Raw genomic sequence first — 256,468 nt, 5'->3', positions numbered from 1 at the left:
GAGAGGGGGTCCCTCAGCCCGGCCTGTGCCCTATCGCAGTCTGAGACCCCTCAGGAGATAACGACCAGCTGGCTTAGGCCCGCTCCCGGGTGGCAGAGGGCAGGCTCAATCCCTAGGTGCAGCCCCTGGTCAGGCTCAGAGCAGGGCCGATTGGGGAGTTGGGGCACCGCCCCCTGTCATGCACAGAGCAGGGCGGATCGGGAGGTTGAGATGCCACTCTCAGTCACGCTCAGGGTAGGGCCAATTGGGGGGTTGGGGCACCACCCCCTGTCACACTCAAGGCAGATTCGATGGGGAGGTTGTGGCGCCACCCCCTGTCACACACAGAGCAGGGCCAATCAGGGGGTTGGGGCGCTGCCCCCTGTCACTCACAGAGCAGGGCCCATCAGGGGGTTGAGGAGCTTCCCCTTGTCACTCACAGAGTAGGACCAATAGGGGAGTTGGGGCACTGTCCCCTGTCACATACAGAGCAGGGCCGATCAGGGGGTTGGGGCGCCGCAGCCTGTCACACACAGAGCTGCAGGGCAATCAGGGGTTGGGGAGCTCCCCCCTATCAGGCACAGAGCAGGGCTGATCAGGGGGTTGGGGCACCTTCCCCTGTCACGAACAGAGCAGGGCGGATAGGGAGGTTGTGGCCCCGACACACAGAGCCGCAGGGTGATCAGAGGGTTTGGGCGCTGCCCCCTGTCATGCTGATCCCGGTGCCAGGAGGCCTCACGGCTCCGCTGATCCCGGTGCTGGGAGGCATATTACCCTTTTACTATATAGGGTAGAGGCCTGGTGCATGGGTGGGGCTGGCTGGTTTGCCCTGAAGGGTGTCCTGGATCAGGGTGGGGGTCCCCACTGGGATGCCTGGCCAGCCCGGGTGAGGGGATGATGGCTGTTTGCAGCTGGTCACACACCATTCAGGGTGGGGGTCCCCACTGGGGTGCCTGGCCAGTCTGGGTGAGGGGCTGAGGGCTGTTTTTAGGCTGGCAGGTGACTGAAGCTCCCTACCCCTCCTTTTTTTCTTTTTTTTTATTCTGGGCCAGCTTTAGCTCTAAGGGTTGGCTCCAGCTCTTAGGCCTCCACTGCTGAAAGCAGGTGTCTGGTTTGTTTGGGTTCTATAATAGAAACACTGTTTCAACTCCAGCTCTGAGATCCCGGCTTGCTGAAAGCAGGTTTCTGGGGTTTTGTTTAGCTTCTATATTTGTAACACTGTTTCAAACTGCAAGCTCAGAGGCCGGCAGCGGCAGGCGGGGAACGTTGGAGTCCTCCGTCACTGAAGCAAGCAAGCCTCATGTTCGCTTCAAGCTGCCTGGCTGCCAGCCGCCATTTTGGCTGGCAGTTAATTTGCATATTTCCCTGATTAGCCAATGGGAAGGGTAGCGGATGTACGGCTAATTACCATGTTTCTCTTTTATTAGATAGGATAATTGACAAGTGAAAGCTATATGTATTTAAGTTGTACAACATAATTTTTTGAAACTGTACAACATAATGTCTTGATAAATACTATGAACTGATTACCACAATTAAGTTATTAACATATCCATCACCTAACAAAGTTATCAATTTTTGATGTGCTTAAGATGCACTCTTTTAGCAAAGTTCAAATATACCATACAAAATGCATAACTATAGTCACCACACTGTGCATTCAGTCCCCAAAACACATACATCTTATAACTTAAAATTTGACCAACATTCTTCATTTCCCCCACCATTCTAGCAATCACTATTGTACTCTCCGGTTCTATGAGTTCAGCTTTTTCAAATTATACATATAGGCCTGCCAGGTGTGGCTCAGTGGTTGAGGATCAACCTATGAATTAGGAGGCCATAGTTCCATTCCCAGTCAGGGTACATGCCCAGATTTAGGACTCTATCCCCAGTAGGGGACGTGCAGGAGGCATCCAATGGATGATTCTCATCATTGATGTTTCTATCTCTCTCTCTCCCTTTCTCTCTGAAATCTGAAAGTATTACATATTTCCCTTCTTTCCCCCATTGACCTCTGTACTTATTATCTTTCCATCACCTTAATGTCCCCTTTTGTATTTTCAGTCCTCAAATACCTAATCCACCATTTCTTTATCTTAAATTCTCTCCTTTGAAATAACTAATATTTTGATAGTCCATCAAAATATTAGTTATTGTGGAGGTGTTGGCTAGTGGCTTGGGAGCACAAGAAGGACTTCTGCAATGCTGGTAATGTTCTTAGCTCAAGAACCTTGAGCTAAGGTTCTTGGCACGGCAGTGTTTAGTTTGTGAAAATTCACTGAGTTTTACAATTATAATATGGCCACTTTTCTGTATGCTTATCATACATCCAGAAAATATCCAATCAATAATGTAGCAATCGTTGTAAACTAGTATTTGCAGTCCAAATGGACACTGTCAGTAACTTTCTTTATGTCGTAAAAATATTTTATATAGTCAAAAATGTGGTAGGATCATGAGCAATTCATATTTTTAAAATTAAAATATACAAAAATAGAAACAGTACTTTTTCTTAATAGTCTTTTTCTATAATGTATCACATTTGTTTTTGTACTCTTGTCCCATTTCTTTTGTAATATGTAGTGTAGTGTTAGTCACTTCTTTAGCACACTCAAGCTAGTTTTATCAACATGGTTTTATAAGGATAAGGAAAACTGGAGATGATTTTTTAAATGAATCATGAATTTATTCTTGAAAACCTGACACCACTTGAGATCTTGGTTTTCGTTTGCCTTTCAGGGTATAGACCCTAATAGCTACTAAAAATCTACAACTGCTTTTTATCTGCTTCAGTTCTAGCTTCTTATATTCCTTTCCCACACTCCATCTGCTTGACAGTACTTAGTACATCTCTAATCTCCCTGATGCAATTCACAATACTGGTCTGGACTGTTAGTCTTCTGTATGCCACGATCCTATTGCAGGCCAGACTTCCCCACAGCAATCCTGAAGACTTAGCCACTCAATTTATCCCCATCCCTATCCCTATTTCTAAGTCCTGACCCTTCCTGAGATTCCAGGTCCCGCCCTCTCCTAAGAAACATCCAAAAATAGAATTTTCGCAAACTGAACACACCTATAAAATGAAAGCCCAACGAAAGACACAGAACATTAGAGCATGCCTCATGGTGTAGTTTGCTCAAAGTCTGGATGAGAATCCGTTAAAATCATGTATTCATTCTACTGATATTTATAGCACATCTACAATGCCAGTCCACTTCCAGCTACCCTGGAAGTTTATGAGGCCACATTTTTTAGTGCCACTTTCTAGCTATTTTGTCTTAAATGCATTACTTAATATTTCTAAGCCTCTATTTCTTTACAAGTATAAATGCATTCAAACATTTCTAAGGTTTCATAATTATCTAAAGATAAGCCTCCCTAGGAAAATATGGATTAAAAGGGGAAAGGCATAGATTTCCAGTTAAGCAGAGTTAAGCGAGCATGCTTCTATTTCCTCTCTTTCATAAATTCCACGAAAATTAACAAACAAACAAAAAGAGAAGAACTAAAAGGAGATAAAGTACAAGAAGAAAAAAAAGAATGGACAACAGCAAATGAGGAATATGTCAAGAAATGTAGTGGAAAAAAAGGTGGAGCAGGGATAACTAAGGTAGCAGTGTAACCTGCATGTCTATAGAGAGGCATACCAGTAAACACGCCAGTTTTTTTTCTGGAGGCTCTGGGCTAAGATATGAGTTCCATGGAAAAGGGGTAGGGATGAGTCCTGCTAAAACCAGGACCCAGTTGAGAATCTGTATGTTTGCATGTGAAGCAGCTAGAAGAAGTCTAGTTCCCCATCCCCCCTCACCAGTGGTGGGCGAGAAATTGACTCAGAGAAGCACTTGACTGATGACACTAAAGAATATGGGGGATGGAAGAGGAAAATAGGATTAAGTGAACATCTGAATACTGAAAGCTGAGGCTTTCTGTCCCTTTCCTCTACCCTATTTTCAGAACAGCAGCCAGACATTCACACCAGCCTGTTACACTGACTTTTTCTCCCCATTCATGGTGCATTAAATATAGTCAAAATACTATTGTCAGGCGTGTGGCAGAGGCATAATATTTGTAAAAAAATAGGAAGAGAATCTCAGCAAACCTGGCAAATGAAAAGATGAGAGAATTATTAACTGCAGAACAAAGTATATGAGAAAAAGGTGGGATGGGCACACTGTGTGGCTTGTGGGTAACATTTGCACAGGCATGAAAATATAAACACTGAGTAGTGACTAGCCTCAAATCGTCATGTAGCTACATTCGGGGATGAGAGACGGAGAGTGTGCTAGATATGATTGTTGGGTCTTACCCCTTCTCTGTACTCCTTGATCACCAGTGCTGGGAAGCTAAAAATGGCCACATTTCCCAACAGGTCTTGAAGCTACAGCTCTGGATACACTTTCAGTTATGTCATAAAATTCAGCTCTGGATACACTTTAAGTTAGGTCATAAAAGGCAGAAGTGAGACAAAGGCCATTTCCTTGTGGCTGTGGCTGCTGGTGAACAGGTTGGTCAGATAAGAGTGTTTACAGTGGGCAGATTTCACATTCCACTGCCTATTCAGGCATCTAGGGGTGTGCCATTCGGTCGGCATGGGTTGCCACAGAATCCAATTGTCCTGCGGTGGCCTTTGCCTCTCACCCTGTTGTTGCCTTCTCCACCCCCACAATTTGGTAATTGCCTCATTCCCTGCTCTGAATCCCTAGAATGGTTGCCAAGAAAAACAAGTCCAAAAGAACAAATTGGCCCAGCAGTATGAGCACATTATTTAGAAATCTAGAATTTCTTACCATGAAAGTCATATCACAGTGAGAGTGCATAGACTTGGAGAGCAGGCCTGGGGATACATGAGTATAATTTAGAAATTATACTCAGGTGTCCTAGAAATATGAACTGGATCTGGCCTCATTTATCTAATATTGTTGTTCCAAGATTAAAAATAGTATTACGGTAGAGTAGTTTTAAACACCTACACATATGCCAATTTTATTCCCTCGAGTTTTTGTGTCAAGTTTATAGTATTCATACAGCCAAAGGAAGAAATAGCAATTCACAATATGTCTCACCATACATCTCTTAGAATCAGACCCATAGAGAGCAGGCAGACAGCTCTGGTGTGTGTGTTGCGGGGGTTGGGGGGCCAGGGGATGCGGGGGGGGGGGGGGGGGGGTGGTGAGGTAGCAGGAAAGGGATTAAGAAAAAAAAAGGGAGAGAAAACTCATGGACACTAGACAAGGTGGTGATTGCCGGGGGGAGGGGAGTAGATTTATGTTCGTTTTTGGTTATCTTTTTGTGGTTGTGTGATAAATCTTCACTCATTGCCTCTCTCAGGAGTACATAAAATATGATTAGGTAAAGACCCCCAAAGTTATCCTTGAAAATAAATTCCTGTGTCTGTTTAATTGTCTTAACTTAATTACCAGTATGCTTTTATATCACCAAAATTTTTTCTGCTTTGGCAAACATGCCATTATCTATATCAATGTTTTTGTGATATTTAATTTCCACATAAGCAGTCATTGGATTATAACATAACTAGAAAACATTTTTATTCAGTAGATAGTTTCTGAAAGTGCAGACTGGTAAATATATTTTTCTTTAGAAAAGTACACTTATTCAATGTTTCTTTTCCTCACTAAAGATGGAAGCCAGCCCTAGCCAGTTTGGCTCAGTGGATAGAGCGTCAGCCTGTGTACCAAAGGGTTCTGGGTTCGATTCTGGTCAGGGGCACATACCTCTGTTGCAGGCTCCTCCCAGCCCGGGCCCTACCGTGTGTAGGAGGCAACCAATCAATGTGTTTCTCTCATCTCACATCAATATTTCTCTCTGTCTTTCCCTTTCTTCTACTCTTTCTAAAAATGAATGGAAAAATACCCTTAGGTGAGGATTTAAAAAACAAAAATTAAAGCCAGAAGGTGAAAGAAGCTGAAAACTGAAAGGTTAAATCCCCTGAATATTTATTTATTACTTTTATTTAAGAACTAGAGGCCCGGTGCACAAAAAATTGTGCACTTGGGGTGTGTGTGTGTGTGGGGGGGGGGGTTCCTCAGCCCAGCCTGCGCCCATTTGTAGTCCAGGACCCCTTGGCGGATGTCCACCTGTTGACTTAGGCCCACTTCCCGGGGGATCAGGCCTAAGCTTGCAGTTAGACATCCTTCTGGCAGCGAAGGAGCCCTCAGGGGATGTTCGACTAAAGGCTTAGGCCCCCAAGGGATCAAACCTAAACCGTTAGATGGACATTCTTAGTGCTGTCACGGAGGTGGGAGAGGCTCCTGCCACCACCTCTGCGCTGGCCAGCCATGAGCCAGCTTCTGGCTGAGTGGCACTCCCCATATGGAAGTGCACTGACCACCAGGGGGCAGCTCCTGCATTGAGCGTCTGCCCCCTGGTGGCCAGTGCACATCATAGCAACCAGCCATTCTGCCGTTCAGTCAATGTGCATATTAGCATTTTGTTATTATTATATAGGATGTTCCTATTTCCCCCCTTTTGCCCCCTCTACCCAGCTCTTGCCCCCCACTTCTCTGGCCATCACCATACTGTTGTCTGTGTCCATGGGTTGTGCATATATTTTCTTTGACTAATCTCTTTTTTAAATTCACTTCTTTAAATTTTTATTTTCAGATAAGTGCTTATAAATGCACTATTACATGTTTTCTATTATAGCATTTAGAATTAAGATATTTTTTAATTGAACCCTTGTAGATTTTAGCACAATTTAATAAATTATGCTAGAAGCAATTAGGAGATGTTTCATGTAATGCATACCCATTTCAATTAATATTTTATTAATTTTTAATTTTTTAATATTTTAATTTGAAATAATCTCATACATGTAAAAAGAACTATAAAATACTACAGCATATTATATGTACCCTTCACCCAATTTCTTAAGTGTTAATAATTTAAACATAACCATTATAAAACTAACAAAATTTGGAATATATTTTTCTTATAATCTCTTGAATGTTACTTAATCCATTTACTTTGTTTTTGTTAATCTTCACCCAAGGATATTTTTCCACTGAATTTTAGAGAGAGTGAAGAGAAAGGGAGAGACACATTGATTGGTTGCCTCCTGCACATGCTCTGATAGGGACTGGGGATCAAGCCAGCAACTGAGGTACATGCCCTTGACTGGAATCACACCTGGGACCCTTCAGTCCATGGGCTAATGCTCTATCCACTGAGCAAAACAGGCTGCAGCTTAATTCATTTACTTTTAATCTATATGTGTCTATATTTAAAGTGGGTTTTGTTTTTGATTCATCCTCATAATCTGTCTTTTAATTTGGTGCATTTATGCCACTGACTCTCAGAGTGCTTACTGATAGAGTTACTGCCATATCTGGCAGCTTCTGGGGCTTCAGGGGCCCGCCATCGGGTCCCAGGTAGTGGGCAGGAGGCTCCTGGAGCTTGTGGGGCCGGCGTGGCGTTGCCCACGGGGGCCTGGATAGCGGCTCATGCTGGCGGCTCACACTGTCCCACCCTGCCTGCAGTATGCAAATTAGCCATCATCTTTGTTGGCAGTTAATTTGCATATCTCGCTGATTAGCCAATGGGAGGTGTAGTGAAGGTATGGTCAATTACCATGTTTGGCTATTATTAGGTAGGACTAGAGGCCCGGTGCACAAAAATTTGTGCACTTAGGTGGGAGGGTGGGTCCCTCAGCCCGGCCTGTGCCCTATCGCAGTCTGAGACCCCTTGGGAGATAATGACCTGCTGGCTTAGGCCTGCTCCCGGGTGGCAGAGGGCAGGCCCAATCCCTAGGTGCAGCCCCTGGTTGGGCTCAGAGCAGGGCCGATTGGGGAGTTGGGGCGCTGCCCCCTGTCATGCACAGAACAGGGCGGATCAGGAGGTTGCGATGCCACCCTCAGTCACGCTCAGGGTAGGGCCGATTGGGGGGTTGGGGCTCCGTACCCTGTCACGCAAAGAACAGGGTCAATCAGGGGGTTGGGGAGCTCCCCCCTGTCACGCACAGAGCAGGGCCCATCAAGGGGTTGGGGAGCTCCCCGCTCTTACGCACAGAGCAGGGCTGATCAGGGGGTTGAGGAGCTCCCCCCATCACTCACAGAGTAGGGCCGATAGGGGAGTTGGGGCACTGCCCCCTGTCACACACAGAGCAGGGCCGATCAGGGGGTTGGGGCACCGCCACTGTCACACTCAGGGCAGGGCCGATGGGGAGGTTATGGCTCTACTCCATCACACACAGAGCAGGGCCCGTGGGGGGGAGAGGGGGGGTTGAGGCACTTCACTCTGTCACACACAGAGCAGGGCGGATAGGGAGGTTGTGGCCCCGCCCCCTGTCACACACAGAGCCTCAGGGCGATCAGAGGGTTTGGTCACTGCCCCCTGTCATGCTGATCCCGGTCCTGGGAGACCTCGCGGCTCCGCTGATCCCAGTGCTGGGAGGCCTCGCTGCTCCGCTGATTCCGGTGCTGGGAGGCATATTACCCTTTTACTATATAGGATAGAGGCCTGGTGCACAGGTGGGGGCCGGCTGGTTTGCCCTGAAGGGTGTCCCGGATCAGCTGGTCACACCCCTTCAGGGTGGGGGTCCCCACTGGGGTGCCTGGCCAGCCTGGATGAGAGGATGATGGCTGTTTGCAGCTGGTCACACCCCCTTCAGGGCGGGGGTCCCCACTGGGGTGCCTGGCCAGTCTGGGTGAGGGGCTGAGGACCGTTTTCAAGCTGGCAGGTGACTGAAACTCCCAACCTGTCTTTTTTTTCTTTTCTTTTTTATTCTGGGCCAGCTTTAGCTCTGAGGCTCGGCTCCAGCTCTGAGGCCTCGGCTGCTGAAAGCAGGTATCTGGTTTGTTTGGGTTCTATAATTGAAACAATGTTGCAGTCTTGCTGGCTGAAGCCCGGCTGGCTGAAAGCAGGTTTCTGGGGTTTTGTTTAGCTTCTATATTTGTAACAATGTTTCTTAAACTGCAAGCTCAGAGGCCAGCAAGGCAGGCGGGGAACGTTGGCTTCCTCCGTCACTGAAGCAAGCAAGCCTCCTGTTCACTTCAAGCTGCCTGGCTGCCGGTCGCCATCTTGGTTGGCAGTTAATTTGCATATCGCCCTGATTAGCCAATGGGAAGGGTAGCAGAGGTATGGCTAATTACCATGTTTCTCGATTATTAGATAGGATAAGAAACATAAATGTGAATTTGTGATTTTTTAAGCTTTTTAAAACAGCTTAATTGAGCTATAATTTACATAATATAAAATTCAGCCATTATCAGTATAAAATGATTTTTAGTAAATGTACAATTGCACAATGACCTTCACAACCCAATTTTAAAACATTTTTGTGGCCTGCGGAATTGCCAAAGTGTCTTCAAAGCAGCCACACTGTTGGTGTTGTTCTTGTTTTAATATATTTTATTGATTTTTTTACAGAGGGGAAGGGAGAGGCATAGAGAATTAGAAACATCGATGAGAAAGAAACATCGATCAGCCGCCTCCTGCACACCCCCTACTGGGGATGTTCCCGCAACCAAGGTACATGCCCTTGACTGGAATCGAACCTGGGACCCTTCAGTCCACAGGCCGACGCTCTATCCACTGAGCCAAACTGGTTAGGGTGCCACTCTGTTTTTGTATTCCCACCAGCAATGCATGTAAGTTCCAACTGCTACCCATCTTCACAAAAACTTAATATTGTTAGTCTGCTCTGGAGGAATTTGCAGATTACCAAGAAAGAAGTCACTGAACCTTCACATAAAAACAAAAGGAAGACCAGGTTAAAAAAAAAAAAAAAATCCAAGCCTACAGATTATAAAAATATTTTATACCAAAAAAATGAACATAAAAGTATGCTCTGGAGCAGAAAATGGAGAATATTTGAGAACAGTGGTACCACTACCATTTACCAGGCAAGCCAATTGGAATGAACTATGGTAGCTCTGGAGAATGCATTCCATGTGCTTTGGGTGGTGCTGGCCCTTTCCATCCCCCCACAACTGCAAACACACAACCCTGGCCTTGCAATCAGAGAGCTCCTCCCCCTTATCTCTGAGGTTGGCTTGGGAAAGGCAGAGGAACTGGGGGAATCATGAGAGCCCTCCCTGGAACTTTCACTGGAAGGAGCAAGAAAGAGGTATATTCCTTTTTGTTGGGGTGGCCTGCCAGGCATGAAGACAATGGAAGCCTGGAGTTGTAGTTTCCTCAAATGGTACACTGTTACAGAAGACCAAAGAAATACCAAGCACGCTTCCTAGAGAAAGGGAGGGACCCTGTTTATTAACACTAGTGGACTCCGGGAATAATTTCCAAATCAGAGTGAAGAAACATACAGAGAGCCTGTCTATATATATCCCGCTGGGGTCTTTGTCTTGCAGATATGCCCCCTGCCCCCTTCGTGGCCTTGCAGGAAAGCCCCCAGGTGTCAGGCCACATCCTGGCACCAGCATAACAACCATCCCCCCCCCACCCCCCCAGGGCAGTGCATTGTTCACAGTTTTTATGTCCTGACACACCTTGCAAGACCAGTTTCTTCCTCAACACCACTCCTCTCCCACCATTTAGTCATGGGATTTGGGAGTGGTTTTTAAAAAAATCAATTATCCCATCTTTCTTTCTACAGTCCAAGGCATTCCCTCTCCTGACAGTTCTGGTCTAGAAGTATCTGATGGAGGCAAAGGTCTGGACTTTCAATCAGTGGTTAGGGAAGCTAAATGCTCTCTTTACCAAGAAGTGTGACCCAGTGGCTGTGAGCAGCCATGAGAAAAATCAGTCTGAGGGTAAACCTATCACAAGGAGAGGGGAAAGCCTGGAGCATCTCAGAGAAAGATACTGAGCCCTGAAAAGCCATTCATGAAAATAGTGTGTGAACAAAGAGATTTTTTTAAGCTGGTTTAAATTAAATTTTCTGCTTCTTACAACAAAAGCATTCAACATTTCTTCAACATGGGTTTGGTTTGGTTTTGTTAAACTTCTCTGTGTTGTTTGACACTACCAATCCCTTTTTAGAATTTTGTCCTCCTGGGCTTTGTCAAAATTCAGGGACTTTCTTGTTTCCATATAAATTTTTGGATTTTTTGTTCTAATTCTGTAAAAAACACCATTGGTATTTACATAGGAATTGTGTTGAATCTGTAGATTGCTTTGAGTATCTACAGTTTAATGAGTTAATTCTTTTTCCTCAGGATTGCTTTGGATATTCAGGGTCTTTTGTGGTTCCATGCAAATCTGGCGATATTTTGTTCTCTTTCTTTAAAAGATGACATTGGGATTTTGATGGGGATTGCACTAAATCTATGTATTTCTTGGGGCAATATGGCCATTTTTAACTATGTTGATTCTCCTAATCCATGAAAATGAAATATCTTTCCATTTCATTTTGTCTTTTTCAATCTCTTTTAATAATGCTTTGTAGTTTTCAGTATATGAGTCCTTCACATCCTGTGTTAAGTTTATTCCTAGGTATTTTAATTTTTGATTGCAGTTGCAACAGGAATTAATTTTTTCATTTCTTTTTCTGAAGTTTCTTCATTAGTACATAGGAAAGCAATGGATTTTTGTACATTGATTTTGTATTCTACAACTTTACTGTATTTGTTTATTGTTTCTAATAGGTTGTTTTGGTGGAGTCTTTAGGGTTTTCTACATACAGAATCATGTCATCTGCAAAAAAAGTGATACTTTTACTTCTTTCTTCCCAATTTGGATGCTTTTTATTCCTTTCTCTTGCCTGATTGCTCTGTCTGGGACATCCAGAACTATGTTGAATAAGAATGGTAAGAGTGGGATCCTTGTCTTGTTCCTGATTTTAGAGGAAAAGATTTTGAAGTATGGTAGCAATCATCTCAGGTAGAAACTAAAGTTTAACTTTAGCCCTGCTCTTTGGCTTCTGTACTTATTTGCTTTGTTTAACAATAGGAAAGTTACTTTGATTTTCTGAATTATATAAATCATCCCATTCGATTAAATACCTTATTGATTGTAATGTGAATACCCCATTGGTTGTGGTCTTACTGGTTTTAGAAAGCGCATTCCTCTGTACCTGGGAACCAGGACAGCACAATTATCCTAAATTGCCTCTGTGGCTACAGATAATGCGTTCTGGTTGATTCAGTGGTCCCAAGACCCGAGGGCTCTAGATAATGTGTTTCTGTCAACTGAGTGGTCCCAAGACCCAAAACTATAATTAATCTTTGTAGATAGCTAATCGGCTCAATTTCGCTTCTGTAACTGCATTGTGCAAACCAGGGTCCTCATTCCAAACCCTGGGATGTAATCAATACCTTTGTGATCTTTGCCTATATAAATCTGGTGTTGGGGCTGGGGAGAGTACTGCGAGATTTGGGAGAGCGAAATTCCCCCTCGTAGTCCCGGATTTGCAATAAATGTGACTCCTTAATTAGACTTCTTGAGGCGTCCTTGTGTGATTCGCAGGGTACATTACAACATTTTCATACTCAATTTCACCATTGAGTATGATATTAGCTGAGGGTTTCTCATATATTGCCTTTATTATATTGAGGTACTTCCTTTCTATACCCATTTTATTAAGTGTTTTGATCATAAATGGATATTGTATCTTATCAAATGCTTTCTCTGCATCTATTGATAAGATCATATGGTTTTTAGACTTTGTTTTGTTGATGTAATGTGTTACATTGATCAATTTGTATATGTTGAATCATCCTTGTGCACTTGGGATAAACCCCACTTGATCATGATATATTATTTTTAATGTATTGTTGTATTCAATTTTTTAGTATTTTGTAAGATTTTTTGCATCCATACTAATCAGAAATATTGGTCTATAGTTTTCTTTTTTAGTGTTATCCTTACCAAGTTTTGGTGTCAGGGTTAAGTTGGCCTCATAAAAATGTTAGGTAGTATTGCCTCTATTTCAATTTTTTGGAAAAGTTTGAGAAGGATAGATATCAAATCTTCTTTGAATGTCTTTTTGATATTCAAAGTGTTCCTTTTATCATTATAAAATGCCCCTTATAACCTTTGTTATCTTGAATTCTGTTTTGTCAGATATAAAGTCATTATTGAAGCCATCTGGTCCTGAAATTTTATTTTTGGGGAGGTTTTTGATGGTTGCTATAATTTCCTCACTAGTTATCAATCTATTTAGATTTTCCATTTCTTTATGATTCAGTCTGGAAAGATTATGTATTTCTAAGAACTTATCCATTTCTTCTAGATTATTGAATTTGGCAGCATATAGTCTTTCATAGTATTCTAGTATGATCTTTTGTATATCTTTGATGTCTTTGTAACTTCTCTTTCATTTCTGATTTTGTTTATATGGGTCTTTTCTCTTTTTTCCTTAGTGAGTCTAGCCATGGTGAGTCTTTATTAATCTTTTCAAAGAATCAGCTCTTTGATGTATTAATTTTTGTATAGTCTTTTTGTTCTCTATTTCATTCAATTCTGCTCTAATTTTTATTATCTCTTCTGCTGACTTCAGGTTGTTTTTGCTCTTCTTTTTCTAATTCTTTAATATGTATTAGTTGGTTGTTTCTCTTGTTTCTTGAATTAGGGCTATAATGATATAAACTTCCCTCTTCCTACCACTTTTGCTATATCCCAGAAGTTGTGGTATATTGCATTGTCATTTTCGTTTATCTCTATATCTCTTCTGATCTCACCTTTTAGTTATTCTTTGACCCAATCATTGTTAGTAGTATATTAACTAATCTACACACATTTGTGGGTTTCTTTACTTCCTTTTTGCAGTTTATTTCTAATTCCAAACCATGTGGTCAGAGATTATGCTTGGTATAATTTCAATCCTCTTGAATTTGTTGAGGCTAGTTTTGTGACCCAACATATTGTCTATCTTTGAGAATGTTCCATGTGCCCTGGGGAAAAATACATAATCTGATGCTCTGGGAAGAAAAGCTCTGTAAATGTGAATTCTATCCACTTGGTCTAATACAGCGATTCTCAACCTGTGGGTCGTGAACCCTTTGGGGGTTGAATGACCCTTTCACAGGGGTCACCTAAAACCATCGGAAAACACATATATAATTACATATTGTTTTTGTGATTAATCACTATGCTTTAATTATGTTCAATTTATAACAATGAAAATACATCCTCCATATCAGATATTTACATTATGATTCATAACAGTAGCAAAATTACAGTTATGAAGTAGCAACGAAAATAATTTTATGGTTGGGAGTCACCACAACATGAGGAACTGTATTAAAGGGTCATGGCATTAGAAAGGTTGAGAACCACTGGTCTAATATATCATATGAGGCTGATATTTCTTTTTTTAAATATTTTCTTATTGGTTTCAGAGAGGAAGGGAGAGGGAGAAACATCAATGATGAGAGAAAATCATCGATTGGCTGCCTCCTGCAAACCCACACTGGGGATCGAGCTCACAACCTGGGCATGTGCCCTAGACTGGAATCAAACCTGGGATCCTTCAGTCTGCAGGCCAACGCTCTTATCCACTGAGTCAAACCAACTAGGGCGAGGCTGATATTTCTTTGTTGATTTTCTGTTTGGATGATCTGCCTAGAGCTGTCAATTAAGGTCCCCAATTATGATTGTATTTAGTTCTGTGTCTCCCTTTAATGCTGTTAGTAGTTGCTTTATATAATTTGGTGCTCCCTGTTTCTGTTGAGAAATCAGTTAACAGTCTTACAAGGGCACACTTGTAGGTAGCTAACTGTTTTCTCTTTGTCTTTAACCTTTGCCATTTTAATTATGATGTGTCTTTGTGTGAATTCTTCTCATTTGGGACTCTGCACTTCCGGGACTTATGTGAGAGATACACACCCTTGATATGAATTGGTCAAATGGCTTTTAAGATTTCAGATCCTTGCCGAAACCGGTTTGGCTCAGTGGATAGAGCCTCGGCCTGCGGACTGAAAGGTCCCAGGTTCGATTCCGGTCAAGGGCATGTACCTGGGTTGCAGGCACATCCTCAGTAGGAGATGTGCAGGAGGCAGCTGATCGATGTTTCTCTCTCATCGATGTTTCTAACTCTCTATCTCTCTCCCTTCCTCTCTGTAAAAAATCAATAAAATATATTTAAGAAAAAAAAAAGATTTCAGATCCTTTTTAAATTTTATAATGTGTCTCCATTGAAATACAATAAGTATAATGTTAATATTTGCTCTGCAAACTTCAGTATGAGTAAGAATCACCTTGAGAGCTAACTAAAACATATATCGGAGCTCCACCCAACCACCACCACGCCAGCCCCATAGATCCTGATTCAGTATGTCTGAGGCAAAGCCCAGGAATTTGCTTTTCTAATAAACTCCCAAATGATGCTGGTTCTGCTAGCCCACAGACCATGCTTGGAAGAGCTCTGCTAATTATAATTTTTATTAGATATTTATGAGGAGATGAAAGAAAATTAAAAGCTTTTAGCAAGCAAAAGAAAAAAGGAAATAAAAATGAATATGTACTTAGAATTCATAGGAAATAAAACACTGTAATGACTACTTCAAAGAGAAAAATCCTTTCAAAACATAGCATATCTACTCAATAGTAAAAAGATAGTATTTAGAGAGGAAATTAATTGGTACAGATGACTGTGGGTGTTCCTTTGTAACAATACTAAATGTTCCATCAGAGCCTTTCTTTTAAACATCTGGTTAAGTAATTCTAATGAGATGATGCCATTTAATAACCTCCCATTTTGGGTGAGGAACCCACTCAGGCCCAGGCATCTCTTCTGCTCATCTCTAGCACCTTTAGCAACTCCACCCAGACGGGTAATAAAACCGGGGAAGAGCTTGCTAGTGAAAAGTAAAGAACAGCTCTTTGGGACAAATAGCAAATTTAGTCTGTAAGTGTCTTTAACCTTGAAATGGAGATCTGTAGTCATCATTTTGAAAATGCAAGCTCTCCAATGGCAAATTCAAAGGAAATCCTTATCCATTCTTCAAAATTCATCTAAAATTGCACTCTATCATTACTAGTAAGTCTTTCCAGACCCCATCAGCAGACTGAGTTCCAAATCCTTACCTCATGTTCAAATCTCTTAAGACACTCCATACTTACTATATTCTGCAAATGTTATCTGTTGTATTACTATAGGCCCAGTCAAAAGTGGGTTAAAAAGAGAGCATGTAACATAAAGAATTATTACATTATGATAAATGAGTGTGTAAAACAAGCATAAGGAAACTGCATGGCACCCTATGGATGAGGGAGAGTAGCCAAGGGAGAACAAAGTTATAAGGGGGTCCCCTCCCCAAGGCTGGGGTTCAGACCTCAGGAAAGAGTATAGCTCAGCTCACTGGAAAACAAAATAGCTTACTGGTTTGCTGGTTTGTTCTAGTGCGAGCTGATTGGAGTTGCTGGGAGAGTAGGGGTCTCCCCTCTAGAACGCAGCGTAAGGATAACTGATCTGCAACCAGAGGTTTGGGTGTGCATAAGGGCTGGGGCTCCTGGGAGGAAGTTAGAAGAGGAAATAATGGCTCTTGAAAACCCTCCAGGCTTCTTGCAATCTACGTGTGGGCCTGCACAGGGAATGAGGGCAGTCATGTGGACAGCAAGCCTTCAGGACACCAGTTGCTGTGTGGAGGAGGGGTGGCCGGGGGAAGCTCACTGCCAGGCCAGGCTGAGGCTGCAAGGTCACCCAGTGACCGCACATTTGGAGCATGCGGCTGAAGCAGAGCTCCAGCAAAGGTTCCAACACCCACTCCACCAGCTGGAAATAGCAGTGATACCCTTCCAACAGCCTCTACTGAGAGAATTTGGCATCATCCTCACTGTACAGAGGAGGTACTTAGAAGAATTCTGCCCATTGTCTAAGAGCACACTTGAAGATCAAATTTGGAGCTGAGAGGCAATAAGTTGATAATTGACACATTTGTGTTATTCCTAGACTGTTTTCTTTTAAGATTAAGGAGTGGGCTTCATCTTTGTAGTCTCTGTGGTGTCTAGTTTTAGATAGATAGATAGATAGATAGATAGATAGATAGATAGATAGATAGATGATAGATATATCAAGATAGATAGATATAGATATAGATATAGATATAGATATAGATATAGATATAGATATAGATATAGATATAGATATAGATATAGATATAGATATAGATATAGATATTGATTTCAGAGAGGAATGGAGAGAGAGATAGAAACATCAATGATGAGAATCATCAAGCGGCTATCTCCTGCATGCCCCCCGCTGGGGATCGAGCCCACAACCCGGCACGTGCCTTGACTGGGAATCGACTGTGACTTACTGGTTCATAGGTCCATGCTCAACCACTGAGCCATGCCAGCTGCATTTGGTGTCTAGTTTTTATAACAAACTATGCTTCAGTAAATATTGAGAATTCCCAACTGTCTTTTTCTTTTTTCAGAAATTGACAGGCTGATCTTAAAATTCATATGGAGCCCTAGCCGGTTTGGTTCAGTGGATAGAGAGTCAGCCTGCTGACTAAAGGGCCCTAGGTTTGATTCCAGCCAAGGGTACGGGCCTGGGTTGCGGGCTCGATCCCCCTCCCACCCCACCCCCAGTAGGGAACATGCAGGAGGCAGCCCATCGATGATTCTTTCTCATCATTGATGTTTCTATCTATCTCTCTCCCTTCCTGTCTGAAATCAATAAAAAATATATTTTAAAAATCATATGTAAATATGAAGGATCCAGAACAGACCAAACACTCTTGAAAAACAAAAAATTGGAGGACTCACAATTCCTGATTTCAAAATTTACTCTAAAGCTATAGTAATCAATACAATGTGGTATTACCATCAGAGTAGAAATATAGGCTAATGGAAAAAATTGAGAGTTCAGAAATAAACCATTAAATTTAGGGTCAACTGATTTTTTTATATAGGTCTTAGACCATTCAGTTAAGAAGAATATCTTTTCAATAAATTATATGGGAGCAACTGAATATTCACAGGCAAAAGAATAAATTTGAAATCCTACATAATGTACAAAAATTCACTCTAAATAAATCATAGATCGAAGTGTAAGAACTAAAACTGTAAAACTCTTAGAAGAAAAGATAGGAGTAAATCTTCATGACTTTGGATTAGGCAATGATTTCTTAAAGATGACAACAAAAGCACATGACAAAATAAAAAATAGATAAATTGGATCTCATCAAAATCCAAAACCTTTGTGCTTCAAAGGACATCATTAAGAAAGTAAAAGACAGCCCACAAAATGGGAGAATATTTTGCAACTCATATATATGATAATGGATGTGTATCCAGATTACATAAAAAACTTTTATAAATCAACAACAATAACAAAATAATCCAATATTAAAACTAGGCAAAGGATTCAAATAGACATTTCTCCAAAAAAGATATACACATGTCCAATAAGCATATAAAAAAAGGTTCAATATCATTAGTCATTAAAGATATGCATATCAAAATAACAATGATCTACCACCTCACACCTACTAGGATGGTAATAATAAAAATGACAAGTGCTAGGGAAGACATGAAGAACTTGGAACCCTCATGCATTGCTGATAGGAATATAAAATGGTGCAGTCACATTGGAAAGTAGTCTGATAGTTTCTCAGCATGTTATGCATAGAGCACCATATGACCATCAGTTCCATTCCTACAACAAGAAAAATGAAAACATATATCCACAAAAAAAAATTGCACACAAATATTTATAGTAGCATTATTCACAGTAGCCAAGAAATGGAAACAATTCAAATGTCTATTGACTGATGACTAGCTAAAATAATATGCTATAACTATCCAATAATACTTATGCTGCCATTAAAAGGAATAAAGTATTGATATATGCTAAAACCTGGATCAACCTTGAAAACATTATTCTAAATAAAAGAAGCCACAATCAAAAGGTTATATGTGATTTTATCTATAGTGACAGAGAGTAGATTAGTGGTTGTCAGGGACTAGCGGGGAGAGACAAAAGGGAATGACTGCTAATGGGTATGAATGAGATTTTGCTGGGGAGAGATGAAAATGTTCTAGAATTAGATAGCAATGATATATGCACAATATGGTGCACATAATGAAAACCATTAAACTGTACACTTTAGAATGAACTGTATGCTATGTAAACCATATCTCAATAAAGCCGATATTTATTTTGAAAACTAAGATTTTAATATTTACTTCCATCTTCTTCTTTCATTTCCATGTACAGAGATACATCCAAAGAACCTGTATTGAAAAAATAAAATAAAATTTCTCTCCCTTTTCTTGGAATAATTAAGATATATGGAAAATTGGAATGTAATAATCAATGATTTCAAGTTTCATACATTCTTATAAAACTGTCTAATAACAACTATTGGTTGCCATGAATTTTGAAAACAAGTGTGATGGTGGAAAGGCTATGGGGTTAAATAACCAATGGAAGAGAAGGCTTGTGGCAAGCCACCTAGTCTCTCTTGGGACCCAAATTCCTCAACTGTGCAATAGGAAAGCTGGGATAGGCGACCTCCAGCATCTGCATGCTGCCATCATTTGCCCTAGAGTCGCAGCTGTGGGCAAACTACGGCCCGGAGGCCAGATCCGGCCCCTTTGAAATGAATAAAACTAAAAAAATAAATTAAAAAAAAAGACCGTACCCTTTTATGTAATGATGTTTACTTTGAATTTATATTAGTTCACACAAACACTCCATCCATGCTTTTGTTCTGGCCCTCCGGTCCAGTTTAAGAACCCATTCTGGCCCTCGAGTCAAAAAGTTTGCCCACCCCTGGTAGGGCCTACTGTGGTCGGCAATCTGTGGTTCGCGAGCCACGTGCGGCTCTTTGGCCCCTTGAGTGTGGCTCTTCCTAAGCCTTAGGAGTACCCTAATTAAGTTAATAACAATGTACCTACCTATATAGTTTAAGTTTAAAAATTTGGCTCTCAAAATAAATTTCAATCGTTGTACTGTTGATATTTGGCTCTGATGACTAATGAGTTTACCGACCACTGACAATTAGCTTTAGAATCAAGTTTTCAAATGCCTTTAATGTTTAATAAATTAAATAGTAATAAGAACTATTTTCTAACAAGAATACTTACTAAATGTGGGTAGAAGTATATGCTTTCCTTTTTCTCTTGATGGGGCCTGTGTCTTTTTATCACCAGGCTAAAAAACATATAATTCTAACCCTCTGTGTATGTATTTATATAATATTATTTGAATTTTTATGTATTCTTTGAAGGAGTCTATCCACTTAGCAACGTAGGCCTTTTAATTCTACACATACTTATGCATACTTTGGTTACATAGATTTCATTTTTCTCTGTGCAAAGTTAAAATACAGGCAGCTAATAGGAAGCAGAAGCTATTTCTGCCAGCCCTCTCCAGGGACTCTGTTCCTAAGTTAGGCAGCTATTTAAAACTGAGCAACTGTACTTTCTGTTTTTCTAATGGTTATTGTTTTTAAAAAATCATAGCACTTTAAAAAACAACAACCAAGAAGAAAGCAAACCTTCTTCAACTGGTCAGTGTGCTCCCTTGAAACACAGCGATACCCTTTGATCTATATTTGGATTTAAAAACACATTTAGACTCTTTAGGGGGCTGAGTGCTTTGCACTCTGAAAGCATGTGCTCATCTTAAGAAACCACTTTTCCCTGTCCTACTTCAAAAAAAAACAAGTATGAGGCTGGGAAGAAAAATAATTTGACCAAGAGCTGGAGGGAGAATAACCAGTAAGAAAAAACTAGGGCAAATAAAATTCCTCAAGGCTATGTCCACCCACAAGGGATCACTACATGCTTACCACACTCTTCCTGATGCCTGCAGTCACGATTTTCCCTGCCTTTCCTCTGTGTACCCACAGAGTGTTACTTGAGACTGTGCTTAATGCTCATTTTATTCTGTTGTGCATTATATTAAATACCTGTCTCCCCCATCAGAAGCACATTTTTATAGCACTGTGTCAGAATACCACTAAGTCACATTGGATAAAAACCTAGTCATTTCCCAATTTAAGCGTCTCCAAATTCTTCTAAAATGGAGAAGGATGCCTAATGGATATTTATATTCCTCGACTGGCTCCTTTAAAAGTGGGTGCTTAATACAGTTCATTGAATTGAATTTCCTTGTGATATCATTTAGTTAAAACATATGAAATGGCCATTTTCTCAGGTCAGAAGTTGATAAGAATTCCATCGCTCCAGCTCAGATGAATTTCAGAAACCTTAGTGTTAGCGTCTTCCCTCCCTGTAAATGGGCTCTCCTATCAGGCACTTTCACATTCAAGGGATTTTGTCAACATTTCATATGGCTCAATTTAATAATTTTCACTAAAGAATGTTTAATTTATGGAGGTGTATTAATTGTAAAAGCATTATCTGAACTTAATTTCCTCCTGTCTGTTAGAGATTTTACATTTAAAAACTATAACAGGGCATCAAGGGCCAGTAACTTGTGAGTGAAATAAAAGGTGGAGTAATGATTCTTAGTCTTTTGAGGTATTATAGAAACTTTGAGAATCTGACAGAAAATATGGACACCCTTCCCAGAAAAATGTGTATGTAAACACACACACACACACACACACACACACACACACACACACACACCATTTTGCATATAGTTCCATCAAGGCAATATGTCTTTTTATTCCTACCAAGCCATTAACTCCTCTTCCAGAGGATTACACTCGGAAGATGAGCAAAGTGTTGTCCAATAATTCCAGCCATTTTCCAATTTTTGAACAAGAAAAAAATGTCTGTTTTATGATCTACCCAATTCACAAATTACCAGATGGTTGCTACTATCACCAATAGATCGCCATCATCAATTCAATGCCAATAGGAGGCTTCAATTTGAGGTGTGGTGGTGGGGAAAGATTTTATTCACTGAAAACATCTCAATTGTGATATAGCTCAGTTGTGGGAAAACACGGCTTTCAGCTCATTCCTGAAACAGCACGGTTCTGAAGTGACTCAGGAGAGGCAGCCTGTGGAGGAAGTCTTGATTTTACAGCCCAGGAAATACACTCTTCAATGGAAACTGAAAGCGCGCTCCACTGAGACAGAAGTGAAGTTGGCTTATATAGAGGAGTTTGCACCCCTGGTCCCTGATTGGTTCCTTCTCATGTAAATGAGGGCTCCAAATCCTCACATTTGATTGGTCTAAAAAGCACTGTCCTGCTAAAAATGGTTGGTAAAGATGCAAATGAGGATATAGCTGTGAGACTATGATTGGACAGGGAAAGTCTCAGTCTGATTGGTCAAATTTTGATCCTGGGAGCTCTCTTATAAGGCTCAACTCAGCTGACAGGAACACAGCACAGGAGGCTTGGCAGCCCATTCTGTAGTCTTTCACTGAAATGCAGTGTGTATTAGGGCCTCTATAAACAATGGCTGTGAGACTCTGGTTATGAATTTGAGCCCAATTAACCATGAGGAGTCCTTTTTGGCAGGTATATTCTTCTCATAGTCCACACTCCTCTGCCTGTATTAAAACAATTACACTGGAAACGCATAAAATATATTGTCTAAACTGAGACACTTTTGTGGGTGAAAGGGGCATTAGTAATTACACCAAGACAACAGAACCATGATCTATTAAAAAGAAAATACCTTCATTAAATATTTGTAGCATTTATTTTTTTTAATGTATCAGACTTCTATTGTCCAGATGACCATCCCATTTCTCCGCTTTCCATAAGGCACCATTAAAAACCAACAACCAAATTTACAGCTTTTTCTTCTTCTTACATTTCAATCAGAGTAAGTCAGTTAAATTCTATAGACTCAGTCTCCTCACCAGTATATTCATAGGTGGGATATAAGCTCTCTTAAGGTTTTTAAAATTTTTCAAGCTCCATCATCCTACAAATCCAATTCAAACATGATTTTTATCAGAAATGCTTCTAAGTAAAAATTGCCTAAGCCTCCTGCTTAGAAAAAAAAAGAGATTTTTAAAGTCAAAGTATATTTGTAAAAGACAAACTTAATTGATTAAAAGTCACTAATAGGGGACCCTTTCCTCCTCCCCACGTGGGAGTCCATTCTGTGGGACTCTTTCCCTCTCCCCACCTGGGAGTCTGTACTTGTTCTTCAATAAATCTCCACCTTTGCTATACTACCCTCTGTCCGTGGATTCATTCTTCGACTCCGGTGGACAAAGAATCTGGGTCCCAGTCCAAAAATTCCGCTTCGCTACCCTGGTGTCTTCCACCTGGATTGCATCCCTGCTCACCCACCCCTACCACCTCTCCACACTCTGCTTGCCTACAAGCCACCCGGCAGGAAGTGGGAGTTCTGGGAAGAGGGAGAACCTGGACACCCTCTTACAGAGCTGATAAGAGGGGCTGCCCTGGGAGCCCAGAGCTGGGATGGAGCATCCTGAACAGCAGCCAGCCAAAGACTGGGGAGCCCAGGGACCAATTGACTAGATTGGTTTAGAGCTCTCTGCTCATTGGTGTACAAGACTCTGGGGAAGAAATGACAATCTTCGCTGCTTCAAATGACTTGGCTGTACACAGTCCAGGGAACTGAGCCCACTAAAAGCAGCTACCCTTGTTCTGCTGGTGCCTGGGACATCGTCGGATGCCCTCAGCCCCCTGTGACCTCACCACCTGGACAACTCAGCCCAGGAGGGCCATCACTACTCCCTCAAGCAGCACAAGTAACGAAGGCCTAGGTGGCCACTGCCCCCTCGGGAGAGGCCGGCATCCCCACGCACAGTGACAGCAGGTCTCCAGACAGCCCTGCAGTGGGATCCCAAAGTCAGGTCTCCCTCCCTGCAGATGGTCCCGTGGCTAGCGGTGCAGCGTCAACTGAACAGCAGGATGTGGATCGGCCTCCATCAGGCCGGCCACCTCCAAGGCCACGGCAGTGTCTGGGGACAAGAACCAGCATGAAGATGAAACCGAGGCAGGGCACAGGCAGGAGTGCAGGGAGGCCATGGCCCAGCTGGCCCACCGGCCCCAGATGCCCTGCAAACATGTTTGAGTCTCCAGAACCTAGTGTGGGCTGGGCCGTTGTGAGATTTGAGGAGGGCCCGGAGTCTTCGGATTTGCCAAAGTGACTCCTTGGTTAAGGAAGAGACACCACAAACAGTGGGTGTCCCAGACAGGGAGCAGACTTAGACCCAACTACCCCAAGTGCTGAAGCACAGCTCCCCCAAAATGTGCCTGCAGTGGGTACTGCAGATGGAGTCCGCCAGCTTGACACCATTGAAGCTGCTGAGAAATCTGAGGGTCTGGAGGCCGTGAACCCTGACACTCAAGCTTTGCCATCGGCTGAGTCCCAGGCAGTGACCGAGGGGGATTTGGTAGACTGCTCGAGAGACCTGCAGGCTCCACCGGTCCCTCCCTCCCCAGAAAGCAGTGTGCCCTGCTTGCCTGGCGCCCCCACGGTGGCCCTGGGGAGAAGGCCTCTGGACTCCCGTCTGTACATAGCCTGCGAGAAGAACGCCTACATGCGCTCCATGGCCAGCTTGCTGGGAGGGGGCGAGGGGTCCATCAGCTCCCTGGCAGACCGCCTGGTCTGGTCTGAGGTCACCATGAGCGTGGCCACTGGCCTCCCGGCCTCAGAACACAGCTCCGTGACAGACCTGGTGCACAGCCCAGGGCCCAGCCTCTGCTCGGTCTCCAGAATCGTGGGGGACGTGAGGTCGGCCTTCTCCTCCAGGCCAGTAGCTGGGATCCACTCGGTCCTTCCTCTGTCAATCGCATGCTGGAGAGGATGGAGCAGAGGACTGTGGAAGGCATCCGCTCAGCCGTGTGTTACATGACCAGCCAACTCACCCCTCTCTGGTCCCAACTATGACTAGACCCTGCACAGCAAGCCCCCAAAGGACTGGCTCAGCTGCCTCCTGAGACCCTGGGACACTCATGCCCTACCCTCCTGCCCCTGCCAGCCTGGGATGGATCTCCCCAGACCAAGCAATAAATCCCCAGCAGCATTTATTTTCTAAAAAAAAAAAAGTCACTGATAGCTTACAATCTATCATATAATCAGTGTGTAATTTTGAAGTGTAAATTGATAAAATGTATTATTATTGATAACCATATAACTAATGCTTATAGAGTATTTACTGTGCCAAGCAACGTTAACTAAGCACATCATGTATTTTCTCATGTAACTATCACAATGAGGTAGGTACCTTAGTCCCACTCTACAACAAGGAAAACAGAACTTAGATACTTGAGAGAGATGACCTGCTAGTAAATGAGAGAATCAAGGTTAAAACAGTCTGATTGCTGAGCCTAAGCTCCTGACCGCTGAACTAAGCTAAAGAATTTACCAAATAGTGTCCCTGCTTTGAACTTAGCTGTCATTCTACTTATAGGCCTGACATTAAAAAAATACCACATTTTCTAGATGTCATAACAGACATCTCTTACATAATCACTTAATTGCTTATTATCACAACGAGAGGCCCAGTGCACAAAATTCATGCATTGGGGGGGAGTCCCCACAGCCCAGCCTGCACCCTCTCCAATCCAAGACCCCTCAGGATTGTCTGACTGCCTAAACCGGCAGCTGGACATCCCTCTCACAATCCACTGGCTCCTAATCGCTCACCTGCCTGCCTGCATGGTTGCCCCTAACTGCCCCTCCCCCACCAGCCTGATTGCCCCTCACTGCCTCTGCATGCCAACCTGATCGCCCCCAACTGCCCCCTGCCTGCCGGCCTGGTCACCCCCAACTGCCCCCCAGCCGACCTAGTCGCCCCTCACTGCCCCCCCTGCCAACCTAATTGCCCCCAGCTGCCCCCCCACCGGCCTGGTCACCCCTCAAAGTGCCCCTGCCGGCCTGGTCGCCCCATGCAGCCTACTGTTCAGTCATTTGGTCGTCTCTCACTAACTCCACTACCGGCCTGGTCATAGGCAGCCATCTTGTGAGGATATGACATATTACCTCCATTTGCATAGTACCTCTTTATTATATAGGATACGTGGTAATAGTTACTCTCATTGTCTTTGAGACCAATTATCTAAGGAATACTTCATAATGGACTATGTCCTTGAATATGAAATAGTTGCAATTGTGAGGATATGACCCCACCTGAAAGAATTTTTAAATGACAAACCAAAAACTTCGCTGCATTTGTTACATGTGGTACTTAAAACCAATTTCCATAAAGTTTTTTTTAATCTTAATATATGATTTAAGTATATATAATACATATTTATATAAAACTGTCCATTTCCTTCAGAATTGAGAAAATACATCAGCACAATATATTCCTTTAAAAGACACCACCTTATATTACCTAAATACTACCTTGGAGAAAGTCACAGGCCTTTATGGATTTCTAAACCTAATGAATGATAGGTTTAATTGTCTTAATCTTGAAACCTAATATTGTAAGTTAACATGCATGATTACGATGCACATTTTCCTGGAGATATAATAAAAAGTCAAGCAAAATTTGCAATTAACCAATGTAAACAATCATTGGGTATCCACCTGTAGTTGCCTTCCTGTCCTTACATAAATCAACCAATTTTGGTATAAAAAAAGGCAGAGTGAAGTTTTTGTTGTTGTTGGTTTGTTTGTTTTTTTCCAGAATCAAAATCTTTGAAGACCCTACAAATGTTCCATTGACTTTTTAAAAAATATATATTTGTCAATGATTTCCGAGAGAGGAAGGGAGATAGAGAGATTGAAACATCAATGATGAGAGAGAATCATTGATGGGCTGGTTCCTGCACAACTGTGGATTGAGCCAGCAACCCAGGCATGTACCCTGACCGGGAATTGAACTATGACCTCCTGGTGCATAGGTCGACGCTCAACCACTGAGCCACTACAGCCAGGCTCCACTGACTTATTTTGACATTTTTCTCAACTCCAGAACATGTATTTTTGGTTGTGTAAATGCCCTGTATTCCCTACTAGATTTTAAGCATTCAACAATATGGAGAATCTCTTAAGCAAATACATGCTGCTATCTACCAAAACAACAAAAATAATAGTAACATCAGATGTCCATGTTAAATTAGTCTATTTTCTTGGTGACCTGAAAGCTATAAATTTTAGGAAATATTTTAGAAAAAAAAAACCAAGTATTTTGTGCCTTTCACCTAGAAAGTAACTTAAGTTCACATAAATCTTAAATACTCACATAAATTAGAACCAATTAGTTATACAATTAAGCTGAAACTAATATAAACTTCCCTTAAGAGAACACTAGATTTGTACCAAATTACATAATTAAAACTAAAAATAATAAGTATTTGCACAAAGTGTACCTAATAGAAAACCAAAACTAAAAACAAATTATGTCATAAAATATAGGTCCAAAACCAAGGACAATCTTTAAATACAAGCCAGAAACCCTATTAAGTCAAAGGCAAACTTGCAGATTGTTTTTGCTCTATTATCCAGAAACTAAAAGCCAGCTGGGTAAAAACAGAGGGAGGTTTCTTCCAAACTACCCACACAGTGGCTGTTTTTCTGCTCCCCGGATCTGCCCGTGACGACCAGCTTCCTGCTCCAGCATGGGGAGCACACGTGCATGTGGAAAACTGTGGAGCCAAACTCCCACCATCATCAGTTCCTCTCCTGGGGAAGGGAGCAAAATATATTAAAAAGTAGTCACACAAGGAAACTAATCTGAGAAATTAAATCCATTTCAAAGGGGTTGTGAAAGGAAGAAAATAAATTGCTTGATGTAAATGAAAATTAAAACCTTGTCTCTCTAGAAACATTAGTGAATGAACTATGGTATGCAGAGTTTTCTGGAGAGCTGGAAATGTTAACTAATACAAATGTAAAACAAAGTTAGCCTTCTTGAATGCAAATCTTTCTAAAAATGTGATACATTATTTTGATTCTTTTTTTTTTTACCTTGATTCTTAAATGTGATTGTTTTTTAAGGCTCATGATAAGACACATTGTCTAATGATTTACTAGCTCTAGCCTGAGGTTAGGTGCTAGGTTGATGCATAAGAATCACCTGGGGCCTGGCTGGCATGGCTCAGTGGTTGAGCATTGACCTATGAACCAGGAGGTCATGGTTCAATTCCCAGTCAGGGCACATGCCTGGGTTGTAGGTTCAGGTGTGGGGCATGCAGGAGGCAGCCCATCAATGATTTTCTCTCATCATTGGTGTTTCTCTCTCTCTCCCTCTCTCTTCCTCTCTGAAATCAATAAAAACATATTTTTTTAAAAAAAAGAATTACATGGGAAAACTCACAAAAATATAGAGAACAGATTCTGATTTACTAGAGCAGAAGTGAAACCCAGAAATCTGTGCTTTTAAAAAATTTCCCAGGTGATGCTCATTCATGGCCAGTTTCATGAATCAGGAGTGTATGAGGAAGGACACTTGCCTGACCATTAGTTTTCAGGTAGCTTTATTTCCTACTAGAGGCCTGGTGCATGAAATTCTTGCACTGGGGGTCGGGGGGGCTTCTCAGCCCAGCCTGTGCCCTCTCACAGTCCAGTACCCCTTGGGGGATGTCCAACTGCAAGCCGTCAGTCAGACATCCTTAGCGCTGCCACAGCTTCTGGCTGAGCAGCACTCACCCTGTGGAGCGCACTGACCACCAGGAGGCAGCTCCTGCGTTGAGTGTCTGCCCCCTGGTGGTCAGTGAACATCATAGAGAGCGGTTGAGAAGCCTTAGCATATCATTAGCATATTATTCTTTGATTGGTTGAACAGCTGACTGGCTGACCAGACACTTAGCATATTAGGCTTTTGTGGAGAGCGGCTACAGTGTTTGGACAGGTTCAAGCCTCGGACTAATGAGAGGGCACAGTCCTCTCATGGCCACATGCAAGTCCCAGCTTGGAGGGCAGAGCCCTCCCAGCACAATTATAGCCAACAGCTATGGTTGTAAGCTTGAACCTATGGTCCGAACATGTGGCCCCACGTGTCTGAGTAATATGAGCTTGATAGAGTTCAGGTGCATGTAACTGAGTAGGATCGAAACCCACAAGAATATTGTAAACATCTTGACCATGCGCCCTTACTTTGCCTCGTGGAATCTGGCTATAAAATAAGGACATGACTTGTAGTCCATGGCACTGTCTCTCTCCATCAGAGAGGGCAGCATCCCACCAAGACCCAGCCTTCATTCTCTTGTCTGTCTTTTCTCAATTCTTCACCGCCCCCACTCGGGCTCACCGAACCTGGCTGACCTGGTGCAGCCCATAAGACGCCCAATGTGGCTGAGGATGTCATGGCCGTGCCAGCCCGCTACAGGCTTTTATTATATAGGATCGTACAATGAGTCAATTCAATAGAATGCAGTGAAAATCTATCACTGGACAGTGAAAGACCTCCTTTCTTAGCCTGGGCTTCCTGAAGGAGATGGCATTTGAGGTGAATCCGAAAGGTTGAGATATTAGCCAAGTGATTTTGAGTAAGTTATAATAAGAGGGAAGGAGGCAATGTGCCAAGCCTCACCCCCCAATATTATACATACAGTGTCAGGAGTCCATGGTATGAAGCGTGGAAGGAAGGCTGGATAGGAGTTCAAAGTTCGTCTTGCAAGCAACGGAAAGCTAGTACAGCATAAAGTCAGTGAGTGTCACTATCAGGTTTGCATTTCAGCCAGGTGTTTCTGGCTGGGTAAATGGCATATAGATTTAAGAATAATAAGAAATGGAAAGAGAAAGATGAGTTAGAAATCCAGGAAAGAATTTTCAGGCAGGAGATCTTGTCGGTCTGACCTAAGGCCGTAAAAATTGAGACTTAAAAAAGGGAATATAAATTTGAGAAAAATAAAAGCAAAAAAGTACGGCAATTGATTAGTTGGGATGGCAATTTGGATGGATGAAAAAGGTAAAGGAAAGAGAAAAAAGGAGTCAGAGAGGACCCCCCCCAAAACTAACCAAAGCAGGTGACTTACCCTTTCCAAATATCATTAATAAAATTCACAGCCTAGCTGGCATTTAAGAGAACTCCGAATTCTAAAAGTCTATGACTCATTATAATACTGATTATTGTATTATTCAATAATGTCCTCAAAACCTATTAAAGTTGGCCTTACACTAAGTGACTCCTGGATATTTTAAGTTCACATACCTGCTTTCTAAAATATTGCTACATTCTCTCTTGGTGTTAACTATCAGCTGTAATAATAGCTGCCTACTTTTAGCCATTCTTCCCTTTTCTGAATTTGCTATTTCAGATTAATACTGTAGGTATAGAAGTTATGTAACTACGTAATCTCCCCCTCTTCTGAACTACATAGCACTTCATTTGTAATTCCCTATGACACTCTCCTCATTCTACATGGCTTTACTCTTAGCTGTGTAAATGCTTTATAGTGCCTTATTAAGGTTTAAGTGCCTGAGAATAAGAAGGATCTCAATATTCTTTGTGTCTCTTGACATTAACCTCCCCATACACAATCACCTTGCATACAGAACTTAAACAATACATAGGTGTCTTTTTGCACCAAGATGGTTGGAACTGTGAATAGAGTATGAATAAACGGACTCTGGATGAGGACTCAAACAGCATTTGTTTTTTCTGAGTAGAGGAACTATCAGGCTCGGCTGGTTTCACATTTTTTCAGAAGGCTTTTTGCTCAGTTTCTTGTTCTTATTTTATGTTCTAGATAGATAATGTTATTAAAAGGCAGAGACACAAAACAGCAAGACATCATTAAACAGAAAAAACTGAAGATACTCAGGTACAATTTGAGAAAAGGGGCAACTATTGAAGAAAATAAATAGAGGCAGTCCCCTGCTTTTGCATAGAATGAATTTCTAAAAATCTATATGAGGGCTGAATATACATTCTCAGAAGGCTGAGAACTACTTGAAATCCTTTCAAGGATTTGAAGCTATATGAAGGTATAAACTATATGGAGATATATGTCTAGCAGTTTGTATCGACTCTGTTTTATTTTTCCTGATAATTAAATTTCACAGATGAACTGAACAAGTTAAATCAAAATAGTGTATTTGTTATGCCAAAATTATTCCATTAGGGGTATGCCTAATGGTTTTGACCTTTGTCCACTGCAATTGAGTTTAAATTTTCAGCAGACCTTTTCTTTTTCAAGCACACTGCCTCTTAGAACTATAAAAATGTTATGTCAAAATTCAGTTGAGTAGCTGAATGGTCACTTCTGTTCAGAAAAAAAAGGCCGTGGGGTCAAAACTGAGCCTCTTGACCCTCTTCCTCTCATGGCTCAGAATAATCACTCTCCAGACTCTGAATCCAACAGGAAACATTTTATTTATGAGAGTCAATTAATGGCGTGCAAAGTGCAAGTTGGACAAAATCTCAGGAATTATGATTAAGGACAGTCTGCAACTCAAATATTTACAAAGATAAGGAATCACAGAATTATTTTGTTCTTGGGGTTTTACAAAATACTTTGCCTAATGAGTTTCAGAAGCAGAAAGGATTGGTTAATATTCACAGAAGGCCTAAAATTTGCTTCTCTGGGGTCTCCCAAGTTTCCATTTCCTCCCTGAATTCTGTCCTACGTGAACTCTGTGGAAAGGTTTCGCAGTCAGGGGTTTATTGCTACTTTTCTACAATAATTGAAATTTGGCAAGCATATTTTTGCTCTTAGTTTACTTAACACAGGATGGTAACTTATAAAAGATACTTTAATAGAAAACTAAGCAAAGAAGAGGCCTCAAAATAAGCATAGAAATGTGGTGAGTTTCATAGGTTAAGGGCTTTCAACCCAAACCTCATCAAAATTTAGATGTAGCTCAATCAGCTCAAACATTGATTATGCACCTGCTACATACCTGGCACCGTGTAAAGCACAGAGGATAATAGTGGATCTTCCCTCTGGAAACTTACGGTTCCCATCGGAGAGAGGAACACATAAACCAAGAAGTTGCTACAATGTGGTAAATGTGGGGACAGATATAGACACATTATTGGTTTACTAACAGGTTTGATGGAATACTTCATTTCCATCTACGAAATTTTTTTCTCTGCTCAGTCTTAACAGTATTTACTAGCCAGTCGTCAAGCTCACTCCCAGTCCCTGAAATTTGCTTTCTTTGTCTCTTACACCTGGATCAGAAATAACAAATACATGGCATCTGTGCTATTGCTCAGATCTCCCATGCCATAGCAGCCATTCTTTCCCCAAAGTTCTCACAAGGTATTTTATACAGCGTACCAGGCAGCCACTAATAGTAATTGGCGTATGAGATGAAACCATCTGCTTCTCTTACCTAGGGTGATTTGCAGCAGCACCGTATTGGCAGATGCTATTTGAAACTTTCAGCATGGGGTCTGATCTCTTGCCCAGCCAAAAACACGTATTTTTAAATTTCACTTCAGATTTTTGCATTCTCTTTTGGGCCAAGTACTAATTTGTTTCTTATGTGAGAAAACTCAAGATCCAAGCTCATTTGCAGAGCAGAGATAACTAAAACTTCCGATATGCAATGACAATCATACACATTTCATGTGAGCTCTACTCACATAATATTAATGAAGCATAGTAATCCCTCCTTTGGAAAACTGCTATTTAATTAAAACTGCTGTTTGAACTACTCTGTTATTCTTAGACAGTCTCTTATTCCGTAGGTCAACTCTGTTATGTTTAGACTGTAAAATAACTTTGTTTTTTAGCTTGAATAACAGAAAAGATCAACTTAATTGTCTGACCTTGCAAGCTAGCCATCTAAAGGGGCTGATACACTGTTACTAATATTAATTCACATATTTTGCCAAGTGTTTGTTCATCCAAGGTTACAGATGTTTGATTAGATATAATATGTATTCAAGGTTACAACTGTCTGTAACAATAACTCACACAGAGTCCTTTGTAATATCTCCAGACAAAGAGGCTCGAAGAGTAAAAATACGGGAGACTTCCTGCATGTGGTGTTCAGAATTTGACAGAGGTGATCTGCTCTGAACCTGCACGCAATAAAGGTGACTCCTAACTAATTGGCTCATTAGGCGTCTTGTCTAGCTCGCTGATTTGCGATACAACATGAACACTAAGTAACATGTTTTGAGTCTGAAATTAAGTGCCAATAATACCCATATTTTGCAAATATGAAAACTGAAGATAAGAGTGAGTCAGGATGAGAATTCAGGGAAGTTAACACTCTGGATTGTTAACCGCTACCTTCTACTATCTCCACTTCTCTAGGTCCTTCTAAATGTTCCCAGGTAAGGGTAGCACTCCATTGAGCAGTCCTTAGTTTTCTTAATATATGCTCTTTTAACACATTGAGAGTAACAGACTTACTCAGGAAAAGATACACAGAAAAGCAACTACAACAAAATATTAACAACTGGCCAATCTAGGTGAAAGCACTATTGGTGTAGTATTTCTGAAACCTCAGAAAGGTTTCAAATCTTTCAAATAAAAAGTTGGAGCCCTGGCAGGTGTGCTAAGTGGTTAGAGTGTCGGCCTGCAAACTGAAGGGTCATAGGTTGCGGGTTCACTCCCTGGCCATGGTCAGGGTGCATGCAAGAGGCAACCAATCTATGTGTCTCTCTCACATCAATGTTTCTTCCCCACTCCCACCTGCTCACCCCTCTCCCTTCCACACTCTCAATGGAAAAAAATATCCTTGAGTGAGGATTAACAAAAAAAGAAAAAGAATAAAGTTGGAGACAAAAGAGTAAAAGACCTAATTTTCACTGAGTAAAATGGTTATTTCATGCCATAGTCTTAAAATTATAGATGCCTCATAATTATAATAGGACAATTTATAAGTTCATTTGTTGTGCCCAGATTTCAAGGTTCCCAAAAAGCCCACCAGGGAGCCAGCGAGTCCGATGCAAAAGCAAAGAGTCCCTCATTTCAAACTAGTTCGGCTCCCCAACCACACTCACCGATGCAACGGTGAGCCCAGTGGCAGATAGAGAGTGAAGCCTGATGGGATGGGGGTTTTATAGGAGGGTAGAGTAAGGGCAGGAGAGGGGACTGTGGGCCCTGCCGATTGGCCAGGCATGAGTTGGTGCCTCATTACACAGGATGTAGTCATATTGATGGCGTGCACTTCCCTTGATTATCATTGGTTAGTCCAGAGAAATCCTGGGCGTGGCCAGCAGAGGCCTGGGCCTCCGGGGAGAAGCCCCCGCTGAGCACATGGCTCTGCCCAAAAATGGAGGACCCAGGGCAAAATGGAGGGCGCAGTCCTCGCCCCTCCCAGGGCGAGCTGAGCCCGGGCTCCAGGGGCCAGTCCGGTTGCCGGGGGTCCAGCAGATCGACCAGTTCCAGCCCAGACAGGAAGTCCACGTCCTCCGTCTCGTCCCCGGGGGCGCCGGCGATCGCCTCCTCCTCCATCTCCTCTGGCGAGGGCACGCGCCCCACCCTGCTGCCACTGCTGCCACGTGGGTCCAGTCCAGGGGCGGCGGGCAGGTGGCCTGGGCCAGGCTCCCGCCGTGGGCTGGGGAGTCGGTGCCCGAGGCCGCCAGCAGCGTGGTCAGGCTGTGCCTCATGGGGCCCGGCGGCCGGCCCACGTAGGCCCTGCGACGACTCGCCCTTTCACATTAAAATATTTTTTTAAAAGATTGAAGGGGTGACAAAAGAAGATGCAGCAAAGGCAAACTGCTTCCATCCTTTTGCTTTGGGGAATTAACCTCTCCAATAAGAACAACTTGGCCAATTGGAATAAAAGGAAAGGACAGCAGTCAAGACAGTTAGGCTAGGACAGTTAGGCAAAGTCATATAGAAATCATAGAATTTTAAAGCAGGAACAGGTTTCTGTAATTGTCTAGCTCACTCTGCTCATTTTACTAATGATGAAATTCAGTACCAAAGACTTTAATGATCTTCCCAAATTTCTTCATTCTGACACTAGTGGAATTACTCATTTCTTCTGTATACCAATTTAGAACTTGTACCATTCTAATTCCTTAGATATAGCCCAGTCAGCTATAAATGAACACATAAACTGTCATATTATAAGTGATTAAAAAACAACCCAAAATGGCTTATGAGGAGAAAAAGAGGAGTGGGGTGGAGAAGAGACAGGATTATGGTGATATACTGAAAAAGGACATACAGGGTAGCTTAACTTTGGGAGTAATTGGCTAAAAAAGTTCATCTCTCTGTCATGTATTCTTCTGGGTTGACTTCATTCTTAGACCCTATAAGGTGGTTCTCCTATAGTTAGTTCCAAGCTCATATCACACACCAATCCTATAGACAAGACTTTGCTTTTCCTATAATACAAACAAAAGTCACACAATTGAGTTTTATTGGCCCTGATTGGCCTGACCTGGGTCATGTGCCCAACCTTGAATCAATCACTATGGCCCCCTGTGAGAGGTAGGGAAGGTAAAATGCCTTTGATTTAGTTAATAAAGGTCATATCCTTTCCTCCTGGACTCAAGAATAGAGTTATCTTCACTGAAATCACAGACTGAGAGTGGGAGAGAGTTGGATCAATAACAAAAAGCTGGGATACTGTTAACACAAGATGTTGATACAGATAACAAATGGCAAAATCCACAAATTCTACAACATCTATCCATAAATAACAGTTGAAAGAATAAAAGCTAATAGAAGACAAAAATTGCTTTGTAAAAAATACCCAAAAAACTGTCTTGAAGGGGGAAAAAAATAATCTGTTTTTTTTGTACTTCAGAAAAGAATTAGGACCAATAGGCAGAGGAGATAAGGATATAGATTCAATCTAATAGATGTAAGGAACTTTCTAACCATTAGAAATATCTGGTCATTGAACAGGTGGCATCATGAAGTAATGAGTTTCCCATAGTTGGAAGGCTTCAAGCAGAAGGAGGGTGATCATCTGTCAGGAAAGTCATACAACAGATCCCTACAATGGTTGAAGGTTGCTTTAAACTGACTCTTAGATTCTAAATTATTTTGAACAGCATGGATAAAATTCCTGCCCTAGCCAGTTTGGCTAAGTGGATAGAGTGTCAGCCTGCGGACTGAAGGGTCTCAGTTTCAATTCCGTTGAAGGTCACATGCCCAGGATGTGGGCTCAATTCCCAGTAGGGGGCATGCAGGAGGCAGGGATCAATGATTCTCTCTCATCGTTGATGTTTCTATTTCTCTATCTCTCTCCCGTCCTCTCTGAAATCAATACAAAAAAGTAAAATAAAAAGACCCAAATCCTGTCAAGAACTAAATTATTCAATGAAGGTTATAGTACTTCAGGTATGAAGTTGAATCAACCAGACTTTGGTTGCCAGCTATCTAGTTTTTACAAGGAAAACAGATATAAGTATTTAACATTATTATTTTTAAGTTATAACATGAAAATTAATTTTACAAGGAAATACACCATCCAGAATTTTTTTAAACATAGCTTCTGAATTTGTTCAATATGTTCACATAATTTTACTTTTGTCACACTTATTCCCTAAGCTAAGTCTGTATTACTCTTTTTCTCTTCCTAGCTCCTGGGATACAGGATAACTAAGTGGCTCTGCTGACTGCTTCTATCAAGCTGTAATTTTTCACTTAAAAATGTTTATCACATCCATACATAATCTTCATCATTACCATTTAAGGACTCACACATTTAATTGCATTGGTATACCATAGTTTACTCAGCCATTTCCTACTGGAGGGCATTTAAGCGTCTTTCAACTTTTCACCATAGTTTTGCCTTGAACATCTTTATACAAACAGCTTTTACTCCTAGGTCTGGGGTTACTGGGCCAAAGGGTATGAATATTTTGGGTATGATTTTCTAAATATGTACTGACAAAAGAATGTCATCAGCTTACAGCTCTACTGGCAATAACTGAGTTTAACCATTTCCCTAAGACATTGTCCAAGTTAGGTTTTATTCAACATTTTAAAAATTGCTAATATATATTAAGTGGCACTTTATAATTGTTTACATTTCTACATTTTCTTTCTCTCTCTCTCTCTCTCTTTCTCTCTCTCTCTCTCTCTCTCTCGAGTTAGAATAGTCTTTACAACTTTTTTTTTTAAACTAAAACACAACTCAATCTACATTCCTACCAGAGGAAGAGGACTCAGCAGTGCATAAAGATACAAGGAAATCACACCAGAGAGAAAGGGAATAAAACAGTGTTAAAGTGACCTGACTAGGCTCAAAATTGAGTCACTCATGGTGAACCCCACATTAACAACTCAAAACTTAACCAAGTTTCTATGCTGGCTCTCCCAAAAAGGAATGGTCTGAGTCAACCAATCAGTGCTTGCCTAACTGAACACAAGTTACCCAGCTCCAAGATTTCCCTTTGCTCCCATATAAGGGATGTAACCCTGCTTAAACCAATCAGAAAATACCCAGTAAAACTTACTTCTTCCTGCTGATTTTGGCCTTAAAAAAAAAACACAAAAGCCACTTTGAATTGTATCATTCTTTGGAGCTCCTTTCTGTTAGATTGCATCCTGCTCACTTCATGAATTGCTTACTAAAGCCAATAAGATCTTTATTTATAATTTACTCACAGAGAGGACAAAAATTAACTCCAAGAAGACAGGCATATTTCTCCTTCTCAGAATCAGAATGGACTCTCTGGAAAGGCTAGAGAACACTGAGCAAGTATTGGTTGAAAATCTCTCTGATATAGCTTCTTGAAACTGAAGGAATGCTAAAGAAAGCAAAGGTTCTCAAATAAGTTCCTTTTCCTTTAAAAATCACATGTTATTCAGAAACTATACTTTTTCCTGGGATTTTTTATTAAGATTCCAAATATCTCAAAAAAATGTTCCATACCAACAGCTCTGCTAAACAGATAAGACAAAGATTTTTAAAAATCCCATTGAGCCGAAACCGGTTTGGCTCAGTGGATAGAGCATCGGCCTGTGGACTGAGGGGTCCCAGGTCCGATTCCGGTCAAGGGCATGTACCTTGGTTGCGGGCAACATCCCCAGTAGAGGGTGTGCAGGAGGCAGCTGGTAGATGTTTCTCTCTCATCGATGTTTCTAACTCACTATCTCTCTCACTTCCTCTCTGTAAAAAATCAATAAAAATATATTTTTATAAAAACACCATTGATAAGGGATTTTTGGACTGGAACATGCAGTGTTCCCCTGGGCAGGATGGCTCCTGGGCTCTTTGTCCGTCAGACTAGAAAAATGAATCTACGGACGAAAGATGGTATAGCAAAGGTGGAAATTTATTTTTTTAATTAAATCTTTATTGTTCAGATTATTACAGTTGTTCCTCTTTTTTCTCCCCATAGCTCCCCTCCACCTGGTTCCCACCCCACCCTCTGCCCTTACCCCCTACCCCTCACTGTCCTCATCCATAGGTGTATGATTTTTGTCTAGTCTCTTCCCGCACCCCCCACACCCTTTTCCCCCCAAGAACTGTCAGCCCACTCCCTTTCTATGCCCCTGATTCTATTATATTCACCAGTTTATTCTATTCTGTTCATCAGATTATTTATTCACTTGATTTTTAGATTCACTTGTGGATAGATATGTATTTCTTGTCACGTTGTTGTTCATAATTTTTATCTTTATCTTTTTCTTCTTCTTCTTCTTAAAGGATACCTTTCAGCATTTCATATAATACTGGTTTGGTGGTGGTGAACTCCTTTAGCTTTTCCTTATACGTGAAGCTCTTTATCTGACCTTCAATTCTGAATGATAGCTTTGCTCCGTAAAGTAATCTTGGTTGTAGGTTCTTGGTATTCATCACTTTGAATATTTCTTGCCACTCTCTTCTGGCCTGCATAGTTTCTGTTGGGAAATCAGCTGACAATGGTATGGGTACTCCCTTGTAGGTAACTAACTGTTTTTCTCTTGCTGCTTTTAAGATTCTCTCTTTGTCTTTTCCTCTTGGCATTTTAATTATGATGTGTCTTGGTGTGGTCCTCTTTGGATTCCTTTTGTTTGGGGTTCTCTGAGCTTCCTGGCCTTGAAAGTCTATTTCTTTCACCAGGTAGGGGAAGTTTTCTGTCATTATTTCTTCAAATAGGTTTTCAATATCTTGCTCTCTTTCTTCTTCTGGCACCCCTATAATTCTGATGCTTGAAGCTGGTATGCTTGAAGTTGTCCCAGAGGCTCCTTACACTATCTTGATATTTTTGGATTCTTTTTTCTTTTCTGGTTGGGTGTTTTTTGCTTCTTCATATTTCAAATCTTTGACTTGATTCTTGAGATCCTCTAGTCTGCTGTTGAATCTCTGTATAATATTCTTTATTTCAGTCAGTGTATGCTTAATTTCTAGTTGGTCCTTTTTCACATCCTCGATTGTCTCACTAGACTTATTTGAGGGCCTCACTAAATTTATCGGCAGTTTCTAGAAAATTCTTGAAAAACCTTATAACCGTGGTTTTGAACTGTATATCCAGTAGTTTGCTTTCCTCCATTTCTGTCATTTGTGACCTTTTCTTTGTCTCCACATTTTGGCTGCTTCCCTGTGTTGATAGAGTGGCTTTCTGTGCTACGTGTCCTTTAGGGCCCAGTGGCTCAGCCTCCCCAATTACCTGAGGTGGACATTCTTGGTGCACCCCTTTGTGGGCTGTGTGCACAGTCTTGTTGTAGTTAAGCCTTGATTGTTGTTGGTATTACTGGGAGGAATTGACCTCCAGGCCAATTGGCTGTGAGATTCAGCTGTGACTACAGTGGGAGAACTTCTGTGCTGAAGACACCCTTATGGGGCAAGACTTGCTTCAGTGGGGCTTTGGTGCTCACTGAGTCTGCCCCCTGAGTGTGTCCCTTATGGATCTGAGGAATTGTAATATGGATGGTCCCACTCTGACCACTGGGTACCCTGGCTCTTGGATCTCTAAGGAGATGCTAATTTAGCCTCTTCCTGAGGCTACTCAGCAGGAATTACAGAGAGATCTGCAGGTTCCTTTTCTTTGTTTGGGGTTTGGAGATGCCCAGATGAGGCCCTGCCTTGAAGCAATGCAAGCTGCTGTGGGGCCTTGGGCCTTCTTTTGGATGTTCTGGGTCTCTCTGAGCCAGCTGCAGATTGTTAGGTAATTTTAGATAGCAACGGGCCAGACTATTCATATGCAAAAGCCTCTGGGCACAGCTTGGTTGGGGCAGGGTCTCAGGAAATCAACAGGGTGGAGCAAACAGCTATGGCTGATCCTCAGCCCTTCCCTAAGAGGCCGTGGGTCTCAGTGTCCCATGGTAATCGCTGCAAGCACCTCTGAGAGAAAGCCGCCCTCGAGATCCGCCCACTGCCACACAGTACAGTTTCTCCCAGTATGAGTCTGGGTCCCTAGAGACTCGCCCAGAACTGGAGTTCAGAGCAGTCAGGAGCTTGTGTCTCCCTCTCGATTGAAAAAGGCAACCGTGTCCCCAGTTGCCAGCCCTTTCCACACGTGCCTCCGTACCTCTGCACTTTAATTCCGCACCTCCTCTGAGTCTCAGTGTGCTTTTCTCTTTCCTTCTAGTTGTAGAATTTCCACTCAGCCAGCCTTCCTGTGGTTCTGGATGATGTCCGTTTGTCTTTTAATTGTATTTTTGAAGTGGTTGTGCGAGGCAGCAATTTCAGGTATTTACCTATGCCACATCTTGGTTTGTCTCCAGGTGGAAATTTATTGAAAAACAAATTTCTTCATGTGGGGGTGGGGGGAAGGAGAAGAGTCCCACTGAGTTCCTTTTTCCTAGGTTTATAAAGGCTGCAGTTTTTGTGCCTCGATATCCCCTCTGATTGGCCACTATTCCCCTTTTATTTGGTCACAATAGCAACTCCTGAGCTCAAAGGTCAAATCTCACATGGGACATGTGAGGCCCTCCTTCTTTATTTTGTAAATATAGACCTTTGGCTATTCCCAGTTCCCTTATCTTATGGAACTGTAACTTCTGTCTTTCCCTTGTTTTATGGAAATGTAACTTCTGCTGGCTCCCTGCTCCCTGTCTTATGGAAATTTAACCTTTTGCAACTTTGTAGCCCTGTTTTTTTTCATGGACCCCCTTAATTTTAAAAATTCCCTAAACCTGCCTCTTTCATCCCTAAAAATTTCTAATTCACCATAAGAAGCAAAAATTAAAGCACAAGAATCATATAATAAAATAACATCATAGTATGTCAAAAAGCAAACTGAAAAATGAAGTTTGACACAGTTTACACAAATAACTGCATTTGTTTTTCTAAAATTATATTACTAAATAAGTACAGATCACTCTGATTTGTTCATTTTTTTTCCTCTGGAAAGATCCTATATAATAAAAGGCTAATATGCAAATAGACCAAACGGCAGAACAAATGAACAACCAGTCTCTATGATATGCACTGACCACCAGGGGACGCATGCGGAAGATGGCAGGCAACGGCAGCAGGCCGCAGAGCCCGGAACATGGTGGTCGTCGGCCATGGTGGAGCAGGTAAGCAGGGGTGCCAGACCAAGGCAGGGCACCAGTCGCTGTCATCAGGGTGAGCCTCTGGTGGTTACTGAAAATTCTTTGTTCCCGTATGCTGAGGTTCCACCTGGCGCTTGCACCTGCTGCTGGCGCCAGCCCCACTCTCATCCGCTGCCAGTGCCTGGCACCGGCCCAATCACCCCTCAGGGTGGCACCTCCCTCTGCTCCTGAGGGGCGATCAGGGGCCGGCAGCCACTTCTCGCACCCACTGCTGGTGCTGGAGCAGCTGCTCGCACCCACTGCTGGTGCTAGGTGCTGGTCCCAATTGCTCAGTGCTGTCAGCAGGTGTGAGCAGCTGCTGCCAGCCCCAATCGCCTCTGAGGGCTTCTCCACCTCCCCCTGCTCCTGAGGGGCAATCAGGGCAGCAGCTGCTGCTCACACCTGCTGACCATACTGGCCCAGCTCACACCTGTGGCTGGCGCCGGCCCCAATCGCTCCACGCAGTCAGCGGGTGCCAGTGGGGCCAGTGCTATCAGCGCATGGAGCAGTGGCAGTGGGAGTGGGGCTGCCGGCAGACAGGGGACCGGGGGCTTCAGTGGGAGGGGCCAGGTGGAGGTGCAGAGGATGGGCCGAGACCTGCCCCTGTGCCCACCATAGCCTCGAGGCCCACAGTTCAAGGTGCACGAATTCGTGCACTGAGCCCCTAGTGTACAAATAAACATGGTTGAAGATTTAAAATAAGATATTAAAGGTGTAAAATTGAAGGATAAAAGTCTTTGTTCTCACAGCTACTGAAAATGAGCCATTTGCGTTACAAAGACCACTCCTTATATTTTCATTTGTTTCTTGCCACTTATTATTCCTGAGAAAACACAAGGCAACTATACTAATAAAATTACAACCAAACTACAGACAGTTTGATACCAATGTGTTATAGTTGCCTCGGTAATAACAATCCTATATTTCCCATAGGAAACTGGCAGTAATAGCTTTCTGTGTATGTTATTCAAATTGTGCAGCAGAGTGAAAACAGCCCTCTCCTCCCGTAAGGTGTGCTTGAAATTGTGTTACCTGACGTGTAATTAAATAAAGTGGGGCCTTGACTTACCAGTGTCCTGACTAACGGGTTTTTTGAGATACCAGCTGTCTCTCAGCCGATTTTTTGCATTGAGTTGATAGAGTAATTTGAGTTAATGAGCTCCTTAATGAGTTCCTTAACGAGCTCGGTCTCGGAACGAATTAAACTCGTAAGTCAAGCCCCCAGTGTAATGTTTTGTTTTGTTTTTGTGCAGAGTGATGCTGTTAGATTTTTTTAAAAGAGGTGATTCCCTAAATCTTCAGGAAAGACCAAAGTTCTGTGAACAAAAGAATAACAGTTCAAAGAGAAACTTATTCACGAAATAAAAGGCAGATAAAATTAAGAAAAAGAAAAGGCTCTGACATCTGTCCTAGGATGGGATCAAAGGATTCCGGTCACCCTTGGGTGAAAGTTTTTGGTTTTTGCCAGGAGAAGCAAAATAGAATTCAATAGAGAATGAAATGGAAGCTTCATGAGACTAGGGACTTAGATCTAGGTCTGATGCCTACTGCTGTTCAATAATTACGTACCTGCTAAATAACTGAATAAATAACACTTCTCAAACTATCAGGAAGAAGCCTGAATTGCCAAAAGGCCATACAGTGTAGACTAAAGATCTTCTGTAAGACCTGTCCGCTCAGTTGAAGAAAGCTAAGCTCTATATACTCCTTCTACCTGCTCTCTCATATATATTCTGTGCCTTCAGAGTTCTCATGTACACAAGGAGTTTCTGTTCACTCTCTAGTGTGATTGAAGAGTGCACAACTTCTTGATTACCAAGTTATCACACACAAGCCAAAAGAGGGAGAACTTCAAATGTGCCTTAAAAAAAACAAAAGAAAAATAAACAAGTGGGACTAGAGCAACCTTAAAAGTTTTTGCTACATCAAACTTAAAAGTTTTTGCACAACAAAGGAAACATAATGAAAAAGACAGTCTACTAAATGGAAGATGATATTTCCTAATGATACATCCTATAAGGGGTAATATTTATAAAGAACTCACACATCTTAACACACACACACACACACACACACACACAATCTCCAATAAGAAAAAAATAGGCAGAGGACCTGAATACACACTTCTCCCAAGAGGACATACAGATGGCCAATAGACAAACGAAAAGATGCTCAATGTCACTAATCATCTGAGAAATGCAAATTAAAACCACAATGAGCTAGCACCTCACACCTGTCAGAATGGCTGTCATCAATAAATCCACAAACAACAAGTGTTGGTGAAGATGTGGGGGGAAAAAGGAGCCCTTGATACTGTACACAACAGGTCCGAGGTTGCCTGTCACTCCTTGAGCCAAATTACGCAGAGGCAGGGTTGAATCATATATGAACGTTTATTCCAATCATGCCTGCTCTGACCCCTGAGCCAATTGGCTGATTGTATATGGCAAGGGAAGGGCAGGGGAGGGTCTGCAGTCCAGCCTTCTGGACCTCCAAGTACCATAACAAGGTGGCTAATCTTCTGTGATGTTACAAACAGCTCAGCCCATTCCTGGGACCGGAAAATGGTCAGCGTTCTGAGGCAAACTCCCAGAGGGGGTCAGGGTCTGGACACAGCAACCAAAGCAAAGAGTGCCCTCTCCTTGGTCTGTTCTCACAATGTAATAAACTCAGGGAAACATTTACTTACTTTTACCAGTTTATTATGAAGGCTATGATAAACAACTCAGATGAACAGCCAGATGAAGAGGTGAGGGTGAGGGACGTGGAGCGGGGCACAGCTCCTTGGGTCTCTCTGGGAGTGCCTCTCCCCCCACAACTCCGTGTGTTCACCAACCCAAGAGTTCTCCAAACCCCAGTCCTTGTGGCTTTCAATGGAGGCTTCCTTACACAGACATGATTGAATCATTGCCTCTAAGTGATTGATTCAACTGCCAGCTCCTCTCTCTCTCCCACTCCCCAGAGGTCAGGAGGTGGGACTAAAAGTTCCAACCTTCCAATCGCAGGGTTGGTTCTTCCATCCTTATAGTGCCTAAGGCAGTGGTTCTCAACCTTGGCTGCACATTTGAATCACCTGGGAATCTTTTTAAAATCCTGATTTCTGGGCCTCATCCTCCGGAAATTGTTTCTTTGTTATGGGGTGGGGCAACAACATCAGTAACAAAGAAACAATTTCTGGAGGATGAGGCCCAGAAATCAGGATTTTAAAAAGATTCCCAGGTGATTCGAATGTGCAGCCAAGGCTGAGAACCACTGGCCTAGGGGCTTTTCAAAAGTCACCTCATTAATGTAACAAAAAGCGTCTTTATCACTCTCCTCACTTAGGAAATTCCAAGGTTTGAAGGGTTCTGTGCCAGAAACGGGGATGAAGAGCAAATGTATACTTACTATAAACCACAATATCACAGGTAGTACGAAAAGGAGTTATAAGTTAGTTGCGGCCCCCTTACCATCCACTGAGGGATGCCTATTCTTACCCTTTTGTAGAAATATACACAAAGGCAGACAGCTACACCACCAAATGCTCCCAAGGCTCCAACCACCAACACACACCAGGGAAGCACTCAAAAGAGAAACAAAGACACAGACTTCAAAAGGGTACTAGGGAGGAGACAAAAGGAACAACACAGGAAAGTATTACTCGGAAAGGATGGACCGCTACTCCGCCTGGCAGCCAGCAGCACATCCCCTCTCAGACCCCCGCCCCCCAGTCCAGGTGTCAGACAAGAACAGGGGACCTCACTGGATTGTAACTCACTCTCGCGCTCTCTCACACACACACACCGTCTCTTACACAATCTCACACTTTATGTACATGCAGCCTCTTACACACACACACACACACACACAGTCTGCTAACGTAGACAGTCGCTCTCACAAACGCGCGAAAACACGCACCCTCGCTCAGCTCTCCACTAGCTCCGCCGACCCCGCCCCCGCATGGCCCCACCCCAGGGGCTCCGCCTGGCGGCCGGGGGCGGGGCGGGGCGGGCGGTGAAGTAGGGGCGGGGCGAACGGTGAGGCAGGGGCGGGGCGATGAAGCAGGGGTGGGGCTGGCGGTGAAGCAGGGCGGGGCGGGGAGATAAGAACAGTGAAGCAGGGGCGGGGCGAACGGTGAGGCAGGGGCGGAGGGTGAAGCAGGGGCGGGGCTGGCGGTGAAGCAGGGGCGGGGCGGGGTGATAAGAACAGTGAAGCAGGGGCGGGGCGAACGGTGAAGCAGGGGCGGGGCGAACGGTGAAGCAGGGGCGGGGCGAACGGTGAAGCAGGGGCGGGGCGGACGGTGAAGCAGGGGCGGGGCGAACGGTGAAGCAGGGGCGGGGCGGACGGTGAAGCAGGGGCGGGGCGAACGGTGAAGCAGGGGCGGGGCGGAGTTGCTGCTCCCCGCTCGGGCTGGCGGCCGCAGGGGGGAGACCGCTGTCAGCAGCGAGCGCTTTGGGTGCCGGCGGATCCCCTCCGGTGGTGGCGCCGCCTCGCGCTTCGCTGCCTGGCCCTCGGGCGGCCGTCCCGGCGGCGGGATGTGCTCGGCCCGGCAGCTCCTCAGAGGCGGCGGTGGCAGCGACTGCAGCGGTGACGGCGGGGCGCGCGGCGAGGACGGGGACGCGCTGGCCGAGCAGGCTGCGGCGGGGACCGAAGGGGAGCCCGGGGCGAGCCCGCGGCGGAGCGGGCGGCGGCCGCAGGAGGAGCGCGGGCAGGTGAGCGGGCGGGCGGCGGGCCGGTTCCGAGCGCCCCGGCGGAGGGCGTGGCCGGCGGGCGCGTGGCCCGGAAGAGCGGTTGGGCCGGCGCGGGCCGGGTGCGAGGCCTGGTGCGGCGGGTCCGCAGGCCCTTCGCGGCCCGGCTCCGTGGGGTGCCCTCTCAGTGCCCACCGCCCCGAAGCCTCCTCTAAACACTTCTTTTTCAACTCGGGGCGAGTCCGTCCCCTGCGCTGGTTTCGGGGCCCCACCCCGGCCCCCCGATCCTGGCGGCGGGCGCACCTAGCGTGGCGGGAGGTGTGGGTGTGGGCGGGTGTCTCCCCAGCCCTGCCGGGTCCGAGGCGCGGGCAGCAGCGATACTGCCATCCAGGTCTTGACAGGGACTTCCCGAGAGCAATCCTTCCCGTGCGCGCAAGAGCTAAACTTCATTTTAAAAGTAAAAGAATCGGGAAATTCGCTTCCAACGGGTACCAAGGGCATTATAACACATCAGATATGGTCAACATATGCCCAGGAATTTAATCCGAGAAATTGAACTACACCTGGGATGAATTTTCACCAGCAAATACGATTAGACGTTCAAAAATAGGAGAAATAAGCCAACTTTCAGAATCGCATTAAGGAACAGGAATTCAAATCATGACTTGCCTTTACTACAGCCTGTGCTGCTGGGAGATTCCACACCTGTCTCCTCTCATTTTCCTTCTCCATCTGTCCTTGTTGTAACGTTTAGCAAACTCCACTATCACTAAATACACTAAGAGATTAAGTATAACTTCTAGTGTGCCAATATTTTACTCAGGACACAGGAATAACAGTGCGTGGCACACACAGGATTTGTCTTAGCATTAGGCTTGCTCACCATATGGAGGTGTAAGTTTTCATCTTTATGACAAGACTAGAGGCCCAGTGCATGAGCACTGGAGGGAGTTCCCTCAGCCCGGCCTGCCCCCTCTCACAGTCCGGGAGCCCTCAGGGGCGGGAGGCGACCCAGTGACCAGGGGAAGGTGACACCCCATCACACCTCTGCTGCTGCCACTGCCGGCCCTGGTTACTGGAGCCTTGGGCGGCCTTGGTTACCTGAGCCTCAGGCTGGCTCTGGGCACCTGGGCAGCCGCCATCCAAGACTTGCCTGTGCCTTGGGCCGGCCCTGGGGGGAAGCTGAGGGGACTGCGTGCTACCATCTTTGCAATGGTGTGAAGGTCAATTAGCATATTCCCACTTTATTAGATGGGATAAGAGATGGTGACTGAAGCAAAACATTGGTAGCCAGTCTCTCCCTGGTAGTTTTCCCCTTTAATTGCACCATAACTCAGTAGCTAAAGGACTTAGTTTCCTCTTACCTTAGTTGTTGAGCTGGAAACATGAAGAAAAGGGCAACAGGAAGGCAGGGGAGGAGGAGTGGGGGAAGTAGGGGTTTGTGGTGCATTTGAGCTGCGGTTCCCAAAGTAAACTTTCAAATGGTTGTAAGAGAGCGTGTAAAATACTTTGTTTAGGCCAGCCGGTGTGGCTCAGTGATTGAGCGTCAGCCTATGAACCAGGAGGTCACGGTTTGATCCCAGGTCAGGCACATGCCTGGGTTGCTGGCTCGATCCCCAGTAGGGGTTAGCCGAACAATGATTCTCTCTCATCATTGATGTTTCTGTCTTTCCCTTCCTCTCCCTTCCTCTCCCTTCCTCTCTCTGAAATCAATAAAAAGATAAATAAAAATAAAATACTTTATGTAAGCTTTTGTGAATTGTCAGTTGCTCTGGTCTTGCCAGAGCTGCTTAAGGTACAAAGAAAAAGCATGAAACGAAAGAAAGAATGAAACATATTTCTAGAAAACATATATCACTTTGCATACCTGCTGCTTCCGTTGCATATCATGGAAATTCATTTTTCTGTACTCCTTCGAAAATGTTATTATCATCACAGGATTGATTTATGTCCTCTAAGCCTACATACACAGTAATTGAAAATAATGCCTGAGCTATGCATTTCCTCCTCTATCAGCGCCAAAGAAGAATTTCTTACCAAGAAGTCAAAAATATACAACAACAAACCTGGTTCAACCCAACCCATTGGTGCAAGGAGCAAGCTTTTGTGATCAATCATTTTTTGGTAATATTATTACAAAGGCTTATTTTCTAGCTTTATTTTAGCTCCTGTAAATGAAATTTAAAATTTTGTCTGCACTGCCTTGCATTCATGATAGAGGTAGCTACAGATATGAAGATATATGAAGGAAAGAGAAATGAAATTAAAAACATACCCTACGGAGTTGTTTCATTTAGCTTTTCTTTAGGGAGATGATGTGTGTGTTTTTAAGGACACACTGACTTTACATTACAGATGGAATATTTTTGAAAACTTGGTTTGTAAACTAGTTATTTAGAATTTAAATGAACTTTTCCATAGAAACAATGATAGAAACAGAAACAGAATCACAACTAATTAGCTGGAAATGAGGCAGAGATGGTTTTCTTCCTGTCCTTTCTGCTGAGCTCAGTCCCTTGGCATCCCAGCGTCTTTGTGGCCTGTGGACATTGGGAGAGAACTGGCTGCAGTGGTGGCGGCAGCAGTGGCAGCTCCTTTATATCTGGGTCAGGGCTACGCTGGGGTGCTGTTCACCGCAGTAGCTCCGGAAGGCACCTGCCTTCTGCTCCTCCAGATCTTCAGTGATTTTTGTCAGCCCCTTCACAGAGTTTCGCTCTTATCTGATAAGTTGATGAAGTGGATTTCTTCCCCAGGCTGAAGGCTCCTCTACATACATCCTTTCCTTCACTGATTTTTCTGTCCTCTTTTTTTTCTGAAAGGCTCATAACCTTCCCTCAACCTGGAAGGCTCTTGCATCAGATTTGACTACACAAATCTTTGGCTCAAGGTTATTATGATACCAGATCAAAGTGTCTATGTATTTTGGTGTTTACTTCATGTAATACTGAAATGTTGGCATTAATATAGGTGTTTTAATAACTGAGATATTGTCAGCCTCGGTTTTTTACAATTTGTCATTAGATGCCACTCCATCTGAGAGAAAACTAAGGTTCCTATGCCCTTTTGGCCTAGGTCTTTCCAGGTAGGATGGTTGACAAAGGAAGCCTGATTAAAATCAAGTATCCTAGGAAAGAAGGACTTTAAAGAATGGACCAAGTCTCTAGATGAAGTAGGAGTCAGGCCTCTCAGAGAAGTAAGCTAGGGAGAGAGGCAAAATGCCCAAGGAACTGAAGGCAGGGCACAGTTACCCTACACGTGTGTTGGTAATTGTGTGCATGAGAGATGATCTAAATATGTTTACAGCTGTGAGGGCCTTGTTGTACAAGAGTCTCTGCCCTGTTGCACAGCTGGAAGGCCAACCTTCTCCGGTCCATTTATTAGATGTCTGTAATGTGAGTGGCATCCACTTAGATCAGGGGTGGGCAAACTTTGACTCGAAGGCCACAATGGGTTCTTAAACTGGACCGGACGGCCGGAACAAAAGCATGGATGGAGTGTTTGTGTGAACTAATATAAATTCAAAGTAGACATCATTACATAAAAGGGTACGGTCTTTTTTTTTTTTAGTTTTATTCATTTCAAACGGGCCGGATCCGATCCGGCCCGCAGGCCGTAGTTTGCCCACGGCTGACTTAGATGCAGCAGTTCACAGCCCTGCTTACCTAGAGCTTAGAGAGGTCCCATTATCCTCAGATTGATCTTTAGCCTTAAGGTCTTTGTGATTAGCAGAGTAATGTGTACTTCAGAAAATGTAGAAATATAGAAAGATCTAAAGAAGAAAACAAAAGCATTTGAAATCCCACACTGAGGAATATTTTGTTGTAAAATATAAAAATTTGGTACTACTGCATTAATATATTTTTATGTATGTGCATATGGGTATATATACACAGGGATATGTTTTTAACATGTTTTAATGTAGTATTTGAATTTGGTATCTTGTTTTATCTACTTAGCATATTTTGTCATTTTTTCCATGTCATCAAAAATTGTTTTTAAAAATTATATCTAGGGCTGCCTAATAGTTTACTCCTCCAAAACAGCACACTGACGTTGCTTTAAATTTCCTTTTATAAATCCTGTGGTCATGAAAGTCTTTGCTTGTAAATCCTCACAGTTCTACTTTGGAATAGATTCCTAGAAGTGAAAGAACTAGGTCAATGAGTCAAACTCTGAAGCCTTTCAAAACATCCTAAATCATTGCATTCAAGAAAGGTTACAGCAATGTATACTTCTATCTTTGGTATATTCGAGTGCTGATTGGAAACCATCCATGCCAGCAAAGAACAATATAATTTATAAATTAATCTTGGCCAATTTCCTAGGCAAAAATTATCTTACTGTTGTAAGACATTGCTGTAGAGGTTTTCTAAACCATGTACAGGAATGGGCATAAGTAGGATTACAGTTTATATAGAAAAAGATAAATACAAAAAAATAATACAATAATAAATAAGACAACTCACAACTGTAAACCTACTTTTGCCCACCCCTGTGTGTGTATACACACATTTGTATTTCATATATATAAACATTTGTATTTCTTTTTTTAATATGTTTTTATTGATTTTAGAGACAGAGGAAGGGAGAGGAAGAGAGAGAGAGAGAAACATTGATGAGAAACACTGATCATCTGCCTCCCACATGCCCTCCCACATCCCCTCCTCTCTTCTCCCCCTTTTCCCCCTCCCCCAGGGGATAGAGCCCACAAGCTGGGCACATGCACTGATTGGGAATCAAACCAGTGACCTCTTGGTGTATAGGTCGATGCTCAACCACTGAGCCACACCGGTAATATTCTTTGACCATTTTCCTTTTGGCATTGTATTTATCCCTTATTTCACATTGATTATAAATAATTTTTTCTGTTTGCTGTTTACTTGATAACTTTGTTTATGATGTTTTGTATTTAGAAATCCAATATACTTTTATTAGCTAAAGGAATTTTTTTGGTAATTTCATACACATCACCGACACTCACAGATAAACACAGTACTCTCTCCACATATATACAAGGTATCTATATATATTTGTTTAGAGCCGTGGTTGGCAAACTGCGGCTTGCGAGCCACATGCGGCTTGCGAGCCACATGCGGCTCTTCGGCCCCTTAAGTGTGGCTCTTCCTAAGCCTTAGGAGTACCCTAATTAAATTAATAACAATGTACCTACCTGTATAGTTTAAATTTAAAAAATTTGGCTCCCAAAAGAAATTTCAATCATTGTACTGTTGATATTTGACTCTGTTGACTAATGAGTTTGCCAACCACTGATTTAAGAGCATTCTTTTTAATTCTACAGTTAGTTAAATACCCACCAATTCTCTCTCTCTCTCTCTCTCTCTCTCTCTCTCTCTCTCTCTGTATGTGTGTGTTTATGGGGTTTTTTTTTTTTACCTATGCATATAATCATTTTAGAATGGTTAATGTATAATGTGAGGTATGGAGCTAATCTTCTATTTTTTTTCCTAATCATTGAATAACCCACTTTCTCCCTGGCTTTACAATCCTTTAAAATAATTATGAATACTAAAGTCTGTATTAAACTTTTATATTTTTGTTGGTATTATGAAAGGGATTTTTTTCCACATTATGATTTTGCTCTTGATTTCTAGCTATTGGTTCTTACATAGTTTTTAACTAGCTACCTTTCTGAATTTTTTAATTAATAAATACTATTAGCTCTTAGATTTGACTTTTTGTATCTTCTAGGTATTAATCATCCAGTGTATAAACAAGGTTGATTTTGCTTCTTTTCAAATGGTAATGCTTCATTTCTGTTTTTTTGCTTTATACAATGCTTGGAACTCTCAGATCAATGCTGGCTCATAGATATTTAAGCAAGTTAACTTTTCATCCTTCAATTTCTTCATCTATATAGATGGACTCATAGTTGTATGAACATCAGGATTGTTGGAAGAATTACATGAGTTAATAATATATGTAAAGTGCTTACAGCAGCTCCTAACACATAATTAGCATGTAAATTAGCTTTTGGGCCCAATTTTCAACCAGAACTCTAGCTGAAAGAAACCTGAAAAATGCCCCTCTTAGGGTTTGCAGACTCTGCAGTTAGAAAGTGAAGGTGGAATAGAACAGTTCTCCTCAGCTTTAATTTGCATACAAATCATCTCTTGTTAAATGCAGATTGTGATTTCATTGATCTGGGGTGAGGCCTTAGATTTTGCATCTCTCTCTTTTTTTTTTTTTTTTTTTTTAATATATTTTACTGATTTTTTACAGAGAGGAAGGGAGAGAGATAGAGAGTTGGAAACATCGATGAGAGAGAATCATCGATCAGCTGCCTCCTGCACATCTCCTACTGGGGATATGCCCGCAACCCAGGTACATGCCCTTGACCGGAATCGAACCTGGGACCTCTCAGTCCACAGGCCGACGCTCTATCCACTGAGCCAAACCGGTTTCGACAGATTTTGCATCTCTAACAAGCTCCCAACACTGAGTGGCAAAGGACTAGAGGACAAGCAAGACAAACCACTGTGTTCATCGTACTCTCTGTAATGGTATATAGATATAAATGATATACATATAGAGATAGAAATAGAGGTAGAGGCAGAGATAGAGGTAGAGATATAGAGATGGAGATAAAGATAGAGGTAGAGAGAGGTAGAGTGATAGACATAGAGATATATAGATTTGTTCTAGGTTCTACAACTAAGTGGTACTAAAGCAGACCAGAATGCAGGTCTCCAAGCTCCAAAGCCAGTGTTTTTTCATATATAGAAAGAGCTCTCCTACATGATGGGTAAACAGTCACTGACAAATCTCCTGTCCTCCCTTAGAATGTGCAGTTCAAAACTAGATACACTTCCTTTTAATGCAGCTTGCAAGCAATACTGTAACAAGAGCTATGAGTTTAGATGAATTCGGCCCTAAACTTAATCTCATATTGTTCTCAAGAATGTCCAGTCACTATAGTAACTGAGAGAGTAATTTTACATATGGTAGGCATTTTTTGTTCATTTTTTAATCATTATATCAGTAGTTCTTAACTGGGGCAATTTAGCTCATAGGGGACATTTGGCAATGTCTGAAGAGGTTTTTGATTGTTAAGACTGCTGGGGTGGCACTGGCATCTAATAGGTAGGGTCTAGGGGTACTGCTAAACATCCTATAATGCACAAAACATTCCCTTCAACAAAGCATTATCTAACTCAAAATGTTAATAGTGCCGAAGTTGGGAAAAACCCTGTTCAAAATGTACTAGGGTTATAGTGCTTTCACTTGTCAAGAATAATTCCTCTGCTAGTAGATATTCCAATACAAATGTAAAAATTGTGTATTTTCTTGAAGTCTACATTCCAAAGAGGTAGTCTCCCAACTGATCTTTTTTTGCATCCCTTCTTCTAGCAGCTCCTCACATGCAACTTTCTCTATTTTGCCCTCTCTCTCTCTCTCTCTCAAATCTTTTCCGCCCCTTTCTTGCTACTCATCTCCGTTTCATCTCTATTGAGTGTCTCTTTCTCTCTTTGTCTTTTATTCTTCTCAGCCACTTTCTCTTTTTCCCCATACATCTCCTCCCCACTACATCCTCTCCCCTGAAGAAATAGAGAATTATGGAACAAAGGTGATGGAGTATGACATTTTTAAGTTTGAATCCTGGCTTTACTACTTATTAGCCTTGTCATACTAATTACTTAATCCCTTTGAGCAGCAATTTTCAATCTTTTTCATCTCATGGCACATGTAAACTAATTACTAAAATTCTGCAACCAACAACAAAAAAAATTTTTGGCCCATTTGTCCAAAAAAAAAAAGAGGTATGATTTTGATTCATTCACACCAGATAGCTATTGTTGTGTTGGCTGCTGTCAATCTAAGGTAAAAGAGATCAGTGCCCCTGGTTAAATAGTCAGGTATTGCATATTAAAAATTCTTGTGTCATACCAGTTGAAAATCACTGCCTTAGAGAATGTTATCATTGTAATAGGTATAATGTTACTCACTTCTTAAAGTTCTTATGTGAATTCAGTGACATCCTATCTAATAATAGAGAAACATGGTAACTAATCGTAACTTTGCTACCCTTCCCATTAGCTAATCAGTGAGATATGCAAATTAACTGCCAGCCAAGATGGCGGCCGGCAACCAGGCAGCTGAAGCAAACAGGAGGCTTGCTTGCTCCAGTGATGGAGGAAGCCAAGGTTCCCCGCCTGCCGCAGCCCAGCTCTGAGCTCCGGATGCAACAAAGTTGCAATTATAGAACCTAAACAAACCCCAGGTACTGCTTTCAGCCAGCGCGGCCTCAGAGCTTAGAGTGGCCAGTAATGGCAACAGAGTTTCAATTATAGAATCTAAACAAACCCAGGTACCTTCTTTCAGCCGGCAACAGCCTCAGAGCTGGAGCCGGTTCTCAGCTCCAGTGACAGCTATAGAAGGTAAATAAATCCCAGAATAAAAAAAAGAAAAAGAAAAAAGGAGAGGCTGGGAGCTTCAGTCGCCCACCAGCCTGAAAACAGCCCTCAGCCCCTCACCGAGACTGGCCAGGCACCCCAGTGGGGACCCCTACCCTGAAGGGGGTGTGACCAGCTGCAAATAGCCATTAGCCCCTCATCCAGGCTGGCCAGGCACCCCATTGGGGACCCCCACCCTGAAGGGGGTGTGACCAGCTGCAAACAGCCATCAGCCCCTCATCCAGGCTGGCCAGGCACCCAAGCGGAACCCCCACCCTGATCCAGGACACCCTTCAGGGCAAACCAGCCAGCCCCCACCCGTGCACCAGGCCTCTATCCTATATGGTAAATGGTAATATGCAAACTGACCCTAACAGCAGAAGGACTGGGAATGACTGATCACTATAACACACACTGACCACCAGGGGGCAGACGCTCAATGCAGAAGCTGCCCTCTGGTGGTCAGGGCGCTCTCACATGGGAGGAGCTCTGCTCAGCCACAAGCCAGGCTGATGGCTGCCAGTACAGCGGTGGTGGTGGGAGCCTCTCCTGCCTCCTCAGCAGCACTAAGGATGTCCGACTGCAGTTTAGGCCTGCTCCCCACTGGCAAGTGGACATCCTCCGAGGGCTGCCGGGCTGCCAGAGGGATGTCTGATTGCCATCTTAGGCCCAATCCCCCGGGGAGCGGGCCTAAGCCAGCAGGTGGTATCCCCTGTGAAAGGGCACAGGCTGGGCTGAGGGACTCCTCCCCTCCCCTCCGAGTGCACAAATTTTTGTGCACCGGGCCTCTAGTTTTGTATATAAAATGCCAACATATAGTAGGCCCTCAATGAATATTATAGACCTACCATATTTTTCCATGTATAAGACGCTATTTTTTTCCAAAATCATTAGACCATACCTTCTCAAACAGGCTTCCTCCAATCACGAGCCTTATTGTTACAATGTCAGCTGATGCCATGATTGGAGGTGGAGGTGGAGAATGTGCAGATGCAACAGGGACCGGAGTGTTCTGAGCCCATAAAGCTGTCAAAAAATAAAAAGCTAAATACTGATAAGCAATTGTCTTACTCTTCAAAATTCAAACTGAATGTAATCAGCCAAGCAAAAGAACATGGAAACAGAGCTGCAGAGAGACAATTTGGACCTCCTCCCACTGAGTATATGATCAGACAGTGGAGAAAACAGGAAGAACAACTCCTTACGATGCCAAAAAAGAAGAAGGCCTTAAGAGGAAAACCAGCAAAATGTTTAAAATACTGATTTCTTAATTTTGGGTTGGAAAAGTGGGGGGTGTCTTATACATGAGGGCATCTTATACACAGAAAAGTATATCTTTTCCCCCTGGTTCCCTTCTTATTCCTATCAACCAACCACACGACAGTATTGAATTTTGTAGATGTAAGACTATCCAAACTGGTAGAGAATTTTTATAGTAACTTATTTGAGCCAAACAGAGAATATACCTAGAAGCAAGATCTCAACAGGAAAAAAAAAAATGCTGCTGAGAAAAAGTTTGCAGTTTCTTTTATGCATTTGAGATTAAGGAGGAAATGTAAAACATGAAGATGGGAGAAAGGTAGGGATCAAATTACAGAATAGCTAAACTCTTGCGTGTTCACACATGGATTGGATTACAGGTTCTCTCTTTGGGTGACCATTGCTTTAGAAGGAGGGGTCTAAAAAGGTGGTCATGTATTAGAAGGAGAGATCTGAAAGTGGGTATTCCAAAGGTGTGATAACCTAGATGCACAAAAACAATGGACAGGGTTTGCTTTAGGCAAAAATAAAGAAGTTATATGCCTGGGGCATGGCTACCCACCATGACCTTCCCAGTTAGGAATTTATGATCAGATCACTCTGTGAGGTTGTTTTCCATTTGAACCCCTTTTTTGTCCATAATTGTAATATATGTAATTTTCAGATTTCAAGAATATTTATTTACTGAAAAATACATCAAGATTTCCTAATCTAAAAATTATATGATATTTTATATTTATCTAAAAAAATTTAATCTGCCTTGGCCAGGTGGCTCAGTTGGTTGGAGCATCACCCCATACACTGAAAGGTTGTGGGTTCAATACCCATTCAGGGCACATTTATAGGCTGCAGGTTTGATCCTGGTTGGGGCTCATATAGGAGGAACCAATTGATGTTTTTCTCTCTCAAAATAAATTAAAAAAATAAAAACATATCCTCAAGTGAGGATTTTAAAAAATTAAAAATTAACCTACCAGCCTACATTATGTTGCTTTTTGGTTAGATTTTCAGTTGATTTTTTTTATTATAGGCCACTGATCCTTGCTAGGAAAAAGAATATCCACCCTCTGTCCAATTTATTTTTTAATTTCTTGTTCAAAATAAGTGTGAAAGCAATGTTAAAGGGAAAACTAAATGTGCCATGACATTAGCTTTGCCCTAAGAGGCCTGAGGAGAAACACTATATCCTTATTCAAGTCTTCTTTAAGCCTTTGCCACAGTGTCTTTAGTTTCTGTCTTCTCTGTAGTTACAATCTTATCTTGCAATAGCAGCCACATGTTGGTATCTTCAAAAACCTTGAGTCCCAACTAGTCATGTTTTGGTTCATGAAGTGGTGTGTGTGTGTGTGTGTGTGTGTGTGTGTGTGTGTGTTCAAGGGAATTGATAAGACAGTCAAGGATTAGTTTTATTTGAGCAGAGAAATTGAATTTCTAATAAACTTGAAACAAAAGATACTTTCTCTCCTCTGATCTAATCTTTTCCCATATCCAGTGTTTTTTTCCATTTAACCTCATTGGCAGCTATGCCTTATCTTGGCATAGAAAGAAGTGATTGGCTTTACTTCTTGTTGCTATTCCTTTGTGGCAACAACTATAGCTTATCAAAATTCTGAGCAAAGAAAAATCACGATGAATATGTTTTGAACATTTTGGAAAATGAAGGATAAAATTATTAATACTTAATATGTAAATACACATTAAGAAAATTCAATTTCATTTGTGATTTTTACTTCTACTACCTTTGATATAATTTTTCTCTAACATCTGTTGTTCACATTTTTTATTTCCTCTTCCAGTTAATGTGAAATAAATTTATTTTTGTTTTTTATTCTATTGATCAAAATTTTACTTAGATACATGCAGATCATCTACAGAGGAAGGGAATTTAAGTTTGATTTTTCGTGACTGGCAAATTTCATCAGACTGATTGCCATCAGAGTTCCCTATTCCATGATTTCAGAGGTAATTATGTACAAAAGAGGCTCTTGTCACTGCTAGAAGTTAAGAATTGAGGAGAGTTATTTTTCAGGAAAGATGTTTGAATTGGCTACTTTCAATAGACAAGCTATTAGGTAGCATACAGTAGTTCCCCCTTATCTATGGTTTCAGTTATCTTCAGTTAAGTGTAACCCAAAAATATTAAATGGAAAATTCCAGAAATAAACAATTCATAGTTTTTAAGTTGCGCATTGTTGTGAGTAGTAGTATGAAATTTCTCAAAGTCTTCCTTCCTTCCTGCCCGGGACATAAGTCATCCCTTTGACCGGCGTCTCCACACTGTACAAACTACCTGCCATTAGTCATGTAGTAGCTATCTGGGACATCAGATCCACTGTCAAGGTATCACAGTGCTTGTGTTCAAGTTTCCCTTATACGTAGTCTAACACTTTGCCACAATGTCCAAGTCATTCACCTCAGTTCATCTCATCACATAGGCATTGTATCAGTCACATCACAGAAAAAAGAGTGACTATAGTACAATAAGATACTTTGAGAGACAGATCATATTCACCTAACGTTTATTACAATATATTGTTTAATTATTTTATTATTAGTTATTGTTCATCTCTTACTGCATCTAATTTATAAATTAAACTTTATAACAGGTATGAATGTATAGAAAAAAACATGGTGTACATAGGGTACTATCCCTGATTTCTGGTATCCATTGGGGGCCTTAGCACATAATCCTCCTCAGATAAGGGGGATTGCAGTACTGCCCTGCATATCCGAGGCACTTAATAATGTCACCAGAGGCTTCATTTTTTAAAAACAAGTAGTATGTTGTTCAAGTATCTATATATATAAAAGGCTGATATGTAAAGTGTCCTCTCGGGAGTTTGACCGGAGACTGGGAGTTCAGTCGCTTCCTAGGATGTGCACTGACCACTGGGGGGAAGCACGGAACAAAGGAAGGCCCTGGCCGGCAGCCGGAAGACCCCATCGACCCTGATCACCAGCCAGGCTTAGGGACCCTGCCCATGCAAGAATTTTGGGCATTGGGCTTCTGGTATAATTATAAACTAGAGGCCTGGTTTGTGCACAGGTGGGGTCCCTCAGCCTTGCCTGCATCCTCTTGCAATTCAGGACCCCTCGGGGGATGTTGGAGAGCCAGTTTCTGCCCGATCCCTGCAGGCCAGGCTGAGGGACCCCACCAGTGCACAGATCCATGCACCATAAGATCTTTGGTTAATCTCTTCCCACCCTCTCCCCAGCAGCAACCTAACCCACAGCTGATTCTGTGAGGAATCAGACTCCCTCCTCCCTCCTCTCTGGGTCCTGGGTGAGGGTGAAGCAGATTCAAGGCCGACAGTGCCCCAGGAGCAACCTAACCCAGGGCCTATTCCACGAGGAATCGAGCTCCCTCCTCTACTGGTTGAAGCGTCTGCCCCCTGGTGGTCATTGTGCCTCATAGCTGCCAGGTGAATGGTCGGACAATAGCTTAGGCTTTTATGTATCTATAGATGGCATACTCTTCCACTACAATAGGCAACTCTTTTAATAATAGATATGGCTGATATTATATGTATCTTTTTGAATACTTGGTTGTTTCATTTGTCCATATTTGCAACTATGACTTAAAGTATTGAATCCTTTTGGTTAAAATGAAAATGAGTGCAAATTTTAATGTTTTTTGGTTTATACTAATTTCAAAGACTAATTCAAGAACTAGCTGGTATTCTCATTGATTTTTTATTCATCTCCTCAAAAAGTTCTTTTTTTTCTTTATTGGTTCTATGTAGTTTAATGGGAAATAGTATAAGTGGATTCTATAACTAGCATTGACAAACAAGTTCTAAATGTAATAGTAACCATGTCATAAATTATGTAATACATAATGCTGTGGTTGGGTAAAGATTTATATAAATATAAATTTTTATTTAACATATTTTTGCACATTGTGTTGTAAATTAAACTGCAACTACATTTAGTATCCAATAAGCAGGAAAACATGTCAGTCTCACTAGAAATTTAAAAATGCTAATTAAACCTATTAGGAATGATTATTCACCTATCAAGTTGTTAAAGATTAGAAAGATGAATAGTGTGGGTTTAGAGAAACAGTATATGAAATAAGAATACACTAAAGTTAGAAGTATAAATTGGTTTAGTCTTTCTGAAGGGAAATCTGATATCAAACTTCATGAGTAGATATATATTGCCCCACTTTAATGATGTAAAAACTATAGCACAGCAAAGTTAAATAACACACTGGAAGTATCACAGCTAGTGAATTGTGGAGTTCAGATTTAAAGCCATGCTTAAAGCCTGAGTCCTTAACCACCAAGCTAGTGTTGGGGCATGAAATCAATTTAACAGATTGTGGATAGAAATTGTTCAAATGTATCACAGATGGTATGAGTGTCATGCCATGGAACTTTAGTTTATATGAGTCCAGAAATAAAATATATCTAATTGTGGATCACAGTCACAGTCACTGCACAAGGCAAGCCAGCTCAGTTCTGTCTCCGACTTCTTCCCCATAGTTTCCCTATGCAGCGCATCAGATCATCAGCTTAACTGTTAGCTTTCCAAGATCCCAGCTCTGCCTAATCTATAGAAAAAACCTCCAACCCACCACAATCTTCCTCTTTTCCACTACTCTGTTTTATTTTCCTTATAGCTCTCACACTATTTAAAAGTATTTATTTGTTAACGTGTTTATTCTCTGCCACTTCTCATTCACCCCTTCACAGGTTCACACTAAACCATAATCTCCATGAAAGTAGAGATCACATTATGCTCCAAACAATTAATTTGGTGTATCTGAGGTAGTACAGAGGCTGTAAAAACTTCTATCCAAGTGATACTGTTGGTAAAAACTCAATTGATGTTTTTGCTGAAGCAATGTGGCAAAAAATGATCATGACAGAAATTAGAGAGAGGACTTTGTATATAATAGGAGCAAATTCTATTATCAGAATCAACAACAAAGAAACTAGTGGTTTTAGTTGCCATTAAGCTAATGAACCTTGTAAGACGTTTGTAAGAATTTAGGCAAGGATTGTGTTCCTTGATATATTGTATTTAAAAACCACCATAATATCAAGAAGGTGAAATGCTAATGAACATAGGGTCGTGGAATACAGTTATTAATCTACGTAATTACTCTAAATTTGCAATTTTGTTTTTAACTTTTCTTGAAGTGAACATAGGAAGATAATAAATGAAACCCAGAGCTAACATAAGTTAAAATTCAGATTAGCCATTTTTAATAATGGCAATTATAAAGGACTAGTGACCAGCCTGCGAAATCGCAGAAGACCCAGACCCACGGGAAATCGCGCGAGACCCAGGACCCCAGACCTCACCGCGGGACTCCCCCAAGTCCCACCGGTGGGGCCCGACTCTCCCACTGCGTGCGCTTCCCAGTGCACGCAGCCCCGCCCACCTGCGCGCCTCGCAGTGCACGCAGCCTCCTGGTGACCAGTCTTTGGTCATTATGGTGTGACGGAGTCATGGCCAAGGGGTTTTTATAATAGAGATATTTGTAAAAAGAGGTAATATTATAGCTCTTATTACATGTAAAATTAACATGCATTAAGGATTTTATTTAACTCATTATTAATGAGGGACCCAGCAAGTGTTACATCTTTCTAAAAATCCCTACACAAAGTAGATTAATTTGTGGATAGAGGGTACTCCGTTTCTTACTTTACAATGTCTCATGCTACTAGAAAATATTAACTCTATTCTAATGTCCTTTCATGGTACTATTGTATATATACATTCAATGTGTATGTGACTTGCATGCATGTGAAAAGCAAGGATTGATTTCTATTTGAAGTTCTTTCTGATGAGTTATAGAACTAAAATTAACCTGATACTAAAAGAACTACCCAAAAAACAAAGTATTGCTGCTTCAAGAATTCCATAGCTATGTCTACTTCTTATTAGCACACAAATCCCAATTTCTTGTTCATATCATTCTAGCATATTTAATCCATATGTTGAATGGTTATTGGTTTCAGAGACAACTTTGTCTATTCAAGATTTTCACAGGAGTGTAGAAGCACATTTAGTTTAAGTTTTTAATTTTAAAGAAGATCAAGAATGAAGTGATTTCTTCATAGAGAATTAACTATTTAGCATGACCAACTGTGTAAAACAATTGATAATAAATATATGAAGAAAATGCCAAATTTATTTCTTCATTATTATGCATACATAGTTTAATAGTAATATAATGAAAAGGCTATAATGATTCTGCCATATTTGGATGATAATATTTTTCCTTTGGAGTTTAAATTATTAACTTCTTGGAAATCAGTCTTTGTGTATTCTATCCTTGGCTACTAATTTTAGAATTCAGTTGTGCTAACCATCTGGCTATATACTGAAGATATTTTCTTTCTCCATTTGTATTATATTGAATATGAATTGCTTTAACAACTAATTATAGTCATTGTATTATAGAAATTTTCTGTATTTATTATTTGTTCCTCATTTTTCTGTATAGCATATACATATACCCTTGATAGCTTCTCATTTATGGATTGAAAACTTTTATTGAGGGGTAAGAGGGCTGGGGGAGGATGAAGAGACTAAAGGGAGTCAAATATATCAGTGATGGAGGGAGACTAGACTTTGGGTGGTGAGCACAGAATGCAATATGTAGATGATTATAGAATTGTACACTTGAATCTTATGTTATTAACCAGTGCCACCCCAATAAATTTAATTTATAAAAAATTTATTGAGCTCCTACTGTTTTCCAGGCACTGCTCTAGGCATCCGGGACACAAAGACACAAACAGAAACAGGCACAAATCTCTCCCCTCATTAATCTTGCACTGTACTAGGGAGAGAGAGAAACAGTAAATAAATGAGCAAAACATCAGTGGGTTATTTTTTTTTTTCCCAAAAAAATAAAAGTAGGGAAGGTGGATAGGGAGTATGGGTATGGGGTAGCATTGTTATTTTTAAACAAGGCAGTCATGAAAGGGCTCGCTGAGCTGATACTTGCACAGGCCTAAAGGAAGTGAGAAGTACTTACCTGCCTTTGTTTCTCCTTTTGCTTTGACTCCCTAGGAAGGGAGAGCCAAACGTAAGGCTCAGTCTTAGTAATTGTGTTAACAACATATCTTTCCCCAGTCAGGTTTCTCAATTCTTTCTCACCTATCTCTTCTTGCAGTTGTTTATTTTTTATTACTATTTTATTTATTTGTTCCTACTGCAAGGAAATTCAAATCCTTTGTGGAAAGATGAGAGGAAAAATAAATTGAATTATGGACTTACTTCCGTTAGCAAATTTCATCGTTTACATTTCTTAAGGAGTATCTATCATGTAATCACACCTCATAAGGAATTTATTTAAATATATTGCTTTCTTTTTAATACCTGGTTCATTTCCTTTGCACTAAGGGATTTACAGGTTTGAAGAGCAGTTTATTGGAAAGAGCTCAGAATTTATAGTCAGAAGATTCCTGAGTTCAAATCCTCGCTGGATGACTGATTCTGGGAAATTGCTTCACCCCAAGAGTATAATAACATCTGGCTTACAGCATTTTTGTGATGAGCAAGTGCTTGGAATGTGTGTGTTTAATACGTTTGTTTGAATAAATGGAATATTCTGGGGAATGCCACTTAAAAAGGGGGGGGGAATCAAATTTAAACTATAGTGATATTTTTTCTAAGGAGATTAAATATATTTCACCAATAATGTTTTTCTTGGCCAGAGTGTGACTTAAAAAATGAAAGTCTAACCCTGTACATGTGGTTCAGGGGTTGAGCGTCAACCCATGAACCAGAGATCACGGTTCGATTCCTGGTCAGGGCACGTGCCCAGGTTGCAGTCTCAATCCCCAGTAGAGGATGTGCAGGAGGTAACCAATCCATGATTCTTCCTCATCATTGGTGTTTCTATCTCTCTCTCCTTCTCCCTTCCTCTCTGAAATCAATAAAAACATAAAAACTAATTAATTAAAAATGAATGTCTTAAGCATATAGACCATAGAAACACTAATAAAATCTCCATCAGGAGAGACTATAAAGTAAAAAGAAAAGCAGGCCTACAGATAAGTCCCTGAGGAGTTCCAACAGAAACTCAGGGAAATGAGCTAGCAAAAGTTGAACCAAAAGGACAAAGACAATAAAGACATATAGAGTGACTAGCAGGCTTCTCGCTTGCATTTGCATTCACTGAGGTAGGGGACCCTGAAGGAAGAGCAAGTTTAGGACAAATGATTATGAGTTTGATACAGGGCCTGTTGAGTTTGAGCTTCCTGTACGTCATCTCTGAGGAAATGCTGAATAGACAGTTGACCATGCAAGTCTAGAAATCTGAAAGGTTTCCTGAGCTGAGAAGTAATGCTCAGGAAGATAAAACTATGAATCTTGTATAAAAGTACAGATGCTTTTTACTAGTAAGGAAGTGTGCAGCCATGTTTTAATATAGTGATTTGAGTACATATCTTTTCCTATGTATTAAGCAACTTAATGTCAGGGAATATGGATTATTTATTTTGCGTGCCCCATAGCACTTACCTTGCTCATGGTATGCATTCAATTATTATGTATTGAATTGAACTAAATTAACTAAAGGGTTTACTTTGCTGTGAGTCAAGAACTGTGAATTCTTAGAGTTGGAGTTTTCAGTAATCAAGGATCAGTGGTACTCTGAGAGGACGCGACACACACTAAGAACCAGAGGGTGGCTTCCTGGAAGTAAGCAGCTGTCAGTCTGGCAAACCAGTCAGGACTGAGCAGGCTTGCCATGGGTAGTGCACAACACATCTTGGATAAAATGCAGGTGCAAACATGCTGAGAGGAGAGAATAATGTAACTACAGACTATTACAATAGGCAGAAAACTTGTAGTCATTTTCACTGTATCATCATTCACCTAAAATTAAAATAACTAATATACTTCATTATAAAACAAGGTGGCTTTATATAGCTATACTGTTTTTCAAAGAATTTTTTCCATAAGAAATATCATAAACCCATAAGCTCTTTTTATCTACAAGACTAAATTCCTATAGATTCTTTAGTATCATAATGAAAATCAATTAAACTTTTCCCCCACTTTGTCCAGATGGTTGATTGATAATTTAATAGGCATTTTATTTTATAAGAATTGCACCATACTGGTTATTTCAGAACTGCAAAGAAAAAAAATTAGCCAAGTCACTAGATTTAACAAAAAGTGCAGTATATAAAACAAGAAGCTGTTATTATGTAGAACACAACAGATAGCTCCCAAACATTGTTATATAAGTGGTGTTTTTATAGCTGTTTGAAATATTGTCAGATTCTTAAGTATTGGTAACTTCGTTCTGAGACAAAATTCCTACTATAGATCTTAAAGGCAACATAATTCTAACAAGGATTGCTCTATATTTGCAGAGTTCTATTAAACATACCAGTCATGTTAATCTTTAACTCTTCAAATATGATATGGAAAAGATATATAACAGCATAAGCAAACTTAACACTATTTTCAATTTTTTTTAAATCTTTTTTTAAAATATATTTTTATTGATTTCAGAGTGGAAGGGAGAGAGAGAAACATCAATGATGAGAGAGAATCATTGATTGGCTTCCTCCTGCATGCCCCACACTGGGGATCAAGCCCACAACCCAGGCATGTGCCCTTGACCGGAATCGAACCTGGGACCCTTCAGTCCGCAGGCCGACGCTCTACACCTAGCCAAACCAGCTAGGGCTATTTTCAAATATTCATAAAGCTGTACAGCATTGGCCTAGATCAGCCATTTTCAACCAGTATGGTGTTGTATGTTTTAAAAATTCTTGCTGTACACCAGTTGAAAATCACTGGTCCAGATATACACTTAAAACTTCTGTTCTAAAATCTAACTTAAAAGAAAGATATTCACAAAGTCATAAATGTTGGGGTGATTCTTTCAATAGATTATGGTGAAAAAATCATAACAGCAGCATCAGTGATAGACCCAGTGCTTTTAAGAATCAGTCATCTAGACAAACCATGATGGTGGCATAGGTAAACACCTGAAATTGCTGTCTCACACAACCACTTCAAAAATACAACTAAAAGACAAAACAGACCATCCAGAACCACAAGAAGGCTGGCTGAGTGGAAATTCTACAACTAGAAGGAAAGAGAAAAGCACACTGAGACTCAGAGGAGGTGCGGAAGTAAAGTGCAGAGATACGGAGGCTCGAGTGTGCGCGGAAAGGGGCTGGCAACGGAGGACACCAGTGTCTTTTGCAATCGGGAGGGAGGCACAAGCTCTTGACGGCCCTGACTCCAGTTCCGGGCAAGTCTCTGGGGACCCAGACTCATACGGGGAGAAACTGGACTGTCTGGCATCGGTTGGAACTCGAGGGAAGCTTTCTCTTAGAGGTGCTTTCAGCAATTACCAAGGGACACTGAGACCCGGGACCTCTTTGGGCAGGACTGAGGATCAGCCATAGCTGTTTGCTCCACCCTGTTGATTCCCTGAGACCCTGCCCCACCCAAACTGTGCCCAGAGGCTTTTGCATATGAATGGGCTGGCCCTTTGCTATCTAAAATTACCTAACAAACTGCAGCTGGGTCAGAAAGACCCAGAACATCCAAAAGAAGGCCCAAGGCCCCACAGCAGCTTGCATTGCTTCACAGCTGGGCCTCATCTGGGCACCTCCAAACCCCAAACAAGGAAGAGGAACCTGGAGATCTCTCCATAGCTCCTGCTGGGTAGCCTCAGGCAGAGGCTAAATTAGCACCTCCTTAGGGATCCAAGAGCCTGTGTACCCAGTGGTCAGATTGGGACCATCCAGATTACAACTCCGCAGATCCATAAGGGACACACTCAGGGGGCAGACTCAGTGAGCACCAAAGCCCCACTGAAGCAAGTCTTGCCCCAGAAGGGTGTCTTCAGCACAGAAGTTCTCCCACTGTAGACACAGCTGATTCTCACAGCCAATTGGCCTGGAGGTCAATTCCTCCCAGTGATACCTACAACAATCAAGGCTTAACTACAAGACTGTGCACACAGCCCACAAAGGGGTGCACCAAGAGTGTCCACCCCAGGTAATTGGGGAGGCTGAGCCACTGGGCCCTAAAAGGACACCTAGCACAGAAAGCCACTATATCAACACAGGGAAGCATAAAAAATGCAAAGACAAAGAAACAGATCACAAATGACAGAAATGGAGGAAAGCAAACTACTGGATATAGAGTTCAAAACCACGGTTGTAAGGTTTTTCAAGAATTTTCTAGAAACCGCCGATAAATTTAGTGAGACCCTCGAGGATATGAAAAAGGACCAACTAGAAATTAAGCATACACTGACTGAAATAAAGAATATTATACAGAGATCCAACAGTAGACAAGAGGATCTCAAGAATCAAGTCAAAGATTTGAAATACAAAGAAGTAAAAAACACCCAACCGGAAAAGCAAAAAGAAAAAAGAATCCAAAAATATCAAGATAGTCTAAGGAGCCTCTGGGTCAACTTCAAGTGCACCAACATCCGAATTATAGGGGTGCCAGAAGAAGAGAGAGAGCAAGATATTGAAAACCTATTTGAAGAAATAGTGACAGAAAACTTCCCCTACCTGGTGAAAGAAATAGACTTACAAGTCCAGGAAGCACAGAGAACCCCAAACAAAAGGAATCCAAAGAGGACCACACGAAGACACATCTTAATTAAAATGCCAAGGGCAAAAGACAAAGAGAAAATCTTAAAAGCAGCAAGAGAAAAAAAGTCAGTTACCTTCAAGAGAGTACCCATACCATTGTCAGCTTATTTCTCAACAGAAACTATGCAGGCCAGAAGGGAGTGGCAAGAAATATTCAAAGTGATGAACAGCAAGAACCTACAACCAAGATTACTTTACGGAGCAAAGCTATCATTCAGAATTGAAGGTCAGATAAAGAGCTTCACAGATAAGAAAAAGCAAAGGAGTTCATCACCATCAAACCAGGATTATATGAAATGCTGAAAGGTATCCTTTAAGAAGAAGAAGAAGAAGAAAAAGGTAAAGATAAAAATTATGAACAATTACATATCTATCAACAAGTGAATCTAAAAATCAAGTGAATAAAAAATCTGATGAACAGAGTAAACTGGTGAATATAATAGAATCAGGGCCATAGAAAGGGAGTGGACTGACAATTCTCAGCAGGGAAAGGGGTGGGGTGGTGGGAAGAGACAGGACAAAAATCGTACACCTATGGATGAGGACAGTAGGGGAGGTAAGGGCAGAGGGTGGGTTGGGAACTGGGTGGAGGGGAGCTATGGGGGGGGGGAAAAGGAACAACTGTAATAATCTGAACAATAAAGATTTATTTTAAAAAAATAAATTACAGTAAAAAAAAAAGAACCAGTCATCTATTTAGTGCTTCAGATTCTGATTCGTGCCTCTGATTTTGTAATAACTTTGCCTTTCTTTGTCTTAAGAGGAAGTGTGATTAATAGACAAGTGTTTCAGTTCTAATCAGGATTTCTATTTTGCTTCTTTTGCTGTAGGAATGAAAAGGTGTGTTACAGTATAAAATCCATTTTTCTACTTAGATGAATGGGTGGGAACATTTGGGATTATGATTCGTTGTTAACCTTAAAAGGAAATAGCAATACCTCTAGGGGGGAGAAGATAGAAAAGTGGCAAAGATTTGGAGCAATAAATATGAGGAATTGGATGGACAGTTATCAAGAGGTGACGGAAAGGATTGATAACATGGAAGAAGTACTAAGAACACCAGGATAATATCTCTGAGCACAATTTTTAGCCCAGTAGAAGAAAGAGGGAAATTGGAGGCTACTGTAAGTCAGGGAGTGGGGAGATCATGTGGCTATGAATTCATAGTGGAAATGGTAGACTGTGAGCTCTAGACTGCAAGGAGAAAATGAAAGCAATCAAATTTTTAAAATACGTAACTACTTCTTTCTTAATATGTATTTCATGTGTTTATTACAGAATGAAACTGTCTTGTTGGTGTTTTGCAAATGTGAGACTCCTGCCCTTTTAAATGAAAGTAACAAGATCTTTTTCAAGAAATGTCTTTCCTTTGAGAGGTTGAGTGAGATGGTAGAGTAGATTAAGTTCCAGTATTTTTTCGGAGAAGACTTTTCAGTCTAAAAGTCCTCTGAAACAGACTGAAATTTTTTCTGTTATTGTTATTCCTCCTTAATGTTTGTCTCTCCATAATCATAATCAATCAAAAAATTTTATTTATAAAAGCAACCTTTCTATGATCACTGGAGCATATTCTATAGTCATGCACCACATATCAACGTCTCAGTCAGTGACAGACCACATATACAACAGTGGTCCCATCCTATATAATAAAAGGGCAATATGCAAATAGACCAAACTGCAGAACCAAACAACCAATCAAAGCGTAATATGCTAATGATATGCTAAGGCTGCTCAACTGCTCACTATGATGTACACTGACCACCAGGGAGCAGAAGCTCTGACCGGTAGGTTGCCTCACTACTGGGGTCAGGCCAATCAGGACTGAGCAAGATGGACCCGACCCGACTTGGAGCCCTCCCGTGGTCCCTCCCCAGCCTGATCGTGCACTCTTGGGATCCCTCAGGCTGGCCTGCACCCTCTCGCAATCCAGGACCCCTTGGGGGATGTCAGAGAACCGGTTTCAGCCTGATCCCACAGGCCACTCCCCTTGGGAGGGCGCCAGAGGCAGGGCTTATGGCTGGTGAGCGCTGCTGTGAGCCTCTCCCGATTGGGACTGGTTGGGCACAAGCCCACAGTAGGCACAGTGGGGCCAGGATGAGCAGGAGCAGCAGGTAGGAGGTTGGACTGTGGTTTTGGCCTGATCCCTGCAGGCCACTCAGAGGGACCCTACCTGTGCACATATTTGTGCACTGGGCCTCTAGTAGGATTATAATGGAGCTGAAAATTCCTATTGCATACTTGCATCATAGCCATCACAATGTAGTAGTGCAATGCAGGTGTAAACATACTTACTGCGCTGCCAGTTGTATAAAAGTATAGCACATACAATTATGTATAGTACATAATACTTGATAATGATAAAAGACTATGTTATAGGTTTATGTATTCATTATACTATACTTTTTATCATTTAGAATGTATTCTTTATACTTATAAAAAATAGTATGCTTGTGTTACACCAGCAGCAGCCTCATATATCTTGTGTGTGTTATATCTTTTGCATGCATCATTTTCTCTCGTGCTTGATATAATCTCATGTTGTTTTGTTCATCACGGGTCCTAATCCTACAAAATCCACTGCTAATGTTGTCAGTAAGAGGCCATGTCCAGTGATTGACCTGGAAACGAAATTAAAAGTGATTATAGACGACGATGGTAGAAAATCCATGATGGTTATTGGTCACAGGTCAGGCATGTTCCTTTCACCACAATTGTGATCTTAAAGAACAAGAACTAAGTGGCTTGAGCTGTTAAAGTGTCAGCTTCTTTGAAGACAAGGAGACTAACAAAAAGTCAAGCAGAGAGAAACTTCTAATGACATGGATTGAAGGGCAAACATAGAAGCTATCCCACTCAGTCCTGTGGCAATCACAGCCAAAGCAAAAAGTTTGTGATGTTGAAAGAAAGGGCTAGACCCTACTACAATGTTGAATTTTCTACTAGCTCTGGGTGATTTAAACAAGTCAAGGACCATTATTCATTGCATAATGTGAAAGTGGTAAATCTGCAAGTGTCGATAGGAAGGCAGCTGGATCATTTTTGGGTATCTCAGAATTTTTCTCTTGTCATGTATAATTGGGTACACATGGACATTTTCTGGGGAACAGACTTGACTTCTAGGTGAACTTTTGGGCTTATTGTACAAAATTATTTCTATTTGTAAACTATGTATTTCTCTCTATGAGATTAATAAGAGGCATTTAAGACATTTGTAGAATTTAGACAGGAAACTATGCAAGGGCCTATGCTGAAGTCTCCTTAGCTGAGGCAAAGGCTGAAAGATCATAGCAGTAATGACTAAGGATTGCCCAATAGTAGCAGCAAGATATGCTCCAGTCAGCTGAGGCTAGGATCCTTAAAGTCTTAGTGTCAAAGGAACACACTAAAAAAAAAGCTTACTTACAAATCCAGGGCCCTGCCTCAAAAAAGGAGGTTGCTGGGAAAATGTTGTTTTGAAATTATGGCCACTGATAAGAGCAATACAACCATGGCTCTTCAGGTAAGCAGCTAGCTGTCTTTTTGCAATTCCAGGAAACTAGAAAAATGAATATTAATCAGGTCCTTCCTTCATCTTGTAAATCAGTGTTCTGGTAGTTGAAGATCAGTCAATGCTGATTTTTACAGAAAATAAATCAGTGCTTTCCACATTCTTGAAAGGTGAGCACAGGCACAGTTCTATATGTCGATCAAAAGGAACATTCCAAGTATTTATTGAATGATTATCAGAAGTATAATCATTACTTCCAGTACTTTGGGAGATAACGAAGAGTTATGAGATAGCCTTTATTCTTAAGAACCTTCACCTATTTCTCATTTTCATGTTTATGTTTTTTGTCTTGTCTGTTTGTCTTTAAAGGATTGTGAAGAATCACAGAACAATGCTGGCGATCCTGTTGGAGATGACTACAAAAAGATGGGAACACTTTTTGGTGAGCTGAACAAAAACCTCATCAACATGGGCTTTACGAGGATGTACCTTGGAGAACGGATTGTGGAACCAGTGATCGTCATTTTCTTTTGGGTTATGCTGTGGTTCCTTGGCCTACAAGCCTTTGGACTAGTTGCTGTTCTTTGCCTTGTCATTATTTATGTACAACATTAAAATATGGCCGAATGAGCTGTTGGTTGACATTTGGTAGCCATATAAAAAATAATTAGTGAAGTTATATATTTCACTACATGAAAGCCAAAAAGTTTGCCTTGTTTCAAATTGTGTGCTGTTTTATAATATAATTATAAGTGGATATTGTTTAAAATAAAACTCAACTCTTGATTATAACAGGGTTCAATATACATCTTGTAGCTTATTCAAAACTCTTGTTTTAATACTATAATCTGTGCCCATTTTTAAATATCCCTATTTCCATGCCAAATCTTAAATACCACCACCAAGTGAGCAGGGAAAATAACAGGATATGGAGTTCAAATTGGGCAATATAGGTCTTATAAAGAGCTCCAGTAAAATATGTTAGAAGAAAAATGATGAAACAATAAGCTAAAAATAAGTTGTACTTGGGGAATTTCTCCCTACCCACTCCCACCAAATAACCCCATATTATTTGGGAAATAATTTGGACTTCTATTGTCCCTGCTCAGCCCAAACCATTGTATATGATAATTACTATACACTACCTTAACGTTTTTATGAAAATCAGTAAAGTTAGCACATCTACAGATTGACAATAATATATTTATTATTGCTTGGGAAACTTCCCAAGTTAAATATAACTTTTTTACAATGAAACATGTGGGCCTGAAATCACTTCAGTATATCATTTGAAGTTTTAGATAATTTTGGTGCTAATTACTTTTTGTGAGTTTTTAAAGTCTCCTAAGCCAGATCCATAGTTAGTTGTACCCCATAGTAATGCTATATTTTCTTGTACCTAACAAGTTGCATATTTTTTCCTAGAGAGACATTTGCAGTGTTTTTGTTTTTTCAAAATTTATATTTTATAGTTCTTTTATAAAAATTATTGTAAGACTTTAAAAATCAATTTATCTTGGCATGAATTACTTTTTCCCCCAAAAAATTGATTTGTATTATAGCTGAAATACTTAACTATTGTTTTTTTTTTTGGGGGGGGGGGGGGTCAGTTCATTTCTTTGATATATGTATTGGAAATTACAGTATTACAGAATAAAAACCAAATGCTTAAATGGAATTTAACAGCCAATTGTAATAATATTCCTCTAAGGCTAAAGTGGAATTATTAATGTGTCTTCATTCAGCACTTTGGAAATTTATATTGAAACTAGAGGCCCAGTGCATGAAATTCGTGCATGGGAGGGGGAGTCCCTCAGCCTGGCCTGCACCCTCTCCAATCTGGGACCCCTCGGGGGATGTCCAACTGCCGGTATAGGCCCAATCCCACAGGAACAGTCAGACATCCCTCTCACAATCCAGGGCCACTGGCTCCTAACCGCTTGCCTGTCTGCCGGTCTGATCACCCCCAACTGCTCCCCTGTTGGCCTGATTGCCCCCTAGCTGCCCTCCCCTGCCATCATGATCACCCCTAACTGCCTCTACCTACTGGCCTGATCACCCCCTAACTGCTCCCCTGCCAGCCTGATTGTCCCCAACTGCCCTCCCCTGCCAACTTGATCACTCCCAACTGCCCTCCCCTGCCAGCCTGATCACCCCCAACTGCCCTCCCTGCTGGCCTGATTGCCCCCTACTGCCCTCCCCTGCCAACCTGATCACCCCCAACTGCCCTCCCCTGCCAGCCTGATCACCCCCAACTGCCCTCCCCTGCTGGCCTGATCACCCCTAACTGCCTCTGCCTTGGCCCCTGCCACCATGGCTTTGTCTGGAAGGACGTCCGGAAGATATCTGGTCTAATTAGCACATTACCCTTTTATTAGTATAGATAAGCATTTCTTTAAATATACTTTGAAAATGGAAAATGGCTTAGTGACATTTTAGATTTTTGTCAGAGAACCTAAAATTTTTACACTTTTGTCTCAAAGAGTTTCTATATATACAAAGGAGAGGTAGTTAAGATAATTATCTAAAAATTCAAGTTAAATAAGAGGAAAATGGAACATTGGGGCATTTTTACCTTTGGCAGGGCAATCACTAAATGATGTAAAGTGTATACTAGTCCACTTTGTGAATTTTTTACCCAATCCTGTTTTTTAAATTTATTCTATAAGTTCTCCATGTTTTCTATTCTGAAGCAGAAAATTAATGAAAAATATTCAAGTTAGATTTTTTAAATCAGATAATCCTGAACAAAAATACCAGTCATTGGGTACTAAAACATATTGTACATTTTTATAAATATAGGCCTTTTAAAGTTTGACTTTGAAAAAAGATTTTGTATTATACCATTGTGTTTTCATTGGGCTTGCGGTATGTTTATGGTCACCTTTATAAATTCGGCCAAGTGTAAGTTATTTGAAAAGCTGTCTTCATTTGTGCACAGTGGAATTGTGAAGTTTTTAATAGGAGCCATGAGATTTTTTATACCTGCATTAAATATTAAAATGTGCATTCTTTTTTATGCTACCAGGAATTTTAATTTCCCTTTGGAATGTGAAAAATACATAGTATGCATAATAACAACTCTGGTTCCACCAGTGCCTGATGTTGAAAGTATTTTAAAAGTAAGTTTTAATAGTAATTATTTAGTATACTAACAATACTATGTTTCTGCACAATGTGTTAATAGTGTATATATTAAATTATATAAAGAAATTAGATATTCTGCTGCTATTCTTTCTGCATATATTATTCGTTACATCAGTATACCATCAAAGTGTTTGCTTTGATAGGGAAAAGGCAAACTTTGCTTATTTGCTGGAAATAAAATATTTTTTAATGAAATATATTAGAATGCAAAGTATTCTGATACCCCAAAAATGAAAAGAAACTGGTCATTTCTTTGGTTCATGATATAAAGAAGTAGATTGAAAATGATTCTTAATTATTTCAATTTCATATACAAATCAATTTTAGAAACTTATCACTTATAAAAAAACATACATAAGTTGACAAATACTAAGTTATTGACACATTACTCATACCACCAGCTTTCGATTCAAAGGCAAAAGATCTACAAATAAACTGAATATAGGTGAATCAGTTTTCACCAGAATAAAAATTCAGTATTAGAATTTACTCTCCTCACATCCTAAGCTGTTATATACAAGGTAATTTCCCATTCCTGGCGACCAGTCAGACCACTCTTGGTCCATTAATGTGCTGGAGCTAGCTCACGCTGGCTTGCAAACGCCAACTGTGTACATTTCCCCTACTCTGTTTTCAGTGACATTGAGTTGGGAGCTTGCAATTGTCGGTGGTGGTTGTGGTGGTGTTTATACTTTAAAAATTGACAAACACAACAAACCAGGGCTCTTTTTTCCCGGCCAGCCAATTGTTAAACATATATCTGCACACCAGTGATTAGCCACTCTGGAGACCACATGCCCATTTCTACTCCCACAGATACAAAAGGAAGTATATTAAGGCAAATCACCCTGGGCCCATCCAAAAATGTATTTGGATCTTTTCCATGTGGAAATTATGGACCAGGGTCATCTTTTGACAGACATATTTTTGTTTAGTCAGACATTTTGATCAGAGAAAATCTCTCCTGGCTGTCACTGAGCTGCAAATCTATTAAAGACAATCAGAAATAAGAAACAGCCACAGAACTGATGGAGGGCAAATTGCAGCATGAGTAAAGATTTGTTGTAGAGTAGAAAGCTCAGCATAGCCAAAGCTAGGTATTGAGCAACCAAGGGATGTTTGTTTGGTTTGTAGATTAATTTTAAATGCTTTCATTGCCAATTTATGGCTTTGTACGGTAAGAGAAGGGCAAAAATCAAATAAGACTTTCATAGCTGTTAGTACTTCTGGTAATAGAGTTGGCCAAGGAGAATATAAAATAATGTACAAATTATGGCTTCAAAATTATTGCTGAACTGAGAGCTCCTATTTCTCTCCCTCACTGTGGTGTTCCTTAGGGTTTTTCCCAACAGCCTGTTCTCTCATCACTACACGTTGCTTTGGGCAACATCACCGCTCCCAGGGCTTTAGTTACCATTTCATACTAAGAACTCTCCAGTCTGCATCCCCAGTAAAGAGCACTGCACAGAGTATCAGACCTAAACATTCACTTGCTTGCCCAACATTTGTACTTGCTTTTCCCTTAGTACCTCAAATTCAGTCTGTTCAAAAAAGGAACTCAGGATCCTTCTCCTAAACCCTTTCTTCTTTCTGTTTCCAATCTCAGCAAATGGCAGAATCCCCTCCCACCCTGCCCATCTATAAAATCAGTCACTAAGTCCTGCCTATTTTAATTCCTAAAATGGTACTCTTTTCACTTCTCCCCATTCCCACTATACCATCATCATCATCTCACCTAGATTGCTGTCTCAGATTTCTCAATGGTCTCTCTGCCTTCATTTTTACAGTTTATAGTCAGAATAATCTTTCAAACAATAACTTTGATCTCCAGGGCCTAAATCTTTTCAGTGGCTTCCTGTTGCCATATGATAAAGTCCTTTACTCCTTAATATGTTTTACAAGGCCCTTCGTGAACTGGTTCTTTCATATTTCCTCTCCTTATATTACCACCCTCCCTTTCCAAGACTCAGCAATACTGAATTTATTTTTCAGTTCCACCTGAGAGAGAAATGCTTTCTCACTTAGAATTCTACACATGCTTTACCTGTATAGAATGTTAACGCCTCCCCACCAACAGGTCCACAGCTTGAATGTCTCCACAGACATCATGTCCTCCAGGAGAATGTCTCTGACTCCTTCCAATCCAGAGAGCCCTGTACTTCCCCTATCAGTATTTGTCATCCTCTGTTGCAGTAGCTTATGTGGCAGTTTCTTCAATTAGACAGTCGGCTTCACAAGGGCAGAAAGCATGTCTGTCTTATTCCTAATGGCATTGCCTAACACAATTCTAGCATATAATACGTGTTCAGATTATCTGTCAAGTGAACAAGTCAACTTCATGCATTCTTGCTCTCCCTATAGTGCATCAACAAAGAAGATCTAGAGTGGGTTGTACATTAGAGATTTTTTACTCCAAAAATATATATATTGTGCATTAAGAAAGTGAATAAATGTATGTTACCATTTATAATGTTTATTCATTTTGATGGAAGAATATTAATGAGATATATATATAATATATATATTATATATATAATATATATATAGTCTTGCTACCATACACTTACATTTTATTTTTTAGGAGAAAATGTACTCTTTTGAAAAAATTTTTCTAATTTTCCGATTACAGTTAACATACAATATTGTATTAGTTTCAGGTGCAAAATAGGGATTAGACATTTACATACTTATGGAGTGATCACCCTGATAATCTGGTACCCATTTGGCACCATACATTGTTATCCTATCTAATAAAGAGGGAACATGCTAATTGACCCTCATGCCATCACAACATGGTGGCGCCCACAGCCAATAAGGCAGGAATATGCTAATTGACTGCCACGCCCTCAAAGATGGCAGTGCCCACAGCCAATAAGGAGGGAATATGCTAATTGACTGTCACGCCCTCAAAGATGGTGGCGCCTACAGTCACAAGATGGCAGCACCCAGTCCCCTCGGCCCCATCGGGGTGGCAGGCGCACGCCTGCCTCCAGAGTCCCCCAGTCCCCTCAGCCCCCCAGCCGCCCAGGGCTGGCCCGAGGTGCAGGCAAGCCTCAGATGTTGGCTGCCCAGCCGCCCAGGGCCTCCCGAGGCTCAGGTAACCAGGGCCAGCCAGGCTTGTGCTGCCGGCAGTGGCAGCAGCAGAGGTGTGATGGGGTGTCGCCTTCCCCTGATCAACAGGTCACCTCCAACCCCTGAGGGCTCCTGGACTGTGAGAGGGGGCAGGCCGGGCTGAGAGACCCCCCTCCAGTGCATGAATTTTCATGCACCGGGCCTCTAGTTACAATATAATTGACTTTACATCCCCATGACTGTTTTTATAGCTGCTAGTTTGTGCTTCTTAATCCCTTCTCTTCAATGTTGTACTTGATGGAATCACTATTTCTCCAGAAAGGATCATTTAGAATTCTTTATGGTCACTGATGCTACCTAAATTTCATATTTTTCCAGTATTTTTAATAGACCTTTGTCTACTAAATTTTAATCTTTTAAAAAACTTAGAAGTGTGAGCAGGAATTCTCAAGAATCTAAGTTTGCTATTTTAGTATCCAGAATAAACTCATTGCTACAATGTGTTAGTAGCCCAGATAATATATGCTAAATAACATGTACATAAAGTACTTTGTTATGCACTCTAATAAATAATATTCTTTCAGAACTCTGCATTCTGAGTCTCTCTTCTGACTGCATATATCATATTCTACTTATCAGATAATTGCTGCCACATCAAATTTGGAAATTGCCAGAGCAGCAACACACCTTGAGAGTGAACAGAGCTTACTTATTTTCCTCATCCCTGCTGCTGGAGCAGAAAGCCAAGGCTGATGTGCGAGTGGCTTCCCAGGCAACAGAGTAGTCGGAAAATCTAAAGTGAAATCAAACTCCGAATCCAAGCTGCATTTCTGCTTGACTGCTGTGTGGGTTAGAATTATTGAGTGAGCTCTTCAGGAGCCTGCTAACATCCAGAACTTGGGCATTCATATGCTGATTAAACCTGAGTTATCCCTTCAGAAGCTAATCTTATCATTTAACCTTTCCGCAACTTAATGAGTTGGAAATTTCCTTGCTAGTTTTCCAAAGCGCCACAGAATACAGTGGCTTTTTATCATAAGACCATTAACCTTGTTTGTTACTGGCTTACCCCTGTATTACAAGAGGCTAGTTCATTGATGCTATATTTTTTAATGTGAGAATTTTTTAAAAAAACAGAGGAATGAAAATTCTATATACAATTAATTAATTTATTTATTTATTTATTAATTTGTTTATTTGTTTATTTATGCCCTAGTTAGTTTAAGACAAACTCTTGAGAAGAGTTTGGGAGGTGGGGGTGCAGATCGGGTAGGATTGGATAAAACGTTTGAGAATATGTGCCACTTACTAAAGGCCCTTCTCTGGTCTGTCATGATTGCTTCTGTCATATATGTTACTGGTTTCACATATGTCGTATCAAAAATATTTGTGCCCAGCCGATATGGCTCTATAGTTGAGCATCTGCCTATGAACCAGGAAGGAGGTCATGGTTCGATTCCCAGTCAGGGCACATACCCAGGTTGTGGGCTTGATCCCCAGTGTGGGGCATGCAGGAGGCAGCCAATCAATGATTCTCTCTCATCGATGTTTCTATCTCTCCCTCTCCCTCCCTCTCTGAAATCAACAAGAATATTTTTAAACATACTCTTGAGTATATGTGTAAACACAACAAACAAAAAGGCTAAGAAGAAACAATTGCATAGAAAAAACACACTCCCTAGGTGTTGATTTGGAACAATTAACTTGGCCATGCACAAAACTGTAATGATAATTTTTCATATTGTGAGACTAGTGACTTTCAAAGTTTTTAGTTTGTTTGCTTTAACCATAATCTTACATCACTGTCCAATAAATATAAAAGATAAAAGCAGCCCTAGCTTGTTTGGCTCAGTGGATAGAATGTCGGCCTGCGGACCAAAGGGTCCCCGGTTTGATTCTGGTCAAGGGCATGTACCACGGTTGCAGGCTCTTCCCCGGTCTGGGCCCTGGGGGGGTTGTGTGCAGGAGGCTACCAATTGATGTTTTTCTCTCACGTCGATGTTTCTCTCTGTCTTCCACTCTCTCAAAGATCAATGAAAAAATATCCTTGGGTGAGAATTAACCAAAAATAGATAGATGATGATGATAGATAGATGATAGGTAGATAATAGATAGATAGATAGATAGATAGATAGATAGATAGATAGATAGATAGATAGATAGATAATAGATAGATAGATAGATGATAGAATAAAAGGTAAAAGCAGAGCGGCTATGATTTTGCTGTAGGTCCAGTTCCCTGGGGCTGAATCTGAGAAAATATTAGCATGCAGGAAGTTCATTAGGGAGTGCTCTGAAGTCAGCACCTGTGAAGGAAGCAAAAGAAGCAAGATTGGGCATCGGGAGTTACGAAAACAGTCACAGCAAGGCCTCGGTGACTCTATCCCACGCTCATACAGGGCCTGTATTGGGACAAGGGTGCTCTCCCGCCATAAACAAGTTCCAGAGAGGGCTGACAGCTGGGGATATCTTATAGCAGCACTCTGAATAAATCCTTTAGCTCTCAGGGGATCTGAGCAGCACAACACAGCATCCACTATATTCTCTATTCTTTTTTTCACCTGAGTCACCTCCATAAAATCCACTTCAGAGTACAGCATGAAGATGACTAATTTAAGTCATAAACTCATTTGTTAGGATGGATTTAAAAGGTAGGGGTACAGCATTTAGTCATGTTGCCTGCTTCTATTATGGGTCTTCAATTATGATAAAGCTTTAGTTGACTAAACAGTATGCCCAGGGTTTAACAAAGGCTTAGAGGTATTAGGAATAGGTGACAGAAAATACCATTATTTAAAATGAGGAGTAGGAAATTCATGAGACTTCTATATATGTAAAATGCTTAATCCAACATTTAACCAGTTAACTGCCACGATATTTTGAATTTAATTGAAAAAGGTCCGCCACTTGCGTCTATAGACGCTTATGGCGTACGAATGGTTTAAGCTAGTAAGTCCCTCAAATAGCACCCCAAAGGACATCAGGGCAAACCATTGTCAGGGTGTGTCTGGGAAGCTGAGTAAGTTTAAGCCTAGCTGTAGGTAAGTCTACTTCCTGCTCTCTTGCCCCTTTCCCAAGTTCCAAAGCAGCTGGAATCCTCAAACTTTTGGAGCGTGTTTAAAATAAAATGTTTAATGGGAGAGCTGAGTTCACTTGGACAATGGCAACTGATTTATGATTTGGAGATTTGGCCCAAATTGTGACTTTTCTATTGTTAATGTAAGAAATGTTCAAACCTGTAGAGAATTTTTGTGAGTGTATGTGAGCCAAACTGACAACAATTGCCGGGAAGCAAAACCTCAACAAATTGAGAAAATGGCAGTTCTCAAAAGTAGATTCAGAGGCAGAGAAGCATCGAACAGACTGTCAAACTACAGCGGGAAGTCTGGGGAGGGCTGGAGGGGGGCAGGGGTAAGAGACCAACCGAAGGACTTGTATGCATGCATATAAGCATAAGCAATGGACGCAAGACACTGGAGGAGGGGGGGCGATGAGGGCATGTGCTGGGGGGTAGGGGAGGCTGGGGGAAGATCAATGGGAAATAAAAAAAGGAGACATATGTACTACTATTTGTAATACTTTAAACAACTAAATAAATAAATAAATAAAAGAAATTATTACCAAAAAAATGGCAGTTCTGCACCCTGCTTTATACATTACAATCAAAAGGGAAGACATAAGCTGGTTACATGAAATCTATTGGTGATAGATTAGGGAGGTGGGAGAAAGCAAAGTGGGGGGTCTCTCTGGGATTGGATAAAAAGTAAAATGAGCCCTAACCGGTTTGGCTCAGTGGATAGAGCGTCGGCCTGCAGACTGAAGGGTCCCAGGTTCGATTCCGGTCAAGGGCATGTACCTGGGCTGCGGGCACATCCCCAGTAGGGGGCGTGCAGGAGGCAGCTGATTGATGTTTCTCGCTCATCGATGTTTCTAACTCTCTATCCCTCTCCCTTCCTCTCTGTAAAAAATCAATAAAATATATTAAAAAAAAAAAAAAAGTAAAATGATAGCCCCATACCTCTTTTACATAGGTAGGCACAGGATAGTTAACAGTCAACAAGTAACATAATGATCATGAGGGGATTTGTAGTGTCTGGAGCTCTGAGGGGTTGGAAAAGGGGGAATTACTTTTTTTTTTTTTTACAAAGGGAATTACTTTTTTTTTTTTTTTTACAAAGGCAAGTATGTTACCCTAGATGCAAAAAGACAACAGACAGGCTTATTTAAGGTAAAGACTGACCTTAGGACATGACAACCCCATCGACCACCTTTTAAAAAGCTTTAATTTCAGACCATCTATGTGTTTATTTGATCTCTGAGTTTGTAAGGCCACCAGGTAGGCCTCCCTGAACTTGCCAAGTTTAGTATGTGGCCCCTTTTTGTCCACACCATTTCTCTTTAGCACAAAAGATCTTTTTTTAAAAAATATATATATATTATTGATTTTTTACAGAGAGGAAGTGAGAGGGATAGAGAGTTAGAAACATCGATGAGTTAGAAACATCAATCAGCTTCCTCCTGCCCACTCCCCACTGGGGATGTGCCTGCAACCAAGGTACGCCCTTGGCCAGAATCGAACCTGGGACCCTTGAGTCCGCAGGCCGACGCTCTATCCACTGAGCCAAGTCGGTTAGGGCAGCACAAAAGATCTTAACGGCCAGATTTGGTAATTCAGTAGGACGATGGGCCAGGTACAGGAGCTCACCAGGGCGGGAAGCCCCAAATGCTTAGCAAGGGGCAAAACTGGGAAAATAAAGAACCTCACCCCCAGGGTAACCTTTCCTCTCCTAATATCGCTGGCCATGCAGTTTGGACCCCCTGACTTTTCATTTGGCTGGTCATGTGATTTAGAACACCCTCCCACCCCTCCCCCCACCCCCACTGACTTTTCCCTCCCTAAAAGTATCATCTACGACCCAGCTGTAGTTCAGCTCCAGGCACAGAAAAGCAGCAAAACCAGACACGTGACGCCATGGCTACCTCAGGACCAGCTACACTGACTAACGACTCCAGCCCTGGCACCAACCAATCAGTGGAGACCCTGACCCTGGAAAAGCACACCTGGAAAGATGATGCATATTCTATTGAGACCTTCCCTGAGACCTCTCCTAAGACTTCCACCTGCAAGAGAGAGAGAAATACACTCAGAATGAAGGATCTCCCTCAGAGGAGCACACCTACACCATTCCCTTCCTCCCCAGGAGACTTGCAACCAGGGGAGCAATATGCAGTGGTAACTTGTCCTGGGCTCACCCCCTGAACCTGTCTCCAAGGTCCCCTTTTCTCTGACTTCTCAGTGAACTAAAGCAGCCAAGCCTAGGCTGTCCTGTTACTTCTTCTATGCCCTTCCCTGTTTCACTGGCCTAAGTACATTTTTGCTCAGCCAAGAAAGTCTTACTTAACTTTGCTATACTTTGTCTCTTGTGAAACCTTTCCTTCAAGAAGACAAGAATCAAGGTCGCATTGTCTCCCCAGTAACACTTTGGCTTAGTAAACTTAGGTGCAGGATTATAATCACCAATGTATACACAATTCTGCTATGGGTTTGAACAATTTACTACATAAAATCAACAACAAAAATAATTTTCTAAGTTTTAATCCATTGAATTGACCAAGAGTATTATGTTATATGTATAGAATTGCAAACAGTCTCTGGCTTTGATTCCAAAGTGAAATTTCAGACTAAATCTGTTGGTCTATGCATATTACATTTTTAGTATACCCCAAGATAAAAGTAATAGTACACTAGTACTCTCACACAAAAAAATCCAGTACATGCCAATACATTGGATCCATTCTGTAAATAGGTAGGTAGTATAAGCCAATAGAGACGGTTAATTTGTTGTGTTTAGTGTTTAAAGAGTATTATTATTTTTTTAAAATATATTTTATTGATTTTTTTATAGAGAGAAAGGGAGAGAGATAGAGAGTTAGAAACATCGATGAGAGAGAAACATCGATCAGCTGCCTCCTGCACGCCCCCCACCAGGGATGTGCCCGCAACCCAGGTACATGCCCTTGACCGGAATCGAACCTGGGACCTTTCAGTCCACAGGCTGACGCTCTATCCACTGAGCCAAACCGGTTTCGGCTAAAGAGTATTATTAATACATTCATAATACATTCAAGGTCTGTGAAAACATGCTAAAAGCATTTTGTGATAAAGAAACATTGTTATTACAGAGTTATGAACCATTTCACCAAACTTTGCAGAATGGGCATCAGTTCCATTCAAGGAAAGAATACTGTGCTGAATGTAATTTGCAAGTAGCTTATTAGAAACATCTTTTTCTTTTAAAATGTTTTTTATTGATTTTAGAGAGAAGAATGGAGAGGGATAGAAACAATGATGTGAGAAATCATTGGTCGGCTGCCTCCTACATGACCCCTACTGGGGATGGAGCCTGCAACCTGGGCATGGATCCGCAATGGAGATTTCACCCCAGGTCCCTACTCCCTCTTTCCTCAGGAACCCCCTCCGTCCCTCACAAGCTGGCTGGGGCCAGAAATCATCTCCAGGACTTACCTCGCCCACCTTTCCCCAGGACCACTTCTGCCAAGAGGGCAGGGTGGCACAGGCAAGACGGCAGTCGATGGTGGGCCAAGCTCTGCATCAGGGCTCATCTTGAGAACTCCACATTCCAGTGGGCAGCTTCCAGGGCACAGCTGATCATATCTGTGGCACCGCCCTAAGTCGGATACATTCCTCATGGGCTCAGAAGCCTTTGGAAAGAAAAGAGCTTTCCCTGGTGACCTCCACTCCATTGTTATTCATAAGATTCACACTAGATGACAGCAGTGACCGCTTCTCTGATGTAATTCCCAAAGTGACCACTAGATGACAACAGAGGAGATCTTTTCCTGATGACTTCCACTTCGGTGTTATTCCCAAGATGCACACAAGATGGCAGCAGAGAAGAGCATTTCCTCGCCTTAGGTTGCTCTGCCCATTCTTCATTAAAATGAGAACCCAGGGCAGGAACGGGCTAGCAGGGGTCAGTGATGGGAGGTGTAGAGGAGGGCGGGCATTAGTAAAGACTTTCAACAATAAAGATTTTTTCAGCCCTAACCGGTTTGGCTCAGTGGATAGAGCGTCGGCCTGTGGACTGAAAGGTCCCAGGTTCGATTCTGGTCAAGGGCATGTACCTTGGTTGCGGGCACATCCCCAGTAGGGGGTGTGCAGGAGGCAGCTGATCGATGTTTGTCTCTCACATCTCTCATCGATGTTTCTAACTCTCTATCCTTCTCTCTTCCTCTCTGTAAAAAATCAATAAAATGTATTTAAAAAAAAAATTTTAAAAAAAATAAAGATTTTTTCAAAAAATAAAAAGAGAATCCAGACCCCTGATACTAAGCTCATTTTGACATAAATCCTGTTTTAGGCCCTTTACCTACCGCTCCCATTTGCCAGATAAAGTAGGGATAATTATTACCTCCATTTTACAGGCATTTATACCTAAGACTGGTCCTAACAGAGTTCTCAGTGCAGAACACTGGCCTAAATGGGCCAAATTGGGCCAGAAGAGCATGCACACATAGGATCCTGGAAAAATAGAGTAATCCAAGTAATCCTTGCAGCTTGGGGTTACAGCTTAGTCATTCAATTTAAAGAAAATATGCACCTAACCTAATGGTTGAGCTTTTATATACTCATCCAAACTGCTTTTTAGGGTGGGACTTGGGAAAGCAGCTGGGGATGAGAACAGGTGGGGAGGCAGGAGGTGGCCTGGCCCTTCACAGTACAACCAGCACCAGATCCTTATAACAATGACTGCCCTGCTTCTACCACCTGCCTGTCCTCCGGCCTTTTAAAAATCTGTTCTTCAGTCCAGGCCAGCAGTGTGCTTCTACCCATGCTCCCTTCCTCTGAGGTCTCAACTGACAAAAGCTTCGTAGCTGCCCGGAATGAAATCTAGGGGAGCAGTTTCCTTTTGGGGGAATGCCTGAGCCTCAGACAAGCAGAGAGCTGACTCTGGCCCCACCACCTACTAGCTGTGTGAGTTCAAGCAAAGAAATGAAAATTCAGTCTCCTCATCTGTCAGATGGAGATAACCACTCCCTCCCAGGGTGGTGTGAGAATTCCGTGACGTAGTGCATGTTAGCTTCTGCCCAACAAATGATCAGCACTCACTCTCCCCCCCTCTTTCCTTCTTAGTCCTTCCTTTACCTTCCATGGGCCAGAAAATGAATGAGCAGACATAATCCTGTCACTCCCTATGCATAAGAATTACCAACAGCTTCCCCCCATCCTACAGAATAAAGTTTCTATCATCATCACGGTGTCAAAACTCCTGTACTTCTTTTTTAAATATTTTTTCTATTTTTAAATTACAGTTGATGTGCAATATTGTGTTTCAGGTGTGCAATCCAGTGACTAGACATTTACATAACTTACTGGAGGCCCAATGCACGAAATTCGCGCAAGGGGCTCGGCCCCCGCTGCTGCGGCTTCGTCTCGAAGGGCGTCCAGTCTAATTAGCATATTACACTTGTATTATTATAGATTAAGTGATTGCCCCAATAAGTCTACGACCCACCTGATACCATACATAGTTATTAAAATACTATTGTCTTTTTCCTTATGCTGTACTCCATTCCTGTGACCATTTTGTAAATGCCAATTTATGCTTCTTAATCCCTCCAGCTTTTTCACCCAGCCCTCTAGCCTGCCTCCCTTCTGGCAATGGTCAAAATGTTCTCTGTATCTATGAGAAATGTTCTGTTTTGTTTGTTCCTTTATTTTGTTTTTTAGATTTGACATCTAAATAAAATCATATGGTATGTGTCTTTCTCTGTATGACTTATTTCACTTAGCATACCCTCTGGGTCCATCCATGTGATTGCAAATGGCACCGGAACTAAAACTGAACCTTGACTGTGGGAACCTGAGTAAAATATAGACTTTATTTCATAATAATGTATTAGTATTTACTCGTTAATTATAACAATTTTGTAAACAACTAAAAAAGAGAGGAAAATTAAAGTAAAATAACAGAAATCTATTGCATCAACATTGAAGCCTAGAGGACATGCGTAATCTCCTAGTAAAATAAACATTAATAAAATAGACCCTAAAAATAAGGAAAATATAAGCAGATAAATTACCCATCCAGGGACCTCTCCCCCTGCTGGTTCTCCTCTCCTTGTTCTGAGGTTTTTCTCTCCCAGGACAGACAAAGAACAGAGACAGAGCTGATTGGCAGCTGCTCTAAGATCTGACCCCCCCCCCCCCTGTGTCTGTATCTCCCCAGCCAAGTCCTGCCCAGTAAGGACACCATGCAGAGGGAGCCTTGGGATTATTGATTCTGATGTGTCAGCAAGGACTTTTTTAAAAAATATATATTTTATTGATTTTTTACAGAGAGAAAGGGAGAGGGATAGAAAGTCAGAAACATTGATAAGAGAGAAACATCAATTCAGCTGCCTCCCGCACACTCCCCACCGAGGATGTGTCCACAACCAAGGCACATGCCCCTGACCAGAATCGAACCTGGGACTCTTCAGTCCACAGACCGACGCTCCATCCACTGAGCCAAACCGGCTAGGGCTCAGCAAGGACTTTTTGATTGCAAGAGACTGGGCACACTTACTAAACTAAAATAATCTGGTCAAATGGTAGGGATAAATTAACACTTGTAAGAGGCCAGCTAAAGGGTGGGTTTGGACCTGGCTGGTCCAGGTTCTCACCTTGCAGTGGGACCTGGGCCCTCTCCAACCTTCTGTCCTGCTAAGTGTCTCTGGGCTGCTCCATTCACAGGCAGTCTCGCTCCCTTATCAGGTGCCATCAACAGTGCCAGGCTGACCCTGCTCACCATCCACTTTATTTAATTATTTATTTATTTAAATAAGTTTCTATTTTTAAATATATATATATATATTTTATTGATTTCAGAGAGGAAGGGAGAGAGAGAGATAGAAACATCAATGTTGAGAGAGAATCATTGATTGCCTGCCTCCTACACGACCCCTACTGGGGATCCAGCCTGCAACCAGGGCATGTGCCCTGATGGGGAATCGAAACTTGACCTCCTGGTTCGTAGGTCGGCACTCAACCACTGAGCCACACCAGCCAGACTCACCATCCATCTTAATGGGAAAAGTTTCTCCTTCCCTAAGGTATCATGAAAAGTCACAGCTTTAAATGCCTTGACCTGGATTAAGTCACTTCCTCATTCTGGATCCCATCAGAGCACCCAGAAGATGGCACGTGGATTTGGTTAGGCGTGGGGTCAGCCCTCAGGACTGTTTGGACTGGAAGCAGGTAGGAGGAGTTCCCAATGGAAAGCTGAGGTGCTGGGCTTTGGCAGGAGAACAGATTCTGGGTGGGGAGAGCGGCGGATTCCACGCCACGGAGGGGCCACTGCACAGCTGTGGGAGGGTTTCACCTAGGGCCGGGGGCTGCAGCCACCCATCCAGTGCTCTTGCTGTCTTCCCACAATGACAGGAAGCTATTCTACTTAATTTAAAAAATCATTTCTACTTGTGCTGAACTCCAGGCTCCTGTTCTGGGCATTGGGGTCCTCACATCCCTTGGAAGGGACACAGACCTCAGTGTGCCTGGGAGGTGGGAAAGAAATTATTGGGGGGGGGGGGGTGAATGGGAGCTATCTGTAATACTATCAACCATAAAACATATATTTAAAAAAAGAAAGAAAAAAATTATTTCCACACAACTCCAGGGAATTAAAAGAACTAAAAAGGAGAGGAAATTGTTCCAATTATTTATTTAATGTTGTGGAATAACATTTTCAAAACAACTTTTACAGTTATCATCAGTTATCTACACTACCTACTTTTCCAAACTTCCAGAAAAAAATGTTAATTTTTAGAAGCCTGCTTTTGAGGTTAATTCCTCATAGCACACACATGTTTTCTATTCACACAGTATTTCTAAGCATCCATGTCCACACAACCCTGTAACTCTCTCATTCGGGTCCTCCAAGTTTCCAAGAACGGCCCTTCTAGACACATGGTATCAGGTGACATCTTATCTCTGGCCTCTGCCCTCTTTCCTAAACTTGGCAATCATGTGTCTACTGTAAACATTCTCTCCATAAAACTTCAACAAGCGGGTAATGAATCTTTTATCTTGTCTGTGGACATATTTTCCTTTTTATGCCTTGAAAAACTGAATCTGAAGAAGCACTTTATCTTGGACCACACATTTTGGAGATAGTGACAGCTTTAAGCTAAGGTTTCCATGAAGACATAAACAGTTACAGTGGCTTCGCATTAAGTGATAGATACCTCAGAGTGATGGTTCTATGTGCAGTGCACAAATAGGTGGTCCTTCCATACCACTGCCCTTCGTATGGTGTGCACGTCATACGGCAAGTATTGATGCTGACCTGCGGCACTTGGCAGAAGGTACATCAATGGCTGCTTTCCTGGAGCTTTAGTCCCCACATCATTTACAAAGACCATCACTGTTTTATGGCCTAATGGTCTTCCTCAAAACATGTCTGCTATGTCTAGGTGCTCTATCTAAATAAGAAATTCTGTGCACACTATATACCAAACGTCCATCTTTTCACTCCTTTATTCGTGGAGACATAAATTTGGTATTTACTGTTTGCCAGACGGAAAAGAGAAGAATAGGATAACCTCTGTGTCTTGAGATCATAGACTCAACATAGAGACAGGCATATACAGGAATAATCTTAAGACAATAATTAAAGCTGTGTCCTGGGCTCATAAAATGTATCTTCTACCTGAACTGATTGAGTCAGCTCATGGTTTTGTGATTTCACAGGTGTTTCTTGTCATCCATCCTTCTCAAACATCTCATTCAATTGTGTTACATTACAAAAAGGACCCATTAATTGACAGAGTAATTCAACAAACATGTTAGATAGCATCTATAAGTTCCTTGAGTTAGGGAGTTTTGAATAATACAGTATTTGATTATAGTCACCATAAACTTCTAATAAGAAATGCTATCCAAAATGCTCCAACAACAGGCCAACTGCACCATTTTCTTTTCTCCCAGGTGTTCTACAGCCAAGAAAACAAGAAATAACATTGAAATTCTCAGTGTTATTCTGTCACATTAAATACTCAGTAACTCATCTTGCTATATTTGCAAAAACATACTCGTCTGAAGAATTAGAACTCTTTTTTCCCCATAAGAGAATGTGGCAACATAAGGAGAAACATGGATTCAAACTGCTTTTGATTTCTCAGAAAATTGTTAATGGATAGTTTATAATGTAGTATTATAAATATTACATACTATATTTGGAGGTATAGGTCATATATTATGCCACAACAAAATAAGTTTCAATAGTTTTAAAATATAGATATGGTGCAAAGTATCTTTTCTGTCCATAATGGGATAAAGTAGAAATAAAAAACAAAAGTTAAAAAAATATATATTTTGTGGAAATTATGCAATATACTTTTAACCAACTAATGGATCAAAAAAAGGCAAAAGGAAAAAATACTTAGAGACTAGTGAAGCAAAAAAACAACTTATGAGACACAGTGAAAATGGTGCTGGGAAAAATTTATAGCTATAAACATTTACCTTAAAAAACAAGAAAAAAATCTCAAACAATCGAACTTTACAACCTATAAAACTCAGAAAAGAACTAAACCCAAAGCTACCAAAAGGAAAGACATAATAAAATTACAAAAGAGAAAGGTAAAATAGAGAATAGTAAAGGCAATAGAGAAAATAAATGAAACCAGAGGTTGGTTCTTAGAAAAGCTAAAAAAAAAAAAAAAAAAAAAAATGACAAAACTATATAGCTCAATGGACTAAGAAAAAAAGGAGAAGACTCAAATTACTAAAATCTTAAATGAGAGCAGAGACATTACAATGGATTCTACAGAAATAAAAAGGGATATAAGATTGTATGCCAAGAAATTGGATAACCTAGATGAAATGAACAAATTGAACAAATTCCTGGAATCACAAAATCTATGAAGAAAAAAGTCATGCCTGGCCAGTGTGGCTAAGTGGTTGAGCTTCAACCTGTGAACCAGAAGGTCATGGTTCGATTCCCAATTAGGGCACATACTAGTATGAGTTTCATTACCAGTGTGGGGGATGCAGGAAGCAGCCAATCAATGATTTTTTTCTCATAATTGATGTTTCTACCTCTCACTCCCTCTCCTTCCTCTCTGAAACCAATAAAAAGATATATAGCCCTAACCGGTTTGGCTCAGTGGATAGAGCGTTGGCCTGCGGACTGAAGGGTCCCAGGTTTGATTCCAGTCAAGGGCATGTACTTTGGTTGCGGGCACATCCCCAGTAGGGAGTGTGCAGGAGGCAACCGATGAATGTTTCTCTCTCATTGATGTTTCTAGATCTCTATCCCTCTCCCTTCTTCTCTGTAAAAAATAAAATATATTTTAAAAAAATAAATAAAATATATTTTAAAAAATAAAATAAAATATTTGTGAAAAAAATAATAAAAAATATATTTTTTTAAAAAAATCATGGGAAAAAAAAGAATAAATGAATCAACCTATAACTAGTCAGGAGATTGATCAGTAATCAAAAGCTCCCAACAACAAAAAGCCCTGGACATGATGGCTTCATGGGTGATTTCTACCAAACTTTGAAAGAACTGATACCAAATCTTCTCAAACCTTTCCAAAATATTGAAGAGTAGGAAATACTTCCTAACTAATTCAATGAGACCAGTGTAATCTTCATGTCAAAGAAAACCATATTGTTGACTATATTCCTGTGCTGCACACTACATCCCTGCAGCTTATTTTATAACTGGAGGTTTTTACCTGTTATGTTAACTAGATTATTGAGATGATCATATCATAAGGTATATAAATGTCACACCACTTGGTTTTACACTTAAACTAATATAATGTTGTATGCCAATTATACTTTAATACCATTTTTAAATAAAAAGCAAATAAAACTATATACCAACATCCTTTATCAACATCAATGCAAAATTGGTCAACATAATACACCACCTCAACAAAATGAAGTGAAAAAAAACCCACATGATCATCTCAATTGATGCAGAAAGAACTTTGACAAAATTCAAAGCCTTTCATGATAAAAACACTCAACAAAATAAGAATTAAAGAAAACTACTTACATATGTAAAAACCATATATGAAAAATCAACAACATGAACATTATCCTCAGTGGTGAAAGACAGTAGCTTTTCCGATGTAATAAATGATTTCTCTATAGGACAATGGCTGAACATAATTAGTGAGATTGATAATGCCTAGTAGGTCTTTAAAAAATTAAACTCATTTCAAATGATAAGAGAAATAGTAGGAAAAAAACCTGTTCATTCATGAAGAATTGATGGAGTATAAAATATATGCAGGTCTTACCAAACTGCTAAGCTAGCAATTTCTAAAAGTCATATGTAAAATAAATAATAGCAGGTTAGCTAGACAGATTACTTTTTATTTATAATAAATATCAGGAATATAAAGATACATCATTCTACTATAACATAATAATGATTAAATCACTTGTACTGCAAGGTATAGTCTATGGAGTATATGTTCGCATAAAATTTTTCTATTCCTTATTATCATACTTAGGCATAAGAAGTTTTTAAGTTTACATCAAGTTATTAAACTATAGAAAGATTAAGGTAAAATTTGTTACATTGTAATAATTGCTTAGGTTACTCTTCATTTTGGGACAAGAATTATAATCTCTTAAAAAAACTGTTTCTGAGGAGAACAATATTTTCTTAACTAGCCAGAGGTAAACAACTGTAAGGGTATATTATCCAAGTGGCAACCACTAACCCTTTAAATGAAATGAAATAAAGATTCAGTCCATCACTTGCACTTGGCCATATGTCAAGTGCTTGATAGCCACATGTGGCTAGTGGCTAACCCACCAAATGGCACAGACACAGGACATTTCCATCACTGCAGAGAGTTCTTCTGGCCTTTGCTGCTGTGAGGAGAAGCCTCCAAACATAGAGGAAAATAGGTAAATTTAACACCAGTTTTATGGCGTTATTGGGGAAAAACTAGATGAATGGTTTTCTCTCTTTCAGAGTTTGAAATAAGTGTTGCTTGCCCTGTGCTGAGCTTAATCCAAAAAATTGGGTTATGCTGACTTACTCTCACATTCCAGATGTAGTCCCATAAGCCTCAAACAGATACAGTCTTCAGTTATCTCAAACAACTAATTCTAAACTAACAAGGGTAAAAGGAATCTAGTTATACGAGAAAACTATGCGCTTGACAACCTGGGAGAAGTTTAATTTAACATTTTGGCAGTCTCTTAAATATCTATGGCCCTTCTAACAAAACGCATCAATGAGCTCTATGAGCCTTCTAAGGCGTCTGCATGACAGATGTGGCTTTTTTAAAACTGCTGCTTTGCAAGTTCAGATAGGCACGACAATTTGAAAAGGGGGTGGGGGGAGGGCTGTTTCAGTTGAAAACTTTAGTATCTAAAAAAGACAAATATATTCGCACTAAAATGCAGCCAGAACAGAGAGGGAAAAAACACCTGTTGCAGCGGACTTGGTGTAGAACCTTTAATGATTTCATGCAGAAGGATCTGTACTTTGGCCAGAAGATTGCTTTTATTTTCCTATGACTGCTGGATAAACAGGGATGTGTGTTTTCATCACAAAAGTACTTTGCTTGAATTAAAAAAAGTTACTCAAGTCATTTAGTGAAGTAGAAAATTCCTTTGAGTGCTTGTGTTTGTACAGGTGGATGGGTACATTTTTACATGTGAATGACAGTGCCAAAGAGAAGGCAAACATCAGTGGGAATCTGCAGATTTCTTAATAAATGCTCCACCCTGCATCATCTGATCTCTTGAAGAGATGAAACAGCAAAGCAAAAATCACAGAGCCACCGTGTTGACTGGCTTTAAGGAGTGAGAGAACAAAAATAACAGATTTAAAAAAACAGAAAACAACTGCATAAAACCGGAGTGAAGTCAAGAAAAGAACAGATGCTTATAGGAAGAGGAAAACAACGATGAAATTAAATTTCCACCTCTTTTCCCCTTAATCATAACAAGTAAATAAAATCTGATCCTGCCCACTGAGAATTGACATAGTTCCTTGTACATCTATACTAGTGTATATAAAACCCTAATATGCAAATGGACTGAACAGCAGAACAGTAGAACAGCCGGTTGCTGTGTTGTGCTCTGACTACCAGGGGATGAGTGGGGAACATGGCGGGCATCGGCAGCAGGCAGCAGAGTGTGGAATATGTCAGGCATCGACCGTGGCGAGATGGTGGAGCAGGTGAGCGGGGCGCCAGTCACTGTCATCTGTCATCGGGGCAAGCCTCTGGTGGTTACTGAAAATTCTTTGCTCCCACACACTGCAATCCCACCTGGTTCTCTCACCAGCTGCCGGTGCCTGGAGCCGGCCCCAATCACCCAGTGCCGTCACTGGGTGCAAACTGTGGCTGCCGACCCCGATCGCCCCTCAGGGCTTCTCCACCGCCTCCTGCTCCTAGGGAGCAATCAGGGCTGGCAGCCACCACTCACACCCGCTGCTGGTGCCAGCCCCAATCACTCCACACCATTCAGTGGGTGTGAGCAGGGCCGGTGCTGTCAGCGTCAGCATGTGGGAGCAGCAGAGAGCGGGTCTGCGGGCAGAGAGGGGACTGGGGGCTGCAGCAGGAGGAGCCTGGTGGAGGCGTGGAGGATGGGCCAAGACCCGCCCCTCTGTCCACCACAGCCTCTCGGCCCACGGTTCCTTTCAAGGTGCATGAATTGGTGCACTGGGCCCCTAGTAAATATATAATTAGTTTTCTTGCTTATTTGGTATAATCAGTATACTACATATTGAATTAATTATATACCCTCCTTTACCTAAAGAAGAGAAATCTACACCCACTACCCGTCAATATCTCTGAAAATCGGCATCTAGCAGCAGAGGCACTGGAGTACTTTACTAGAATTGGAACTGTAGACATTTTAAGGATGTTGGCTATTAACTTCCCTTGATCTTTTTTAACTTTCCTTCTCTCTAATTTGCCAGAAGTGTTTTGTCTTGAGAGGGAACTGATTCAAGCATATTCTCTTCTTCAAGGACTAGACTGACCAGACCATGTTGGAGGCTCCTTCCCCACAGGTTATGTGGACCCATGCCTGAGTGGGACTGACTCCATCCCTCCCGCGTGTCCTCCCCCCCGACCCCTGCGTGTTAGCCCTGCACATCCTCTGGCCCCAGATTTGTTCAGACAATACGCTCATTTCTACTGGAGAGATCTCCAGGGCAGTCACGGGGACAGAGAGGCTTCAGGAAATACTTGCCTCAGGAGTAATATTTCAGCACAAAATTCAGGGCCAGCTGGTCTCATTGATTCATGTAAAGTGGTTGGCTTGACTTTCCTGGAAATGTGATAGGAATAGAACAATATAAAGCCTTGTGGACGTGTTCCTATATTCTTCTCTTCTTTCAAAAGACAGGAAGAGCCCTAACCGGTTTGGCTCAGTGGATAGAGCGTCAGCCTGCGGACTGAACGGTCCTGGGTTAGATTCCGGCCAAGGGCATGTTTTTCAGGATCTCCGTTGAAGGCGCGTGTGAGAGTCAACCCATCCATGTTTCTTCTTTCTGCTTTCCCCCCCTCCCTTCCACTCTCTCTAAAAAGCAATGGAAACATATCCTGGAGTAAGGATTTAAAAAAAAAAAAAGATAGGAGGAAAGGAAGTAAGAAAGGCCGCAGGCAAAGCTGCTGTGAGTGCTGTCCCTGCGACTGTGCATTTGTGATAACTGAAGCTTGGCCCCATAGGAACACAGGGTGTTTGTAAGGGCGAGCTACCAGTTCTGCACATGTGACACCCAAGAAACTATTTTGGCCACATGGCTTGCCAAGGGGTATATTCATTCAAAACCAAAACAGGCATAGCTAATCCACTCTCCCAGCAACCACTCAGCAGGCCACAGTGACTATGGGGCCATTATACCCTCCAGCCAGGCATAAAAATACAGGCTGAGTACACAAGGAGGTTTGTTTAATGGTCACAATTGGAGCCCACGTAACCAAGACCCACAGAGAATCAAAAGAGGGAATTCTTTCCGGCATGTGGAGACAGTGCCTTCTGGGAGAGAAAACTCATAATGTGCTGTCAATATCCGCAGAGATTTTACTACTGAGTTCATTTGAAGGGTTAAGCAGATCTGCTAAACACTTCTTTGATGAGGACTTGAAATGTAACTTGACCCAAGTATAACAGCAGACTTGATGAGCACATTTACTTCTTTCTAAAACACATTTATTCACAAGAATATGTTTCAGTAGAGAAACGCTCCCCAGTTCTCTTGGGCAAACATTGCACTCTGCTTCCCTGTCCAGGAGCTGTGGGGGAGGGGTCTCACTGGCCCTAAAGAAATGGAACTGAGCCATACACTGATAAAAGGACTGCAGTCTATCAGAACCTTACAGAAGGTGTGAAGGAAAACACCGGATGAAGTAAGTGGACAAAGAACCATCACCAACAGCTTTGAAAGGGCAGCTTCTTATTTGATCTCTTCTGGCAAAAGAATAAGAAAAAACTTCTTTATCAGAATAACATCCGTTTAAATACGGGGATTTGTTTCTATTGCATGTTGTTGCATTGTCAAACTTTTAGAAAATAGTCCCTAGGCTAGAACAAAGACTGTCTCTGTGCTTCATAACCGCTGGACTTTCAGCACCAGTGCTTCCCCTGGAGAAATGGCACAAGTGAAATGTCCCTCAATTGAATAGGTTTGTGGGTGAGTGTTGGATGGGGAGAGTGCTTTACCTTTCTGAAATTAGGAAAATATCCTGCATAAACCTTACGCTAGTTTTGATACTTTACCAGTCATGCTATGCTAACCTATTTCTAAGTAATCTAAGTTCAGTTACTAGAAGTATTCATTTATAGAATAATGTTATTTTATTTTTAAACCTATAGAGAAATATGTAACTTTATACATCAAATTAAAAAATTTTTGTGGTGATGTCTGTTAATGCCATTTTTTAAAATGATTGCCAAGGCCAATTGCTACTCTTATTCCAATGAAAATAATTGAAATTCTACATTGTCTGTGGAAGAAACAAGCACTACAATATTTCCCTGACTTTAGTGATCGTGCAAACTAGGGGTTATACTGTTTTTAAAGTACTTTTAAATATATATATTTTTATTGATTTCAGAGAGGAAGGGAAAGGGAGAGAGGGATAGAAACATCAATGGTGAGAGAGAATCACTGACCAGCTGTCTTCCGCATGCCCCCACACTGGGGATAGAGCCTTTCACCCAGGCATGTGCCCTGACTGGGAATCGAACCATTATCTCCTAGTTCACAGGTCAATGTTCAACCACTGAGCCACGTCAGCTGGGCTAAAGTACTTTTTAAATACTTCCTATGAGACTATCATATAGATTTTAAATATTGGTACTTAAATTTTTAAATTATCAATAAATTGCCTTGGTAAAAATTAATAGACATTAACCTCATGTCGAATATGGGTTTTATTTTGTGAGATAGCTTCCGATCCAAATGAGGACAAGATCGCTGACGCTGTGAAGAAAGCGCTCCCTTGCTGGGAGGAGCAACTTTTTTCCCAGTGGACTGTCTCTTCATCCATGGTGATGTGGTCATCAGTCTTATTTCTCTGGAAAACTCAGTGAAGGAAGGATTAAAAGCAGGGTGAACATTTTATAAAACCCAGTCCTTCGGAGGACAAATGCAGAGGGTGCATTAATGACCATGGAACCAAATAACTGTCTCACTCCTGGTCAGATTCTGTAGTTTTTACATCTATCGCATAATCCTGAGGCCTTTAAGAAAGTGCGATGTCTTATAAAAGTGGGATTATAGGTGTGAGCAGTTTCAGTTACAGTGAGGGAAAGATAAACAGTTTAAAGAAAAAAATATTTTCTCCTCTCATTTTACATGAAGGATGCAATATGGAATTTTATTAATTTTCTTAGATTTTAATAGGCACTTGTGTACTTCCTAAGATGGAGGTTGAGGAAACTCGATACGTGAATAGGGTGCTCTGAGAGAGCATCCCTGGAAGTGGTATCCAGGACCCTGCTCGTGGCTGTGTGCTGGGCACAGCATGGAATCATGTGCACATCTCTTATGAGCCAGTACATCTCCTTGGACATTCACACACCCTCTCTGCACACCCTGCTCACCCTCATTAGAAGAGCCCTTCACAGATCCCCCTCGTCCCCAGCATCCCAGATCTTGTGCTGAAGGAGAACAGCCAGGGGATCTAATTGAATACAAAAATAGTCTATTAAACTTCAGCACAAGTAACTTTTTGTTTTTTAAAACAATGACAAATTATAACACGCATATTCTAAACAATTTACCTTTTAGAAATTTTAATACCTTGGTAAACTTCAAAAATTTAACTATATTATACAAATTCTACAAAGACTTAATTTCTCATTGGTGTTCTCACCAAAACCAAAGCATACTTTGTAGGTTGACACACAAAGTGGTAGAAATTTTTGAAGCAATTAAAAATAGGCACTTAAGAATTTAAAGTATTTAAAAGGCAAATAAATTCCATGAGGTCGCTCATTGAAAGATGACGTGTTACTAATTTGAAATGCAAAGAAATGAAAGAGTAATTCCATGTGAAAATAAACCCTAAAAGTTGGAGAGAGATTCCCTTATTAACTGACTCCAATAATGAAATGCAGCATTATCAGATGTCTTTTGTTATATTTAACTCTACTTAAATATAACACTAGATTCAGAATAAACTCTCTAAAACAAGTGTCAGAAGTAACGGGACACTAGAAGACAACCCTCCATCAAACGTCATGACCAATGAATGCACCAGCACCACCTGCGGTATAAACAGAGTGGATATGAGTGAGCACATGTCTAGCATTTCTCCTGATACTTACAGGATAGAATAGTCAGCATGCAACCCTCTACACTGGTAAAGTTTCCAAAGTCATTGTTATTATTTTTTTAGGTCAATTTGACACACTGAAATGAAACTCTAAAGTTTAGGAGATTCTCCCACATAATTTGAATGAAGTCGTTGTGAGTTGAGAGCTACTAAAATACTAGGTAAGTAGTTCTCTGCAGCTGTGCCAGTAGGCACATCCATTTTATATGTGTTTTGGTTTTACTGAGACAGAGGAGGCATTACCCAGCCATGTTAAGAATTTTAATCAGAAATCCGGAAAGGAAAATGCCAGGCTTAGAGCAGCTGGAAAACGACACCCCCAGGCATTTTGTTTGATTTAGCGGAGATGTGGCTCCTGTGTCTTATGAAGTGCTTTTGTGGGGTTTTTTGTTTTTGTTTTTTAACGTGAGGGCAAAAGCACCTTGGGATGATGCTCCCCAAGGGAAGAAGCATGAAACACTGAAAACTCCTTCCTCGTGCTCTCTCATTTTCAACAAGTCGAACCACTAGCCATCCCTGCCTAGGGCTCTTTTTGCACAGGAGGAAAACAAGGATGGGAAAATCACTTATGTTGTATTTTGAATTAATTTAAGCAAGGTGAAAATTGCATTTTGCTGTGTCTGGCACGCTAATGTTTAACCTGACTTCTCTTTAAGAATGTGGTTCTCAACCTTCCTAATGCCGCAGCCCTTTAATACAGTTCCTCATGTTATGGTGACCCCCAACAATAAAATTATTTTCGTTGCTACTTCATAACTGTAATTTTGCTACTGTTATGAATTGTAATGTAAATATCTGACATGCAGGATGTATTTTCATTGTTACAAATTGAACATAATTAAAGCATAGTGATTAATCACAAAAACAATATGTAATAATATATGTGTTTTCCAATGGTCTTAGGTGACCCCTGTGAAAGGGTCGTTTGACCCCCAAAGGGGTTGCGACCCACAGGTTGAGAACCGCTGCTTTAAGAGGTTTGCCTCTGTATTAATTACAGAGTGACATGGAATTTAATGCAAAGAAATCCCCTTTCCCCCCAGTCTTTCCCATGTCCCATAAAAGTGGTTGCAGCTAAAGACCTTCGTTATTTCAGAAATTTATAGATATTAATAATGAAATGTCATGTGTCTATTTATCATTTTTAAATGAATAAATCTTTATTAAGCACTTATTATTTATCCAGTAATCCCAAAAGTTTCTGTTTATTGGGTACCTAGTTTGTATCAGTACATATACTAAATACAAGTTATATAGTCAAGTTATCCATACAGTTATGTCATACCAGGAGTGTGTACTTTACTCCCACATCTATACTAATAGAAGGATAATATGTTAATTATACAAGGTCAACCAGCCATCTTCCAGACATCTGACTTCCTTCTGGACAAAGCCATGGTGGTGGGTGCCGAGGCAGAGGCAGTTAGGGGTGAGATCATGCTGGCAGGGGGTTAGGGGCAAGATCAGGCTGGCAGGGGGTTGGGGCGACCAGGCTGGCAGGGGAGGGCAGTTGGAGGCATAAGGCAAGCAGGCAGGTGAGTGGTTAGGAGCCAGTGGTCCTGGATTGCGAGAGGGATGTCTGACTGCCGGTTTAGGCCTGATCCTAAACTGAGATTGGGCCTAAACAGGCAGTCGGACATCCCCTGTGGGGTCCTGGGTTGGAGAGGGTGCAGGCCAGGCTGAGTAATAACCCCCCCCCCCAACCCCCTCATGAATTTCGTGCACCAGGCCTCTAGTACATAATAATATGACATGGTGTGTATTGAGTTATAATTTGAATGACACTTCTCCAGATTAGTGCCTAAGTCAAACTTGGATATTGGTTTCTCAAAGTCTGTATAAGCTCAAATTGACATCTGAAAAAGAAATATCAGGAAATATTTTGAAATAGATGAGAATAAAAAGACAACTTATCAAAATTTGTGGGTTTCAGCTAAAGCAGAGCTTAAAGGGAAATTTATAGTGTTGGATACATAAATTACAAAAGAAGAAAGTTCTAAAATCCATCGTCTAAGTTTTTATCTTAGGAAACTAAACTCATGAATACAAAAACACAAGTTTTATGTTAGTTTTGCTATCTAAGTGTTCTATATAGCTCCTGTGAAGAAATAATATATATTTCTCTATAAATATATTATTGATATATATGTTATATATAAATTTATATTAAATATATCCTATCTAATAAAAGAGAAACATGGTAATTGGCGTACGACCGCTACCCTTCCCATTGGCTAATCAGCGAGATAGGCAAATTAACTGCCAGCCAAGATGGCGGCAGGCAGCCAGGCAGCTTGAAACTAACATGAGGCTTGCTTGCTTCAGTGACGGAGAAAACCAACGCTCCCCGCCTGCTTTGCCGGCCTCTGAGCCTGCAGTTTAAGAAACATTGTAACAAATATAGAAACTAAACAAAACCCCAGAAACCTGCTTTCAGCAAGGCCAGGATCTTAGAGCTGGAGTTATACAGTGTTTCGATTATAGAACCGAAACAAACCAGATACCTTCTTTCAGCAGCAGAAGCCTCAGAGCTGGAGCCAGAGCTAAAGCTGGCCCAGAATAAAAAAAAAGAAACAAAAAAAGGAGCAGTTGGGAGCTTCAGTCGGCCTGAAAACAGCCCTCAGCCCCTCACCCAGACTGGCCAGGCACCCCAGTGGGGACCCCCACCCTGAAGAGTGTGTGACCAGCTGCAAACAGCCATCATCCCCTCACCCAGGCTGGCCAGGCACCCCAGTGGGGACACCCACCCTGATCCAGGACACCCTTCAGAGCAAACCAGCCAGCCCCACCCATGCACCAGGCCTCTATCCTATATAGTAAAAGGGTAATATGTCTCCCAGCACCGGGATCAGTGGAGCCAAGAGGCCTCCCAGCACCAGGATCAGCGTGACAGGGGGCAGCGCCCAAACCCCCTGATCGCCCTGTGGCTCTGTGTGTGACAGGGGGCGGGGCCACAACCTCCCTATCCTCCCTGCTCTGTTCGTGACAGGGGAAGGTGCCCCAACCCCCTGATCAGCCCTGCTCTGTGCCTGATAGGGGGGAGCTCCCCAACCCCCTGATCGCCCTGTGGCTCTGTGTGTGACAGGGTGCGGTGCCTCAACCCCTGATCAGCCCTGCTCTGTGTGTGACAGGGTGCGGCGCCCCAACCCCCTCCCCCCACGGGCCCTGCTCTGTGTGTGACGGGGTAGAGCCATAACCTCCCCATCGGCCCTGCCTTGAGTGTGACAGGGGGCGGTGCCCCAACCCCCCAATTGGTCCTACCCTGAGCGTGACTGAGGGTGGCATCGCAACCTCCCAATCTGCCCTGCTCTGTGCATGACAGGGGAAGGCGCCCCAACTCCCCATTCGGCCCTCCTCTGAGCCCGACCAGGGGCTGCACCTAGGGATTGGGCCTGCCCTCTGCCACCCAGGAGCAGGCTTAAGCCAGCAGGTCGTTATCTCCCAAGGGGTCCCAGACTGCGAGAGGGCACAGGCTGGGCTGAGGGATCCCCCTTTCCCCCCGAGTGCACAAATTTTTATGCACCGGGCCTCTAGTCTATAATAATAAAAGTGTAATATGCTAATTAGACTAGATGTCCTTCTGGACGACCTTCCAGATGAAGCTAGGGTACCTGGGGGAAGGAAGGCCTACTCGTGCATTAATTTCATGCATCGAGCCTCTAGTCCTATATAATAAAAGGCTAATATGCAAATAGACTGAATAGCAGAACACTGGTCACTATGACGCACACTGACCACCAGGGGGCAGACGTTCAGTGCAGGAGCTGCCCCTTGGTGGTCAGTGTGATCCCACAGGGGGGACACAGCTCAGCCAGAAGCCAGGCTCACAGCTGGTGAGTGCAGCAGTGGAGGAGAAAGAAAGCATAAGAAGTGATGGCTTAGGCCAGCCGTGGGCAAACTACGGCCCGCGGGCCGGATCCAGCCTGTTTGAAATGAATAAAACTAAAAAAAAAAAGACCGTACCCTTTTATGTAATGATGTTTACTTTGAATTTATATTAGTTCACACAAACACTCCATCCATGCTTTTGTTCCGGCCCTCCGGTCCAGTTTAAGAACCCATTGTGGCTCTCGAGTCAAAAAGTTTGCCCACCCCTGGCTTAGGCCCATGGGGAGCAGGCCTAAGCCATCAGTCAGATATCCCCTGAGGGCTCCTGGACTGCGAGAGAATGCAGGCCATGCTGAGGGACCCCTGAGTGCACGAATTTTCATGCACTGGGCCTCTAGTTTTTATAGAATTGTTATTTCAATTATACGTTAGTGAATGGCAAGAGATATTATTTTCTACTAGAGGCTTGGTTCACAAAAATCATGCACTGGGCTGGGGGGGGGGGGGACCCTTAGCCCAGCCTGTGCCCTCTTGCAGTTCAGGCCATCCCTTGGGGGATGTCTGCCTGCTGGCTTAGGCCCGATCCCCCCAGGAATCGGGCCTAAGCTGGCAGTCAGACACCCCTCTCACAGTCCGGGGCTCTCGCAGTCCAGGACCCCTCACTCCTTACCGCCTGCTGCAGCAGAAGCAATAGAGGCTCCTGCTACCGCCGCTGCGCTTGCCAGCTGTGAGCCCAGCTTCTGGCTGTGCGGCGCGCCCTCTTTGGGAGTGCACTGACCACCAGGGTGCAGCTCCTGCGTTGAGCATCTGCCCCCTGGTGGTCAGTGTGCATCATAGCGACCAGTCGTTCTGTCATTAGATAGATTTGCATATTAGGGTTTATTATATAGGATTGTTCCAATAATAGAGGAGAGCAGACATATGAATAAAACAAAATTGGATATTAGAAGTAATGGTAAAATAAATGGAATGTTACTTTCTTTCAACTGTGGTTTTATTTGCAGAATATAAAAATATTAACTTGAAACAGCTCAGGAACAGAGTCCTAAGTCCCCTGCACAAAAACATTTCTCTATAATTTAGTATCCCTGTTGACAATAGATTATTTTAAAGTATATTGACCTTTTTCTCTGAAATTTCATTTCTGAAGTAAGGAATGTAATAATAATTACTGCAACCCACACCAAATTGACTTCAATTCACACCAACAGTGAAAATGCTTGTATGAAGGTCACCAATGAACTCTAAATGTTCCATCTGCCTCTCACCAACTTTTAGCACTAGACATCATGCTCTATGATAAAAAAATTTTCTTCTTTTGCTTCTGACACCACACAGAACTGTTTCTTCCTTCACGAGCCAACTTCTTGGTCTCCTTTGGTGACTCTTCCTATAGCTCTAACAGGGCTTTTATTGGAGCATCTTTCTTTTCCCTTATTGCCTCAATTCAAGACAATAAAAAAGCTTTTCAGTTCAACCTTATAAATATATTTCAAAACAGTTGATTCCCATCCTGCTCCAGTTTCCGAGCAAGTCCAGGGATGGGTATTTCAGACTCTGTGATGTCATCAAAGACCCTATTTTCTTCAATCCTTCCAGGGGTCAAAGGACAGAGTTCTGGACCAATAGAGGTTTACCTCTATTGTGCATGTTAATTGCTAGGTTGTATGTTTCTGACTTGTATTTTAGAAATACTTATTATGGGAAGATCACAATAGTCTAGCTAGTTTAAAGGGAATATGAACTCCACAGATAGGAAGAAGGAATATATTCACGTGAGGTAAAAGAAAGAAAGAGAAAGAGGGAGAAAGGGAAGAAAGGAGAGGTAGTAGACAAATCTATATAGTTTTAGCATATTTTATAAAATCCAAATATCAAGTGGAAGTACCCTTCATATTTTGCTACATGAGTAGAAGCAGTACACTTATACAATTTGTAAGAATACATCTAGTACCACAAGATAAAGTTTAAGAGATGAAGAAAATGTGATATTGATGAATCTCCTTAGTTAGGTTATGTATAATGTGTTTCTGACTTCACATTTAATTTTAAAATTAGCTTCTTTTATTGCTTTTTTGTTATTGATTTTAGGAGGAGAGGAAGGGAGAGGGATAGAGAGATAGAAACATCAATGATGAAAGAGAAACATTAATCAGTTGCCTCCTACATGTCCCTTACTGAGGATTGAGCCTGCAACCCAAGCACGCGCCCTGACCAGGAATCGAACCATTGGCCTCTTGGTTCATGGGCTGACGCTCAACCACTGAGCCACACCAGTTGGGTGCTTTTATTCTCAAATTTAACAAATCTTTTCATTATATATAACATAGTGAAAGCAATTGGCAAACTGTAGTGTTAAATCTGAACCAAATTGCCTAGCATGTAAACAGGATTGCCACAGAGTCACACACAAAGGTGAATGTGATTTTATAAAAGTACAATAATAAAAATATTTCAATTTCAATTTCAATTTAAAACTTTTCATCCAGACTAAATTTTGACTACTTTGATAAAAGTATTATTATCATTAAAAGAACATAATAGCAATAATTCTCACACCTGACCTTAACTTTGGAACTCCTTCTCTTTATCTGTCATCATCAACCTAATCTTGCCAGAGGAGAATCTGTGCATGTTAAATGTCTTAAAGGAAATAAACAAAATAACCAAGATGGACCCAATGGCAAATTCTATGGTTCTAAACTGTAAGTGATCAGAGGGAAATATTTTTTTCACTTTGGGTGACTCACTTATATTCAATATTTTGGGTTTCTTTTGCTTTGTTTGTTTTAGAGTTTTTCACATAGCCTTTGTTTAGTGAATGTCATCTTTTATTTTAAAATGTTATTATTTTGTTCTAATTAAAAGAATAGAAATTTTAGTTCAAGACATGGAGATTTCTTGTGTGTGTGACAATATATGTGAATTATCTTAGCTATCAGGAATAGTCCAAACTTCAGATTCTGTCAGTAGGTAATCTTGGATTCAAGTCTGAGTTCGGTCACTTGCCAGCTCAGAACCTAGGCAAGATATTTCATCTTTCTAAATCTCAGTTTCCTTACGAGTAAAATGTGAGTAAAGAAGTTCTCAGTTGTTAAGGATGAAATGAACTCCTGTCGTAAATAGTAGCCCCCTCCCTACCACAGGAAGCTCCAAATATTTTCTTGTGAATAAAGGTCTTTATTGTGAAGGGGTTTACTGATTGAAAGTACATTTATAGAAAAAGTGAACTTTCTAACTACAACTCCTCACTATATCATTCAGAGAATTTTTTACCTTCTTGAGCTGTATCAGTTCAACATCACTATGATTTTCAACTAAGTGCACTAGTGAACTGATTTCTAGAAGATAAGTTTGAGGGAAAACTTACATGAAATGCTATGAGCACTTTCTTTTCATTGGAATCCAGTTTATTCTATTAGGTTACCATTTTCCTAAAGAACAAACAAACATGTCTGGTTTCACTTTTACTTTTATTTTTCAAAACATCCCACTCAGCCCTAGCCAGTGTGACTTGGTTGGTTCCATGCACCAAGAGGTAGAACGAGATTTCATGCAGGGTCAGGGCACTTGCATGGGTTGTAGGCTCAATCCCCAATAGGGCGTCTGCTGGAGGCAGCCAATCTGATCTATGTTTCTCCTTCTCCCTTCCTCTCTCTAAAATGAATTTTTTAAAAAACCCAACATATTAAGCCCAGCCAATGTGACTCAGTGGTTGAGCATTGAACTATGAACCAGGAGGTCATGGTTCAATTCCTGGTAAGGGCACATGCCTGGGTTGCAGGCTCGATCCCCAGTAGAGGGGGCATGCAGGAAACAGCCAATGATTCTCTCTCATCATTGATGTTTCTCTCTCTCTCCCTCTTGCTTCCTCCCTGAAATCAATAAAAAATATATATTATAAAAGGATTTGTGATTTAAAAAATAATCCCGCCGAAACCGGTTTGGCTCAGTGGATAGAGCGTCGGCCTGCGGACTGGAGGGTCCCAGGTTCGATTCCGGTCAAGGGCATGTACCTGGGTTGTGGGCACATCCCCAGTGGGGGATGTGCGGGAGGCAGCTGATCGATGTTTCTCTCTCATAGATGTTTCTAGCTCTCTATCTCTCTCCCTTCCTCTCTGTAAAAAATCAATAAAATATATTTTTTAAAAAATAGGCATTTTTCATTTAAAAAAAAAAATAATAATCCCACTAGTGGAATCTGAAGATAAATAATGATAAGTTGAACAATATGGAAGTATCAATATACAATTTATTTGACTTAAAAACTGGCTTTAATTAAATACTACTCTGAACAGTAGAGTTGTTTCTCATTTAACAGAGTAAATGTTTTCATAGAGATTTTAACTGAAAATAAAATTTCTATTAACTGTATTGTATGGCACTTTTGAGGCGTAGTCTCATTACTATTGAATACTATTTAAAGTTATACAGCAAATCTTTTAACATCAAATATTTTATTTTCAGAATAACTTTTTATAATCATAAAATGAATATAGGATCAAAAATAATATAAAAAAGGAAAAATAAATCACATATGGTTTTATTTACAGACATAAATATATTTAATATTTTATCATATTTCCTTTTTGTCTTATTTCTATTAATATGTATGGTTATTTTTATATATGATCATTTTCTCTAATGCATATCTTAATTTTTTATTTAACAGAAAAATAACCTTTATCAACAACTTATTTAATTGTTACATAAATCATAATTTTTTAAAAATATATTTTTATTGATTTCAGAGAGGAAAAGAGAGGGAGAGACAGACAGAAACATCAATGATGAGAGAGCCTCATTGATTGGCTGCTTCCTGCACGACCCTTACTGGGGATTGAACCCGCAATCCAGGCATGTGCCCTTGACTGGAATCAAACCTGCGACCCTTCAGTCCATAAGCCAGTGCTCTATCCACTGAGTCAAACTGGCTAGGGCACATAAATCATAACTTATTTAGCCATGTTGCTATTGTGTGTGTGTGTGTGTGTGTGTGTGTGTAGAGCGGGGAAGGTGGGAGAGTGAGAACTTGCTGACATAATGGGCAGTTTATATAAAGGATTCCGAAATGTGTGTAAATTATAACAACTAAGCACCTCTAATAGCAACTCTTGGTTAAATAGTAAATAGAAATAAATATACATGCATTTAAAATAAATAGCAAGAGTTTATTTTAGTTATAAACTTACTTAGAATGGAGGCACACACTAAAATAGTTTTATAATCAGCATTTGGTATATTAGTAAATATATAAGAAATTCTATACTTACTCCTAAATCTTGTAATCTATAGATTCAACTACTTTCTCTTTCAGTAACAGTCCTTAAAAATAAATTATTGAGGGTATGGGAGGCTAGGGGACGGTCAAGGGGAGAAAAAAAAAGGAGACATATATAATACTCTTTGTAATACTTTAAGCAATAAGACAATTAAAAAAATAAATTATTGATTTAAAAAAAAGTGTGCTAAGATTCACTTTTTCTTTTACCTTCCTTGCCCATATTCTGAAAGAATTTTCAAAATAGAAACAAGAAAATGAGAAATGAATGCAAACAAGAAAGGACATCCACTCTGAATGGCATTGTGTGTTAAAGTTAACTGGCTTACCCAATGAGGAGGGAGGCAGAAAGAGCCTCGACTACAAGTTACAGCAAACCAACCAGGGTCAGAAACAAAAAAATACATTCATTGTTTTTTATACAGAATATAGCTGTTGAGGAAGCAGAACTTCCTATTTGAAATTTGTAGTACACTTACTAATAAGCATATCAACGTTCGCATTATGGGGTTCACACCCCGCCAGAAGAAAAAGAAAGAGAGCAAGATATTGAAAACCTATTTGAAGAAATAATGACAGAAAACTTCCCCTCCCTGGTGAAAGAAATAGACTTACAAGTCAAGGAAGTACAGAGAGTCCCAAACAAGAGGAACCCAAAGAAGTCTACACCAAGACACATCATAATTAAAATGCCACGGGTTAAAGACAAAGAGAGAATCTTGAAAGCAGCAAGAGAAAAGCAGTTAGTTACCTACAAGGAAGCACCCATAGGACTGTCAGCTGATTTCTCAACAGAAAACTTTGCAGGCCAGAAGGGAGTGGCAAGAAATATTCAAAGTGATGAATAGCAAGGACCTACAATTAAGATTACTCTACGCAGCAAAGGTCTTTATCTGACCTTCAATTCTATCATTTAGAAAAAGATAAAGGAGTTCATCACCACCAAACCAATTTTATGAAGGTTATTCTTTAAGAAGAGGAAGAAGAAGAAGGAAAAAAAGATAAAAATATGAACATTAAAACGGCAATAAATACATATCTATCAACAATTGAGTCTATAAATCAAACGAACTAGAAATCTAATGAACAAATTAAACTGGTGAATAAAATAGAATCAGAGGCATGGTAACATGGAAAAGGCTGATGAATCTCAGAGGGAAGAGATTAGCCAAAGATCTTACATGCATATATGCATTACCTATGGACACAGACAGTAGGGTGAAGGCCTGGGGCAGGGTGGGAACCAGGTAGAGGGAGGCAATGGGGGGGGGGGGGGGGGAGAGGACATCTGTAATACCCCCAACAATAAAGAGTAATAAATAATAAAATGTTTTATATATATTTTTTGAGCTACTTCACTGGGCAATTCAGTGAGATAAAGGTATTTCCTTCAAACAGAGAGAAGGTAAGAATACAAAAAGATATTTTATATTTACTTCTGGAAGGCAATTTTCTCACAAACTGCTTATTTAGTACTGTTACCTGTAATATTCCTGTCCCCTAAGGCTTTTTAAAATTTCTCTCAACTCTATTGGTATTACAAACCTGAAACTCGCATAAAGAATGTCACTTTTAATTTTATGTCAATTATCCAAATCTGGAAGAAATCTTCTCTAATATTAGAAAATAGAGGGTCTTTTTTTTTTAAAAAAAAAAAAAATATATATATATATATATATATATATATATATATATATATATATTATTGATTTCAGAGAGGAAGGGAGAGATAGAGAGAAAAATATCAATGAAGAGAGAGAGTCATTGATTGGCTGCCTCCTGCACACCCCCTACTGGGGATTGAGCTCAAAACCTGGGCATATGCCCTTGACTGGATTCAAACCTGGGGCCATGTATTCTGTATCCACTGAGCCAAACCAACTAGGGCAGAAGATAGAGGTTCTTTCAGAATAAGAGTAAATTCCAAGGTCACTGATAGAAAATTGATTTTTTTGTAAATATGAATATGTGTGGGAAGGAACATAACCAATCATGAAACTGAAGGGGGAGAATAAAAAAGAAAATCTTAAATACCATATTCCACAGTACCGGATTTTAAAGAAGCTCAGAATGTTTACCACAGGTTCTCATTTATTACTACACTAGGTGGCAAAAAGAGAAAAGAATTTCTGTAAAACGTAGCATGGAGAAGGCCTCTTTCTGTTCACAGTGGTATGCAATCAGACATGTTCATTGCCATTACTGAGAGAGTAAACCTTAGTAACAAGTGGTGATGCTGGTGTTTCCTATCCTATATAATAAAGAGGTAATATGCAAATTAACCCTCACCCCCTCACAAGATGGCTGCCTATGACCAGGCCGGCAGGGGGGTTAGTGAGGGATGACCAAACGACTGAACAGCAGGATGTGTGGGGTGACCAGGCCAGCGAGGGGGTCATGAGGGGTGACCAAGCCGGCAGGGAGGGGCGGTTAGGGGTGACCAGATCAGCAAAGGGGAACAGGTGGGGGCGACCAGGCTGGTGGCGGAGGGGGGAACAGTTATGAGTGACCACGCTGGTGGTGGGGGGCTGTTGGGGGCGACCTGGCCAGCAGCAGGGGGGCAGTTAGGGGTGACCAGGCTGGCACGCAGAGGCAGTGAGGGGCAATCATGCAGGCAGGCAGGTGAGCAATTAGGAGCCAGCAGTCCAGGATTGTGAGAGGGATGTCTGACTATCAGTTTAGGTCGGGCCTAAACTGACAGTCGGACATCCCCTGGGGGGTCCTGGATTGGAGAGGGTGCAGGCTGGGCTGAGGGCCCCCCCCCCCCACCGTGCAATAATTTCATGCACTGAGCCTCTAGTTTTGATATAAACTTCCTACATGAAATCCTTCCTAAGATTGTCCTGTGTGTAGAATGTGACTAAATTTTGTCCTCCCCAAAAAGTGACAATATGTTGAAAAGGTATCCCAGATGAGAGGTTGGGAGATGTACCTAAAAAGGAAAATGTGCATTTTCTGGCGTTTTAAATCTTTAAATGAAGAAGAGAAAGAGAGGAATCTACCTGGAGCCAATCAGTCTGATGATGCCTTCGCAGAGGCTGGGATTCATTTAAACCCAAGCAAACAAACCACCAGAAAGGGAAAAGAAAGAAGAAAAACTAGGAGTACAGAAAAATAAGGGTGCATGAGACAGAAAGAATATCTGATAAAAGAGTTTTCACAGAGGACCTTAGGACAGGTTAAGTCAGAACAGGCAGAGACAACAGGATTCCAGGAATAGGTGTGAGAACAGCCCTGGCGTTCCTACTACTTTAGTGCTCAGGGAACCTTAAAGCGCAGTTAGTAAACCTCCCTCACCTACAGAAGAGACAACTGAAGCCTGCAGCGGTTGCCTTTCGCCAAAAGCTGTATGACTAGTCAGAAGCAGTGTTTGGGAGAGTGGCTGCTGGGGTCCCCGCAGACTGATATTTAAATTTCTTCTGTCCAGATTATGGTAATTAGGTCAGAGTTGGATGAGAACCAGCTGTAACCCCTGGATCTGTACTGGGGCTTGGCTGATGGACCTGAAAGGATGAAGAGGGATGCGGAGGTGAGTGACTCACCTACACATCCTTTTGTCTCCAGGTTTCCTGCTTCTATTGTCTTGTGTACTGGGCTGGAGGTTGTGGTGAAAGGGGAGCGCATTTTACAGTCTTCAGCTCACTTAATACTTGTGTTCAACAATGGTATTATTGTCCCCATTTTACAGATGATAATAGCAACCGGAGCTGTTAGTTATTTCAGTCAGGCATTATTATGAGAATCATACATGCTTTTGTCATGTAATCTTCACAATGACTATGAAATAGGTTAATGGTATCATTCCTACTTTAAAGATGAAGAAACTGAGACAGATTGGTAAATAACTTGTTCAAGGTCAAGCTAGAGAAGGTTGGAGTTGGATTTCTAATCCGAGCAGTCTGACGTAAAAAATCCATGCTCTTCTTGACAATTGGGGAAGTTGAGGCTCATAAGGTGCAATCACTTACTCAAGGTCTCACGGTGAGCTGGAGTTTGAACTCAGATGCTCTATGCCAAAGCCCATGCTCTTTCTGCTGTGTTGTGCTAGAGAAGAGAGACAGGGAGAAGAGCAGGATCTCATTTTGAGGGAAAAAGACACACACACACACACATACACACACACACACACACATGCACAAGCACCCTTTTCATCTCATATGATGAGTTGCTTTCCTTAAAATGTTCTGAAGCATATTACCAGGTGTGGTAGGTCCTACTTTCAGGAGGTACTGTACATCCACAGACAAAACCAGGAGCGAGTTGAAGGAGACCCAGGCAGGGTGTGCTGAAGAAATGCCTGGTCTGGGCAGGAGGAGCAGGCCTGCCTGATGAGCACTGTCCGAAGGAGCCACGCAGGCAGTGGGGGAGTCGCGCCTGCTCCTCCTGCTCCTCCTGCTCCTCCTGCCCAGGCCCAGGCATTTCTCCAGCACTCCCTTGAAAGAGAGCTCTTACTTTATACGGGAAGTTGTTTTAAATTAAAATATGCCACAGTGCGTGCCTCAGGCTTGGCCACAAAGGATTGCAGCTTTGGTGAATGGTAATTGACATAAAAGGTTTGGTCCACAGCTTTCTTCAAAACTTGATTTTTCATCATCCACAGGTGACTTGACACTTGGAAACTAAGCAACACTAGCTAAATTCATTAATAGCAATTTAATACCGGAATAGCAATTTATCTTTAGGGGAAATAGGGGAAAACTACATTCATATCTAAAATACCAATATCTAATACAAAAGATTATGGGAAATCCAATCAGAAGTCAAAAAGGTATGGAATAAAATCAAAGGAAATTTGTAAAACAGAAGTACAGTCCTAGAAAACATTTTATTGGCCCCTGAGGCATTATCATTCTGCACTCTGTAGTGACCGCTCACTTCGGTCTCTTTCTTTTATTAAACAGGGTTTGTTTGTTTCTGTGTGTGTGTGTGTGCGCGCGTGTGTATGTGTTTGTGTGTGTGTAAGGGGGGACTGTCACATAAGTAAGAGAGTACATTCACAGGAGGCCACACATCCCCATGGATATGAGTTTTGATTCCCTCCTGCTCTCCCACATCAGGAAACACCTTTGAAAGTGAATGAGTGAAGAGGATGCCCCTGACTGTGAGTGTAAATCCATCCACGGGGGCACCTTTGGATTTACACTCACATAGTTATTTGCAACAGCCTGCTACAATTACTAGTAACTAATTGCTTGTGGTAATACCTTACAGTGCAAAACTATGTGTTTTATTGTATTGTACATAGGCACATCTTTACTTCTTGATTCTCCTGTTTTGGAATGGTGAATTCCAGAATGGGTGTTACGGAGCCCTGGGTTTCTCAGAGATCACAGGCGATATCTCTGAAGGACAGTCCTTTGATCTTTATCTGTCTTGTACAAGGAGTATACAGATAAGATTTCGTTGCTTGGTTCTGTGACAATATAGTGAATGTAAGGTAATAATTACTTAAATTCACTTTACATGACAGTAGTTTATTCTCGTTGATAAGTAATACATTTGTAAATCTTTGTGTGTGTGTGTGTGTGTGTGTGTGTGTGTCTGTGGTGAGCTGCTTCTATGACAATTACCCACATATAGCTTACATTTATTTTTATTAGCTTTGATTGCCCAAAAGTTATATTTTGGGGCTTTTTATATAAATTTTGGCATGTGAACTATGTATAGATTGCAGCCACAAATTTCTATATATACCAAATAAAGAAATCATTGGAAAATAAGATTCTATATAACTTAATTTTATAGTTATATATTCCTTCAAGAAAGGGATACCTACATGGTACCGTTCTGTATACGGGCACAACCAGTCTTCTAGGCTAGTTACTAATAATCTTTTACCTGATTATGAACAAAGATTTTTTTTTAAAAAAAGAAGAGACCTGTAACCTGAAGAAATAAACATTGTTGTCATTTTCTTCCTTCTAATATTTAACAAAATGGAAATCATATGCATATGTAATTTAATATTCCTTTTCAACTGTCAATCTCTAATATTGGATTTTTATCTTATTTTCATTCGATTTTATTGATATTACATAAAATTGTGATGAGCAGCATTCGTTAATTCACCAATTAGTTCTGAATGCCAAATATTTCTGAGTTCCAAATATTTGTCAAAAGTGCCTAACCATGGGTAGTTACATACCTCACTACCAGCTTTCTGCCTCCTTTCTTCCTTCATTTCATCCCTAGTCCGGACCCTGGGTGCTGAAGTTCAATGGTCTGCTACACCAGACCTGTTTCTAAATACGTTGAAAATGAAAAAGAAAATAATTAAGAGAATTGGTTTATCTCTCAACAAAGCCCTGTTTGCAATCCAATTGTCTTGCAGATTAAAGTTTCCTATTTGGGGTGTCAGCACCTTAATATTAACTTTCCCTCTCTCTATATTCTTGCGCTGACCATCCTAATGCCCTCCAAGGTGCAGGAATGCCTTAGGGACTTCATGCATAGATATGCAAAGGAGAAAAGTGTACTACTGTGCTTCAAAACGCGCAGGCATATATACCTCTTCTGTTTTATGAACACACCCACACACACGCACCCAGTGAGCAGGGAGAACATTACATGGCTTCTCCCAGGGTCTGGGAGAACTGCATTTATAAGATCCTTTACTCCACAGCCTTGAACTATTAGCCTAAGTATAACATCATCTAATTAACATGTGGTTTTAATTAATATGCATTAAGAAGGACTACAATGCTTGAGTGACAGAGCTACGGGTATTATGTTATTTAAGAGCAAAACACTAATATCTAGACAGTGCTCTGTCAAGTACAATGAGACCACCAATTTTATCTGTGGCATGTCCCCATTTAACACATTTATTGGAAGCCTGGATGTGCTATGGAGAACAAACCCTCCCGTCAGCTTCTAAACACTAAAGTAAACACGTCATTACAAACAAACAATTTTGTGTTATGGAGAAAAATAGGGCCAATTTACATTGGGGGCTCCCCAAGGTCCTTTTAGGAAAAAAAGTGACAATTGAACAGAAACTGAAGAATCCGTAGGGGAAGTATGTGCTGGAAGGAGGGGACAAACTTTGCATCTTCCTGAGATAGAGTTATGCCGTCTTACCTTCTCTTTCCTGAAAGGTGAGCTTTCTTTTATACATGTATGATGTTGCCTCAGTGAAATGAGGTGGAGCCACACAGTCTTGTTTTATAGAGGACTTTAAAAGGGGGTGATGTGCTTAAAGCTGTTTATTGTTAGAATTCCTGGCCCAGCCCTCAAACTAGCTCTGGCTTGATTTTATCTGAAACCCTTTAACCCCTCTGCTGCATTTTATTTATCTGAAAAAATGAGTTAAAATTATTTTGTGATGTTCCTTGAGATAACCCAAAACTCTCTGGGATGTAGCAGAACTACGGCTGAGAAATCGCTTCGACTGGTGTACATCATGGAACACCTATTCAAATATCACCCATTTCCAAATTCTGAGTCTTCGAGATCAGCAACTGAGAAATCGGATTATAATCCCAAATTACTTGGACAGTCTCTTCCCAGTGATTTTCAGGTACCTATGTCCAATGAGAATCAGAGCAAGCAATTTTGGCTGCTAGGCTTTCCATCCAAACTCCTAGTGGAGAAAGAAAGGCTTTTTTTGGGGGGGAAATATGTGGAACCTGTTAAAGTAGGCTTATCTTGGAGCCTTTCTTTAACCGTCTATCGGGATCTTCTCTGGTTAGATCTAGAGCGACAAACTAAGAAAGACCACCTCGTTCTCTTTGCACACATTTGTAGTGTTTTCGCCTCCTGGACAATGGGTGGTCCTGCTCTTTTTCCAAGTCCTACGTGTGAATGCATGGAATGAGGACTTCGCAGAGCCCTGCAATCCTCTTCGAGGACAGAATTAAAAAGACACTAAAACCACTCGCCCGATTCTGTTAACGTAAAAATGACGGCTTCGCAAAGGCTCTGCACTTGGGCCGGCGGCACGCGAGGAAACAAGTCCCCGGGACCCGGGCGCCAGCCCCGCGGGCCGCGCGCGGAACAATGCGGGCCGGGACCTTTGTGCGCCGCTCCGCGCCCGCGCGCCGGCACGTACGTCGCTTCCACGTGTGGGGCCGCGAAGTGCATGTGCGGCGATGTGAGAATATGCTGGGACCGACTCGGGGAGCGGCGCCGCGGACAGGACCGGGGGAAGGTGCGTGTGGGCGTGCGCCGCGCCGGCCGCCGGGAGGGAGCCCGGGCCCCGCGCGCCGCGCGGCCGGCGCCGCACAATAAAGTCCAGGGGCGGGCGGAGGTGGAGGAGGCGGCCCGCGAGCGGCCGCCCGCGCACACACCGCCATGTGAACAGCGCCGCGTCCTCGCAGGACGGAAACTTTCCCGGCGGCGGCGCCCCCAACTTCCCGCCCCGCCCGGGCCCGCCGCTCGGCAAGGAGACCCCCGTAAGTCCGGCGGCGGGGCCTCCGCGTCCCGGGCCCTGGCCGACCCCCCGGGCCGCTGTGCTTCCCCGGCCGCCGGGCTCGCGCTCGCCGAAGTGCGGGCTGTAAACATGGCGCCCTGAAGCGCCGAGCGGCCGGGGGCGGCGGGAGACGCCGGGGAGAGCGCGCGGCCCGCCCGGGGAACCGAGGAGGAGGGCGGCGGGGAGACGCCAGGGAGGCCCGGCCCGCGGAGCCAGGGAAACGCCGTGGAGAGTGGAAGGCCGGGCGGCGGGGAGCGCGGGAGGATGGGCCCGCGGAGCCGGAGAGGAGGGCGGTGGAGAATCGGGAGGGTGAGCCCGCGGGGGCGGAGGCGGAGGCCGGCTCCCCCCCCACCGACCCCCCCGCGCCCGCGGCCCAGACCCGGGAGGAGGCGGCGCAGCGGCGGGGCCGGGCGCGGAGGGGAGGGCGGGCACCGCGGCGGCGGCCAGGACCGGAGCATAATGGTAGGAATGCCGTGCGGCAGGCACCGGGGCGCGGGCGGGCGGGGGCGTCCGTGGCCGGCGCGTCCGTGGCGTTGGCGCCGAGCTTTGTGGAGCCCGGGCCGGGCTGCAGCCTCTCGGGGCTCCGAGCGGGCGTGACCGCCGCTCGCCCTCTCGCCAATGGCCCCGAGCTGCCCGCGGAGCTTTGTGTGCGGCGGGCCCGGGCCTGCGGGGGTCCCGTCGGCGCCCCCTCGCCGGCGGGGGGCCCGGAGGGAAGGCCCGGACGCGGGGAGACGGCTCGGGGCCTACTCGGGCGGGGAAGCCGGGGTGTCGCGTGAGCGTCTCACGCCAGGTCCGCCCTCCTCGCGCGGCCAGGCCTTGGGGCCCGCGGCCGCGCTTCGAGGTCCTCGGGAACGCGGCCCTGTGAGCGGGAGGAGGGCGGGAGGGGGCATTTGCAGTCGCGGCTCGTGCTTTGGGAGCGAGGACCGAGGCTGGGCAGGCGGTCCCCGGAGATGCAGGCGAGGCTGCGTCCGCGTCCCCCGCGGTTGGGAAGGAACCCGGGGCAGCGCGGCTTTCGCCGCCTCAGCAGGCCCGTCAGGCCCCAGGACTGCCTGCGGGGGCCACCCCTTCCATGGGGCGTCCGAGAGCATCTGCCGGGAGGGGGGCGGCGGGGGGGCGCTCCTGGAGCGTCCCGGGGACCCAAGTTCCACGTGGACTGCCCCTCGCGCCTCTCCGGGGCCAGCTGTGAAGGCGCTTGACGGTGTGGGCATGGTGGTGGGGGTGTGCCTGGTACCCGTGGTGCCCAGTGTTGATGGGTATGGGCATGAACTCGGTGTCCCCCGATGGTGCATGGCGCCGGTGTTAAAGTGCTCGCGATACCCGGTGTGTCCAGGGGGCCCGCTGTTATGTACACGCCGTCTTCATGGTACTCGGTGTGGACATGGTGCCCAGTGTGCACGTGGTACCGTGGTGCCCCGTGTTGTGTCTGGTGTCTGAAGAGTACCTGCTGTGGGCATGTGATAACCTGTGCTGCATACGGTATGTCCGTGATGCCAGGTCTGCACATATATGTGGCGTGTCTGTGAGCTTAAAGCAGGTGCCCAGGCAGCCTGTGCAAGGGCCAGTGCCTGATGGTGGGAGAGGCCCACCTGGCTCTCTGAGGCATCCCTCCTGGGCCCTCTGGTCTGCCCCACCCAGGTGTTCTGCATCCTATAGTAATCCCTGTCCGTGGAGGCAAGAGCTTGCTTAAAAATCATTTAATCTGTTGGTTGAAAGGCACAAAGTACAACATTTATTTTCTTTTGAACTGGAAAATGTAGTAGTTGTAGCATAGTAACTAGGGGATGCATACATAACCTTTTGGGCGGTTTGGGTCATTGATTCAAATTAATGGTTGGAAGTTATCAGGGAAATAGACTTGGTTGTACTTTAGGAATTTGAGTGCTTTCTGGTTAGCAAAGTCATCTTTGATTATTCGGAATTCTAACTTGTACACAAAGCAGAAGATAAAATGCGAGTTTTGGCCCCGGCCGGGTGGTTCAGTTGGTTGGAGTGTCCTCCCATAAACTAAAAGATTTTAGCTTGGATTTCCCAGTTCAGAGCACATATCTAAGTTTCGGGTTTGATCCCCGTCGGGGCGCTTACGGGAGGCAACCGATTGATGTTTCTCCCCCCCCCCCCCCCTAAATAATAAACATATCCTCGGATGAGGATTAAAAAGAAATACGAGTTTTGTACAGGTGTGTAATTTTTCTTGTCTTTGGCTAACTGGTGCTGGTTACAGTCATTATTTTGTTGGACTCTATAAGATGGTCAGGTTAGAGAATAAAGGATTAGAAGATATGGGATGTGATTATGACAATCAATAACATTTTTTCTTGCTTAACTCTACCCGTGATTAACAGGATTTTTATTTTTCACATGTACTTTTTTGCCCTAGTTGTTTTTCATATGAAAACTGAATCTCCCTTTTACATTCTGTAATTGGGTGACTTATTTTTGCAGTTACCTGTTACAAGGTGTTTAAAAAATGCAAGTGCCTCCAGCTTTACAAAGAAAAACCAATATAAATGTAAATGTTAAAATTTAGCTTCTTAGTTCATACTAAATATTACTAGGATATAATTACGTTGGTACTTTGAGTGGATGTCATCTTGCATGTTTCTGTGAATTGACATGTGTTTGTTTGAACTCTCACCTTTTTGTAACCCTATCCCCTTTTCCTTTAAGGGTTGTTCAGATAGTGCATATAGTGCATAATAGAAACATTCGTACCCTTTGGCATACCTTAACTGAGACAACTAAATGAAGCTAATTAAGAATTTCAACATTTGTAATGGAAGTATCAAATGCAGTCTAATACTACTTAGAGCCATAAACCTCTGGCTTCAGATTTTCTTTACTTACCATATCTTTCAGTCGAATTCCACATGGAAAAACAAGCAAAGAGTATATATAGAAATAAAAGTTAAGGAGAAAATGGATAGTCATATTTATGATAGTTAAAAACTTTTCACTGTTTGAAAACCTTAATTTGGACTTCACATTGAATACTTTTACAGGGTAATTAGATTTTTTTGCCATTAGAGAGGTAGCATAAGTGAAGGCTAAATGGCTTGGGTTTGAATCTTACCTCTGTTATTTACTAGCAAAGTGATCTTGGACAAATTACTTAAACTTGTCATGCCTGGTGTCAATTTCCTCATCTGAAAAATAATAGTAATTGTACTATAGGGTTATTGACTCATACATGAATATAAACTAATTCAATTCATTTGAGTCAAATTCAGTGTTACTAAGACTTTAATGTGGAAAGGTGTGAAGCTCTGAAATTATATTATTGTCTTACTAATTTGAGTTTGACTGTCGTAGCATACCTCTTTTTCCTTTTTAGTTATCTCAGAAGGTTAGAAAATAAACATTTGTTATATTTCTTGGGCCTCATTTACTTAAAGCAATTTTAAGGCTCTTTCTATGATTAACTTTTTAAAATTATAAAATACGCATGACATAAAATTTGCCATCTTAACCATATTCAAGTGTACAGTTCAGTGATAATTAATACATTAACATTGTTATGCAACCATAATCACCATTCATCTCCATAGCTCTTTTCATCTTGTAAAATTTAAACTCCATATCCATTACATACTTAACTCCCCATCTCCTCTCTCCCCAGCCCCTGGCAACTGCCTAGCATTACTTCTTAATATTTGATGAAGAATATAGGTAGTTGAAGTACATAGTGTGAACATTCTTATTTTAACCATTGGTTTTAAATGAATATTCTTGTCTTTTCCCACATCTGTCACCCTATCTGTAACTGCTTCAGGTTGTATGTTTTATATTTGCTTGAAGCAGATGGACTTTCTAAATAAAGAAACACTGCTTGGCACCTCTTAATTTGATCATTGTGGAACTAATCCCTCACCAACATTTTTACTAGGAATTTTGACAAGTAAAAAATAACTGATGTGAGTTTAATTTTTGCCTGTATCTCTTGCATGATAACTTTTTTGTTAATCTTTACCTGAGGATATTTTTTCCATTGCCTTTCAGAGAGTGAGGGAGAAAGGAGGAGAAAAAAAGAGAGATAGAAACATCAACTGATTGCTTCTAACACCACCCCCCCCCCCCCCCCACACACACACACACAAACTGGGGGTGGGGAGTGAACCACAACCTAGGTATATGCCCTTGACCCGGAATTGAACCAGAGACCCTTCAGTGCTTGGGCCGATGGTCTTTCCACTGAGCAACACTGGCCAGGACTTGCATGATGATTTTGTTATTTCCTTGGACTAGTGTTGTCAAATTTTTAAAACAGTTTAAATCTGCTTTGGTGCGGTGATTCTGTAAAGATCACTAGTGATCTGAAGGTTCTTCTCATGTCCTTCTTTGGCCTTGATTTTAGAAATGTTTTGGTATTCACAGGTTTATTATACAAAATAAGTATATAATAATAATATGCATCACATATTGTATGTTTACCATGTCTCAGCCACTGTGCAAATTTCTTTACAAACACTGTCCCACATGATCATCTTAAAACATAGTCTTCCTTTTAATTATGGAAGGCTCCACTTCCTCATAACACACCCCCATTCAAGTACACACACTCTAATGAGAAGTGAATGAACTAGGAGTTTGTGAGAGAATGTGATTCATATAACAAAATCCCCGTAACAAGAAGTAAAATGATAAAAATGAAGATAATGGGAGGGAGGGAGATAAAAATAAAAATATCCAGTAGTATAGCCTTTGAATAATAAAGTCTTCACTAATATCGTAAACATATATGTACTGCCTTAAGGGAAGATCTTTTTGCATGTGTATATGCTTGCTATTGCTGATTTTTCCACTTAGAAAATTCTTTATTTAGTTTCTATTGTGAAAATGCTGTACAATGTTTAATATCAAAATTACTTACAAATGCAAGTAAATAGTCTGTAAAAGAAAAAAAATTATTTGGAAAATAAAAAATATTCGTGTATCCATTATGTGTTTGGTAGGGAAATTGCTAGATATTTAATTCAGTTTTATAAACATGATTTATATGGATCTGGTAACTATACATTTAGTTAATCTTTCATTCTATTATTTTGGGTATATTTTCTGTTTAATAAATGGCTAAGTGTTTGCCTAACTTTATGTGAAATTAAAGAAAAATGACAAAAGCAATGGAATACTGTTATATGAGCATTTATAAGGGATAATATTGACTCTTTTCTATTCATTGATGAGAAGTTCCCATTATGTGCTGGTATACATTAATTGGAAAATGCCTGTTTCTGAAAACTTGTACAGTTTTTTATTTTTTTGTGTGAACTGAGTACTATTTAAGTACTAGAGGCCCAGTGCATGACATTTGTGCACTTGGGGGGGGGGCCCTCAGCCTGGTCTGCGCCCTCTCACAATCTGGGAGCCCTCGGGGGATGTCTGACTGATGGCTTAGGCCCGCTGCCTCTGGGGAAGCTCAGGCTTCTGGCTGAGTGGCACTCCCCCTGTGGGAGCACACTGACCACCAGGGGACAGCTCCTGCATCTGCCCCCTGGTGGTCAGTGCGCGTAATAGTGACTGGGCATTCTGCCGTTCAGTTGATTTGCATGTTACCCTTTTATTATATAGGATAGTAGGTAAACTAGTTTTGTATTAAATAATTACTTTTATAGTTCAAGTTACTCCATAATTGATCCGATTCATAAGATTACATTAAAATATAGTTTTACAATGAGTAGAATATGTTTTACAAATTTATTCATTTATTAAACATAGTTATTTATTGAAACTGTACTATGTACTAGACCCTTGCTAGGAAGCATAATTATTGAAACAAGTGCAATGCAATGTGACAGAAGCAAGTGTATGATGTGTGTGAGTTAAGATACATTGTATTTGAATGAAAACTATTTTTGAGGTCTTAACAATGATGATTTCGAACTTTGTGATTTCACTTTATTAACTACCTGAGGATTTTTAGAAACAGCTTTGTTATGATTAGTAATTTTTATGTTCTCCAGATATTTTCCAAGCATTTAAGTGAAAAGTGGACCCACTTAATATTTTTGATTTTTTTTTCTAGTTTGATCTAGTATGCTAAGTAAATTTATAACTTGAAGAAGTATAATTCTTTCCTAGCTAAAATATTTATGCAAACACTAAAAGATATATATGTATATATATACATTTTAATGGATTTATATTAAGATTGGGAGATTTCGCAGTTGGTATTAAAATGCTGTTTTTTAAAATGGCATAAATACATTTAAATTAGACTGTGTAGGCACATTAGTTCCCATTAGAAATCTATATAAGCAGTTTTTAGAAAGCTTTGTGTCATTATAAATGTTGCTTGTGGCAGCACCATTTTTTTTTTTTTTTTTTTAAAGAAAAAAAGGTTTCGGCCTAACCGGTTTGGCTCAGTGGATAGAGTGTTGGCCTGCGGACTGAAGGGTCCCAGGTTTGATTCCGGTCAAGGGCATGTACCTTGGTTGTGGGCACATCCCCAGTAGGGGGTGTGCAGGAGGCAGCTGATCGATGTTTCTCTCTCATTGATGTTTCTAACTCTCTATCTGTCTCCCTTCCTCTCTGTAAAAAAAAAATAATAATAATAAAAAAAGAAAAAAGGTTTCTCTTATTGAGCACCTACTATAGTAGGCAAATTATATAACTCCATTTCTTTCTCACAACAGCATGAGGGAAGGTTGTATTACAGTTTAGTATATGATAAGTTCCAATATTACAGTATAATCATAACTGCCCTATAACTTATGTTAAGAGAACAGACTTAGGAGGGTGAAGTTACCAGTGCCTGAGAGTCACTCAGAATACATGATCAAGTGGGTATTTGAATTCAAGTGTATGACTACCAAAACCTATGGCTGCTCTGTCTCCTAAGATTCTCTAAGTCCTTGAATCTTTGTATTGATACCACCTTCATCTCCCAAAAGTGCCTTTATTTACGAGTCTGCCAAATGGGGGGATAATAAAAAAATGTAAAACTAAGCTCGGTCTTTATACAAAAGTAGGAGGTGGAAAGAAAAGGAATATTAGAATCTCCTAGTAATCAGAATGTTCCATCCATACATAAAGTTCTGGTTAATTCCAGTTTCACTGGCAATTTAAGAACAAGCGTCTATAATTGGCTTACTTTCTTTTTGTCATTTTTGCAGCTAGGATTATGAAGATACTTGGTATGAGGTGGAAGGGGAGGAACCTACAACTTTATTTTAATATGTATAGGAGAGAAATGTTGGAAAATACTCGGAATTAGAAGGGGGGTCATATAGCAAGAACACTTTAGCATTCCCTCTGTTGGGTAAGTTCAGTTTGTATTGAAATAACTAATTACTTGAAAGTTGCTCTAAGTATGAAGACTTCAGAGTTCTGTAGATGTTTACCATCATCTAAAATATGAGAAGCATATTGAAGAGAGAAATAGATCAACTGAGTTGTAGCATTCACATCATGCTGATACTCATCAATGGGGATGTTACATAGTAAATGTGACTTCCTCATAAAATAGCTATGGAAAGATTTTTTTAAAAAATATTCTATTAATGAAGGCTAGCATGGGGAATGCTTTTGCATGGGGAAACTCTGAACTTGAAAGCCATTATGAACTTTTTAGTTTTCTTATAGACTGACATCAGTTTTGTGAGGGGAATCTCTGGAGATGGATCAGGGCTCTTTTCTAAAGTCACACAAATTTTAACTTTGTGAGTTTCAAATTTTTATTTTTTAAAGTAGGTTGTGGTGTATGTATGCCTTCTTTTAAATATTTCTTTTTGAAATGACTTATAGAAAATGATGGACCCTCTGACCTTTAGCTCTGTGTCTCAGAAATTGTCTTTCAAGAAGAATATTCATGAAGTTTCTTTTTTTCTTTTATTATTTTTAAGATATATATATATTATTGATTTTTTACAGAGAGGAAGGGAGAGAGATAGAGAGTTAGAAACATCAATGAGAGAAAAACATCGATCAGCTGCCCCCCTGCTGCAAACCTCCCACTGGGGATGTGCCTGCAACCAAGGTGTATGTCCTTGACCGGAATCAAACCCGGGACCCTTCAATCCGCAGTCCGACGCTCTATCCACTGAGCCAAACCAGCTAGGGCTAAGATATATTTTTATTGATTTCAGAGATGGGGGGGGGGAGAGAGAGCGAGATTGAAACATCAATGATGAGAATCATTGATCAGCTGCCTCCCGCATGCCCCACACTGGGGATCGAGCCCACAACCCAGGCATGTGCCCTTGACTGGAATTGAACCCGGGATCCTTCAGTCCGCAGGCTGACACTCTCTATCCACTGAGCCAAACCAGCTAGGGCTTTATGAAGTTTCTTAAAGGGGGTTGACAGCCTGAAAAATAAATGCTTCCTAGAGGAAAACCTTGAGTCTTTTGTGGTTTTTCTAAAATGCTCCTGTATTGTCGCTCTACTGGTCATGGAAGGTGGATATCAAAGGTAGGGTTGGTTGGGGTTTCCTGATAGTCCTATATCAGGTCTGAGGTGAACGATATTCAGGAGATAAACTGCCACTCAGCTTCAGTGTGTCTGGGCTTTTCCGTAATTTGAGCGGTGGCCTAAAGTTCCTGCTGGTGCTGGAGTAAGCTTTCGACGCTGACAGGTATCAGAAGAACTTGGATGTCTTTCTCTAGACCAGCGGTTCTCAACCTGTGGGTCGCGACCCCTTTGGGGGTCAAACGACCCTTTCACAGGGGTCGCCTAAATACATCCTGCGTATCAGATATTTACATTACGATTCATAACAGTTGCAAAATTACAGTTATGAAGTAGCAACAAAAATAATTTTATTGTTGGGGGTTACCACAACATGAGGAACTGTTATTAAAAGGTCGCGGCATTAGGAAGGTTGAGAACCACTGCTCTAGACCAGTGGTCGGCAAACTCATTAGTCAGCAGAGCCAAATATCAACAGTACAACGATTGAAATTTCTTTTGAGAGCCAAATTTTTTAAACTTAAACTATATAGGTAGGTACATTGTTATTAACTTAATTAGGGTACTCCTAAGGCTTAGGAAGAGCCACACTCAAGGGGCCAAAGAGCCACAGTTTGCCGACCACGGCCTAGCCAGGAGTGGGCAAACTTTTTGACTCGAGGGCCACAATGGGTTCTTAAACTGGACCGGAGGGCCGGAACAAAAGCATGGATGGAGTGTTTGTGTGAACTAATATAAATTCAAAGTAAACATCATTACATAAAAGGGTACGGTCTTTTTTTTTTTAGTTTTATTCATTTCAAACGGGCCGGATTCGGCCCGCGGGCCGTAGTTTGCCCACGGCTATCCTAGACAGTCGTACACACCATTGTGGGTTGTGTTTGCAGGCAGGGTTGAGATCACACGCGAAGGTTTTTCAGGCCCTTAGCGGTCTGGTTAACCCTGGCCTTTGGATTTCAGGTGATCCTTGGTATTCCTCCAGATTGAGGGTGTCATTTCTACTTTCAGGTTGTTCTCCAGAGACTTGAGCATTGCAGGGGCAAATTCAGTGTCTGAGCTGAGTACCACAAGAGTATGAGGGAAGAAGCCCTGTCACTGATAACCAATGTCTGCACCTTTCTATGCTGAGCCGTGCCTGATAATGACCATGGTTTCTCTTTATCTCTGATACAGTGTCCATCAGTTTTACATAGCAGATGGGATGTCAAGGAGGAGGGACTGGCTCAGGGACTCCTCAGCTGGAGTCTCTAACAAGGTCTCAGCCTTATTTCATTTGCTTTTATGAGCATATGGCACAGGCCATCCACAGCTGATATCCAACTGGTGTCAGTCTTTATACTGTTCTTTCTAGTTATACTCAGGTGATTAAAACAAAGTTTTATCTGTTTTTAAACTGTATTAAGTCAGATTTTTCTGAAATATATAATTTTCTCAGTTTTAGATTACCAGATACATTCAAGAATTACATTAATTGCTGCGGTTAGGGTTGCATTTTAAATAGAATATTTTGTGAAATTTTACCTTGAGGAATAGAGTAGAAATGTTAAAAGGTTTGCTATTATGAGTCAGTATTTGTTCTTAACTAGAGGTACCATTTCATAGAATAATCCTAAATATCATAAATAATAGGAAAGGAAGAGGATCTGAAGTCTGATTCATAGAATTTAAAAGTTTAGGATCTACAAAACTGGCCACTAATCTCTGCTCTTAGTCTCCTCAGCTCAGAAGGCCATAGGCTTCATTCAGGCTCTTCCTGCACTGTGGCCTGGAATTTGCTACTAGGTAGGAAGATGTAATTGTAAACCTCTCTCATGCACTCCTCACCCCCAATGGATTTTAATTCTGTCATTCGTGATATATATATTTTAAAGTTTTTTTAAATTGATATTTAGAGAGAGAGAAACATCAGTGTGAGTGTGGAACATCAGTCAGCTGCCTTCTGCACACCCCCTATGGGGGATTGAGCCCCCAACCTGGGCATGTGCCCTGACTGGGAATCAGACCAGCAACCTTCCCATGGACAGGACAGTGCCCAACCAACTAAGCCATACCAGCCAGGTCTCATTTATAATATTTGAGTGGTTTTAGTCTTAACTTTCTAGCCTTATTTCCTGTTTCCCTAGGTAAAACTTTTGTTTCAGCCATTCTGTTTATTCTTTTAATAAGTGGCTTTTAAAGTACACAAATAATATTGATTGAATAAATATTACTTTTTAAATATATATTTTTATTGATTTCAGAGAGGAAGGGAGAGGGAGCTAGAAACATAAACGATGAGAGAGAATCATTGATTGACTGCCTCCTGCACATCCCACACTGGTGATTAAGCCCATAATCTAGGCAGGTGCCCTGATCGGGAATCCAACCGTGACCTGGTTCATAGGTCGATGCTCAACCACTGAGCCATGCAGCTGGGCATATAACTTTTGTTTAAGTATCCTTTTTTCCCCTCCTTATTCCATACCCAATGCTGAAGTCAACTTAAAATTTAATTTGAAATTAGTTGGCATTTGAGATCTCTTGTCAGTTTTCATCTTTCATCTTATTAGCCCACAGTGATCTGTCCCCTCAAACTTCTACAGCATTTAAAGTTTGCCTCAAACTAGTTCTTATTCTATTGCCTTTTATTATTTAAACTTTACCCCAATAATTATCTTCCCAATTCCTTGACTTATAAACACTGACTTTTTAAATAACCTTTATAATACCTAGTGTGTATAGTGCTATATATATAGTACGTCACATGAGTGCATATAGGTAGATAAGTGTCCCTTTATCTTTTCAATGCAAACATGTTCAAGCAAAACCCAAATTCTGGATGAATTTACCCTCCTTGCCTATACATGGAGAGAAACTAGAGAGCTGAGTGGTGACACTGTGTGTAGGTTCTTGGAAACTGACATAGATGGCCACCTGAGCTCTCAATCATACTTTATTTCTCTGATCAGTTCATCTTCCATTTTCCATAAAGATTTACTTAACTTTCTTTTCTTTCCTCAACTCCCCCACTCCCACTCTTGTAGACCAGTTTGGCATCTTTTATATATTTTTTTTAAAGAAACTGCATCATGTTGGAAGTAACTTGCTTTGTGCACTCACCATCTCCTTTTGTCATTCTCTTCATGTGCCCATAGATCGTTTGCTTCAGAAAACTCTCACCTATTTTACTTTAATCTTCTTCTGTACTGGCTCCCTTTTATTTACATTCAAATATACTCAGACATCTCGTACTATTACAAAACTAGAGGCCTGGTGCACGAAATTCATGCACCGGTGGAGGGTGTGCCCTCAGCCTAGCCTGACCTTCTCCAATCCGGGGTCTCTCACAATCTGGGACTGCTGGCTCCTAACTCCTCACCTGCCTACCTGCCTGATCGCCCCTAACTACCCCCCCCCCCCCGCTGGCCTGTTCGCCCCCAACTGCCCCCCTTCCCCTCCCGCTGGCCTGATGGCCCCCAAGTGCCCCCTTCTGCTCACCTGGTTGCCCCACGCAGCCTGCTGTTCAGTTGTTTGGTTGTCCCTCACCCCCTGCGGGCCTTGTTGCCCACGTAGCCTACTGTTGGTTGTTACTGTGACGGCATCCCAGACAGTTTGCATATTCATCTATTAGTAGAGAGAAAGACAGTAAAAATGTTTTCTGAGCTCTACACTCAGTGCTCTGGTTTTCTTTTCTCCCCTTTATAAACTTTGTCCTTTCTGAATCCTCAACAAAAGCATTCTTTTGTTTCTCTTTTCTGAGTCCAGCTTCTACCACCATCATGATTGCAACTGCTCCTGAGAGGTTGTCATGACCTCCCAGCTGCCAAAGGACCGACTTTCCGTTGTCCAGTCCATCACCCTGTCAGCTCTGTTCTAAGACTAGTTATGCTTATGGTTGCTAGATGGCTGCATCAGTTTGGGGCATCATATCTAAACCTAGTGATAGTAAAAAAAAACCCCAAAAACGAACCATTTTATTTTTTACATTTTTATTGATTTCAGAGAGGAAGGGAGAGGGAGAAACATCAATGATGAGAAAGGATCATTGATTGGCTGCCTCCTGCACACCCCCTACTGCGGATCGAGCCCTTAACCCAGGCACATGCCCTTGACTGGAATCGAACCCGGGACCCTTCAGTCCGCAGGCCAACACTCTGTCCACTAAGCCAAACCAGCTAGGGCAAGAAGAGACCATTTTATAGGAACTAGGACATCTGTCCTAAAAGTAGCATAATCACACTTTTCCTTCATTGAGGTATACAGCAGGTGCTGAGCCTGATATCAAGTGATAAGAAAGGTGGAATTACCGTGGTTGATACAGAATAAATTTCTAAGCTAAATAGCCTTTGGGAGTCTAATCCCTCTGACCTGCTGAATTCTTCAGTGACTTCCCATTGCCATTAGGTTAAAGTCTCAAGTCCTTTATGATGTGTATGAAACACCACATAAACTGGCCCTAGTGTCCTGTGCTACCTTTATCTAATCTTTCTTTGCTTCTACCTTGCTGACTAATCCTAAATATTCTAGAGGCCTCAGGTTAAATGTCAGTTCTTCAGGGAAATTACTAGTATAACGATCCTACAAGTTGAGGTAAAGGAACACAACCTTCTCTGTACCTTTCTGCACTCCCACAGCATCTGTACTCCCAACAACAAAAATTGTTGTTTAATGTAAATAAATGCTGACTGATTAAATGACCTGGGTATTACAGCATAGAATAATGAAAGAGTTGATGGGTAGGGAGCTATGAAATACCCTTGACTGTCCCTTAATTATGGTTAAAACTAGTGTTGCATGTGCTTAAATAGCATTTGTATTAGCTTGCTAGGTTACTATTTTTTAAAAAAATATATTTTATTGAAATTTTACAGAGAGGAAGGGAGAGGGATAGAGAGTTAGAAACATCAATGAGAGAGAAACATTGACCAGCTGCCTCCTGCACACCCCCTATTGGGGATGTGCCCGCAACCAAGGTACGTGCCCTTGACTGGAATCGAACCTGGGACCTTTCAGTCCGCAGGCCAACGCTCTATCCACTGAGCCAAACCAGTTAGGGCTATTTTTTAAATATAAGTGTTTATAGAGTTTAATAAGAACACAGTAAAGTATAAATATATTGTTAGTTTACCATCCTAATAGAAGAGTAATATGCAAATTAACTGTCACAACCTCACTCCGTCACAAAGATGGCGGCAGCCATGGCCGACCCTGAGCTCATCTCAAGGCTACAGAGTTTCAATTATAGAAGATAAATAAATCCCAGATACCTGCTTCCAGCCATGGCCTCTGCTCAAGGAAGTGCTGGGTTGCCAGGAAGCTTCTAGCCAGACCAAGGCTACAAAGTTTCAATTATAAAAGGTAAATAAATCCCAGATACCTGCTTCTAGCCCATGGGCATGACCAGCCTGAAAACGTCCCTCAGCCCCTCACCCAGGCTGGCCACACATCCCAGTGGGGATCCCCACCCTGAAGGGGGTGTGACCAGGCTGAAAACGGCCCTCAGCCCCTCACCCAGGCACCCCAGCAGGACCCCCACCCTGATCCGGGGCACCCTTTAGGGAAACCAGCCGGCCTCCACCCATGCACCAGGCCTCTATCCTATATAATAAAAGGGTAATATGCAAATTGACCCTGACAGCAGAATGACTGGGAATGACTGGTCACTATGACACACACTGACCACCAGGAGGAAGACGTTTAATGCAGGAGCTGCCCCCTGGTGGTCCATACGCTCCCACAGGAGGAGCTCTGCTCAGTCACAAGCCAGGCTGATGGCTGCCAGCACAGCTGTGGTGGCGGGAGCTTCTCCCGCCTCTTTAGCAGTGCTAAGGATGTCTGACTGCAGCTTAGGCCTGCTCTTCGCTGGCAAGTGGACATCCCCCGATGGCTGCCGGGCTGCCAGAGGGATGTCTGACTGCCAGCTTATGCCCGATCCCCCGGGAAGCGGGCCTAAGCCAGCAGGTGGACATCCCCTGAGGGGTCCCAGACTGTGAGAGGGCACAGGCCAGGCTGAGGGACACCCCCCCACCGAGTGCACAAATTTTTGTGCACCAGGCCTCTAGTCCTATCTAATAATAGACAAACATGGTAATTGACCGTACCTTCACTACGCCTCCCATGGGCTAATCAGAGTGATATGCAAATTAACTGACAAAGATGGCGACTAATTTGCATACTGTAGGCAGGGCGGGACAGCAGGAGCCATCATCCAAGCCCCCGTATGCGGCCCCGGCTGGCGCAGGGCTCAGGCGGGGCGCAGGGATGGCAGGGGCCCCGCCCCGTGTGCGGCCCCGGCCGGCGCGCGGCTCAGGAGGCGCGATCAGTAAAGCGGGACTGGGGATTGGTGAATGAGCTCAAGGCAGACCTCCTGGTCCTTCCCCTCAGCTGGCAGGCTCCGATCAATCTTCAGTTTCTACTGAAAGGAATGTGGTGCCTCCACTGCGCAGCCTCCCAGGACTCGGACTCACAGGCTCCCGAGTGGAGACTTCAACAAGGACTTCCGCACCTGCTCAGGGGAATAACGCCACCTCCCTACTCCACAGCTGCTTCTGTGTCTGCAAGAAACTGCGCATGCTCCTCCGTGTGGCATGGGTGGGGCAAGAGCCTGAGTTGAGGGGTTCCACGATAGGGATAGCAGCTGGACCAGTGCAGGGATGGAGGGAGGGAGGGCGGGGAAGGAGCAAGGGGGAAGCCCTGGTTCCCTGCTCCTCCTCCCACAGGCATGGCCCTGGCTGCTGTTATGATAAAAGGAGTTGTGTTTTTCTAACTCTGTCTGGGTAAAGGAAACAAGTGTCTGTTGACTTCTGATCTTCCTCTCAGAGCTGCCAGTTAATCCCTCTGGATGCGTCATATCCAACCTCCAAAGGATCCGAGGGGCAGGTTCAACCTTCGTTCCATAGTTGAGGAAACTGACCAATAAACACATGTGTCTCATGCCTCAGTGTTAACTACCACAGAAATCTCCGGGTAATGACTCAGATTCTATATCTAAGGGTATATTTCCTTCTGTTTTCATGTTTAATTCAGCCCCAGGAATCAAATAATACAATAAAGAATAAAATGAGTTCAGAGAGCTCAGCATTGTATTCCCAGGGCCTTTGGTCCCACACAAACCGCAGAGCTCAGTTATCCTGAGATGAAAGGAAAGGAAAGAGAAATGTGAAAGGTTTCCCAGCTCAGTCACAGAGACATCTCATAACCACATATTAAGGACACGACATTAACTTAGGGGTGGAAAGGACACAAATGAAATAGAAGATGGAGCCATTTTGAGTGAGCAGGCCAGCAGGGGGCAGTTGGGGGCAAGCAGGCCAGTGGGGGGTGGGGGGCAGTCAGGGGCGAGCAGGCTGGCAGAGGGGGTAGTTGGGGTGAGCACACTGGTCTGGTACGGGGCAGTTGGGGGTGATCAGGCTGGTGCGGAGGCATTTGGGGGCGAGTAGGCTGGCGGCGGGGGAAAGTTGGGGGCAAGCAGGCTGGCAGGCAGAGTGGTTAGGGGCAGGCAGGCAGGTGAGTGGTTAGGAGCCAGCAGTCCCAGATTGTGAGAGGGATGTCTGACTACCAGTTTAGGCCTGATCCCTGTAAACCAGCAGTAGGACATCCTTTTAGGGGTCCCAGATTGGAGAGGGCGCAGGCTGGGCTGAGTGACATCTTCTCCCCCCCCCCCCCCCTGCACAAACTTTTGTGCACCGAGCCACTAGTTTATATTTCTATATGGAAGTTATGTTTTGATATATTTAGGGATGAATTTTATACTTGTATCAAGTATTATACTTTATTATATTACTTAGGAGGAGGGCAATTATTCTGTGAGAGAAAAAAGGCTGAAGCAGAATCTAATCAAGTAAATTATTTCTGCTCTTTTCTCTCTCCCATTTTATGGAAACCTGCTCCTCAGACTAGAGAGTAACATGTATTATCCTGCCTACATCACCTTCAAAAACAGAGAGAGAGAAAGTTGAGAAATGTAGTCATAAGTGAAGGAAGTTATTTGCCAGCTGCATCAAGGTTAGCCAAGGAGGCATGATGAATGTGAGATCTCAGTGCTATTCTGGCAACTTTCAGAGTTGAGCCATGTCTTAGGCTGTGGCCATTTTAAGTGCTGATGAGCTGGGATTATTTTAGAAAACAACATGCCTTTATTAGTCATCGTTAATAGTTATATACATTTTTTTTTAGTTTTCTGGAGACTCAGTCTCTTTCCCAATAACCTGTAAGTTTACTCCTTGACCTTAAAATTCTTAACACATTGCCCTAAGCAGTCATTACAAACCGATTAGGAATGTGAAATGAAACTAAACTTTTTTGACACCCCTTTCTGAGATTATGGGAAACATTTTATCCAAATTAAAACTCAAAAGTACTTTAGAAACTGAAATTTTATTAAAATAACAAGTATTTGGCAATTTAGCTATAGAGAGTGCCAGATTTACTGGCAGATATTGTCAGTGTCTGCTGTTGCTTGTGCCCACTGTTGCCATACACTTTACAGTGTGTAAGATAATTATAAGATTTCACATTTTCTTGCATATTTAATAAAATATTTATACTTTTTTAAAGATATCATAAACTTTGAGATGTATGTTATATCAATTCAATACTATAGCATGGAGAATAAAATAACCAAATCCTGCCCTGGCCAATGTGGCTCAGTTGGTTAAGCTTTGTCCCATGCACTGAGAGGTCACTGGTTTGATTTTGGGTCAGAGCATATGCCCAGGTTGTGGGTTTCAGCCCCAGTAGGGGGCATATAGGATACAGCCAACTGATGTTTCTTTCTTTCTGTCTCTCTCTCTCTCTCTCTCTCTCTCTCTCTCTCTCTCTTATTAGTAAACATATTTAAAATAACCAGATCTTTCTCAGATGTGGAATGTCAGTCTAAATGCATGCTGTTCTGGATGACATTTGCATTGGTGCAGAGCACGTACCAGGAACCTTTGAGCCATGTGCTTGTTCTCATCCTGTGCATAGACTTGCCATCTTTGATCTAGAATATGGTCCTGTAATTTCTTTTTTTTTTAAAATATATTTTATTGATTTTTTACAGAGAGGAAGGGAGAGAGATAGAGAGTTAGAAACATCGATGAGAGAGAAACATCAATCAGCTGCCTCCTGCACATCTCCCACTGGGGATGTGCCCACAACCCAGGTACATGCCTCTGACCGGAATCGAACCTGGGACCCTTCAGTCCGCAAGCTGACGCTCTATCCGCTGAGCCAAACCGGTTTCGGCATGTAATTTCTTAGTTGTTATTTTTTCTATTGCTTTTTCATTATAGCAAAATATATATATAGTAAAATAAGATTTGCCCCATTGTTATTTTTTATATGGACTGCTAAATAATTGATGGTTTTAAAAAATTGTAATTAACTTTCATGTAATCAGAATCCAAGGAAAAGTTCAGTTGTAAACTGGTCTAATTTAATGAATTAAAGAGATGATAATTTTGAAGGTAAATGTATTAGGAAAGAAGAGGTCAGTATAGATCAAGATATCACCTAGATCTTGTCTTTTAGGAGTATGCTGTGACTATTTTTTTTAAAATATATTTTTTATTGATTAAGATATTACATATGTGTCCTTGTCCCCACGTTACCCTCTACCCCCCTGCCCCCCGCTCATGCCCTCACCCCCCCCGTTGTCCGTGTCCATTGGTTAGGCCTATATGCTTGCATATAAGTCCTTTGGTTGATCTTTCCCCCTTACCCCTACCCTCCCCTACCTTCCCTCCAAGGCCCGACAGTCCAATCAATGCCTCTCCGTCTCTGGATCAGTCCTTGTTCATCAGTTTATGTTGTTCATTATATTCCACAAATGAGTGAGATCCTGTGGTATTTATCCGCTCTCCAGTTCCATCCATGCTGTGGCAAATGGTAAGAGTTCCTTTTTCTTCTTCCTCTTCTTAAAGAATACCTTTCAGCATTTCATATAATGCTGGTTTGGTGGTGATGAACTCCTTTAGCTTTTTCTTATCCGTGAAGCTCTTTATCTGACCTTCTATTCTGAATGATAGTTTTGCCGGATAAAGTAATCTTGGTTGCAGGTTCTTGCTGTTCATCACTTTGAATATTTCTTGCCACTCCCTTCTGGCCTGCATTGTTTCTGTTGAGAAACCAGCTGACAGCCGTATGAGTACTCCCTTGTAGGTAACTGACTGTCTTTCTCTTGCTGCTTTTAAGATTCTCTCTTTATCTTTTGCTCTTGGCATTTTAATTATGATGTGTCTTGGTGTGGTCCTCTTTGGATTCCTTTTGTTTGGGGTTCTCTGCGCTTCCTGGACTTGTAAGTCCATTTCTTTCACCAGGTAGGGGAAGTTTTCTGTCATTATTTCTTCAAAAAGGTTTTCAATATCTTGCCCTCTCTCTCCTTCTGGTACCCCTATAATTCTGATGTTGGTACGCTTGAAGTTGTCCCAGAGGTTCCTTACACTATCTTCATATTTTTGGAATCTCTTTTCTTTTTTCTTTTTCGGTTGGGTATTTTTTGTTTCTTTGTATTTCAAATCTTTGACTTGATTCTTGGGATCCTCTTGTCTGCTGTTGGATCTCTGTAAATTATTCTTTATTTCAGTCAGTGTATGCTTAATTTCTAGTTTGTCCTTTTACATGTCCTCCATGGTTTCACTATACTTATTGAGGGATTCATTAAATTTATCGGCGGTTTCCATAAAATTCTTGAAAAACCTTATAAACGTAGCCTTGAACTCTATATCCAGTCGTTTGCTTTCCTCCATTTCTGCCATTTGTGACCTGTTTCTTTGTCTCCACATTTTGGCTGCTTCCCTGTGTTGATAGAGTGGCCCTGCGCGCCAGGTGTCCTGTAGGGCCCAGTGGCTCAGCCTCCCCAGTTACCTGAGGTGGACACTCTTGGTGCACTCTTGGTGCCTTGGTTGTTGTAGGATCACTGGGAGGAATTGACCTCCAGGCCAATTGGCTGTGAGAATCAGCTGTGTCTACAGTGGGAGAACTTCTGTGCTGAAGACACCCTTCTGGGGCAAGACTTGCTTCAGTGGGGCTTTGGTGCTCACTGAGTCTGCTCCCTGAGTGTGTCCCTTATGGATCTGAGGAGTTGCAATCTGGATGGTCCCCCTCTGACCACTGGGTACACTGGCTCTTGGATCTCTAAGGAGGTGCTAATTCAGCCTCTGCCTGAGGTCACACAGCAGGAGCCACGAAGAGGCTCAGCTGTGAAGCAATGCAAGCCGCTGCGGGGCCTTGGGCCTTCTCTTGGAAGTTCTGGGTCTTCCTGGCTTGGCTGCAGTTAGGTACATTCACATGCAAAAGCCTCTGCTGCAGCCTGGGTGGGGCGGGGTCTCAGGGAATCAAAGGGCGGAGCAAGCAGCTATGGCTGATTCTCCTAAGGATTCGCGGGTCTCAGTGACCCGATAATTGCTGCAAGCACCTCTGAGGGAAAGCCGCACTCAAGTTCGCCCGCTGCCCGACAGTCCAGCTTCTCCCTGTATGAGTCCTGGGTCCCCAGAGACTTCCCGGAACCGGAATTCAGAGCAGTCGGGAGCTTGTGATTCAAAAAAACAACCGCGTCCTCAGGTGCCACCCCCTTTCCGCGCGCGCGCGAGACGCCGTACCTCTGCACTTCACCTCCGCAGCTCCTCTGACTCTCAGTGTGCTTTTCTTCTAGTTGTAGAATTTACACTCAGCCAGCCTTCCTGTTGTTCTGGATGATGTCTGCTCTGTCCTTTGCAGTATTTTTCAATTGTTGTGGGAGGCGGCAATTTCCCGGTGTTTATCTATGCCGCCATCTTAGTTTCTCATGCTGTGACTATTAATGTGCATGAAAGTATAAACCATTATTTGAGTAGACACCTTTTAAATCCATTCAAACATTTAATAAGATGTGTTACTTTTAGTGTAAACTAATAACATCAGATAAAATTGACTTATTAACTTTTGTCTCGGCCCTTGAATACTTTCAACATGGTGCTATTGTATACTCTCAAGTATTTCATATTTTATCAGTTCTGAAATCCAAAACTTCTATTTGTCATGTTCTTCAGATTTGAAATTTACCATTCTACAAATTATGACAAACTCCTTTTGAAAAAAAGAAGTATTTGAGAAATGAAGCATCTGGTTAACCTAGCATGGGCTAGTATGATTGCTATGTAATAAATGAATGGCTGATTAAAAATAATTTTAATATAAAATGTATGATTTTGTACATTTTTCAGTTCTTGGAAGACAGTGGTTGTGTTATTTTAACTGATGTGTTAGGAAACTAATGTTATGAGCAAATTACAGGATCACAATAATCCCTGTTCTACCATGCTGACATTTACCATCAAAGTTAGTTATCTCTAACTAGAAATATCATAAAAGCTTTAATTTTTTCATCTCCCTACTTAAAATGGTTTTCAGGAGCTCTTTAAAATAATGCTATAAAAATAGCTGTTCGAAACATTTAAAAAGATCACATTTTGTTATAATCAGTTAATTCTTGTTATTTGCTGTAGATATATTCCATAAACTCACCATAAACACTGAATTAGTCATTACTGACTCTTCCTCTTGGGGAATACAGAGTTAGGTCTGTGAGCCTCTGGTCACAAAACATTTTTTTTGTAAACCAAAATGCCATTTCCATTATATAGATTGGTTTGCCAACATTCTTGTAAAACAAGCCACTCTCAGCATTGGAAACCTGTTCTTCTATGTAACAGTTTTTCCTGTATTAACAGTTTTTCCCCCCATACTATCTATCACTTTTTAAAACATGCCAGCCAGCTCTACCTGAGGAGGGATTAGTATTTTCCTGATCCTTGGTTACATGACTATAAATTTCTCTGGCTTTCAGCCTCCAACCTTCTGTTCCACTTTTTGTTGGTTGTCATCTCATGGATCCATGAATGTAGCCACTTTTTTAATCTTTATCGTAGTTCCCTCATATACTCTAAATGTTATTTAGCACTTCCAAAATACCCTTGGGCACAGATAGCACACTCCTCTTCCTCTCTTCCTTGTTTTGGGTGTTCCTGATAGCTGTTTGCACCATAACTTGTACTTAAATGAAGCTCATCCTGACATATCACGGCCTATCTGTAAAAATACAAAAAAAACATGGCACTAGATCGCAAAAAGGACACTATTTGCAGTCTAAGCTGGAAGGAGAAGGCAGAGTGTTGCCCAGCTCCACAGACTCAGCTGGGAGCATGTGCATAACTGCAGAAGGCTGAAAGTATTCAAGTGGGATTACAGATAATTTTAGCAAGTTAGTGAATTTACAAATATGGAATCTGGGAATAATAAGAATTGACTGTAGCTTCAGTAGCTAAAGATTTGTGTTAGGGTTTTTATGATGATTTTTATGTCTTAACACATTGTTTGCGGGTAGTTTTTATCGCGCGCTAACAGGTGGCGCGGGCCATTTTTGCTAATTTTTTGCGCAAATGGCAACGGTCAGTAAAATTACGATAACTTTAGTTTACGTATTTATACGTTACCCGCATTCTACCGCTAGTCTATAAAAAACGTATTAATACGTGTCCCGCGCTCTACTACACTGGTAGAACGTATAAATACGTAAAACGTGTAAACACGTTTCCCGCATACAATGTGTTAATTATTTTATAAAATAAATTTACTGAAATTTCATGGCTACAAATGCTCTTGGTAAATTTGGCTTTAAAGAAAGGATCTGAATTTTTTTTTTTCAGAAAGCATTTCATATGTTTAAACAAATCAGATGTACTTTAAAGAAGTTGAAATTATTTTGGTGGGAAAGTGGACAGTGTTTAGAAGTTTTTTTAAATTTTAAGTTCAGAAAGGTGATTGATACCAAAGGTAAAAATTTTAGATTGACAAATTCGATTACATAAAAATTTAACTGGAAAAAAACCCCACTGTAAACAAAAAATAAACTAAGACAATGTTGGCAACATAAATGGTGACCTAAAGGGTACTGTTGTTCAGGTGTATAAAGAATTTTGGAAAATCATTAAGAAAATGGTAAATAACACATAGAGAACACAAACAAGCATCTTTCTAAAGAAGAGCTGCTAATGAAGCTCATCTGACATATGGCCTTCCTGTGCTCAGGAACACTGGACAGCGTCATACCTAGGGCCATTTTAAATAGCAAAAGCAACAAATACAAAAAACGTGGCACTAGATTGCAAAAAAAAAAAAAAATTGAAAGATGTTTGGTCTCAGTAGCCATCTTAAAAGCAAATTAAAACAGGATGCCATTTTTGTACTTTTGGTGAAATTTGAAACAAGAACAAAATAGTAATCTACCCGGCTGGTGTGCCTCAGTGGTTGAGCGTCAACCTATGAACCAGGAGGTCTGTTCGATTCCCGATCAGGGCACATGCCTGGGTTGTGGGCTCAATCCCCAGTAGAGGGTGTGCAGGAGGCAGCCAATCAATGATTCTCTATCATCATTGATGTTTCTATCTCCCCCTCTTCCTTCCTCTCTGAAATCAATGAAAGTACATATTTTTAAAGAAGAACAAATAATCTGAAATGGTTAAATGTCTGTAATAGTCATGATCTAAAAACTCATAACCTATATTCCGAGAGTTCCACTCCCTTCAACTATGACCAAAGAGGTGTTCTGATATTTTAGTGGACAACACATTTAAAATAATTTTAAAAGGAAAAGGGAATTCTTGGAGAAACATGCATACTTAAAAGAGGTTACTGTGCCATTGAGAGGTGAACACTGAAGGAGGAGATAGAAAATTACAAAAATCAAATACACACACGTAAGAAGCATGACCATTTGGTTTGCAGCCAGTGAGTTTGACCCCCTCCCTCCCAAGGGACATTTGGCAACTTCTCAAGACATTTTTTATTGTCCTGCCTTGGGGAATATTATTGACACCTGGTGGTCAGAGGCCTGGAATGCTGCTAGCAACCTACAGTGCACAGGACACCCCATAGCAAAATTACCTGGCTCACGAGAGCCCTGAGGTTGAGAATCTTGGTGTAGGGGCAGACAGCTCCTGTGTACCTCACTGAAGGGTTGATGTACCACTACATATGATGATGGTCCTGAGCTATTAAGAAAATGTGTTTGCTATATACTTCAGTTAAGCAGGTATGGGTGTGCCTAATATATATTATATTTCCAATCACATTATTTAAAGACTTTTAATGTTTAAGAAATCAGCACTTATTTGGAAAATTTTATACCTATTTTTGAAAAGGATAATCTAGGCCCGTGGTCGGCAAACTGCGGCTTGCGAGCCACATGCGGCTCTTTGGCCCCTTGAGTGTGGCTCTTCCTAAGCCTTAGGAGCACCCTAATTAAGTTAATAACAATGTACCTACCTATATAGTTTAAGTTTAAAAAATTTGGCTTTCAAAAGAAATTTCAATCTGTTGATATTTGGCTCTGTTGACTAATGAGTTTGCCGATCACTGATCTAGGCATTACCGTATTTTAGTGTTTCATTTACATGAATCATGTAACTAACTTAATTGGAAAACATTTCTCTCTCCCTCGCTCTCTCTTGTCCATCTCCCTCTCCTTTGCTTTCCCGAATCAATGAAAAACATAGCCTCTGGTGAGGATTAAAACAAACAAACACCAAAAATACCATTATAATACTTAATATTTAGGTTATGTAGGGGCAGATTTTTGCATTGATATTTGAGAGTTTGCTGTATATAATCTATCATGGGTTTTTAAAAAATATTTTTTGATAGTAGATGGGAGGGAAGGATATTATAAAGAGTTGTTTGAGGCTTTTGGTCAAGATGGCAATGTAGGTAAATGGGGTACTTGCATCCCCTGACAACCACATTAAAATTACAACTAAACTACAGAACAGCCATCATTCAGAACCGCCTGAAATTTAGCTGAAAAGAATTTCTACAGCTAGCGATTTAAAGAAGCCATTTCGAGACTGGTAGGAGGGGTAGAGCTTGAGAATGGGATAGCCCCAAACCTACATGTGGTAGATAAAAATTGGGAGGTATATCTTGGCTGCAGAGGTCCCACCTGAGGAGTGAGGGGTCTTAGGCCCCCCCAACCCAGGGTTCCAGTACCAGGAATAGAAGGCCCCATAATTTCTGGCTGTAAAAAACAGTGGGTATTGAGGTTGATGGAGATGGAAGGTTGCTGGAGTCTCAGGCATTCCTCTTAAAGCAGCGGTCACCAATCTGTGGTCCTTGAGGTCTGAAAGGTTGGTGACTGCTGGTTTAAGGAAACCTTTAGAGCAGTGGTAGCCAACCTGTTCACGGACCTCTGGTGGTCCATGAGGTCTGAAAGGTTGATGACTACTGTCTTAACAGGCTCATACACGGACTTACTTGGACTGACTCCCTCTGAGCTCCAGCACTGGGACAGCAGCTGAAAAAGCACCAGAGACATATGGGTACAACAGAAGGGTGCACACAGCACACATGGAGGGTACACCTGGAATGCCCAGTTTGGGTGACCAGGGAGGCTGTGCCACTGGGACCCACAGGATTCGTACTACATAAGGCCACTCTACCAAGCCCAGGAGGCATAGCAGCTCTACTTAATAAATAGAAACAAACATAGGGAGGTAGCCAAAGTGAAGAGACAAAGAAAGTGTACGAAATGAGAGAACTGAACAAACCTCCAGAGAAAGAACTAAATGGAGACAGTTTATTAGATGCAGAGTTCAAAACACTTTTTATAAGTATGCTCAATGAACTTAGAACTTCAATAGCATACAAAAGGACATGGAAACAATAAAAATGAACCTGTCAGAAATGAAAGATACACAACGGAATTGAAGAATTTACAAAGAATCAACAGAATAGATGAAACCAAGAATCACATTAGTAATTTGGAATATAAAGAAGCAAAAAACAATCCGAACAGCAAAAAGAAAAAAGAATCCAATAATGTAATGTAAGGAGCCTCTGAAACAGTGGTTCTCAACCTTCCTAATGCCACAACCCTTTAATATATACAGTTCCTCATGTTGTGGTGACCCCCAACCATGAAATTATTTTTGTTGCTACTTCATAACTGTAATTTTGCTACTGTTATGAATTGTAATGTAAATATCTGATATGCAGGATGTATTTTCATTGTTACAAATTGAACATAATTAAAGCAGAGCGATTAATCACAAAAACAATATGTAATTATATACGTGTTTTCCGATGGTCTTAGGCGACTCCTGTGAAAGGGTCGTTGAATCCCTAAAGGGGTTGAGAACCACTGCTCTAAGACAACTTCAGTTGTACCAACATTAGCATGGGGGTGCTTGCAGAAGAAAGAGAGCAAGAAATTGAAAACTTATTTGAAAAAACGACAGAAAGCTTCCCTAATTAGTGAAGGAACTAGACATACAGTCCAGGAAGTGCAGAGTCCTAAACAAGATGAACCCAAAAAGACCACACCAAGCACATCATAATTAAAATGCCAAAGGTTAAAGCAAAGAATCTTAAAAGCATCAAGAGAAAAGCACTTAGTTACCTATAAGGGAGTACCCCTAAAACAGCTGATTTCTCAACAGAAACTTTGCAGGCCAGAAGGGAGTGGCAAGAAATATTCAAGGTGATAAAAAGTCTCGGTAAGAAAAAGCTAAAGGAATTCACAATCACCAAACCAATATTAAAATTTTTTTTTAAATCTTTTTTTTTTTTTATGAATAGGGAATAAAAAGATTATAAATATGAGCAATAAAATAGCAGTAAAAACATATCAATAATTCAATATAAAAAACAGTAAATGAACAAGAACAGAAACACATAAATACAGAGAACATTTTGATGGTTGCCCGATGGGAAGAGAGTTGGAGGGATGGTTGAAAAAGGTTGAAGGGATTGGGAAGTACCAATTGGTACTGGCCAGGTAGCTCAGTTTGGTTATTGGTAGAGCATTGTCCTCATATACCAAAGTTGCAGGTTCAATTCCAGGGTCCATACAAGAAGGATCCCTAAAATGCATAAATAAATGGAACAATGAATTGTTTCTCTCTCCCCTCCCCTTCTTTCTCTCTAAAATCAATTAAAAAAGAAGTACAAATTGGTTGTTATAAATAGTCATGGAGATGTAAAATAGTACAGCATGGGGAATTGAGTCAATATTCTAATTATGTATGGTATCAGGTGAGTACAAGATTTATCGGGATCATCACTTAGTAAGCTGTATAATTTCTAATCAGTGAAGGTGTACACCTGAAAATAATGTATGTCAACTAAGAAAATAATGAAGTCTTTGATTTTATAATTTAGTCATTTTCTATTATTAAGGATAAATCGCTGTTTATTGAACATTTTTTAGTGAGGTCTTGGGGATTTTTAGGAAAATAATTTAGACTTTAAAATATATTGCAAAATGTTAATTATTTGAAGCACAAAAGGTTCATATAATTCTACTTTTGTATATGTTTGACTTTTTTCGTAATGTTTTAAAAAGTTAATAACAAAGGCAGATACTTTCTAGAGCAGTGATGGCGAACCTTTTGAGCTCGACGTGTCAGCATTTTGAAAAACCCTAACTTAACTCTGGTGCCATGTCACATATAGGAATTTTTTGATATTTGCAACCATAGTAAATCAAAGATTTATATTTTTGATATTTATTTTATATATTTAAATGCCATTTAACAAAGAAAATCAACCAAAAAAATGAGTTCGCGTGTCACCTCTGACACGCATCACAGGTTCGCCATCACTGTTCTAGAGGATAGGTAGCCTGTCTTGGGGAACCTTACTGCATTCTCTCTGATTCAGCTGCAGAGCTACTGGTTCAGGAATTCCCTTTGCCTCTTTTCTTGTGTTCAGTCCTGTTTCTTGGACCACACAGGATCTCATATTCATTTATTCCTGAGAAAGAATGCATAGGACAGTGGTCGGCAAACTGCGGCTCTTTGGCCCCTTCAGTGTGGCTCTTCCACAAAATACCACGTGCAGGCGCGCGTGTACAGTGCGATTGAAACTTCGGGGCCCATGTGCAGAAGTCGGTATTTTGTGGAAGAGCCACACTCAAGGGGCCAAAGAGCCGCATGTGGCTCGGGAGCCGCAGTTTGCCGACCACTGGCATAGGGCATAAATTTTGGGGTTATCTATGTGACTGAAAAATCTCTTTATTCAGTGTTCACTAGTTGATAATTTGAATAGTTACAGAAATTTAGGTTGAAATAATTTACAAGGCACTTACTCATCTTTTCCTGGCTTCCACCTTGCTGTTGAGAAATCCAATACATTTTGGTTTATGACTTCTCCCCACCACCAAGGAAGCCTGGGAGCTCTTCTTTTTCATACTGGTGTTCTGACATTCTAAGTTGGTGTGCTTTGTGCCTTCTTCCATTCACAAGCTGGGCCCTTGACAGGTTCTTTCTCTCTGCAAATGCATATTTTCAGTGCTAGGTACTTTTCTTGAATTTTCCTTAGATAAATCTCCCCCCTCCAAATTCTTTTCTGAAGCTTTTATTATTCAGATATTGTATCACATCAAGTTTTCTCCTCTGGTCACTGATTGTGTGTTTCTTGTATTTTTTATTATTCTCTAGGGGAGATTGCCTTAACTTTATTATGTTTAAAATTTTCCTGACTATTCCTGTTTATAGTATCCTATTTATGGTTTCATAGATGCAATATTTTTTCTTATATCTTTACTGTTTCTGTTTTATTTGAGTACTCCTCCCTTTTTTGTTTGCTGATATCACCTCTCTTTTATTGAGAAGCTGTTTTCAAATGTCTGATGCACCTTGTCTGTCTGTGCATATTTGAGTGTCTGCACACTGAAAAACTAATTGAAAATTCTGTGTATAGACTTTACTGTAGGGATTTCAGGAGGCCATTTGGCTGTTTTGTGGTTGTTTGTTTGTTTGTTTTTAGGTTCCCTCAAATGTCAGTGTCTAAAGGTCATTTCTCTGGGATAATTTAATTTCTCCAGAAAGGTCTCATTTGGTCTCTTGCCTGAGCCTACGGTTAGGCCCCCAGAATTTGTCAGAACAAAGGGATTACCAGCTATTTACAATTTATGTTGTAGCTTTACCTAACCCCTGTTCTAGTCTATTTATTACCAGTAGTCTTCTCTGTTGGTGGGTCCAGTCTCTCTGGCTCAGCTTATTGGTAGCTTGTATCTCCTGTTCCCTCAGGGCTAAGAATGGGTAGCTGTCTGACGGAACCTGATGGCACTGCAGATCCAGGACACTAATTGCTTATTGAGGCTATTAAATTATAACCTTTATTCAACATATCTAATTACTCCTGTATCTGGTGCATCCTGTTCCCAAATCTTTCTCAAGTTCTGTGCAAGTAGCTTGCTTTTCCGTATATAAATTTGATTTGCCTTTGTTTGGCCAAAACATCTAAAATTCCTATATCCATCTATTATCTTCATTTTTGGTAGAGTATTTCTTTTTAAAAATCAAAGAAGTTTTTGTTTGTTACTTTTTTAGAGAAGGAGGTAGCAAGGTTTTTACTCTGTCATCAGGATAACCTTCAATTAGATTATGTTACTCCTCCTACCCCACTGAAGTTTAAAATTCTCTCACTTGCTGCCTGTTGAAATTATGAGGAAATATAAGGCAATTACTCTGGCCTTTGGATTCTGCCTGGCCTGATCATAATTTACCTCTTTGCCCCGTATCACACTACAGCTGTCCTTACTCTCTACATTCCAGCCAGTGTCCTGTCTGCCCCTTAAACCAAGTTCTTTCTTACTGTGGCCTTTTGCATGGCTAGGTCTTTTTCATCGTTTAAGTCTTAACTCAGTAGGATTTCCTTAACTTTTTGTGATAGGGTCAGTTAGATTTTTCTGGGATAACATGGGAACTCCATGTATCAGTGACTAAAAGGAGCAGTGACTTGCTCATTGATATATGTCCCTTATGGATGGGCTGGGACCTAGGATGACAGCCACCATCTGCAGCATCCCCATTACCTATGGCATAAATAAAAAGAAAGCAGACCAAATCATAAAGTTTCTAAATATTCCAAAATAGAGTGATATAAATCCCTTTTCCTCAGATTCCATGTGCCAGGCCTAGTCACATGGCCAAATCTAATTTTAGGGCAATGGGGAAAGTGCAGTCCTGCCAGTGCCTGGATCAAGAACTAGAAATATTTGATGAAAAACACTAATGACTACCATAGCAACTTTGACCAACTTAGTGTAAAGTAACTATTAGTTCAGGGTTCTTCAGAGACTTAGAACCAGTAGTGAACACACACACACACATTTCCTGTGTGGTTATAGAGGCTAAGAGGTCCCATAATCTGCAAGCTGGAGACTTTGGAGAGCTAGTGGTGAAGTTCCTGTTCAAGTCTGAAGACTTGAAAGCCAGAGGAGCTGATGGTATAAACCCCAGTCTGAGGTTAGGAGAAGATGGGATGAGAGGTCCCAGCTCAGTAGTGAGGGGGAAAAATCAGGGCAAATTCCTCCTTCCATGTTTTCTTATATTCAGGCTGTGGGGGAAATCTAGTTTATTGAATCCACTGATTCAAATATTAATCTCGTCCAGAAACACCCCTACAGGTATTGTTTTCTCATTGTTTTTGTAGTGCTTCTCTGTTCTTTTCTTATTCTCTTGTATGGTGATGACTTTGTATAGTTCACATTCCTTTCTCTGCTTGCATATTTCTTGTAGATTTTTGGTTGGTGGTTATCATGTGCTTCATACATACCAAGTTATGTTTATACCAGTCTGTTTTAAGTTTATGGTTGCTTAAGTTTAAACACATCCTAAAGTCACTATAATATTTACTGATTCTCTTTATGTTTTTGTCATTTTTTATTTTTGTGTGTGTTTGTGGGTATCCCTTCATTTTTTGTTATAATTACATAGTCTTTCTACTTTTGTCTTTTCTTTTTTTTTTTTTGGTCTTTTTCACTTTAATGCTTAAATCTGTCTTTGTTTTTAAAATTGTGACAAATTATAATAAGGCTTAAAGCAATACATTCTTGCAAAAGACTTTCAAAAAAGATTTTAGATAGAGTAGGCATCCCTGGTGTCTCCATTGCCCAAACCTAATCAGAAGCCAGCAGCGTGGAAACCTTGAATGCACTTCTCATGTCAGACTTCAGGGGATGGCATTGGCAGATAAGTTCCACAGAGGCAAACAAGCCACTGTCCTTGAGCGAAGATGTTCTATTTCCCATCAAGTCTAAAATTACTCTTGTAGAGCATCTCTAGGGTCTACCATTTCCATGGCCAAAATTTCAATCCGCACTCTAATGACATCAGCAACTTTCTGCTGAGCTCATGCGTTAAATACCCCAACTATTTTTGTTTACTGAACATTGTGAAAATATGGATTTATGGGCTCTGATGTAGACAAGCTTGTTTGACTAACAATGAAATAGCAATGCTCTGTAGATTAGTAAGAATCATTAGACTATTGGACAGGAGGTCAGGGTAGAAGTTTTGATAAATGAGGCATATACAGCTGCCTATTGAAGCTATTTGTATAGATGTTTTTCCCAGTGATGACTAGAGTTAATATTTTCCGCAATGTAACTTTTTAAAAATTATTTATTGCTTAAAGTATTACATAAGTCTTCTTTTTCCCCCATTGACCTCTCCCCAGAACATGTACACCCAGTCCCCATTTCCCCCAGTCTGTGTCCATTAGTTATGCTCATATACATGCATACAAGTCCTTTGGCTCATCCCTTACCCTCTCACCCCCTGCCTTTCCTCATAGGTTGGACAGTCTGTTCATGATTCAGTGACTCTGTTTCTATTTTTGTTCATCAGTTTATGTTGTTCATTATATTCTAATGAATGAGATCATGTGATAATTATCTTTCTCTGACTGACTTATTTCACTTAGCTTAATGCTCTCCAGTTCCATCCATGCTGTTGCAAATGGTAAGAATTCCTTCTTTTTTACAGCAGTGTAGTATTCCATTGTGTAGATGTGAGTAGTTTTCTAATCCACTCATCTGCTGGTGGGCACTTAAGCTCTTTCCAAATGTTAGCTATTGTAAATTGTGCTGCTATGAACATAGGGGTGCATATATCCTTTCTGATTGGTGTTTCTGATTTCCTGGGTTATCTTCCTAGAAGTGGGATTACTGAGTCAAATGGAAGTTCCATTTTTAGTTTTTTGAGGAAATGCCATACTGTTTTCCACAGTGGCTGCACCAGTCTGCATTCCCACCAGCAGTGTTAGAGGGTTACTTTTTCTCTGCATCCTCGCCAGCACTAGTCCTTTGTTGATTTTTTGATGATAGCCATTCTGGCAGGTGTGAAATGGTACCTCATTGTTGTTTTGATTTGCATTTCTCGGATGATTAGTGACTTTGAGCATGTTTTCATATGTCTCTTGGCCTTCTGTATGTCCTCTTTTGAAAGGTGTCTGTTTAGGTCCTTTGCTCATTTTTTGATTGGATTGTTTATCTTTTTTTTGTTGTATGAGTTCCCTATAAATTTGGAGATTAAACCCTTATTGGAAATAACATTGGCAAATATGTTCTCTCATGCAGTGGGCTTTCTTGTTTTGTTGATGGTTTCTTTTGCTGTGCAGAAGCTTTTTATTTTGATGTAGTCCCACTTGTTTATTTTCTCCTTACTTTCCATTTTCCTAGGATATGTATCAGTAAAGATATTGCCATCACAAATGTCTGCTATTTTGCTGTCTATGGCTTCTTCTAAGATTTTTATGGTTTCCCATCTTACATTTAAGTCCTTTATCCATTTTGAATTTATTTTTGTGAATGGTGTAAGTTGGTTTTCTAATTTCATTTTTTTGCATGTATCTGTCCATTTTTCCCAACACCATTTATTAAAGAGACTGTCTTGACTCCATTGTATGCTCTTGCCTCCTTTGTCAAATATTAATTGAGCATAATGGCTTGGGTCAATCTCTGGGTTCTCTGTTGTGTTCCATTGGTCTATATGTCTGTTCTTGTGACAGACAGTACCAGGCAGTTTTGAGAACAGTGGCTTTATAGTGTAGCTTGATTTCTGGTATTGTGATCCCTCTAACTTTGTCCTCTCTTAAGATTGCTGCAGCTATTCAGGGTGTTTTTGTTATTCCAGATGAATTTTTGGAGAGTTTGTTCTAGGTCTTTGAGTATGACGTTGGTATTTTAATAGGGATTGCATTGAATCTATAGATTGCTTTGGGTAGTATGGACATTTTAACGATGTTGATTCTACCAATCCATGAGCATGATATATTCTTCCATTTATGTCTTCCTCTATCTCTTTTTTCAGTGTCCAGTAATTTTCTGAGTACAGGTCCTTTATCTCCTTGGTTAAATTTATTCCTAGGTACCTTAATTTTTTGTTGCAATGGTAAGTGGGACTTTTTTTTTTTTTTAGTTTCTGTTTCTGTGAGTTCATTATTGGTGTATAAAAAAGCCATAGATTTCTGGGTGTTAATTTTGTATCCTGCTACATTGCTGAATTCATTTATTAGTTCTAGTAGTATTTTGATGGAGTCTTTAGGGTTTTCTATGCACAATATCATGTCACCTGCGAATAATGACAGTTTTACTCCTTTCTTCCAATTTGGATGCGTTTCATTTCTTCTTGTCTGATTGCTATGACTAGCACTTCCAGTACTATATCGAACAGGAGTGGTGAAAGTGGGCATCCCTGTCTTATTCCTATTCTTAAGGGAAATGGTTTTAGTTTTTTTTTTAATTAAATCTTTCTTGTTCAGATTATTACAGTTGTTCCTCTTTTGTCTCCCCATAGCTCCCCTTCACCTGGTTCCCACCCTACCCTCTGCCCTTACCCCCCCCCCCCCAGCTGTCCTCATCCACAGGTGTACGATTTTTGTCCAGACTCTTCCCGCACCCCCCACACCCTTCCACCCCGCCCCAAGAACAGTCAATCCACTCCCTTTCTATGCCCCCGATTCTGTTATATTCACCAGTTTATTGTGTTCATCAGTTTATTTATTCACTTGATTTTTAAATTCACTTGTTGATCGATGTGTATTTGTTGTTCATAATTTGTATCTTTACCTTTTTCTTCTTCTTCCTCTTCTTAAAGAATAACTTTCAGCATTTCATATAATACTGGTTTGGTGGTGATGAACTCCTCTAGCTTTTTCTTATCTGTGAAACTCTTTATCTGACCTTCAATTCTGAATGATAGCTTTGCTGGGTGAAGTAATCTTGGTTGTAGGTTCTTGGTATTCATCACTTTGAATATTTCTTGCCACTCCCTTCTGACCTGCGAAGTTTCTGTTGAGAAATCAGCTGACAGTCATATGGGTACTCCCTTGTAGGTAACTGACTGTTTTTCTCTTGCTGCTTTTAAGATTTTCTCTTTGTCTTTTGCTCTTGGCATTTTAACTATGATGTGTCTTGGTGTGGTCGTCTTTGGATTCCTTTTGTTTGGGGTTCTCTGCATTTCCTGGACTTGTAAATCTATTTCTTTCACCAGGTAGGGGAAGTTTTCTGTCATTATTTTTTCAAATAGGTTTTCAATATCTTGCTCTCTCTCTTCTTCTGGCACCCCCATAATTCGGATGTTGGTACACTTGAAGTTGTCCCAGAGGCTCCTTACACTATCTTCATATTTTTGGATTCTTTTTACTTTTGTTTTTCCGGTTGGGTGTTTTTTGCTTCTTCATATTTCAAATCTTTGATTTGATTCTTGTGATCCTGTAGTCTGCTGTTGGAACTCTGCATAATATTCTTTATTTCAGTCAGTGTATGCTTAATTTCTAGTTGGTCCTTTTTCATACCCTCGAGGGTCTCACTAGATTTCTTGAGGGTCTCACTAAATTTATCGGTGGTTTCTAGAAAATTCTTGAAAAATCTTATAAGTGTGGTTTTGAACTCTATATCCAGTAGTTTGCATTCCTCCATTTCTGTCATTTGTGACCTGTTTCTTTGTCTCTCCATTTTTTATACTTCCCTGTGTTGATAGAGTAGCTTTCTGTGCTAGGTGTCCTATAGGGCCTAGTGGTTCAGTCTTCCCAATTACCTGACGTGGACACCCTTGGTGCACCCCTTTGTGGGCTTTGTGCACAGTCTTGTTGTAGTTAAGCCTTGATTGTTGTAGATATCACTGGGAGGAATTGACCTCCAGGCCAATTGGCTGTGAGAATCAGCTGTTCCTGCAGTGGAAGAACTTCCGTGCTGGAGACACCCTTCTGGGGCAAGACTTGCTTCAATGGGGCTTTGGTGCTCACTGAGCCTGCCCCCTGAGTGTGTCCTTTATGGATCTGAGGAGTTGTAATCTGGATGGTCCCCCTCTGACCACTGGGTACACTGGCTCTTGGATCTCTAAGGAGGTGCTAATTTAGCCTCTGCCTGAGGCTACCCAGCAGGAGCTACTGAGAGATCTGCAGATTCCTCTTCTTTGTTTGGGGTTTGGAGGTGCCCAGATGAGGCCCAGCTGTGAAGCAATGCAAGCAGCTGTGGGGCCTTGTGCCTTCATTGGGAAGTTCTGGGTCTCTCTGACCCAGCTGCAGATTGTCAGGTAATTTTCAGATTGCAAAGGGCCAGGCCATTCATATACAAAAGCCTCTGGGCACAGCTTGGGTGGGGCGGGGTCTCAGGATCAACAGGGCGGAGCAAGCAGCTATGGTTGCTCCTCAGTCCTACCCTAAGAGGCCCCGAGTCTCAGTGTGCGGGTAATCGCTGCAAGCACCTCTGAGAGAAAGCCGCCCTCGAGTTATGACCGATGCCAGACAGTCCAGTTTCTCCCTGTATGAGTCTGGGTCCCCAGAGACTCGCCCGGAACTGGAGTCCAGGGACGTGGGCAGCTTGTGCCTCCCTCCCAATTGAAAAAGACAACTGTGTCCTCAGTTGCCAGCCCTTTCTGCGTGCCCCTTCGTACCTCTGCACTTTACCTCCGCACCTCCTCTGAGTCTCAGTGTGCTTTTCTCTTTCCTTCTAGTTGTAGAATTTCCACTCAGCCAGCCTTCCTGTGGTTCTGGATGATGTCTGTTTTGTCTTTTAGTTGTGCTTTTGAAGTGGTTGTGCTAGGCAGCAATTTCCGGTGTTTACCTATGCTGCCATCTTGGTTTCTCAATGGTTTTAGTTTTTGTCCATTGAGTTGATGTTAGCTGTAGGTTTGTAATATAAGGCTTTTATTATGTTTAGGTATGATTCCTCTATTCCCACTTTGCTGAGAGTCTTTATCAGGAAAAGGTGTTGGATTTTTTCAAATGCCTTTTCTGCGTCAATTGATAGGATTGTGTGATTTTTATCTCTTAATTTGTTTATGTGACGTATCACATTTATTGATTTGCGGTTATTGTACCTGCCTTGCATCTGTGGAATATATCCCACTTGGTCATGGTATGTGATCTTTCTAATGTAATGCTAGATCTGATTTGCCAGAATTTTGTTGAGCATTTTAGCATCTATGTTCATCAGGGATATTGGCCTATAATTCTCTTTCTTTGTAGTGTCTTTATCTGGTTTTGGGATTAGGTTAATGCTGGCTTCGTAGAAAGAGCTAGGAAGTGTGCCTTCCTTTTGAATTTTTTGTAATAGTCTGAGAAGGATAGGTTTTAGTTCTTTGAATGTTTGGTATAATTCCCCTTTGAAGCTGTCTGGCCCCGGGCTTTTCTTTGCTCAGAGTTTTTTGATGACTGCTTCAATTTCCTCCTTAGTTATCGGCCTGTTGAGATTTTTTGATTCTTCTTGATTAAGTTTTGGAAGGTCATATTTTTCTAGGAATATGTCCATTTCCTGTAGGTTGTTTAGTTTGTTTGAATAGAGTTGTTCATAGTATTTTTTTTTATATAATCTTTTATATTTCTGTGGGGTCTTTTGTTTATTTCACCTCTTTCATTTCTGATTTTGTTTATTTGGGTCCCTCTCTCTTTGTTTCTTGTTGAGTCTGGCTAGAGGTTCATCTATATTGTTTATCCTTTCAAAGAACCAGCTCTTGGTTTCATTGATCTTTTGAATTGTTTTTTTGGTCTCTATGTCATTTATTTCTGCTCTGATCTTTATTATCTTCTTCCTTCTGCTCATGCTGGGCCTCTCGTTCTCTTTCTAAATCTTTAAGTTGTAGAGTTAGATGATTTATTACCATTTTTTGTTTTTGTTTTTTGAAGTAGGCCTGTAGAGCTATGAACTTCCCTCTCAGGTCTGCTTTCACTGTGTCCCATAGATTTTGGATTGTTGTGTTTTCATTGTCATTAGTTTCCAGGATTTTTAAAATTTATTCTTTGATCTCTTTGGTAACCCAATCATTGTTTAATGGCATGCTATTCAGCCTTTAAGTGTTTGCATTTTTTTATTGTTTTTATTGTCGTTGATTTCCAATATTATGCCATTGTTTTCTGAGAAGATGCTTGACATGATTTTTTTTAGATTTACACTTATTAAGCAAATGTTTAATAAACAAACTGATGTATATCAAATAAAAAATACACAGATACATCATGAAATAGTATACTCATGGTGTTATAGATTTTAAAAAAATTTTTTTAATTGATTTCAGAGAAGAAAGGAGAGAATGAGAGGGATAGAAACATCGATGAGAGAGAATCATCTGTCGGCTGCCTCCTGCACACCCCTTACTGGAGATTGAGCTCACAATCCAGGGATGTGCCCTGACTGGGAATCAAACCTTGAACTCCTGGTTCATAGGTTGATGCTCAACCACTGAGTCACACCGGCTAAGTGTGATTACAAATTTAAAATTCAGTTTCCCTTTAAAAGATCAGGACATCTGGAATGTTTAACCCACTAAATTATCTGAAGAAACAAAACAAAAGAAGACATTTTGAAAAGGAAAATGATAATTTCAAAATACAAAGTGACTCTTCCCCTCACTTCAAAAACAAAATTTTTCTAAAATGTCAAGTAGAAAGGGTAAATACATAGAAAAAACACCTCACATTTAACTAAACAAACTTGAAAAAATCTTTAATTATATAGAGAATAAAAATGAATCCAAGCAGATTTTTTAAAATTACACCCATTTCACCCTTTTTCTTCTTTATTAATATATTTTCCAATATATATTCAAAAGAAATAATGCTTTCAAGATACGTAACATATAAAGCAAAGCAAGATCATTTATTATCAGTAATTTCCCTTAAAAAGGGAGAGGGGGGACAGAGGAGCAAAGCCAGCCATGAAGTGAAGAATAATCATAATGTTCTCAAAGCAGAAAGTGTGTGTATAATAGCAGGCTGCCTAATTAATTCTGACAGGAGCAAAACCAGGATGAGGCAGGAGATAACAGGTGGGACTAAATAAACTACACTCCTAAGATTATTTACCTTATCTTCAGGTTTTCTTTGGACTTCTTACAAACTATAAAAAGGTAATAAAAGACTGCTTGGGTTAATAAAGAATAAAATGGAAAAATGTATCACTATGTTCCACTAATGTTTTACTTATAAAATGAGAAGAGCTCTGGCTGGTGTGGCTCAGTTGAGCATCGTCCCATGCATGAAAGGTCTCTAGAGGTTCAGCTCCTGGTCAGGGCACATGGTCAGGCTGCTAGCCCGATCCCTAGTAGAGGTCACGCGGGAGGCAGGGACTGATGCTTCTTTCTCACACATCCATGTTTCTCTTTCTCCCTCTCCCTAAAATCAACAAGAAAACATTTTTTTTTAAAAGAGAAAAAATGTAGGGAAATCTATACTTCACCTCAAATGATTTAAAGGTAATCATAGTTTAAACCAATCTTTTAACTATAATAGTAATATTCCATGTAAAAGAATGGTCTGAAAATCATTTACTCATGTACTAAACTTCAGTAATTTTTTTAAATCCTTACCTGAGGACATGCTTAGAGAGGGGAAAGGAGAGAAACATCAATTGGTTGCCTTCTGCACTTGCCCCAACTGGGGACTGAACCCACAACCCAGGCATGTGCCCTAACAAGGAATTTAACTGGCACAGGATATCATTCAATCAACCTCGCCACCTCACCGGGCCTTCACTTGTAAGTTATTATTATTTTTTAAATATATTTTTATTGATTTCCAAGAGGAAGGGAGAGGGAGAGAGAGAGAAAAACATCAATGATTGCCCCGACCCACGGGACAACAACGGGGGAACGAAGAGACACCCTAGGAGAATGAAACAAACAAGGGACACGAAAGAATGGAGGCAAGACAGTGCTCTGATCAAGCCTCAAACTTTATTTTCACAGCGGCAGGATATATACTGTTTTAGGGACGGGGGGTGGGTAAAGGGGTCTATGGGCAGTAACCTGTTACTAGAGATTTATTAGGCTCCTGATGGCTGTGCTTATCAGTGGAGATGTGTGCTTTAGCAGGCTTTGGATGGCTGTGTGCTTATCAGTGGAGATGTGTGATTTAGCGGCTGTGTGAGGGTAGTTTATCTTTAACTGCTGGCCAATTTGCAAGACACAGGTGGTTTCTGGTAATTAGGAGTTTCTGGAGGAACCAGAAACTTACAGTTCTTAAGATGGCTTTGTCTAAGCCAATATCTCTAATGGCTCCCAACAAATGATGAGAGAAAATCATTGATCGGCTGCCTCCTGCATGCCCCCTATTGGGGATCGAGCCCACAACCTGGGCATGTGCCCTTGACTGGAATCGAACTTGGGATCCTTCAGTCTGCAGGCCACTCTCTCCACTGAGCCAAACCAGGGAGGGCACTTATAAGTTATATTTTAAGAGACATTTCCTCTTTAATCATCCAAAATCTCATGCAAAAAGATGAAGTCTCACCCATAGTACAGATGTATGCCATTACAAACTGGGAACATAGTCTAACTTGCTCCTCTATGAATGTATTATAGACACACTAATAAATATCAATGAATTGATTAAATATTACATCTGATCTTCCACATAAATTGAAGTAGAAGGGGAGGCAATGGATCAAAGTACTTAAAATAAAACAATTATTTTTCTAGCGATTCCTTACATTCCATTTTCAACTTTTTGCTCTAATTTACACTGGACACGTTACCATTTTCTATGAAACAAAGTTTCCAGTTAAGAAATCCAGTTAAGAAACTAGTCAACAGTGAGATGAGAAGCACCAGGAAAAAAGCCAACCTGCTGAGGAGGATAACAGGGGAAAGACAGAGGAGGGTGGGTCCTTTGTGATATAGGACCTTTAGCCACTATAGTGATTCTGTGGAATCTTGGTTTAGGGTACACACAAGAAAACAAGCAATGTTTATTGTTATTTGTGGAATCTTGGTTTAGGGTACACACAAGAAAACAAGCAATGTTTATTGTTATTTGTGGAATCTTGGTTTAGGGTACACACAAGAAAACAAGCAATGTTTATTGTTATTTGTGGAATCTTGGTTTAGGGACACACAAGAAAACAAGCAATGTTTATTGTTATTTGTGGAATCTTGGTTTAGGGTACACACAAGAAAACAAGCAATGTTTATTGTTATTTGTGGAATCTTGGTTTAGGGTACACACAAGAAAACAACACTATAGTGATTCTGGAACCATCTACCTCCAGACTTCTTGTCATGAGGGATAATTAAATGTCTGGTTTTTATACAAAGGAAGGAAGAAAGGAAGGGAGGGAGGGAAGGAGGGAGGGAAGGTAGGAAGAAGCTGGTCATAAACTTTCATATAGGACTCATAAAAAAATTATTTTTTCTTGGAACAAAAATGGTTAAAAATTTGGGTTTTTTAGAGACTTGTATAAATACAAAGCTACGAAGATACACAAAGCTGAACTGTCTGGAATCATTTTGGTCCCTGAAATCTTCAGCAAGATCACAAAGTGCTCAAAAATTCTTTGACCTTGCTCACAGCCACTTGGCCTGGAGGTCAAATCCCCCCTAGTATTAGCTACAACAATCAAGGCTTAACTCCAAGACTGCGCACAAAGACCACTAGGGGGTGCACCAAGAAAGCATAACAAAATGCGGAGACAAAGAAACAGGACAAAATTGTCAATGGAAGATATAGAGTTCAGAACCACACTTTTAAGGTCTCTCAAGAACTGTCTAGAAGCCGCCGATAAACTTAATGAGATCCTCGAGAAATCTAATGAGACCCTCGATGTTGTGATAAAGAACCAACTAGAAATTAAGCATACACCGACTGAAATAAAGAATACTATACAGACTCCCAACAGCAGACCAGAGGAGCGCAAGAATCAAGTCAATGATTTGAAATGCGAAGAAGCAAAAAACACCCAACCGGAAAAGCAAAATGAAAAAAGAATCTGAAAATACGAAGATAGTGTAAGGAACCTCTGGGACAGCTTCAAGCGTACCAACATCAGAATTATAGGGGTGCCAGAAGATGAGAGAGAGAAAGATATTGAAAACCTATTTGAAGAAATAATGACAGAAAACTTCCCCCACCTGGTGAAAGAAATAGAGTTACAAGTCCAGGAAGTGCAGAGAACCCCAAACAAAAGGAATCCAAAGAGGACCACACCAAGACACATCATAATTAAAATGCCAAGAGCAAAAGACAAAGAGAGAATCTTAAAAGCAGCAAGAGAAAGAAACTCAGTTACCTACAAGGGAATACCCATACGACTGTCAGCTGATTTCTCAACAGAAACTTTGCAGGCCAGAAGGGAGTGGCAAGAAATATTCAAAGTGATGAATACCAAGAACCTACAACCAAGATTACTTTATCCAGCAAAGCTATCATTCAGAATTGAAGGTCAGATAAAGAGCTTCACAGATAAGGAAAAGCTAAAGGAGTTCATCACCACCAAACCAGGATTATATGAAATGCTGAAAGGTATCCTTTAAGAAGAGGAAGAGGAAGAAAAAGGTAAAGATACAAATTATGAACAACAAATATGCATCTATCAACAAGTGAATCTAAGAATCAAGTGAATAAATAATCTGATGAACAGAATGAACTGGTGATTATAATAGAATCAGGGACATAGAAAGGGAATGGACTGACTATTCTTGGGGGGTAAAGGGGTGTGGGAGATGTGGGAAGAGACTGGACAAAAATCGTGCACCTATGGATGAGGACAGTGGGTGGGGAGTGAGGGCGGAGGATGGGGAGGGAACTGGGAGGAGGGGAGTTATGGGGGGGAAAAAAGAGGAACAAATGTAATAATCTGAACAATAAAGATTTTTTTAAAAAAAAATTCTTTGACCTTTTCAACCAGACTGTCGTGTTTGTCTTTAAAGTCTTTATTAACATTCAGTATTAAGATAGGCACTTCTTCTAAATAATCAAAGTTGGTTTTCAGTGTTCTGTGCAGGAGCTAGCTTTCATGCTTATAGTGAAGCTTCTCTAAATATTCAATTGGAATGCCTTATTCCTCATTTCTTCCCCGTATATATATTCTACTCAGGCATTTCTCTGGACTAGCTCGAAGATAAATGATTCCATTCAGTTCAAGGCTTTGGCCAAATTGGTTATTCTTCCAGTCATGCCAGTCCTGATAAATTGTCCGCTCTGTTTCATTCATATATTCAGATTCATACAAACTAGATGCGAAAATATACCTGTCACTATACACAGATCGTTCAAAAAATAATACAGGTTTCTCCGCATCTTTGAGCTTGCCATTGAGAGAGGCAAGCTGAGCTCATATGCAACTGGGGCAGGCATATGACTGGAAGGTAAAAGACCATTGCTCAGGTTTCTCATACATCATCTGAAGAACATTTCCCACCACTTTTCTGAGATGTCATCAGTTCCTGAAATTCATCTTGAGTAATTTGAACATTGCACCTTCTGGCAACAGGTTCAGGAACCACTTCCCAATCCTCGCAGACTTGTTTAAGGATATTCACAAATGTTGACTTCCCTGCAGTGATGTTCCTTTTGATGGAAATTTTCTTGATGTGGGTTCCCTCAGAGGTGGTCACGGGAGAGGGGCAGCTCCTCTTGGGGGTGGCCATGCCTCAACGGCGGGCAGCCCGAGCGCATTGGGCAGGTGGCTGGGAAGTGGACACAGGTGCTCACGCTGCAGGCTGGACTCCGGCTCCTCACTGGCTCTCCCACCAGCGTGTCTCCAATTTGATTTTGGTGTGCAGAGGTGGACCAGCGGTGGGGCCCTGATTTCAATCTTCTTGAATTTGAAGAGACTTTGCCTTTAACTCAATATGTGGTCTATCTTTGAAAATATCTCATGTGCACTTGAGAAAAATGTATATTCTGTAGCTTTGGGGTGAAATGTTCTGAAGATGTCAATTAAGTCTATCTGATCTAGTGAATCATTTAGGATTGCTGTTTCTTTGCTGATTTTTTGTCTAGAGGATTTATCCAGTGTTGTCAGGGAGATATTAAAGTTTCCTACTATGATTGTATTGCTGTCGATCTCTCCCTTGATATCTTCCAGAAGTTTTTTTTATGTATTAGGATGCTCCTGCATTGGGTTCATATATGTTTACCAGAGTTATATCCTCTTGTTGTATCAATCCCTTTAGTTTTATGAAATGGCATTCTTTATCTCTTGTTATGGCCTTCTCTTTGAGGTCTATTTTGTCAGATATATGTATTGCCACCCTTGCTTTTTTTTTTTTTTTCATTTCCATTTGCCTGAAATATAGTTTTCCATCCCTTCACTTTCAGTCTGTGTGAGTCTCTTGTTCTGAGGTGGGTCTCTTGTAGACAGCATATATATGATCATGTTTTCTCATCCATTCAGCCACTTGATGCCTTTTGATTAGAGCATTTAGTCCATTTATGTTTAAAGTTATTATTGATAGGTATTTGTTTATAGCCATTTTTATTTTTTGTGCCTGTGTTCCTTCTTTTTACAACAGTCCCTTTAGCATTTCTTGCATTGCTGGCTTGGTAGCGATAAACTCCCTTAGCCTTTTTGTGTGTGTGTGAAGCTCCTGATTTCCCTTTCAATTTTGAATGATAGCCTTGCTGGATTGAGTATTCTTATATCCAGTCCTTTGCTTTGCATCACTTTGTATACTTCCTTCCATTCCTTTTTGACCTGATATGTTTCTGTTGAGAAATCATTTGATAGTCTAATGGGAGTTCTCTTGTAGGTAACTTTCTGTCTTGCTCTTACAGCCTTTAAGATTCTCTCTTTGTCATTAATGTTTGCCATTTGTAATTACGACGTGTCTTGGTGTGGGTATTTTGGGGTTCATCTTGTTTGGGACTCTGTGCTTGTGTGACTTTTTCTTCCCCACATCAGGGAAGTTTTTTGACATTATTTCTTTAAATAGGTTTTTTAACCCTTGCTTCTCTTCTTGTCTTTCTGGCACCCCTATTATACATATGTCGCTTCATTTCTGTTGACCCAAAGCTCCCTCAGGATCTCCTCCTGTCTTTTCATTTTTTTTCTCCAATTGTGGTTCAGTTTGGGTGTGTTTTGCTTCCCTGCCTTCTAATTTGCTAATTCGGTCTTCCACTTCTCCTAGTCTACTGTTGAAAGCTTCCATGGTGGTTTTTATTATAGCTATATGACTCTTTATTTCTCGCCAATTCTTACATAGGTTGTTGATTTTCTCATACATCTGGTTTATGAATTGTATGACCCTTATTTTGAATTATTTTTCTGACATAGTGCATACCTCCATTTCATTTGGTTCATTTTCTGGTGAGTCCTTATTTTGTTTCCTTTGGGTATTTGTGTGTGTGTGTGTGTCCCCATTTTTGCTCTTTCTGGCTCTGGGCTATCTGCTTGGTGTCTGAGGGGTTGAGACTCCTCACAGTCCAATGGTGCTGGACTCGCTAGCCCAGGGGCTGGGTTTGCCTTGAGTTTCACACCTTTATTATTTCTGCTCTGAGTTGTATCCCCTTCTCCTACAATTCTGGTCCCTCAATTGTCCGTTACTTGAGTTTGGTGGGCGACTCCCTGTGAGGGCCCAGAGCCCTCTGGCATGCAGTTTGCCATGCTGCTCTAGCCCCTAAGGCAGGATGGTGCCCTACGTCCCTCTGGCAGTGCACTTACAGCATGGACCTGTGACCTGTGGTTTGGCACACCAGGTCGCACCAGCAGCTCTGACTTGGGCTGTGGGTAGGGTGTGCATCAGGTGACAGATCTGTCTGTGCTGGGGGCAGCGTGTGCACAAGTCAAAGGCTCTGTCTGTGCTGGTGGCAGAGCACCCACTGGCTCAAGGCTCTGTCTCTGCCAGGTGTATAGCACACACTGGGCAGCAGGTCTATCTTTGTAGGAGCAGGGTGTGCCCAGCCAAAGGGTTTGTCTGTGCTGGTGGCGGAGCACACTCTGTTTTTGTCGAGGTGCGCGGTGCTCGCCCAGCGAGGGCTCTGTCTGCCAACAGAGCATGCTCAGTCTATGCTAGGGGCTGGGTGCTTTCCCTGCAAGGGCTCTGCCTAAGTTAGGAGCTCAGTATCCTACTTTTGTCTTTTAACCTTTATACTAGCTTTATCATTGGTTGAACCACTGCTATGACTATGTGTTTGCCATTGTCAGTGAGAATTTTTTCTTTTGCTCTATTTCCTTATTCATATTTTTAGCCTTTTTTCTTAAAGAAGCCTCTTTAACATTTCTTGTAGTACTGGGTTAGTGGTGATGAATCTTTTATTTTTTGTTTGTTTTTTTTGGTCAGAGATACTCTATCTTTCCTTTGATTCTAAATGTCAGTCTTGCTTGGTAGAGTAATTTTGGTTGTAGGTCCTTGATTTTAATCACTTGGAATATTTTGTGGCAATCCCTTCTGGTCTGAACAGTTTCTGTTGAGAAATTAGTTGACCCTCATGGGAACTCTCTTCTAGGTAAGTACTTTTCTTTTAGGATTCTCTCTTTGTCTTAAACCTTTGTCATTTTAATTACGATGAATCTTGGTATAGACCTCTATAAGTTCATCTTGTTTGGGACCCTTTATGCTTCCTGGACTTGTATGTATATTTCCTTTGCCAGTTAGGGACATTTCCTGTCATTTTTTCAAATAGGTTTTCAATCTCTCTGGCTCTCTCTCTTCTCCTTCTGGTACTCCTATAATGCGAATGTTGGTATTTTTTTTTTTTTTTAATCCTGATCTGAGAATATGTTTCTTACTGACTTTTGAGAAAGAGAAACATTGATCGGTTGCCTCCTGTACACGCCCTGACTGGGGATCAAACCTGCAACTTAGGTATGTGCTCTGACTGGAAATCAAACCCACAAACGTTTTGCTTTATGGGATGACACTCCAACCCATTTAGCATTTTAGTGTTTATATATATCCTGCATGAGAAATCTTTCCCTATTTCCAGTTCATAAAAATAGTGTGCTATATTCTCTTCCAGACGCTTGCATGCTTATAATGTACAGGTAATTCATTTTTTTGTGTGTGGTAAAGGTTATTTGATAACCCCCTTCCCCCACCCCCATATGGATATCTAATTGACCCAGCATTCTTTATGGAGTTATCTTAAATTCATTGCTTTGCAAGTGCCATCATTGTCACATAAATCAAGTATCCATATATGTATGAGTCTGTTTCTGGATTGGTCCTTTCCATGAATTTATATGGCTTGTTTTCTTTGACACTGTCTTAATCACTGTAGCTTTACAATATGTCTTGATGTATGCAATCAGATCTTCCAGTTATATCTGTTATGGTCTTGTTTGTTACTTATTTGTTATTTGTATCTTGTTTGTTTACTGGCTATTCTTAACTGTTTACATTTCTATATAAATTTTAGAATCAGTTTAATTTACTCTAAAAAAATTCCATTATAATATTGGTTGAAATTGCACTGAATTTGTAAATCATTTTGGGGAATTAGCATATTTTACAATATTAACCTTATCTATGAATATGACTTTTACCCCTCCATTATTTAGGTCATTTAAGATTTTCTCAATAAAGTTTCATGGCATTCTGGTTAGAAAGTTTGCATATCTTTTATTAGTGTTTCCTAGGTGATTTTTTTTGGAGTGACATTGTAAATAATATTTAAAATTTTTTTATTTACTCAGTTTTTCTAGTATATAGAAATAAATTATTTTCTGTATAGGCTTTATGTCCACTAACATTGAAGTCACTTACTAATTTTAATAATTCATCTGTAGATTTTTTTGAAAATTTTCTATGGATAGACATAATTTCTGAATAATGAGTTTTAATACTTCTTTTCCAATCATATATGTCATTTATTATTTTCCTTGCCTGATGGGGTCCTTCAGTTCAGTGTTTAATAGAAGTCATGAGTGTGGCTATTTTAGTTCATTGCCATTTGCAGAGTGAAAGCTTTTAGCATTTAATTGAGAATGAATTTTCTGCTATTGGTTTTATATGGTATCCTTTCTCACATTAAGGAGTTTTTCTTTGTATTTTTATTTTGCTTTGAATGGATGAATAATTGTATCTAGTGTGTTTTGTTTTGTGTTGCATTTATTAAGCTGATTATATGATTATCTTCCTTTATTCCCTTAGTGGGGTGAGTTGTTAGGATTGTAGTAAATTTGGTTGGGCTGTATTGCTTTTTATGTATTGCTGGACTTGATTTGCTGGTATTTTGTTTAGAATTTTTACATTCATGATCATGAATGAGATAGACCTATAACTTTACTATCTCCCAGTGTCCTTTTTTAGGTTTTGATATCAAGTCTAGTTGATATCAAATAACAAGGTGGGGCATATTTCCTTTTTTTCTATTCTTTTGGATAGAATTATAGAAGGTAAATAAATCCCAGAATAAAAAAGAAAAAGAAAAAAAAGGAGAGGCTGGGAGCTTCAGTCACCAGCTTGGCCAGCCTGAAAACAGCCCTCAGCCCCTCATCCAGACTGGCCAGGCACCCCAGTGGGGACCCCCACCCTAAAGGGAGTGCAGGCAGCCTGAAAATAGCCGTCAGCCCCTCATCCAAGCTGGCCAGGCACCCCAGTGGGGACCCCCACCCTGAAGGGTGTGTGACCAGCTGCGAACAGCCATCAGACCCTCACCCAGACTGGTCAGGCACCCAAGTGGGACCCCCTACCCTGATCTGGGACACCCTTCAGGGAAAACTAGCTGGCCCCCACCTGTGCACCAGGCCTCTATCCTATATAGTAAAAGGGTAATATGCAAACTGACCCTAACAGCAGAAAGACTGGGAATGACTGGCCACTATGACACGCACTGACCACCAGGGGGCAGACACTCAATGCAGGAGCTGCCCTCTGGTGGTCAGTGAGCTCCCACATGGAGGAGCTCTGCTCAGCCACAAGCCAGGCTGATAGCTGCCAGTACAGTGGTGGTGGTGGGAGCCTCTCCTGCCTCCTCAACAGCGCTAAGGATGTCCAACTGCAGCTTAGGTTTGCTCTCCGCTGGCAAGTGGACATCCCCCGAGGGCTGCCGGGCTGCCAGAGGGATGTCTGATTGCCAGTTTAGGCCCAATCCCCCCCGGAGAGCAGGCCTAAGCCAGCAGGTGGACATCCCCCTAGGGGTCCCAGACTGCAAGAGGGCACAGGCCGGGCTGAGGGACCCTCTACCCCCGAGTGCACAAATTTTTTTGCACCGGGCCTCTAGTATATTATAATGTCCTTTTATTAATCTTGCTCCGATTTCTTCTTTTTTGGTGGTAGGAGGGTATTGATAAAACTCTTTTTACCCCTTCTAGTAGCTTGGTCATTATGTATTCTTTTATGGATTGTTCACTCTAGAACAGTGATTTTCAATCTTTTTTATCTCATGACACACATAAGCTAATTACTAAAATTCTGTAGAACCACCCCCCCCAATTTTTTTTATTTTTTGCCTATTTGACCAAAAAAAAAAAATAGGTATAACTTTGATTAATTCATACCGGATGGCTATTGTAGTATTGGCTGTTTTCATTTGACAATCCAAGGGAAAAGAGGTCAGTGTATTCAGTGTTTTAAAATTTGTTGCACACTAGTTAAAAAGTGTTGCTCTAGAGGTAGTAAATTGTGTTTTTGATGTATCAAGGTTTAATGTAAATTATTTTCTTCCCAGATAACACAAGGAACTTAAAACCCTTAACTCCCTGAGGGGAGTCTGTCGTTCAGGACTGTATTAAATACCTCTACAAGTCTTCTCATCTTTGTTTTTGGTGTTTTAATCTTTGATCTAACTTAAATGAAGGCTTACTCAGGGACTTTGTTATTTGTATAGCATAGTTGGAAAAGTTGAATTTCATAATTTAATACTAAAAGTTTATCGTGTTTATAATTATGCTAGGCACCTTTAAAGACAGATGAAAAACTAAACAGGATATAGTCTTTCTTACTTGAATTAATGGATTCTTTGGGGAGGAATTTATAATTTTTGTACAACGCAATAAATTTGAAGAGATGCATAAACAAATTACACTATAATACACGAGAATTGAGTTTGATTCAGTTTGTTAGTCAGGAACAATTGCTTTAGAGTAGCTTCTAAAAAGAAGGAAAATTTTAATAATTCGTAAAGGGGCAGGGGAAAACATTCTAGGCAGAGAGAACTATTCAGCAAAGGGATAAAGGTGTGAAGTTTTTGGACATATTTAGGCATTTTGAGGATTCAGTTTTGTAGTAATGTAATATACATTTAGGAAAGATGGACTGAAAAGTTTGGTTTGCCACATTAATGAAGACTTAAAATGACAAACTATGTACATAGGATATACGAAACTCATTTTCTGAGATTTTCTTTTTATTGATGAACGCCTGAATTTCAAATTATATTTATTTATGATAGAAAGATTTGTGTCTCTTTTGCTATTGCTATATTTCCAGAGCATACAGAAGAGTTGAATGAATGAATGATTTTAGATTTCATTAAGAAGGGAGAATTTTAGCAATTGTATGTTAAAGAGACCTTGCTCTACTGGGTCATATTGTTTTTGGTACTATTATATGGTTTAGGCATTATTGTTTTCACCTTACTTGGGTTGCATTCTTTGCAATGTTCTCTTGGGGCTCCTATAACTATGAGCATCTTCCTTATGGTGGTGTACCTTCATTAACAGGGCATATGTATTCACCTGTGTGAGTTGGTTCAGGTAGATCCTAGAATTCTTTGATTTTAACTTTACATCTGTTTTTCTGAAACTTGGAATTGCTTAATTCTTTAGTCTTGATTTTAACCATTGGTAAGAATTGACATAACTTGTAGGGTTTCTGCTACTTTCCCTCATTGTATTCTTCTAGTTGTTAGATTATGTTATATAAAATTGTTTATTTAGGTACTATTTTTTCAACGTTAACTTTGTTGTTATATATTTTCTGTAGTTTTGAATAAGTTATCCTTAATTTTACACATATTTTGAAAGAACATTTTATAAGTTGAATTAATGTTAACTGCTCCTGTTTGTATTCTTTAGTGCTTCCTCTAGGGATTATAATATGCATCTTCAATTTACCATAGTCCCCCTTGAATTACTATAAAACCACTTCACATAAAGTGTAAGAGTTTACATAATGGTAATTATTGCTGCCTCTTCCCCGTTTGTGGTGGTATTGTAACCTCTTTTATGTCTACGTATGTTATAAATCTAATCATAATTATTTTTATCTTTGCTTTAAACATCCAGTCATCTCTTAAAAGCAAAGATAAACAGGTCCCTTCATGCCCTGGTGAGAGTCCAGGGATGCCTCTTTCTGTGGTAATAGCACAGGCATTTAGGCTGCAACCCCCCATCTTGCCAGGATACATTAGTGGCCATTTTCCTTAGTTCACTCAGAATACTGAAATTTGAATAAAATAGCAATGTTATTTTCAAATAATGTAATAAACAACCAACACTAATCCAACATTTGTGTATCTGCCCCAGCCTTTCACACCTCAGCCAGAAATAACTACCTTATATTCTCTGTTTATAGTTTTACTTTAAAGAAAGAGAATGTTGTTTTCATTTATCAATAAGACTATATAAAATAAAATAAAATTGAAATTTAAACCATGAGTATAATAAACTGAAGAACCACAGAACTAGGGCATTTAAATTTCATTTTGTATCAATCTGTAAGATGAGGCACAATGTAATATCAAAAATGAAATTTTATGTTGTGATATTTTTATTTTAAAATAAAATTTAAATATATATATTTTGATCTATTGGAATAAGGTGACCATTTGTCTTTAGGATGCTGTTTTTTTAACTTTTGGGTCTTAAAATGTCATTCTTCATGAAGTAATGAACTGAATGATATTTTTATGAAAGTAATTGGTGATATGTATTGTAGAAAATAAAAAATTGGTCATGTTACATACTATGTTAGTGTACTCAGCAGTATTCAAAAGGTGCTGATAGTGTTAATTATAATTCATTTTGTAATCCATGCTTTTTGTCCTTATATTTTTGTATATTCCTACAGCTAAAGCAGTTAACAGGTCATGGCACGTTTAACAAAAAGACGACAGGCGGATACAAAAGCTATCCAGCATCTTTGGGCAGCCATTGAGATTATACGGAACCAGAAGCAAATTGCCAACATTGACCGTATTACAAAGTAAGTAAATTTAAACAAAAAATATCTCTGTAAAATTTCATATAAGACTTTGGGATAAAAGGTCCAAAACTAACTTATTTATTATGATAACATATATTATAAAGTACTAGTCACTTTTTGCCTTGCAGGAGTATATAGTTGTTAGAAAAACAAATGCAGAAACATACACAAGCAACTTGTGTTTAGAAGTTTTATAAATAAATGTTATTATGTACTATTTGTAATAGTACTTTAGTTAACAAAAATTTAACTCTTGAAACAAGTCTTTATATGTTTTTTGTTAAAAAGGCTTTTAATTAATTACTTTTATTTAAACTATCTAAAAACTACTGTTCATTATTGATTTTAATATAGGATAAGCATGGTACCTACAGTAAATAACATCCTTTTAGTTCATAGCCCGCTAACCAAGAATGTTTAATAATTTTATTCTAATGTTTAGCAATATTATTCTATAGTTTAAAAATATAGTAAATAAATCTTAGTTAAAAGAAAGTTATTTTTCCCTCTAGTTTCTAATGCTGTTATTTATCTTCATAGACCAAGATTCAGTATAGAAAAAATCAGACTGCTTTATGAATATTCAATTTTCATGTTAAATATTAATTATAAGGGAGTCTTCAAATAGAACTTGATTTTATTATATATTTGCTTTCCTGGGTATTTTTTAAGGAACAAAGCTAATTTTTTTTTTAATGTTTAAATATTTTTTTGATGTTAGAATTTCTCTATACTTACTATCTGTAAAAAATGGAAAACATGATTTATATAAAAGCTCATATAATTGAATACTTATGTTGGTCTTTATTAATAAGCAACAAAAGTGAGTACCATATATTTTTGTCCCTTACCTGTATTCTGGTGGAGAAGATTATAAAGGTTAGCTAAGAGAGAAGCAACAGGAGAAGGTGAAAGGGATGTTATATATTGTTCTCAATCTGTATTTACTCTTTGAATATTTTAAAGTTTCCTATGTACAAGTCCCTAGCTCCTATAGGCTAATGGAAGAAAAAAGGTAGGTAACACCTATATGGAAAATAAAAATAATATAAGTAGCATATAATAATTAAATTTAAATTACTTTATGTTTTTAAATAAAGCAACTAATTTGAGGCATGGTAACTAAATGCAACTTACAGTGAAATAATATTGGTATAAAAATATTTTTTAAAACATCTCAAAGAATTAAAAGTCGAAAGTATTTTCCCATGATAGGGAATTTTTTATTTAAAAAAAACATTAGTTTATGTATATCAAAATTATTTATAGAAAGTAGAAATGAAACACTATTCTTTGGATTTAATTTTTTAAATTAAAGTCATTTAAGGCTGACTGAACTAATTTTTCAGGCTATTTCTAAACGATGGCATCTTTCTCTAAAAGCTTTAAAAGGACAGTCTCTAGGAATCTGTGGGAATCTCCCAGTGTGAAATGTACACAGTTTGGCCTTCAAGATTGCTATTAGGCTGTACCAACCTGCTGATCTGGGAGTCAGAGAATTAATCCTACAGAAGTGGATGCAGTTGTCTTTGGAGGATCATAACATCTGTGTGTACATACATATGTACGTACATAGGTTAAATTAAAATATACAGAGGTTGTTTACAGAATTGTACACCTCTTCTTATTTTGCATTATGCATTGTTGATAAACATTTTCTTTGCTCCTTTCTTCATCGGTACAGTCTTAGGGATGCCAAGGCTTATTTTTCTTCATGTCTTAAGGTCCATAGATCTTAAGATAAATATGAATAAATTAATTTACCTACCAAATAGTCATTGTTTTATTACACTTATCCAAAGGTGAAAAAAACTTAAGTAAACTAGAGGGTAAGTGTTTAAGAGTGGTTCCCAGTGCTTTTTTCTGCTTCCTCTCATCTGAGAGTATGCTATTTTCCTTTTTATTAGGGGGACACGCTTCATAGCACGCTGTACTTTTTTTTATATATATAACATTAGTCACATGTGTAATTACCTCCCCGCCAGATGATCAGCCCCAGGAAGGAGCTATCTAGCTAATGGCCTAGCCCTGTGGTCGGCAAACTGTGGCTCACAAGCCACATGTGGCTCTTTGGCCCCTTGAGTGTGGCTCTTCCACAAAATACCACGTGCGGGTGCGCACGTACAGTGCGATTAAAACTTCGTGGCCCATGCGCAGAAGTCGGTATTTTGTGGAAGAGCCGGTATTTTGTGGAAGAGCCACACTCAAGGGACCAAAGAGCCGCATGTGGCTCGCGAGCCACGGTTTGCCGAGTCGCAGTTTGCCGACCACTGGCCTAGCCTAATGCCTTGGCTTGCTCATTATCATTATACTTGCCAAGGTCAGTTAGGAAGAAACATTGGACCATGACAAGAAGTCGGGTCCTTTGCTTTAAAGCCTAATATTCCTGTTCTGTATTCTAAATTTACATACTTTTTCAGCATTAGACTAATTTTAAATCAAGTTGCTCTGCTTATTTACAGCCAATTCTGAACATACAGGTATCTTAATCTTTACAAATACCTTAAATTACTGAAGGCTGTAGTAGAGTAATAGAATGCATATGTAGTCATTATGTTTCATTCTGTATTATGATTAGTGAGTGACTCCATTATAAAAATAAAAGCTACATAACTTTAAAATGATGCATTAAAAGTTTTAGGCTTTGGGGTCATAGCTCTTCATATTTGGAAGCCTGGCACACCTGAAACACTGTAGTTTACTTATGTATAGTGTTTTAGTTCTTGTTTTGGTTTGGTATGACTTTTAAGTCACTTTTGATCTATAAGTTTCTTACTCATCTTTTTTGTTGTTATTGTTTTCCTTTCCAATTTATTTATTGAAGAAACCGGTTCATTTGCTATGTGGTTTCCTATAGTCTGACTTTTGCTGATTGCATCCCTGTGGTGGACTTTATCCTTTTTTTCATTCCTCTGAATTTCATGGAAATTAATATTTATCTATAGAATTGGGGGTGGGATGAGTCTGCTTCATAGGTGGAACTCTGTTTTCCTCTGAGGAGGCCATAATGCCTGTTGTTTCTCATATGTGAGGTCAGTAGCTTTGATGCAAAGCGGCTAGAACCAGTTAATTAAGGATTGCAAAACGATGATAGTCTAAATTTTATACTTCCTTTTTTTTTTTTTTTTTTTTTTTTAACTGGAATACTTCTACTTAGGACATAAACTTTCTATTACTTACTATTTGGTTCATATTGGAAAAGTAGAGTAACTGATTTTTTTTCCTGTATTTACCAGTTTTCAACATTGTATCCTCTAATGGTAACCAATTAGTTTTCTTAAAGTGTTATTTGGAATTTATGCATTTGATATATTTGAATCCATTTCTGATGTAATCTTTATTGATGCTCAAAATATCCTATCTTTGACCAGTTGGAGCCTATTCACGTTCCTGAAGTTAATCTGCTTTTCAATACAATAGGATTTTACATACACCTTTCCACTATATTTCTCCAGGGGCCTTTGGTTTCTTTCAGTTAGAAACAGTATTTCAAGAGCACTTTCTGGCCTTCATTGTGCTCATTAATGCTAAGTCATTCTCCCTAGGGATCTAGTGGACAGAGTTTTGGAAATAAGTATAATTGTAAAAGAAAAAAGCCATCTCATGAATTCATACTGTTATTTTCCACTTGAATTTATGTCTTTTGGGTTTTACTTAATTCTTTTATCTAAAATCTTTATGTCCTTTCTTACACAGTAAGGGTCATATTCTCAAGGATATCATGAATGATAACATTTTGGAATATCATGTAATAACCACTCAGTTGTGTTTTTTTTTTAAATATATTTTATTGATTTTTTTTTTAAATTTATTGCTTAAAGTATTACAAAGGGTATTACATATGTGTCCATTTTATCCCCCCGCCCTAGACAGTCCCCTAGCCTCCCCTATCCCCCAATGTCTTATGTCCACTGGTTATGCTTATATGCATGCATACAAGTCCTTTAGTTGATCTCTTACCCCCCTACCTCCTGCCCCCCAACCCTCCCCGGCCTTCCTGCTGCAGTTTGACCATCTGTTTGAGGCAGCTCTGCCCCTGTATCTATTATTGTTCGAAAGTTTATAATGGTCTCTATTATCCATGAATGAGTGAGATCATGTGGTATTTTTCCTTCATTGACTGGCTTATTTCACTTAGCATAATGCTCTCCAGTTCCATCCATGACGTTGCAAATGGTAAGAGTTCCTTCCTTTTTAGAGCAGCATAGTATTCCATCGTGTAGATGTACCACAGTTTTCTAATCCATTCATCTACTGATGGGCACTTAGGCTGTTTCCAGATCTTAGCTATGGTGAATTGTGCTGCTATGAACATAGGGGTGCATATATCCTTTCTGATTTCTGTTTCTGATTTCTTGGGATATATTCCTAGAAGTGAGATCACAGGGTCAAATGGGAGTTCCATTTTTAACTTTTTGAGGAAACTCCATACTGTCTTCCATAGTGGCTGCACCAGTCTGCATTCCCACCAGCAGTGCACGAGTGTTCCTTTTTCTCCACATCCTCTCCAGCACTTGTCGTTTGTTGATTTGTTGATGATAGCCAGTCTGACAGGTGTGAGATGGTACCTCATTGTCGTTTTGATTTGCATCTCTCTGATGATTAGTGACTTGAGCATGTTTTATATGTCTCATGGCCTTCTGTATGTCCACTTTCAAAGAGTGTCTGTCTATTTAGGTTCTTTGCCCATTTTTTGATTGGATTATTTACCTCCCTTTTGTTGTATGAGTTTCCTATAAATTTTGGAGATTAAACATTTATCGGTTGTAACATTGGCAAATATGTTCTCCCATGTAGTGGGCTCTCTTGTTGTTTTGTTGATGGTTTCTTTTGCTGTGCAGAAGCTTTTTATTTTGATGTAGTCCCATTTGTTTATTTTCTCCTTAGTTTCCATTGTCCTAGGATATGTATTGGTAAAGATATTGCTATTACATATGTCTGATATTTTGCTGCCTATGGATTCTTCTAAGATTTTTATGGTTTCCCATTTTACATTTAAGTCCTTTATTCACTTTTAATTTATTTTTGTGTATGATATTAATTGGTGGTCTAGTTTTATTTTTTTGCATGTATCTATCCAATTTAGTTGCAGACTCTTAATCAAGACTTCATGGGAACAAGTTTTTTAGTTCTTGCATATTCATTTTTACCTAAGAATCAATTTGAGTCGATGTAGAATCCATAACTTCTATTTTTCCTTTTAGTTTCTTACACAGGGTGGGGCAAAAGTAGGTTTACAATTATAAGTATGCTAAACAGTTTATTCTTGCATTATCATTTACTTATTTTATATGAACAACTGTAAACCTACTCTTGCTGCACCTGTATGTTATATATTCTTACTAAAGCATTGCTGTCAAAAATATCTGATAACTTGATTTTCTTTTTGTTGTGACTGTCATTTTGCCTAGATACACAAAGATTTTTTTTTCTTTTTCTTTGAGGTCTAATAATTTGCCTATATGCCTCAATGTTGATCATTCTAGGTTGTTTTTCTTGGGTACACAGTGTCCCTTTAATGTATACTTTGATATCTTGAAAATTGTACTTAAAAATTATATATATACTAGTATCATAAAATTTTATTATATACACACACTTACTTAGTATTTTTTAATTGGGGCCTTCTCTTATACTGTTTTGGATCTTTTTTCATCTTTTATATTTGTAATTTTCTATTGAGTTTTTTTTTTCATCTTTTAGGCTACAGACAGTCCTTGGGTTACGTTGGACTCGATGTAGGTCCTTTCATGGTTACGTCACCATCTCCCATTTATTTATTACAAAAAAAAGTTCCGTCATATCAACCTATGTACATATGTGCTTTATGTTTTTTATTTATTTACCACAAGTAAAGGTCAGGAATTGTTATCTTTCTTTTAATTTTTTTTTACTGTTTCACTTCATTACTGCTGTGTATGTGCTCCACGTGAGCGACGTAGGTACTTATGTAGGTGGTTCCAACTGACGGTGAAAATCGTGTTACGTCACGCTGTAGGATCGGATCTCCCACATAACCCGAGGACCTACTGTATTTGTTAAAGAGCAGTTTTAGGTTTACAACAAAATTGAGAAAATATAGAGATTTCCCATATATTCCCTACCTCCACACATGCATAGCCTCCCCGACTACCAACATCACCAGCCAGTACATTTTTTTTACCAAGGATGAACTACACTGACACATCATCACCCAAAGTCCATAGTTTACATTAGGGTTTATTCCTGGTGGTGTACATTCTGTAGGTTTGGACAAATGTATAACGTCATGTATACACCATTGTAGTATCACAGGGAGTAAATCACTATCCTAAAAATCCTCTGTGTTCCATCTATTCATCCTCTCCTCCCAATCTCTAGCAACCTTTCGTCTTTTACTGTTTCCATTGTTTTTCCTTTCCAGAATGTTATAGAGTTGGAGTCATATAGGTGGTAGCCTTTTCAGATTGTGTTCTTTTAGTTAGTAATGTGCATTTAGGGTTTCCTCCATGTTCTTTTATGGCTTGATTGCTCATTTCTTTTCAGTGCTGAATATTACTCTATTGTGTAGATGGACTTCAGTTTATTTATCCACCCACCTTGAAGGATATCATGGTTCCTTCCAAGTTCTGGCAATTATGAGTAAAGCTGCAATATAGTTTTGATTTTTAACATTTTCTTTTTTTTGCAACTTCTATTTATGACATTTTTCTACTGTATATTCACTCTTGTGTATCTTCTAGTTTAGACGTTTAGGTTTACAACAAAATTGAGAAAATATAGAGATTTCCCATATATTTTCATATATTCAGCTGAAGTAATTTTAAAAATTTACTTCTAATGTTTAACTCATTTCTGAGTTTTTCTAATTCTGATGTATATTTCCTCTATATCTTGCATAATTTTCTTCGTTTCTTTTTTCGTGATTAGAATAGTAGTTATAGCTTTCATCTGTCTTGTAGGCACATCTCTCGGACCTGCTTTCATTGTAAGGATGTTATTCTGCTCCTTCAATCAGTCTTCATGCTGGTCATTTTGATATGAAATCAGTTTTTCTGAACTTGTATCAGAGAAAGGTGGTTAGAATAGTTTTTTGAGATTTATAGCTTTAACGTTCCCTCTTATATAATTTTTATGGTCAATCAAAATATGGCCTATTTCCCATGATTTCCTGCTTTTTCTTCACTTTCTTTTCCACTGCTTTTTTTCTGGAACCACCCTTTCTTTCATATCCATTATCCTTACATTGAAGATCTTTTTTTACCTGAGCTATTAGTGTTTGATATTTATATTGCTCACAATTTCTTTGCAACATGGGGCTCCATCCTTTGAAGGCAGCTTTGTCTGATTAAGTTTGAATGTTCATAGGGCTCATTATGCTCCAGCCCCTTAGACACTACCATGAATTCATGAATTACCATGATTTACCTGCAAATGGGAGTCTGTAAAACCCTATCTGGTTTCAACTGCTATTCTCATATTGGCCCACTGTACTTTCTAGTGACTATCTGTTGCTTCTTTTATTCTCCTATACTCTTTTCATTAAATACTCTTGTTATGCCCCTCTGTTTTCTCCTACATAAGTGTCAATACTAATTGGGATTATAGTCCTTGGAGATTTACCCTCACCTGCTCAAATTTTGGGATTCTTGTGGATTTCTCACCTCTTAATTCTGTTGTTTATGTTGACTAAGGGTAGGGTTTTTGCTTGTTGTTTGTTTTTAGCAAAACAACCACTCTGTTTATGGGTTTGAGATTAAAAACTATGCTACCTTCACTGTCTTCTCAGTTCACATCAGTCTTGTGATTTTTCTTAAAAGAAAAGATAGGATAGTTGGTAAAGGCACTGGGTATTTTCTGAAGTTCTAAAAGAAGAGCTAAAAACTATAAAAGTTTCTTTTGGCAGAAGCAAATCCAAGGGACATGTGTTTGTATATAACACTAAACACATCAGAATCTATAGCAGTATTATCTTCACAGGACAGTTAAAATATTAAGATTCATGTTGAAATTTACAAAGAGCCCTAACCCGTTTGCTTAGTGGTTAGAGCATTGGCCCGAGGACTGAAGGGTCTTGGGTTCTTTTCTAGTCAAGGGCCCATACCTTGGTTTCAGGCTTGATCCCCTTGTGCTGGTCGGGTGTTTTCTCTCACATCAATGTTTCTCTCTCTCTCGCTCTCCCCCCCCCCCCACGCCCCCTTCCAGTTTCTCTAAAATTCAACGGGAAAAAATACCCTCGGTGAGGATTAACAAAAAATAAATAAAATCATTTACAAAGAAATTCCCTGAGTGTAAGCCTCAGATCCTCAAAATTATTTGAACAATTGGGGACTGATAATAATTTCCTTATCTTTGTAACAAAATAGTAGAATTTTTCTATGTTGCAAATGTTTCTTCCACCTAATCAGATAATATCTAACTTTAGGGCTTATAGCTGTACTCTCCTGTTGGGCTTCACTATATCTCTTTTTGTTGTTTGTTTGTTAATCCTCATTTGAATATATTTTTTCCTTTGACTTTTTTTAGAGAGTGGAAGGGAAAGAGGGAGAAGGAGAAGGGAGAGAAAGAGAAACATTGATGTGAAAAAGACACATCAATGTTTACCTCCCACATATAACCCAACTGGGGCCTGGGATTGAGCCTGCAATCCAGGTACTGGCCCTTTACTGGGAATCCAACCCCCAACCCTTTGGTGCTTGAGTGAACGCTCTAACCATTGGGAACACTGGCCAGGGCACTGCACCTCTTTAGTAAAGAGTCTTGAGTCCTTTTTATCATTTTCTTTTAATTTTCATTTTTTTAAAAAACTGCTAGTGTTTTGTTAAAAATAGTAGAAAAGTATTGTAAATTAGAGAATACTGATGAGATTTGAATATTTAAAATATTTAAAATTATAACTAAGAGAAACTTCTTTAACAAATTCTATTTGGGAATGGAATATATTTTTACAAAAGAGTTGGTCTGAAATCAAAATACATTTATGGGATTAAGTTTGACTTTCAGTTATGGGTAAGTTGCCCCTTTTATTTAAAAACTTTTTTTTTTTTTTTAACCCTCACCTAAAGATACACTTTTTTTTATTTAGAGAGAGCAAGGGAGAGAGAAACATCAATCAGTTGCCTCTGGTACACACCCTGACACTAGGAGTCAAACTCTTGGTTATGTGCCCTTACAGGAATCAAACCCACAACTTTTTGGTGTATGGGATGACACTCCAACCAACTGAGCCACAGCCAAAAATGGCCTAAAGGCTCATTTTTGTAAGTTGATTTACTGATAGTATAAAATTATATAGATTTCTACAATAGTATAAAATTAAATGTCTTCATTTTGGAGCTAAATAAGCAAAAATTTCGGTCTCAGTAAAAACATTTTACATTCTTAGAAACTGAAGGATGTTTTGTGGTGCTTTATTATCAAAATAGAAACAAATGAGTCATTTTATCAAAAGAAAGACCCTTTATAGTAGTAAGTTTAGATGAAGATAAGCATAGGCTTATATCTTGTAAAAACAGCTTGTCTTTTAGTTTAAAAGTCTGTAAATGCTAAATTATTAGCAGATAGGAATTCATCAATTTTATGATGTTTCGATAGGCATCATGAAATTAAAGTTTTGAAATATTTGATTACTTAGCATTTATATAAAGCAAATATTCATGGCACATTTTTATGCTTAAAATCATAATATTAGCCTTTCTTTTACAGTTTTTAAATCAAGGAGCAAAGAGATAAAGCATATAACAACAAAATCAGAAACAAAAATGTAATTTACTTCCAATCCCTGCTTCCCAATATAATTTATAACTCATTGTCGTGTTACTTTTCTAATCATTACCTATATTTTATATACAATAAAAATAAGTTACATACATAATTTACTTTTTCTCTTTAATTCAAACAAATTATTCACATCTAATTTAGATAATTATAATATGGTATGTGAGTTTCATAAGTATTTGTACTAGTTATAAGGTTATTTAAAGATAGACATTGAAATAACTATGGATTTTATATTATCTCTACAAGCATTATTGGCTCGTTTCTGTCATTGGAAGAGGTCATTTTATTTTTTTGTCAGCTGTTGGAAAAAGCAATTGAACCTTTGTTTTTTTCCTGTCTTGAGTAACTTTGATTTTATTTCTAGAGGTGATCACATTTGTGACTAGTATGATTAGACTGATATTGGATCAGTAGACTAGCTCCGTTCAAGTTAATGTTTCAGATTAGGGCATCTATTAATTACATGTATTGCTTACTTTAGGGTCAAAACCCAGTTAGAAAATGTGACCTCTGACCTCTTGTGACATGTTTGGCATTGAGATTTCTGAGTTCTCCTGGAGTTCTTCCTGTCGCTACAGACAGACATAAGCCCAAACTGTAAGTCCTCTTTGTGTGTAGGTTGCAACCAGGTATTCATTATTTATTTGTTTATTACGATTTAATCTTATGAAACCCACAGTTTCTAGGAGCTGTTTACTAAAGTTATAATTTTGCTTTGTCTCTCTGTCAGTTTCTGTTCCTTCATTAGATTTTATTTACTCTAGAGGAGAAAAATGGCCATGGCCTAAATTACTTCTTTGAAAATAAGTTAGTTTTAAAAATAGTACCAGTTAATATGCTATATGTAATCCTAAGAATTCTTCACAGCATTACTGAGTACATTCTCACTTCAGTCTACGTGGATTTTGTACATATCTTTTTATGGTCGCCGATTGGCAGGTATACTAACATTGTTATCATTATTATTTTACATAATAAGAGCCTTATGGAAGAACTGATTCTGAATGACCATAATTCATAATTCCACAGTGAGTTTTGTGTGTGTTTTTCCCCTTCAGTATGCCATATTCTTATGACACTCCTCTTGGTTTAGATTGTTGTGTAGCTGTTTTTATGTTTGACATTTCTCTGCAGATCTGTGAAGGAAACATACAGACAAGGCATAGATTTGAGTGGGGTCAGTGTGGGTCCTGGGAAGTTGGATGGTGTTTGGTGAGGCAGAGAGTCGAAGCAAAGGACTAGGGTTTTAGGGAAAAGGGGATGTAAGGGTGAGGACCAGACTAGGAGAGCCTATGTACCAGATTTGATTTTTATCCTGTAGCTCGAAGGGAATAGTGAAAGTGTTTGAAATGGTAAAAGTAAAACAGACTTTTTTCCTCCCTAGTTATATTGAATAGTCCTCGTAAATGTCTCTTGAGTTTGTCTGCTCTTCCCTCTCTTGGCCTGGGTTTTCCTGCCTCTGCAGTGGCTGCAGGTTTCTAATTGGACTTCCAGCTTCCTGGTCTGCTAGTCTGTTTTTTCCCCCATCATTGGTGTCAGAGATATTCTTCAAAACACCGTCTTATCAACTGTTCCACTATAAAAGCCTTGTTCTATTGCCCATGAAGGCCAGATTCCTGTCCAGGTGTTAATGCCTTGCCTTTCTCTTCTGCATTCTCTTGCTGCTTCCCACTCATGGTGCTGCACTCTGGAAGCATTGGGCTCTCCTGTTTCCACACTCTGCCTGGGATGCCTGTCCTCCTGGACCCATCTGTCAGGCAGGCTCCTCTTTCAAGTCAAATCTCCTACGAAGTTGTTCCTGACACCTTTAAATCAACCGAAGCCTCACATTTTATCAGCTATTTTTCTAGATTTTAGTTTTGATTGTGTTCTTCTTAAAAATCCTTTTGATTTCCCCATTGAGCATAAAGTGTACATACCTGAACAGGGCATTTGTGCAGAGTCCTTCACTATTTAGACCCTCACATTTTTTTACTTTTCATACCCTGTGTCTGCCCACTTATAGCTCCATATGATTCCCAATTACCCAAGTGCTCTATGATTTATTTTGTATTTTTCCTTCATTAATGGACATAACAAACATACCCTATCTTTTAAGGTTTGATCCAAATATTATCTCCTTTGATATACTGATTCATTTCTCACTATAATCAATCTCAATACCGTTGCTTTTTGTTCACATATTAATATGTATAAAATTCAATTTTATTATTTATTACAGTCTCTTACAAATTATAAAAAATATTTCTGCTTTGCTGGTTATAAACTTCTCAAGGGTAGGGCATACATCTTTCCTATCTTTGGATCTTAGTGTGAAGCTGGGACAAGACATGGAGAAAAGGTTTCTTAATAGTCAGTTGCATTAACTGAAGGAGCTGTTTGAGAACTCTTGAATTATTATTTTGTGACAAGCACTGTGCTTTACATGACTTAACTCATTTAATTTTCACAGCAACTCCATGAGGTCTGTTGTCATTATCTTCATTTCCTGATCAAGATGAGAAAGCTTGGACAGGTGAAATAAATTGTCTAAGGCCACACAAGTTTTCAGCAGAACTAAAGTTTGAATATAAATCTGTCTGATGTGTTAGTCCAAGCTCTTAACCATTAAATGTTTTCTTTTGATATTTAATGAATTTATGTTTGTATCCTTGCACACTTTGACTCTTGTTTTCTACATGGTATTTCCATATTATCTCATTTCACCCTAGCAGCAACTCTCTGACATTAAAATTACCACCACTTTATAGGTGAAGAATTTGAGGCTGTTTGAGTAAATTATTTGTACCAGGTTAACTACTAGAATTAGGAAGAACCTAGTTCTTCAGAGTATATTCTAAATTTTAAAATAAATTCATTGATGAAGCATTCACAGAGATACTATTTAGGTTTTGAAGTTTATTAATTTGTGTTCAACACAATTTTAAAATAAAACATTTGTTGTATATCTATCCATCTATAAAGCACCTATTGGCAGATCATTATTACTTTAATTTTTTTATAGTAAAACTACAGGCCCAGTGCACAAAATTTGTACATGGTGTGGAAGAGGTCTGGATGGGGGTTCCCCAGCCCGGCCTGCACCCTCTCCAATCTGGGACCCCTTCGGGGATATCCAACTGTCTCTCTCAATCTGGGACCGCTGCCCGCCTGCCTGCCTGATCACCCCTAACTGCTCCCCTGCTGGCCTGATTTCCCCTAACTGCCTCTGCTTTCCCCCGCACCCAGGACCCAGGATTCCCTCCTCCAGCCAGTCGCAGGTACCCAGGACCCAGGCTTCCCCCTCCCTCTGGCCGGCTGCAGGCACCCAGGCCCCGGGCTGACTTCGCCCGGGCTAGCCACAGCCACAGGGGACCGTGGGCAGGCGACTTCGCCTGGGCCACAGCCATAGGCACTCAGGACCGCAGGGCAGGCGGTTTGTCCCTCTCCCAGGCCACAGCCTGGCTGGTCCCCATTACTCTCTCACGAGCTCATTTGGGCCTGGCTGGTCTCCGTTCCTCTCTCCCCAGCATTGAGTGTCTGAGCCATAACAGCATGATGGCGTGAGGGCATGATGACCATTTGCATATTAGCTTTTTATTATTAAGATACACAGCATGAAATTTACCATTTTAACTTGGTTTAAGTGCACAGCTTTAGTGGTTTTAAATACATTTATATTGTCAGCCATCACCACCATTCATCTCCAGAATTTTTTCAATCTTGTAAAACTGAAACACATTACCTATTAAACAATAACTCCCCCACCCTTGGCAACCACAACCACCATTCTACTTTCTGTCTTTATAATTGTGACTAAGCACTGCATAGAAGTGGAATTGTACCGTATTAGTCTTCTTGTGACTAGCTTATTTCACTTAGCATAATGCCCTCAAGGTTTATCCACATTGTGGCATATTCCAGAATTTTTTTTGCTTTGCATATATACCACATTTTGCTTATCAATTTATCTGTCAGTAGACACTTGGGTTACTCCCCGTTTTTAGCTATTGTGAATAATGCTGCTATGAACATGGTGTACAAGTATCTCTTTTGAGATCCTGCTTTTAATCCTTTTGGGTCAATACCCAGAAGTGGAATTGTAGGATCATATGGCAATTCTATTTTTAATTTGTTGAGGGGCCACCATACTGTTTTCCACACTGTGCCATTTTACCTTTTCACCACCATTGCACAAAATTTCCAATTTCTCATTATCCTTATCAACATTGTTTTCAACATTTTGATAGCAACCATCCTTTTGGGTGGGAGGTGGTATCTCACTTTAGTTTTTATTTGCATTACCTCAATAATTAGTGATGTTGAGTATATTTTCATGTGCTTATTTGCCTTTTATGTATCTTCTTTGGAGAAATGTCTACACAAGTCCTTTGCACAATCGGGTTGTTCATTGTTGGGTTTTGGGAGTTCTCTATATGTTCTGGACAATAATCCCTTATCAAATAAATGATTTGCAACTGTTTTCTCCCATTTAAAGGTTGCCTTATGACTATGTGGATAGTGTCTCCTATACAAAATTTTCAGTTTTCAAAGTCCAATTTGTCTTTTTGCCTGTGCCTTTGGTGTCATATCCATGAAATTATTGCCAAGTCCAATGTTGTGAAGCTTTAGTCTCTTCTAAGAGTTTTATTGTTTTAGGTCTGCCATTTAGTTCTTTGATCAATTTTGCGTTATTTTTGTATATTGTGTTAGGTAAGGGTCTAACTCTATTATTCCATTGCTCTTAGATATTCAGTTTTTCCAGCATACTTTTTAAAAATAAATTCAAAGTTTGCATTATTTTTTTAAAATCTTTTTTTATTGATTTCAGAGAGGAAGGGAGAAAGATAGAAACATCAGTGATGAGAGAGAATCATTGATCAGCTGCCTCCTACTGGGGATGGAGCCCGAAACCCATGCATGTGCTCTGACTGGGAATTGAACTGTGACCTCTTGATTCATAGGTCAACACGCAACCATTGATCCACACCGGCCAGGCACCCAGCACCATTTGTTGAAAAGACTGTTCCCCATTGAGTGGTCTTGGCACCCTTGTCAAAAATCATTTGAATGTATGTATATGTGAGGGTTTATTTCTGCGATCTCTGTTCCATTCCATTCATCTACATATTTGTCTTAATGCCAGTACCACTTAGTTTTGATTACTGTGGCTTTGTAGGTTTTGAAATTGGAAAGTGGGATCCTCCAAGTTTTCTTTTTCTTTTTTCAAGATTGTTTTTACTATTTTGGGATACCTTTAGATTTACATATGAATGTTAGGGTGGGTGTGTTTTTCTGTGTCTGATAAAAAATATCATTGGGATTTTAATGGCGATTGCATTTATGTAGATCGCTTTGGGTAATAATTGACATTTTAACAATATTAAGTTTTCTAATCCATTAACATGTGATGTTTCTATTTACTTATATCTTTAATTTCTTTTAGCGATGTTCTATAGTTTTGATTGTATACATTTTCATCTTATTAATCCCTAAGTATTTTATACTTTTTGATGCTATTGCAAATGAAATTATTTTAATAATTTTCCTTTTAGATTGTTGATTGTTCATCTATAAAAATAGAACTGATTTTTGTGTATTGACTTTGTATTGTACTACTTTGCTGGATCCATTTATTAGTTAATTTTTTGTGAAATCTTTAGAATTTTCTACATATGATATCATTTGCAAAGACAATTTTACTACTTCTTCTCCAATTTGGATGCCTAGTTACTCTGGCTAGAACTTCTAATATTGTGTTTAATAGGGGTGGTGAAAGTTGCCTTTTTTCTGAGTTTATTTAAGTATGTTGTTCACTGTGTTTTTTTCATACATGGCTTAGAGCAGCGGTTCTCAACCTGTGGGTCGAGACCCCTTTGGGGGTCGAACGACCCTTTCACAGGGGTCACCTAAGACCATCGGAAAACACATATATAATTACATATTGTTTTTGTTACTAATCACTATGCTTCAATTTGTAACAATGAAAATGCATCCTGCATATCAGATATTTATATTATGATTCATAACAGTAGCAAAATTACAGTGATGAAGTAGCAGCGAAAATAATTTTATGGTTGGGGGTCACCACAACATGAGGAACTGTATTAAAGGGTCGTGGCATTAGGAAGGTTGAGAACCACTGGCTTAGAGTGTGGTAAGGTAGTTTCCTTCTATATCCAATTTGTTGATTTTTTTAAAAAATATATTTTATTGATTCTTCACAGAGAGGAAGGGAGAGGGACAGAGAGCTAGAAAAATCGATGACAGAGAAACATCGATCAGCTGCCTCTTGCACACCCCCCACTGGGGATGTGCCCGCAACCAAGGTACATGTCCATGACCAGAATCGAACCTGGGACCCTTGAGTCCTCAGGCTGACGCTCTATCCACTGAGCCAAACCAGTTAGGGCATGTTGATTTTTTTTTTTTTTTTAATCATGAAAGAGTGTTGAATCTTCTTGAAGGCGTTTTTTGCATCTGTTGAGATTGAACATGATTTTTATGTTTAGGTACACGTTAATAAAATGTGGTGTATCACATTTATTGGAAGGCAGCTATGCTCACCGCTATACCACCAACACACATTTATTGATTTGTATATATTGAATCATCCTTTTATCTGTGAAGCACTCAGTGGCAAACCATTATGGTTTAAAAAATTTTTTTCTGGAAGTAATATAACCATACTGCAGGGTGTTTGAAAAATAGCAAATAAGAAAATAATCACCTATAAGTAATTCCTCTACCCAAACTCACGTAAGGGACCCATTTTAATTTTTTTCTAGTCATGTTTCATGCTTGTTTTTTCGCCTCACATTATTTAGGCTTTTTTAAAATTATATGATCACCTTAAATTCCATTGGTAATGGCTGCATGATCGTCTGTTGAAACTGTTCATTAATATACTGTGGGAGAAAGGAGGGATGAAACACAAGATATTTATTGTAAGATTTACATTACATTATCTTTTTACCTTCAAAACAACCACATGTGTTAACACTATGAATTTTACTTTCTAAAAATGCACATTGGGATGCAGAGAGGTTAAGTAAGTTGTCCAGGGTCTTGCAGCTGGTAAGTTGTAGAGCTGGTGTTTGAACCGAGATCTGTGTGACTTCAAAGGCCTTGCTTTTTCCACTGTACTTTTATATTGTCCATATGTCATCTATTGAATTCTTATAATACCTCTGTATTTTTATTATACAAGTATCCAGTAATACAAATAATGAAGTAAACTCTTACAAGAATAAGTGATAATTAGTGCAGGAACCATTTACTTAGGACATACTAAGTGCTGGGCACTGGGCTGAGTACTTTGCATTTATCACCTTGTTTAGCTTTTACTAGTATTATAACCCTATAGGTACCTATTATCATCTGCTTTTTTTTAATCACCATTCTGCAGTTGTTATATTTTTAGATAACTTGTGTGATTTAATAATCGTCTTGCTAATTATAGCCTTTCCCCATGTTTGAATTATTTCCTTACAGTGGATACTCAGGTTATCTTCAGTTTTCCCTCTATCACAAATAACCATGCATTGCACTAATTCTTTACTACCACAGTAATGATTTTCTTTTTGACCTATATGAGGAATTCATTAATGTGTTTATCCAGGGAACAGATTCCTCATAGAGTATAGATTATCTACACTTAATTTGACTTGGCTTTCAAGAAAGTATGTCTCACTCTACATGTTCATTACCAGTGAACAAGGATTTGGTTTCCCCTGTCCTTCTGTTTGATCAGTGTGTTATGATTGCCCCCTAGCCTTAGGAAATCACTAATTTGCTTTCTGTCACAATGATTAATTTTACTTGTTCTAGAATTTTATATAAATGGAGTCATATATTATGTTCTTTTTCATGATTAGCTTTTCTTAGTCATGTTTTAAGATTCATTTGCTGCATATATTGTAGTTTATTCTTTTCCATTGCTACGTAGTATTGCATCATATGGATATACCACAGTTTTTAAAATTAATTTATCTGCCAAGGGACATTTGGGATGTTTCCACTTGGGGACTGTTAGGGTAAAAGCTACACTGTGTTTTCATGTACAGATGTAGGTGATGTATATTCAGATAAATACCTAAAAATAGATTACCTGTAACTGGGATAAGAGTGAAGGGGCACTACTAGTAGTTATACTGGTACAACATGTACAACAGACAGTTCAGGAAAAAGGGCAAAAGGTGGACAGGTTTTAATTGTGTGTATGTGTACCTTGTATTCATATATGTTTATCAAATGAATATACACAGTATATTTTATTAGACCTTCATTTGTTCCAAATATATTTTAAGGACAATTAGAAAAAAATGGAAGTAAATAGAGGAAGGTAATATACACTGAGTGGCCAGATTATTATGACCACCTGATGTTTGTAGGCAAATTAGCTATAATTTAGTGCTGAAGTTGCTAGAGGGCCAGACCATTATAGATAGGGAAGCGGGTTGTTTACCACGACAGTAGAAGTGAGTTTTTTCTGAAGATACGGGTAAACAACACGATTTAACAGCCTTTGAACGTGATACACACACACACACACACACACACACACACACACGAGTAGCCAGATTATTATGACCACCTGATGTTTGTAGGCAAATTAGCCGTACACTGCATCATATGGGATATGGAAGCCAAAGGTCTGTTCGAACACCTTTGCTGTCTGCAGTTACCAAGATAAAACGTCCCCAATTCGCACAGGAGCGCAAGGATTGGACAGTCAAGCATTGGAAAAAAGTCATGTGGTTCGATGAATCACGTTTCCAGTTGCATCATGCACGTGGCAGAGTGAGAATTTGGCGGAAACAGCATGAAAACATGCACCCCACATGTATGAGTACAACCCTTCAAGCTTATGGGGGCAGTGCTATGGTTTGGGGCATGTTTTTCTGGCATGATTTGGGCCCTTTAATTCGTGTGGGACAATGTCTGAATAGCACAACATACCTAAGTATAGTTGCTGATCAAGTTCATCCTATCATGTTGATGGCGTATCCCAATGGAGATGGCTTCTTCCAACAAGACAATGCGCCATGCCACGGTGCTCATATTGTGCAGGAGTGGTTTCAAGAACATGAGGGAGACTTTACCTTGCTTAGGTGGCCCCCACAATCACCAGATCTCAATCCAATTGAGCATTTGTGGGATGCAGTTAAAAGAGCCATCAGGCTGTTGGTTCGACAGCATTGAAATCTCACAGAACTGGACAGTGCTATTCATCAGGCATGGTGTCAGATTCCTCGCATCACCTTTCAACATCTCCTGGAGTCAGTGCTAAGAAGAATCACTGCAGTATTGAAGGCAAAAGATGGCCTAACGAAGTACTGATGGGTGGTCATAATAATCTGGCCACTCAGATTATTCAAAGGCTGTTAAACCGCGTTGTTTACCCATATCTTCAGAAAAATATCACTTCTACTGTCATGGTAAACAACCCGTTTCCCTACTTATAATGGTCTGGCCCTCTAGCAACTTCAGCACTAAATTATAGCTAATTTCCCTACAAATGTCAGGTGGTCATGATAATCTGGCCACTCAGTGTGTATAAGAAGGGATTGAGAAGTAGGGGAAAAGAGAAAAGAAGAATAGGAAAAAAAATCAAGTCAGGAATAAAGTTCTGGCAGACCCCACAACTTGCTAAGGATGCTACAGATCTGGCTTTCCGTTTCCTAGTAGGCAATACAAAGGGAAGCCTTACTTTTATAATAATGTCTATAAAGGAATTAATTGCTGAGTTGAAACAGCTATTTGTAATAGTTCTGAAACCAGAAAGAAATTTATTCCTAGGATTTTAATAAAGTTAACCACTTTATATTTGTTTTAAGCTCATGTCAGATGGCAGTGTCTGTCTACTTCTGTGCTGAGTAGTTAGGTTGAGGATTCAGGCAGTTTTAGTGAGAACATTACAGTTATATATAAGAAAATTATGCCAAATTGCTACTCTGCCATTGCTTGTGCTCTTTTTTTCCAATTACAAAGGAAATTGAAACATGAAACTTGCAGTATACTCTGAAATTATGGGGCAGTATTAACCTTATCCAAATCATTCAGAACACACCTAAGTTTGTTAAATTTCCATCACAGTGAAGGCCTCTGGACTTCATGATAGTGTGAAGCTACTTGTATTGACAAGAGTACAGTACAAGTGTTCATTATGTTTTCTAGTTAGTAGAAAACATATCAGTACATTTTGTGGTGGTTTCTTCTCCCCCAGGATATGATCATACTTAACAGTGTCTCGTTGGTATGCTCACCTCCCAGAATGTTCGTCAAACAATGGTAATACATAATTCTGAGAATGAATCATTATTAGAAGGGTTAATGGTAGATAATTACTTTTAGGAAATTATGGCTCATGAGATTTCTTACATTTGTAAAAATGTTGAATCTGTAATGGTTGTCACCATTAGCTATCTATTTTTTTTTGTCTTGGAACATGCTGAGTTATCTCGGGAGATTAAACAAATTAGGATTTTGCAGTCTGTTGCTTGGATACACTTCAGTGCTCAGCAGCAGTTGCGAAGTGGTGTCCTGGGGGAAATGTGGGTAGGGGAATTACAGGAAAGGAAATAGATGGAATGGGAGAAAATTAAAAAGTTACTGAAAAAGTTTAGCGGCATTGAATATAACATTTCAATATTAGTCATGTCCTAGTGCATACTATATTATTTACGATAAGTGAAATTAAAATAGATTAGATGGTTACTGTAAATGTATCTCAAATACAAATTGCTATTTTTGCCTCTTTAATTGATGGATAAGCAGCCTGTAAAAAAATGAGAACTCTGGAGAGACCTTAACCTGATTTATTAGCATAAAAGTATTTTCAGTTGAAGTAAACCTGCCTGAGTACTTGATGATCTTAGAAGAGAAATAATCAGTTGGGATCTTTTGCTATGTTCAGGGTTTATCACATAAATCACTTATTTGTTCAGAATTTATTTGTGATTCACTGAGATATATTTAGCCATAGGGCTCAGTAAGAGAACATTAATTACTCTTTATTAACATCTAGAACACGCTAGCTCAATTCTACTTTTTAAGAAAAGTAGTGAGAGTCAATATATTTCCAAAAGAATAGGAGAGTAAGGGAAAAATAGGAATTCCTCAAGTTTAGGCATTACTTTATGAGCTTGTGTTTGTTGATACTTGACACGATTGGTGATTTCTGTCACAATAAATATTAAACCAAACATCTTACATTGCTCATATAAGGTTTGGATTTATAGCATAGATCACGCACATGAACCTCAGATCAGCTGTGTTTATAGGTATGTTTTTAATCTTTTATCATACTTGATGTCTTTTTCCTGATTATTCCGTTTTAATTTTCTCACTCTTACAATTTATAATCTTAATTTTGTGTTTAAATCTATTTTTTACTTTGTTTCTTCCATTGTTACGATTTACTGGAAGCTCGGTGCACAAAATTTGTGCACTGGAGGTGGGGTGGGGGTGGGGGGTCCCTCAGCCCAGTCTGTGCCTTCTTGCAGTCTGGGATCCCCCCGGCGATCAGGGCTAAGCTAGCAGTTGGACATCCCTCTTGCCATACAGGATCCCTCGCTCCTTACAACCTGCCTGCTTGTTCCTTACCTCTTGGCTTGCTGCTCCTTAGTGCTGTTGTGGAGGTGGGAGAGGCTCCCACCACCACCGCTGCACTCGCCAGCTGTGAGCCCAGCTTCTGGTTGAGTGGTGCTCCCCCTGTGGGAGCCACTGACCACCAGAGGGCAGCTTCTGCATTGAGCATCTGCCCACTGATGGTCAGTGCACGTCATAGTGACTGGTTGTTCTGCTGTTTGATCAATTTGCATATTAGGGTTTTATTATATAGGACTAGAGGCCTGGTGCACAAAAATTTGTGCACTCGGGAGGGTCCCTCAGCCCAGCCTGTGCCCTCTCGCAGTCTGGGACCCCTCAGGGGATGACCACCTGATGACTTAGGCCCGCTCCCTGGGGATTGGGCCTAAGCTGGAAATCCAACATCCCTCTGGAGGCCCGGGAGCCCTCAGGGGATGTCCACTTGCCAGCGGGGATCAGGCCTAAGCTGCTGTCGGACATCCTTAGCACTGCTGAGGAGGTGGGAGAGGCTCCCGCCACCACCGCTGTACTGGCAGCCGTCAGCGTCTTGTGGCTGAGCAGAGCTCCCCCTGTGGGAGCCCACTGACCACCAGGGGGTAGTTCCTGCATTGAGTATCTGCCCCCTGGTGGTCAGTGTGTGTCATAGTGACCAGTCATTCCCAGTCGTTCTGCTGTTAGGGTCAATTTGCATATTTTTTAAAAATATATTTTATTGATTTTTTAAAAAAATAATTAAATCTTTATTGTTCAAATTATTACAGTTGTTTCTCTTTTTTCCCCCCATAGCTCCCCTCCACCCAGTTCCCACCCCGCCCTCTGCCCTCACCCCCCCCACACACACACACTGTCCTTATCCATAGGTGCACGATTTTTGTCCATTCTCTTCCCACATCTCCCCCACCCCTCACCCCCCTAAGAATAGTTAGTCCACTTCCTTTCTATGCCCCTGATTCTATTATAATCACCAGTTTATTCTGTTCATCAGATTATTTATTCACTTGATTTTTAGATTCACTTGATAGATGTGTATTTGTTGTTCATAATTTGTATCTTTACCTTTTTCTTCTTCTTCCTCTTCGTAAAGGATACCTTTCAGCATTTCATATAATACTGGTTTGGTGGTGATGAACTCCTTTAGCTTTTCCTTATCTGTGAAGCTCTTTATCTGACCTTCAATTTTGAATGATAGCTTTCCTGGGTAAAGTAATCTTGGTTGTAGGTTCTTGGTATTCATCACTTTGAATATTTCTTGCCACTCCCATCTGGCCTGCGAAGTTTCTGTTGAGAAATAAGCTGACAGTCATATGGGTACTCCCTTGTAGGTAACTGACTGGTTTTCTCTTGCTGCTTTTAAGATTTTCTCTTTGTCTTTTGCTCTTGGCATTTTAATTATGATGTGTCTTGGTGTGGTCCTCTTTGGATTCCTTTTGTTTGGGGTTCTCTGCGCTTCCTGGACTTGTAAGTCTATTTCTTTCACCAGGTAGGGGAAGTTTTCTGTCATTATTTCTTCAAATAGGTTTTCAGTATCTTGCTCTCTCTCTTCTTCTGGCACCCCTATAATTCGGATGTTGGTGCGCTTGAAGTTGTCCCAGAGGCTCCTTACACCATCTTCATATTTTTGGATTCTTTTTTTCGTTTTGCTTTTCCGGTTGGGTGTTTTTTGCTTCTTCAAATTTCAAATCTTTGGCTTGATTCTTGTGATCCTTTAGTCTTCTGTTGGAACTCTGCATAATATCCTTTATTTCAGTCAGTGTATGCTTAATTTATAGTTGGTCCTTTTTCATACCCTCGAGGGTCTCACTAGATTTCTTGAGGCTCTCACTACATTTATCGGCGGTCTCACCCGTCTTTTTGAGGGTCTTACTAAATTTGTCGGCGGTTTCTAGAAAGTTCTTGAAAAACCTTAAAAGTGTGGTTTTGAACCCTATATCCAATAGTTTGCTTTCCACCATTTCTGTCATTTGTGTCCTGTTTCTTTGTCTCCGCATTTCGGCTGCTTCCCTGTGTTGATAGAGTGGCTCTCTGTGCTAGATGTCTTATAGGGCCCAGTGGCTCAGCCTCCCCAATTACCTGAGGTGGACACTCTTGGTGCACCCCCTTGTGGGCTTTGTGCACAGTCTTGTTGTAGTTAAGCCTTGATTGTTGTAGGTATCACTGGGAGGAATTGACCTCCAGGCCAATTGGCTGTGAGAATCAGCTGTGTCTGCAGTGGGAGAACTTCTGTGCTGGAGACACCCCTCCGGGAAAAGACTTGCTTCAGTAGGGCTTTGGTGCTCACTGAGTCTGCCCCCTGAACGTGTCCTTTATTGATCCGAGGAGCTGCAATCTGGATGGTCCCACTCTGGCCACCGGGCACACTGGCTCCTGGATCTCTAAGGAGGTGCTAATCTAGCCTCTGCCTGAGGCTATCCAGCAGGAGCCAGGTGTGAAGCAATGCAAGTTGTCTGGGGCCTTGGGCCAGCTGCAATTTGTTAGGTAATTTTCAGATTGCAAAGGGCCAGGCCTTTCATATGCAAAAGCCTCCACATGTGGCTTGTGGCTTGGGCGTGGCGGGGTCCCAGGGGATCAACAGGGTGGAGCAAGCAGCTATGGCTGCCCTCAGAGGCCCCGCTTCTCAGTGTCCCGGCAATTGCTGCAAGCACCTCTGAGAGAAAGCCGCTCTCAAGTTCCCACCGATGCCAGACAGTCCAGTTTCTCCCGAATGAGTCAGAGACTGGCCCGGAACTGGAGCTCAGAGCTTGAGACTCCCTCCCGATTGAAGAAGACAACCGTGTCCTCAGCCGCCAGCCCTCTCCGCATGCACCTCCATACCTCTGTACTTCCGCACCGCACCTCCTCTGAGTCTCGGTATGCTTTTCTCTTTCCTTCTAGTTGTAGAATTTCCACTCAGCCAGCCTTCCTGTGGTTTTGGATGATCTCCATTCCATCTTTTAGTTGTATTCTTGAAGTGGTTGTGCAAGGCAGCAATCTCCGGTGTTTACCTATGCCGCTATCTTGGTTTTTTCTATTTTATTGACTGTGTGCTCTGCTCCTCTAGCCTCCGCAGCCAGCCGGGTCAATTTGCATATTACCCTTTCATTATATAGGAGTGCGTGGCCAGCCTGGGTGAGGGGCTGATGACTGTTTGCAGGCTGACCACAGCCCCTTCAGGGTAGGGATCCCCCTGGGGTGCCTGGCCAGCCTGGGTGAGGGGCTGTTGGCAGTTTGCAAGCTGGCCACAGCCGCTTCAGTGTGGGGGTCCCCACTGGGGTGCCTGTCCATTCTGGGTGAGGGGCTGAGGGCTGTTTACAGGCTGGCTAAGCCCCCCAGTGGGTACCCTCACCCCATGAGGGTGTGGCCAGCCTGGGTGAGGGGCTGATGGCTCTTTGCAGGCTGGCCACAACCCCCAGCCACCCAAGCTCCCAGTGGAGGCTGGCTGGAAGTAGGTATCTGGGATTTATTTGTCTTCTATAATTGAAACTTTGTTGCCATGAGTGGAGGCCATAGCCAGCTCAGAGCAGGCAGGAAGCTTGGCTTCCTCCATTGCCCGGACAACCAAGCCTCCAGCTCCTTGGCTGCTGGCTGCCATCTTGGTTGGGTTAATTTGCATATAGTTGCTCTGATTGGCTGGTGGGCGTGGCTTAGGGCATAGCAAAGGTACGGTCAATTAGAATCTTTGTCTTTTATTAGTGTAGATAATTTGCTCCTAAATAGCTGATATTTTGTCCTAATTCTTATTTTCTGTTATATTTAAACTAGTTAACCCTGTGCATGAATCTGTGCGGCAGTAGCTCACAGCCGCCCTCCAGTAGCTCTCTGTCCACTGCCCCACCCTCCTGTAGCTCCCCCCTCCCCTTTGGCCCCCCCTCATAGCTTGCTGCCCTGCCACCTCCTGTAGCTCTCCATCCCCCGCTTATAGTTTGCTGCCTCACCCTCCTGCGAACCCGTGATCCGGTTGTTATGTGGTTGGTCATTACGCTTCATGGTGTAACAACCATTTGCATATTACATCTTCATTATATAGGATATTTAAATAATTCAAAATTTAAATGATGTAGATATGAATCATTTTTATCCAGATTGACATTTAGTTATTTTATTATCACTTGATAAATATTGTTACATCCCCCCCCCTTTTTTTTTTCCTTTTTTTTTTTAGAAAGTTTCTGTATATACTTTTATTGTCTTTCCTGGCCTCCCCATTTCTTGCAAAGTTCGAATCTCCCTGGGACTTGCTTGACTCCCAGAATATGGCGTGAGGGCTCTCAGATGTCAGTCAGCCATGGCCCCCTAGCTTCCTGCCGTGCACCATGTCGCCGCCTGACCTGGAGCCACCCACGTCTACATTTTTCCTTCTTTTATAATGCTTACCTTTTGCATTTAGATTTCTTGCTTATTAGGACCTATTTCTAGATATTTTGATCTTTTGTATTTTTCTTTTGTTTTGTTCTTTTGTTTGAATTTTTTAGTCTGGAGCTGAACATGCAACATCTTCAAGGTATGCCAGTGTACCAGAGTTAATAAATTAAGGAATGTTTGGATGTTAACTAGACTTACTGTGGTGATCATTTTGCAATATATACAAATATTGAATAATTATGCTGTACACTTGAAACTAATATATGTCAATTGTATCTCAAAAAATAAGTTTTTAAAATAGAAATTAAGAAATTCTGGTAATTGCACTATTTTGTGTAAGATAATAAAATTAGGAGTAGCTGGTAAAGGATATATGGGAACTTTACTATTTTTGCAACTCTTCTGCAAGTCCAGAATTAATTTAAAATAAAAGATTTTATAAAATTGCATTGAAATTTTCTGTTACTCATGAATATATTCAAGCATTTATCGATTACCAATATTATGCAAGGCACTGTCTAATATAATTTGTCATCTGTTCCCAGTGGTGGCACATTTCCTGGCTGCAACTATAGATAGGTCAGCAAATCAGTCCTGTGATTGGAAGGCCTTAAAGGGAAGTAAATAATACCTATTTAAAAAACATTTAAATGTAACAACTATTTAAAATAATGTATACATGTTCTTAGCCTCTTTAATGGATGTTAGATCACTTACTCTTTATTCAAATTTTCCTAAACTCAGACTTTTCATTCAGAAAACAAAACCCCTTAATTCAGAGCTGTTACATTCCCAGGCTGAAACAGTTCTAGGAGGAGCCACTTTTTGGTGTTGATGGAGTTTTCATGTTTTTTAGAACTAATCCTTCATCCATATCCTCTCCTTATATATCCTATTCTTGTGAAAAGGGCTCCCTGAGTCCAGCCTGAATCATTCCTCATGAACATCTTTGTGGTCGTTCATGGGCCAAGGGCCAGAATAAATGGGTTTAGCTGACTTCAGTTTTCTCTGAACTAAGGAAAGTTGAGCCCAACATGCTACCACTAAAGAGCAAGTAAAGCTCTTTCTCAATTGTCTTTACTCCATGCTGTACAGATGTTGGAGTGCACAGTAGATACAAAGACCCATCTGTATGGTGAAATTCAGTGGATCAAAATATAACAAGGAATAATAGAATGTATTGCCATTTTTGTTTAAAAAACAGACAGACAGCCCAGCCATTGTGGCTCAGTGTTGAGTGTCAACCTATGAACCAGGGGGTCACAGTTTGATTCCCAGTCAGAGCACATGTCTGGCTGGGTTGTGGGCTTCATCCCCAATAGGAGGCAGCTGATCAATTATTCCCTTTCATTATTGATGTTTCTATCTCTCTCCCTCTCTAATTCAGGAGTCGGGAACCTTTTTTCTGCCAAGGCCATTTGGATATTTATAACATCATTCACTTAATATAAATTTATGTTGGTATGAAAAAAGCTCTTAGATTTATTGAATTTGGAGTCCTGCCTGTGGTTCCCTTGGCAGGGCTAGACCAAATGATTTCATGGGCCTTCTACGGCCCAAAGGGCAGACTTTCCCTATCCCTGCTCTGAATCAATCAAAATACATTCTTGGGTGAGGATAAAAAAAAAAGGAAGGACAATTGTAATAGACTCACTTAAACAGACAATAGACTTAACTTAGACAAACTTAAAACTAATAAGAGAGTTTAGCAAAGTTTCTGAATATATACCAGCAACCAGAAAATATTATATAAAATAAAATCCCCTTTTCAAAGGAATAAAAAATATGCAATATCTAGAAAAACTCCAAAGATAGGCAAGAATTTTATGGAGAAAAATTTTTTAAAAATTATTGAGGACATAGAGGAAAATACAAATAAATGAACAAATGTACCAAGTTCATCAGTGGAAAGACAATATTATAATGGTATTTATTTTCTAATCCAAATTTCAACAAACTGATGCTAAAATAATTATGGGTGAGTAAAAGCCCAAGAAGAGTCAAAGGTGAGTGTGAAAAAATTGGCAAGCATGACTATATCATCATAACATTTATAATACTGCTCCATTTCTTTAAATGATTATGTAATAATTCCTGGTATGCTTATATTATAAACTAGAGGTCCGGTGCACAATTTATGCACTCAAGGGGTTCCCTCAGCCTGGCCTGTGCTCTCTCACAGTCCAGGAGCCCTTGAGGGATGTCTGATTGAAGGATTAGGCCCACGCCACCCCGGGGAGAGTGGGCCTAAGCCTCAGTTGTACATCCTTAGTGCTGCTGCAGAGGTGGGAGAGGCTCCTCCCACTGCTGCTGTGCTTGCCAGCTCTGAGCTTGGCTCAGGGCTTCTGGCTGAACGGCGCTACCCCTGTGGGAGTGTACTGACTACCTGGGGGGCAGCTCCTACATTGAGCATCTGCCCCCTGGTGGTCAGTGCACATCACAGCGACTGGTCATTCCACCATTTGGTCGATTTGCATATTAGCCTTTTATTATATAGGATTAGCCAGTCTCCTAAGATGCATGTTTCGATTGTTTCTAATCTTTTCTTGCTAGCAACAATGTTAAAATGAATTTCCTACCTTGTCTATTATTTCATGTGTCTAAGTATATCTATAGGATGAATATCTAGGAGAGGAATTGTTCTATTACCACACTTTCCTCTATAGAAGTAGTACTAAATTACATCTCACCAGTGATGTAGTTCCAATCAAGCTCAATCCTCCAGTAAATCTGACATTTATTTGTGGGTACAGACTAGGGTAAGGTTCCATCTCTATTTTTTTCAAGTTAGCAAGCTCCATGTCCCAATTTTCATGAGTTGATTAATCAGTCTTTTCACCCACAATTTGAAATTCCACTTTTATTATAATTCAAATGTATATTTGGGTCTCTTCCTAAGTTTTATGTTTTGTTCCATTGGTCTGTTCTCCGTGCACTAGTTCCACAATATTTTAATTACTTTGGTACTATAATGTTTTTCAATATGATATTACGCATAAAGAATTGTCTTGGGAAGTTCTTGTTGAATTCTCTAGAGAACTTTAGAATCAACTTGCTTACTTTGTGGTGGTATTTACTTAATCTTACAGGCAATTGAATTTTGTTGTTTTTCATCCAAATACAGGTATGTCTTTACATTTGTTTATTTTCTTTTGTGTCAGAATTTCCGATTTTTCTTCACACAGATTGTGTCATTTCTTCTATTTTTTACTGCATATTTTATTTTTCTTACTGCTTTTGTAGATGATTGGGGTCTTCTCTTATTTTAAACCTCCTAATTAATTTATTTATTTGTATATATGAATGTTGTTAATTTTTACTATGTTAGCTTGTACCCAAACAAATAATTGACTAAATTATTTGATTATTTAAAATAGCATATCAGCTGATTTTCTTGGGTTTTCTTGATATGTGATCTGAAAATAATGATAATTTTAACTTCTAAACAAATTTTATGCCCCATTTCGTTCTCTATTTTACCTATGTTGGTTACCTTTGTTAGAGTGTTAAAAGACATCTTTAAATATTCCTGATCGGTTAAGAAAGTATTGTTTACGCATTCCTATTTGTTACAGGCTGGATGTTAAATTTTACCAAATGCCTTCTCCATTTGTATAGAAATCTTCCTGATTTCTCACTTCTGATATATTAATGAGATGAATTATATTTCTAGATTTTTTTTAAATAAGTATTCCTAGAAATCCTGAAACTAAACATTCGGTTATGGTATATTCTTTTGATAATTGAATGTATTAACATTTATTAATTTATGTTAATATTTAACATTGTACTGTACACTTAAATACTTCATTTAGTATTTTTTATACCAGCATTCCTATGGGACACTAGTTTTCTTTTTCTGTGCCTTTTTTGTGGGTTTTTCTTAGCACTATCATACTAGGTCCTTTGCTTTCCTTCTTTACTATGTATTGGAAGAGTTTAAATCACATTGGAGTTGTCTGGTCATTAAAAGTTTGATAGAATTACCTTGTGAATATGTTCCTACCTTGAGTTTTTCTGTGAAAGCTCTTTGTCAACATCCTCCGTTTCTTTGGAAATTGTCCTTTTTCAGTGTTCTATTTTTTTCTGTGGGCAAGCTTTGGTCATTTATTTTTTCCTAGAAAATCATATTTCTGCACAGAATTTAACATAGTAGTTGCTTATGACTAGTATTTTAATTTCCTTTTTATATATGATGTGTTATACATTTCTTAGTTTTATGTTTTTGTGTTTTGTTTCTTCATTGTTGATTAGGTTAGCTAATGATATCTCTAAATCTTCCCTAAGAAGGACCTCTTGGATTAATATTGTTAGTTCTGTAATTTTTGCTCTTTAACTAGCACTGCTTTAGCGTTTTAATTATTGTTTTTGTAATTTAAAAAAATCTTTTTGATTCAATGGTTTATGTGAGTTTTCTAGTTTTGTTATTATCTGATTTTATGTCATGGTGACTAACAAATGTCTATTACTTTAGGAAATCTATTAAGGTCGTTTTATAGCTGACTTTATGCACCGTTTTAATGACTGTTTCTTGGATTTATTGAAGATACTTTTGGTGTTTTAGTATAAATTCAACTAGATCTGTTTTCTTAATTAATAAACTTAATTAAAGCTCTCCTTTATCCATACTTAATTTTGTTCACTTAATGTTTTTGTGAACCGAGAGAAGTGAATTAAAGTCTCATAATCCTATATTCCTGTCAGTATTCTCTTTATTTATTACAGGCTTTGCTTTAAAACTGTCTATGCCCTACGTGCCTTTTTAAAAAATAATAATTTTTTCCTACTTGCAGTGTTGATCCCTGCTTCATTTGGGTTGTATTTTTATGATATGCCTTTGCCCATTCTTTTTCAGTATTTCTGTCACTATAAGTGTGTCTCTTGTAGATGGTGAAATTTTTGTTTTGTGATTCAGTATGTTTTTAATTATTGAGTTTGACCAATTTGTATTTATTAAAAAGACAAATTTACTTGGTTTTGGTCCTCTCATATTTAATATGCTGCTGTTTTTGTTTTGTTTTGTTTTTATTTTACTACATAATGTGTTTTTTTGTGGGTTTCTTCAGATAATTTGGAAGGTTTGAATTTTTGTTCTAAAGGCTGTCTTTATAAGTTTGTATAGTATACTTAATTCCCATGATAATGTCTCTTGGCTCCTTACAGTGAACAGAGAGGATATTAGCACATTTTCATTTTGGCTTAATTCCTTTCCCCACATTCGAAACTTCAATTGATTATTTTTGTTAGTGTTGATCTTTATCAAAATATACATGTGATTTATCACCTTAGACTATTAGCAAAGGTGACAGTCAGTATTTGTGGATTAACTTCACCTTCATCTTCTGGTCCCATTTGCTATTACTGCAAATCTGGTTTGTCAGGGCCACCATTTGGTTCACCATAATTCCTTGTCTCTTTCTTCTCAGCCCTTCAGTTAACTGCATTTGTAGAGAAACCAGACACTTTATTATCTATATATATAAAAGGCTAATATGCAAAGTGTCCCTTGGGAGTTTGACCAGGAGACCGGGAATTTGATCACTTGCTATGACGCGTACTGACCACCGGGCGGGGGAGGGAGGGGCGGCACGCTGACCACCAGGGGGGTGGTGCGGAACAAAAAAAGGCCCCAGCTGACAGCGCGGAAAGATGGCCCTGGCTGGCAGCCAGTAGGCCCTGATCGTCCCTGATTGCTGGCCAGGCTTAGGGACCCTACCTGTGCACAAATTTCGTGTACTGGGCCTCTAGTCTTCTATAAACTGCAAACACAGAATGCTTGCCATTGATGGGGCTTACTGCTTTTTCGTTGTTGAAATTTGTCCTCTGAGTTTATAAGGTTCTTCAGTGATGATTTGTGTGGAATGCTGATATATAAATGACTGATAAATTGATACAAATTCTTGTCCTACTTAATTTTCTCGAGAAGTGTAGGTGTTGACCCTGCCCAGGTCTACCAACTTGGAATGTTTCTCTGGCCTGATTTGTGTCATGGTGTTTTTGTTTCTGTATCCCCAACAGACTCTGATGTCCAGTATATTACTAGTAGAGGGTTTGATTGCCGGGGAATGGAATCTATAACATTTTATTTCCTTAAAATAAAATACACACATAAAAAAGATATGAAACAAATATATCAGAATGTTAACATGAGTTTAGTATAATTGGTGGATACAAGGGAATCTCCAGTATCTCCAGTATTATTCTCTGTGGTCTGAGGTATATTTGAAATATTACTTTTTTTTTACATTTTAAAAAATGACACGTAACTGTAAAGCAGGGAGAGCTTGTATGCTTTAGTGATCCAGTCCAGAATATAATTTATTAAAAACTAGTTTTTGCTTTATTAATCACAACATGCATTGTTTTCTTTAGATGTTGAGAACCACTCATGTAATTTCTATGTTTTGCTTGGCATAATTTCCTAAGTTTTGAATAAAAGCATTTTATATTCTAAAGTTTTATGGCTAGAGTTTATAAAATTCTAAATTTAGAATCTGTAGAGTGGAAGTTAGTGGTAATTGCTCCAGAGACTAAAACTACATGGGATGTATGACTAAAATCTGTTAAGTGAATTATATTGCTGGTTTGGTATTATTTTGAATAGATATTCCTCTAACTATACAAAAATAAGATTGAGATTTAAAATACCATGATAATTGAAAGAGTTAAGTATTCAGGACTCTTGTGTCCTTTCAGCAGGGCTCTGATAAGTACAAGTAATAATAAAAGAGAAATAAATTATCTCTATTTTCTTATTGTTACGCATTTTTATGTTTTATACTAAAAGATTTTTAAGTTTGTTTTTTCTCTGTGTTCAGGTACATGTCTCGAGTCCACGGTATGCATCCAAAAGAGACCACCCGTCAGCTGAGCTTGGCTGTGAAAGATGGTCTTATTGTCGAAACTCTCACTGTGGGCTGCAAAGGTTCAAAAGCTGGTATTGAACAAGAAGGATATTGGTTGCCAGGAGATGAAATTGTAAGTATGCTTTATTTGATAAATTTGGACAAGCTGACTTTTAACTTTTGAACATTATTTAAATACAACCTTTAGAAACTCATTTTTAGCAGTTTAGTAATGTTTCTCTTTAACATTTTTTATTAACATTAAGGACCTACATTGGTAGGGTGGATACTTTTCCTCTGTGTTTCTTTACTAGGAGAAAACCCACTTTTACAAAGACCCTGCCTTTTCTGTGTAGTTTACCTTGAATCTGAAACATTCAAGGTAACAAGCAAAACCCTTTTAATGTACACACAATTAATGGTATTTCTAAATATTTTCTTTAATAAATATTAGTGAAAAAAGGTTTCAGTGCAGGATAATGTTGATGCCGTCTGGACAGATTGGACGGAACAGACTGGCTTCTCAGGGATATACCTTACTCAGGTTGGATGATGTCAGAGCCCAGAGCCAAGCTTCAGGAGGGTTTGCAGCTGACAAGGTTCCAAATGTTAGACGCCTCTGACTAGTGTCTTCTGTTGATTTCTGTGACTTGAGTGTGTTTTGTGGCACTTGACAGAAATCATAGGAAAGATAGTTAATTTTCTTTATATTTTTACTTAGTTCTTATTAAGTTATATTTTAATATTTTTCCTTGTAGTATATAATTCTATACTCAGGGTCATGTAAAAAGTATAATTTTTTTCTTATGTAAAGACGGATTTGGTGTAAAATTTCCATCTTCCTACCTCATTCATTTTTGATATTTCTAACACCTTGATTTTAAAGGTCTACTTTTTGCAACAATATCATTGAAGACAGTATGTTTCAAATTTAATAGAAATGAGTTATTTTAGTTTCTGAAAGGAATGGATTTTGTAATTAAGTATTTTGAGAGTGTTTCTATCATGAATTCTCTAAAATCTAACGTTATAAAAAATGACACAAGATCTTAAAATTAGTTCTTTGTGGGAACATTTCCCAAAACCTTTGAGTTGTGTTTTCCTTTCTGGCTCTACATCAGGTGAGCCAGCAACACATTTCTCAGTGGTCAGCTCTGCTCAATAAACTCATAGCACATCCCTGTGGAGGGCTGGGCCACAGAGGCAGCTACAAGTTACAAATTTGTTCAGTTTTAACGTTGTTTTTGTCAGTTTAATTTATGCCTTCAAAGTTTCAGGAAATAAAATTCACGTTTTCTACAACTAAAACACAGAAGAAAAAAATGGTGAATTTCTCTGGTATTTCATTTGCACACTAGAAGTGTTCTTATAAACTTAAGTAAAAAATGTTTATATCAGAATAATTTTTCTGTTCACTTTCATATAGAAAAGTATAGTTTTGTTGCCAGTAAAGAAACTCCAGATGTCAAATCATAGTAATAATATTTGTTTACATCATGGATTAACAGGAAGGCCATTGATAATGGATAGCTTATTATATGCTCAGAATAATCCTGTTAATATAAAATGTCTAATCCCCAAATACTTGGTAATGTACAGATTTAGTATAGAAAGCTATCCTGATGATTTCTGAGGTTTATATAGTAATTAACCAGTAGTAAGTACAACTTAATCCACAGGATTTTGGTTTGTGGATCATGTACATTTTTTTCATAAAAATGAAAAAGTGATTTTATTTCTCCTTACTTTTTAGAATTTTGGTTTTCCCACATGCATTCTTCCTCTTCAATTTGAAGTTTTCATGTTCAATTTAATGAAGTGAGCAGTTAGTGAGTTATGCTTACCACTGCACTAGGTTATATATTCTTTTTTTATTTTTACATGTACTTACTGCATATATTTATAGCACCATCCTTTTCTTTTTTTCTAGATGAAATCTTATATGTAAGTCAACCAACCAGTTTACAGATTTTATTAATTCATGTTGGTTCTTATTCACATTTTTATACTGAGTATGCATGTATGATGTAAGTATAAAAGTTGTGCCTAGTTTATAAAAATATGCAAATATTAAAAATTCAGAGGTAGCAGAAAGAGGTAAGGTCTTATATGTATAATAGACAGTCACTTGATCTATATTTAAGGTTTAACTATAAAATGATGAGGTTAATTATATTTGCATCTCATAACTGTGGCTGGTATACCACCTGGCTATCCAGGGGCTGTCATGTGCTGCAGTTGTCATGCCCTAGTATACTCACAGCCGTGGGCAAACTACGGCCCGTGGGCCGGATCCGGCCCGTTTGAAATGAATAAAACTAAAAAAAAAAAAAGACCATACCCTTTTATGTAATGATGTTTACTTTGAATTTATATTAGTTCAGACAAACACTCCATCCATGCTTTTGTTCCGGCCCTCCGGTCCCGTTTAAGAACCCATTGTGGCCCTTGAGTCAAAAAGTTTGCCCACCCCTGCTCTAGAAGGACACATTACTGTGTCACACTTGGCACAACACAATCATCTCACACTTGCCAGCTCTTTGTTTATGGTCTGTGTGGCCCATGCATGTGAGCTACTATGTATGGAGCCAGTTGTCAACTATACAACTTAGGAAGTCACACTCAGTTCTCAGACATCATATGCTTGTATGTTTATTCAGCAGTTTTCTAGTTTATGGCAGGTAAGTGTCTTATTCTAGCAAAACCAGTCTTAGCGAAGGGTCACCTTTTCAGATTTGCACAAAGGAACTCTGTGGGCTAGTGACAGCCCTGTATGCTGGCATTTGAATCTAGGACCTTCCTTTATCGTTTCTCTACCTTATATATAATACGTTGCCTCGAAAAACTTGACTTTTTAATCTGAAAGGTTTACATTATTATTCATCTTGTCAACTTCTGACTCAATATCAAAAGAAGAAAAAAGTCAAGTAGACATTTATATATATATATATATATATCTGTATATGTAAGCTGTATAGAATGTTTTGGTTATTCATATTTAATTCAAAGTTGCAAATATTCTTCAGCCAGGGAAGTTCTGTCATTTGAAAAAATGGGTAGTAAAGCACTTCTTTTCCTTCTATAGCCTCTAAAAATAGTATCTCAGAGGTGTGGAAAAAGTCGATTTCTCTTGATAAGTCCTACAAGTTACATCCTCAAGAGATACTTTGTATTAGCAAAGAGGCTATACTCTCCTTGTCTTCTCTTTCACAATTATGGTAAGAAAGACCAGGTAGGCAAGAGTACAGTTTTCTTTATGCCACTCAACTGTAGTTGAGCAAAGAGTTTGTTGGTGTCACATTTTTATTTCACCTCTGCTACCTCCCCCCCCCCCCACTCCCGCCACCCCATCACAGTGCTTATTTTTAAAACTTGATTCAGTTGAAAAAAATATTCATAGCTTAAGCAAAATTGTTTTTATTAAATCCAGCAATGATATAATATAAGTTTAACTCTAATAATAGGTCAGGTTATGATTATAATCTCTTCAAGAGGAAGACACTTGCATAGGTCAAAGATGGTGGCTTTAACTGTACTGAGATTCCTTTTAGACTGTAGTGCTTTTTAGACAAGTTGCAATGCTAGTCTCAACTACCATTTGCAGCCTATTAAAGTGATAGTTCTTTTGGAGAAACTGATAAAATTAGGCAAGAGATAAGCATCTTTATGGTGATATTTTGAATATGTTTGTTGGAGATAGTAGAATAAAAATATAATTATTAAAAATGAAGGCATTCTCAATTTAAATAATTAGCTTAAATATTAGTCAATAAACTAGGAAAAGTGTATGTACCAACCAATTTTTAAAATGACAAACTTGCTAAATCTGGAAACCTCTTGTAAATTTTCTGTGGTCATCTTAGACTTACAGATTTGTATGTTATTAGTATTCACTAATCAGATCCAAATAATTATTTGAGATGATTTTCATAACTTTTGAAATTATATTGGTAAAAGGCCAGTAGACCAGGGCACAGAAGGAAACTTTCTGATGTCTGACCATTTAATGTTTGGATATATCAAGGTTTTTTTCTTTTAGTTTTTAAAAAAGAATTACAAGTTCTGATAGATTGCTTCACTATTTGCTTTCTCTAAAGAAATAAATATTCATGAACAGCTATATTTAATCCACATTTGATCACAGTATTAAATGTCCTTTAGTCTAACAACTTAAGAAATATATTTCTTGGGCAAAATTTTACCATTTTCTCGGCTCAATTAAGTTTGGTATTTAGTAACTCCTTTTATAATAAACACAATTTCTTATGAGTTAAGGGCTCACTAAAGATAGAACGGTCTTATAAAGGTATTTATTGTTACATGTCAAATATGTATTTTGAATTTGAGGCAGTTAATATTAACATGATAATTTCCAAATGTATTCATGGTTCCTGGCACAAAGCTATGACTCTATCCTATTATTTGGCAAATACTTTGATCTGACATTAAATAATTTGGTCACCAGTATAGAAGATGATTTAAAAGTCTAAAAAAATGATGTTTGCTATGAAACAACTACTCCCTTTATTTAACCTGCCATATCCCAACTCGGGGTCTCATTTCTTTTTTCATACTTCATACTACTTCAAGAATAATGTGTCATTGTAGGAACCACAGCTTGCATTTTCAGTTAGAAGCCTTCTACCAGTTTGGTTTTGTAAGATGCACGAGCAACTGCAAAGATGAGCTCATAATAGTCTTGACTATTATGCCCTGCTTCAGTTTGAGTACTTACTTTACATATAATCAAGCTTGTCCCACCAATAAGCAGGACCTGAGACTACTTTTAAAGTAGGCCTAAATGAAAAGGTAGAATTCAATCTATATTTTTGCTTTTTATTTTCATTAATTTAAGGTTTTGATACCTTTAAAGAAGCATAATTGATGAAAATACATATTTTGTGGTTTCTTGAAGAGATTAACATCTTATATTGGGTGTAAATGGATTTAGTCTTAACTTACTCAGGGGCAAGATAGATACTTTTTTCCTCTGTTATCTGCTTATCTTGATTCAGAATGACCAATCTAAAAGAAACTGTGGCTTGTGTACCTATTGAAACTTAGCTAAGCTCACATCTTTTTGATAAGAGGTAGGATTGGACTTATGTCTTATTCTTCAGAAATCACAACATTAAACAGTCATGGCAGGGAGTGCCCTTGCTCTGTTCTTGAAAAAAATATTGAGAGCCTGCTGAATTCAAAGCAGCTTGACTCTGTCAGCCCACTTCATAAATATAGTATAGTGAAGTAAGATTTTTTAAAAAAATTAGGTCTTTGCATTTTCCTTGTTATAAAATATAGTTGTCATAAATTAATCAATCATGTTTTTAATACCTTAAATATAAAAAGCGGGATGCCCTTGGGATACCTTTGATTTTTTTTAAGTGAAATATATTTTGTTACATTTATGTTAATTATGTGCAGACTACACATTTTTTCCAATGATCCATTACCTGTCTCAGACAAATATAAATTATTGTTTATTTGCTAAGTAAAGTATTAAGTATTTGGTGATTTTTAATTAATGAGCAGCCAGTTATACTGTGGTTCTATGTATATTCAAACTAGTACTTACACCTAGAAATTATTATTGCTGTGGTAAAGAATGTCCATTTTATTCAGTAGAATATTTTGGGTCATGCTATTCTGTTTTATTCTTTTCAGCTTCGTGAGTGTGTGTGTGTGTGTGTGTGTGTGTGTGTGTGTGAGTGATTGAGAGCTTTTTTCCCTTCTTCTGTCTAAATTCTTTTTCTCTAAACAGTGTTGTAATATTCTTATTTAAAATTATTGTAAATATTTAATCATTACATTCTTACCTCTCAATGATTAACTAAATTAATTAACAGAATTAAACTAAACTTTGAATTATAGAGAATTAATTTTATGTCATATTTATGTTAAAACACATCAAACAAATATTTGATAATTTAAGATTTATTTGCTCATTGTATATAAATAGGGAATCACTTTAAAATTTAGAATCTCTTGAATATGATGAGAGTGGGTTATAGTTTAGGAGACCCTTGTTACAGACAGTTCTCCCATGAACACTCTCTCTTTAGTGTTACCTCTAAACTGACTTAATATTTCTTGGTCCCTCTAATTTACAGAAATGTTGTGAGAGTCAGCTGTCATAATGAGCTTATAGTCCTGAAGAAATCCGTAATGTATAATTACAAGTGTCACATCATTTTGTGACTTGTCGATTCCTGTTTTGTGCACTATAGCAAGCAGATCATCTTAATAACTCACTGAGCATAGTAACTCAATTGATCCTTACAAAACATCTATATACAAGGCATTGTTTTGTTCATTTTACAGATAGAAAATAATACACAGAGAAGCTAAGTATTCTGCCCTAGATAACATAACCTGTGAGTGCTAGAGCCAAGATTTGAGCCAGTCTGACTTCAGAATCTTAATCAAATGCTATAAATGGTGACTGAGACATAGGGCAGCAGCCTGCTTCTAAATGTTGGGATGTGTTCTACTAGGTTCTGAAGACATTCTGTGTCTGTTTCACACCATAATTAAGTAGGGAGTTTACCATGTTTACATTCATCCACTCCCAACTTTAAAAGGTCCATCAGTTTCAGAAAAAAAAAAAAAAGACGCACATTCATGGTCTTAATGAAATTTATAATGGCATCGAGTTTATTTGTTACTAGTGTTTTCTAACATTATGATAGCTTTCCTGGCACATGACTTTCTAAATAGAAAGATTTTTCTCTGTCCATTTGTAGCTTTTGTGTTAGTATCAAAAGTTTCCTCTTAAACTAGTAATGACTCTTGAATTTGTATGCTACTGTCTTTTTATTCATGATTAGTACATTCATAGATTATCAGTTGATATCATCTGCAAAATAATGTAAGTCATATAGCAAATAATAAACAGTTTGATCCTCTATGAAATCCCTTTAGCTCTGTGTATTGCCTGATATTGAGCAAAGTTATAGTAGAGAGACCAAGATTATTTTGTTTTTATTTTGAAAGGCCTACAGTATGCAGCCTTTCTCCAGGACAGCAACCCCAAACAAGGTGAACTAATTTTGCACTGTTATTTTACTTTAAATCTGCTTTTAAAAAATACTACATTTCTATCTTTCTTTAGGCTAGTTTAGTTAACTCTTGTTAGAATTGTTCATTAACACCATATTGTCTTTACTTTGCTTCTAGTTGGGGATTTTTTGCTAGTAGGTTTGCTTTTTAAAAATTTTCTTCAAGTATTGAAGTGGCTTTTCACATATTATGCTACTAATCAGGCTGTATGAGAGTAGTTGGTGACACCTGGTAAAATCCAGGAAAATGCAGGATTAGCTTTTGGGCATACATTATTATTAGAGCACCATGTAAATTAATTCTGTTTACTAAAAGAGAAATTGTAGGCAACTCTGCCTATCTTAAACATGCTTATATAATTTATATTTCAGAAAAGTGTGCCCTGGGTTTAGAATGTAATAACTTTTGAACTTCTGCGTGTTTTGTATATTCTAAACAGCTATTGCTATGATTAAAAGAATGAACAGGTATGTTCCCAGACCATACCTCTTATATCTGATAATGGAGTTATTCATATGCCTTTATGTAAATAGTATATCCAAATTTTCTCTGCTTTTATTTCATTTGAATTATATTTTTATTTCTGTAATTATTATGAAAACTAGGTCTGCTATTAAACACCCCAATGAGGAAAGATCCATTTTCATCTCATTTTATGGGTGGATGGGAGAGAATAGGAATAGAAAAGGGGCAGAGGTAAAGTGGGGAGGCTAGAGCTTTAGAGCTGTGCACCAAAGTTATACTCTTGCTTTTTTTCTCTTAATTTACTTAGTAATCACCATTTTAAGAACTGCAGGAAGATGAATTAATGTAAAAAATTTCAAATGATGAAGGTTGGCACTTTCTTTTGTTAATAACGAGTTAAACATAAGCCTCAAAAAGATATTTCTGAACAACTTATGAAAAAATATTCTGAAATATTTTGTTTTAAACTTGGCAAGAGTTCTGTTAGTTCAAAATAGAGCAGAGTATCTTATCTCCACTGAAACCTAATTTATCAATGATTTTTGATATAAATATTAAAATAGCAGCTTACATATGAACATTGTGAAATGGATACACAGTGATTGTTGTTTAGTACAGCCAAGCACTACATATATTATGTCTCTGCAGTGCCTCTATGTCAAACTTGGTGAGATAGGTATTTTTCCTACCATGCACACATCATTGTTTTCTGTCTCATCAGTATCTTACGATTTTTTTAGCAGTTTGACTGAAATTACTCCAGTGTAAGTTTACAGAGTATATCTATCTGCAGCAAATAAATAGAAATGGTTATGTTTTTCTTTATTGCTTTGGTCAATGAAGACCATGATTTCTGAACAAAAAGTAAACTGAAAAGCTTACATTTTTGCTGAGTTTGCCAATGTGCTGTAGCCATGACTCTGAAAGTGAATTTTGGAACATTAGTGACTCTCTTCCCTTTTGAAGGTGTTGATAAGAGCCCTGTCATATGTTCAGGCGGTAATTAGTACATTTCAGCCGGAGGCGCTGAAGGGGTCACTGCTGCTAAACAGTGCTGTATTTGAAGCCCACTTATTGGGGAGTAATTGACATAGAAAACCGTTCAGTTTCAGAAACAGAGTGTAGACAGTGATTTATAAAAAAGACAAACGATGGCAGAACCCAAGTTTGGAATTCAGGAAATTCAAGTTTGGAAATCATTGGCAGTGGCCTTGATTACACTGAATGTGGATTAAACCACTGTTCACTTAGTTACCACATCTGCAAAAGAAAGTTGAGAATGAATCCATCACTCTTAACAGGTATTTTTTGACAGAAGCTAAGAGTGGCATTTATGAAGAATGAATTCTAAATTAAGAGGACTTATAACATCTTCCTGTTTATGTTTAAATGGTATTGGCTGTATAAAAAGAGTGTAACAAAAAAGAAAATGTTGAAGAAAACATACTGCAGTTATGTTCTTTTATTTCCAGGAATAGTCCAAGTAAGAAAATAAGCCTACTTCCTTTTAAGTTTTTTTTTTATGGCAATGTCCTTTGGAGAATGTGATTAAACCTTTAGTTTCACATTTTCAATTTATTTTTCCAAATTCAACAGACCCTGAAAATTTGACAACCTATCAGAACATGGACATTCTGATTAATGGTTATTTTCAATAAAGCATCCAATACCATGGATGAGAAGATAAGAATAGTGAGCATCACCATTTATTACTATTTTCTCTGTTTCAACAGTGAGCTAATTAAGTACTTACTATATTTTTCTAGAAAGCAGAACAAAACAGAGGTTTGTTTATTTGAAATACTAAGGTATAGATGTTTGTTTGGGATATTCAGTTTATTGAAGAAATCATTCCATAGATTATGTTTTTTAAAATTGAAGATAATGTTAGACTACGATTGGCTTTGGACTTATTTTTGAACTGGTTTTTCTATCAAATCACCTTAAGATATTTTGAATATTAATACTGTTTAGGGACGGATTTAAAATTTAAAGAAGCAAATTTGTAGATATTTTTCCCTCTTGTTTTAAAATGTCTAAAATTGTTTATGATGCCTAACTTCTGATGGACTTTAGTTTCAATTTTGTTCTTAGTCATTGCAGATATTGACAAAATGTCATACGAAATTATTTTGTATTTTTTGTAGGACTGGGAAACAGAAAATCATGACTGGTATTGTTTTGAATGCCATTTGCCTGGAGAGGTGTTGATATGTGACCTGTGTTTTCGTGTGTATCATTCCAAGTGTTTGTCTGATGAGTACAGGCTTAGAGACAGCAGTAGTCACTGGCAGTGCCCAGTTTGCAGGGTGAGTACCTATATGAGCTTTAATGTGCTGGTCAGAGGGTTGGAGTTCATTGACAATAGCTGCACAAAGATACCCCAGGTGGTCGTGCCAGGTTGATGGATAAAGTACTGGAGGGTGGGGGTTATCTGCTGAAATGATGATATATAAACATAGAGCACTCATAAATGGATATCACAGAACACATGACATATTCAGGGTTTGGATTTTAGAAAGTTGTAATCATATAAAAATATACTCTCTTCCCTTACTTTACACTTGCCTCTGGATTGTATGACTCCTTCAATGAATAGTCTTTGGGAATTAAGAAACACTCTTCCATACCAAGGTCTGTTCAATTGTGTCCTCTTCGCTACTCAGAAAACAAAGCAAAAAGGCACATTGTTGGAGACATTCTGTATCTACTTCTCATTTATATTCATGTAACATTCCCCCGCCCCTTTCTTGTCACGTCATGGGTTAGTTTCTTTCTTGTTTATAACTCATTCGGAGGGTGGATTGGTTGGACAGTTGTATGTATATAAAACATTCTAATTTAAAGCAGAATGAAATAGGCTGGTAGGTAAAATAGGTACTTTCCACAATTACTTTCATTCATATTATTTCCCCATTGAAAAGTATACATGCTGTGATTGTTGGTTGCAGGATGTGGTATGTGTGTGTATACGAGTGATGTGTGATACCTAATACTGCATTACATGTGGCAGTGATGGTGATTAGCAGTGAATTACTTGATTGTAACCTCTATTATTTTGTACTTAAAATTATTAAGATACTTATTTGGAACTATGCAGATCACCTAGATTACTGAAGTTGTTTGTGAATATACTTTGTAATACTGGAGTAACTTAGATACTCATTTATTCTTCCAAAAATGTATTTGTCTTCATAATTTTTCTTCTCTTTGTTTTCAGCCAAACATGTTCTGCCAGTATAATGAGCAAAAGATAGTGTACATTCTAGTCTTTCCTAGTACCTATGGTTTTGTATTACTTTAAGTGTACCGCATCCTACCAGCATATTCCATAGGCAGACAAAAGACCATTGAGATAACATTAAAAAATAATGTGTGATGATGATGTAATAAAATGCCTAAATGCTACATAAGCAGTGATAAGTCCCTAGAATGGAATATATTAGTATGAAGCCTCAGGTTGCAGATTACCTTCTTTTTGAGGTCTTCAAAGAATTTATGTATCTACAAAAATTATTGTAATTAGTGGTATGGGAACTGCATTTAATACTCATATTCTGATTTGTGCATTTTATAAACTAATTCCTGTTTTTTGGTAACAATTTAAAGTAAGTAAAGAATAATGAGATCTTAAGAACAGAAAGCATTACAGTATAAAAATATAAAAGAGATGGGGTCACTGACCAAATACTGAATCAGGAATTTAAGAAGTACAATGCTGGACATACCTGTGTCTTTATAGCTATAGCTTTTTAATATGTAATATTTAGTTCTTATTTTCATAGTGAAGAATTTAAACAGTAACACTAGGATTTTTAAGGATGGGTTAAACTTTATTATGTATTTTATATTCCTTACATGAAGAATGGAAATTGAACAGTTATACCTCTGAAGAAAATGTGTAATATTTCATCCATTAGAATTCACCATCAAGTTGTCAGATTCTATTTTCTATGTGTTTGCTTTACTCGTTACTGATTAGATGATTTTTTTTTAAAAAATTTCAGAGAGTTTTACTGGCATACACAGAAACATGATAACCAAAATGGAACTCAGCTTACCCCATTCTATTTTTCTTTTCTTCCCTCTTGGTTTCTACTTGTCTTTGTCAGTGTAGATCAGCCATGGGCAAACTACAGCCCGCGGGCCGGATCCGGCCCATTTGAAATGAATAAAACTAAAAAAAAAAGACCATACCCTTTTATGTAATGATGTTTACTTTGAATTTATATTAGTTCACACAAACACTCCATCCATGCTTTTGTTCTGGCACTCCGGTCCAGTTTAAGAACCCATTGTGGCCCTCGAGTCAAAAAGTTTGCCTACCCATGGTCTAGATAGTCTCACATCTACCCTAATAAAAGAGAAAGATGCAAATTGACCATACCTTCATGACACTCACCAATCAGGAGTGAGTATGCAAATCAACCCAACAAAGATGGTGGGTTGATTTGCATATGCAGGCACCGAGCAGCCCGTGGCCAGGTGGGACGGGACGCTTGCATCATTGCCATGGTGACGACGCAGGCATTCCACATCGCCCCAGCTTCTCCGGGCCTCTGGGCAGTGTGGGAAGGTGGAACGGCAGCTTTTGGCCAGAGCTAAGGCAGTGCTGGCAGCCAGGGGAAGGAAGGCCCATCTTGCACGAATCTTCGTGCATCGGGCCTCTAGTTGTGATATAATTACACTTCCTGAAAAGGAAGCTATGATTCAACAAGAAATTGTTAACACTTTCGTTTCATAAACTGTGAGTTGGTTAGGCTCAAAAGGCCTTTTTCTGGGTTGGGTGTGGTGAGTTTTAACTTCGGCTTTAAACTTTCCAAATAAGTAGTTTTTTCTATGTTAGAATTATTGTACTTTAATTGTTAATTATTACTTTCAAGAAAAGGTTAGTGTTATCTTCTTTTCCTGGGAGAAGAGGTGATAATAGCCTTGACATTTGAATGGAATTTTAAATATCCTTAAGGTAAAATTTTTTGCTTGATTTTTGTTGTTTAACAAAGCATCAAAACTTGAAGCCATTTTTTTTTATAATCTAACATGAGAGTGACTGACCAGATTTAAATATTCGTGGACTAAGAGAACTGAGAGACTGCAATTTAAGAACTGTGGTTCTAAACCAGAAAAACAGTCTTTTCTGTTTTTCTTTTTAATTAATGTTTGGGGAAAATATAGACTAATTAGATACTAGTATGCTAATAAGGAATTTTGAAGATAGATGCCCAGAACAAAATTTCAGTGAATGCTTAGCATATAGATGGAACCCCAACCATTATTACCTAAAATTTAAGTTTAAAACATTTCTAATAAATTATGGCGAACAGAAAGCTAATTCATTTTTACATAATCTCTTCCCCTCAGTATTGAAAAAGTCACTGAACATGTCAATTCTAATTGAAAATAAATTTTAAAAAATAATAAGAGTACATGTAAAGATTCATTTTAAAAAGTCACTTAGAATAGTCAGCTATTGTTACTTCAGCTCAAGCAGTTTTATCTTAAATATCTGACTATGAAATATTTTAAGAGGGTAATGGTTGGAATTTTTCTCAATTTAACATAATTTTATCAGTTTTCATAATCTCAAGAATCTCAGAACTCAGGATATTTCTTTGGAATGTTTGCCTTTCTAAAAAAAAATTAAGCTGTTACTTTATGGATGTAGTAGATATCAGATTAGCATTTTACTTTGAAGAAAATTTGTTCTTTTTCACACTTTTAAAAAATGTTTTTATATGCTTTTATTGATTTCAGAGAGAGGAAGGGAGAGGGAGAGTTAGAAACATAATTGATGAGAATCATTTATTAGCTGCCTCCTGTGTTCCTCCTACTGGGGATTGAGCTGGAAACCTGGGCATGTGCACTGACCGGGAATCGAATCATCACCTCCAGGTTCATGGGTTGACACTCAGAGCCACACTGTTTCACATTCTTGTTACTGAAAACTGTCTTGTTACTAATGTCATTAGTTTAAAAAGAAGGGTGGGGGAGAGACTTAAAATATTTATTTTAACTTGGTTGTAAAAAATTCAAGTAATTTAGAGGATAAAGAAAAAGTAAAATTTCTGGAAATGTTGTCACATAATAGGTGAACGTTCTCACAGATATCCATCCTGCCCCTCCCTCCGAGCTCACCCATTTGTATCTTATCTATGTAGTTTTATGTGCATCACTAGATGGAATCAGTTTGTTTCTATTCAGCAATGTCCCAATCTTTTATTTAAGTATCATAATGTGCCATAATTTATCTAACCAGTGCCCCACTGGTGCTTATTACATTGCTTCCATTGGCCTGTCCAATCAGTAACATCACACTGAAACTTAGCTGTCAAAGAGGACATTCATGTTGCTATGTTCAGAGTCATCCCACACTTTACACTCTGAAGAGCAGTCTTCTCATTACATTTGGATGTATTTGAATTTTATATTCCTGAAACAGCCATGAATTTTCTAGGGGTGGGGGGAGAGTAGAAAACATTAACTTTTAAGTGAAAATTGCTTTTGAGATTTTATTTGCCTAAAGAATATATCTATAAAACACAGTGTAATCAATTGTATTTTTTAAAAAGAGACAAAATAAATTTCCTTCTACCTATGTAATTCTGTCCTCTTTCATAGATAGAAGTAAATTTATTCTTCAGAGGATAAATTAAAGTGAAATTCTTAAATTAAGGGATAAGCACATGTAAATTTTTGATAAAAATCACTAAATTGTCCTGCAGAAGATTATACCCATTTATGCCAACATGAAAGTATTTTTCAATTTATTTTTACTAATTTGATACGGTACAACTGTCTGTATTATTTTAATGTTGCTTCCTTTCATAAATGTATTTTCCAAATTACAAAGTCATTTTATCCTTTGATGCTGTGGTTATAGAAGACAGGCCAGGGTGTGTACACAAGCCGATGTGCACATGTGTATGTGTGTGTGTCTGTCTGTTGTGTCTGTATGAGCACACATGCGCATGGATGCATAGCTGTGTGTGTGTGTACCTTCGTGGTGCGTGTCTGTGCAAGCATGGGCGTGTTTGTGGAGGGTGGGGGCATGTGTGCACATCTTGTGTATGCATGGATGTCTGTTGTGTGTTCAAGTGTACATGTGTGCATGTATGTACACGAATTCATATGGGGATGGGTGTGCATGTTATGCACGTTTGCTGGCCTCCAATCTTGCTGGTGAACATTATGATACTGTTTGAGTAATGACTACTTGAATTTTTTTTAATATACAGGCAGGTTAATTAAGGTGTCCTAAGAAACCCTAGGACCACCTCTGAGACTGGAGCACCATGTTGCTTTTTAGAGCAGCACTTGCTGGGAGACCTTTCTGTGGGGATGGAAATGCTCTATCTGTGTTGTCCAGTAGGAACTTCCAGCTATGTATGTTTATTGTGAAACCCAGAAATTGGAATTCAACTTGGCAAATGTGGCTATGGCTACCTATTGTATCATATAGTGCTGTTTGAGAACTGCATGTTCTAAATGCCTATACTCCCAGAGAAGCATCTTTGGTACAAAATGTCTGCCTCATGACTGGCTTGGCATTTGTTCTCCCTATGAAGCTATAGTTAGGACTTGGAAGAATTCTAAAGGAGGGATATAGATCAGCACTGCCCCTCCTTTCCCTCATATACACATCAGATTATACAGCAAACACTGCGTCGTGCCTGTAAAATACAGGGTAGTGCAGGTTGATGGCTATAATATCAGATAGCGCTGCATTTGCTTTGAATCTGGTACCTCATAAAAAGTCAAATTAACTTTAGAGGAAAAGAAACAGTATATATAGTCAAACAAAATAATTGGCACTTTCCTGCTTAGTAAGTTTGAGATGTATTTTGAACCTGGGTCCCTGTTTCCTCTATCCTCTTTTAACATGTTCATGTTTCTTACATAAATGATTTTTGTTTTCAGAACTTAGATTTATATTACTGCTCCTTTAGGTTCAGATATATGAAAATTTTATATGTGGACTAAAATATGTCATTAGAGAGCAAATTTTGTGTATTGTGTGCCTTTACTGTGAGCACATAGAAAGAGCTAGAATGGGAAGACCACAGCGACTTACAGTACTTGTCTCCTTTTCCATATTTGGGCCTCTAAAACGGAATATTGCTCTAGTGAAATCCATCCAGAGATTTTTATCTTAGGCTTTTATATTATACTAGAGGCCCGGTGCACAAAAATTTGTGCACTCGGGGAGGGGGTCCCTCAGCCTGGCTTGTGCCCTCTCGCAGTCTGGGACCCCTCGGGGGATGACCAGCTGCTGGCTTAGGCCTGCTCCCCGGGGGATTGGGCCTAAGATGGCAATCAGACATCCCTCTGGCAACCCGGCAGCCCTCAGGGATGTCCACTTGCCAGCAAGGAGCAGACCTAAGCTGCAGACGGACATCCTTAGCGCTGCTGAGGAGGCAGGAGAGGCTCCCACCACCACCGCTGTACTGGCAGCCATCAGCCTGGCTTGTGGCTGAGCAGAGCTCCCCCATGTGGGAGCGCACTGACCACCAGAGGGCAGCTCCTGCATTGAGCGTCTGCCCCCTGGTGGTCAGTGTGTGTCATAGTGACCAGTCATTCCCAGTCTTTCTGCTGTTAGGGTCAGTTTGCATATTACCCTTTTACTATATAGGATAGAGGCCTGGTGCACAGGTGGGGGCCGCCTGGTTTGCCCTGAAGGGTATTCCACATCAGGGTGGGGGTCCCGCTTGGGTGCCTGGCCAGCCTGGATGAGGGGCTGATGGCTGTTTTCAGGCTGGCCACACCCCCTTTAGGGTGGGCGTCCCCACTGGGGTGCCTGGCCAGTCTGGGTGAGGGACTGAGGGCCGTTTTCAGGCTGGCCGGTGACTGAAGCTCCCAGCCTCCCCTTTTTTTCTTTTTTCTTGTTTTATTCTGGGATTTATTTACCTTCTATAATTGAAACTTTGTTGTTGTCACTGGAGCTGAGATCTGGCTCTTGCTCACTCCAGCTCTAAAGCCACAGCCTGCTGAAAGCAGGTATCTGGCGTTTGTTTAGCTTCTATAATTGAAACTTTGTTGCTTTTGGAGCTCAGAGCTAGGCCGCCGCAGGCGGGGAACCTTGGCTTCCTCCAACACTGTAGCAAGCAAGCCTCCTGCTTGCTTCAGCTGCATGGCTGCCGGCCTCCATCTTGGTTGGCAGTTAATTTGTATATCACCCTGATTATCCAATGAGAAGCGTAGCAAAGGTACCGTCAGTTACCCTTTTTGTCTTTTATTAGATAGGACTAGAGGCCCGGTGCACAAAATTCGTGCACTGAGGGGGGGGTTGTTCCTCAGCCTAGCCTGCACCTTCTCCAATATGGGACCCCTCAGGGGATGTCCGATTGCCGGCAGTCAGACATCCCTCTCACAATCTGGGACTGCTGGCTCCTAACCACTCGCCTGCATGCCTGATTGCCCCTAACTGCTTCTGCCTGCCAGCCTGATCGATACCTCACTGCTCCCCTGCCGGCCCGGTTGTCCCCAACTGCCCTCCCCTGCTGGCCTGGTCACCCCTAAATGTCCCCTCCTGCTGGCCTGATCACCCACCACTGCTCTTTCCTGTCAATCATCTTGTGGCTGTGGGTGCTGCCATTTTTGAGTATGTGGCAGTCAGTATATTCCCTCCTTATTGGCTGTGGGTGCCGCCATCTTTGTGATGGTGTGAGGGTCAATTAGCATATTCCCTCTTTATTAGATAGTATTATAACATAAAATTTTTGTATTACAGTTTTTTTATAACCTGTAGCAAACTTTGGTTTACTTTGCATCCCGTTTATGACATACTTATTGTGACTTTTATATGAATAGGTCAATGTAAGTCATATTCCTCCCCCACCCCCCCACACACATTTCAGGTGGCATTTTGTTGTTTAAGAATCACAAATTTTTAAATTGTGTTAATATACAAATTGGTGATCAGCCTAGCCCATTAATAAAATGAAGGAATAAGAAAATGTAGATAAGGAAATTAAGAAGAATCTATGTGGAAAAATTTTATCAATAATTTAAAAAATGTATATATTGATCCTACATCAAAACCAAAAGGTTTCCCAACTTGTAGCACCTGATTCTCTGATCAAGTATCTGCAGAGATTTTAGGAAGAGTGCACCTTAGTGCTACTTTCACATTAATTGGAACTATTTCAAGCATTTCCTACTACAGTTTCTCTTGAAAATATTTGAAAAAAATAAAATATTTGAAATGAAGATATATTTTACAGGAAACTTAATAACTTAAAGATATATATGCAGAAGGAAGTCTATCGAAAGCATTTCAAGTTAACTTTTAAATTGGATGTTAAGACCCAGATACTATATTTTTTTCACACAGTTTATAGTATACTCAGTAGGCAACTGAAAATGAAGGAATTTAACTGGTCTACTAAAACCAAACCAAGACTAAATCACCATTAGAAAGCCACCTCGAGTTTTATCAAGTGGATACTTATCAATGTTACTGACTTGCTAATGTTAACTTAGTTCTGGGTAAAGTTATATTTTGTGTCATTTGCACCATGACTTTTGTTCAGATAGCTAAAGAAAAGGTCATTGATGAAAGCTATTTCTTGAAACTGGTGATAGAAATTTACTTCTGAATCCATTTTTCATTCTTTTGGGTATGTAGGCAATACAGTTCTTTTTAAATTCCAAAATCAGGAGAATGCCCATTTAATGTTCAGAATGAAATAGGATAAAGTGCTAAATGAAAATATTTTGAACATGAATTCCTTATTATGTATTTATTATGAAACTGTAACTGTTCTTACTTTCTGGTCAGTCTTCCTTTGTTAATGTGGGAAATTTATTCATATTTTCACCTTGAAAGTAAGTACCTTTACCTTCAAGATACATATTAACAAATCAGGAATGGAGATTTGGTTTTTAAATAAAATAGAAGTAGAAGCCATGTTTGAGGGGATGTGAATTTTTTTTTAACTGGTGGGCAATCATAGTATTGAAAATGAATGAACAATAAATATTTTTATAATTCCTACAGCCAACTGAATTATCATCTTTGTACTAGCAAAATAGAAAAATAATTTTAAGATCTTTGTCTAAATCAAGTAATTTATAAGGCAGTTTTACTATTTATCACTACCTTGACTAGAGGAAAAAGTAATGGGAACATTGATAAATGCAGAGGGTTTTAAAAGTTGATCTGGGTTATAAAACTGTAAAATCTTATGTGTTGTTTTCTAGTCTTTTTACAAAACTACCTGGACCCAAGCAAGCAAGAAAAAAATGTCCATGTCTTCTTCATTGCCTTCCTTTGATGAATTTAGCAGTGTTATGGTCAGAAAGGCTTGGATATGAGTGTGAAATGTTTTAGGTGGTAGTGTATTTGGTCTTTGTGATACATGTATTTGGTGGCTTGTTTAGAATCTTAATAGAATTTTTAACTCTAAGGAATTATGGAAATAATAGTCTCTATATCAAGATGGTTTCAACTTAATCTAGATAGAAAGCTTATTTAGTGTTTCCAGTATTGATGAACTGAAAATAGTACAAAGGGCGCAATTTCCTTTTACTGTCTGCAAATGCATGAGGTGCCAGGGTAAGGTGTGGACAGGTGGGCAGGTAGTATTCCCATTAGCTGATAGTCAGCCTCTGTGAGCATAGAACAAATGATACTCATTTCTTGACCTTAAAACAGAGACAGGCAACTTATTTTCAGAAAAGAATGGAAAGGCTTACTCCACTGAGGAATGCCATTCTGTCTCTGCTTTTTAAATCTTGTTCTTTCTTTAAAGGTTAGTATTGTGTAGAAGGGAAGGAACAAGTAGATACAAAACCTGGTTCCATGAAGTTTTCCTGAATGTCCCTTTTCTATTCTCTGGTCCCTGCAGTATGCCACAAAGGAGCTTAGAATTATCCCCAAAGTCCATTTAATAATGAATGGTAACATTTCTGACATGCATAATGACACCTCTGGAGCAATTTTTGTGTGAATATAGTAGATGTAGAAATAATACATATTTTTACAATATCAGTTGGTTTTGTGGCCGGTACAATTAAAGATGCTTTAATAGTTTGTAAATCACCCTACCAGCAGTTCTCAACCGGTGGGTCGCGACCCCTTTGGGGGTCGAACGACCCTTTCACAGGGGTCACCTAAGACTATTGGAAAACACATGTATAATTACATATTGTCTTTGTGATTAATCACTATGCTTTAATTATATTCAATTTGTAACAATGAAATTGGGGGTCACCACAACATGAGGAACCTGTATTAAAGGGTCATGGCATTATGAAGGTTGAGAACCACTGCCCTAGACTGGCTGCTATAAAGCTGAAAGCTGATTTTATTATCTGAACTAGTCATAGCTTAATTCAGTCAGAGCAAAGAGTTGACTTTGTAAAAATTAATAAATACATATAGAGCTGGAGTAGTATTCAGTGCTGTTTGTAAATCTGGACGAACAAGTCTGGAAACACCTTATTAGTAGAGCTGCATTTGCTAGCATGCTCCAAGTGTCCACTTCATGACACTCTTAGTAGTTTGCATTATCCTCAGAGTTCCAACTTTTAGCTGTAAGAAGACATATTTCTGACAGGTTAAGGGAGGTTTAAATTTATATCCTTTAACGTAAATAAATTAAAAAAGCTATTACCAGAAACTCAAGTGCAAATGGCGGTTGCTGGATTGGTTGTGGGAGGTTTGGGATAGAGCTAGAGGGACTCCATGTGGTTTGGTGCATCCCACATGCAGAAGTGAGTAAGCCAAGTTTTCCACCATTAGAACTGGCAGTAGGTGTGATGTTCATATCTTTAGGTCTTATGTTGGAGAGTTAATTTTAATGTTAGTGCTGGGAGTAAAAAAGACTGAATGTAGGTATATTTTTAGAAAACTGTCCTAGAATATGATTGACGTTGATGGGGCAAGAGGGGCCTCAGTGATATTAGAGGAGAAATGGTAGGCTTTTGGGGTACTTCCATCAGACCAGCTCTACCCTTAAAATCTCAAACATTGAGGTTTGTTATGTATACTTTGTATTCAATCATTACAAACGGTTGTAGATAATACTTTAGAGCCTCTAATTTCAGTAACAACCTAGGCAATTTATGTGCAGATAAAATTTATGGTGATTCTTTTCTGTGATTACAGATAGTTAGAGAGCTTGGAGTTTCTTAATTCTTCAAACAATGTAGGTAATTTAAATGCAGGTCAGTGTTTCTCCACCAACTTACAGGGCAACCTGTACCAGAATCACCTGGTGTACTTGTTTAGAACACAGCTTCTGGGCTGAGGATCAGGAATCTGCTTTTCAACCAGTGCTCCAGATTTGTGAATTTATTAATATTTAAATGAGCCTTTAGTTGTTAGAGGCCAAAGGTGATATTTGATCCACTGGCAATGAAATGGTTCACACATCAGAAATAAATAAAATGGTTTAGAGTGGCCAGAATATGCAAGCACAGCTTGGGTGTGTGATTAACTCTTTCACATTTTGGATGGGTCTTGTCAGTTGAATGGCATGGAATATTTTTGTAGTAAGCAGTAAATTTGGTTACTAATGACTATCATCACTTCAATTCACCTAGCACTTACCATGTGCTAGAGAGTGTACAGGCCCTTGGTTACAGAACACTGAATTAGGTAGATTATTATGGATCCTGCTTTCCAGAACTTAAGAGTCTAGTCAAGGGCTGGCAAACCACAGCCCATGGGTCAAATCAAGCCTTCCACCTGTTTTTGTATTGCTCATTAGCTAAGAATGGGGTTTACATTTTTAAATGAAGAAAAATCAAAAGAGGGATAATATTTTGTGATGTGAAAATGATAAATTCCAATTTTAGTTTCCACAAGTTTTGTTAGAACATTATTTAAGATGACGTCTTCTCCACCATGGCAATTGAATAGTTGAAACAGACACACTGTGTGTGTTCTCAAATCCTAAAATATTTTCTGTCTGGCCCTCCACAGAGAAAGTTTGCCAACCCTGTTGAGTCTGCTGCCAAAGGACGTTCTGGATATTGGGAATTCCCCCAAAAGTGTGAGGCGCTTGTCTTTCTTTAGTCACAGACTTGGGGACTTGGATTTGAATTGAACTCCAGCAGCACAAATGAGAAGATACCTTGATTTCTAATTTCACACTTTTTTTCTTTTGGATATTTGGTGTACTGGAATAATACTTCCACAGCTTCATCCTCTGCTAAAATATGTTTCTACAGTTTAAAGCAGGGTCTCTAGAAAATACTGAAAATTCTAGATCATTTAATCCTGAGTGTCCCTTTGACTAGTGATGCTTAGGCACTGTAATCAATGATCAGTTGTGGATCAAAAGTTGCTTGTACCTTCTTCCAGCCGGAAACACCATAAGTCACTGAGCGTGACACATTATTTATGATTTGTCTGAGATATCTAGCTAGACTCTTTGGATTTGCTATATCCCAGCAATTGTTTGTAACTAGCCTGAGAATCCCTTACTCAGGAAGATGCTCAAGATTTTCTGTTATTTTTTTCCCTTTAAGTAGAGGGAAGCAGCCCCTCAGTTGTCTGTAATATACTTAAGAGCATCTCACTTTAGTGGATGTCTTATGCACATTTATAACACAGCTTCAGCCATGTGATTATTGTCCCTTTAAAATGGTTCCAACAACTTTGGCCATGAAATGGAAGTTTTTTCCGTGATAATTTGCAGATAATGCCCAAATCACTCCTGTATGCTGCTGGGTGTTTTGAACAGTTACCAGAACTTTATTGGGCTTTACTAGGTTTGAGCTGCATGCTGTTACAGAGAGGCCTTTACTGATGAGTCCTGAAGTCTGTAAGTAACAGTAGGTACAGTTCTTCAAAGCCTGAGAAAAGATTGGGTCTGAAACAATCTGCAGATACTACACAGCATTACTTTTATGTTTTCCAAACTTATGAAGAGTTGCCTGCTTAGTTATATTACAGACAGAATAGCATTTAACCTTAGAAGCGAACCTTTACTTTCTGTTAGAGTAGCTTTTGCTCAAGCTACTGTGAGTGGCTTGGTTTGGCCAACAGGCATTACCTGAGACACTGTTGTGAATGTCACGTAAGGCAGCTCACATGTATTACCTAAGAAATACCCAGAAGTCTTACAGTGCCACTCTGGGGCAGAAGCTGCAATGCTTTGTTGATTTCTTGTGTGAAATACTAAATCTCTAAATTGTAACTGGAAACTTTAGAAAGAAAGCCCACACAAGTTTAGCAAATGTGAAAGCATCTTATAACAAATGGTTGTTGTTTTTTTAACTTTTTAAAAATATATATATATAGCAAATGTTTTATCCCTGCACATTGTTGGGAAAGGTTTTGCATCTGTTCAGGGTCTTCTCTTTTGTTTGCTTCAGTTTGCTGAGGAAGCTCCCTGGGCCCCGGGTCTGGGAAGCAGGCTCCTTTCAGTATCCTGGGCAGAGAGCTCCGTGCCCCAGGGCAGCTGTTCACTTACCAACAGAGGGCTTGTATGCATTTCAGTTCTTGTCCTATATCTGCAATAGAATCCCATATTTGTCACCAGAAAAGTGGATTGGGCAGCAGTACAAAATAAACAAGTAGGAGAGGTTTTCAACAAAATAAAATTTTGGATGTGACACTCCTTTTGGTGAATTCTATCCAACCCAAATCACTAAAGTTTCTAGTATAGTATCTGCAAAGTGAACAAATACAGGAGAGAAACATTATGTCTGTCTTAGCAAGTAGATGGAGAAAGTTACTAGGTCTGGCATCACTTTAAAAGGACTTTTGAAGATTACCACTTAACACTTCTCAGTGTAGCAGCCAAGGTTACAATTGGAACCACTGCACCTGTTTGTGTAAATACATAGCCTCTTTAATAATGCAAGGCAGTGATTCTCAGTCAGGGTCACTTGTTAGAAACACCTGGAGTACTGGCACAGTGAGTGCCCAGGCCCCTCCCTAAGCCGTGGCACCTTGACATTGTGGGGCTTTTTTTTTTGAGGTAAAATTTACTTTGCAGGGGTTTGCAAAAGTCTTGAATGTACCATTTGATGAACAGACAAATGCACACACACCTGTACACCCAGGTCCCACCAAGGCAGAGAACATGATCATTGTACCCTCTTCCTCAGCCATTGTTCTCATTACTTTTTTGTTGTTGTTGTTAATCCTCTGTCGAGGATATTTTTCCATTGATTTTTAGAGAGAGTGGAAGGAAAAAGGAGAGAGAGAGAGAAACTTTGATGTGAGAGAGACACACCAATTGGTCACCTACTGCACACACCCTGACCAGGGCTGGGAACCAGCAACCAAGGTACATGCCCTTGGCCAGAATTGAAGCTGGGACCCTTCAGTCTGTGGGCCAATGCTCTATCCACTGAGCCATACTGGCTAGGGCCTCATTACTTCCCATCACAGATATGTTGTGCCTGTTCCACAACTTTATATAAGTGGATATTGGTGTTTTTCCCAGTGATTCAACAGCCACAGTTGGTGAACATTGAGTGGGATAGCTATGTCTGAGTAGCACTTTATTAAATGGGGTAGAAGACCTCCTGAAGTAATATTTTGAAGGAATTGGAGCTGTGAAGGATGGGATAGGTAATATCTATTCAGCCATGGAAGTCACATGTCCCCCTTGTGTTTCCTTTTACATTTTATGTGAAATAGTCCTTTTTCTAAGCTCATATCGCCACTTTTAATTGCACATAGTAGAAAAGAGATACTCTAGCTACTTGACTCTAAACAAACTTAAACATGACGCAAAACCAGATTATCATCTTACATTTATCATTTAGATTTGTGAAATTAAGGCCCTCAGTCTGAACACTGCATTTGCAGTCTTCCCAACAGGAAAGAAATAGTTGCTGCACATGGTTGCGCTAATTTAGCAGTTCACTTAAGAATGTTTAAACAGATGAAACCAAAGCATTGTGGGATATGACCCCACCCACATTTTGTGTAAATTCTCTGTGGGAAAGAAGTAGGAATTGAAAATGGACCTTTATTTAAACAAGAACAGTTTAGTGCACAAGTTACCTAAACTTAAGCAAAGTAGAATAGGGTTTTCTGTATCGATTCAAAGTGTTTTCATTGTTTTTGTTACAAAGAAAGACCAATATAGTTAGGATGTTTTGGCTATAGTGATGTTCTGATTCTATCACTGCATCAGTTTTGCCCATAAGGAAATGTTGAGTTGCTTTGTTTTCTAAGGTTCCAAAAAGAAAAGAGGTTAGCCTACTAACAGTGAAGTTTTCATAGATTGGTGTTTGGAGCACAGGAAGGAGAAAAACATATTTCTGTGTACACGTGAACTACCTAGCAACCCACGACACAGGACTATGTTGTGGTAGATGTAGTGAGAAACTCATCCCCATCATCACTGCTCAGGTGACTGTAGACAATATTTAGGGAACATTACTTTCAGCACTACATAAAAGTGGTGGCTGCATATTTCCCCTAAAGAATATGTTACCTATCAAAAGAACCATAGTCCCACAGGTATTACAAGGCTTCTAACCTGATATACATTGTTATTACATCTGAATTTATACAAATTTATGATTTAATGATCAGATTGATATTTGGGATCAACTGTTTCATACTGTACCCAAAATATTTGGCATGATAGAGCATGCAGCTGGAATCATTGTTTTTACTCTTTCTTTTTAAGGGAATGTAGGTTTTCCAAGAGGTAAGAAAAAAACAGCTTTCTTGGACTTCTTACTTTTTCTCTTCCCTATATCAAGTTTAACAAATTGTTTAGTATAAAAAGCAGTTTGTGGGAGGATGTCCATGCTGCAAAAACATTTGTCCAAAATGCTAATAGCTGATTGTGCATCAGACCCACTGAGAGCTCCCTCTACACTACTGTGAGATTTGCAGAATGCAGGAACTGAGCTTAGTTCTCTGTTGTGTCTGGCTTATGGAAGGGGCCAATTAATAGTTCTCACATGTTTGTGTGCGTGAGAATCACTGGGGATCTTGTTAAAAATGAGACTTCACAAGCTACATCAAAGCCCTTCTCCCCCCGAAATTATAAACATGGGGTCCAAGAAAGGTCATTGCCTTTTAAACTAGCCTGATCACCCCTAACCGTCTCTGCCTGCCAGTGTGGTTGCCCCCAACTGCCCCCCCTGCCAGCCTGGTCGCCCCAACTGCCCCCACCCCTGCTGGCCTGGTCGCCCCTAACAGCTGCCTCACCCCCCCCCCCCCCCCCCCCGGCCAGCCTGGTTGCCCCACGCAGCCTGCTGTTCATTCAGCAGTCTGGTTGTTTCAGTTGTGACAACTCCTAGCTTTTTATATATTAGGACTAGAGGCCCAGTGCACGACATTCGTGTACCAGGGTTGGGGGGGGAGAGGTGTCCTTTAGCCTGGCCTGTGCCCTTTAGCAGTCAGATATCCTTAGTGCTGCCGCAGAGGCGGGAGAGGCTCCCACTACCGCTGCTACGCTTGCCAGTTGTGAGCACGAGCCCGACTTGTGGCTGAGCAGCGCTCCCCCTGTGGGAGCACACTGACCACCAGGTGGCAGTTCCTGCATTGAGCATCTGCCCCTTGGTGGTCAGTGCACATCATAGCGTCCATTTGTTCCGCCGTTTGGTTGATTTGCATATTACCCTTTTATTATATAGGATAGTATTTTAATATTGTGTGTATAATCAATTTGCTTAAGCTCTGGCTAAGACTTCTCAGTTACATGAGAAATGTAACTGTATTAAGCATATTAAGATGATTTCCTGCATTTACGTTTCTTTGGGAGTTATAATCTAGTGGCCTGAGAAAGTTAAAGCATCTGTTAGTAGGTGGCCCAGACCTACTCGGTCCTTTGCTGTGCCATCTGCTTATGACCCAGTGTCTGCTGTGATTTCTTAACCTTGACTAAAGAAATGAGAATGTTTGTCTTCATTTCTTTGCTGTCTACAAAGGACATAAGAGAAATAGAATCCTGGATTTTTCCTTCTTCATGTGAAGTTAGATTTTCTGAGAGATAAATTGAAGAACCTAATTAGCTTTTAGGCCAGCCTGACAGAAATTGGATTTATACTGACTAGATCAATAGCACTTTAAGACAGATATGTAGGTGTTGCCACTGCACTACTGCACATATTTCGTAAGTGACAGAGATTTTTAATAAAGTTATTTTGAAAGTCACCATGCACGATTGCTAATTTAAAATGCACCCTAAAGGACTTTAGCCATTCATTATGAATATATATCAAAATAAGTGATTCTATATTATGTCATTATTATATCATTATTGTTGTCATTTCTTTTTAATCTGAAAATTGGTTTAAGTTCCAAAATATCAAGAAACAAATGCATAATTTTCTAAGGTATTATTTCAAGTACAACATAATATTTTCTGAGTATTACAGTACATGCTATGCAAATCTCAAAATCAAATATTTTGGAAATAGTGCATTTTATAAATGAAATCTTAGCAGACTATAATCTTTTATATATAGAAGTCTTTTACGTGAATATAGACATATAAATGATCAGATTTTATATCTGGCCTTTCCTGTTTTTAACAGAGCATCAAGAAGAAAAATACAAACAAACAAGAGATGAGCACATACCTGAGGTTCATAGTCTCCCGCATGAAGGAGAGGGTGAGTCCTGCCCCTGGAGTCTTCCCAATTAGATTTCACTCTGGTTCACTCTTTAAAAGTTAATGACTGACAAGTAAATATGTATAGAGCAGCTTTGTCATAATTCTTTTGTATAGTAAATTGTTCTATAATAGGCTTTTAGATTTTTTTGTTTTGTCTTTGTTTTAGAACAGGCATTTCTTTAGCTGCATTAGATTAGAAACATTTACATTTAGAAAATTTGTTTATCAGAACATTTTCATTGATAGTGTTTAAAATGAAATGGAATGCTCCACAATAACTGTTTTGTCAAAACCTTAAGGAATGCCATGTTAAACTATATAGTGCATGTACATTTCTCTGTTAAGTTCTAAAGTACTTCTTTAGAAATTGATGTTTTACCTGTCTCTCTCTAGCCACATTTAAACTGGTGTATTTAATGACCTTCCAGGCTATAGACCTTAATAAAAAGGGAAAGGACAGCAAACACCCGATGTACCGGAGGCTGGTGCATTCAGCGGTTGACGTCCCCACCATACAAGAGGTAAAGCCAGGCCTTCCGTACTGCTTCCCACTTACCTCATGGCTCCCAGGTGAATGAGAGATCACAGCCAGGAATGGCACCCAGGATCATGCTTGGGTGCCATTCCTGCTTGAGGAGGATGTGCCTGCCCAGTGTCTTACTAGAACCAGCTAAGCATGGCCACCACACATACATGCCTATTGTTTTAAATTTCGTGTGGTCACTCTGGTACAACCAGGCCTTTTAATAGGGCTGGTTTTAAGCGACATGTAAAGTCTTGATACTTGTTTGTGAAAGCAAATGGATGGGACTCTGGTCAATTTAATATTTCAGATGTAGAGAATTCACATCTGGACACAGGTCCCTAGTTTTAGCAGTAGTACTTGGGGGTTTCTCTTAAGGAAAAATTAGAGCATAGAACTAATCTAGAGTCTTGGGAAACAATGAAATGAACTTGAACCAAATAATTATTCTTAAAGTTCTTAATGTTATCAATGCTAGCTGAGGAATGTTGGGTTTGTTAATATTTAATTACTAATTGCAATAAAATCCCTTAGAACACTTAGACATGTTTTAAGTTAGGGTTGCTGAATTACTAATTTTGTAATTTATGTGTCATTTTGAAATTTTAAAATCCTATGGTTGGCCATAATAGCTTATAGGAAGACCGTAGGAATTATTTGAAATTATCTTATAAATTTCCTAATCCCTTAGCACAGTGGTTCTCAACCTTCCTAATGCCGCGACCCTTTAATACAGTTCCTCATGTTGTGGTGACCCCAATTTCATTGTTATAAATTGAACATAATTGAAGCATAGTGATTAATCACAAAAACAATATGTAATTATATATGTGTTTTCCAGTGGTCTTAGGCGACCCCTGTGAAGGGGTCGTTTGACCCCCTCAAAGAGGTCACGACCCACAGGTTGAGAACCACTGGCCTTAGCAGCTGAGAAAGACTAAAGGTGTATTATTTCTATGGAAGGAAAGGGTAAATGACAGTTGTCCCCTTAAAATTCTGGCAAATCCTAGAATAAAAACAATTTAAATTTTACCTACTACTGGCAGATTTCATAGCCTCAGGTATAGCCTCTTTTCCTAAACTCTGAGGCCTGTGAAAGAATGTTGAACCCAGTTGCCCTTCCTGCCCCTGCCCGTGCTCTTGCAGCTTTCCCTTCCTATATGGCACCGACCCAGATCCCCAGTTTGATCCTCTTGGCTCCATAGAGAACACTAGATGGGTGGATGCTGTCTTGGTTCTCTGCTTGGCAAGTGCTATTCATGAGCAAAAGCACTGTAAGAAAAGTAGAGAAAGACATGATTTTTATGGTTGTAGGAGCTTAACTACAGTCCAGATCAAAATGCAAGGCACGGTGCATACCTCACAAATCACAGAGGGTATAAGCATCCCAGAGCCCAATACAGTAAATCCTGAGGCACATGACAGGAGGCAACTACCTTCAGCTAGGGAATCTGGGGGAAGCCTTCCGAAAAAGGGCCACTGAATTGGGTTTTGGAGGATTTCAAGAAAAAGATTGGTTCTTAGCCTTTTTTTAAATTGGTATTTAGAGAGAGAGGGAGAGAGAATGAAACATTGATCAGCTGCCTCCTGCACACCCCTTCCTGGGGATCAAGCCCAGAACCTGGTCATGTGCCCTGAGCTAGAATCGAACACTGCAACCTTTCAGTGCACGACTACACCCAGCCAACTGAGTCACACCTGTCAGGGAAGATCTTAATTATTCTTTAGAGGCCTTAATATTTTAGTATTTGACAGCCAAGCAATTTTCAAACCTATTTCCTAAAAATATCACGAGGATAAGAAAATGCCTTCTTGTTGTTGAGTTAATTTGTCATACCCCCTTCTAAAAATTTTGTCTTATCCCAGAAACCCCTCAGATTTCCCACCTAACCTTTCCCAATTCAGAATTACAAATGTGTCTTCTTTAGTCATGTTAAACTGTCACAGAGGCTAACAGTTCTTTTTCTCCAATCTTTGTTCTCCTGTGTTATAATAAGTAGTTAAGTTCTCATCAGCAACATTGGCCAAAGCTTTTAACTATTTACAGTGAGCTTTTATCATTGCTACACAAGAAGATGTTCAAGCTGCCAAGTTCACTCCAGTAAATCAGTAGAAAAGACAGCAGTGGCTATAGGACAGCAGATCTGCCACACTTCACCATACTGTCACATTCTAACTGCACTGGAGTTGTGGGTTTCTCTTACATATGGTGTGTCAACACTGTGGGACACAGGAGTAGCCATGATGTTATTTGGAAAAATCTGTTGCATCCCATACTCTAACCATGTTATCATATTGCAGACAAATATTTTTACTAGTAACTCTTGCCATTTTGTTTTTTAATCACTGCAGAAAGTGAATGAAGGGAAATACCGAAGTTATGAAGAGTTCAAAGCTGATGCTCAGCTACTTCTCCACAATACAGTGATTTTCTATGGAGGTTGAATATTTTTTGCTTTTTCTTTTGCATTTTTTTCATACCATTTACATTCCATGTTGAGAAATAACTTTTATAAAATATTACATTAAAATTATTATTTTAATGATCTGTAATAATGTTATGGTTTCATCTTAAAAATATTTGGAAATGTAGTTATAGCTTATAGAATGAACTGTCCAAAAGCAAAACACTAGTACACTAAATGCTAAAAGTATTACTTTTTATAGTTTTATTTATGAACTTAGTTGAAAGGCTTTTTATAAGCACTGTGATTAATTCTGGTTGTTTCCCCATTAATATTCTATCACTTAAAGGTAAAGAAAGAGGCCACTCTTTACCTAGAGAATTAGTGCTATGTTAGATGTGAAATTAAAGCTGCTTGTAGAATTTTATTTCACTGCCTGAACTTTTAAAAACAATACACATTTTATTTTAAATGGTATATATCTACTTTTGTCAAAATGAAAGAAAATTTAAATGAATGTATTAATTTTGGTAGTCTGTATTTTAGATTATTGGTAATGGATATCTGTCTTTAATTACAGCAGACAGTGAGCAAGCTGACATTGCAAGAATGCTGTATAAAGATACCTGTCATGAGGTACTGCCTATACCTAGTAATTAAACTCTTACTATATTTTGAATTAATTTGTTTCACAATCCCACTCATCTTACATATTTTAATTTTGTAATTTCCATTAAATATCAGTTTATTTCCATTTTTTATATACATGGGAAATAATGCAAATAGAGGCAAAAAATTCTGTCAAACTATTCTCAGACATCCTAGGAGATTTAGTTACTAAGTAACTTCTACAAAGAAATTTTGTTTGCTCTTTTTTAATCACCCTTAAGTTATTGGTTACCTAATGCATGTACATGTTTTGTATGGGGCAGAGACACTCAACAAATGTTACCTTCTTTGGATAAAGGATACTACACAGGCAAAAAAACAACAACCAAACAACACAGTTCATATTTATATAGTAAATGAAATACTATTTTGGGAAGGTTTTTTTGTATATATGGTCTTTCTTATTTGAAACACCTATAATCATATTGTCTTTGCAAAAGTGTCTCAATTATATAAAAGTTTTGTTTCTTAAATTCATTTCAAATTTGACTTTTTAAAATCCATTAAATATATGTTTACTGAGTGTCTATTGTGTGCTGGGCATGTGTTAGGAGGAATGAAATGGTGATCAAGGAACTGGCTTCCTGCTAATGGAGCTGTATTCTGAAGAGAGGGATACTTAAATAAGAAACAGTCAAAATATGTTTATAAATTGGAAAAAAATGTTATGAAAGAAAACAAAGACTAAAATGGAGAATGAGGCAAAGTAAGGACTGCTATTATTGGTAGTGGATATTTTATGTGGGTAGATGAGGAAGACCTTACTGAGGAAATTGCATTAATCCAACTACAAAAGCGCCAAAGGCACCAGTGAGGCTGGAACGCAGAGGTCAGACATGCCAGGCCTTGTAAGGAATTTGTTTTCTCTTTTAAATGCAATCTGAGACCATGGGGGTGGTTTGAACAGGAAAGTGGCAGGCTTTTCCAATATTATTGAAAACTTAAAATTTAAACTTAGGAACAAAATTCAAGGCTATTTGTGTACATGAACAAGAATATTAATTTATGTGAATCAATTTTATATAGTTTAATGCAGATATTTATATTTTGTAGGCTAAAATAGTTGTTGTTCTTTTTCAGCTGGATGAGTTACAGCTTTGCAAGAACTGCTTCTATTTGTCAAATGCTCGTCCTGACAATTGGTTCTGCTATCCTTGCGTATGTGACATTTTGTGATTTTTTGTGTTTTACCTCTTAAGTATATGATGCTCTAAGGAAGTTTATTTCCAGTTTGCTTAAAGTTTATAATCCTTCCTAAATATGTTTCTTTATATCATAGGACATAATGGTTTCAATGAGTGTAAAAACTGAGACATGGGAAAAACAACTTCGGATTGTTATCCAATTTTGACTTTAAAACAAGGAACTTAAAGCTAAACATTGAGTCCCTTAATATATATAATAGATTTTTGCTTTTCTTCTCATTCTTTCACAAGAAATTGAAGGCATTATAGATGTTAATACCTGTATAATTTTCCCTAAAATGAGATGATTTCAGGAAGGGTGATGACAAGAAAACCTGTGAGTGTTCTGGGGGCCCCAAAGGCACGATGTAAAAGGCCACCTGAGAGCAATCGGTCTTCCAGAAGTTACGTGCTTCTCAGTCACTTGAAAGTTTTTTTAAAATTTGAATCTCGGATTAGTTAGGTTTGAATCAGGGTTTCAAATCCTCCCATTTCTAACAGGCTCATAAAACACAGTGAGGGTCTTCTGTTTGCCCCCACTGTCTCATTTCATAGTGCTACAGGATAGTAAGTGGGTATTTTTCTTCTCTTCTCAGAAATGAAGGTCCATATTCCTACTCTCATGCAGATTTTAGTTTTTGGTGTTTTTCTTGGAGGCAAAGTCATTCAATCCCAGAAAAAAAAAATAAGTTCTATGTGTTTAGTAATGTTTTCAAAATAATGAGTTATACTTAACTAATTCAATATTAATGAATGATACACTTATACTTAATACTTTAAAAGTAATGACAAGGTAGAACGTTTTATTTGCAGATACCTAATCATGAACTGGTTTGGGCTAAGATGAAAGGTTTTGGATTCTGGCCAGCCAAGGTCATGCAGAAGGAGGACAATCAGGTTGACGTCCGCTTCTTTGGTCACCACCATCAAAGGTAATCATGACCCACATGCAGCCGGAGTAGCTGAGCTCTCAGTTCTTTTTTTCTTTTTTTTTTTAATATATTTTACTGATTTTTTACAGAGAGGAAGGGAGGGAGGCAGAGAGTTAGAAACATCGATGAGAGAGAAACATTGATCAGCCACCTCCTGCACATCTCCTACTGGGGATGTGCCCACAACCAAGGCACATGCCCCTGACTGGAATCGAACCTGGGACCCTTCAGTCCACAGGCCAACGCTCTATCCACTGAGCCAAACCGGTTTCGGCTGAGCTCTCAGTTCTTAAGACTCAGTCTGGCCATTACCAGTGTTCTGGTAGCTTTATCAGAAACAGCATGAAGTTTCTTAAGAAACAGCATATAACTTGACTAGGCAATTAACAGTGAGTTCTATAAATTGTGTCTTTAGGTATATTTCAGTTATTTTTTACTAAGCAAGATAGTTTCAGTAACACTGTTGAACTCAGATGCATGTTAAAGCTGACCTGAATTCCTGATGGCAGTGAAGGGGGCAAGGATTCTTAAGACGTGTCCATTTCATAGTATTCTAATGACATTATGGTGGTTTCAACCATCTTTCAAAAGCCATAGACCAAAATAAGCAACTCAGTAGTAGAATAGAGTTTCAATCTTGGGATATAAGTATATATAAGAATTATATGCATAGAATTACCAGACATTGTTTCCAATCTAGATTTTAAAGTCTGTTGCTAGGGATATGTATACAGCAAAGCATAAAATTTGCATTTTCATAATATAGCAATATATGTATCCCAAGGGTAAAACCCCTTTTTATTACTATAAAATTATTTTTGCATAGTTATTTGACACAAAATGCTAAACTGTTCTATAAAATTATAGCTCTCCTTTATTGTGATATTAAGGCCTTAAATTTTACTGCACATTGAACATTAGGAAGTCTAAGATAGTGTCCTAAATAATGTGTCATAAAAGCATTGACTCTAAAAGTGAATTCAAGTACTGTGAACTGTCATAGGACTCAGAGATTAATGAGTCTATTCCAAGCCACAATAGGAAAAATAATTCACATGAAATTTGTGGGGGGTTCATTTAACACAAATATTAAATTAAAGGGAGAAAGTGCCAAAAGTCAGCTACTTGATCTAAAAGTGACACTGTCCAAGGATTTAAATTTACATTTCATGAAGCGTCTGTCTCCTGTCATGCATGCCTGGAGGGTAAGTGTCCTGTATAGTTGTTATTACTATAAAAGAAGCTACAGAATGAGACTTTATTCCTCCCATAGTGAATTTTTACCTAGTCTCCATTTAATTTAAGTAGAAGTTTAGTTCTAAAAAACCTGTGAATAGTGTAAATGTCCAAAAAAGTTTTGTTCTTTCATAGATGCACAATCAGCTGACACTGTTTTAATGGCAAGAAACATTAGTTAAATAATCCTATCTAATAAATAGGGAATATGCTAATTGACCCTCATGCTGTTGCAAAGATGGCAGCGCCCATAGTCAATGAGGGAATATGCTAATTTACTGCCATGCCCTCAAAGATGGCGGCGCCCACAGCCACAAGATGGCCAGCAGGGGAGGGCTGTTGGGGGTGATCAGGCCAGTAGGGGAGGGCAGTTGGGGGCGATTGGGCTGGCAGGGGAAGGCAGTTGGGGGCGATCGGGCCGGCAGGGGAGCTGTTAGGTGTCGATCAGGCTGGCAGGGGAGTAGTTAGGGGGTGATCAGGCTGGCAAGGGAGTAGTTAGGGGGTGATCCTGCTGGCAGGCAGAAGCAGTTAGGGGCAATCAGGCAGGCAGGCAGGCTTGCGGTTGGGAGCCAGCAGTCCTGGATTGTGAGAGGGATGTCCGACTGCCAGTTTAGACATTCAGCAGTTTAGACCAGCAGTCAGACATCCCCCGAAGGGTCCTAGATTGGAGAGGTTGCAGGCTGGACTGAGGGACACCCCCCCCCCCCTCCACAGTGCACGAATTTCATGCACCAGGCCTCTAGTAATACCATAATTAAGTACAAAATGAATGTTCAAATTGTATGATTAAGTGGTAATTTTCAATGTTACATGCTCATAGTCAGTTTGTTTCAGTTTTCCATCAAAACCAGTGGGGCAGCAATGCACACGTCACAAGTGAGTTAGGGCAGCCGTTCTATAGAAACACTAATCTGTAGAAATCTCTAAATTGATACCATGGAAGGTCCAGTGGTTAGATTTGTGTCCTTGCACCATCGTTTTCTACTCTAGTCTTGGGCAAGGTATTTAGTCTCTCTCAGCCTTGTTTCCTCACTTATAAAATAGGGGCCTCAATAGTACCTATCCTAAATGAGTTTATAAGGTTTAAAGAAATTTTTATATATAAAGACCTCATTATATATAAAATAAAAACATTTCTAGAAGTTTTTTTCCCCAAAAATACTTTCTGTAAGATTTTTATCTGAAGATTCTGAGCAGATGGGACTCGAAAGCTTTTATTTTAGAAAATAAAAGGTCTACAATTTTACTGTCAATCTAGTCTTTTTCCTTTCCTGGTTACAGTGTAATCAGTACAATATTTGAAGTGAAGGATTGATGAAGGAACACCTTGAAAATGATTCTCTATCATTATTAGAATATTTGATTTATTGGAAAACAAACTTTATAAATATTATGATCATTAGTTTTAATTACTTAAACAACATGTTATACAACGAGAACAGGTGGCTAATAAGGGCTACCAGCTGAAAGTTTTCATTAATAAATACTTTTTTTAAATGTACAAGTTTAGTGGTATTTAAATACATTCTCATTGTTATATAATGATCCAATAAATATTCTTCTGTTATTTCATCATATCTTTACATGTAGGTAGGAGAAAAAAATAAATTTTAAATAAATAAATGGTTTCAGACTAGTCCCTTCTGTACACTCAGAATGTGCTACTTTGTCCCTTGACCTTGGTAAATTGTAATGTTCTAGGAAAGAAAGGTGACTGTGATCCCTCCAGAGTTCTCAACCTGTGGGTCGCGACCCCTTTGGCAGTCGATCGACCCTTTCACAGGGGTCGCCTAAGACCATCCTACATATCAGATATTTACATTACGATTCATAACAGTAGCAACATTACAGTTATGAAGTAGCAACGAAAATAATTTTATGGTTGGGTCACAACATAAGGAACTGTATTTAAAGGGCCAGAAGGTTGAGAACCACTGCCTTAGAGTATAGGTAAGATTTGCAAGGTTTTGCCTGCAAGAGGAAAAAAAGTAGCTGATAAGGTCTCCTTGTCAAGGCTAACTCTTTCTGCTGCATGTAGTTAGAGGGTGGGATGGCACAGCCAGGAAATCAGGTCCTACAAGAAAAAATAGAATGGTTTATGTTCATTTGCCTTCAGATATCCCTGAGCCATTTTATTCTGCATATATTCAAAGAATCATGACAGATGTATAGATATAGCCAAATTAGATTATATCTCTGTTTATTAACACTTTAAATTGTGGAGTGTTTGTTTGCCATTTCAGTTATTTTTTTGTAGATCAGATCTCATACCCTCTGATACCTTTAAAAGTGAAATCTGGTTACCTACAATAATGGAGTTGATTAAAGAGGAGATTTATATGCATAGCCCATGGACCCGGGCAATAGGGTAGTGAAGACCTGGGGTGGTAGGTAGGGGCTGGGAGGAGGAAGGTAAAAGGGGGGCGGGGAGTAAGAGTTATCTGTAATACTATTAACAATAAAAATAAAAATATTTTAAAAAGAGGATAAGAATGTATTATGAACAACATTGAGAATTAAGTCCCATGTTAAGAATAGATACTAATTAATTTTATTGTATCCAGGGCACAAGTAGATAATTTAAGGGGAAATACTTTCACAGTTCAGGAGTTTGTTACAGGTAGTCAGCATTGTTCATAATAGAAATCTCTCTAAAAACCCACAGCTTTAAAAAGTGAACCAAAATACCCTTGTTGGTGGGAGTAATACTCAAGATCAGATGGGCCGCACTCACTGTTGTATGCTTTGCGGTGTCTTCACCAGCACACAGTAAACAGCATTCTCGATATTATTTCAGTCCAGTCTAATGATTGGTGCCCAGGAAAATTGTCAGCATTTTTTCCAATAAGACCAAATACATTTTTCATTCTGTAGTTTTAGATCAATATTACATATAATTCAGAGACACTTGAAGTTGTGTTCATAGCTGTGTACTTGATTGCCGAATGAGTCAGACACTTCTCTGTCCATTAATTAAATATGGTTCGGCTAATGAGTAGGGATATAATATAAATATTACCCACTAGATAATATTTCTTGGAAGCCCTCATATGTATGAATCTCATGAAAATTTCTGGGCATTTTCAAATGATTCTGTACTTCTAATCTGCAAATAGCTAGATTTTAAGTAACTTACAGTATTTTAGATCAATATGAGATAACATTTTAAAAAGGACTTATGCAAAATGTATATCTAAACCATGACAATGTTAAGCTGGTTAAAGAAAATAGTTCTGAGATAATTTGAGACACTTCAGTGATTGGTAAGAGTTTTTATTCAAGCCATAGCTAACAGGTCAGTAAATTGGAATTTCCACAAACCATACTTTACAAATGGATGGAGTCCACTACCGTTTTGGAAATTTCTAACTACAGCCTTTAAATGTTGCTAGGGCTTGGATCCCTTCTGAAAACATACAGGACATCACAGTCAATGTCCATCGGCTGCATGTTAAACGCAGTATGGGTTGGAAAAAGGCTTGTGATGAGCTGGAACTGCATCAACGTTTCCTTCGTGAAGGAAGATTTTGGAAGTCTAAGAATGAGGACCGTGGGGAGGAGGAGGCAGAATCCAGTATCTCCTCTACCAGCAATGAGCAAGTGAGTGGTGTCCACATAGAAACCACACATCAGTTATTTTAACTGTGAACATTGTTAATGCACACTCCTTGCTATAAAGCAGTGGTTCTCAACCTTCCTAATGCCACAACCCTTAATACAGTTCCTCATGTTGTGGTGCCACCCAACCATAAAATTATTTTCGTTGCTACTTCATAACTGTAATTTTGCTACTGTTATGAATCATAATATAAATATCTGATATGCAGGAGGTATTTTCATTGTTACAGATTGAACATAATTGAAGCATAGTGATTAATAACAAAAACAATATGTAATTATATATGTGTTTTCCGATGGCCTTAGGCGGCCCCTGTGAAAGGGTCGTTCGACCCCTAAAGGGGTCGCGACCCACAGGTTGAGAACCGCTGCTGTAAAGACTGCTCTGACATTTCTCCTTTTTTTCATGTAAACATTTGTGAAGGGCTCTGCAAAAGAAACTGAACCCAGTTCAAGTAGCTAGGCCACCCACACCCTGATCTGATCTGCCTGTTTGAAAAGTTAAGTGCTCTACTGCTCTTCCACAGGCACGTTAGCTCTTTCAAGCCCTGCACATCAGAGCAGTAATGAGTAAGAGGTGCCTTCATGAAATGGAATGAGCTACTTCTTACCTGTGGGCCCATAGCTAGTATTTTTAGCAGAGAAGTGTTTCAGTGTCTGGAATAATATGCTGTTACTTTTATGATGCCTACAGCTAAAGGTCACTCAGGAACCAAGAGCAAAGAAAGGGCGACGTAATCAAAGTGTGGAACCCAAAAAAGAAGTAAGTTGTGTACCTTGAAGTTTCCTGGTGGCATTGGCACAGAAAATGTTTTCAAAGTTACAGTCAAGATGATTGCTCGTGATGTGTACTTGTGAAATGCATTGCCATCAGTCAGATAATATCAGCCAAGTTTGAACCCAATCTTCTGACCATTATCATATTCTGTCACTGGAAAAACATACATGTGCCAAGCCTCCACCTCAACTGAGCAACCACTGACCAAATCTGGCTAAGTGGGAGTGCACTTTTTGGCATATCCTGGAACTCTGATATGTTCTCATGGCATTATTAAATACATTGTGTTTATCTAGTACATCAGTTAGGCCAGCATTTTAAAACAGGAGGAAACTATGGTTAAGCTCAGCCTTTTAAAGTATGTAATCCATGCATGTTTTAAATCCAGGTGTATTTTTGGGTATAGGCCAAACACATGTTCACTGAAAAGTGGTTTAGGATTTTAGGAAATTTGTTAATAAATCTAGTCCAAAAATGACTACAAATTGATAATGATTTAAAATGATAAATGTCTTTGTTTAGTTTTTTAAAATCAAATGAGTATTAACATATAATGAAATTGTAGATGAAGTTACTGTTTAGAACCATTGTAGCTACTAATTGCATGTGTTTTTAGTTGTTTTTTTTTTCCATTTTTTAATATTTGATTATGGTAAAATATATCTAATAGCATGAACTTACTATTAATGTGTTTTTTTAAAAACAGTTTCTTATATAGCTATTTTATGTTATCACTGTTTTATCCTAATAGAGCTTATTCTTGAACTAGTGAGTTAATGGTTTTGTTTTACATTGAAGCACTTTCCTTACCCTTTAGGAACCAGAGCCTGAAACTGAAGCAGTCAGTTCCAGCCAGGAAATCCCCACATTGCCTCAGCCAATCGAAAAAGTTTCAGTGTCAACTCAGACCAAGAAGTTAAGTGCCTCTTCACCAAGAATGCTGCATAGAAGCACCCAGACCACCAGTGATGGAGTGTGTCAAAGCATGTGCCACGACAAATACACCAAAATTTTCAATGACTTTAAAGACCGAATGAAGTCTGATCACAAGCGAGAAACTGAAAGAGTTGTACGAGAAGCTCTAGAAAAGGTCAGGAGCCCCCACAGTGTGACTTGCCCTCTTACCCCTGGGCATAGTGAGTGAGTCTTTCCCTGTAGCAGTTTCGCTTCTTTCACTCATGTCTCAGCCAGACAGCTGCTTTTTAAAACTAGAAATAACACTAAAAATAAGAATAAAATAAAATATCTTTTATGCTATTTCAAGCAACAATACCTAAATATTTCTCACCTGAATATTCATAGCTCTTAGTAAAATAAAGGGAAGAGGTACATCGTTTAAGTAGAAACAATGTATTAAGGTCTTTGTAAATTGTGAGCTGACATATCGTGGGTTAACTTGTTTTTCATTTCAGCTGCGTTCTGAAATGGAAGAAGAAAAAAGACAAGCTGTAAATAAGGCTGTCGCCAATATGCAGGGTGAGATGGACAGAAAATGTAAACAAGTAAAGGAAAAGTGTAAAGAAGAGTTTGTAGAGGAAATCAAGAAGCTAGCAACACAGCACAAACAACTAATTTCTCAGACCAAGAAGAAGCAGTGGGTAAATATCAATATAATTTTTAAGCATCTGATTATTGAAAATATACCATAGGTATGAAAATCAATTCAGAATGATATATGTGACATATGCAAATATTATCCATGAAATAAGATAAAATGTGAAATTGTCAGTTAATTTTCTCATCCTCTCCATATGTGCAAGTATTTTATTTGGAAAAATTGACTGGCCCTGACTTTTGCCTGTTAGCTCCTGATAGGTAATACCTAAATTGTGAAATTAGAAATGTAAGTATCACAGTAGCAAATAAAGGATTTTCAGAATTACTGCACTTACCATTTATATGTTAGGTTATATTAAAGAGATTGATTACTTTTACTTTATGATGGTAACATCTCAGTGGTCTCTAGCTCCAGTTAGAGCCTGAGAAGTAGTTCATTTTTCATTGTGTCCTGTGTGTGACTCTTGTCTCCCACTTACATTAGAAACTCCTGAGCGTACACATTCTCCACAGGCCTCAGGCAATTGGTGGGGAAATTTTGTTCCCAAATGCTCATAACTTGGTTTCAATTTTATGAATTACTGTAGGAAGCTTAGTGATTCTTCATTTGATCCAGACTATGTTCTGAAGAGTCTTTAAATATATGTAAAGTAAATGTTTCATGAGGGAAGGAAACATGAAAATTATTACAAAGATTGGGCAAGAAGGAAAAGGGAAAGTTAGCATATAATATAGAAAAATCTATGTAAATAAGTTGGTAGGAAAAAGAGATGAATAATGAAATAATGCCACTATATGGAAAGTAAGGTGTGCTCAAGGACAATACCCTTACATCATGCCTGTAATTCTACCTTCATGCAAAGACCAGAGAAAGCCAGAAAGTAGACACTAGATTTAAGAGAAGAAATCCCCATAAGTTTACCAAACAATCAAGGAAATGGGAAGAGGAGGCTGTAATAAAGAATTATAATACTGCCTTTTATAGCACTTACATTTGTGAACTTGGTCCTATTATACCTATTCATTTGATTGCACATATAAGTGATAACCATGCGTATTTGTCTTTCTCTAATTGACTTGTTTTACTTAGCATAATACTGTTCTCTAGCTCCATCCATGTTGTCACAAATGGCAGGAATTCTTTCTTTGAATAATACTCCATTGTGTGTGTGCGTGTAGGTGTGTGTGTGGGGGGGGGGTATCATCCTCTTTATTCATTCATCTGTTGACAGACACTTACGTTTTGTCAAAATGTTGTCTATAGTGAATATGCCACTGAACACTATATAAGATAGTGGTCCAGTCCTCCCCATCCCCCTTTTGGATAAATACCCACAATGGGATTCTGAATCCATATGGCAGTTCTATTTTTAAATACTTGAGGAGCTTCCGTACTGTTTTTCATAGTGGCTGCACCATTTTACATTCCTAACAACAGTGTACCAAGTGTTCCCTTTTCTCCACATTCTTATCAGCACTTATTTCTTTTTGGTACTAGCCTTTCTAAAAGTTGTAAAGTGACAATCTCATTGTGGTTTTGATTAGTATTTCCCTGATTACTAGAGATGTGGAGCACATTTTCATGTACCTGTTGGCCATCAGTATGTCTTTGGAGAAATGTTTATTCAAGTCCTTTCCCCATGCTTTAATTGGATTATTTGTTTTCTGTTGAGTTGTATGGGTTTTTTTTATTTATTTTGGATATTAACCCCTTATCACATATACGCCTTATCAGATATGTGATTTGAAAATATTTTTTTTCCATTCCACAGGTTCCTTTTTATTTTGTTGATGGTTTTGTTTACTGTACAGAAGGCTTTTAGTTTAATATGCTCAACTTGTTTATTTTTGTTTCCTTTGCTTTGGTGTCAAAAATTTTTTAAGATCATCAAGACTGATAACTAGGAGCTCTTACCCCTATTTCATTGTAGGAAGTTTATGGTTTCAAGTCTTACATTTTAGTCTTTAATCTATTTTGAGTTGATTTTTGTATATGGTATAAGATAGTGGTTCAGTTTTTTGCATGTGTTTTTTTCATGTGGCTGCCCAGTCTCTTAATACTATTTATTGAAGAAGCTATATTCTTGGCTTCTTTGTGTTAAATTAGTTGATCATATGTGTATGGGTTTATTTCTAGGATCTCAATCTGTTCCACTGATCTATGTGTCTGTTTTTATGCCAATACCATATTGCTTTGATATATACCCTTTTTTATAGGTGAGGAATTTGAGGTTTATGAGCTTGAACAGTAAAATCCTGGTTGGTAGAGCTGGAACTCACCCATCTAAGCTACTTCAGCTCATGTCATTTCAAGTAGACTGGCAAAATATTTAGAATTGTTACTGTATTATAATTAAATCTTACATTATTGTAAGAAAGACTAATATGTTGTAGGACAGAATGTAGGTATGTCAGATGCCAAAAAATGGATGTTAAAATGAGATATAAAAAAGAGAATCAGAGTAAGAAAGAGATACCTTATAAATATATACACAAAGAAAGAGATATAAAATGAGTGAATGCATAAATAAGGTAATAGGGTACTTAGGAGAAAGAATGGTGCTGCTTAAAATATTATTTAAAGATTGCGAAACTAAGATAGAAGTTAAATAAACTTGGTTCCAAACTTACATGACTAATTAACATAAGCCCAAGATTAAAACACAGATCTGACTCATTACAGCTATTTCCAAAAATTAAAACAGGCTGTCCACATTTTTCTAATAGTAGGCTGAATAGGTCCTGCCCTAAGACTCTTACTATCAACTGTCAAATCTATATATCTGTAGGTCTGTCTGTCATCTGTCTATATCAGTCTGTATATCTGTCCAGCTGTCTCTTTATAGAACTTACATATCTGTGTGGATTTATTTTCAAGTATCTATTTCCAAACCTCAGTCTCACCTTCCTTGCCATTACCTGTTCATTCTCCTTATGGGTATCTGTTAATGATACCACCATTCTTTTATCAACTCAGGTTGAAATCTTAATTTTTACTTTTGCACCATTTTCTTCTCCCAGGTCCAAACAGTCTTAATTACATAGATTTCTCCCTCTTTGGTTAGACCAGATTTTCAACCTCAGTACTATTAACATTTGGACCAAAAATTCATGGAAAAGAGAGCTATCCTGTATATTACAGGATGTTTAACTGCCTGTACCTATTGGATGCCAGTAGCACCTCCTTCTCTCTGTCCCCCAAAGTTATGACGATCAAAATATCTCCCAACAGTGCCAAATAAGATGAGGGCTGAGAACTGACCACTAGTTTGGGGTCATAAATAACCTTGATAATAATAGCATATCCAGTGGTAAAGTGCAATCTATACTTCTAGCATAAAAGGGTAATATGCTAATGAGACCGGATAGACCAGACATTTTCCAGACGTCCTTCTGGACAAAGCCACGGTGACAGGGGCCAAGGTAGAGTGGTTGGGGCATTCAGGCCAGCAGGGGAGAGTGGTTAGGGGCAATCAGGCTGGCAGGAGAGAGCAGTTAGGGGCAATCAGGCAGGCAGGCAGAGGCGGTTAAGGGTGATCAGGCAGGCAGGCAGAGTTGTTAGGGCTGATTAGGTGGGCAGGCAGTTAGGAGCTAGTGGGAGCCACAGGGATTGGGCCTAAACCAGCAGTCGGACATCCCCGAAGGGGTCCTGGATTGGAGAGGGTGCAGGCCAGGCTGAGGGACCCTCTGCCCCCCTGCTGGGGTCCAACCCCAGCAGGTCCAGGGGTCCCCAAAGGTGTGGACGGAGTCGGTGAAGAAGGAATGACACAGAGACAGCGTTCAGTTGATCAACAGCCTAGCCAGGATCTCTAGCCAAGTTCTGGTCAGGATCTCCAGCGAAGTTCTGGTTAGGATCTCCAGCCAGGTTCAGTCACCAGGTTCTAGTCAGGTTCTCTTGCCATGTTCTATCCAGGTTCTGTAGCCAGGTTCTGTCTCTAGGATCTTCAGCCAAGTTCTCTCGCCAGGTTCTATCTCTAGGTTCTGTTGCCAGTTCTGTCCAGGATCTTTTGCCATGTTCTGTCTCTAGGTTCTGTGTCTAGGTTCTGTGTCCTGTTGTCTTGTTACATCTGTATTTATACCAGTTGATTCCAATCCTATCAATCTCTATTCCAAAGGTTAGGGCGTTTCTTATCTCCATTCCAGGGAGTAAAGATTATGTAGCTTAAGCATGATTGTTCATAGTTAAAGTGATTAATTACCCGCCTGGCACTTAGTTAAGGGCTTTTATTCCCTCCCTAACTTCAAGGGAAAATCCCTACCTGGGGAAACAACCTTTCTCAGAGAGGTGACTTTGGTTAAAACACATAGTGCCAAGAAGGTGAGCAAACATGTTAAGAACAGTATGTCATATATGCCAGGTCCCTTGAAACAGCAAGGATGGACCGGCTCCCTGCACCCCCCGTGCACAAATTTCATGCACCAGGCCTCTAGTCATATATTTGTCCTTCTACAGGTAATGTCCTTAAGGTTCATCCATGTTGTAGCATATTGCTGAATTTCCCTTTTTTTAAAGCTGAAAAATATTTCATTTATATGTATATACCACATTCAGCTTATTTATTCACATGCCTATGTTCACTGTTGTGAACATGGGTATATACATATCTCTTTGAGACCCTGCTTTTAATTCTTTTGGGTGTGATTGTTGGATCATATAGTAATTCTGTCTTTAATTTTTTGAGGAAACTCCATACTGTTTCCACAGGAGCTACACCAATTTACATCTCCAACACATTGTTTTGTTTTGTTTTGTTTTGTTTTACTTTGATAGTAGCCATCCAAATGGATAGAAAGTGGTATCTCATTGTAGTTTTGATTTGCATTTCCTTGATGATTAGTTATGTTGGGCATCTTTTCATGTACTTATGACATTCCTCTATCTTTTTTGATAAATGTCTATTTAAAGTCCCTTGCCCATTTCTGAATTGAGGTTTTAGTTGTTGAGTTTTAGGAGCTCTCTAAATATTCTGGATATTAATTTCTTACCAGATACATGATTCACAAATATTTTCTCCCAGTGTGTGGGTCATTTTCATTAAGTCCAATTTGTCTATTTTCTCTTTGGTTATCTGTGCCTTTGGTGTCATATCCAAGAAATCATTGCCAAATCTAGGCTTGTGAAGCTTCTATCCTGTGTTTTATTCTAAGAATTTTATTGTCTTAGGTCTTACATTTACATTCTTGATACATTTCAAGTTAAATTTTTCATATGTTAGATAAAGATTCAGTTTCTTTCTAGGACCACTTGTTAAAAGACTTATCCCCATTAAATGGTCTTGGCACCCTCATCAAAAATCATTTGATCAAAAATGTAAGGGTTTATTTCTGGGCACTCTGTTCCACTGGTCTGTGTCTATCTTTATGCCAATACCACATAGTTTTAATGTAACTTTGTAATAAGTATTGAAATTAGGAAGTAGTAGTAGTCCTCCAGATTGGTTTTTTGTTTGTTTGTTTTTCATGATTTTTTTTTGGCTTCTCAAAGGTCCTTCGAGATTCCACATGAAAATTAGAATGGGCTTTTTTGTTTCTATTAAAAATGTCATTGTGCCCAGCTTGCATGGCCTGTGAACCAGGAGGTTGCATTTTGATTTCCAGCCAGGGCATATGCCTGGGTTGAGGACTCGATCCTCAGCATGGGATGCACAGGAGGCAGCTTATCAATGATTCTCATCATTGATGCTTCTGTCTCTCTCTCCCCCTCCCTTCCTCTCTGAAATCAATTAAAATATATTTTTTTAAAAATGTCATTGGGATTTTGATAGGAATTGGCATTGAATACATAGATCACTCTCAATAGTATTGACATCTTAACAATGTTAAGTCTTTTAGTCTGTGAACATGGGATATGTTTCCATTTATGTCTTCTTTAATTTCAGCAATATTTTTTAGTTTTCATTGTACAAGTCTTTCACCTCCTTGTTAATTTCAAAGTGTTTTATTCTTTGAACAATTTTAAATAGAATTGTTTTCATTATCTATCCTATCTAATAAAAGAGAAACATGGTAATTGGCATACGACCGCTACCCTTCCCATTGGCTAATCAGGGAGATATGCAAATTAACTGCCAGCCAAGATGGCGGCCGGCAGCCGGGCAGCTTAAACTGAACATGAGGCTTGCTTGCTTCAGTGACGGAGGACTCCAACGTTCCCCGCCTGCCTTGCCGGCCTCTGAGCTTGCAGTTTAAGAAACATTGTAACAAATATAGAAACTAAACAAAACCCCAAAAACCTGCTTTTAGCCGGCTGGGATCTCAGAGCTGGAGTTGATACAGAGTTTCAATTATAGAACCTAAACAAACCAGATACCTCCTTTCAGCAGCTGAGGCCTCAGAGCTGGAGTCAGAGCTAAAGCTGGCCCAGAATGAAAAATAAATAAATAAATAAAGGAGCAGTTGGGAGCTTCAGTCCCAGCCTAAAAACAGCCCTCAGCCCCATACCCAGACTGGCCAGGCACCCCAGTGGGGACCTCCACCCTGAAGGGTGTGTGACCAGCTGCAAACAGCCATCATCCCCTCACCCAGGCTGGCCAGGCACCCCAGTGGGACCCCCACCCTGAACCAGGAAACCCTTCAGGGCAAACCAGCCAGCCCGCAGCCGTGCACCAGGCCTCTATTCTATATAGTAAAAGGGTAATATGCCTCCCAGCACCGGGATAAGCAGAGCTGAGAGGCCTCCCGGCACTGGGATCAGCGTGACATGGGGCAGCGCCCAAACCCCCTGATCACCCTGTGGCTCTGTGTGTGACAGGGGGCGGGGCCACAACCTCCCTATCAGCCCTGCTCTGTTCGTGACAGGGGAAGGTGCCCCAACACCCTGATCGGCCCTGCTCTGTGCCTGATAGGTGGGAGCTCCCCAACTCCCTGATCACCCTGCGGCTCTGTGTGTGACAGGGTGCGGTGCCCCAACCCCCCCACCCCACGGGCCCTGCTCTGTGTGTGATGGGGTAGATCCATAACCTCCCCATCGGCCCTGCCCTGAGTGTGAGAGTGGCGGCGCCCCAACCCCGAACGGCCCTGCTCTGTGGGTGATAGAGGGCAGCACCCCCCCGCCAGGCCCTGCTCTGTGTGTGATGGGGTAGAGCCATAACCTCCCCATCGGCCCTGCCCTGAGTGTGACAGTGGCGGCGCCCCAACCCCCTGATCGGCCCTGCTCTGTGGGTGACAGGGGGGAGCTCCCCAACCCCCTGATGGTCCCTGCTCTGTGCATGACAGGGGGGAGCTCCCCAACTCCCTGATGGGCCCTGCTCTGTGCATGACAGGGGGGAGCTCCCCAACCCCCTGATTGACCCTGCTCTGTGCGTGACAGGGGGGAGCTCCCCAACCCCCTGATGGGCCCTGCTCTGTGCGTGACAGGGGGCAGCGCCCCAACCCCCTGATTGGCCCTGCTTTGTGCGTGACGGGGTGGCGCCGCAACCTCCCCATCGACCCTGCCTTGAGTGTGACGGGGGCGGTGCCCCAGCCCCCCAGTCGGCCCTACCCTGAGCGTGACTGAGGGTGGAATTGCAACCTCCCAATCCGCCCTGCTCTGTGCATGACAGGGGGCGGCGCCCCAACTCCCCAATCGGCCCTGCTCTGAGCCGGACCAGGGGCTGCACCTAGGGATTGGGCCTGCCCTCTGCCACCCGGGAGCAGGCCTAAGCCAGCAGGTCATTATCTCCCAAGGGGTCCCAGACTGCGAGAGGGCACAGGTCGGGCTGAGGGAGCCCCCCTCCCCCCAAGTGCACAAATTTTTGTGTACCGGGCCTCTAGTATATATATAAAAGCCAAGCGACCCAAACGACCAGAACGACCGGTTGCTATGACATGCACTGTGGTGGCCAACCAGCTGGATCTGGGCCCTGATCACCCCCCCCCCCCAACCTCCCGTGGCCCTTCCAGCCAGCCCTGCCCCTGATCACATGCCCCCCACACCCCGTTTGGGGGGTGGGGCTGGCCAGCTAACCTCCGGCGGCCCCTCCCCTCCACTGGCCCAGCCCTAATCAGCCCCCATCAGGGCAGGCTGGCCGGACCCCAGCCGTGCATGAATTCATGCACCGGGCCTCTAGTTTCCTTATTAGGTTATTCATTGTTCGTGTATAGAAATATGACTGATTTTAGTATATTGACTTAGGATCCTGCTACTTTGCTGAATTCATTTATTAGATCTGACACTTTGTCCTGGAATCTTTGGGGTTTTCTACATTCTAGATGATATCATATCTAAACATATAATTTTACTTTTTCCTTTTAAATTTGTATGGCTTTTATGTCTTGTTTGGTTTGCTGAATTGCTCTGGCTAGAACATTCAGTACTCTATTGAACAGAAGTGAAAAGCAGGCATCCTTGTCTTGTTCCTGATCTAGAGGAAAAACTTCTACCATTGAGTATGATGTTGCAGTGGGTTTTTATATGTGGCTTTTATGTGGAGGTAGTTTCCTTCTCTTCCAGTTTTGTTGAGTGTTTTTATCAGGAAAGGTGTTGAATTTTGTCAGATGCTTTTTCTTTTAATCATCAATTGAAATGATTATGTGCTAATTTTTCCTTTCATTATGTTGATGTGATATATTACATTAATTGATTTTTATTTCAACCATCCATGATTAAAGTTTGAGAAGAATTGATACTCTTCTTCAACTAAGAATTCAGTGAATTTACTAGAGAAGACATCAGGTACAGGAGATTTTTTTATTAATAATTCAATCCCCTTACTAGTTACGGGTCTCCTCAGATTTTCTGCTTCTTTATGATTTAGTCTTGGTAGGTTTTGTTTCTAGGAATTTGTCTATTTTATCTAGGTTAGCCAATTGGTTTGTATAATTGTTAATAGTGCATTATTAACAATTTTTTTTATTTCTGTGGAATCAGTAAGCTCCCCACTTTCATGTCTGATTTTATTAATTTGAGTCCTCTTTTTTTATTAGTCCATCTAACTATAGGTTTGTCAATTTTGTTGACCTTTTTGAAGAACCAGCTTTCAGTTCAATTTTTTTTTTGTTTTTCTATTCCCATTTAGGTCTGTTCTAATCTTTATTATTTCCTTCTTCTGCTAGCTTTGGGTTTTGTTTGTTTTTCCCAGTTCCTTAAAGTGGACTTTTAGGTTATTGATTTGAGATTTTTTTTTTAAGGTAGGTATTTGCAACTAATAATTTCCTTCTGAGCATTGCCTTGCTGCTTCTCTTAAATTTTGGTATATTGTGTTTTCTAATTTCCCTTGTGATTTCTTCTTTGATACATTGGTTGTTTAAAAATGTACATTTAATTTGCACAATTTTGTGAATTTTCCAGTTTTGTTTTTGATTGCTTACTTCATCTATTGTGGTCTGAGAAGATACTTTGCATGATATGAGACTTAATTGGTAAGCTGACATATGGTCTGTCTTGGAAAATGTCCCATGTGCACTTGAGAAGAGTATGTGCTCTAGTTGGGGAGACTTGCGTAAAAATCTGTTAGATCTAGTTTATTGTGTAATTTAAGTCCTTTTCTCTCCTTATTTTCTGTGCGGTTGTTTTATCCATTATTGTGAGGGAGTTATTGAAGTCTCAGCTATTTATTATGGCAGAATTGTCTGTTTTCTCCCTTCAGTTCTGTCAGTTTTTGCTTCATATATTTCGATGGTCTTTGATTAGGTACATAAATGCTTATATTAATAAGAGACTCAATACAGCAAGAAAATACAACAATTATATACTGTCTATCTCTTTTGTAAGCTTTTTAAATATTTAAAGTCTATTTTGCTTGATATTATAATAGCCACCTGCTCTCTTTTGATTACTGTTTGCAGGGAACATCTTTTCCCCTCCTTCATTTTCAGCCTGTTTGTGTCTTTCTGTCTCAAGTGAGACTCCCCTAGACGGCATATAGTTGGATCCTGTATTTTTATCCATTCTGCCAATCTGTGCCTTTTGATTGGACAGTTGAATCCATGTAACTCAAAGTGATTACTGATAGGGGAATGTCTGTCATTGTGTTTATTTTCAATACACCCTATAGCTTTTTATTCCTGATTTCCTGAATTCCTGTCTTTTGTTGAGATTTTCTTTTTTGTAGTGAAATGTTCAAATTTCTTTCCTTTGTATTCTTTGTGGTTGCATTACCATGGGGATTACACATCATATCCTAAAGTTATAACTCTGTAATATGAATTTATTCAGCTTCACTTCGGTCACATATAAAAACTCCTCCTATATAGCTAGCTCAGTCCCCACCACTTTGAGTTGTTAATGTCACAGAATTACATCTTTGTACATTGTGTCCCGAAAGCATAGCTCTTTTAACTTCATTAATCTCCTAAATTATGTAGAAAAGATGTGGAGTTACAAACAAAATGTACAGTAATAACATTTTTAAAAATGTATTTTTTAATTATCTAGAAAACAAAATGTACAGTTATAAGCCATTGTTGCAATAGCACTAGCTTTACACTTGTCCAGGATTAACCCTCACTGAGGTCTTTGGAACTCCCTCCGCTTTTGTTTATTTGGGAATTTTAAAATATCTTTAACTTTGAAGGATAATTTTGCTGAATACAGGATTCTCTATTTACAGCTTTATCTTTTAGCACTCTGAATGTATCAGTCTACTATCTTCTGGCCTCCAAAGTTTCTAGTGAGAAATCTGATCATATATTGATGATCCTTTACATGTGCCAGTTTGCTTCTCTAGCTGCTTTCATGATGCTCTTTTTTTGTTTTTTATTTTTATTTATTTCTTTTAGAAAGAGAGAACAAAAGAGAGAAACATTGATTTGTTACTTCACTTATTTATGCATTCATTGGTTGAGTCTTGTATGTGCCCTGACTGGGGATTGAACCCACAACCTTGGCTTATCAGAATGACACTCTAACCAACTGAGCTACCCAGTTAGGGCAGTTCATGATTCTCTTTTAACTTTGGCCTTTGAAAGTGTTGTTATAGCCCTAACCGGTTTGGTTCAGTGGATAGAGCGTCAGCCTATGGACTGAAGGGTCCCAGGTTCAATTCCGGTCAAGGGCATGTACCTTGGTTGTGGGCACATCCCCAGTTGGGGTTATGCAGGAGGCAGCTGATAGATGTTTCTCTCTCATCGATGTTTCTAACTCTCTGACCCTCTCCCTTCCTCTCTGTAAAAAATCAATAAAATATATTTTTTAAAAGTGTTGTTATAATATGTATTGATGTGGGTCTCTTGGAGTCATTGAGCTTTTTGAATGTTTATGTTCATATTTTACATTGGGAAGTTTTCAGCCATTATTTCCTCAAATATTCTCCCTGCCCTTTTCTCTTTCTTCTGGGAACCCAAAAATGCATATCTTGGTATCCCACAGATCCCATAGGCCCTATTTGATTGTCTTCAATCTTTTCCTTATACTTATTTGTAACTTATTTTTATTTTAGAGAGAAGGCAGAGGGCTAGAGAGATAGAAACATCGATGAGAGAGCGAGACATCAATTGGCTGCCTTCTGCATGCCCCCCCTACTGGGGATTGAACCCACAACCCAAGCATGTGCCCTGATTGGGAATTCAACCGGGGACCTCCTGGTTCTTGGGTTGATGCTCAACCACTGGGCTTCCTTATACTTTTTTTATTATTATTAATTTTATTATTAGTGTTTAATCCTCAGCCAAGAACATATTTAGAAAGAAGGAGGGGGAAAGAGGGAAACATGGATTGGTTACCTTCCCTACACTCCCCAACTGGGAATCAAACCTGCAACCCAGGTATGTGCCCTGACCAGGAATCAAACCTTTCAGTGCACGGATGACGCTCAACCATCTGAACCACTCTAGCTGGGCCTTCCTGATACTTTTTAATTTCCATTGTGTCCCATCTTGTGCCTGCTCAGATCTGCTTTTGAATCCCTCTAGCGAATTTTTCCACTTCAGGTCGTAGACTTTTCAGCTCCAGATTTTCTTTTTTTTTTTTTTTTTAATTGATAGTTCCATTTTGTTCACACATGTTGACTTTCTCCACATGTTCCCTTAGTTCTTTGAACATCTTTAATAGTTATTTAAAGTATTTGACCAGTACATCTGCCATTAGGGCCTTTTCACAGTTTCTGGTGATTTTTTTCCTTTGAATGGTCATACATTTCTGTTCCTTTGTACGTCTTGTGATTCTTTATTGAACACTGGGCATTTGAATCTAATAATATGGTAACTCTGTAATTCTATTTCTTCCTCTCTTCAGGGCCTGGTGTTGGCTGTGCCAAGAATCAGCCTGATACATAAACTAAATATCTTCTAGGCCTTTTCTGAGCCTCGACTAGGGCATGCACATCATTAATATTCACTGTCTATGCGGTTGGTTTTGAATGTCCTAATCTTTAATTTCTGGCTCCCCAAAAGGGGAAATTAAAGGGTACTGGACCTTTAACTTTCCTGAAAGTCACTTCAGTTGAAGAGAGGGGACTTGTGACAATGAGATAAACATTATTGACCTCCCCTCTGTCTGTACCTCTGTGATCAGAAGTAGCAGTCAGCATAGATCTCCGCTGTTTGAAGGACAGGCCCTTTTTATCCACCCTGGTTCACACAAGCTGCTCCAGGAACAGGTTCACAGCTGCCTGCATCGTGGTGGGTAGCTGCTACTCTGCTAGGAGCTGAACTTGGTCAAAATTAACCACAACTTGCTGTCTAACTCTTCCCCTGGAAGTTGCAAGCCCTCAACAAACTCCAGAGTTCCATAGTAGTCACCTTCTGACAGATTCTGCCAGTGCAGTTGTTGTCCAGGTGGGGAGACAGATTCCTGTTCTTTCATCTGCTCAGAGTCCTCTCAAGACCTTTGTAAGGAAATCTAAATGTTTGTGTGCCGATGGTAATGACCCAGTAAAGAGAAAACAAGTTGTTGTGCCAGGTAAGCTTGAATTTGTTAGTAACAGTCATTCCATTGTTTCCAGCTGTTCTGCTCAGTACGTAAAACATACTCTGATATTCTTGGCAATGATGTTATTTTAAGGTTGAGCCAAAAAGATGTTTAAAATCACAACTTCAAAAGTCTGTGTTAACCAGTTTCTTGTGTACTGAGCCTCTGATTTCTCCTCTAGTGCTACAACTGTGAGGAGGAGGCCATGTACCACTGCTGCTGGAACACATCCTACTGCTCCATCAAGTGCCAGCAGGAGCACTGGCACGCCGAGCACAAGCGCACCTGCCGCCGGAAAAGATGAAGACGGTTCTTGCTGGAGAGTCACCGATGATTGCTCTTCTCAGACACAACGGTTTTTGTTTCCAAGAAGCCAAAATTGTTTAGAATTTGCTTCCCATTTTGCACCAGCCTTTAAACACTTTTCGTGAAGAGATTTTGCACAGTAGTTTAAATCTTTTGTTAATGTCCCTCTGGAATTTTTCGGGGGTAAAAGTAACATCAGTGGAGGGTATTATTTTAAATAAAATTTAATTGAGAATTTGTTGCATTTACAGCAAATTTTAAAGCATTTTTAGGTTTTACAGAGATTTTAACCTTTAAACAACAGATCTTTAAAAAAACAACTGGTGAACACAAGTGAGTAACAAATAAACATTTAAAATAGATCTGAATGTAAGAACTAAGGACTGTTTCAGAAATAAAACATACTACCTGATGTGAAATTTATTTCTTAACCTTGTTGAGCTGGTTTTGTTCAGCTTAATTTACTGTTTAAAGGCATTATCTATTGGTTATGCCAGTGGGTATATGATTGAATTTAGGGAACAGGGTTGACACAGCAGGTGCTAGTCCTGCATATTTTTTCTTAAATATTTCCCAATTGTGTTTTTCATTTTCTTTTCAATATATAACTTTTATAACAAATTATTAGCTTTGATCTTGTAGTTTAAAATTGCAGGGAACTGGGTAATCTTTTACTGAGCTGGATCTTAGAGAAAATGAATATTTAAATTTTAAAGTTTGCACATTTCATCTTTATTCTAACATGAGTGCTTGTAACAAAATAAACAACAAAAATAAAATAAGCCAAAAACTACCTTAATCCATACATGAAATTATAGATGGGGCGTACAAATTTATTGACTGCTTCCCTTCCCTCCCCAAATATCGATTGCCTATTATCTGGTGTCACCTCATATATTATAAGTTAATGCTAAAAGGAAAGAAAGCACTTAAGTTTCACAGAAGCCGTTATGTTTGTGGTAATGGGTCATTGCCTACTAATGAACCCCATCACTGTACACAGAATGAAGAATAATGCATGTTAATTTTCTTGTATTAAAGATGCCGTGGTTTGTAAAAAGTCTGTATTTTGCGGAATGTCTGGATGAAGAAGCATTACCAATAGGAATGGATCGATAGTTGAATAATGATTTTTTTTATACATAGATATATAAAATACAGCCAGAAAAACTGAAATTACCTTTTTTTTTTTTGAAGAAAAATCTCACAATTTATGTTTTTTCAAAGACTGATCTTAGACCAAGTCCAAAAATCTCACAATTTATGTTTTTTCAAAGACTGATCTTAGACCAAGTCCAATTCCCATTTATCATTTAGTTATTTTTTAAGGTTAGAGAAATAATTTGTAAATATTTATTTAGACCTTTGATATTTATTAAAGCAGTTACACACAATGGAAGTGAAAGAATCAGGAGAAAAACCTTTTAAAAAGTTTTCTCTAGGTTTGTCAGGGTCACTCTAAAGTTAAAAATATAACCAAGTCTTCTGTGAAATAATCATTCACCCAGTCCTGGTGCTGTTGCAGATGGCGGTGACACAAGTTAATTGACAAGCTGCTGCCCAGTGGTGCCCAACGGCTCATAGGAACTGCCTGGCGCCGTTTCAACACCACCCTGAACTACGCAGTGGCTTGCATCTGGTCCTTCCTTGTTGCTGTGTGATTAGTCAGTGTTGCCACGTGCCGTGGTCTGGTTGAGACATCGTAACCAAGAACACTTACCTTCTCTTGATCATTTTCCAAGTTTTAAAACTTCGATCCACCCCTATGAGAGCAAGTTATTGTGGAAATACTTTCAATGTAAAACCATTCCAGAGTGTGTACTATTTACTGATAGCTGCATGAACGTAAGATTCGTGTTACTTTGGCTTTTTTGTCTCCGTTGACACGGTTGCACATTTCCAAGTTACTACAGCGTGAAAACTGTGTGTTAAAAAAAAAAAATTTAAAAAAGATTGTGGCCTGGTTTTGTAAAAGTTTTAGGTAAAATTACAATTGATTGTTTTAGGAATCATTAAAATATTTCTGCAAATCATAAAGCTATATCAAGATGTTGAGCTTAGCCACTATGCACATTGTAATTATTCATTGTGGCTGTCCAGTTCTATGATGCATTCTGGCATTTTGTAAGCTGCTCTGACTAGCAATATATAGATTCATTTAATGTGTTAACATTGGTTAATAAATGTATTTAAAAAAACTGGCTTTGATACATTGGTGATTTAGTCCAATTCACTTTACCAAACCAAACACTTATCACATGGTGGTCATGGTTATCCATTGGTGACTGTTTAACTTTATATGAGAACAGTGTGTGGAAAATCATTCATTTACTTAAACATTTAAGTTGAACTTTTACCAACTTTCAGAAAGACTCAAAATACTTTTACTGGTTCTCAAAAAATTCAGGTTGGTTAACTACAAAACCTGTTTTCTTAATCCTTACACTAGGCCAGGGGTGGGCAAACTTTTTGACTCGAGGGCCACAATGGGTTCTTAACCTGGACCGGAGGGCCGGAACAAAAGCATGGATGGAGTGTTTGTGTGAACTAATATAAATTCAAAGTAAACATCATTACATAAAAGGGTACGGTCTTTTTTTTCAATAGTTTTATTCATTTCAAACGGCTGGATCTGGCCCGCGGGCCGTAGTTTGCCCACGGCTGCACTAGGCTGAACAAACAGAAAATTATTCCATAAACACTGGAAGTTTGTCAGTAGCATCAGTGTCAATACATCTAGAACCAAATCGATTGTCACTCCACTTCTCCAACCAGTTTACATGAACCAGTCTCAGCTCATGTCAGCTTCACCCTCCTCATCATGTAAGAATTGGCTTGGCCTTCCCTTTTGCCTCCAGTATCTAATTCAGTGGTTCTCAAACTTCAGAAGCAGGATCACAGGAGAGCTCGTTAGTCATTGCTGGCCTGATGCATGCATTTGCATTCTAACAAGTTCCTAATATTGCTAATGGGCTCACCCTTTCACAACGACTACTTTACTCAGGAGAATCAATGCAGCATTTTGTGAAAAATCATACACATCCATGCACAAAATGTATTTTTTTTTTTTTTTGCAGATTCCTAGGTCTCATCTATAGACTCCCCACCCCCAGGACTCTGGTCCCTCAGGTTAATCCCTAATCCAGCGGGATTGGAGAAGCAAAAACGTGAGGTGTAAAGAGAACGATGGTGTCCTGTACTGTGCTCTACATCAGACCTCAAACTCGCGTCCCATGATCAGCTGAGGGGGTCTCCTTAAAGTGCAGAATCTGACTCAGTAGGTCTAGGGTCAGTGAAGCTGGTAATTCTGCTCTTTCTCATAAGCCTCCATGTGACTGATTCTGCTGGTCATGGAACACCCCTGAGAGGCCAGGTGTTAGAGGGTATGTACATTCACAAAAGATCAACACTGCTAGGCTGAAATATAAGCTGCATAAAACAGTGCTGTCAAGTGAAAGTGTAATATGGGACACCTGTGCAATTCTAAATTATCTAATAAAGGTGAAAACTAATACAGCCAAAACATTTCAGCTTCTATATATAATAGAGGGACATGCAAATTACCCAGGATACCATCACATCATGACCGTTCACAGGGTGGGTGGGGCAGAACTCCGGGTCTAGAGCGATATCGTCCACCCAGGCAGACTCTCCCACAGCCCTGCAGCCGAATCCTGACACCTATCTGGGGTTTATTAAACTTGACTGGAACTGCTCCCCATACCGCCACCCACTGCCCCAGGACCACATTGCCCACAGCAGGGCGCCCCTGCAGCCTCCTGACAGGTGGGTGGCCAGGGAGAGCTGAGTAGGGCGGGGGCTGCAGGGAGCCACAGAGGAGCAGGGCGGCTGGAGCCAAGTTCCCATAGGTCTGAGGGGAACCCCTGACAGGAGCCCGGACTGCAAAGAAGGTAAAGGAAGCGGCCATGGGGAGCTCTTCCAATTTCCCTGAATGGACTCCCTACTCCAGCACCCATACCCCTGGGGGGGTGGGGAGGCTGACTGGACTGGGAGAAGACCCAGTCTCTGGGTAGCTGCAGCCCGCACCTCTGACTCCCGATCTCTTCCCCCGCCAGGGGCGCCCACAATAGCACCGGCAACAACTCGTCAGCGCCCCCAAGGCACCCGGGGTCACAGCCAGCCGCTGCTGGGCCCCCTCCTCTGGGGCCGGGCATGCCTCTCTTCCCTACAACTCCAGATCTGGGTAGAGGCAGGCCTGAGCAGCCCCCCAGCGTCAGACCCATCCCCCCCTCCAACAGCAGTAGCCAGACTCAAGCCTGATGAGCACAGCAACAGTGGTGGGAGCCTCCCGCCTCTGTGGCAATGCTAAGGATGTCTGACTGACGTCTTAGGCCCCCTAAGCCGTCAGTTGGACATCCCCCCAGGGCTCCCGGACTGTGAGAGGGAGCAGGCCAGGCTAAGAGACCCTCCCCAATGCATGATTTTCATGCACCAGGCCTCTAGTTTAATATAACAGTGAATGAAATAGTTTACATTCTTGTTTTGTACTAAGTCTTCAAAATCCAGTGTGTGTCATATGCTTTCAGCACACCTCTATTTGGACTAGCCATATTCCATCATAGGTGGCTGATGACCACCCCAGATTGGACAACAACAGCTTTGTCTTACCAAGTGTGTGTCCTCATTAGCACCTTATTTGTAGTCAATACTCAACCAGCAAATGTGTATTAGAGGACCTACTTGATACCTAGGAGCTGATAAAAAAAAAATCAGTCTTTGTCTGAATTTGAGCTCTGAGAGTAGGCTCATGCACAGTCTGTTTCAGAGTCGGATTTGAAAGGTTAGTAATCATCTAGTCAGCAAGTTCTAAGTTGGCATTTCAATTAGGCAGCCCTGAAAAAGCTTCCTAAGATTCCGTTTGGCTCAACAGGGCAATTTGAAAACCTGTATGTAGTCCAACTTCTTAACCTCATACTGGAGAAGAAGCTGAGACCCAGAGCTACTCAAAGTCAACATCCATGTTCCTAACATCATGTCTCTTCTATAGCCCCTTGAAGACTGCAGGTGGCTGTATAGCATCTTGCAAGCTCCTACTATCTAGAAATAGGGCAGAGTATAACTGAAGGTGGAGAATGCTAAGGAAATTCAGGAGACAGTATAGACATTATTAATTTGTTCATTTAACAAATACTTGAGCCCTAGCCGATTTAGGCTCAGAGGATCAAGCCTGTGGACTGAAGGGTCCCAGGTTTGATTCCAGTCAAGGGCAGATGCCCGGGTTGCAGGCTCAATCCCGTGCAGGAGGCAGCTGATCAATGATTTTCTCTCATCATTGATTCTTCTATCTCTCC

The 256,468-nt window shown here is 40.0% G+C and overlaps 2 protein-coding genes and 2 pseudogenes across 30 annotated transcripts; 3 read left to right on the top strand and 1 right to left on the bottom strand.

Moving 5' to 3' along the window:
* The first annotated feature begins 23,427 nt into the window (after nt 1–23,427).
* Nucleotides 23,428–24,651, top strand: LOC118665074 (annotated as a pseudogene).
* A 20,751-nt stretch (nt 24,652–45,402) lies between these two features.
* Nucleotides 45,403–83,760, top strand: FAM241A (family with sequence similarity 241 member A). Of its 4 annotated transcripts, none has more exons than XM_036343060.1 (3): nt 45,403–45,739; nt 70,849–70,921; nt 83,168–83,742. In XM_036343060.1, exons 1-3 carry the CDS (start codon nt 45,563–45,565, stop codon nt 83,389–83,391), a joined length of 474 nt encoding a protein of 157 aa, XP_036198953.1. In that variant the 5' UTR covers nt 45,403–45,562; the 3' UTR covers nt 83,392–83,742. The 4 variants fall into 4 exon arrangements, with proteins under 4 accessions (XP_036198953.1, XP_036198982.1, XP_036198972.1 ...); XM_036343089.1 differs by lacking the exon at nt 83,168–83,742 and adding an exon at nt 77,338–77,636; XM_036343070.1 differs by lacking the exon at nt 45,403–45,739 and adding an exon at nt 47,353–47,839 and having other exon boundaries at nt 83,168–83,760.
* Nucleotides 83,761–114,642: 30,882 nt separating this feature from the next.
* ZMYND11 (zinc finger MYND-type containing 11) lies at nt 114,643–253,357 on the top strand. Of its 26 annotated transcripts, none has more exons than XM_036343021.1 (18): nt 165,410–165,541; nt 166,925–167,105; nt 175,782–175,897; nt 198,028–198,187; nt 205,048–205,092; nt 207,175–207,270; nt 207,726–207,887; nt 225,043–225,120; nt 225,551–225,643; nt 227,998–228,085; nt 228,631–228,686; nt 229,800–229,877; nt 230,717–230,835; nt 235,464–235,671; nt 236,384–236,452; nt 237,285–237,557; nt 237,880–238,065; nt 251,032–253,357. In XM_036343021.1, exons 6-18 carry the CDS (start codon nt 207,220–207,222, stop codon nt 251,152–251,154), a joined length of 1,584 nt encoding a protein of 527 aa, XP_036198914.1. In that variant the 5' UTR covers nt 165,410–165,541; nt 166,925–167,105; nt 175,782–175,897; nt 198,028–198,187; nt 205,048–205,092; nt 207,175–207,219; the 3' UTR covers nt 251,155–253,357. The 26 variants fall into 26 exon arrangements, with proteins under 26 accessions (XP_036198736.1, XP_036198709.1, XP_036198756.1 ...); XM_036343030.1 differs by lacking the exon at nt 207,175–207,270 and adding an exon at nt 199,985–199,998; XM_036342934.1 differs by lacking the exon at nt 207,175–207,270.
* LOC118665035 lies at nt 156,337–157,099 on the bottom strand (annotated as a pseudogene).
* Nucleotides 253,358–256,468: the final 3,111 nt, after the last annotated feature.

This window comes from Myotis myotis, unplaced genomic scaffold, assembly GCF_014108235.1.
Source record: "Myotis myotis isolate mMyoMyo1 unplaced genomic scaffold, mMyoMyo1.p scaffold_m19_p_1, whole genome shotgun sequence".
Classification (NCBI taxonomy): domain Eukaryota; kingdom Metazoa; phylum Chordata; class Mammalia; order Chiroptera; family Vespertilionidae; genus Myotis; species Myotis myotis.
The sequence above is the reverse complement of the archived record's forward strand: the minus strand, read 5'-3'. Positions and strand labels throughout refer to the sequence as shown.

What these genes read in the sequence shown, in the direction of transcription:
- FAM241A (XM_036343060.1), top strand. Translation starts at nt 45,563, where the DNA reads ATGTGCTCGGCCCGGCAGCTCCTCAGAGGCGGCGGTGGCAGCGACTGC. An exon ending in CGCAGGAGGAGCGCGGGCAG is followed by an intron (nt 45,740 to 70,848) that starts GTGAGCGGGCGG and finishes TTGTCTTTAAAG; the next exon opens with GATTGTGAAGAATCACAGAA. An exon ending in AAAGATGGGAACACTTTTTG is followed by an intron (nt 70,922 to 83,167) that starts GTGAGCTGAACA and finishes CTCTTTCCTCAG; the next exon opens with GAACCCCCTCCGTCCCTCAC.
- ZMYND11 (XM_036342816.1), top strand. Translation starts at nt 165,426, where the DNA reads ATGGCACGTTTAACAAAAAGACGACAGGCGGATACAAAAGCTATCCAG. An exon ending in ATAAAGATACCTGTCATGAG is followed by an intron (nt 228,687 to 229,799) that starts GTACTGCCTATA and finishes GTTCTTTTTCAG; the next exon opens with CTGGATGAGTTACAGCTTTG. An exon ending in ATTGGTTCTGCTATCCTTGC is followed by an intron (nt 229,878 to 230,716) that starts GTATGTGACATT and finishes TTTTATTTGCAG; the next exon opens with ATACCTAATCATGAACTGGT.